The 278,758-nt window shown below is 41.7% G+C and overlaps 7 protein-coding genes, 1 long non-coding RNA gene and 2 pseudogenes across 10 annotated transcripts; 5 read left to right on the top strand and 5 right to left on the bottom strand.

Moving 5' to 3' along the window:
- Nucleotides 1-6,897: 6,897 nt before the first annotated feature.
- LOC101254721 (RNA-binding KH domain-containing protein PEPPER-like) lies at nt 6,898-9,339 on the top strand (annotated as a pseudogene).
- A 40,143-nt stretch (nt 9,340-49,482) lies between these two features.
- LOC101247148 (NAC domain-containing protein 79) lies at nt 49,483-53,114 on the top strand. The gene is made up of 3 exons (XM_004246026.5): nt 49,483-49,868; nt 51,294-51,559; nt 52,356-53,114. The coding sequence occupies exons 1-3, from the start codon at nt 49,694-49,696 to the stop codon at nt 52,938-52,940; spliced, it is 1,026 nt and encodes a 341-aa protein (XP_004246074.1). The 5' UTR covers nt 49,483-49,693; the 3' UTR covers nt 52,941-53,114.
- A 101-nt stretch (nt 53,115-53,215) lies between these two features.
- LOC101247450 (uncharacterized) lies at nt 53,216-63,131 on the bottom strand. The gene is made up of 14 exons (XM_010327361.4): nt 62,628-63,131; nt 61,073-61,200; nt 60,792-60,977; nt 59,210-59,278; nt 59,072-59,128; nt 57,664-57,717; nt 57,534-57,596; nt 57,365-57,427; nt 56,458-56,622; nt 56,147-56,302; nt 55,069-55,149; nt 54,898-54,959; nt 54,635-54,768; nt 53,216-53,542 (listed from the first exon to the last, which is right to left on the bottom strand). Exons 1-13 carry the CDS (start codon nt 62,797-62,799, stop codon nt 54,687-54,689), a joined length of 1,338 nt encoding a protein of 445 aa, XP_010325663.1. The 5' UTR covers nt 62,800-63,131; the 3' UTR covers nt 53,216-53,542; nt 54,635-54,686.
- A 2,793-nt stretch (nt 63,132-65,924) lies between these two features.
- Nucleotides 65,925-67,359, bottom strand: LOC138337796 (uncharacterized). The gene is made up of 2 exons (XR_011211243.1): nt 67,165-67,359; nt 65,925-66,428 (listed from the first exon to the last, which is right to left on the bottom strand). It is a non-coding gene; the product is annotated as an uncharacterized lncRNA (long non-coding RNA).
- A 2,423-nt stretch (nt 67,360-69,782) lies between these two features.
- LOC101247741 (uncharacterized) lies at nt 69,783-88,297 on the top strand. Of its 3 annotated transcripts, none has more exons than XM_004246028.5 (19): nt 69,783-70,001; nt 72,832-72,955; nt 73,100-73,327; nt 75,685-75,771; nt 76,052-76,141; nt 76,235-76,361; nt 76,454-76,554; nt 78,374-78,542; nt 78,782-78,903; nt 81,739-81,867; nt 81,941-82,039; nt 82,125-82,182; nt 82,267-82,342; nt 82,418-82,547; nt 83,511-83,668; nt 84,748-84,820; nt 85,086-85,280; nt 85,648-85,741; nt 87,226-88,297. In XM_004246028.5, the coding sequence occupies exons 2-19, from the start codon at nt 72,881-72,883 to the stop codon at nt 88,083-88,085; spliced, it is 2,871 nt and encodes a 956-aa protein (XP_004246076.1). In that variant the 5' UTR covers nt 69,783-70,001; nt 72,832-72,880; the 3' UTR covers nt 88,086-88,297. The 3 variants fall into 3 exon arrangements, with proteins under 3 accessions (XP_004246076.1, XP_010325664.1, XP_010325665.1); XM_010327362.4 differs by having other exon boundaries at nt 69,811-70,001; nt 72,817-72,955; XM_010327363.4 differs by lacking the exon at nt 69,783-70,001 and adding an exon at nt 72,275-72,384.
- Nucleotides 88,298-90,378: 2,081 nt separating this feature from the next.
- Nucleotides 90,379-95,946, top strand: CRY3 (cryptochrome DASH, chloroplastic/mitochondrial-like). The gene is made up of 13 exons (NM_001309375.1): nt 90,379-90,780; nt 92,044-92,183; nt 92,300-92,524; nt 92,628-92,753; nt 92,845-92,919; nt 93,517-93,633; nt 93,728-93,774; nt 93,985-94,061; nt 94,244-94,319; nt 94,538-94,607; nt 94,790-94,913; nt 95,013-95,062; nt 95,271-95,946. Exons 1-13 carry the CDS (start codon nt 90,393-90,395, stop codon nt 95,487-95,489), a joined length of 1,734 nt encoding a protein of 577 aa, NP_001296304.1. The 5' UTR covers nt 90,379-90,392; the 3' UTR covers nt 95,490-95,946.
- Nucleotides 95,916-98,416, bottom strand: LOC101248700 (cytochrome P450 71D7). Its single transcript, XM_004246031.5, has 2 exons — nt 96,795-98,416; nt 95,916-96,706 (listed from the first exon to the last, which is right to left on the bottom strand). The coding sequence occupies exons 1-2, from the start codon at nt 97,689-97,691 to the stop codon at nt 96,089-96,091; spliced, it is 1,515 nt and encodes a 504-aa protein (XP_004246079.1). The 5' UTR covers nt 97,692-98,416; the 3' UTR covers nt 95,916-96,088.
- A 3,251-nt stretch (nt 98,417-101,667) lies between these two features.
- Nucleotides 101,668-104,794, top strand: LOC101249000 (putative late blight resistance protein homolog R1A-10). The gene is made up of 2 exons (XM_004246032.5): nt 101,668-104,439; nt 104,535-104,794. The coding sequence occupies exon 1, from the start codon at nt 101,816-101,818 to the stop codon at nt 104,429-104,431; it is 2,616 nt and encodes an 871-aa protein (XP_004246080.2). The 5' UTR covers nt 101,668-101,815; the 3' UTR covers nt 104,432-104,439; nt 104,535-104,794.
- Nucleotides 104,795-105,441: 647 nt separating this feature from the next.
- Nucleotides 105,442-108,483, bottom strand: LOC101249290 (small ribosomal subunit protein eS6). The gene is made up of 6 exons (XM_004246033.5): nt 108,337-108,483; nt 108,145-108,209; nt 106,520-106,577; nt 106,329-106,437; nt 105,975-106,247; nt 105,442-105,865 (listed from the first exon to the last, which is right to left on the bottom strand). Exons 1-6 carry the CDS (start codon nt 108,340-108,342, stop codon nt 105,627-105,629), a joined length of 750 nt encoding a protein of 249 aa, XP_004246081.1. The 5' UTR covers nt 108,343-108,483; the 3' UTR covers nt 105,442-105,626.
- Nucleotides 108,484-110,215: 1,732 nt separating this feature from the next.
- On the bottom strand, nt 110,216-236,452 carry LOC101255912 (probable protein phosphatase 2C 60; annotated as a pseudogene).
- Between the last annotated feature and the right edge of the window lie 42,306 nt (nt 236,453-278,758).

The raw sequence follows: 278,758 nt of genomic DNA, 5'->3' as shown, positions 1-278,758 counted from the left end.
TACTATCCTTGTAGAACTTATTATAGATAACCAAATTTTTTCTTCAAATACGAAATTAATTACAATACACACAAAAAAAATATTTAATTTTTTTTTCTTTAAACTAAGGAATGAAAGAAAAAAACAAAATAAGAATATGAAACTCAAATAATTATAATAAAAGAAGTCAAAAAATAATTTATGTATGAAAAAATTAAAATATACCTTGAACTTTGATAGAAGAATCATATATACCCCTAAATTATTTTTCTTAAAAAAATATTATGTGAGCCATTTAGTAACGGCAGATGTATATGTGAGCCATTTTGTAATATACCATGGGCCTCATTCAATTATGTGAGCCATTTTGTAACGGCAGAGGTATATGTGAGCCATTTTGTAACGGTAAGAGCATATATGAGCTACTTTTGTAACGAGGGGTATATCAACTCCAAATGACAAAGTTGAGAGGTATATCAGACTCTTTTCCCTATATGGAATAATATATGATTATTTATGTTATTGGGTGAACATTAATAAAAATTAATTATTGTAAAAAAGAGCTTGTTTTTTTCTTTAAATGTTCAATCACCCATATTATTAATAATGTATTCTTATCTGTACTCTATTCTATGTAATAATATGTAAAATTTAAGGAATCTCATAGTGTAATTCAATAATTACATTCTGTCCCGACAAATTTAGTATTTACAAAAAATCCCTTAAATTTGTAGTTCCGTGATACTTTAGACTCTAGTGATACATGATAAATGATACATGGTAAGTTTAAACTGTTGAGAAAAAAATGGGGAAAAATGGTACAATTAATGTTGTTACTAAAATAGCTTAATTTTAAGGCAACAGATCATTAATCACCATAAAATCAGCACGTAATTGGATATTGATTTCAAATTTTGAAAATCAAAATTATATCATCTATTTTGAAAACATTTTTTATGAACAATCATGGCGGAAAGAAATTTAGTCGTCAGTGGAAACACAGATGTGGGTCCTCAATTGCAAGCTTCTTAAGCAAGGTTAGTCCCAAAAAAAATCAGTTGTACAACTCGACAGTGAAACATTATTCGAAATTTAATTTTGCTCTACGAAATCTCAATTTTTTTTCTTTAAGGTACGACCCTAGACAACCCAGCAGCAGGCAGGCAGCCTCATGTTACTGTAAATTTTTTGCTTTGTAGGTGGCGCACATCAATTTTTGTTTTCTTATGTGTATTGGTCTACTCAGAATACAAGTATTTGTCATAGTAAGCCATAAGTTGAGGAAAAGGTTTGAACTAATTGAAAGAGCAATAAGAAGAGGACAATATATATAAATGCATATTTACTCATTAGTTTCTGCTCTTGTTGTATTGTATTACTTTTTTCATAATCTGGGAAACTGCTACTGCAATTAAAAACAAAAAGTAACAAAACTCAAAAAAAACATAATTATTTTTCACTCATGCTCCTCTTGTCATTGGATCTCTCCTATTCCTAAGTCCTAACAACATAAAATAAAAGAATCTTGGAAACAAAAATCATTGTCATCTCCCCACTTGGCGTTACTCATTTGGTCTTTACTTCATCCTGCAAATACATTGACAAACGACAACGTACATGTATCAGTGAATCAACTAAAACATTATAACATGTGATTCATATCTAATACATGTATCAGAAACATCGACTATAATATACACACTGATTCTATATGTATCATCAAGTACAATGGATGACACATTTATTAAACTTAGTGAATAATACATTATAACAATTTTCAAAACATGTATCAGTACATCAACTAAACAACTAATACCTTACTGATACATGATATCAGTTTTCAGAAATTCATACTACACGCAAAACATGTGATACATATCTACTACATGTATCAGTGCATTGACTAAACACTGTACACACTGATTCTATATGTATCATCAAGCACAGTTGATGACGCATTTACTAAACTTATCGAATGATACATTATAACAATTTTCAAAACTTCATGATACATATAAAATATTATGATACACAACAAATTCATGTATCAATTCACCATCTAAAACACTATACACACTTATTCAAATGTATCAGCAAGCACACTTGATTCCTTAAAATTTTTACTAATTTTAACAACAGTTTTAAGTACCAAAATACTAACCCGAGACAATTTTAATTCCTTAAAATTTTTACTAATATCATATATCCTTCTATTAATTGACGGATCCATTACTATGATGTAATTAACAAAAACAAAAAAGAGAAGAATATACGAATTGATGATGGATTAACTATAAAAAAGGTCTGGGTTCTTACGATTCAAGATTAGGAAGAAATAGTCGAATATGGATTAAGAATAAAAAGAAGAAAATAAAAAAATATGCTGGGTTGAGAAGATTCAAAATTATGAAGAAATAGTCGAATGAAGACGATTAAGGAAAAAAATAAGTGAAAGTTGACTTTGGTAAGAACAAAACGGTAGAATGCATGGGAAGTTACCCTGCTTCCTAATTTTTTGAATTTTGAAATTCAAAATTTCAAAATTTGTTCTTTTATTTAAATTTAATTAAATTTAATAATTCAAAATCAAAAAGCTGATTAAAAGGTTGAGTGTTTAAATGGATAAAATTTAAAATTCAAAAACTGATTTAAGAGGTTGAGTGTTTTAATGGAGAAAAAATAGGCATTAAAATTGGTAAATGTGTATTATAGGAGAGAGAGTGTAATGTATCTAAAAACTTACACTAAAATAAAAAAAATAGGGAATTATGTAATATTAAAAAAGTAGGGAAAATTGGAGAATATAAAAATTATAGTTGTGTATTTAAGTTATTTTTACTAATATAAATTCTCACATAATTGAATGAGGCCCATGGTGTGCTATCTTTCTAAAATTAGTATTGACTTTATTTTTCTAATTATTTTTTTAATTTCTCCCCTTAAAAAGGATGATATTCATGTTTAATTTGGAGAAATTAACCCCGTTTTAGTTCCTCAAAAATAAATTGGTCATTTCTTAATTAAAATTATGATGTTTATGCAGACATTCAATTTTTGAGTCCAACAAAACGACAATAAATATGACTAAGGTTTAATTATTATTTCCCTCTAAATTCATCACCAGACAAAGTTTTTAGTCGTCTTTAATTAAAAAAAAAATCAATAGGGATAAGTATAGACAATGGGGCAACACATACCTTATTAATCCTAATGAAGTATCTAATTTCTACTAGCTAACAAACATGAAGAAAATAAAAGTTAGAAAGAATTAAGTATTTTCTAATCACCATAGAGTTTGTAATACACTCCATGATGATATTACAAATGAGGATGCATAAATAATGTAAAAATATGGCAATCAAGAAGAAGGTTGAATTATCAGTCTCAAACTTTCTGTTACGAAAGTATGAATTAAAGAAGATTGATTGTCCATCAAAAGTAACTTGAAATATTTTTTCTCTTATCTTCTTCAAACTTATCTAACAACACTTGACAATTCATACATTCTTTATCAAATTATTAGATCTTGTTGAACCTATTGATACCGTCATACAGTTTTTCTTTGCATGTCGCATCGATAGATACCTTGAAACAAACTCCTTAATCACTTTACCGTCCCAACTATGTTGCCTTTCATGTGTCTTCTTTTTCCTTTTGTTGCTTCCACTTTTTTTTACTGCATATAGGTGTTATATCATCTTCCCTACCCACTCTATCAAAACATATGCCCAGCTCTTCCTTTTTTTAATCAAGAGAACCTCGCCCAAATCAATTGTATCGAGACACTAAGGCCTTGATTCATTCTTCTTTGCAATCACACATTTAGGCACAAATATGTGTACTTCTAGTTTAATTTGTTATTTATGCTCTTCTTGAATCAAATCATTTTTCTTCTCGATCAATTTTATTAGTTGTGTAGATTCACCAAGAGACTCTAAAGCTGGAGAAAGAGATCTTATAAGTGTCTTAATCCCTGGATTGAATTTTTGTATGCAATCAATGTCCCGTTGTTAGTTGCATTCTTATTTCAGCTTGCAAAACATAGTGTCCAAAATTTTCAAATCTTCGACATTAATTGTATCAATTAGTTTTGTCCTGAAGCAATTCGCAATGCATAAACCCCAATTCTTAGTGTTTCCCCTGTATCAATATTCATTGAGTCTGGTTTTGCTTAGAAGTGGCAATAACCAATTGTCGATCTAAAGTAGTAGGTTTACTTCGATCGACATCTATCACCCTTCTTTTATTATGTAGTATATTCCTCGCATCACCTTGATAATTTCAGTGTCACTAGTACCTTTTAAAGTAGCTTCAATGATATCATCAATTTGTTTATTATTTTGATTTCTTTCGAGATCAAACGACATTCAACTTCATCATGACTTTGGTGCTTTATAGGTTAAGTGTATTTGGAATATGTGGTGGTTTTGGTCTTCCACTGGCCGTAGAAACTTTGTGAGGGCTGCACAACAACTGCCTAGAAAGGAGAAAGCATTATTATTATTATTTTTTTGCTTTATGACCTGACGATATTCAAGATTTAATATATAAAACATGTCGAATAATAAAATTAGGAAGAAAAATCGAGATAAATTTTAGTACTTTCTGAAATTTCTTTCTTTTAATTTTTCTTCATTTTAGTTCTTTTATTCAAAATTTTGAATTTCTTTAAGTAATATTACATAATTTTATTGAAGAAATTATTGCAAAGTTGACTTTGATATCAAACTGAATACCATTGTTTCATTGACATGTTCATTTCCCCCCTTAAACTTTGAAGAATTATTGTTCTATGTTATACAATTAATAATGGTGAAAATGCACAAGTATCCTCCTATTATTATAACTAGCACAGAATTACTTTTATTAGTAAAAAAACTCCTTTTGTTTGTTTTGATAATTTTATTGTTATTATTATTTTTATATGTTTTTCATCACTTAATAATATATGTAGTATATTATGATTTTCATATTATAATTTCATAAATGAATCCTAATTATTTATGCAAAATTGGAAAATTACATAATGAAAGTTTTTTTTTTAGAAAGTAACGCTCAAGACGTTATATTAAGACACCTCTTTCCATTTTTCGCATACAACCAAAATCCTTTCAGCAAAACTCACTGAAAAAATCTTCTCACTCTGTTTTTTCTCTCAACTCAATAATGGTGTACTCTATTGTTACTAGCTCATCATTTGCACCGGCGATAAATCCGGTTCTTTTGGTACTGGGGAATCAATTGCGGTTGTGCAAAAATGGCTGGGATAGTCTGGGGATAAGAAATTTTTAAGAATAATAACGCTAAGTCCCTCAACGCTGACTTACCAAAAAAATATTAATTAAATTGAATTAACGGCCGTTTGACAGATATCCGGTAATAATTTGGACATGTCGTTCAACTTTAACGAATTACCCTTTTTATTTATACAAAAAATAATTATTCATTTCAGATAAGATAAGTGAACCTTTTAACTTCAGATATCACAACTCACAACTAACTTTTTACGCGCGAAGTTATTAATTTTTAACGTATTTCATATTTTTGTTCAGTTGATAAACAATATGGACATGTTTTTAAAAGAACTCGATAAACTTCATCTAACCGTTATTTCAGTTATTAGAAGGACATAATTACTTTTATTAATATACTTTTTTTATATGCAATTGATTTTCCTTTATCATTTTGATTAACTTTGAGCAACTTGTCAAAATTAGTAAAGACTATATAAACGATTTTTCAAAATCCAACGGTTTTTCAAAATAGCAATAATGTTAAGTTGTTCATCAATCTAACGGATTTTTGAAAATAATAATGGTAAGTCCCTCAATGCTGACTTAAAACGAATGAACGGTCGTTTGAGAGCTGTGAATAATAGGATAGGTCGCTCAACTCTATTGAATTATCCGATTCGTCGTATAAAAAATAAGTATCCCTTTATCCATTTAAGATAAGATAAGTGAAACTTCTAACTTCATATTTTATAATTCACGACTATTTATGTACACGCAAGTTATTAATTATTAATGTATTCGATAGTTTTATTTAGCTAATAAACAATATGGAAATGTTTTTAAAAGAACTTGATAAACTTCATCTAATCGTCACTTCAGTTATTAGAAGGACATAATTACTTTTATTTGTACACTTTTTTGTGATAAACAATTAATTTTTCTTATTATTTTAATATCATAATGGATAAATTTTGAGCGGCAAAATTTAGTAATGGCTATATAAACGATTTTTCAAAAATACAATGGTTTTTCAAAATAGCAATAATTTTAAGTCGTTCATCAACCCAACGATTTTTTTAACAATAATAACGGTAAGTCCCTCAACATTGACTTACCAAAAAATTAATCAAACTGAATTAAAGTCGTTTGACAGACATCCATTAATAATTCTTACATCTTGCTCAATTTTAACGAATTATCCGTTGTAGTCGTAGTGAACCTTCTAACTTCAGATTCCAGAGCTCACGACTATTTATTTACGCATGAAATTATTATTTTTTAACGTATTCGACATTTTTATTCGGTTAATTAAACAACATGGAATTTTTTCTTAAAAAATCAATAAATTTCAAATAATTGTTATATCAGTTATAATAACGAGCACAAAATCACTTTATTAGCAAAAAAACTCCTTTTTTTGTTTTGATAATTTATATTTTCTTATTGTTCTTATATTAAACTTATGCTTATAATTACTTAATAATAAATATTTTATATTATGATTTCATATTATAATTTTGTAAAGAGATCCTAATTATTTATACAAAATATAATATTTTTTCTAGAAAGTAACGCCAAGCTATTTATATTAAAGGCAGATACCTCTTTTCATTTTTCACTTACGACCAAACCTTTTTCATTGAAAAACACTTTTCACTCTGTTTTTTTTTCTCTCAACTCAACAATGGTTTACTCGACTGTTACTAGCTCATTATTTGCACCGGCAATTCGTGCTTCATCGTCAGTTCCGCCGCCTCCGCCGAAATCGCTTGCTGTAAAATCCGATTATGTTGCTACAGGGGAATCAGTTCAGAAATGGCCGGGATGGCCCGGGGATAACATTTTCAAGCTAGTTGTGCCAATTGCTAAAGTTGGTGGTATAATTGGGCGGAGGGGAGAAGTTGTAAAGAGGATGTGTAAAGAGACTGGTGCCACTGTTCGTGTTCTGGAAAGTTCTATTGGCAATGCTGATCAAATCGTAAGTTTTTGATCGAATAATTTTTGATAATTCTTTAGTTTTTTTTCTTTTTTGGGATTTTTGTTTGAATTTAGATGATTTTGATGTGTGTAAAAACATCAATTGTTGTGATGAAACAGTAAAATTCATCAAAAACTTGTGTGAGTTGATTCGATCCAAGTATTTTATATTTGCTTCATCGTTTTTCAGGTTTTAATAACTGGTAGAGAAAATCCAGATGTTGAGGTATCTCTAGCAATGGATGCTGCTATTAGAATTTTTAAGTGTGTTGCGGGGCTAAACAATGATGATCCAGGAGCAGTAGCTGCATTTGTGTCTTCAAAGCCATTCACTTAGTGGCTTCAGCACAAGCCATTCACTTGATCGGTAAAAAAGGTTCCACGATCAATTCAATACAATAAAGATCAGGTGTTGTGCTAAGAGTATTACCTACAGGTGAGATCTTTAAGTTTTTTACTAATATGGCCTGACACAATCATCTCATATGTAATAATTTCTGAATTTCACAGATAATGTGGCCCTTTGTGCCACTAAAGATGATAGGATTATTGAAATACATGGAGAAGGTCCGAAGGTTCTCAATGCTTTTGATGAAGTTGTTTAACTACTGAGGAAGTTCCTGGTCCATCATAATATGATACCGATTTTTGAGAAAATGGTAATTTATACCGATTTTTGAGAAAATGGTAATTTTGATACTTTTAACTGAATTTTAATTTTTTTTTGTGTGTGTGCGCGTGCGTGCGTACGTGCGCGCGCGCGCGTGTGTGCGCGCGCGCTTACTAACTACCTGGGCTGATAAACCACAATATCAGCCTTCTCGTCCTGCATCTGCAGCTGTTTCTGATTACCAAGACCCTTACTTACTTGATCATGGAACTGCCGTGGACTCCAAAACCCCACGGTCTACACTACCGCGATATGGACAGGATATTGTAACAAAGGTTAGTTATGGATACTCTATGTCTCCATTTTCTACCAGTATCGTGGATTTTATGGCTTCATTGTAGTTTGATTTTGTTGCGGAAAATCAATATTTATATCGTGCAAAAATGTTGCCATGATTTAGAGTTTGAGCAAAGATCACTCTGTGATCTCGCCTTTTTAATTTCATTTCCTGTTGTGGTTTTGTGGGGTTGCTTTTTTTTTTTGAACATGTGTGGCCTAGTTGTCCTTATCTAATTTAATATATCCATTATGAGAAAAGTCCGGTAGATGACTGGCTCAGTAGAAAACAGAAATAAGGATATTACCGAAGAATGATAAATTTAGTAATAGAAAATTGTCAGGTTTCATGGATATAATTATTATCACAATTTCATGCTTGTGACTATGAATGATAAATTTAGTAATAGAAAATTTTCTTTTGAACTTAATTGACATGAGTTACATTTCATCGTAATCATTTAACTTTTTCGTTCATTTGCGCTTTCTGTGTTAAATGTGTATTATAGTAGCACTTCGCTCTTGAACTTGAATCTATAGAAGCTCTTGAATCTGTAGAAGCTCTTTGTTTCTGCTTAACCGTTTCCCTAACAATATGAACATTAGCTAAATGTATCTATCTCAGATCACAAAGGTTATGCAAGTCCCGCTGGGGTATGCTGAGGAAATCATTGGTGCTGAAGGCTGTAATATAGCATATATTCGCCGCACAAGTGGGGCAACTCTTACTGTGCAAGGGAGCCGAATACCTGAAGAAATCACTATTTAGATTAAGGGTACCTCATCAGAGGTTAAAGCAGCTGAACAACTTATTCATGTACGGAGACCATCGCCCTGCACCTCACTTTTTTTCTTCGCCACAAGTAATTTATAGTTTCAAAAAAGTCAATATATATAAGGAGATCATGTCCCTTAATTAGCTGGTATTGTTAGTCACTTATGTCTCTGTACTCTACCAGATTATATTCTTCCCTCTGGGTCCTTTTTCCTTATATTACAAAATATGTGAAAATCTCGTTACACGTTTCATAAGAAGCATGATTCAGCTAGCTTATGCTTGTTTATTCACTTGTATTTGTGCAGGAGTTCATTGACAACCACCAAGAGCCAGCCCCAAGAATGTATGGGATGGGTGAACCTGAGTTTGGTTCTTTTTCGCGTTATGGTGACCCCTATTCTTCATCATCTTCGTTTCCACCTTAGAGTTTTGAGGGGTATGGATCATCTTTTCCACCTCAGAATTTCGAGGGGTATGGATCGTCTAGTTTAGGAGGAGGATACAACAGTTATAGATACTAAGGGCAGTAGTCTTTGTGGAATAGTTATTGAGAAACTTCTCTTTTACAGTTCTTCTTGTGAACTTTGTTTTAGATGATTTTATGTATCTAATTAACTTTAAGTTCAAGTTCTATTGAAACTTTGGTATTGGAAATATATATTTTGGTGTTGATTCTTTTGTTTCTAGATTAAGTAAAAATTGCTCATTAAAGTAAATTTTATTTGAAAAATGTTTTTCAAAAGAGTACTTTTGTGAAAAATAATTACTGTTTTACCAATAAATTTAAAAAACACTTTTGATTAGTAAATAGTGTTTAATCAAACTTTTTAAGTACTATTTTTTAGAAAAGTTCTTTTAATGAATAATTACTTTCTTTCAGCTTATTAGAAAAATAAGCATTTTTCGAAAAATAAGCATGCTCAAGTAACACAAAATAAAGTAGTAAATATAAATACAACAATAAATACAACATCAAAAAAATTGCAATTTTGATTGTGTATAATACGTCGGATGTAAGGCAAGACTATTGGGATCCTTGTAAAAGTGTGCAAATTATGAAAACCTTCCGAAGAAGTACCCATTTAAGCAACTTAGGAATAGTAATACGATGTTCATAAATTTACGGCCCGGAACAAAAGTTAGACCCCATATATACATTTGTTTTATTTTAAGTAGACAAAAATTAAATCTCGTTGAGTTATCATGACTGAAAGGAATTAAGAATAGTTTTGTCTCCGTTTCAAAACTCTATTATTGTTATTATTTTTTAATCCGATTAACATTTTCCATGTCTACCATATGTTAGATTTTATAGTAGCTGCACCTCCTGAATTTATACATTTGTCAAGACCTATATGTCATGTTGGTTTAATGTTTTACTTGATAAGAACCAAGATGTCTGCACCTCTTTCATAATAAAACCTTTCCCTATCAATTAGTGTTATGTATTAGAACCATGGATACTGCTCTAAAAGGCCACCTACCATTTATATATACAAAAAAAATTAATTTGAAAAATATATATATACATAAATACAAAAAATTTACTTTATGTATATCGTGTATTTTTTATCGAGAGAGTTCGGATGAACCCCCTAGACCTCATGTGGATCCGCCCCTATTGGGGATGGTAACTTACATTTTAATATCTCAACTCCTCATTATAAAGATGATAAACTTTATATAATCATACTTGCATGTGTTGGGTTATGAGCCTTTTTCCCTTCCTATGTGGATAAATAAAAGTCTAATTTGGACCAACCCATTTTTGCCCATAGGCCCATTCTTATGAGGCAAATATAAGCCTATTTAGGTCTTATTTTCATATACACAGAGACTTTTTTTAAGCAGCCAAAAAGAGAGAAAGAGAGCAGTTTTCGCTGTCAAAATTCAGCACTAACAACCAACTTCAAATTGTGATTTCCGCTTCGTATCTTGTCCGATTGAGCTGATTTTTGGACAGCATATTATATTCATCTCAATCTTTGATTAGGAACTGACAGAGTTGGATTTGGTGGTCTGCAGCTTCAGTTTTGCTGTCGTGAACAGTAGCTGCGAAATTGGTGATTTTGCTCCTTTAATTCTCTAGATTTGGTGCAATCTTATTTTGTTGTTTCTCGTTGTTTGGCACTTGTTTTTGTGGCCAATGTTGGAGAAAAATATTGTAACTCTTGGTTATTATAGTGGATCTTTTGGTCCAGTGGTTTTTTACTCTTCACATCGAAGGGTTTTCCACGTAAATCTTGGTGTCTTGTGTGATTGGTTTATTATTGCCTTGTTATATTTGTTTGGTTGAATTACTTGCTGCCTTACTATCATATTGCTTGTGGTTGTTTGTCTTCTCTTGGTTCAAATCGAGAAGGGAAAGTATAGACATGGGTATTCTTCCACTGTTATCTTGTCAGACATTCTTTGTTAGTGCCTTGTCTTTCCCAACAAAGTGGTATTAGAGCATTGATTATTGTTGATTGTCGTTTTGAATGATGGAGGCAAATATGAGCAAAATGGTGTGTTTAAATGGTAGTAACTCTCATATTTGGAAAGGCAAGATGAAAGATCTTCTATTTGTCAAGAAGATGCATTTACCTGTGTTTGCTTCTAATAAGCCTCAGTCTTTGAATGATGAAGAATGGGAATTTGAGCATCTGCAGGTTTGTGTCTATATTAGACAATGGGTTGAAGATAATGTTAGAAATCATATTGTGAATGAGACACATGCCAAAAGTTTGTGGGACAAGCTCGAGACACTTTATGCTTCGAAGACTGGCAACAACAAGTTGTTCTTATTGAAACAATTAATGAATATCAGGTATAAAGAGGGCACTCCTATTTCTGATCATATTAATGATTTTTCAGGATGTTCTTGACCAGCTGTCCGGAATGGGTGTAAAGTTTAATGATGAGATACAGGGACTTTGGCTTCTTAATACTCTGCCAGACTCTTGGGAAACTTTTCGAGTTTCTTTGACTGATTCTGCTCCCAGTGGTGTTGTAACCATGGAATATACTAAGAGTGGTGTCTTGAATGAAGAAATGAGAAGAAGATCTCAAGCCTCATCTTCTTCAGCTTCACACTCCGATGTTTTGGTTACTGAAGATAGGGGGAGAAATAAGTCCAGAGGTCAGAATGATAGAGGTAAAAGTAGAAGCAAGTCAAAGTCTAAATACAAGAATATTACATGTGACTATTGCCACAAGAATGGGCATATCATGAAATATTGTTACAAGCACAAGAGAGATATGAGACAACAAAAGAGAGAAGGCGATAATGAAAATCGTGTTGCTGTTGTTGCTAATGATGATCTTCTTGTTTCTTGTGATGCAAATGCCATTAATCTTGTTCGTGATGAGTCTAGCTGATTTGTGGATTCTGGTGCTACTTCTCATGTCACGCCAAAGAAGAAATTATTTTCTTCTTATACTCCAAGTAATTTTGGAACGTTGAAATTGGGCAATAATTATGAAGTTGAAGTTATTGGCATTGGGACAGTTTGTTTGGAAAGTAACAACGGTTCCAAACTAGTTCTCAATAATGTCAAGCATGCTCCAGATGTTCGCTTGAATTTGATTTCTGTGGGATATCTTGATGATGAGGGTTATGTTAATACACTTGGTGTTGGCCAGTGGAAGCTTACTAGAGGTTTGATGGTTGTGGACCGTGGTGACAAGTTATCTAACTTGTATGTATTTCAGGGCTCCATGTCCAGAGACTCAGTAAATTTGGTGGAGAATGATACTTCATCAGAGTTATGGCATAGAAGGCTAAGTCATATGAGCGAGAAGGGGATTGATAGTTTGGCTAAGAAAAATTTGCTTTCTAGAGTGAAACAAACAAAGTTGAAGAAATGTGTTCATTGCTTAGCCGGTAAGCAGAAAAGAGTTTCTTTTCAGAGTCATCCGCCTTCAAGAAAGATTGATTTGCTGGAGTTGGTACATTCTGATTTGTGTGGTCCTTTTAAGGTAAGATCTCATGGTGGTGCACTTTACTTTGTGACTTTTATTGATGATCATTCTCGCAAACTCTGGGTATTTCCTTTGAAGTCCAAGGATCAAGTACTTGATATGTTCAAGAGTTTTCAGGCCTTGGTTGAAAGACAAACAGGGAAGACATTGAAATGTATCCGCTCAGATAATGGTGGTGAGTATATTGGTCCTTTTGATAGATATTGCAGAGAGTAGGGAATTAGGCATCAGAAAACTCCTCCAAAGACTCCTCAGTTAAATGGTTTAGCAGAGAGGATGAACAGAACTCTAGTTGAGAGGGTTAGATGTATGCTTTCAGATGCTAAGCTGTCAGATTCCTTTTGGCCAGAATCACTTAATACTGCTGCTTATGTTATCAATTTATCTCCTGTTGTTGCTTTAGATGGTGATGTCCCTGACAGAGTTTGGACTGGTAAGAATGTTTCTTATGATCATCTTAGAGTCTTTGGGTGTAAAGCCTTTGTACATGTTCCTAAGGATGAAAGGTCAAAGTTGGATGTTAAAACTAGGCAGTGTATCTTCATTGGTTATGGTCAAGATGAATTTGGCTATCGTTTCTATGATCCTGTTGAGAAGAAACTTGTTAGAAGCCGTGATGTTGTGTTCTTTGAAGACCAAACAATTGAAGATTTTGACAAAGCTGACAAGGCTGATTTTCAAAGTAGTGAGAGCTTAGTTGATGTTGATCCAGTTCCTTTGACTATTCCACCGGAAGAAAATCTTCATAATGATGAAAATCAAGTTCATAATGAAGATGGTGATCATGTTCAGAATGACCGGCATGATGTTGTTGATGCTCTAGTGCAAGATGATGTGGTTATCCAACAACCAATTATAGATACTCTAGAGAGTTCTCTCAGACGATCTAGTAGAGAGAGAATTCCTTCATCTCGTTATTCTCCCAATGAGTATGTACTCTTGACTGACGGGGGAGAACCTGAGAGTCTTTATGAGGCCATGGAAAGTGGAGAAAAAGAAAGGTGGTTTGATGCTATGGAAGATGAGATTAAATCCTTGCATGATAATCATACCTTTGATTTGGTTAAGTTACCTAAAGACAGAAAAGATTTGAAAAATAGGTGGGTTTTTCGGGTGAAACATGAAGATGGTAATCCAGTTCCACGATACAAATCTAGATTAGTTGTCAAGGGATTTAATCAGAAAAGGGGAGTTGATTTTGATGAGATATTCTCTCCAGTTGTGAAGATGTCATCCATTCGTGTGGTTCCAGGCTTGGCTGCAAGTCTAGATTTAGAGGTTGAGCAAATGAATGTTAAAACTGCTTTCCTCCATGGTGACTTAGATGAAGAAATTTATATGGAGCAACCGGAAGGTTTTGAAGTCAAAAGTAAAGAGAATTATGTTTGCCAATTGAAGAAGAGCTTGTATGGTTTGAAACAAGCTCCCAGGCAGTGGTACATGAAGTTTGGTTCTTTTATGAGTCAGCAGAGCTTCAAGAAGACTTCTTCAGACCATTGTGTTTTTGTGCAAAAGTTCTCTGATGGTGACTTTATTATTGTGTTGCTTTATGTTGATGACATGCTTGTTGTTGGTCATAATACTTGCAGGATTCAGAAGTTGAAGCAAGAGTTGAGTAAGTCTTTTGCTATGAAAGACTTAGGACCAGCAAGACAGATTCTTGGCATGCAGATTGTCCGTGATAGAAAGGCTAAGAAATTGGTATTATCACAAGAGAAGTACATTTATAAAGTACTTCGCAGATTCAGCATGGACAAAGCTAAGGTTGTCAGTACACCTTTAGCTATGCACTTCAAATTGAGCACGAAACAGTGTCCTTCTAGTGATGATGAGAAGGAAGATATGAAGAAAGTTCCTTATGCTTCAGTTGTTGGTAGTTTGATATATGCGATGGTTTGTACAAGACCGAATATTGCTCACGCTGTTGGAGTTGTTAGACATTTTCTTTCTTATCCGGAAAGAGAACATTGGAATGCTGTGAAGTGGGTTATGAGATATCTCTGTGGCACTTCTAGTCTAAGTTTGTGTTTTGGTACAGGGAAGCCTATTCTTTGTGGTTATACTAATTCAGACATGGCTGGTGATGTTGATACTCGCAAGTCTACTTCAGGGTACTTGGTTACTTTTGCAGGGGAGCTGTGTCTTGGCAATCTAGGTTGCAAAAATGTGTTGCTCTATCTACTACAGAAGCTGAGCTTATTGCTGTTGTTGAAGCTTGTAAAGAATTGCTTTGGATGAAGAGATTCTTGGGGGAACTTGGTTGTGCTCAAGAGAGGTATGTGCTTTATTGTGACAGTCAAAGTGCTATACATCTTGGCAAGAATTCTACGTTCCATGGTCGGTCTAAACACATTGATGTGAGATACCATTGGATTCGAGATGTGTTGGATTCTAAGTTGCTTGAGCTTGAAAAGATTCATACAAATGACAATGGTTCCGATATGATGACTAAAGCTTTGCCAAGAGGGAAGTTTGAAGATTTTTGCATGGTTGTCGGGATGACGGTCTCCTCCACATAGTCGTGAGGGGGAGAATTGTTGGGTTATGTGCCTTTTTTCCTTCCTATGTGGATAAATAAAAGCTCAATTTGGACCAACCCATTTTTGCCCATAGGACCATTCTTATGAGGCAAATATAAGTCTATTTAGATCTTATTTTCATATACACAGAGAGTTTTTCAGCAGTCAAAAAGAGAGAAAGAGAGCAGTTTTCGCAGTCAAAATTCGGCCCTAACAGCCAACTTCAAATTGCGATTCTCGCTTCGTTTCTTGTCCGATTGAGATGATTTTTGGACAGCACATTATCTTCATCTCAATCTTAGGAACTGACAGAGTTGGATTTGGTGGCATGCAGCTTCAGTTTTGCTGTCGTAAACAGTAGCTGCGAAATTGGTGATTTTGCTCCTTTAATTTTCTAGATTTGGTGAAATCTTATTTTGTTGTTGCTCGTTGTTTGACACTTATTTTTGTGGACAATTTTGAATAACAATATTGTAACTCTTGGTGATTATAGTGGAGCATTTGGTCCCGTGGTTTTTTACTCTTCACATCGAAGGGTTTTCCACGTAAATCTTAGTGTCTTGTGTGATTGGTTTATTATTGCCTTGTTATATTTGTTTGGTTGAATTACTTGCTGCCTTACTATCATATTGCTTGTGGTTTTTTGTCTTCTCTTGGTTCAAATCGAGAGGGGAAAGTATAGACTTGGGTATTCTTCCGTTGTTATCCTGTCAGACATTCTTTGTTAGTGCCTTGTCTTTCCCAATAGGATGGTGCATAGGGATTTGAGGTGGCATTTTTCATAACTTCTAAGGAAGGAGAGGAGAGCTTCTGTAATTAAATGAATGTAGGAGTAAGCTCGACTAAGAGATGAACTGCAATAAACAAAGGCGATCATAATTCAATAACAGGGGAGGCATGAAATTATACAAAATTAGCATAACGTTTAAAAATTTTCAAGCCTCCAACAATACATAAAAAGGCAAGGTTAAAAGTTGCTACGATATAATGATGCATATAAGATTTTTTTGGTCCGCAGTTCAGAAGTATTTTTGAGTAGCCCATGAAATATTAGCACAAATAGGCAATCATTAAATATGCCTTTATCTTTATCTTTTCAAGTCCAGAAGTTGTTAGCATACCTTGTTCTTTTCTAATTCAGAGAGGTGTGGTTAAGAGATGAACTACAATTTGTTATTCTTACAATAACTTGTATTTATGAAGTTAATGAACAGAAACAGAAACAAGATGAAACAGAAAAAATTTAAAATAAAAGAATTAATCCGAGTCCACAGAAACTACTGTGTGTCCTTAAGAAATTTAATCCCCTCACTGTACCCAAGGTTATGGATTAATTTCTCCCAAGATAAAACGGATTAAACCTGTTAAAGAAATAGTGGTACCTCAAACTTATTTAACTTCAACGAACTGAAGAACAACAACAAGTCACATAGACTCAGTCGATCGACACTTTGATTTTATTTGAGAGAAAAATAAATGCAGAGAAAGAAAAAATTTTCAGTGATTAAAAAATCAAAAATTGACTTCCTTTTATAGCCATTTTCAGCAAGGAACATGTCTGTTCAGTGAAATCTGTTCATACCCATTTTATCCAGAAAGTTGTGTCTTTTGAAAAAAATAACAACTTTTTGAAAAATTGTGTCTGTTAGGAAAATAACTACTTTTTGGAAAGTAACGACTTTTCGGAAAGAGTAACAACTTTTCGGAATGTTACCATTACCTGCAAATTTATAAGAAATGACTTTTCATTTGCACTTTGCAAATGACTTTTCCTTTTTTTCTCCAAAGTAGTTCCCTCACTTTTGATATTTTCTCTTTTCTTTTCTCATTCACACTTGCTAAAACCCAACACAATTAACAAAGATGATCATAAGGGAATAACTGGAAATTAAGACATGAAAATATATAAATTATAGGGATAATGCCCAAGTACCCCCTCAACCTATGCCCGAAATCTCAGAGACACACTTATACTATACTAAGGTCCTATTACCCCCCTTGAACTTATTTTATTAATAATTTTTTACCCCTTTTCGACCTACGTGGCACTATCTTGTGGGCCCAATGATGGTTGACTTTTTTTTTCAAACTAGTGCCACGTAGGCTAAAAAGGGGTAGAAAATTACTTATAAAATAAGTTCAGGGGGGTAATTGGACCTTAGTATAGTATAAGTGTGTCTTTGGGATTTCGGGCATAGGTTGAGGGGGTACTTGTGCATTTTCCCTAAATTATATATAAAGTTTCAAGCTTCCCGCCATACGTAAAGGCAAGTGTAAAAGTGGCAAAGATAACGATGTAGTTCAAGTTTTTTTTTTGTTTTAGGTTGTAAGTTCAATAGTTCTTTTGGCCTATTATCCATAAGCATGGAAAGACAATGATTCGAATAGTAAAAATACCGTCATATTTTTCTTCTGCAGTAAAGAACTTGTATCTATATGTTTTGCTTCTCAAGTTAATAATCGCACGGAGTATAAGAAGAAGAAAAACAGTGTAATATCTTAATCCTAGTAGTATTTGAAAGGCATAACACTTGGAAGATAAATTCAAGTAAAATGGAAAAGACATTGGAATAATGGAAAAATTAGTGTAAAGTTATAAGATCATAGAGCAATTTTGAGCAACCCGTAAAATAATATAGATTGCAAAAAAGGATCTGGTTAAAAGTTTGAAGTAAGATTTCAAAATGAATGACGAGCTAAAATATATGGAAAGGATATATAAAGCACAATAAAAACTTGTGTAAATCTGAAGGATTTATTTATGCACAATCCCTGTGCAGTAGAGCATAAGGAAAAACTATATGGTGTGTGTTACATCTTTTAGCATCTTGGAAGGATTTTAAACCCATAACACTTGGCAGGTAATCTATGAGTAAAACGGAAAATGCATTGAAATACTGTCGGGATCAATTTTCAAGCATCCAATGTTTTCCAAGATTTCTCTATGATTGATCTCCGATCGGGTTATCACCAAATGAGGATGAAAGATGATGACATTTTGAAGATGGATTTTCGAACTCCGTACATTTTTTGGTTATGCGGTTTGGGTTGACTAATGCTCTAGTGGCGTTCACTGATATAATGAATAAAGTGTTTAGACAATACCTTGACATGATTGTGATTGTGTTCATTAAGGATATTTTAATACACTCAAGGACGAAGGTGAGAGAATAATACATTGGGCATATTAGAGTGAATTTGGTATAACTGAAAACCGAAGACTTCAAAAAGTAAAAACTCCATGGATATTAGAGTGAATTTGGTATAACTGAAAACCGAAGACTTCACCATTCTCCCCTCCCTTTCCACTCCCAAATACTAGTTCAAAGTTTCAGTCTCTAAATCTCCAGCGTTATTTAGAGCAACCAAAAGTACAACAACATCAGCTGAAGCCACAACAAGCTTCTGTTGAACAAGTAAATGATGAGTCTCTTCATGGTTCTAATCATGTCTTTGTCAATCATTCAGCAACTGCATCCCATGTTACTTTCAATCAAGTTGCAGTGATTTTTCTAATCTTTCTTACTGAATTTCAATCAAGTTGCAGTGATTGTTCTTCATTAGCACTCTCTCCCACTCACTGCCCTCTCTCGCTCGTCTTTCTCCTCCCTCTCTTAATCTTGTTCGCCTCTCTCCTCCCTCTCCCAATCTCGCTTGCCATATATACAAATGCATATGTATAATATACAATTATCTAATCGATATACATATACAATTCACCTCTCTCCACTTTTTGCCCTCTCTCCTCCCTCTGCCAATCTTTGTTGCCATATGTACAAATACATATGTATAACATTTGAGATTGCCAACATCACCATGATTTTGTCCCAATTGGGTTTTTCGTTATAATGTTTTTAACGAAGCAACATTCAAAGCGTATTAAAGATATGTGTACTCTTTTTCCTTCACAGGGATTTTTTCCCACAAGGTTTTTCCTAGTAAGGTTTTAACGAGGCATATTATCTATTGACATCTAAGGGAGAGTGTTATAAAATAATATATTGTAGATGTCCATTACACAAAATGGTTACTACATTACTTCCTCCATTATGAAGATAATCCACTACACAACGAAGTTACTACATTACTTCCCTCCATTATGACCTTTATGATAATTATTCTTGTAACATTTCACCTCCATAACTTCCTTCTTCATATTCATGTTTACTGTCATTTTTATGACTGACCTTTTGTATGCCTCTATGTTACACTTTAAATAGAGGCATAAGGGTTCCTATTTTATACACTTGAAGATTTGATAAATACTTTGAAGAATAAGAAATGCTCTCATCTTTTGTCTTCCAGTTTCTATTGCTTTATATTTTATATTTCTCGTCTTATTTTGCTTTAGTTTTACAACACATTATGTAATTTTCTAATTTTGTATAAATAATTAGGGTTTATTTACGAAATTATAATATAAAATCATAATATACAACATATATTATTAAGTGATAAAAAACATATATTTGATATAAAAATAATAAGAACAATAAAATTATCAAAATAAAAAAGGATTTTTTTGCTAATAAAAGAAAGTTTGTGCTCGTTAAAATAATTGAAATAACGACCATTTAAAGTTTATCGAATTTTTTTCAAAAACTTACGTTAAAAATTAACAATTTCGCGCGTAAAAAAATAGTCGTGAGTTCTGAAATTCGAAATTAGAAGGTTCACTTATCTTATCTGAAATGAATATTTATCTTTTATACGACTAAAACGGGTAATTTGTTAAAGTTGAATGACATGTCAGGATTATCAATGGATGTCTGTCAAACGACCGTTAATTCAATTTTATTTTTTTGGTAAGTCAACATTGAGGGACTTACCTTTTTTTAAAAAAAATATTTGTTGGGTTGATGAACGATTTAACATTATTGTTATTTTAAAAAATCGTTTATATAGTCGTTATTAATTTTAATAAGTCGCTCAAAGTTTATTAAAATGATAAGGAAAATCAATTGTTTATGTAAAAAAAGTATTTTAATAAAAGTATTTACATCCTTCTTCTAATAACTGAAATAACGGTTAGATGAAGTCTATCAAGTTCTTCTAAAAATATTTGCATATTGTTTATCAACTAAACAAAAATATCGAATACGTTAATAATTAATAATTTCGCGCGTAAATAAATAGTCTTGAGTTCTAGAATTTGAAGTTGGAAGGTTCACTTGTCTTATATGAAATAAATACTTATTTTTCATACGACTAAAAGGGGTAATTCATTAAAGTTGAACAACATGTTAGAATTAATAACGGAAGTATGTCAAACGATCGTTAATTCAGTTTAATTATTTTTTTGGTAAGTCGGCTTCGATGGACTTGCCGTTATTATTTTTAAAAATTTGTTGGATTGATGAACAATTTAACATTAGTGCTATTTTGTAAAATCGTTTATATATTCGTTATTAATTTTGACAAGTCGCTCAAAGTTTGTTCACTGTGATCATAAAATAATAAGAAAAAACAATTGTTTATCAAAATCTAAAAAAAGAAAGTGTACTAATGAAAGTAATTATGTCCTTCTTCTAATAATTGAAATGACAGTTAAATGAAATTTATCGAGTTCTTTTTAAAACATTTTCATATTGTTTATTAACTACACAAAAAATATCGAATACGTTAAAAATTATTAACTTCTCGCATACATAAATAGTCGTGAGTTATGAAATATGAAGTTAGAAGTTTCACTTATTTTATCTGAAATGGATACTTATTTTTTATACGACAAAACAGATAATTCGTTAGAGTTGAGCAACATGTCCTATTATTAACAACTCTCAAACGATCGTCTATTCGTTTAATTTTTTTGTAAGTTGGCGTTGAGAGATTTACCGTTACTATTTTTAAAAAATCGTGGGGTTTATGAACGACTGACATTATAGCTATTTCGAAAAATCGTTGGATTTAGAAAAAAATCGTTTATATACCCGTTATTGATTTTGACAAGTCTGTTCAACATTTATCCATTATGAAATAAAAATAATAAGGAAAATCAATTATTTATTAAAAGCAAAAAAAGTGTACTAATAAAAGTAATTATGTTCTTGTTCTAATAACTAAAATAACAGTTACATAAAGTTTATCGAGTTTTCTAAAAATATTTCCATATTGCTTATTAACAAAACAAAAATATCGAATAAGTTAAAAATTAATAATTTTTCGCGTACATAAATAGTCGTGAGTTATGGAATCTGAAGTTAGAATATTCACTTATCTAATTTGAAATAGATAAATGGATACGTATGTTTTATACGACAAAACAGATAATTCGTTAGACTTGAGGGACCTATCGTATTATTAACTATTGTTAAACGACCGTTTATTCATTTTTAGGTAAGTCGGCATTGAGAGACTTACCGTTATTAAAAATCGTTGGGTTTATGAACGACTTGACATTATTGTTATTTTAAAAAATCGTTGGATCTTGAAAAAGCCGTTATATATCCGTTATTGCTTTTGACAAGTCGCTCAAAGTTTATCTATTCTGATATAAAAATAATAAGGAAAATCAATTGTTTATCAAAAACAAAAAAAAGTGTACTAATAAAAGTGATTATGCTCTTGTTCTAATAATTTAAATAACAGTTAGATGAAGTTTATCGAGTTTTTTAAAAACATTTCCATATTATTTATTAGCTACACAAAAATTTCGAATACGTTATAAATTAATAATTTCGCCCGTACATAAATAGTCGCGAGTTATGGAATCTAAAATTAGAAGGTCCACTTGTCTTATTTGAAATGGATAAATAAGTACTTATATTTTACACGACAAAATGGGTAATTTGTTAGAGTTGAGCGACCTGTCGTATTATTAACAGCTATCAAACGACCGTTTATTCGTTTAAATTTTTTTCGGTAATTCGGCGTTGATAGACTTACCGTTATTATTCTTTAAAAAATTATTGGGTTTATGAACGACTTGAAATTATTGCTATTTCCAAAAACCGTTGGATTTTTTAAAAAAATTATTTATATATCCGTTATTGATTTTGACATGTCGCTCAAGTTTATTTATTCTACTATAAAAATAATAAGGAAATCAATTGTTTATCAAAAACAAGAAAAAAGTGTAATCATAAAAGTAATTATGGCCTTGTTCTAATAATTGAAATAACAGTTAAACGAAGTTTATCGAGTTTTTTTAAAAACATTTCCATATTGTTTATTAACTACATAAAAATTTCGAACACGTTAAAAATTATTAATTTCGCACGTACATAAATATTCGCGAGTTATGGTATCTTAAATTAGAAGGTTCACTTATCTTATCTGAAATGGATAAATGAGTACTTATTTTTTATACGACAAAATGAATAATTCGTTAAAGTTGAGCAACCTGTCGTATTATTAACAATTGTCAAACGACCTGATTATTCGTTTTTAATTTTTTTCATAAGTCGGCGTTGAGAGACTCACCGTTATTATTTTTAAAAAATTGTTGGCTTTATGAACGACTTGAAATTATTGCTATTTTGAAAAACCGTTCGATTTGAAAAAAATTATTTACATATTGGTTATTGATTTTGACAATTCGTTCAAAGTATATCCATTTTGATATAAAAACAATAAGGAAAATTAAATGTTTATCAAAAATTAAAAAAAAATGTACTAATAGAAGTAATTATGTTCTTGTTCTAATAGCATAAATAACAATTAAATGAAGTTTATCTAGTTTTTTTTTTTAATTTTTCCATGTTTATTAACTACACAAAAATGTCAAATACGTTAAAATTAATAATTTTGTGCGTACATAAATAGTCGCGAATTATGGAATTTGAAATTAGAAGGTTCGCTTATCTTATCCGAACTAGATAATGAATACTTATTTTTTATATGACATAACGAATAACTCCTTAAAGTTGAGCGACCTGTCGAATTATTAACCGTTGTCAAACGATTGTTTATACGTTTTAATCTTTTTGGTAAGTCGGCCGTTGAGAGACTTAGTGTTATTAGTTTTAAAAATTTGTTGGGTTTATGAACGACTTAACATTATTATTATTTTGAAAACCCGTTGGATTTTGAAAAACCATTAATAGATCCATTATTAATTTTGATAATTTGCTCAAAAATTTTCCATTTTGATATAAAAATAATAAGGAAAATAAATTGTTTATGATAAACAAAAAAAATGTACTAATAAAAGTAATTATGTTCTCATTTCAATAATGGAAATAACAATTCTCTGAAGTTTATCTAGCGTTAAGAAAAAAAATTCATATTTTAATTAATCGAACAAAAAAATTCGAATACATCAAGTTTAAATGACATAATATTCTTTAAAAAAGAAATAAACCGTTGTGATTTTGGACATTTAGCATTTTAAACAATGTATATAGTTAAATATTAGCGATTTCAAAAGTTAGTTTGACTAATTTTCAAAGCTAAATTAGATTTCATTAATTTGATTTTTAAATAAAAAAATCAAATATTCAAAAACTATACGAAAAGTACTATAAATTCTAATTTTTTACATATCAATATGATGAAAAAATACACCATAAAAAATTAGTGAATTACTAAATTAGATACATCATTTTTTTCTCTTAAAAAAATTATAATCTTAAACATGGCATTTATTTCATAAAAAATAAAATTTTAAAATTTATGATTTAAAACATTTTAAAGTACTTAACATTAAGAGTACAATAAAAATAATAAAACAACAATTAAGTTATTTTTCGAAATTAGAAATCTATGATTTAAAACATTTAGAAATACTTGTGTGATTGTAAAATCAATAAGAGTATAATAAAAAATAATAAAACAACAACTAAGTTTTCAGAATTAGAAAATGATACTTTTTAAAATAAAAAACATATTATTTTAGTACATAAATAAAAACTAAAAAATATCATATCAAAAGAGATAAAAGAAAGTAAGAATATTGTGAGTTTCAATAATAAACAATTATAAAAGTGTGACAAGAGTACTAATTGACCATGACATGTTAGTATGTAAATTAAAATACTAATTTGAAGTGCAATATATTTCTGTTCTAGGGGTATGATTGCTTCTTTCTTCGGCTTAAAAGCTAGGGCTTGTGGTTCGTTATCAGTACCTGTTTTAGAGCGATATAACCTCCTTGTCCGCCTCTCAATGTCCGGGTCTTTCCCCAGCCCTCTCTCGATGTCGTGCCTTTCACTCTGCTCTGTCAACACTTTATCGCAATGTGTAAATTCACTTGATTAGAATAATATCAAAAGCATAAAAAAAGAAGTAAGAATATTGTGAGTTTCAAAAATTAGCGGTTATAAAAATGTCATAAGAGTACAAACTGATTATGATGCATTAATATTTAACTTAATTTAAAATACAAAAATTATAAAATCACTTGATGACAAAAGTGTCGCAAAAGTTCAAATTCATCGCGATACATTAGTAGTTTACATAATTTAAAATATTAAATATATAAAATCACTTAACTCACACAATTTATTTAAAATAAAAAGATATTAAATTGTTCAAAGCTCATCCACTTAATATAATAATATAAAATTAATAATTATTTGAATAACCGCATTGATTTGAATAAGTTTCTCAAGGTCTAACTATTGAAATTAAACCATGGATGAGTTAGACTTTGAAAAATTAATTCAAATCAATGCGGTTCTTTTCAAATTAATTAGTTCATACTTACTCTCTCTACTCCATATTAACTTAAGTTTTGAGATAACTTTGAGGTGTTCATTTTTAGTATTATTAATTATTATAAAAAAATATTAATTATAATAACTAATTACGATTCTAATTTAAAAGGGTAAAATTGAAAGAATATTTTAAAAGAAGATTAAAAATTTAAGTTAATTTTTAAAAATGGAAAAAGGCTCAAAACTTAAGCTAATTTAAGTATTTTATTTCATTAAAATCAAAAACCTTGGAATTTTATAAATTTGACTATATACGTTAAGAGTTTATTTTGATATTTTTCATTTCAATTTCAAATACAAATAACGGCTCTTTTCATTTCAATACAAATACAATAGTTTGTTCTCTTCTTTCTTCACTATCTTACTCTTCCACAGTAGCAATGAAATTAGGCGATGAAGATGGCTTCAATTTTACTTCTTCTTCGATCAAACAAAACTACTTTTTTTGTGGGTGTATGCAGCAAGAAAATGGCGAAATGATGGTGGCGACAATAAAATAGGCAAATGAGTAGAGATATTCCTATGCTTCTTGAATCAATTTTCGTATGCCACTGCTAGATTTCAGGTACTTTTTCCCATTTTCGTCTGATTTAGGTTGGGGTTTTTGTTGATTTTATTTAATAATTTAGTTTTTCCCATTTTCATCTGATTTAAGGTTGGGGGTTTAGTTGATTTGATTGAATAATTTACTTTTTCTCATTTTCATTTGACTTAGGATTAGGGATTTAGTTGATTGATCGAATAATTTATATATAACCTCGAAATTAACTTGTAGGAATGGGGGATTTGGTATATCAGACATGGGTAATAATTCACTGTCCCGTTACTTCTTAGAATTAGCAATGAAGCATACAATTTTGTTTTGGTGAAACCATTCTTCTTCTATATTGATGAATTCTAATAATTCAATTGAGATGAAACAAACAACATCAATTCAATCACTAAAGTGATGCTTTACTGAATACTTCCAAGACCATAAACACTCGTACATATGCCTTATGGCCAAATTGAATTACATTTCTGTATTCTTTTTGAATAACATCTGGGAATGGAATGGATCCTAAGAATAGTGGAGTAGGAAAGGTAGTATATGTAACAGGGGAATCTGGTTTCATAGCTTCATGGATGGTCAAGTTGTTGCTATTGTTCGCAATCGTATTCACTGCTCTTCCGCTCCTGTTTGTGTTTGTTTTGAATTTTAGTTGAACTAATATTTTGTGTATCACCATGAGTTTGGATCCTATACAACCTTGTTTAATTATTTCTGATCTCTAGGTGGACTACAAGATTATTTTGAAACTGGCTTAGTAATACAAGACTCATGAATTGTTTCATCAATTTTAAATTATATATTAGGGAAATATCTAGAATTTAAGACGTACTCGCCAAGGTGGGAAAGGGGAGGACAGAACATGTAGCTCAGGGGGACAGGGGCTTGCTGTACAAATCCCAATGCCGGACCCGAGCCTCGCACCATAAGGTGTAGTCCCTCGCGCTGCATCTGATGTTAGACCCTATATTTGTATTATGTATTTTAATTTGTGAATCCCTAACAAAATTGATTAGAATCCCAAAATCTTAATATTGGCTTAGCCTCTGCTCCAAAGTACTCTCTATCTAGTACACAATAAAAAAATGATAACTAGGGAAAATAGGCAAATAAGAAGTAAAACTTTTTGAAAATTGTGAAGAAGGATACTGAAGGCAAACCTGCGTTTAGTTTTCTCAATAGTGGCATTGATAGCAAGTGCATGGGCGCTATCAGGTGCATAAAGTTTCAAAGAATTTTGAAGCTTCTTGATCTGTTGCTTCTCCCTTTTAGCAAACTGATTTGAGTCCTTGCAAGGTGTAAGCCTTGAGATATCAGCAGAAGCTGGAAGAACTGGTGCTGACAAAAGAATTGAAGACAAAGCAAGTGCTGCAGAGAATGCCTTTAATGAAGAAGAACTTTCCTCTGTTGAATTAAAAACAGTTTGGTTTAAAGAACACACAATGGCTGAAGTTCTTTGTTTTGTGGTAAATTGAGACCCAAATTTAGATGTTGAAATGGGTTTTGAAAGGCTTGTTGGAATAGTTAGAGACATGGTGTTCTTTCTAAGAGTATTTGTGCCTTGTACTTATTTGGATCATTTCATATGATGCTTGTCTTTTAAGTCTTTTGATTATCTTATGTGGAACTTGCTCTTTGTCTAAAATAATTATGCCTTTATCCTTCCTTGGTAATGTTGCAAATGAATCATAGCATTTCGTCCCTTCAAAACTAAAACAGAAGTTAGCTAAAAATTTGCGGCGCTGTTGCCTTTTCTGTTTGTGTGCTGAAGCTATATGAGAGTTGAGACCTCCTTCAATCAGCTCACAATACTCCAGGGGCAATTCCAATCTCCCGTTATTATTTTTATTAAGGCCAAAGAATTTGTTTCCAATATTACTCTTTCAACACATAGATCACACACTTCCTTCAAAGTCGTAGCCTCAACAAATAGACTAGTGGAGTCTGCCATCCTTCTTCATAGAGCATTTTGAGTGTCCCCTTCATCATTTTCAATACAAAATGCTATAGAACTTGGACCAGGGTTTCCTTTAGAAGCACCATCTGAATCACAAGTAAACCAACCTTGGTTAGGTAGTTTCCAACTTTACAGGTACAGATTTTATCACAGATTTGTATTTTAGAAGAAATTCCATCAAAAGGGGTCATTCTTGTGGGATGTTTTTCATCCATAGATACAAATAAGGGTTAAGAGATAAGTGTTTTTATAAATATCATAGATCACTGTCGTCCAAGTCATAGGCAATCCCTGCTCCTGAAGCCAACGCGGAGCTGCAAGTTAATATTGATGTATGTCATTTAAGAAGCTTATTAATTCTTATGTTTTACCATCCAATGCTTGTAAAATTGCATATGCATAATGTGAACCTGTAGGATCAGTTCCCACGTGAACCTAACAGAACAAAGATACTAATATGAAGATGGTCATATTTTCAGCTTTCAGTTTATTTCTTACCCAGGATTAAATAGGTCTACTCTGTGTTGCCATGTTATAATTATATTGCAAGGAGATTAGAAAACAGTTGAGATTCTGAGGTCTACAATTCTCCAACTTATATTGTTATCTTTGCATTGGGCTAATTACATTCCAAAATACAAACAGTACAAGATATTGCTTTTCAATTATTTGCAGCTGGAGTAGGTGGTTGTCTGCTGATGTCATGATTGTCAAAACTACCCCTTGCTTTTCCAATTACTTATATATTATACACTCTACTCCTCTAATTCCATTTTAGTTACCTAATCAATGCTTATTTTACGTTGCAACATCTGGAACTAGTACTCCTTGCATTATAATTTATATGGTACCTCCATAATTCACCTTATTTCTTCTTTTCCATAACTGCCAGCATATCATACCAAGAATAGGTAATTGATCCGACCCCGTTCTAGTTAAATGATCCACCTCCATAGTTGAGAACCATTCCATAAGATGCGAGTTTGCAAATATTCTATCCAACCTTCTGTTAAGAATTCCTGTGTGTTAATAGATCTGATATTCCAAACGATAGCTTTCATCATCATCTAACAACTTTGTTTGTGATCCCTCTTTGAGGAAAAACTCTTGCAGGTTGCTGATTTTCAAAGCATGTCTGCTTTTTTCCTCTTTTAACAAATTTATATATACTTGAATGCTGCCTTTTGCATATAACAGGATGATATACAAGCATTTTTAGGCCAATATTGATTAGTTGATAATATTCATTGATAAATCTATTGAATATAGAAGAAAATATCGCTATCCCTTTCCTTTGTTACATTCTTTATTCGAGCCAACCTTGCCAGTTAACATACAGGTGGAAGGAGCTCATATACCTATATAACTCGAGGCGTGCACCTCGCGGACTCGGGGCGTGCGCCAATCAGGTACTTTTATCCCATTTTCGTTTGAATTATGGTTGGGGGTTTAGTAGATTTTGATTGGATAGTTTTCATGTAACCTCGAATTCAACTCGTTGTAAGAATGGGGAATTTGGTATATAAGTCATGGGTTACTTCTTACAATTAGTAATGAAACATATGATTATGCTTTTCTTCAAACCCTCTTGTATATTGATGAATTTTAGTGAATTCAATTGAGATGACTTTGGATTTTCATCTTTCATTTTCCTTCTTGTTTCTGTGTTGTATCTGATAATTACCCAAATGATTTTTACCTCTTCAATATGAATTTCCAATTTTCTTGAGTTTTGCGACACTGAAAAAAATAGTAGCTTCATAGAGGCAGAGGTTTTGAAAATTGATATTAATATTCCATTGAATATGGGGGCTAGATTTTAGTTTGGTGGAATATTATGAACAATTATGATTTGAATCTTAAATTTTCATGCTTTCACTTAGAGAAAGATATTTGAATGACATGATCTGTTATCCAAATATAGAATCTATACATATCATTCGCTTATTCAATTTTTCGTTATATCCATGTTGATTTGACATTAAAATCTTTATGTCTCAACCATTCACCAAAGTCTGTCTATTTTATTATTACCTTCTAGAGTCACGTTTCGTCCACAATATATTTTTCTATATCTACAAGATCATTTTGTGACTAGCTTAGTGATACAAGAATCATGAATCGTTTCATCAATTTTACATTATATATATTAAGGAAATGTCTAGAATTTAAGACGTATGTGCCTAGTTGGGAAAGGGGAGGACAGAACATGTAGCCTAGTGGAGCGAAAATTTATGTTTGGTTCAATTATGAAAGTATTCGACCTAATTCCCTCCTATAAATACCCTTGTCATCTTCACTGTGAAATAGGGATTTGAACCATTGAAAAAGACAGAATTCTTCATCGAGAAATAGGTGTCTTGGAGAGCATTTCAAGTTTAAGAATTCTTTAGAGGAAAACACCCTCTTCTTCTGATGTTTCCGAGCCGTTGGTACATCGTAGTTTGTCGGAGCTGATCTTCTCTGGGTAAGAAGTCTTCAAGCTGGTTGTTTCAATTTGCTGCACAAAAAGAGGTAAATCCCTTCTTTCTTCAGTATTTCGATATATAAATATGTAGAACTTTGTTTAAAAGTTCTGTTTTTTATCAGATGTGGTTGTTTTTCCTTTAGGTGTTGTTGATGTAAGTTAAACATGTGTATTGCTTATGTTGCTAATTGCTACTTATTATGCTTCTTAGTTTAAAAATGTCTTCTCATGTGGACAGGTTGAAAGTTGAAGGTTTGAACTTGAACCTCTTTGATCCCACTGTTGGTTGCTGCTCAATTGGAATGTTTGAATGTCGTACTGATCTCCTCCCTCACTCAGAATGATTTAGTCTCAACCTTTCTTTGTTCCTTCCCCTAAATTTCTAAAGTGTCATCTTGTTTTCTTTAGTTGAGAGTTATTCGTGGAATGATAAATGATTAAGAGGGTGCTCATGGTTAAGTTTTAAGCTTTAAATATGTTGTGTTGTTTCTTTTGTTGTTAGCTTTATAATCAATTTTTGTATGTATCCAATTTAAATTTTGTTTCATTACTGCCTATGGCTGAAACCTTGCTGCTCCTGTATCTTTTTTTATAGTCTCTATTTTCCACTGAGGTTTGGTTCAAATTAGTCAGTGATCCCTCATTAAGACATTTTTAATGTGTTTGAAAGATGACATAATGCTTTCATTTTTAATAAGAAGACCACCATATGCTCTTTTCTTGTTACTATCTTGTTGTTTTATAATGTTTGTTTTTGGGTGCTGATTTTTCTCAATTTTGCATCTCTAGCTAACTTATTAGCATACATTTGCATTCACAATGTGCCATATTTAGCTCTCTTATTCTTATGTGGTTAGTGTTTGGGCACTGCTGTAATTTTTTTTTTTTTTTGGCTTCCATGGTGTTAACATTCATATATACATCTGCAGGTGTTCCATAGGTTGAAATGGCTCCATAAAAGCTTATAAGAACTTATGATGTCTATTTAACATTTGCAATCTCAAAAGAATTCCTATGTGTTGATATTCCAAAAGATAGCTTTCATCATATCATCTAGCAACTTTGTTTATGAACCTCTTTCTGGCACAAGTTTTGCAAGTTCCTGATTTTCTAAGTTTGTCTGTTTTTTTCCCCTTTTTAACAGATTTATATATACATGAATGCTACCTTTTGCATATAATATCATCGTATACAAGCATTGTTAGGCCAATATTTGTTAGTGGATAATATTAACTAATAAATCTTATTGAATATAAAAGAATATATTGCTAATCCCTTTCCTTTGTAACATTTTTTTGTTCGAGTCAACCTTGTTAAAATCAAAGCTAACATACAGGTGGAAGGAGCTGATATACGACCTATATATATTGTTATACAATGTTATTCTCTCTCTCTCTCTCTCTCTCTCTCTCTCAATAGTTGGATTGTATTTAGTTATTTTTGTTTTGGTTGATTCTAACTTTGAATACTTAGATTAATTTAATTAAATGAAAAACTCCAGGTTCTGAATAGTTTACTGAAATTTTTTGGTATATGAATTTTGTTTTGATGAACTTTTTTTAAGGGCGAGGCGGGGGACCACAAGGCACAGTGCCTCGAGGTCCCGGGGAGGGGGGGGTCTTGGGACAAGGCGCCTCGAGGTCCCGAGGGGGAGGGGTAGGGGTATGCAGAGGGGCAAGGATAAGGGGTTAGGATAAATGGGTGGTAGGGCAGGTTCAAGGGGTAGGGTAGGCAAGATAATGGGTAGGGTAGGTAGAATAAAGGGGTAGGTAAGAAGGATAAGGGGTTACGTAGGTAGGAATAATGAGGGGTAGGGTAAGTAAGGTAGATGGTTTTGGTAGGTAAGTAAGGTAGGGTAGGTACAGAGCTATGTAGCGGGATAGGGTAGGTAAGGTAGGTGTATGCAAAGGGGTAGGTAGGGGATAGGGTAGGGGTGTCCTCGGAGCGTGCGCCTCGAGGACTCGGGGGGAAGGGGAGGTGGGTAGGGAAGGGTAGTCCTCGGGGCGTGCACCCTGAGGGGGGGGGAGGGGGTAGGAGGAGGGGGAGGAGGGGTAGGAGCAGGGTTCTCTGGGCGTGCGCCCTGAGGACTCTCGGGGGGTAGAGGGTAGGAGGGGGGTTCTCATGGCGTGCACCCTGAGAAATCCAGGGGTGTAGGGGGTAGGAGGGGGGTAGGGGGCAGGAGCGGGGTTCTCGAGGCGTGCGCCCTGGGGACTCCGGGGGGTAGGGGTAGGAGGGGGGTAGGCGATAGGGGGTTCTCGAGGCGTGCGCCCTGAGGACTCTGTGGGTAGGGGGTAGGGGGGAAGGGGTTCTCGGGGCGTGCGCTCTAAGAACTCCGGGGGGTAGGGAGTTCTCGGGGCGTGCGCCCTGAGGACTCCGGGGGGGGTGCTCTGAGGACTCCAGGGGGGTAGGGGGTTCTCGGGGTGTGCGCCCTGAGGACTCCAAGGGGGGTAGAAGGTTCTCGGGGCGTGCACCCTGAGGACTCTTGGGGGTAGGAGGGGGGTTCTCGGGGCGTGCGCCCTGAGGACTCCGGGGGGGTAGGGGGTAGGAAGAGGGGTTCTCGGGGCGTGCGCCCAGAGGACTCAGGGCGGTAGGGGGTAGGAGGGGGGATCTCGGGGCGTGCGCCTTGAGGACTCCGAGGGGGTAGGGGGTAGGAGGGGGGGTTCTTGGGGCGTGCGTCCTGAGGACTCCGGGGTGTAGGGGGTAGAATGGGGGGTTCTCGGGGCGTGCGCCCTGAGGACTCCGGGGGGTAGGGGGTAAGAGGGGGGTTCTCGGGGCGTGCGCCTTGAGGACTCGGAGGGGTAGGGGTGGAGGAGGGGTTCTCGGGGCGTGCGCTCTGAGGACTCCGGGGGGTAGGGGGTAGGATGGGGGGTTCTCGGGGCGTGCGCACTGAGGACTCCGGGGGGTAGGAGGTAGGAGGGGGGGTTCTCGGGGCGTGCGCCCTGAGGACTCCGGGGGGTAGGGGTAGTAAGGGGGGTTCTCAAGGCGTACGCCCTGAGGACTCCGGGGGGTAGGTGGTAGGAGGGGGGTTCTCGGGGTGTGCGCCCTGAGGACTCCGGGGGGTAGGGGTACGAGGGGAGGTTCTCGGGGCGTGCGCCCTGAGGACTACGGAGGGTAGGGGGTAGGAGGGGGTTCTCGGGGCATGCGCCCTGAGGACTCTAGGGGTGGGGGGTAGGAGGGGGGGGGGTTCTCGGGGCGTGCGCCCTGAGGACTCCAGGGGGTTGGGGGGTTCTCGGACGTGCGCCTTGAGGACTTCAGAGCGGTAGGGGGTAGGGGTGTAGGGGGGGTTCTCGGGGCGTGCGCCCTGAGGACTCCAGGGGTGTTGGGGGTAGGGGGTTCTCGGGGCGTGCGCCTTGAGGAATCCAGGGGGTAGGGGGTTCTCGTGGCGTGCGCCCTGAGGACTCCAGGGGGGTAGGAGGTGGTGTAGGGAGGTTCTCGTGGCGTGCGCCCTGAGGACTCCAGGGGGGTAGGAAGGGGGGGTTGAGGGGGTTCTCGGGGCGTGCGCCCTGAGGACTCCGGGGGGTAAGGGGGGTAGGAGGGGGGTTCTTGGGGCATGCGCCCTGAGGAATCCGGGGGGTAAGGGGGGTAGGAGAGGGGGTTCTCGGGGCGTGCGCCCTGAGGACTCCAAGGGTGTTGGGGGTAGGGGGGTTCTCGGGGCGTGCGCCTTGAGGAATCCAGGGGGGTAGGGGGGCTCTCGTGGCGTGCGCCCTGAGGACTCCAGGGGGGTAGGAAGGGGTGTAGGGAGGTTCTCGTGGCGTGCGCCCTGAGGACTCCAGGGGGGTAGGAAGGGGGGGTTGAGGGGGTTCTCGGGGCGTGCGCCCTGAGGACTCCGGGGGGTAAGGGGGGTAGGAGGGGGGTTCTTGGGGCGTGCGCCCTGAGGAATCCAGGGGGTAAGGGGGGTAGGAGAGGGGGTTCTCGGGGCGTGCGCCCTGAGGACTCTGGAGGGTAAGGGGGGTAGGAGGGGGGGTTCTCGGGGCGTGCGCCCTGAGGACTCCCGGGGGTAAGGGGGTAGGGAGGGGGATTCTTGGGGCGTGCCCTGAGAACTCCGGGGGAAGGGGGTAGGAGGGGGGGTTCTCGGGGCGTGCGCCCTGAGTACTCCGGGGGTAGGGGGTATGAGGGAGGTTCTTGGGGCGTGTGCCTTGAGAACTCCGGGGGGTAGGGGGTAGGAGGGGGGATGGTTCTCAGGGCGTGCACCCTGAGGACTCGGGGGGTAATGGGAAGGAGGGGGGAGGGTTCTCGGGGCGTGCGCCCTGAGGACTCCGGGGGGGTAGGGGGTAGGAGGGGGGTTCTCGGGGCGTGCGCCCTGAGGACTCTAGGGGTGGGGGTAGGAGGGGGGAGGGGTTCTCGGGGCGTGTGCCCTGAGGACTCTGGGGGTGGGGGGTAGGAGGGGGAGGGGTTCTCGGGGCGTGCGCCCTGAGGACTCCAGGGGGTAGGGGGTAGGGGGTTCTCGGGGCGTGCGCCCTAAGGACTCCAGGGGGTAGGGGGTAGGGGGGTTCTCGGGACGTGCGCCCTGAGGACTCCAGGGGGTAGGGGGTAGGGGGTTCTCGGGGCGTGCGCCCTAAGGACTCCAGGGGGTAGGGGGTAGGGGGGTTCTCGGGGCGTGCGCCCTGAGGACTCCAGGGGGTAGGGGGTAGGAGTGGGATCTCGGGGCGTGCGCCCTGAGGACTCCAGGGGGGTAGTGGGTAGGAGGGGGGGTTCTCGGGGCGTGCGCCCTGAGGACTCCGGGGGGTAAGTGGAGTAGGAGGGGGGGTTCTCGGGGCGTGCGCCTTGAGGACTCCGGGGGGTAAGGGGGTAGGAGGGGGGGGTTCTCGGGGCGTGCGCCCTGAGGACTCTGGGGGGTAAGGGGGTAGGAGGAAGGGTTCTCAGGGCGTGCGCCTTGAGGACTTCGGGGGGGGGGGTTCTCGAGGCATCGGCCATCAGGATAGAGTAAGTAAACAATGCTCAGGATGTGCACAAAAGCAAGAGAAAAAATACCAAACATCCCAACAGCCCCCAAAAAAGCTTATGATGCACAACAGAACGACTCAAATTAATTATTTTCAAAAGAACAGCAACATGAATTCAGAAGTTACGTACTGGTGAAACTTCAAATGACCGTAACTTTTGCCTTGAATATCCTTTAGAGGCGATTCTTTTTTTAAAATTGCTTATTTTTTTAGATCTACGTGGTAAACTCAATCCCCTAATCCGATTTGACTTTCATTTTTTTTAATTATTTTGTCCATATATATATGGTCAAAAATCGATATAAGTAAAACTGTAAATCCTATCTAAGTGTGTTGTGTTTTTTCGCGTGGATATCGAAAAATTAAACAAATTGAAAAATTACATTTAGTGAAACTTCAAATAACTGTAACTTTTGCCTCGAATATCTTTTAGAGACGATTCTTTTTTTAAAGTTGCTTACTTTTTTTATAACTACGTGGTAAAATCAATTTCTTATCCGACTTCACTTTCATTTTTTTTCTTATAATTTTACCCTATATTATGGTCAAAAAGTTGATAAATGTAAAAACCATAAATTTTATCTCTGTGTGTGGTGTTTTTTCGCGTAGATATATAAAAAAAATAAGCAGATTGAAAAAAAATTGCCTCGATTAGTCATCGGAGGCACGATTTATGTCTGTTTGAAGTTCAAAAATTCACAACTACACCATTTACGTCATATTTGGTGAAACTTCAAATGGTCGTAACTTTTGCCTCGAATATCTTTTAGAGGCGATTCTTTTTTTTAAAGTTTATTTTTTTAAGATATACGTTGTAAACTCAATTTCCTTATTTGATTTAACTTTCATTTTTTTCATATAATATTACCCTATATATGATCAAAAATCGATAAACTGTAAAACTGTAAATCCTATCTTAGTGTGTGGTATTTTTTTCGTAGATATCAAAAAAAGAAACAAATTTAAAAAGATTGCCTCGATCGGACATCAGAGGCATGATTTATGTCCGTTTCAAGTTTAAAAATTCATAACTACCCCTTTTACGTTACATTTAGTGAAACTTCAAATAACCGTAATTTTTGCCTCGAATATCTTTTAGAGACGATTCTTTTTTTAAAATTGCTTATTTTTTCGATATCTACGTGGTAACCTCAATTCTCTTATCCGATTTGACTTATTTTTTTCCTTAATTTTACCATACATACGCTAAAAAAATTGATAAATGTAAAACCATAAATCCTATTGAAGTATATGGTATTTTTTCGCGTAGATATCGAAAAAATAAGCAGATTGAAAATAATCGCCTCGATCCGACATCAGTGGCACAATTTATGTCCGTTTGGAGTTCAAAAATTCAGAATTACCCCTTTCACGTTACATTTGGTGAAAATTCAAATGACCGTAACTTTTACCTCGAATATCTTTATGGGCAATTCTTTTTTTTAAATTGCTTTTTTTTATCTACGGGGTAAGCTCAATTTCCTTATCCAATTTGACTTTTATTTTTTCCTGATAATTTTACCATATATATGGTTAAAAATCGATAAATATAAAACTATAAATCATATCTTAGTATGTAGTATTTTTTTGCGTAAATATCAAAAAATAATTATATTGAAAAAAAATCACTTGATCGGACATTGTAGGCACGATTTATGTCCGCTTGAATTTTACGTTACATTTGGTAAAATTTCAAATGACCGTAACTTTTGCCTCGAATATCTTTTAGAGACGATTCTTTTTTTAAAGTTGCTTATTTTTTTTTATATCTACGTGGTAAAATAAATTTCCTTATCCTTTGACTTTCATTTTTTCTTATAATTTTACCCTATATATGGTCAAAAATCGATAAATGTAAAATTATAAATCATATCTCAAAGTGTGGTATTTATTAACGTAGTTATCGAAAAAATAAGTATATTGAATAAAAATTACCTTGATCGGACATTGGAGGCACGATTTATGTCCGTTCGAAGTTCAAAATTCCTCTTTTACGATACATTTGTTGAAACTTCAAATAACCGTAACTTTTGCCTCGAATATCTTTTAGAGGCGATTTTTTTTAAGTTGCTTATATTTTTGAGATCTACCTGGTAAACTCAATTCCCTTATCATATTGGACTTTCATTTTTTCTTTATAATTTTGACCCTATATATGGTCAAAAGCCTATATATGTAAAACTATAAATTCTATCTCAGTGTGTGGTATTTTTTTGCGTAGATATCTCAAAAAATTAAGCATATTGAAAAAAAGATCGCCTCGATTGGATATCGTAGGCACGATTTATGTTCGTTTGAAGTTAAAAATCACACCCCTTTTACGTCACATTTGGTGAAACTTTAAGTGACCGTAACTTTTGCCTCGAATATCTTTTAGAGGCGATTCGTTTTTTAAAGTAGCGTATTTTTGTAAGATCTACGTAGTAACTCAATTCACTTATACAATTTGATTTATATTTTTTCCTTGTAATTTTACCATATATGGTAAAAAATGGATAAATGTTAAACTATAAATACTATCTCAGTGTGTGGTGTTCTTTCGAATAGATATCAAAAACATAAGCATATTCAAAAAGATCGCCTCGATCGGACATCAGAGGCACAATTTATGTCCGTTCTGAAGTTCAAAAATTCACAACTACCCCTTTTACGTTTTATTTGGTGACACTTCAAATGACCGTAACTTTTGCTTCGAATATCTTTTAGAGGTAGTTCTTTTTTTCAAGTTGCTTTATTTTTTTGAGATCTACGTGATAAACTCAATTCCCTTATCCGATTTGACCTTCATTTTTTCCATATAATTTTATTCAATATATGGTCAAAAAGACGATTAACGTAAAACTATAAATCTTATCTCGGTGTGTTAAATATTTTCGCGTAGATATCAAAAAATAAGCAAATTTAAAAAGAAATTGTCTCGATAAGACATCGGAGGCACAATTTATTTCCATTTGAAGTATAGGAATTCACAACTACACCTTTTACGTCACATTTAGCAAAATTTCAAATAACCGTAACTTTTGTCTCAAATATCTTATAAAGAGGATTCTTTTTATAAAGTTGCTTATTTTTTTTATATCTACGTGGTAAAATCGATTCCCTTATCCTATTTGACTTTCATTTTTCCTTATAATTTTACCCTATATATGGTCAAAAACCGATAAATGTAAAACTATAAATCATATCTCAGTATGTGATATTTTCTGCGTAGATATCAAAAAAATAAGTCTATTGAAAAAATAGTCTCGATCGAACATCGGAGGGACAATTTCAGTCCGTTTTGAAGTTGATAACTACCCCTTTTACGTTATATTTGGTGAAACTTCAAATGACCGTAACTTTTGCCTCGCATATCTTTTAGAAACGATTTTTTTTCAAGCTGCTTTTTTTTGGATCTACGTGGTAAACTCAATTCCCTTATTCAATTGGACTTTCATTTTTTCCATATAATTTTACCCAATATATGGTCAAAAATCGATTAACGTAAAACTATAAATCCTATCGTGGTATGTTAAATATTTTCGCGTAGATATCAAAAAATAAGCAGATTGAAAAAGAAATCATCTCGATCAGATATCGGAGGCACAATTATTTCTGTTTGAAGTTCAGGAATTCACAACTACCCCTTTTACGTCACATTTAGTAAAATTTCAAATGACCGTAACTTTTGTCTCAAATATCTTATAGAGGATTCTTTTTTTAAAGTTGCTTTTTTTCTGATATCTACGTGGTAAAATCAATCCCCTTATCCTATTTGAATTTCATTTTTTCCTTATAATTTTACCCTATATATGGTCAAAACCCGATATTTTTCCGCATAGATATCCAAAAAATAAGTCTATTGAAAAAAATTGTCTCGATAGGACATCAAAGGCACAATTTATGTCCGTTTTGAAGTTTAAAAATTCACAACTACCCTTTTTACGTTATATTTGGTGAAACTTCAAATAACGTAATTTTTGCCTCAAATATCTTTTAGAGGCGGTTCTTGTTTTTCAAATTGCTTTTTTTTCAGTTCTACGTGGTAAACTCAATTCCCTTATCTGATTTGACTTTCATTTTTTTCATATAATTTTACTAAATATATGGTCAAAAACCGATAAATGTAAAACTATAAATTTTATTTTGGTGTATTATATTTTTTCGTATATATATCAAAAAAATAAGCATACTGAAAAAGAAATCGCCTCGATCGGACATCAGAGGCACAATTTTTTTCTGTTTGAAGTTCAAAAATGCACAACTACCCCTTTGCGTCACATTTGGTGAAACTTCAAATGACCGTAACTTTTGCCTCGAATATCTTTTACAGGCGATTCTTTTTTTAAAGTTGCTTATTTTTTTTATATTTACAATGTGCAATCAATTCACTTATCCTGTTTGACTTTCATTTTTTCCTTATAATTTTACCCTATATATGGTCAAAATCGATAAATGTAAAACTATAAATTATATCTTAATGTGTGGGGGTTTTTTCCGCGTATATTTCGAAAAAATTATCACTTTGAAAAAAATTACCTCGATCGGACATCGGAGGCACGATTTATGTCTGTTTGAATTTCAAAAATTCACAACTACCTCTTTTACAATACATTTGTTGAAACTTCAAATGACCGTAACTTTTGCCTCAAATATCTTTTAGAGGCGATTCTCTTTTTAAAGTTTCTTATTTTTTTGAGATCTACATGGTAAACTCAATTCCCTTATCTAATATGACTTATATTTTCCCCTATATACGGCTCAAAAACCGATCAAATGTAAAATTATAAATCATATATCAGTGTGTGGTGTTATTTTGGGTAGATATAAAAAAACAGATAAAAAAGATCGCCTCAATCGAATATCGGTGACACGATTTATATCTGTTTGAAGTTTAAAAATTCACAACTATCCGTTTTACGTTACATTTGATAAAACTTCAAATGATGGTATCTTTTGCCTTGAATAGCTTTTAGAGGCGATTCATTTTTTAAAGTTACTTATTTTTTGAGATTCACATGATAAACCCAATTCCCTTATCCGATTTGACTTTTATTTTTTCCTTACAATTTTGCCCTATATATGATCAAAAACTGATAAATATAAAAATTATAAATTCTCTCTCAGTGTGTAGTGTTTTTTCGCGTAAATATCGAAAAAATAAGCAGATTGAAAAAAAATCCTCGATCGGACATCGGAGCCACGATTATGTCCGTTTGAAGTTCGAAAATTCACAACTACCCCTTTTACGTTTGAAGTTCAAAAATTCACAACTGCCCCTTTTACGTTATATTTTTTGAAATTTCAGGACTCGGGAGGGGGGATCCTCAGAGAATGAGAACTTGGGGGGAGGAGGGTCCTCGAGGCGTGAGGACTCGGGGGGGGGGGGGGTCCTTGGGGGTGAGCACTGGGGACTCGCGGGTCGGTCCTCAGGGCGTGTGCCCTAAGGACTCGGGGGTGGGGGGTCCTTATGGCGTGCGCCTTGAGGACTGGTGAAGGAGGGGGTTTCTCAAGGTGTGCGCCTTGAGGACTCGGGGGTGGGTGGGTCCTCGAGGCATGTGCCCTGAGGACTCGGGGGTGGGTGGGTCCTCGAGGCATGTGCCCTGAGGACTCGGGGGTGGGTAGGTCTTCGGGGTGTGCGCTCTGAGGACTCAGGGTGGGGGTGGTGTCCTAGGGGCGTGTTCCCTAAAGACTCGGGGGGAAGGACCTCTTGGGGTGGGTGGGGTGGGGTTGAGGACCCTTGGGGTGGGGTGGGGGGTCCTCGAGGCGTGTGTCTATGTTGGGGCTCGTTTGACCTTGAAAATGGGTCTTTTTGATTGTAGTGACCAATCGACTCCATAGTTAGGTCTTATTAGACGTTTGTTTAAATATTTGGCAAAAATGATCTTGGAAATCGTGATTAGCACATGAAAATTAGTAAAATGAGGGGTTTACTTGCTCTGGGCTCGTTTGAGCTGAAAATTGGCCATTTTAGCAGTGGTGACCAACGGCTTCATAGATAAGGTGTTACAGACGTCCGTGTAAATTTTTGGCAAAAATAATTACGGATTTCCTCATTACCAAAAAAGATGGAGGACTATTATAGGACACGAAAATTGACAAAATGAGAGATTTTACCTGCTTAGAGGATCGTTTGACCCTGAAAATTGACCGTTTTGGTTGTGGGTGACCAACCGACTATATAGATCCTTTGAAGACGTCTGTGTAAATTTTTGGCAAAATGGGGGGGGGGGGGGGGCTTTATGTGCTCTTGGGCGCATTTGAGCATGAAAATGAGCCATTTTGGCAGTGGTTAACGGACTTACGTGTAAATTTTTGGCAAAAATTATCTCGAAATTGTGGATCACCAAAAAAATGATGTAATATAAACACACAAAAATTGGTCAAATTGGAGATTTACCTGTTTTGGGCTCGTTTAACCTATAAAAGGGGTTCTTTTGGCCGTGGTGACCAACTGGATCCATAGATAAGTTCTTAACGAACGTTTGTGTAAATTTTTGGCAAAAATAATCTCAAAAATTCCAAATCATCAAAAAAGATGGTGGACTATAACACACAAAAATTGATAAATGGAGTGTTTACTCACTCTAGGGCTCATTTGATATTGAAAATGAGTAGTTTTAGTCGTGGTGACCAAATGTCACCATAGATAAGGTCTTATCGGACGTCAGTCTAAATTTTTGGCAAAAATAATCTCGGTATTTCCGATAATAAAAAATATGATGGGTTATAGCACATAAAAATCGATAAAATAGGGGTTTTGCCTGCGCTAGGCTCGTTTGACCTTGAAAATGGGTCGATTTGGCCATGGAGACCAAGTGGCTCCATAGATAAGTTCCGAAGGGACATCTGTTTATATTTTTGGCAAAAATGATCTCTGAATTTCGGATCACCAAAAGATATGGTAGACTATAGCACACAAAAATTGGCAAAATAGGGGTTTACCTGCCATAGAGCTTGTTTGACCTTCAAAATAGGTCGTTTTGGCTGTGGTGACCATTCGATTCGTAGATACGGTCTTAACGAATGTCCATGTAAATTTTTCACAAAAGTGATCTCTGAATTATGGATTACCAAAAAAAGGTGAACTATAGCACACGAAATTGGCAAAATGGGAAATTTACATGCTCTGGGCTCATTTGACCTTTAAAATGGATCGTTTTGGCTATGGTGACCAACCGGCTCTATAGATACGGTCTTAACGGACGTCCATGTAAATTTTTGGCGAAAGTGATCTCCGAATTATGGATCACCAAAAAAACTGGTGAATTATAGAACACGAAAATTGATAAAATGGAAATTTACATGCTCTGGTGGACTAAAGGGTAAGGTCCTCGGGACATGCGCCCCCTGAGTACTATGGGGGAAGGGAGGGGGAGGGGTGCTTCGGGGCGTGCTCTCCCGAGGACTCACGGGGAGGGGTCTTCGGGGCGTGCGCCCCGAGGACTCGGGAAAGGAGGTCCTCGGGGTCGGGGATGACTCCACCTACTCTTGATAGTCGTTTCTAACAACAAGAATCTTTTTTACACTCTAATTATGTTATGTTTACTAAATAATTGCAGTTCTCTACAAAATTGTAGAAAGTACTTTTATCTAATTATATGGACTTCTCATGTACTGCTAGAAGATTACATCACAAAGTTGCATTCTTTCATTCTCATTAGTATTAACTGTAAAGAAGACGAAAATAGAGTGATTAGCTTACCTGAAGAAACATGGATCCGCCATGCAGCGTTTTAAAAATTAAATAAATTGAACAACGATTTCCTTTTCCTATCTTTCTTGCAAGCCAGCGATAGAGGCTGCCAGCTTTGTTTGCCTCTTTGTTAAATTTTTTTTACAATACAGCGATTTTAAGGAAAAAAATTATTTTTTTGAACGAAATCGCTGTCACATCAGCGACATTTGTGTTTTTTAAAAAAAAATTAACACGTCAATTTTATCATACGAAAATCGCTCCGTCAGAAGCGATTTTGCGCTTTTGATTAAAAAGAAATGGTATACCCATTTAAAATATTTGATAATTTTTTTTGCCCTTTTGACTTCAGACTTAATAAATACATTAAATTTTAATTAATATAAATATACTTAAACAAAAAAAAAAGATGGAGAATTGTTGGAGTATACTCCCTCCGTCCCATATTATATGACATTTTTTCAAACTTCAAGATTCAAACAAGTTTAATTTTTACCATTTTCATAAAACCTTTTATACATTTTGAACTCCCAATTATTATAAATTATAGTACTTTTTACATAATTTATAAATGTATAAATTTCATTTAATATTCAAAATTACATGCGTAAAATTATAGGTCAAACTTAAAGTATTTGACTCTCGCAAAACGAAGATAAATTGAGACGGAGAAAGTATTATTTTATATTGGAGCGATACATGTATTAAATAAATGATAAATAATTTAATAAATACAAGCATCTTAAACCCAACTTAAAACCAGAGAGACTTTGTTTTAGATGATTTTATGTATCTAATTAATTTTAAGTTCAAGTTCTATTGAAACTTTGGTATTGGAAATGTGTATTTTTATGCTGCTTCTTTTGTTTCTAGATTAAGCAAAAAATGCTCATTAGAAGTAAATTTTATTTGAAAAATGTTTTCTAAAAGAGAACTTTTGTGAAAAATAATTACCGTTTCATCAATAAATTTAAAAAAACACTTTTGATTAGCAAATAGTGTTTAATCAAGCTTTTTTAAAGTGTTTTTAAGTATTATTTTTTAGAAAAGGGCTTTTAGGGAATAATTACTTTCTTTTAGCTTATTCGAAAAATAAGCATTTTTTGTAACAAAAAAAAAACTGTAAAAATGTAGAACTGGTCAATACTATTAGGTTCAAATTATATAATTTCTCTAACCTAATTATTTTATAAAATTTATCAATTATTTTGAAATGGAGTTTACAAGGGTTATATAGATTATTTTCTTGATTCACATACGGTATTTATTAATTTTGAAAAATCATATGAGTAAAATTTTGAGGAAGGTCCTCTAAAGATTCTCGGAGGTTAGAGGTGTAACATTGCTTACATTAGGAAGATAAATGACATGTATAATGGAGTCAAGACTCAGTCTAGAGCGGTGATAGGAGACTGAGAGCACTTTCCAATTGAGACGAGGTTGCATCGAGGATCAACACTTAGCATGAATCAAAAGGGTTTAGGTTGAGTAAGAACAAAACAAATTAATTGAATAGCAAATTCAATAAAAGATATCCCAAAGAGAGATAATTTCAAGCATTTGGGTCTTTAATCTAGGTAACTAGGGACGTTGACTATAATGTAACATATTATTCGACGTGGAGAAAGTGGAGTCTTGCATGTTAAAAAAAACATCACCTAAACTAATTTCTATAGAGTGGTGGCTAGGTAACTTTGTGTTCTGTGGGATCTTGCTTTCAGAATCTTGCGTGTTAAAAAAAAATCACATTTAAGATAAATTCTATAGAGTGGTGGCTAGAAAAACTTTGTTCAATGGGGTCTTCATTCATATGATTGCGTATTAAAAAAAATATCACCTAAACTTTAAGATAAGTTCTACATAATGGTGGCTAGACAAATGTTGTTCTATGGGAGGAGTCAGAGGCGAATCTAGGATTTTTCGAACACGTATTAAAGTGAGAATTGATATGTTTGTGAAATTTTACGGGATATGATATGTTTGTTGCCGTCTTGATTCACATGTAAATATCATACACTTGGTGCAGTTAGCTTTTTTATTCTATGGAAAAGGGATAGAAATCTAACATTTTATTCTTCTATTGTAGAATGCGGTAATTAGTGATATTGAAGGCTAAATATTTGACTCAAATTTTGAAATTTCTGTTACAATATTATATTTTAGTTTAAGAAAACAAGTTAAAGTATTGATTCAGAAGTCTCCACTCTATTCATGTAAGTCCTTTTTCTTTTCGTAGTTAGATAAGTTTTATAGAGCGGTGGTTAATTAGATTATCCTTGTTTTATAGATGAAGTGTTGTTCAGTCTAAATATCATCACATGTTACATGTTGCGGAGATAATGATGTCGTTGAGATAGCTATGCGGACATACTAGGAGTTGCAAAATTAGGAATGTAACATTATCCAGGAGAAGATGGGAGTGGGCTCTGTGGTATATAAACAAGATGAGAAAAGTGATACTGAAATAGTTTTGATATGTGTAGAGGAGGGGAGCCGACAACTAAGTGATCTTTTGCGAAAGGTTGGTTATAAGGATTACATTGACTAGCTGTAATTAGATGATCTTAGGAGATGTAAGTAAAACTTTATCAAACATCAAAATAATAAATTCATATTAGTCGTTGAATCAAAAAAGTTAAAAAAATATGTGAGAAGTTACATGAATTTTTTTTTTAATAAAACAATTAAGAAAATAAATAGAAAATTAGTTTGTTTCATAGAAATATATATAAGTCATTTTGATAACAAAGGATATATCGCTCTGAATGACAAAGTTAAAAATATTAACGTGATCAATGTATGAAAATGATTAAAATATACATAGTGTGAGACTTGTTTCTAGGGTTTCTTTCTAAATTGTCTCCTTGAAAAAGACATATCAACTACTTTCTCAATAATTTTAGACAAAGTCATCGTTAAATAACAAAACAAGTGCAATGTTTTATTAAAACAAGCACGAAATCTTAATTAATTAACTCGTTAACTCTAACTACATAACTTTGAAATTATAGTTACTTGTATGACTTGACATATTTTCTTGATAATTACATTATTATCTTCATAAGTTTCTGTTTAGTAGTTATACATAAACTCACATATTATATATTAAAGTAAATAAATGAAGGACAAAGTAATGTGTATTACTATTTACATAGTTATGTGAAAATGTTTATATGTCCTTTTTGTTATTTCTAAGAAAATGGATTATTTTGTATGGAAATTATAGGAATAAATAAAAATATATATATCGATCCAATGTAAAAAAAAAAATTATATATATATAAAAAAAAATAAGTAGAACATTTTAGTTTGTCATGGTGTATGGATGTACACATCCCAATGAACAAATTCAGGCGTGAAATCATGACCATTGAAGATATTGAAACATAACATGATCGATAAACTTTAAAAAGTTAAATTACAATATAAAACAACGATATATTCATATATTCTTTTCAAAAGAACTCATTTTAATAAATTGATTGCTCTGCTCGATTGATCACTTAATAATTTGAAATGATCGATCATCAAATTAAAGTTATTTATCGTTTTTATACTTCAAAAAATCTTTTTTTACCTAATTAGCTTAAATGATCTTTTTCACAAGTTTTTTTTTAACCAGTGATATTTAATAACGTCACAACATTTGATATTTTTTTTATAAAAAAAAGTAGTTCTAACAAAATAGTCAAGAAATTGAACTAATTTAGAATTTAACCCAATATCTGACTTTATTCATCCTTTTTAATTATAAAACATATGAAATGTTGTAAATTAATGATTGAAATGTGAAAATAATACTGAACAAACATATGAGTGCAAATATATATTAGGTTGGATTGGATTCTAAATTAGTATTCTAATTATTATTATTTTTCTTTTTTTTAGTAATAATGAAATTATTATAAGCCTTTCTAATAGAAAAATATACTGCTCCATATCTTTTAAATTATTCATCTTTTTTTTAGTTTGTTTTGAAACAATAAATAATATTTCTTTTTTTATTAATTTTTAAATTTAACTTTCACATTGATATGTTTAAGACTATAAGATTAAAAAATATTTTGATATATTACATGTATATCTTTAGTTTAAGATGATAAGAAAAAATAAAGTTTTTTAATTAAAAGTAAAGAAATAACTTTGCAGGTTATAAATTTAAAAAAAATAATTAAATTTAGGCCTCGGATTTATTTTTAACTTTAGGCCACTAATTAACTTGAGTAGCCATTTGACATGTCAATCTTTACGTATATTTTATGTTTATATTTTTAAAAATTAATATAATATTATCTATTGACACTGATATTACAATAAGATTAAATGAACCACGTGATTGAAAGTTGAGTTATGATTAGGGATCAATTCCCATAAAATTTAAAATATATGTTTTTTTATTGTTTTATGGTACATCCATATTCGCAATATCCTCAAGAAGTTTTTTGTTATTTTTTATGGTACATCCATATTTTAAAAATTCTAGATTCTTCGCTGAAGATAATAATTTGATTCACCGATAATTAAGTGAATTGACTTCTAAAAGAAATATAATTACCACTAAATCTTTTTTTTTCTTTTCTTTTTTTATGATATAAATATTAGATTCTCCGGTAAAAATGATCATTGAAGCTAATTTAATGAAGTAAAGTGACTTTTATTTAATAGAAAAAGTAAACTTTGATAGTCAAATACTCTCAAAATGAGAGATCATCTAAGCAAACAAGCCCCTCAAGGCCTCAATTGTACATATTAGGGATATGTATTTTAATTAAGATAAAAAAAAAAAGAAATTTAACTTAAAAGCCAAGTATGCATTACTTCTCTATTTTAATTTATTTGTCTAATTTAAGTTTGACACAAAATTTAAAAAGGTAAATATAATTTTTAAATATTATCATCTTAAATCGAAAATATGTAGAATACACTAATTAAAATGTTTTTATAATTTTAAAGAAATCTGAAAAGTTATAACTAAAAATTATTAATAAATAAATATTTTTAAAAAAAATTAACACGGAAGAAGAATTAATTAACTAAGGCATGCACGGAATGTATATGTGATTGTTCAAAGAAAATAGGATTGTTTAAATTCCAAGCCTTATAAGGAGTTCACGAATCTCATGAATCACCAATGTGAAACTTTTATCATTCTTTAATAGAATTGATTTACCAAATTACCGGCAAAATCAAAATTTAAAAAATTAATTTTTAATATCTACTTTTAACTATCGATTACAGTTAAATTGAAAATTTAAAATTTTCAAATCGAATATCAAGCGTCTACCCTATTTTTGAATATGGAAAAAGAAAATATAATTACTTGTACTACTTAAGTTAACTGCTACAAATAAAATAATGACATTGTACGCGTGGATTGTTGTAGTAATTTAATTAATTAATTAATTAAACATATGTATGGTGAAGTAATATAACAAGTAAAATATGACGGAAATTTGATTTTGTAGTTTTTTATAAATTTATTTTTTATTTTATATGTGATTATTATGGATCATTTTAACTAAATTATCGATCATTTTTCCACTTAGAGAAAAACGCTAAATTTTAACAAAACTAATTAATGCATTTTTACGAGTTTGCATTTGTGGCCCAGGAACTGCTATTGCGATCGAGGTCCCTAACAAATTCAAATATCAATTACTAAAAGAGGTGAAGGAATTTTTTTTCGACAACTACCTAGCATAAAAAAAATATGTGACAAAATGTAATTGTTCGTTGGAACGTGACATAAATGATTCAAACATGTGTAGAGGAGGAGAACAAGTGTTAATGCCCAATAAAAAGGTGCGAGAGGCTAGTGGTAAGAGGTACTCCAGAGAGGTGGTTAGACAGGACATGACACAGCTTTATATTATCAATGACATGACTCTAGATAAGAAAGTGTCGAAGTTAAGTATTAGAGTAGAAGTGGTGGAGTATTGTTGTCGTGATGTCCGTTAAGTACCTGTCGTAGAAGTAGCCGTACCGTTCTAGTTCTTGTCATATGTTGTTTATTGTGTCTCGATTATCACACTATTTTATTGTTGTAATTGTTTCTTTCGTGTAGACTTTACCATGCTTTCCTAGTTTTCTTAATTAATTGTTTCTTTCCAGTAGACCTTATAATGCTTTAATTTCCTAGTTTTCTTACTAACGGCTTTGTTTTCTTTCTCTTTTTTTTACTTGAGTTTGATGCACTTGAGCCGATGATTTTTCAGAAAAAGTCTCTATCTTCACGAGATAGCGATGAAATTTGTATATATTCTGTTCTACACAGACTCCACTTAGTGGGATTGCGCTGAATATATTGGTGTTGTTATAATTTTGTATTGATTTCTCTCTTCTTAGTTTGGAAGTATCTATATAGGCTAACCCTTCCCATTTAAAAAAGCTTAAACTTATTTAATCTAATTTTAATTTGTACTTAGGTAAGGTTTGTATCCCTATAAATGTTTTGTACTTACCTGGAAGGTGCATGATGGCTTATGAAAATTAAATAAAAAGATCATGTGTTTTCTTTAATCAACCAAATTAAGAGGTCATAAGGGACCAAATCAGGGTGTTCTCGTGGTCAATAAATTGGTTGAGACCTATGCAGACTTGGTTTCAAAACTAACGGAGACAAAAAAAATACGATGTAATTTTTCTTATCTGTTCAGTCTTGGTGTACTCGAAAGTGACAAGTAAAATTAGTCGAGATACATAAAAATTGACCTAAAAACCACGATCATTTTAAAAAAAGTTCACTTGGCACCGTGTACCTTAAGATGCATGGTAGGTGAGAGCTTCTCAAACACATTATATATCTTCTTTAAATTCAACAAGAAGAAAACTATATATTAATTTTCCCCTATAATATAAGATTAACCCTCAAGCTTATACTTGTAACAAATGTTTAGCAACAAGTTATCCAAAGATCCATTTATATATTCTCTACATATATCCCTTGTAGTAAAAACTTTTTTTTTTCTCTCTTGTTTGAGAAGTTCTTTAGGTTTTCAATTAAGTTTCAAGGTTTAGGGTTGTGTTTTTTTCGTCGAAAATCTTGAAAAATGGAAGGAGAAGTAAAGGAAGAAATTGATTTACCACCAGGATTTAGATTTCATCCAAGTGATGAAGAACTTATAACATATTATCTTATGAATAAAATTTCAGATTCTAATAATTTTATTGCAAGGGCTATTGGAGATGTTGATTTAAACAAATCTGAGCCATGGGATCTTCCAGGTATATACTTAATTAATTAATTGTATATTTACAATCCTCAAAATTTGTTAATTACTTAAGCATGTATTTACAATAAGCATATTGAAATTAAATAGTAGTAATACATTTTTTTCTAGCCCTTCCTTAAGAGGTCGATCCCACCCTTTTTACTTCCTTGCTGACTCGAACTCACAATGAACTTCAGATGGGTGGTTACCACCCGAGCAATTCTTTTTCGTAAATGGTAGTAACACATATGGTTATATAAATCAAGAAAGCAAGAGCTAGGGTTTTGAAATGGTTTTTTTTGTTTATGACATTTTAATGAGATGTGACGTGTTACTAGTCCTGGAAATAAATTTTAAAAATCCGATAGAATGAGCAGTTCTTTCTCCTTAAATGGACCTAAGTTACGTAGTTCGAGCTCGGATAAATCAAGCTAATAAATTTTGAACAAATTAAACAAAATATGGATTTGTTTTTTATTTTTTTTCCTCTTAATTCCTACAACACCCTCTTTAATTCTTTGAAAATCATGATATATATATATATATATATATATAAAAAAAATTACGTTTTGATATGATTTAACTTATATACAATACTATAAATAACTTTTACAGCAACTTTGATATAAATTACGTTTTGATATGATTTAACTTATATACAATACTATAAATAACTTTTACAGCAACTTTGATATTAATTATAACATGTTGTCATTTATTTCACCTAATTTGTAATATAAAGTAATTTGTAATTATCTTTTTTATAACGTTAATTACCTTATTAGGTAAATAACCCTCAATGCACGCTTCGCTAAATATAAATGCATAAAATTAAAGCCTACTCTATGGTGCATTTTTAATTGCTTGCAAGCTTCATCAAATTAAATTGTTATAACAAAAAAATTAAGAAAATTTTCTTTTTCTTGTTCCTAAAAAAATAATTATGTGGCATTATTCTGGCTTTGAGAGTTAATTTTTAAAAATTTGTTTATAAATTCAGATATGAAATCTTTTAAAATTTTAAAATAAAATTTACATGTTTTGAAACTATGTAAAAAGTAAAAGTATTGTTAGTCACAAAATAACCTACAAAGAAAAGACTCATTTTGACATTGAAAGTCAACCTTTCAAATTCTGACTAAAAACACGAATATAACATATTTAAAATAAACTATGTAAAAAGTAATACTCGTAGCCCCAAAAAATAATCAACAATTCAAAAAAATTTATGTGGTATATGAAAAAATTGGCGTCAAAGAAAAAACTCTGACTCTCGATATACAAAAAAATGTAGCATAAATTGTGACAAGTAGAGTAAACTACACATTATATTCATTTAATTTCTTAATGCACATGATGTTTAATTATAAAATGACACTTATTTTGAAACGATCTGTATAATCAAGTTAACTTTTTTTGGAAATTAATTATGATATAGGGAAGGCAAAAATGGGAGAAGAAGAATGGTATTTTTTCAGCCAAAGAGATAGAAAGTATCCAACAGGAGTGAGAACAAACAGAGCAACAAATAGTGGATATTGGAAAACTACTGGCAAAGACAAAGAGATTTTTAGTAATTTAGAATTAGTTGGTATGAAGAAAACATTGGTATTTTATAAAGGAAGAGCACCACGAGGGGAAAAAACCAATTGGGTAATGCATGAATATAGACTCCATTCCAAATCATCCTATACAACACACAAGGTATGTGATTCAATAAATATATCAATTCATTTCTTTATTTTACGTGAAAATGGGATAAGGAGCATAGTTTCAGTTCCAAGGGGATCTTTTTTCTTTTTTCTTCATAGTATTAAAATTTTAACATTCTCGCTAAAAGTAATATGAATTTCTGTTTCTTTTAAAAAGTTGTCATGTTGTGCTTTTGGAGAGTCAGTTTGACTTATTTTTAAAATTAAATTATATTATAATTCAAATGTTTTTGAAAAAAAATATTAGACATTCGATAACTATACAACAAATACTATAAATTGCAAACTTTTTTCATATCATCGTGGTGCACTGTAATTATATCCTAATTTATGTCCGTTTCTCAAGAGAAATATGCATATATACAAATGATTTTTTTCTGAAGTTGCACGTACACCGCACTTATAAGTGTGAGTCAGCCTCTGATGAAAAAATATATTTTAAAATGTTAGCCAAAATTCATATCGTTTGTCTCTCAAAAACAAAACTATGACAACTAAAAGAAACGAAGGAAATACTTGAAATTTAAAGTATTATTCTAAAATTACTAATATTTCAATTCTCAACATGAGCTTAGTGTATTGGATTGTGCTACTTAAATAGTTTAAATTTCTCGATCTTAAGTGATTGTTTGTTAATTTATTCTATACTAGCTAGCTCTAACATATATGTGCGTTTACACACATTGTTTTAACAATAAGTTTCAAAAGTCGTTCTTTTCTCTTATTAAAATTATGTGTGAATTTAAATTAACTTGTGTTGTATGTATGTACTTTGGAATATTTTTCAGCAAGATGAATGGATTGTTTGCCGTGTATTCCAAAAGAGTAATGCAGGAGGAAAAAGATACTCTACTAATAACAACACTTTAAGAATTCATGTAAACCCCTACACTACACTTGATCAAATCAATCCAAATACAATATGCATTTCTTCACAAATTATGATGCCACAAGTTGAACATAATACATTTCAACTAGCCATGGGAAAATCATCATCATCAAGTGCTCACACTATGATCAATCATCCAGAAATTCAAGAAGTTTTTCGAGGCGTTTCATCGTCGTCATCGTCTAACTTGATGAACTTGCATACAACTCTTCAATCCCAAATGAACTATAACTTAGGTGGAGGCAATGGTTTTACTATTTCAGGCTTGAACTTGAATCTTGGTGGTGGTGGTGCCACTACTTCTCAGCCAGGACCACCACCGCCACGGCCGCGACAAGATGTGAGTTCTTCTCATGTGATGATGACAACTCATGATGATCAGGCTGGTTATGGTGAAGATATGAGTAGTGGAAATGTCATGAATAGATTTATGGTTTTGGAAAATAGTTCTCATGATTTAGACAACTGTTGGGGTAACTATTGATGATCTATGTTGTTCGAATCCTCCAAAAAAAATAGCATATCAGACCTTATAAAAATCGCGCTTTTTTTTAAGGATTCGAGTAGATGTAATTAGAAGACAAGTAGTACTCTATGTAAAGTAATTACTAGTTTGGAGATGGAGATAAATCTATTTATAGGGTAAAGTTTGAACGAATGGCTTCTAATTTTGTAGCATTTTCGACCTTCATCCGAAACCAATTCAAAGTTCAAACAACATAAGAAAATTATTCAACACAAAAGGGCCAAATACCTGTGTACTCCAGTAAACTGTTTATATTTATCCTCCGTTTAAGTTTTCGAATAATTTTTCCTCCATCGTTACACCTATGATCAAATATGACTGAGGAGATGTTGATACAGCTACTTCGATATGTAATACACAACTAAAATACAGTGTCGCAACATTGACAGCGAGTAGTGGAAAGACCACGAAACACCAACACTATCCAAAGCAACAAAACAGTAATAGTACACAAGTAAATTTCTCACACCCACTACCCTCACCATTCATGCTTTATGCACATATGGAAAATCTATGCAGAACTTGGTCCAAGCGCCCGGTGAAACAATGACATGACCCATCTGCAAATGAGATGAAATGAACCCAGCGTCATACAAGTAGCAGTAATACTGTAATTGTGAAAGAACTGCAAAATTTAGTCAAAGAAGATGATAGATAGCTACTCGATATGAACATAATAGTTTGATGTCCCCATACTTTTTTCGTTGAAACTATCAATTAATTCTTTGCTAACTACAAGTATTTCGCTTTGCCTATCTAGTTCTCTTACAAGTTATAGCTAATTTCACATATATTGGCTCATGAAACGTACCAACTCATTGACATCCTTGGGAGTAGCCCTTTTTCACCACATACAGATGCAAAAGTCACTTCACACTCAGTTGAATCAAATATGCAGTATTTATAGACAAAAAGTTTACTTGCTATTGGGGAAAATCAATATTCTTCTAATGCCGAATCAGGATCAACTAAGACAAAAATAAAGCATTGGGCCGAACTCATTTTTTTTCTTTGAGATAAGGTTTACCTGAGGCTTGAGCATTGGTTCGAACTCTTCTTTGGTGGCAAAGGTAATAAGCTAAGACATCGACTTCCAGGAAAGAGTAGAAGAATGAGACTGACCAGAAAATTACCGAGGCCTAGTTTTACTGCTTTATTCTCGAAAGCATGGAACTCGAGTCCCTAGAAAAAATCCTATACCAATCATTTGGAGTAAATCCAGGGTGTAACTTGGTACAAGGATAAAGAATGTGGGAAATGTGCTACTTCGGATTTTGGCCAAGAATGGTCATGACTCACATTTTCCAAATAAACAACTCACTGATCTCATTATTTTTGTATACAAGCCATCAAAAATTACCCGTGTCCCACCCATGAATAACACACTGACATAGGAGTATTTTCTTTAGCAAAAGTCACCTTATAGCAGCACAAAAGAACAAGTACAGGCATGTATGCCAAGGAACTTCAGAACATTTCTTAGAGGCAATCTAATTTAAAAACATGCTACTACTACCATTAACCTTTAATCTGAAAAGCTAACACTGTGAATCTGATCCAAGTCATACATAAATTCAGCTCAAGATATATAAATGCATCCATAAATTAATTTAAACCAGGTAAATAAAGGAGGCAAATTGCTAACGTGATACCTGCAAACTGTGAAATACTTGATTTCTGATGAAAGCAATGTACTACCTCGCCCTACTTGTCTGTGTGCGCCCTCTTGGACTTACGGCGTGAATGGTGTGAATGACCATGTCGAGTAGGTTTCTTCGCCTTTTTACTGTCACAAATAATAAAATACAGACAATTCTGAGCCTTGTGAATTAAGTAGATCTACAGACGCTTCAATATAGAAGGGTAGATCACTGTGGAGAAAGGCAAATAAGGGAGCAGAGTAAACTGTGCTAACCAGAAAATGCCAGACAAAAGTTTGAACAGAATTATAACGGGCAAAGCCAACACTGCTGAAGCCTACAGCATAAAAGATCAGCAAAAATTTCTTAGTATGAAATCATCAAATTGAATAAAACAGCAGAGGACAGAATGGCAAGACAATAGAATATGACAATCAGATACGTACAGCAAACCAGACGAACTCCTTTGTTGCAAGAGGTCTTGTAAGCTCATGTTTCTTCAGTGTTTTATCTACTGTACCTTGCAGCTTCAGATGGGAATGAAACATTGATTTAGAATATATGGAACAAGATAATTTAAATACTATAAGCAACATATGCACAGTAGAAAAGGCATTTGCTATTTCATCGATCCTTCCACCAGATCATTTCAAATCGTTCAACTCATCCAACCGTAATATAAATTTGTTACCTCTTCTAACAACAGTTCAAAAGCTACTCTTCTAACCCTAGAATACCACATTATCATTCTTCTTAATCATCTTGCCGAGGGTCTCTCAAAAAAGCCTCTCCACCTCCACGAGATAGGGGTAAGGTATGTGTACACTCTAACCCCCCCCCCCCCCACACACACACACACACAACCCAACTCAAAAAAAACTCGGTATGTTCTTCATCATAAAGAGGAGATGAATCAAACACAACCACCAGAAGAAAAATGACCATTTCCTCCACTCAATGAACTAAGACATAATAAATAATACAGACTAATTTGTCCTAGCTGGACCCTTATCCCTTACCCCTAATTGCCTAAAGATCTGTTTGTCTTTCATTTGACAATACCAAGTGAAGGATCTACATTTTAATACAGAGCTCAAACAGATACTCCCTATTGGCAGAGCTAAATCACAAAAGCATTTGAAAATTGACAATTGTTGGGAATACAAACTGGAAGATAAAGCACTCTTCATCAACTGATTTGCAACACATTCCGCGAAGTTATTGTGGATAATTTAGTAGCTTCAGCAAAATCATTCTAAAAAGTTAAGCCTCTCGCATACAAATACAGAGGTGCCAAGAAGACAGACAGAAAAGGTAACTTCAGACTCTCCAGGATTTATTTTATTCCATTTTATTTTTGGGTCTACGAGGTTGTCGGAACTTGAATACATGAGAAACTGATGCAGCAGTAAAATTACAGGAAATGTTTAGAAACGGACTATGACTTGCATATCTCAACCACAAGTAAACCTATACGAGATCTGAATATTTCAGGAACTATCGTTTCACTTTATTTTAACACACCTGATTATGGTATATTGTTGCAGACTCGAGGAACTTCCCATAATGATGAACTGCCACATCTCTATATGGCTTTACAGCAATACGAACTTTTTCAACATGAGGTTTTGTAGCAGTGGCGACTTGATCGATGTATGGCTTGCTAAATTTCTTAAGTTCCTGTGAAAAAATTATGCTTTCATCACATCACATACAAATAAAACCGAAAAAATAGGTGTAAGTTATACATTTGATGCATGTAGAACGACGGGAATTATATTCCTTAATGTGAGTACTTAATATTTCAGAAAATATTAATTGATAAGGGATGTTACCTGAAAGTGAGGTTTTGCTAGCTCCTGAACCTTGACAATATGTGGAGTTACGGCGCTTTTAGATGTCTCATAGATCTCAAATCCTTTGGTCCTCACCAATTCCATTTGTGGCTTGAGGTTAGTGGTCATTACCACCCATTGTTCCTCAACAGCAGGCATCCATTTCTTCAAAAAGTAGAACAGCAAACACGAGACATTATTAAGATCCTCTATCTTGATAACAAATACAGCACAAAAAACTAGCTTTAGGAGTAAATTAAATGTTTGAAGTAGATAATTGTATCTACATGTAAAAAAAACTAATAGAGATTCTTCCCAGATCTGGAAGTCATCTTACTGCCCACCTTTAGCTTGTCCTACTAACTCTTGATTTTCCTCCCCCGGATGTCTGGTGAGTGTAATAAGAGAACTCACCTCTTGGGAAGAAACAAAGATACTCTACCATTTTAACAGTTTTATCTAGCAAGGTACCATTACTGCTTTGTTAACAGGAAATCTCAAATTAGTTTAGTTTTATTGTTTAAGTACTTATTTCCATGAAGAGATGAGGACTTAATGTAATAACTTACTCGTTAATGTATACCTAGAGGTGCCAAATGGGTGGGTTGGGCTGGAATTGGGCAAGTTAAATAGGGGTGAGTTAATAAATGGGTTGGGTTAACACAAAATGATGAGAAACAGAGAGAATGGAAATGTGAGACACTGGGATGTTGTAGAGAAGGAAGAAGTGGTATACCCTAAAAGAAGGGCCTACTCCATCTTTTTCCAATATTTATGACACTCTTTTCCATTTTGGGACATTCCAAAGTATTTGACATCATAGCATTTCTGGCTTTCGTAAGTGCCGAGAACTCATCCAATAAATTAATTTAATTGAATATGGTAATAAGATGCAAAGCTGACTTACTGTTTTGACTGTTTCTATATGTGGCGCAGCCCATACCTCAGCTTGAGCCTTCTTCTCAACTGCCTAAGAAGCAAGTGAAAAAGGGTAAACAGGATAGAATAGTAACTCAAACAAGAATTCGTTCAATAATCAATAGTTAAACAGGATCCAGTAGCAACAAGACATGTACCTTCTGTATCATTGTGTTCATAGCAGGTTTTCCGTGCTCCTCCCAATGCTTCTCCAGAAGAGACTGAAATTCACAGCAGAGTCAGCAATCCATTTACAAGAAGGTTAGTTATGATTTTTGCTCAAAATACCTTGTAGTGAGTCATATGAACTTCAAGCCAACGTGGAAGCCATGCCCCATGCACCTGGATTTTAAGCAGAAGGAAAGAGCCAGGTTAACATTTATATAATGGATTAACATCATCTACAAAGCAAAGCATAGATAGAGAGCACGTCTTCAAACTTCTCGAGTTCTCCAACTCTTTCTTGGTCTTGTAACTAAGCCAGTGAATTGCTGCACTTAAAGATGCCTACACAGTTTATGATTGATGCAGAATGCTACTTTGATCCTTTTTTTCCCCTTATTGTTGGGCTGTGCATGGTGCAGAAGCATAACCTGGTTCCCATGAATCAGATTCTCATCCAAAAATGTTCACAATTAAATCGCCATACATCAACACAAACCAGAGACGACTTTCGCACATCACAACTCCATAACCCAAGAATGAGGGCAAACAGAAGGGGAACTACAAAAACCACCCTTCCCTCCTCATATTGACAAAATATGTGAAAACCAATCCAACTTTTTACCCCACATAGGATCTTTATGACTTTAATAATACAATTCTAGACAAGATCATGATAACCCACAAAATTTGGGGAAAATTGCTAAATTCCAAATTATAAGTACTGAAGACTGTTTTTTCATGCTAACCATAAATCAACAGAACCCAAAAAATCTCTACTAATTATCAATGATTTAAATAAAAGAAGACTGTACTTAATTATCCCACCTAAAATAAAGGGCAGACAAGCTGTAGAACTTAAGAGATGCCCTCTAAATAAATATATGCAGGATACCTATGGCTTTCTTCTTCCCCGAAATTCATGTACAAAGTAGCACATAGCCAACAGCCAAAAAACACAACACCCACACATTTGCAACCACATTCTTGCAAAACCAAAACAACCCACAATTTCATTCATGAATATCTTCCTCCACTATTTATGTGCCAGTGCCTTGAGTCATTGTGATTCTTATCATCATTCCATTGTTCTTCACACCCACTTACAATGACAATCATCATACTCTATAATACTAATGGTTTAGACCAAATCTATCATCACATTTCTTCTCCCGTTTAGCAGTCAAAATAAATTACTCCAACATCAAATCGCTGGCTAAAGACCAGCATCACCACCACGACACTACCCCCTTACTACCAAAAACTACCCACCATCCAGCTGTCCATAAAATTATTGATATCGCCAGTTCAAGCATATGAGAACTGATACAACTAGCTAACCATAAATCGGCATATCCAACTCTTAACACAATATGAAGGAAGCCTTACGGCACCAGGATATCATGGTAGATAGAAACATTAGTATGAATCACAGCTACTCAGCTAGATGAAAAATTGAGATGGAACCTCCTATCTTCAATAGTAATCATAATCCTGAATACATAGTTATTATATAGGTAATTAGAACATCTACCTCCATGAGCTCCTTCATCTTCGATGTGGCTTCAAGCCTTGCTCTAATCATTTCCTCCTGATAAGCGAAATTGGGAGACTTTAGTAATTATTATTCACAACACAAGCTTCAGTAGCTGTTTTTTAATATAAAGAGCACCTCAGCAAGTTTAAGAGCTCGTTCAGTTTTTTTCAGTTTCTCCTTCTGTTTCTCAACTGTCTTTTCGAGCTGCATAGACCAAAAAGAAACAAAATAATTTCACAAGGTTAGCTGAAATATTACATGTAGCTACCAAAACTAAATAGGACGAGCAGTAAGAGCTAAAAGATCTTTATGCGCATCCACAAGAAGTCCTGGGAATTTAAAGTCTGTTCAGTAGCAGAACGAAATCAGTTGTGTAACTGAAAACAGGCAGCTTATCGTTCATATAAGCTTCACAGTATCTACAAGAAAACGGTCATCGCGCTTACTCCTGTATGGGGTTATCATGTGACATCATCTAGAGATACGAGAGAACAAGGTTTGGTTCCCATCGAACTTTACAAATGTGTTGCCACGCGCTTGAGACTAGAAGCAAAGAATTGTAACAGCAAACAACTGAGGATGCCATTTAAAGGTCAAATAAAGACGAGTACAACAATTTGTCAGCGCTTTTTCCTTCAAAAATCCGGTCATTCAATGGGTATTCTATACCACCATTTGATTTGCCTATATTCTTCTCTCCATTTGTGGGACCACCTAGCTGAGTTGACTTCTCTGTCAGATTCTTTTTGTCAAAATTATAACACTTCATACCTACACTATAATTCACAGTTCTCATGAGGCGGCCAACATTCTACTTGATAGACTATCTAAAGAACTTTTGGAATAAATTAATTACAGCATTACAACTGCAGCATCTTCTTTGTGCCCTAAAATGACTACATGAAGTGTTTGCTGAGGAAAGCATTCCAATCCTATGATATCTCAGGCTTCCTTTATTCTACATCATCAAAATGTTGACTCCTTAATTACCTAGAGTTTAACAAGTCGTCTACATTCCTTGCTTAATGATTTAGATTCTATCAAACTTCAAGAATATTTTTAATGAAAGCCAAGAGTTCTACAGCCACTCCCACCTTTCTACGTTTCAGCCAACTTTTTAAATCATTTGTCCATAGCTCTTATGAGATCTGCTATTGGACTAAATTGATAAAGAAAATCCAGCAGGGACAGCATTTGGAAGTTGTTTCATTTTAGTACTTTACGGTTTGTTGCACTAGTGGAACAAGTTGGATAGCTGCCATAATAACTCTAGCATGATGTGCAGGACAATCTCTGTAAACAAGAAACAGAATAGCATATCCCACTGCCTTTTTAAAACTTCTGTTTAGTTACTTGGCTCCAGACTCTCAATTACAAGGACAAGCAAAAAGAATGTGATCGCCAAATCTTCCTGATCAGAAAAATGTAATCCTCACATCTTAAAAGTTCAAAGAGAAGGAAGAACAAATGCAGCTCATCTGTGACGAGAGTAACTTCTTCTTTTTCCCTTCGTAAAAGATATCCTATCTAAAAATGCAATACATGAAATTTCATTTATGCTTTGTTGTTGAATCTGTTATGGTGGAATTCCATCTGCTTGAATAACTACTGTACAATTAATTAAGACATAGATAACACAATTACAAAGAAAAGAGAAAAGAAAGAAAATGAGCTACTTCTTATTTTACCAAAAAAGTAAAGCATATCAAACACTCACCTTTTCGACCTTCAAATTTAACTCCGATACTCTTTTCTCTGTTTCACCTATATGCGCTTTGAAGTCTCTTTTCTCCTTATTTTTCATTTCAGCTTCCTCTTTTAATCTCTCAACCTGCTTTTCAAGCTGATCAGCTTGTGCACGAGCCTTTCCAACTTGCTCCTCAGAATCTAGCGTTCCCTTTTTCTATTCAAAACAATACGACTAACATCAATACTACTATGGCATTTTATGAAACTAAAATAGCATACAAAGCCAACTTGCTAATTTGAGGTACTCACCTGTAGAGAGGCCAATTCAGATGACAATGACTTAATCCTCTCTGACTTTTCTTTTATTATGTTCTCTTTGTCTGCAATCGCCTCATCCTTTCCTTTCAGTGCTCGCGCAGTCTCCTCAATGTTTGATTCTGAAAAAAAGTAGAACCCATTAGAAGGAAAGAGAAATGGTTAATAATTAGTATTTGGTAGCCAAAATTGAAACAAAACAGCTCTACATCCCAAGCATCAATCCAAAACTCACTGTTGCAGAATTGCCTCACAACACAAGGAAAAAACAATATGGAACTTAAAAACATCATTACTCGACGCCAATGACAATAGCAAAGCACAAAGTATGATAACTGCAGAATAGGCACTCTCCAAAATTTACAACCTTAGTCTCAATTTTTTTTACGGATGTGAAAGTTAGTCTTGGTTGCGACTCTCTATTCCAAATTAGTTGTGCTGCTTTGCATATAAGTACAAAGTATGATAGCTGCCGAATAGGCACTCTCCCAAATTTACAACCTTGTCAGATGTGAAAGTAGTCTTGGTTGCAACTCTCTATTCCAAATTAGTTGTGCTGCTTTGCATATAATCTCTGATTTGTACAGTTTCAAAAAGAAAAGTGTAATTGCAGATTATCTCTAAATTTGTGCAGTTTCAAAAACAGTATCTCCCTATCTGTGGAATACTTTTTTCAACAGCACACCAACAAGACATCTTTATCATAAACCCGAGAACATATGTGGAGCAGTGGATCCATAATATTCTGCTTCAAATGTTCAAAGCTATCAAATCACTATGTTCATCTTCGGATCGGCGCACTTCTACTGAGACTGAACAGTAGTATACATCTTGGAGTTGGAAAAACTACCAAATTTGAGCCTGCAGCTTCCTACTGAAAAATCTAAGCCCCGTGTTTCTTTAGCAACTTCACTTGAAAATAATGTTACTTCATTTGAAACTTGGAGTTTGTTTTCACAAGTTCTCAAAAGAATTTGAACTTCAACTTAAAATATTGAAGTTCATTTCACAAGTTCTTTACTGGTCAAAGTAATTCATTGTGAACATTCATTTCCTCTTCGTTTTGAACATTATACAGAATACAACGAAAAATCCTGTCATAATATGCTAGCCTTACAAAAAGATCCCTTCTTTCTTCATAATTTCCAGCTTAATCAATCACAAATTTTGAAAAATAACACCTTTAAGTAAGTCAACCTATCAAATTGACTCCAAACAACTCATTTGGAGTAAACAACTACACTTCTCAGTGCTGAAATTCAGAAAAACTGCACTTCCCAAGAATCAAAACATGCATACTCAACAATACCAATCAAAAAAAAAAGTGAGCAATTCACAGAAGTACTAATTAACCTAAAATAACAATTTTTCAAGAAAGTTACTACATCTTTAAGTAAGTCTCCAATCAACTTAACCTCCAAACAATTCCTTTGGGTAAACATCTACACTTATCAGTACTACAAATCAACAAAAAACTACACTTCCCAAAAGAATCAAAACATGCATACTCACAGTACTAATTGAGCAAAAAGGGCAAGTCCCAACTAACCTAAAGATTGGATCTTGGACTTCAGATGCTCCAATTCCTGAGAAGTAGGAACATCCGATCTAACCACTTCAACTTCATCATCCAACACCGACCCAGAATCTGCTTTGACTTTAGGAGCAACTACAGCAAGAAAAACAAAGGATATGAATAAGAACTTCCAGCAAGATGCCATGTCTGAACCCAAAGCCAGAGAAAAAACTAAGGCTCTGGTGAATATTTGATGATAATGGGGTCTTTTTCTACTGCAAAACTATATAGTCAATACGTTTTCTTTGGTATTTAATTATATTTTTGTTTTCGGAAATTCCAAGAAGAGTGTCTTGGGTGGCGTAAAATGCAAAATTTATCAAAGGGGTTGTTTGGTTTTGGTGTAGCGTATTAATGGTGGGGGGTGGGGGCGTTGGGGTGGGTGGGGGGTATGAGGCGGCGGTGTGTTGTGTAGTTGGTTGGCGCTGTCTTGTCAAATGTTAAACGTGGCTTGTTATGGTGGAATCTAAGCACCCCTTTGAAAGTTTGAACGGGGTCGATATTTATATTGAGTTTGATTAATTTAATTTTGAGCAATTTTTATATATAATAAATATAAAAAAATTTATTTATATGTTGTAACTATAGTTTATATTATTGTGTTTCATAGTAAATTTTTTATTTATTATAAATTTTCAATTTGTATAATTGGCTAGGTACAATCAATGTCATACAAATTTTAATTGTGTATAATTTTTTAATATATTATAATTTATATAATTACGTTTCATACCAAATTTTTTATTTGTTATTGAGTTTTTAATTTGTACAATTCGCTGGATATAACTATTTTTATGCAAATTTCGGTTGTGTATAAATTCATTTATACATTGTAATTTGTACAGTAAGATATGTACTTGTATAATAATTGTATGTGTATAGGACGAAAATATATATGTTTTGTATTTGTTTGTACATTTTTCTCTTGGTTTATACAAAAACAAACACATTTTATACATTTGCATATCGAATGAGTAATTGTATACAAAAATGGCTAATTGCATACTAAAACAGATGACAATAATATAGGATGTTTGCTGCAAATAACAATTAAAATAAATCATAATTGTAACATAAAATTTGAATTAATAATTTGTTATTTTTTACAATTTTTCCATATTTTAAAGGTAAAATACTGGAAGAAGTATTAGAAACACTTTCAGATTTTACGTGAATATAATCACAATCTTACAATATGATTAATTTAGTACATTACCCAGATTCTCACTAAGTTCAAGGTGTTTTTGATATTTTTTCGACTTTTTATTAAAAGTTTCATGCTCCCACAAAAACGTGAGACTATTTTTTATATGTCATGTAACAATAGTGTATCTAAATTTAGTTAGTTTAAAATGTAATATTTTTAACACGGAAAAGGGCCTATAATACCCTCGAAGTATTGAAAGTGGTACACAATTACCTCCATCCACCTATTGACCCCCAAATACCCTTCACATCCACCTTTGGGTCCAAATTTACCCCTTCATTAACGGACCAAAATTAAAAATAATTAAATAATAATTTTTAATTACGTGGCACTCAACCATTCGTTGTAATTTAATTATTTAAAATAATTTTAAACTCACCCATTACCCACCCATTTTAACTAATAGGGATTTGATTTTAATTAAATCCCTACTTTACCATTGCCCAATAATTACCCACTCCTCACCCAATACACGACATCTTCCCCAATACACACCATCTTCCCCAACACGCCTAAATCTTCATCTCCCCCAAATCCCCTGACTGGTCACCATTGCTATTACCCTTCATACATCAATCTTCAAACACGCCTCATTCATAAACTCTTCCATCACGCCTGATCTCACTCAATAAAAGGTCAAGTTATTTAAAAAAGAAGAAGAAGATCAATTTAAATTAAAAATTTAAAAAAATTGGTTTATTTTTTAAAAGAAAAACTATTTTTTCTTCGTTAGTTTCGTCAATTGTCATTGTTTTTTTAAAAAAAATTACCCTATTTTAATTTGTTAAAAAATTATTCTATTTTAATTAGTTAAAAAATTATTCTATTTTAATTAGTTACCTATATTTTATGCGTTACTATAACTATTTCCATAAATCAAAATTTAAAAAGTAAAAACATGAACATGTCTTTGTTTTTCTTTTATTTTTTTTCAAATCTATTTCTTTGTACTTTTACTTTTAAGAAAATACTGTTTTTTAGAAACATATGGAATTTGTTATTTTACAACTGTTTTATTTTTTAAAATATAATTTATATAATATAACTACAAGTAATTTATTTTAGTTATATAGAAAATTGAAAATCTGATGTTGATTTGGATTTTAAATAAGTACAATATTAATAAAATAGAGAAAAAAAAAGAAAAAATATATATATTTATGTTTTAGCTGCAATAAATAAGGAGTAGTTTTTTGTGTATAGTATAAAAAACGTGATGTTAAAACTGTTTTAAATTAACCATTAATTATTGATTATTCATTATTCATTATTTAAAATTTAAAAAATTTGTTGTGTTGACATAATTAATATTTTATTCTCATTTTATATATAGATAGAAGATTATGGTTATTATTATTATTATTATTATTATTATTATTATACTATAAATAAGGAGGTTTGAGAAGACACAAAACTCAACCGCAAAAATCAACTGGAAAAGAGACGGCTAGTTCCGTTAAATTGAAGATGAAAAAAAACAAAAAATAAAGAGGCAAAGAAAAAAGGGAAGAAGAGGAAAGGAAAAGAAAAATATCATATATTTTTTTATACATATATTATCACCTTTGTATAAATATGTATCAACTATGTATGCATATTGTTTGAAATATATTGCAACTTTGTATGAAATAATTTACCAATTCATTCACGTATCAAAACTTGTTGAAAATATTTTATCATTATATATGAAACTTTGTATAAAATATGAATAATAACTGTATGCATTAGTTCACACTTTTGCTATCTTATACTTCGAGTATGATAAATATCATATATTTTTTGATACATATATATTATCACCTTTGTATGAATATGCATAAACTATGTATGCATATTGTTTGAAAAATATTGCAACTTTGTATGAAATAATTTAACAATACATTTATGTACCAAATTTGTTGAAAATATTTTATCATTATGTACGAAACTTGTATAAATTACGTATGCCATAATTAATAGATGTTAATTGATGTATGATTTATTTTATTTTATTTTTGTATGAATTTTGTATGAAATTTGTCTTTCAATAGAATTCATGTATGCACTATGTACTATGTATAGAATTTAAATAATAATTGTATACGTTAGTTCACATTTATAAATAGTGTGTTTCATTGTTAATGAAACCAAAATGCAATACATACATAAAAAATTGTGTCTAACAGTCAAAACAACATAAAACAAATCATTTTTTAAGCACTGGATAATTTGAACATGTCTTTCTGTTGTGTCCAACTTGACGGCATCTACCGCAAGTGATTTTTAACTTTTTGAATTTCACGTCAGCAAACCTCTTCCATTGTTCAAGTTTTGGTCTTCCTGTTGTTCTCTTTGGACCGGGTGACATCATTTTAGGCCCTGAAATATAATTTGGTATATCTCATGTACTCTCGCATGGAATAGGTTCAACAGGGATGACGTATGCATCTTTGAAATTCTTTAGACTATCAAAAGCAGAACATAAATCTGCTTCATGCAACTTTCTGTATCTAAAAACTGTGATTACATGACCACATGGTATTTCATAATATTGAAATTTCCCTCTATCAGAAAATCGACATATTTACCTGTTTCACAATATTAAATTAAAAATGAGTACGACATAATAAATATTAATTGCAAAATAATTTATACACCATTCATATACACTATTATACCTTTCAAAAAACTATACCATACCGAAATTACTTTGAAAAGCTAGCTCATACACATAAAAACATAAATTCATATCCATTTCATACACAATTATATACATTTCATTATCACATGCCATATCTACATTTCTTTTCACAAACAGAATATCTAAAAAAATAAATACAAATTTCATAGACATATTGGAAACATAACATACATAATTCACTTTTGTTTACCAAACAGTAACATATATTCAAAATATACTAAATATTTACATAATTCATTCACAAATAGACTATCTACTAAAAATAAATACAAATTTCATACACATATTGGAAACATTTCATACAGAATTTACCTTCATTTACCACACAGTAACATATATTCAAAATATACTAAATACTAACATGATACATAATTCACATACAATTCATACACAATTATTAAAAAAAAAATACATCATGTCACACACAGAAATTACTATTCACAACAAACTTTGTACTTTAAAAACATAACAAATTGAAAAATGGTTTATACTAAACATCTATATAGTTACGTGCTTTTTTTGAAAAATGGTTTATACTAAAACACTGTTTCGTACAAAACACGCAATATTATATATATTGATTAAAAACAACCAAACACAAACTAATAAAATGTAACAAATACCAATCTGATGAATTCCACCTCCCATCATGTTTAATTAATATAGATAAAATGTTGTCCATCACAGCAAATCACGTTTTTTCAACAACAAAATATATTCAATCAATACAAAAAAAATGAAATGAAATCTGCTGAAAAAATTGAGAGAAACGCGAGAAAAAAAAAACAGATTTTACAATGATTATCAATTTGTTAGAGCGTTTTAAGGAAATAAATCACAACTTAAATTGATTTTCAACTAAATTGAGTATTTTAAGGTAACTAGATAATCAGATTTTCTTTTAAATTTCCTTAAAATGTGCTAATCAGTTATCTCTCTATCAAATGTATTTAATTTAAATAAAAAAAGATGTTATTTTCCATTTCAAAATTGATATTTTTTTATTAATTATTTTAAATTATTTAAAATTTAAGTTTTATTTTTAATAATATGCTATATTAAATGTTATACATTGGAAGACAAACTCTAATGTTATAGATTGTGAATATTATTATAAAATATGCTATATATCTAATTTTTACAAAATTTAACTTACGTTGTCATGCCGCGTTTAGTTTTTTTCTACTTTTACCCTATTTCATCGAGTTTTTCTTAAAAAAATTCTTATGTTTTTTCTCTCTCTTTTATAATGTAGTGTACTACTAAAATTTTAATTTTTTTTAAAAATTCGACCACTAAGACTCATTAAAAAGGATGTAAAAATTGAATTACTAAACTGTATATTCATAAGATAAATAATTGATATCATCGATTTTTTAGTTCATTAATTTCAATTTACTTGGTTATTCATTTGTGAAAAAAGACAATGGTGAGTAGATAAAAATAAGTTTAATTTAGTTTTCATCTTTTTAAAATTGAACTAAAAAAAAAAACTATAAAATTAAGGGGAAAAAATTAATTGATTAGATTTTATCAAAAGAATATTCATGATATTAATTTCTTCATTCAGTTAACTTTAAGATAATTTATTTTACATAATAATTTTTTTGTAAATCAATTTTAAATTTAATAATTTTGAGTTAGTACATGAAAAGAGATTTGCGTAGAAATAAAATGAGCAGTATAAATAAAAAAAGAAGAAGACAAAAGTAGGAAAAGTATGTTTAATAAATTTAAATAAAAATAAATTGAGATAAAAAATAGCATGGAGAGAATTAATGATAACAAAAATAATAAAACTCTACATTAAGGAGTTCGATCTAATATAATTACACATAAAATTAGAAATAACCTTATATATACAACGTAATTTTTGAATGAGGGGATCAACATGAACCCTGACCTCTATGTGAGTCCGCCCTTATACTATATATAACTTTAGAAATAAGCTCAAATACAACAAGTCACTCAATTATGAAGAATTATATAATAAAGTTATATAATTTTTTTTCGATAAAGCTACTCAATTTCACCTTTTTTCTTATGAAATCAATAAAATAAATCTATTGTAATTATTTTTATTTATGTTATATATAAGACATGAACCTTACAAATAAAAAAAATATACTCATATTTCACTTCCTATTCGTTCAACTACAAATCACAATGGATCTTCATCAATTCTTTTTTAAAAATAATATATTACCGATTCTTCATTTAGTTTTTTGTGAAAACAAGAAATAAATAATGACTCTCGTAGAGAAAATATTTAATATTATATTGATTGTATAATAAAATCCTTATTTGAGTTACAATTTGACTAATTTGCTAAGTTGAATCTTTTGTGATTATTATTCCACATAATACTTTTCCACATAATACTTTTCAGTCATTTATAATTTTTTTAATTGAAATTGATAAAAATTAGATGATTTTTCAGCTTTGACAAATTTTTATCGTCCTTTTACATTATACTTCACATACACTTTTTGCATATAATATATTTCAGATTCAAACAAAAAAACACATGATAGCTATTCAAAAGAATTAATAAAGACCCATTTTAATTTGTGTATGTCGATAGTAAAATATATGTTTTTTAAAAATTTTATTTTATTTGCAGGGTTCGATCTATATGATATAAAGATTTAATTAATTTTATCATATCAATTTTATACTAATGGTAAATTTAATTTATTTTTAGAACTATTTTATTTTAAAAATTGAGAGAAGTCGAAAATATTTTTAAATTCGTTGAAAATTATTATTTTTCAAAATTACTGACAACCTTAAAATCATTCTTTTATTTGACTAATGAACTTACATATACTCCTGATCTTGTTACATGAACGAAATACATTTCTGAATTCTCGCTAAGTTTAGCAGTGTATCCAATACTTCTCTCGACTTTATATTAAAAACTCTATGCTCATACAATAGTTTGAGACTAGCTGTTATATAACGTGACAAATCAGAAATGTATCCAAATTTAATTAGTCGAGTAAATAAATATTTCTAAAACTATTAATAATTTATAAATAAAATTAATAATTTGTGCTAAATTTAAAATTGTTATCAATACTTTTTCTTTTTCTCTAATTTCTTTGGAGTGATCTTTTGAGATATTTCTACTAGTGGACCAAATAAAAAAAAAGTACTTTTTTTTGGTTAAATAAACGTGCTATTATTCAAATGTGAAGTCATATTTTATTATTTGTAAGAAGAAAAACAGTTATTATATGCTTTGAAAATTACTACAAAATTTAATTTTTATTTATTTATTAATAGAAATATCAGTGTCGGAAGCTGGTGAGAGGCAAATAGCGTTAACCGAAAGTGAAGCCTATTTAGAGGCATCTATAGATTTTTTCTTCATAAACGACGTCGATTTCCGTCTCTTCCTCTTCAAATTCCGCTTAATTTTCCCCAAATTTTGCAGAATCTCTTTCAATCTAACCAGGTTTTTATTGCAAAATTCAATATTAGTGTTCATATTATATGAAAATTGAGTTTTTTTTTGTTGATGATTTGGATTATTCATTTCTCAGGTGTTTTTTTTTTGTGTTTGTGGTAGTTAATTTTATGGGTAATTGGTGTTTGATTAAATTAATCTGTTTATGTAGTACTGTTGTTGATTGTATGGAGTAGAAAGAGTAAAGGAAATGTTTTGCTAATTTTTTTTTATAAATGCAAGTTCATTTATAATCTGGAATTCTCTGGAAAGGTTGGATTTTGTTATACTTTTTCATGTTTTCGTTGGTTGTTATTGATGTTTATAGTGAATTTTGGTTGTTTTGTTAAGTAATTTGTATTTTTTAACTAGAGGATTTGACGTGTTGTAGTATTCCTTTATGCTTTTCTTGTTGTTTGGAAGCAAAGGACAAAACTTGTAATGTTAACTTAGCGCTTGAGAACTTTGTACCTAAATTTTTCTGATTTAGGAGAACTTGCATGCGGAAATTCTTCATTTTTAGTGATAATTGTGGTGTCTGGGTCAGCTTGCGTGCATTCCACGTTGCTTGCTACTTTTCCCAACATAGGTAATGGGTAACTCTATCAACCTAGGTTTGGACAGATGGGGACATCAATTGTTCATTTTGAGTTCTACAATTATTAGCTCATAGGCTGTAGTTCAAGGGGGGAACTAAAAGAAGAATTTGATGCAACACTAATAGAAAATACAGAGAATTAGAAAGGTATTATTGTAATTTCAGTTGTGGTGTCATGCTTAGCTTAATCGAAGATATCATTCACATCCGTTCTCCATTTTTCAGCGGCATTTTACCTTGAATGAGGCTAAGAGCACGTAAACTCTCCTTTCTGAAGTTACAATGGGACTTCATTACAGACTTCGAGTTGCTTATAATGACCTTTACTTAAGTGATTGCCATAATTATAGTAGAGAATTAGAGGGAAATGAATCATATCACTCAAAAGGTAGTATAGTTTTTACATAGGCTAATGCTGTGGCTGGAAAAGGCATAGATATGAAAGCCCTTTATCAAGAAGAAAGGAAAAAAAGAAGAAAAAAATAAAGTCAGGTGAGGTCATTCTTTTGCTGCTCATGTGAACAATGTGGAAAGAGATAAATGGAAGATATTTGAAGGAATTGGTAACTCTTGTAACTGTATAGATGTTATTGGACAATCTTCATTCTTCGTATAGTTTTGGAGTACATAGTACATATAATATGCTGATATTTTCCCAATAGGTATTGATGATTGGATGGTTTCTGTAAAGGATATGCCCACTTATAGGTGTATTTCTTTCTTGTTTACTCTATATATGCAGGGTCTTTTTCCAAAATATATGTTAATCAAAATATTTGCAATTATGAAAAAAGTGTTGTCAGTGTGGAATGTCTGTTGGGGTTCTAAGATGAAGGCACAACTAAAACACTAGTTTAATTGATAAAGGCACAAATAAGGAGAGAACTAAAAGCAGTGGAATGAAAGAAATGAAGCAAAAGCAGTCGCTTAATTTTGAAAACTGTTCAAATTTATGTTTTCAATGCCAAGACCCACTTTTAGGTTTTTATTCTCCTAAATTTTGTTCCTACTCATTGGCATATTTATTTAAGATGTTTTCTTAACTATTGATATAGTATTAATTTTCCAGCAATGTTGATCTTCTTTTGATTACCGAAAAATTCCTTAGCAGACCAACCCTAGTTGGTCCACAGGTTAGAAACTCGGAGGAATATGGGTGTGTCCATGTACCCTTTTCTCACTTAAATATTAGGTTACTTTTCAGTGGTATGATTCGAGCTTGTGACGTGCGTTCTATTCACACATTGAACTTTATTTAATGATTGTTGTTGCGATTTCTAGCGTAGAGCCTGTGGTCAATGAGGCTCTCACCTCAATGTCTTGTTGCTTGCACTTAAGTGCAGCTTAGGCGAATTGAAGCAATCAATATATGCAGCAGTGAACTTAAGGGCCTAAGCAGTTAAAGCAAGCTTTTAACAGCACTGGCTGCAGAAGCAACAATAAGGTTTTGTGCATGTGCGCGAGCGTGTTTTCTTTACATGGAACATAAGAAAGAACTTTTTTTGACATGAGCTGAATATTCATTACACACCAAAAATACCCTAAATATTTAGTGACATCTATATGCCATTTTTCTGTAATAGCATGCCATTAAAGGAAAAATGAGAATGGTAAGATAAGGAGTTCATAAATATAGAAAAACCAGTCTTTGGAAAAGATTAAAAAGGAAAGAGTGTCGTATGAAAGAAAATGGAGGGGGTACCTGCATCGTGATCGTTCTCATATCTGCAAGAGAAGATTTACTTGCAATTGCTCCTTAACTCTGGATTGGTCTTTTACCAAATGATACCACAGGTATGAGTATCATCTGGTTTAAGTATGTGTGTCAATAGCTATCGGAAAGAATATGTGTAAACTAAGTTTTTGTTCTTAGGATATTATTCGTTTTACTTTTATGCATGCCAATCTGTTACTTGTTTCTTCTTGCCTTTTCTTTTCTCGATTGGGTTGGGAGGGTTTGCTATATTTTGATGTACCTCCCACTATTGACACTATATTGATAGTCATAAGACTAACATTATTCTGTTAGTTTACCATTGAGCAAGTATTTCTGAACTAAAGTCTTCCTAACTGTTTATAGTCTGTTAGCTTGCCATTGAGTCATTATTTCGGAACCGAAGTCTTCATAACTGTTTTTGGATCCTTTAACTGCCATTGTTCATGCTGGTTTAGCAGGATGATAGGACTCATATTTTTTCCAAAATAACACTTTCTTAGTTGCTTTAGTCTCCCTTCTTGCAGATTCATAACTTCTTAGATAGAAATACATTTCTCAACCAGACTACAATCAATGGGATGGGGAAACATCTACAAGAGGCGTGTGAAAGTTTTTGCTGTAGCTCTTATCATTTACTTTGATTACAAGGTATGATTTATGTTGCGTAACTGCTAGGTTACTAATGTTAATGTCATATCTGAAAATTAAAAGATGAAAAACTGGGTTTTGTCATCTTATTTACTTTTACTAAGCAGACTGAAGAACTTATGAACACTATTGTGTGATGTGAAGGCTTTACAGCAGCGAGAAAAATGGGCAAACAAGTTAAAGATAGCTTCTCTATGGGAGAAAGCTCATGAACGCAATGCTAAGCGTGTTCTTAATTTAATAGTAGATCTAGAAGGTTTGTGGGTGAAACTTGGACAGTACCTATCCACACGTGCTGATGTACTGCCAGAGGCTTATACACGCCTTTTGAAGCAATTACAGGACTCTCTTCCTCCCCGCTCTTTAAAAGAGGTAACTTTGGTTAACCTTATCAAAGGATTTTCAACAATGGATTGTTTGCAATAACAATCCTACTTGCTTGTGATTGCATTCTTTATTTCAGTCATTTGCTAGAACTGTTATCATCTAGACAAAATACATTTTCAAGAACCATTTGTAATCTCTTGAAATTGATTATTTGTATCTTATGCATTCGACATGGAGGTGTTAGTTTTGTAGTTCTTCAGTTTATTTGCATTGATGATTCAGTGAGCTTTAACTCGTGATTCGGATTTGACGAGTCAAAGTTATAGGTTTTCTTTCCTCCTTTTCAGGCACTCCTCCTTCATTCATTTGTTCTCCTTGCACTTTATTTGAGGGGTTCTTTTCTGTTGGGGTTTGGAAGAGGGGTGGGGTGATGGCGGGTCTCCAGTTTAATTTGTACATTGAGATTTGAGTTAGTTTATGGATGTGCAGTTTCATGAAATGTTCTCATATGAGGAATATATGAATGATAACCTGAATATCTTCTTGTGGTTGAGCCGTTGAGAATTGAGAAACATCATGTTCTCTTAAGATTCTTTTGCATAAAAAAAAGTGGTTTGCACATCCTGACTCATGTGTTCTGTTTGTTGCGTGTCTGAGAGGGTGCGATTGGTAGGAGATAGAGGAGAGACAGAACTGTAAAAGAGTGGAGGCTGTGTTTGATCATATTTAAAGCTGATATTTTGATTGGGCTTTTTATAACATGACCAAGAAGACCATGTTAGCTATTAATCATCAAAGCAACTCAGGTTAATTCGATGTGAAAAGATATGCTAAAAACTCCCATGAATTCATTTACTTACGATTCACACTCTGGCGCATCTCTGATGTAAGTGGGAGAATCTAACATCTACAGGGAAATCTATTCTATGTTGCCTGGGATTTTGCATGGATATAGCAAGTATCTTTTGGAAATAATTATCTTGCTTTAATATTTAGACATGATTCCTCCTCTTTTCAGTGATTTAACATATTTTCACAGGATACTTTCCTATCCGAAAACCTCAATTTTGTGTTCAGGTAGTTTCAAATCTATACAATAAAGTAATTAGTTTTTACAACAAATATAGCCATATTTTATTTACATAAAAAATAACCAAAAATAAAAGGAAATATACAGTGACTATACAATATAGCTTGCCAAAAGTTATAGAAAGTATACACTGACTATACAATATAGATGTATATATTTTACGTGTACATAAGTTATACACTGACTATACATTATGATACACTCAAAATACTGAATATTGCTTAACTATACATGAAATATACACTGAGTATACATGAAGTATACACCTATTATTCAATATCGATCAACTCAAAATCACCTCTAAACATTCCCAAAATTTAGATTATGAAATCCTCTCGATGTTTTGAGTTTTTGATATATAATTTGCTCTAAACAATTCATGTTTGCGGTACATCGAATTTTTATAAAGAAGAAGAAAGAACTGGAAGAAGAAGAACTGGAAGAATTGAAGGAAACAACTGGAAGAAGAAGAAGAACTGGAAGAAGAAACTGGCGACGACAATGAAGGCGGAGAAGAAATTGGCCATTTTTTTGGTAATCAAATTGACTGAATGGTCATTTGATATAATTATCCCTTTGTTTTCCTATATAGCCTCTTCTTCAGAACCCCTCCCCCCTAGCCGAAACCTACTGAGAAAAGAATCTACTGCTCCATGTGGTTTTAATCTCTTTGTAATCACTTAGACGCTTGTTATCCAGCGTCCACGTTTGATCGGAAGTGAAAGTTTAAGAGGAACCGGAAATGATTACGGGAGACGACAATTCGTCAATCACAAGAAGATGAGCTTCCTTTGCTCTGTGAAAGTAGAAATATTGACCTGTGTGCCATAGTGGAGTGAAAAGCACCAGGTTGTCATCCGCTTATTAGGGACAATTATCGCTCTTGAACTGTCTTTGCTAGACAGAACCATGTCAAAAGTAGCTCAGTAGAAAAAGATCTAGCTTGATCCTAAGGGAACTCTTAGTGTGCAGTAAGCATTTGGGCTTTACATTTTAGTGGCCCCATTATCCTTTAAATATTTGTTTCTCTACTTATCTCCTATATCATTCAGATTGTCATTTCTATGACAATCTTGGGATGCCAAATTTGCTTTAGCAGGAAATTATCTAGATTTCTTTGCTCTTTGAATATTGTATATATTTGCTAATCATACAAGACATCTGCAGAAGCTGAACTCATGTTTATGCAGTGTGAAAATCTAAACGTTCACCAGATTGCTAGAAAGAACATCTAATATTCGTCAGATATATAAAATGAATGTCTAAAATTAATCAGATAAATGTTACTAATTAAATGAATTGTATTTCCCAGGTATGCAAAACCATAGAAAAAGAGCTGGGGAAGACCATGGATGATCTATTCTTGTATTTTGACAAAGTTCCTCTGGCAACTGCCTCAGTAAGTGTCTGAACTAAAAAGATAGGCACAGAGTGGAAACAAGTATTTCTAACTAGGCTGTTTAGCAGTAATTCAGCCACTGCTTACCTACCTTGATAGTAATATATATAGTTATTTCTTTCAGTTATATTAGAAGTACCCATAGATGTAGGATATAATAGAGGAAGTTGGTGTGAGCTATAAGAAACAATGGTGGTCCTAACGTTAGCTTTTTAGTTTTCCTTTGTTCATTACATGAGACTTAAATTATCCTAATTACTTTCAATATTACTTTCCACAGATAGCTCAAGTTCATCGTGCAACTTTGAGTGATGGCCAGGAAGTTGTTGTCAAAGTTCAGCATGATGGCATAAAAGCAGTTATACTGGAGGTTGTTTATACTAGAGCCAAAGATTTTTCTTTTGCTGTGTGAATATAGAGGCACTGAAAAATTATAGTTTCATTTACGCAAGTTCTTTTTCAGGACCTGAAAAATGCCAAGTCAATAGTTGATTGGATAGCATGGGCAGAACCACAATATAATTTCCACCCCATGATAGATGAATGGTGCAACGAATCACCTAAAGAACTAGATTTCAATCATGAGGCTGGTACTCTTAAGAAGTCAAATTGATTTACTTAATGTTTCAGCACTGCTTTCTTTTGTATCATTTGTTAAGCTTTTCTCTTCTGGTTTTGGCAGAGAACACCCGAAAGGTCTCAAGAAATCTCCATTGTAACAAAAGATGTGATGATAGTAACCCTGCTAATCATGTGGATGTACTAATTCCTGAAGTCATTCAAGTATGTTCCTCTAGTATGTAGAAGTTATCTAAGCAACTATTCTGTGACGTTTTAGGAGCTGCAGTTTCTTGTAATTTTTCCTACTTGAATGCTTTATAGATTTGATGGTATTGATAGAACTACCTGGGAGCGGAAGTAGTAATATATAGGAATATGTAGAGAGTTGTTACATCAAATCTATTCTAGAAGAATACATCATTCTTTTAACAGTAAGAGGGACTTCACCAAGGTTCATATGGATGATTTAGGAGCGATTTTACCAACTTGTCTAGGAACAAAATGTAGTAGTTGTAAGGATCTTGCAAAGGTTCTTGGTGAGGTAGTTTTCATTGCATCATGTGTTGCAAAAAACAAGCGCTTTGTCACTTGAGGCGATGAAGTGAAGCAAAGTGAGGGTGCGCTTCAGTGTGAGATTGAAGAAGCAACCATTTCTGTCAAAGAAACGCAAAGTGATGTAGCCCTATAGTGATCGTTTTAATTTATTTATTATTTTCAGAAGAAAAAGACAGGAATAAACATTTTTAGACAAAAGAAGTTCTTGCTAAAAATGATCTTAAGTGGGACACATAGACACTTGACCAGTGATCTAACAGCCGGAGGTTTTCTTTTTTAATTTTCTTTTTGGTTCTGCTGTTGTGTCTGCATCTTCTTTGGTGCTGACTTCAGCCATTGCTGGGTCTTTTATGAAGATTTGTAGTTTTTTTCTCACTTAGTTAATAATAAAAATAACAGTTTATTTGATACTATTTTGTTAGTGTTTATGCAAATACTGTATAAAGTTTGTTTTCAGATAGTTTAATGGTACAAAATCAGTTTATTTAAATACTTTAATTGTTGGAACAAACTTTCCTTTCACAGTGAGGGAGCAGGAACAACAACGTTTAAATGACAAATCCATCTAGTCCGGAAAGGAAAATAAGTAAAAAGTTAATTAAAAATCTGTGGAAGAATGACCACAAGTAGAAGAATTAGGTGTGAGGAGGAATTTATTGAAGAGACTCCACTTCCTCCTTCCATTCCACTTCCTAAGTTTCATACCACAAACATTTATATTCTTATCAACTTAGTAACCTGCTTATACTATTCTGATCTTGACGTGAATGCCTTCTGCAGTATATTCACTTTCATTTGTTTCAACCTTTAATTGAATATACATCTTTAATTCTGTTACATTTACATTTGCAGCTTGATTTTGTGTTTAGGGCCATATGAGAATAGCTTCTGATTGCCTCCTATTTCATTTCGCCAGTTGTTAAATTTACGGAGGAATTGTTTCCAAAGATCCATCTTTTCGAAATGCATATAAATAGTTTCATAATTTTTCTGGCTTAAGTAAATATCTACTTTCTTTTCTTGGCTAGTGCCAGGCTGCTTTATTTATTAATATAATGGTTGCTTACCTTTTCACCCAAAAAAGATGCTGAGCTAGTTTATGGTATTTATTACTATTAGTTTTTGGATTACTTCAGAAAGGTATAGGCAAAGCTGTAGGCTTCAATCACTTGAATCTCTCATCCGTTACTTCTGTCCATGTATTCTTCTGTTTTCCAATAACATTATTTTCAATGATAAGGTAAGGTAGTTTTATTGATATAATGGTTTCAAGCTGGTACTTGCATAAATTACAGAAGTCTGGGAGCAGTCACCTTGCTTTATTACTTCATTAGAGAATACAAGAATTCCAAAAGTTGAGCTGGACACTTCAGGAAACAGCTCTTATACTAAAAATGCAATTTCGTATACAATTATACTTTAAAACAGACGAGTGTTGCTTTTATCCATCCATAACATGTTTATATTGGATTGCTTAAAATTGCAGTCTACTGAAAAGGTGCTCGTACTTGAGTATATGGACGGTGTTCGTTTGAATGATGCCGAATCACTTCAAGCCTTGGGAGTAGATAAGCAAAAACTTGTCGAAGAAATTACACGTGCATATGCACACCAAATTTATGTTGATGGATTTTTTAATGGAGACCCTCATCCAGGTACACCTCCATTCACTTTTAGCTCATTATGGATGAGTCACTGTCATCTCATTAATTATTTTAACATGTCTCATCTGTTTTTGTTGATGTGCTGCCTGTCCAGACACACACCTTTTTTTGTACCTCACAATGATTCTACCAAAGCTACAACATTTTTCCTGCTAATTATACTGAAAACATGTTTTCAACTCTTAATATGTTTCACTCTGTTGAAAATTCTCTTGGGTTGTCAAAAATAGGAAATTTTCTGGTGAGCAAGGAACCACCACATCGCCCAATTTTGTTGGATTTTGGACTCACAAAGCTACTTTCAAGCTCCTTGAAACAAGCTCTTGCGAAGATGTTTCTGGCAGCTGCCGAGGTTTTTCCAGTTCCTTTAACATCCAATGAGGATTGTATATACCTGTAATGATGTATTCAATGAATTTATGAATTTATCGATGCAGCCATGTCATCAAGGTCCTATCTGGCTAACTGCTGTCATACTTCATGACCAAGTCATATTTGTTGATCTTTTTGCAAATTATTTAAACCATTGTCAAGAGAATCATTACCTAATAAAGTTTTATCGAAGATACCAGGCACAGGGAAGAATAAGAACTGATACTCACACATACCAATGTAGCATATTTTATGCATATCTAGATCATATATTAGCAAGGATGCCTTGAACACGAAACACACACATATAGGCTTGTCCACTTGCACCAAAAAAAGACATTTTTTCATAGTGGAGAAGGCACATATTGGTTTTGAGATCGTAGCTGAGACACAGACTCTAGAGTTGTGTGGGCCCTGATACAAGTATTAAAAGTTCTGAATTTAGGAGGCCCTTAAATAGGGGGGGGGGGGCAGAAAATTGTGTATTCTTTGATTTGGTCGGCGAAATATTGCTTTACACCACTTATAGGACATACAAACTGCTCATAGGAGGCGGTACAGTGAATGAACAATCATGGTGTGATCCTGACTACACACTCTACCCTAGTAAACAAATGGAGCCTGAAGATCAATTCTACATAGAATTTAACCTTAATTTATTTACCAATCCCCCAGTGTGATGTCCAAACTCACGTAGTGAAAATGAAACAACAGTGTCTTCTGCAGCTACTAAACACTGTTAAGAGTTCTGTGTAAATGAACAACATGAATAAAAAACGAGAAGCAATCTCCTTGCTCTCTTATCACATACTAAGATAGTGAGGACTTCTAGATTGTAAGGTTTTTTCTACTGTATCAGGTCAGTAGTGTTAAGCCTGAAGCGACAATGACCACGTAAATGCGTGAATGCACAAAGATCCTATCCCCCAGTGTAATGTCTAAACTCACGTAGTGAAAATGAAACAACAGTGTCTTATGCAGCTACTAAGTACTGTAGAGCTCTGTTGTTGATGAACAACATGAATAAAAACGAGAAGCAATCTCCTTGCTCTCCTATCACATACTATGATAGTGAGGACTTCTAGATTGTAAGGTTTTTTTTACTGTATCAGGTCAGCAGTGTTAAGCCTGAAGTGAGAAGGACCACATAAATGCGTGAATGCACAAGGAACCTTTGCCTTCCAAGTGAAAGATGAGAGGAACTTCTCGAATTCCTTTAAATTTGAAGAAAAGGTGTTCAAGAGGGAATTCCTCTAACATTGTGAGCAAATTTTCAGTGGAAGACCTCAAGAGTACCTAATGGATGATATTGACGGAAGTCAAAAGAATGGCAAGCTAATTCTCCATCATTAAGGTTGAAAAATAAATGAATATTGGAACAGCAGGAGGAGCATTACCTGAACAAGAAGGCAGCACATTGTAGCAATGGGAAGGAACATCTTCCAATCTAATGGTATTTTCAGAATAAAGAAGATTGCAATTACCTTTTGGACCCTGTAATGAGTTCTGGGCCCATGGCCTAACTCTTCAACTTGCATGATTCATGCAACAGATGTAAGATACTCTGAAATTAAGACATCTGGTGATGGAAACATGGTATAGAAGGTTTCACTTGGGAGTCTTTTGGTTCACGGTCTAATTATGCAGGGCTGTAATATATGATGGTTATGTGAATAATTTAAGAAAAACTATGCGATAACTAATACGGAAATTAATATGCAGAGAACAGTACAAATGTTAAGAATTAGCTTTAATAGTCACTATATGTATGTACAAGTTTTTTTAGTTTAAAAAACTTCAAAGCACAAATTATAAAGATTTCATACTTTGTTAGATTTTCATTTCTTTTTTACGAAAATAATGCACATTATGTGAGGTTACCTTTTTAAATCATTGTAGGTGCTCTTATCCATGTCTAGTAAACGTTTTCTTATTCCAAAGTTTATGCTGCATTAAGTAATGCACAGATTCCCATATAAGTTATGCAAGTTATGTTAATATGGAACACAAAATTGGTATCCAAATGTTGTATTAATACTTTTTGAGAATGATAACTTCAGTATTAAAGAAAAAGGCACTAGGATATATAGTGCCAAAACCATAAATACAAAGAGAAAGGATAACAGATCCAACTATGAAATCATATCAGATCTACTAAGGATACTACCTCATCCACAAAATATGGAGACTTTTATTCCTAACATAGACTTTTATGCCACAATTATTTTTTTCATATGGGGGAAACAGAGCAAGCTCTAACAGCAGTTAACTGGTTCAGAAGTATTATTCTGATATGCCATGATATGCACTATACTCGTGTATCAAACCTGTGTATCAACAGTTAACCTTTAGTATTTTACCAAGTGTGGACGCTCAACTTTTTAGTAATACTCAACATTCTAATTTCCAGCTGGGCCTCCTATTTCCTCTACCCTTGCTGATATTCTGGTATCAGAAAAAGGATAATTGCTTAAAACCTTTCTATCTGTGTCATAGTTTTATTTATATTGTACATAGTGCTAAAATTCAGCTAACAATCAATGAGCCCGGTTACTTAGTTGTATTTCCGTTTGATAATCTTCCCTCTTGCAGGACAAAGTTATAAGATAAGCATATATTATAAAATCATCCAAGCTATATCTGTTTTCTCATCTTGTTATTATTCTCAGTCTTAGCTGTAATTTCTTGTTGAAGACCTGTTGGCCTCTCCTATTCCAATGAAAAATTTGTGGTTTTGTTTAATATAATCAACAAAATTTTGTTATTGTTTCTCCACCAATTCGCCATTTAAAAATTGAGATACCACTTCTTGCAGGGGGACCATGTAGCACTTTTGGCTGCATTTGCAGAGATGGGACTCAAGTTTCGCCTTGACGTACCGGAACAGGCTATGGAGGTTACTTCTGTGTTCTTCCGTTCTTCCACGCCTGCAAATGAAGCTCTTGTAAGCTTTCTCTTTTTGGTTGGTTATTTCTATCCAATTTCCCTCGTCTGACTTATCTCTCAATTTGATGAAGGAAAGTATGAAAATGTTATCTGAGCAAAGGTTAAAAAATATCAAGGTTATACAAGAAAAGATGAAACTCAATGAGAAGGAAGTGAAACGCTTTAATCCTGTAAGCTTTTAACTTTTTTCAATCACTAGTGACTGAATTATTAATCTGACTTAGATGATTCTGACCAGCTGACAATTTTTTCCAGGTTGATGCTTTTCCTAGTGATATTGTTATATTCGGGAGGGTTCTTAATCTTCTTAGAGGTTTGTGATGAATGTTCTCTTTTATCTCCTCTTTGTATCCTCTAAGTGCGAACAACTGACTCAGTGGTTGTCGGTGATTCTCAGGGCTTTCTGCAACAATGAATGTGCGCATAGTTTATATAGAAATCATGCGGCCTTTTGCTGAATCTGTGCTCCAATGGTTAGTTCTGTTTTGTGCTTATTTTACGTATATCACTGGATCCGTTGCTCATTAAGTATTTGGCAACTTGTACAGCAACTTAAATAGAGAGCCAGCTTTGAATCCACGATGGATCTATGACACCCCAATTCATTCTGATGTTGAAGCCAAACTAAGGCAACTTTTGGTTGAGCTTGGGAATGCTGAGAAAATACTTGGAATCCAGGTACATACTCGTAATTGCTATGTCTTTGCAGTCTGATTATCCTGCCACCTTGATCCCCTTCCCAATGGCTTTGTAGACAACTCTTCCTTGCAGGGGCAGCCAACACTATTGGTGCTGTAGGATGCAATTTCTTGCCGCAGCAAAAAAGTAAAGGGTATTTAGTCAAGATAAGTTTTGATTGAACACTCAGTCAAAGAGAATAAAATTTAGTATAAAGTATGGAGTACCTTTTCAGTTTAGGGTTGGTGTACAAGTAAGATGTACCTTGAAATAAAGAGAAAGCACAAGATTAATACAGAAGATTGAGCAATCAGCTACTGTGAATATCAACTGGACATCTTACAATTCTGAGAGATGAGATGAGTGAAAAAAGCACTGGAAACGTCTATGTGAGCCATGTGGATGCTTCAGATAGAGAAGTGTTACAATAGAAATAAGTATTTCCTACTTAGAATAGAAATAGGAATAAGAATAGGAATAGGAATCCTAGTCGGAAAAGGGTTCCAATGAAGTGTATATAAATAGGGTCTCAATGTAACAATTTAGATACACAATTCAATAATATTTTCTCATATATTTCTCACAAGGACATCAGTTAGTCATTGCAGCTGTTGAATTGATCTGAGAGTTCTTTAAGTGAATAGGAATGGATAATTTTTGTCAAACTCTGTACTGCTATTAATCGGATATGTACTCAACTCTTGTAGAAGTTCAGGTTCTTATTCAATGTTTCATTTGGGTTTCTGATATTATATTGGGACTTATCAACTTAGAATAGGATGTTGTTTTCCACATTTCTTTTAATGAAGTGATTTAACGATCCTAGCTGCATGGATTAGTCATACTGCTGCCAAATGTCCTAATATAGAAATGTCTCCCCAATTAAGTTGGTCTATGAATTTTGCGATTTGTTCCTGGGTTTCACTGATTCAAGCTTGCTCATTGTTTGCTGTGTATTTTAAGGTATGTGCCTACAAAGATGGAGAAGTGATCATTGATACTGCTGCTGGGGTACTTGGAAAATATGATCCTCGACCAGTCCAACCTGATAGCTTATTCTCTGTTTTTTCAGCAACAAAGGGAATATGTGCTGGACTGGTGCACTGGCTGGTTGATAATGGGTATGTTATGCTAATAAATTCAATATATTCTCTGGATGTCCTAATTTTCAGTCCTCTGGATATGAAATTCAGAAGTTTCTAAATCATTTAAACCAATGAAACAATGAGTCTTCTATATTTCTCCAATAATGTCTGCATCAATCTGCTATGGTACAAAATAAAAATAATGAAATTTTCTTAATACATAATGCTATCTATTATTTAATTACTTTTTCAGATGGTGACCGGTTAGTTTTCGTTTTCTTCTGATACTATTAGTCAGGATGTAATGTTTCTACCACTGATCTCTGTGCTTTTGTTCTCTATAATCTTGCCCCTTTGGTGTGGATAGAGTTTTTTCCTGTACTCCATATTTTTTTGCCATATCCCAAGCTTTATTTAGGATTTTCTGAATCTTAAGATTATGCACCATCCAAATGATTTATTCCTTGTTAACTGTTAAGCCATTGTAAATTGTTCATGTATTCCAGTGTTGGAGTATTTGATACAGAAAAAGCAACCATACAGAAATAGCAACACCACTCTGCTCTACGCTTAATGTACTTATTTTTCTTTAATGAGATAGCTTGAGACGAATATTGGTCAGACCTAGAAAGATCTTGCTAGGACCATTAAATATCTCGAAGCTCTTTTTACCTCTTTATTTTTTCACTTACCAAGAAAGTTAATTCTTTTTTAAGATTTGCCTACAATTGAGACATGTCGTTATTTCTTCATACTTGCACATCACTGGGAGTTTATTTATCGATATGCTCTTACATTAGAAGCCAGGTTCCTGGTAAAATCAAAATTTAGATGGTATGCACCTCGCGTTGCTTAGTATTGCTTATACTTCAATGTAAAAATACTGATTCAGACTTTAAGAGCTTCAAGGTGGATATGTCTTATGATTCATCTGATAATGCCTCTGATCTTTTCTATACCTGTCTTGTAATTCTATTCTTTCATCTAATTTATCTTGCTTGTTTTGAAGTTTTAAGAGGTACCAATGTCTGAGACATATATTGTGCTCTAGCTTTATTTATGATACAAAGTTTCAGCTTTTGCAATTAACCAATGAGAACATTTAATCTTAACAGAAAGCTGAAGCTTGAGGACAATATTGCGAATATATGGCCTGAATTTGGATCAAATGGAAAAGACCAAATAAAGGTATATATAGATCTGATATAGACCTCCTTAGAAATTTTTGTTTTACTACAATCTTGTTTCTGAGCCCTCTTAGTGAGTGGATGATCAAAGAAAACAAATATGATAAAGTTAACACTGGTAACTGTTAGTTATTCTATTTTTTAGAAAATATTCAAATTTACTTGCAGAAAGCAACACAATGAATTGAAAATATCAATTTCTTAGTCCTTGTTGTTATTGTTTATATTCCAACTAGGTCAATTTGGGTGCATGTTAATTTTGGCAGGTTCATCATGTTCTTAATCATACCTCTGGCTTACATAGTGCCATGAGTGATATAAACCAAGAAGACCCTTTTTTGATGACCGATTGGGATGAATGTTTGAAGCGAATTGCCATGTCTGCTCCAGAAACTGCACCAGGTCGTGAGCAGCTGTACCATTATTTGTCTTTTGGCTGGTTATGTGGAGGCATTATTGAGGTAATGTTGCATTTCATGTTTTCTGATAAAAAAAAAATTTGACTGCAGTATTTTGCTCACTATTTGTGTCATGACCCCTAAGAATCGACTGAAGTATGCAAAGCTTAAATGTTATTGTAGAATGTTTAATTAATAATTGTTGAAAGGAAGTTTCCATCTATGCTCCATGTTTATGGTCACAGACTCACGGTAGGAGTGGGGATTGGTTTGTTGCAGAAAGATCCTGACAGTAGCTCTTAGTGGCTCCTCTTTTGAATTTATTAATGAATTCTTGTAGTGGAGCATCTCTACAGAAACATATATCTACAAGTATATTTTAAAATCTTGACATGCTTTGAGGCATTTATCTATTGTCATCTCAATACAGAGAGCATCAGGAAGACGATTTCAAGAACTCCTAGAAGAAGTTTTTGTTCGCCCTTTAAAGATTGATGGCGAGCTCTATGTTGGAATTCCTCCAGGTATGATCAGTGTCTACTTTTTGGAACCTCCTTATTCCTCCTGCTGCTTTTTGCTGTCAATTGAGTCTTTTTGCTTATTCAATCTCTTTAGCTATGTGCTGATTGACATTTTAGAAAACAATATGTCATAGTTTCTAGGCTCCTCAGCAGTTGATAACTAATCTAACTACATGGAATGTACTATTTCCCATTGTTAATACTTCGGAAGAATGAAAGTTTAGACTGCTTTTATCCATGTTCTTCATTATCACGGCCATCTTATCAAATTCTAAAGGTCTAAAATAATTTTCCATGTTTATATGCTGCAGTTGAAGTATTGATGGTGTTAACATGCTGAACTTATGGGTACTTTATGGTGCACAGTTAACTGGCCAGTAACCACACAAATTTGAGGCGACAGCTTATTTTTTTGATGAGGAAATAAGCTGCCCCTCTAGACTTGAGGTGGTTACTGAGCAACTACGCACCTTCAGCTGCACGTAAGTTCAGCATATGAATCAGATCATTAAATTTTCAAAATTTCCAACCCCATCCTGCGTCAGACAAAGCAGTTATAATAACATTGAATATGAAAGAACTTAGACGTATGACATTAATCTTGCATTCCTTCAGCTTCTTCCTCGTTTGTCTGCACATGGTACCAGAACTGTGAGAAACCACTCGCTGTGTGCATTGACCTGCGACCTTCAGGAGAAGGAAATGTTATAGCCGCAGATCTCCAGGCAACTGTCACATCTGCCTGAGTCTTCCTTGTTTCCCTTGAGTGATGCACATCCACGAGTAAGCTAATTGATTCTGCTTAACCACTGCACTCATCTTTGTGTAAACAAACAGAGCGAAGGTCTTAGACACACCCCTAATAATCATGATTAGCATGATTGAGTATTAGACTTAATTCGGTTCTCCCTCCGCCTTGTCATCTATAGTTAGTTTCTTTCAGTCCCAAGTTTCTCTGTCAATAGAGTAGTTTCATTTTCTGGATGAGGTAATTAATATTTTCTTAATGTTGTAAGATTAAAGCCTCTTTATGCAAGTTGTGTATAAATAGTAGAAAGCCCACACTCATCTACAGATAACTCACAGCCATCTATATTAATAGGAATATCTAAGAATATCACGGGTACACCAAAAATTGATTAGCAACGTGCACCAGATCTTGAACTTGAACTATACTGTGAAGAATGAGAAAAGAAGAGATGATGGGAATGAGTTTCTTGATTATTCCCTTCAAGCGTGTTGAGGTTTAAATAGTGTTTGTAAGTAAAGTTACAAGGAAAATAAAGTAATCCTCAAAAAAATAAAATGTTTTTCCTATTTCTAATTTCACAACTATGGGTTCTAAACCTTTCCCATATTTACAAGGAATGAGTTCTTTCCGTATTAATAATCTCCTTATTCTTAAGATGTATAAGTTTTTTTACCCCCTCAAAGGCTCACCAGTTCCTTTACCACGTAAGAGACAAACCTAAAATTCCCTATTGCAGGTGTGGAATCGCGACTTGCAACACTTACAATAGACATGAGTGATCTCACCAAGTTGTCAAATGTCGGCAACCGTTCAGATCTTCCAACCACCTTCCAGCCACAGCAGATGGCTCAACTTGCAACTACTTTACCTGCAATATTTAACTCACTCTATGCTCGCCGTGCTATTATACCTGCTGCGAATGGCCATTGCTCAGCTCGTGCCTTAGCCCGCTACTACGCTGCACTTGCTGAGGGTGGGAAAGTTCCTCCACCACATCATTCTTCCATGCCAACCTTAGGAAGTCACCCGCACATTCCAAAGTTCCCTTCTCAGCAGACTGTAAAGAAGCAAAAATCTCAAAAGAAAACTGGTTTAGATGATCAAGGTCCTGGACAGACTCAAAGTAGCAATTTATCCACTCAGATTAGTTCTGGACATCATGACAAAGGTAATGTTTACATCCAGATTCCCAGCGACAATAGATGCAGTATTGATGATTCATCAAGTGATAACCGGACTATCAAACTCTTCCATAACCCAAAAGTTCATGATGCTTTCATGGGTGTTGGAGAATATGAAAACTTGACCTATCCCAATGGGATGTTTGGGCTTGGATTTAAAAGGAGTTACTCAACAAATGAGGAACTTATTGGCTTTGGGCATTCAGGTATTGGTGGATCCACTGGTCTTTGCAACATTGAGCATAAGTTTGCAATGGCAGTAACTCTCAATAAGATGTCATTTGGAACTGTGACCGCGAAAATAATACACTTGATATGTTCTGAGCTTAACATTCCAGTGCCACAAGAAATCTCCAGACTTGTTGAGACTGGATCTACTAGTCAGTTGGGAATAGGTAAACCACTGATTAACTGACAAATTTTACTCAATTTTTGTCATTGCAAGTGTATGTATAATGACGAGATCATCCAGACAAGAAATCATTGTACTTGACAATTTAAGTCGAGAGTTATATTATTTACCATAATAGGGAAATTTTACCTATTTTGCAAGTGTTTATGAATCCAGGATCAACCATTGTACTTGACAATACAAGTTGAGAGTTATAATATTTACCTTAGTGGGAAGTTTTACATACTTAATTAATGTTTATGAATTCATGATCAAATACATGACAATAGTTCAAATCCCTTGTTTTAAGTTAGATATGGATGTGATAAAAATGTTCAACAGTCATTTTAGAGGCTAGAAAGCAAAACACACTTAGTTTGTATTACTTTATTGTAAGATATAAATATTCATTTTGTCACAATTTCTAAACATTTTGGGAAGCAGACTACAGAACACCACTATCCTGAGGTGTAGCTGGTCCGATATCACCTCTTGATTAAGGATATAGAAGTACTTACGAGTAAGGATATAGAAGTACTTACGAGTGCTATATCAAGTTTCTCTTTTGTTTGTGAAGAATGCTACGGAATTATTTCAGTTAGGACTTGGGAGAATCCCAAATAACTAGGTATTTAATTAGTAATACAAAATCGTTAAACTTTAATTTCCTCAATTATGATTTGCTAATAGAAATAAATATCACACTATCATATAGAGTGCATAACTTATGTATGAAATAAAATATTAGTAACATACGAAGTTGGTGCATGCATTATCCAAATAACTATGTTGGTGTAGTACTTTCTCAACATTTATTTTTACTTGTTCATATTTGATTTGATGCACGCTTAATAAATAATAAATAAATGAAGGGTAATTTTATCTTATCACCGCTATTAATTACTTTCTTTGTTCAATTTATGTGATACATTTTTCCTTTCGAGAGTCAAACAATTTAAATTTGATCATGAACTTCTTCATGAAATCTTCAAATTTCTTAAATAAAATTTTTATATTTGGAATGAAAAGGGTCTTGATATACCCCTCAACTTTGTTATTTAGAGCTCATATACCCCTTGTTATAAAAGTGACTCATATATAACCATATTTATAAACAAATGACCAACATCCCTTTTCCTCTTTCAGAAATAAAAAAATAATAATTTTTTATTATTTTTTTCTGAAATATATAATCTCATATGAGTAAATTTAATCATTTTTAAAAAAAAATTTTGACTCTTTTTTTGTGGTCTCAATAACTAATTTAGAATTATTATTTTGACGATCAAATTTATTTATGTTTCACCAGTATTCTTGTAAAACTTAATGTATATGATAAAACTGTTTTCTTCCAATATAAAAATCAAAATACATTATAAAATAGTTTAAATTTTTTTAATTTAATCTAAGGAATGAAAGAAAAAAATAAAATAAGAATAGGAAACTCAAATAATTATAATAAAAGAATTAAAAAAATAATTTATGTATGAATTTTTTTTAAATATACCTTGAACTTTGAAGAAGAATCATATATACCCCTAAATAATTTTTTTAAAAAATTAAAAGTAAAAAATAGAAATTTAGAACTGATATTTTAACTTCCTTTAAATAAAGGGTATATGTGAGCTCATTTTGTAACGGCAGGGGTAAATGTGAGCCGTTTGTATAATGGTAAGGGCATATATGACTCACTTTCATAGTGAGTGATATATCAGTTTCAAATGACAAAGTTGAGAGGTATATCAGACATTTCTATTTGGAAACTATGTACGATATACTAGTCATAGTGATTAACAATTCAAAATATTTTTAAAGGTATATCAAAAACTTACAATTAAAGATAGACTTATTTAAATTTTTAAACGTAAAATATGTCATATAATTATAACTAAATGGTACAAGTTATGAAAATACCAAAAAATAACAATATTTTACAAGAAAGTAAAAAAAAAATTAAGAATAATTAAATTTTCATTTTTTAAACTAAACAAGTAAAATTAAATAATATTATAATTTAACAACAAAGTGAAAAAAAATTAGAAAAAAATTAAATTTTCATTTTTTAAACTAAACAAATAAAATTAAATAATATTATGGTTGGAAAATTTATAATGAGTAGCTAAAAGTGAAAGAACGTTACATTGCCAACATGGCAAAAACAGAAAAAAAATGGATAACAAAAGGCTAAGAAGACGACACGACAAGACAAAATTTCTCAGGCCACGTGTCACCTTCTCAACACCTCAAATGAAAAACTCCTTCCAATTCGTCACTTTTGCAAAATCCTATAATTCAAAATCTCACATTTTCACTTCTTGAATCTTGATTGTGATGATCAAACAACCCTTCTTGTTAACCAAATTTACTCCATTTTCAAGCAAATCAAAGCACACCCTTTTCACATTCCACTGCAATTTCTCCATAAAAATGGCTTCTTTAACTGCCAGAACAACACCCACTGTTCAAAATGTTCCAGGACTGACCCCTGAAGAAATGGAGAGAGTTTGTGAACAGACTTTTCAGAGATATGAGTCTGGTGGTTTGGGTAAGAGGAAAGGTAAAGGGGTTGCTATTGTTTGGTTCAGGAATGATTTGAGGGTACTGGATAATGAAGCTCTTTTAAGAGCTTGGGTTTCATCTGAAGCAATCTTGCCTGTGTATTGTGTTGATCCTAGGCTTTTTGGGACTACCCATTACTTTGGAATGCCCAAAACAGGAGGTAAAATGGTCTACTCTGTTCTTGAATTGGGATTCAAATCTTAGTTAGTATTTGTTTGATATTCTAAATAAGTTGGGAAAATGATACTGAAAAGACAATCTTTAAGCTAAAGGGTATCAAAAGTTGCTGGCTTTTCTTGTTTTTCGTTGTCTCTTTTTTTGATGAGTTTGTGATTTAATTGTAGATAACTGAATTAAAATGTTAGTACTTGGTTATCTATATGTTCGCGATGGCGGTTGCACATTCTTTATCAGCTTTAATAATAATGAATTCTTAGCCTTTTATTGCACTTGCCTGTTGTGTACCAATAATTTAAGTTCGAATCTGAATATAGTAGAGGTGAAGAATGCAGTATGGAAGTGTTATATTGTGCATTCTCTGGAGGCCTGTTGAAGCGTTTTGATTCGTGATTGGATGAAATGAAACTATTCTCACAGATGTACTAGTGTTAATATCATAGTGTCCTAAAGGCATGTGCAAGGTGTTGGTGCCCACTTTACAGGGTTATCAAAGAATGTTCTTTGAGACAATTGGAACTTTAGGCCAAACAAATTAAATATGAGTGTTGTAAAGATGTGGGCAATTTGTATGCAAGCTTAGAAAATATAAGAAATGATAATTATACAACCGAAGGTGCATATAGTATGCATTGATGATAAACTAAGATAAGGCTAGCTAGCTTGACCATGTGATACATAGATTTTAAAATGCACTGGTTTATAGGTGTGACACTATGATGATATAATGTGTATTGAGGTGACAATATAGATCTAAAATCACGTGGAGATAATCTGTCTCAAAAGATCTACAATCTCTCGAAATTCATATAACCTAAGAATGTATAGAACACATGGAAGCAAAAGGTACGTATAGCTATACCAACTAATTCAGATTAAGCTGTCGTTGTTGGAAAACTTACATTATGTCTGGTGATTGTGGGAGTTTGTTAGTTTGGCAAGGTCTTGGTGTTAGTTTAGGGATAAATGTGACTGATAAGAAAAAAATTATAGAGATAATGTTAGATTTAGAATGTTAGTCTTAGAGAACCCTAATTTATTTTGGGTATTGGAATGGAATGAGCCAAATAGAGTGGAACAGTTATAGAGGATTCGTATCAGCCTCAGTAGTTTAGTATTAAGGCATAGTTAGTTTGTTGATTTGTCATTTACCTAATCCTTCTTTTCAATTTTCTTTGGTTAAATTAGATTTGTTTGCTTGTATTGCTACTTATTTGATGAGCTCCCAAGGTCTTCTCTTTGACAGCTTTAAGGGCTCAATTCATCATAGAGTGCTTAAATGACTTGAAAAGGAACCTAGTGAAGCGGGGACTTGACCTATTAATTCAACATGGTAAACCAGAAGATATTGTCCCCTCCTTGGCGAAAGCTTACAAGGCACACACAGTTAAGAAGCTGTTTCTTTCATTATTCTTTCCAAATATCGATGCTTCTTTTACTACGTTCTGTTAATTCTGAACTTCTCTGTTACTACATACTAAGGAGGTGAGTGTATGTTACAGGTGTATGCCCACAAGGAAACATGCAGTGAGGAAGTAAAAGTAGAAAAAATGGTCACCAGAAATCTGCAAAAGCTTGTATCGCCATCATCTGGTGGAATAGGCAATGATCCAGGATCTGGAAATACTACTAAGCTGGAATTAGTCTGGGGTAGTACAATGTATCATATAGATGACCTTCCATTTGACTGTGAGAGTTTACCAGATGTGTACACTCAGTTCCGTAAGGTATTAGCCATCACAATATTTTTCTGAGTTAGGTGACTTGCAATTTAAGATACTTTCTCATATCTTATCCATCAGTTGTGTGATTGATGGTTAAACTTAACAGTCAGTGGAATACAAATCAAAAGTTCGTAATTGCACTAAACTCCCAACATCATTTGGTCCTCCACCAGAGGTTGGGGATTGGGGACATGTCCCACAAGTTTCTGAGCTCGGGCTTCAGCAGGAAAAGGCAGGTCAACACTAGAGTTGCATTAAAAGAATTGTGGATTAATTTGTTTTTGAAGCTCAAATTATGGTATCATGTGTCCTTATTTTGACAGGTTTCTAAAGGAATGAACTTTGTTGGAGGTGAAAGTGCTGCACTGGGTAGGGTACATGATTACTTTTGGAAGAAGGTAGGGTACCTTTCTTATATCTGTAAAAACTGTGCACTGCGAATTGTGATGCGAATCTTTTAAATTTTGTTTTGGATTACTATGTTGGATTTCCTGTTCTTCTCATTTCTTTTGTTCTAAAGGACCGGGGTGACCCTAGTGTTTTCCCTTCATCTTTTCTCTTTTCTTTTTTGTTTCTTTGGTGCAACATTAGAGTTATTCCTTCGGAAACCTCACAGGTTCAAAGCATAGAAATAGCCTCTTCACAGAAATGCAAGGATAAGGCTGCATAGGGTGTATGTCCACCCTTCCCTTACCCCCACACTAACCGGAAACACTCCGTTCTCAGCTAAGCCTCTCCGTTTTTTGTCGCCTATATTCACTGTGTTTTTGGGTGCTGCTTTGGTCCCTATTCCTTGTAAGCAGTGATAAATGACATGGTGATTTGAAATTAAACCTTCTTCTGTTTTTACTGTGTCTATGGACTATATGTTCATCTAATAGATGGCCTCGACTTAGGGAATTTGCTGATTTTATAAATTTTCTGCTTCTAGTATAGAGACACGACCCAGTCTAATGACGATTCTGCATATCTTTTATATCTTTGATTGATTGCAGGATTTATTAAAAGTGTATAAAGAGACTCGAAATGGAATGTTAGGAGCTGATTATTCTACAAAGTTCTCTCCTTGGCTTGCTTCAGGAAGTCTGTCTCCCCGTTTTATATATGAAGAGGTAGAGAACGTTGTCTCATATTGCAATGCTTCATTAACAACTTCTGTATGCTAGTAAGGTAAGAGATTAAGAAAGATTCATTTGTCTTTTTTAGGTGAAGAGATATGAGAAGGAAAGACTATCAAATGATTCAACATACTGGTATATCTTCCTCCTTTCTTTCTCCTCTTACTCTGGATATGCTTGTGAGTTGTGACTGTGTTTGTATGGTTTCTATGCCTTTTATGTTGATGAAGGTAGTGAGAGGAGATAACAAATCTAATAAATATAGTTTGTTAGTATTAAATAATCTGATGCCTTGTATTCATACAACTAACAGGTGTATGTTTGATGCCTTATATTTGTTTTCAGGGTTTTGTTTGAATTAATATGGAGGGATTACTTCAGATTTCTCTCAATCAAACTAGCAAATTTGCTGTTTCAAGCAGGTAAAAAAAATATAAATTATCCATGCTATCTGAATGCATATTAACACATCCCGTTCTTTGATCAACTTCTCAAGAGGAATTTTGCTTCTTGCTGTTATCTATTTTCAAGGTTCATTTTCCTTTTGTTCTTGGAATTACAGAGATCCTGAAATATATCTATTTGTTTTTATTTGACTATTTAGGAGGCCCTCAAAAGGTAAATATTAACTGGAGCCAAGACCAAACCATGTTTGATGCCTGGAGACGAGGGCAAACCGGGTAAGTTTCTATCTAGGGGCTGTGGAAGGGCCTGTTTTATAACAGTACATTACCTTCATACCTTGGATGTTGAGTGTTCCTTTCTCTTCCTCAATCCCAAATGATTGTTAGAACTTAGTACTTAGTAGGAAGTTCAAATCTGAAGAAACATGTGAAAATAAATATGTTCTTCATTTCCTTGGTTGAGAAATTGTTAAATATCCAATGAAAATCTGTAGGTATCCTTTAATTGATGCCAACATGAAAGAACTAGCTGCTACTGGATACATGTCGAATCGAGGACGACAGGTACATCTTCATTTTATTCATGATGTTCTAGAAAATTTCCATCCAAATAGTAAGCTAGAAAACACTCTGGAAGTCATCAAGAAAGATCGATATTTACTGCATTCTAATTATAGCTCTTGTTTTCTCTGGGTAAATCAAGAAAGGAATTGTCATTTAAAAAATATATTATTGTCTTTTGCCAGATTGTGTGTTCTTTTCTTGTTCGAGATATGGGCATCGACTGGCGGATGGGAGCTGAATGGTTTGAGACATGCCTCTTGGATTATGATCCTTGCTCCAACTATGGCAACTGGACATATGGAGCAGGTGATTCTCCCTTTATTATCTAGCTTTTATATCTCCACTTTCTCTGAACTGGAAGTTAGAATTGGAAGTTGAAAGTTACCATCTTCCCATTTCTGTCAGGTGTTGGCAATGACCCGAGAGAAGACCGTTACTTCAGCATTCCGAAGCAAGTAAGTGAATTAATGAATCCAATCTTTCTTCAATTATAATCACGTTCTCGGAATAAACCAACAAGGTGTCTAATGCCTATGTAATTTTCTATTTTGAACGGTGCAGTTTGAGTTTGTAAGTGCATATGAAAAACAGTTTAGTGAATGCTACCTCTATTCCCTTCCAATGAAGCAGCTATTATTCAAAATTATTTTTTACATGTTTCAGGCTCAAAACTATGATCCTGAAGGGGAGTTTGTTGCATACTGGTTACCAGAGTTAAGAGCACTTCCAAGAGAGAAAAGACACTCTCCTGGAATGATGTACTTAAATCCAATCGTAGCTCTCAAACATGGATATACCAAGAAGACTGGTGATTCAAAAACAGCCTTTTCATCAAGAAGAGGCAGACCAGAAGACAATAGACGAAAGCGACACGGCTACTGATTTTCAGGTCATAAGTCACGAAATTGCAACTGAGATGAGTTTGTTTGCTGCATAATATTCTTTATGTAATAAATACATCTGTGAGTAGAACTAGCCTGATCTCACCTGCGCTACTATACTGGGTATGTTGTTGTTGTCTGTTAGTAGAGCTAGCCTTGATCACATTGGGTATCTGGGAGCATGGAAATATGAAGATTGTGAAATTGGCTACTATTACTAGCTTTGTTTTATAGAAAGGAGAGAACAATCTAATTGAGTTTTTTGTTGTGTCCTGGAAAAGAAGTACCTTGAACCATCTTTTGCAGATTCTTTCATGGTGTAAGCCAGTCCATTTTGTGTAATCCTTAACATTTAAGTTTGATCCTTTGTCATATAACTCACAGGCTTATTATTGGAAGTTCCATTACTAGATTTTTGCACTTAAAATGAATGTAAATGAACTTTATTAGATATGATACAAAATAGTAAAGTAGCAAAAAGTCTCACTTATATAGCCCTTTATCTTTTAGGGTACACTTTAAACAAGAACATGAACATAACACATATTAAAAAAAATGTTGTAATCTCTTCATTTATTCTTCTAATAACTGCATTTGAAGCTATTCTTGCTCCCTGGGACTTGTGGGGATCAAGTAGAGGTCATCTTTGCTTGCTGCAAAAACTCTACTTGTTTCAGTAGTACGAAAATCGTTTGCATTAACCTTATCAGGGAGTTTCCAGTCGAATTGGTATAGAAACTGGGCTAAAGGATGCCCAGTGTTAACTAAACCAAACGACATTCCTGGACACATTCTTCTTCCTGAACCAAAGGGAATAAACTGATAGTGATTACCTGTAAGATCAACTGCAACATTTTCAAATCTCTCTGGTTTGAAACTTTCAGGATCTTCCCAACTTTCAGGATCTCTTCCAATCGCCCATGCATTAACCATTACTCTAGCATTAAGCGGTACAGTATATCCATCAATCTCAGTCTGCTCCCTGCACTCCCTAGGTCCTAACAAAGGAACTGGAGGATGCATCCTTAGTGTTTCCTTAATCACTGATTTCAAGTATGGCAACTTGTCAAGATCATTTTCATCGAAATTTTCATTATCTTTAAAGACTTGTCTCACTTCAGCTTGTGCCTTGGCCATAACATTTGGGTGCTTCATCATCTCTGTTAATGCCCATATAATAGCAGTATATGAAGTTTCTGTTCCAGCAATAAACAAGTCCTGCAAGAACGTATGCATGAACGTTTATTAGTATTGAGTACCCTGTAGTAAACAGAGTATATTAGTATTATGTTGTATCAAAACTTACCAGAATTACTGCTTTCATGTTGTCATTTTCAATAGGAAATTGAAGTTCATTGTTCTCTTTAGCTCTCAGTAAAGCATCAATCATATCTTCGCCACCAAACTCGTTATTTCCCTTTATACCTGCTGCATGATTCTGTTTGTGTTCATTGATGATATTCTCCATAATTTGATCATACTTATGATGTACATTTGTTAATCTAGCTTTCATGTTACTCATATTTTGAAGTAATTTCCAGGAAGGGAACAAATCACACACATCAAATCCTCCTGATAATGCTAATATCTCCCTTATAAGCATGATCAGTTCATCTCGATCGTTGCATATTTTTCCAAATGCTAATCTACAGGTCATGCAGCTGGTAAACCAGAGAAGCTTTTCTGTTATGTTAACTGCAGAACCTGTTGCCAAACGAATCGATGAGAGGAGCTTTGACAGCTCATCTTTTCGGATCATGTTATATGACTTGACCATCTTGTTATTGAGTAGTTCTTGTGTTAACACTTTACGCATTTGTCTCCAGTAATCACCATATGGGGCGAAAGATATGTCCCTACTTTTGTAAAACACAATGTCTGAGGCCATGAACTGTGGCCTAGTTGCAAAAGCGAGGTCATGAGTTTTCAGTACAGCTTTTGCTATGCGAGGTGATGATATGACAACTACAGGAACTTCTCCGAGTTGTAAGTACATGAGAGGTCCATGTTTTCGAGCTAAATCTCGAAGGTTATGATGTGGTAGTTTACCCTTCAAGTGATGAAGGTTTCCAATAAGAGGAAGTCTCCATGGACCTGGAGGTAATTTTGTGTTTTTTGTGTTACATTTATTCAATAGGATATAAAGAAATGAAAAGAAGAGAAACAAAGGAAATAAGTTGAAAGGAGAAAATTGAATCTCCATTTTAGTAAGTAAAGGAAATAAATATTTTGATGGATATGTTGCTTATGAAAGTGGATTTAATAAGTTATTATATATATATATATACACACACACATACACACACAAGTAGAAGAATTAACATGTGATTGATTGAGACTTTAGAACAACAATAATTTTGGGCTTGACATATTTTACTTTGAAACCTTCTAGTGTTTCAGTCTAACAAAAAATTTTCAAAAAAATATACAATTTCTTTGAAAATATTTACGTCATGTAGCCGAATATACATTATCATAATCATTGTATATAATGTATCAAACTTGTATAAAAGGCGTATGGATTAAAAGTTGGCCTGCTTATTTTCACTACATGTTTTTTTTATTATTATTACAGTTCTATTAACATTGTATAATTTCACATATTGACTTTTAACTTTTATTATAATATAAAAATACTAAAGTTAACAAATAGAATCACTCAACTTTAGTGAAAATCACAGACAGCTACTAAATAATTTTTTTTTTTGGTTGAAAGAAGTGATTCAATCTTGTTTAATTGTCATATAAAAACTGTGTTTTATTTTCTCCAAATGTCCTTTTGTGAAACTTATATAAATTTGAGTGATTTTTTTTGTTTCCTATAAAGAAAAAAAATATTTAGTGATACTCAAATGTATTTAATAACTTTTGTGCAAAAATGTGAAAGCTAAGTGATTTTTTTTTTTTGTGGAATTTCAAGAGAAAAAAAGAAGAAGCAGTATTCATAATATTATTTAGCTTCATTCTTTCACATCTTGTTTATGAGTATTATGAAATATAAAAAATTGTATCAAAAAAGCCCATAAGTCATTAAAACGACATAGGAGTACCCTTTTTTTTCTATTTGGTATATTTATTGTGATTGAATGCGATTAGCCAAAACTCTATTACATTTCCCATCATTGAAATTCATAATACTCCCTCAGTCCGGTATTGTCTGTCATGATTTCTATTTTTAGAGTTATAACTATAAAAACTTTGACTAACATTTTAATATGTATTTTTTTAATCATATTAATATGCAAAAAATTGTAATTTATAGTACTTTCCATATAGTTTTAGAATGTCTAATTTTTTTTTATTTAAAATATCGAATTAATGTGATCTAATTTATCTTTGAAAATTAGTCAAATTAACTTTCGATAAGCGTAACATGACAAACAATTTCGAACAAAGGGAGTATTTGGCTGCCTTTAAGGACTTCACATTTCAACCATTGAATATTTCGATTACTTTCTTTTTTGTTGATCTTTATTAGTTTTTTGAATTTTGAGATATATTCTAAGTAAAATATCCTCAAAGAAAATGTTCGATACGGCTTAAGCTTTGATGAAGTTGGTATAAATATTTAATCCAAATTCATTGACCATTGATTTAGTAGGAACCTCAAAATTGACTTTTTTTTAAAAAAAAAAAAATTAACTATAGAAAATTGTCACATCATTTTTCCATTGTAATATATAAAAGTATTAATTGAAACAAAGGTATTTGATTGAAATGGTGAGCTATAGAATCAAAATTGAGATTGAATTGTCATTTTTATATTCCTTTTGACGGTACGGAGTCGCTCTAATAAAATGTTATTATTAGTTATATGGATTCGTACTACTTTTTTTTTTTATATAGTTTTTAAATATATAATTTCGAAATTCTTAAAATAATTTAATGGTCGAAGAAAATTAACTTGTTTGAGCCTAAAGTTCCTAGGATTCATAAGGCTTTACTAGGGTGTGTTTCGGTTGATTTGGTTCGATTTTACATATTATTGATACGGTTTATCGGTTTTCGATTTTCAAATACTTTTAACCAAAAAATATACCTACAAGATATTTTTATCAGGTTTTGATTTATCGATTTTGGTCGTTAATGGTTCGATTTTCGATTTAACCAATAAGGAAATACTTATAAAACAAATATATGACTTCTCTAATCAATTTGACGCGACAACACAATAATGTAACTTTACAAATGGTCATAAAACAGAAACGATAATAACAAATAAAGAACTAACAAGGTAACACAAAGAGGAATTAAAAGTAATAAGGTTTTTACTTTATATTTTGACGTTTTGTATAATGTGAAGTTGTGAACTCAAAGTCACCGTATGAATTGAAGGCGAAAGGACAAAGATGGTAAGTCAGAAACCATAGTAGGGTCTTGAGATTAATATATAATATTTATGTAAAAATAAAAATAGTAAATTAATTACTAGTCTTAATGGGTTATCTGTTTACCCAATATTAAAAATCAACACCAAAACAAAAACTCAATAACTTTATATTATAAAACCGTTAAAATCTCGTTAACCCAGTAACAATAAATCAATAACATTTTTTGTTCGATTCTGTTTTTGCACACTCCTAACCTCCAACCCCTTTCTTACTTAACTAGTGTAGAAACTCTTTCATATCAAATAAAGCTTCAATCCCCTGCATATATATACAATATACCAAAGTAGGCTAATTAGTAAATGTGAACAATGGAACTTAATATGCTATTTAACTCGACGATATTTATGCCCTCCAACTTCAGTTGTTTGTACACAGGTATGTACTGGAACTTGTATAAAATTATTGAACAAGAAGACACACGCATTCTACATGCATAATACACCTAAGACACGAAATTGCTATGTAGGATGCCGCATAGAATGAATGTTTTTATTTATTTAGTTTTATACAAGTTTAAGTACCTACTTGTGTACATCAATACCCCGAGAAGCTTGAAATGGGTTTACTCTAAACATAAAGTCAGGATATAAGTAGATAGATCTGTCATTTGATGGTAATAGATTGCAGTGATCAATAGCTGAATATCCGCGTTTATTTTGAAAACTGAAATGCTTCTGTGCAGAAACAGTTTGAGACTATGTTAGGATTTGCATACATTGCTACCTTTGTTTCCCTAGTAGTCAATAAGATTCGACTCCTACGGTTGTAATCAGAAAATGAATGCTATCCCAAACATCCGTACTCCAAATATCATCAACAACAACAAGGTATCTTCGACCCTTTAGGCTTTTTTGCACCAGGTCGGCTAACTCATTGTCATCCTTCACATTATACTCTTTTTCGATGTCAATATTTGTTTGCTTTGAAATGCAATGTAAAGCTTCTAACAACACATTTCTTCTTCCATATTCTTGAGATATTGTAATCCAAACACGAATGTCAAAATGATAGCTGAGTTTTGGGTGATCATAAGCTTTTCTAGCGAGTGATGATTTGCCTATGCAACCCATGCCTGATATTGTGACAATGTCACAACTGTCCTGTCAGTTTTTCATCTATTATCTCCAGGTCATCATCAAGCCCGTGCACGATATCTTCTTCCAAATGTTGCAGTGTTGGATTGCTAATCAAGGAATCCCCATCAGATTCAAGATTTTGATCAACATGAGTGCTTGAGGTAAACTCAAAAACAATCTCCATCACTTCGTTCTTTTGTGTACCGATTTTTTCATCAACTGATAGAAAATTCTTGAACAAGAAGGGTATCGAGCATTTTAGCCATTTGACCCTGAATGAGGTCTGGATGTCTCTGCTGAAGTTTCTTAAGAGACTTGAAAGCTTAGTATCACAATATAAAACTTCTCAGTTTTTTCAACTATCTTTCTTTCAATCTTTAATCCCACAACTTGTTGTATAATATCATTTAGTTACTTTCCTACACCACTTCATCATAGTGTTTATCCCCGAATTGGCTGCCTTAACTAGTAACAGAAAAACAAAGTCAGAAGAGTACATGTAATATAATAATTCTCCCATCCCTTTTCATTTTGCAAGTGTTTGATTAAGTTGATATAAAGATAATCGAAATAATCAAATGAAAGTGGATGGGAGAATTATTATATTACACCTACTCCTCTGACTTTGTTTTGTTTTAATAGTTAAGTCAGATAATTTATGGGATAAACACTAAGCTAAGGTGGTGTTGGAAATTAATTAAATGGTGTATTGACAACAAGTTGTGGGATTAAATATTAAGAGAAAGATAGTTGAAACAGCTGAGTAGTTTTACATTGTGATACTAAGTTCAAATCTGTGTCTTTTTTATCTTGTTAAGGTATTTCAAGCGAAAATCTTTGTTACTTTGAGTCCTAATTTGATGGAAGGTTATACAGCTGTAATTTCTCTTCTTCAAACTCTTGAGCAACTACAGCAGAGCCGTCCAGACCTCATTCAAGGTAAAATGGTTAAAACGCTCGATTCCCTTATTGCTACTGCTGAATATTTTCAAAATGTTGTCGAGGAAACTAGCAAGAGTAGATTTGATGTAGAAACAATCAAATCTTTGGAGGAAAAAATAAGAGCTTCTGCTAGTTATACAGAAGATGTTGTTGAGCTGACGATTTATGAAATCATCGAAGGCTTAAGCTGGACATTTGGAATTGCACCTACAAGTTTACTACACAAGAATTTGCTATCAGTTGTTGGAAAAATCGATACACAAAAGAATGAAGTGATGGAGATTGTTTCTGAGTTTACCACACGCACTCATGATGATCAAATTCTTGAATGTGATGGGTATTCAAGCAACGCAACACTGCAACATTCGGAAGATGATATCATGCGCGGACTTGATGATGACCTGGAGATCATAGTTGAAAGACTGACAGGACAGTTGTCAGATCTAGACATTGTTACAATATCAGGTATGGGTGGCATCGGGAAAACAACACTCGCTAGAAAAGCTTATGATCACCTAAAACTCAGGTATCATTTTGACGTTCGTGTATGGATTACAATATCTCAAGAATATGGAAGAAGAAGTGTGTTGTTAGAGGCTTTACATTGCATTTCAAAGCAAACAGATAATGCCATAAAAAAAGATTATGACGTAAAGGATGACAATGAGTTAGCCGACCTGGTGCAGAAAAGCCTAAAGGGTCGAAGATACCTTGTTGTTGTTGATGATATTTGGAGTACGGATGTTTGGGATAGCATAAGAGGTATATTTCCTGATTACAACCGTAGGAGTCGAATCTTATTGACTACTAGGGAAACAAAGGTAGCAATGTATGCAAATCCTATTAGCCCTCATGAGATGAACCTCTTGAATTTAGAGAACAGTTGGAAGTTGCTTTGTGATAAGGTGTTTGGACCAAATAATTGTCATCCTCCTGAGTTGGAAGAAATCGGAAAGAAAATAGCGGAAAAATGCCAAGGACTACCCTTAACAATTTCAGTGATTGCAGGACATCTTTCTAAAGTGTCTAGGACATTAGGAAGTTGGATGGATGTTTCCCGAACCTTAGGTGAAATCATTTCTAGTCATCCAGATAAATGCTTAGGAGTGCTCGGTTTGAGTTATCACCACTTGCCTAATCACCTCAAACCTTGCTTTCTTTCTATGGGTAGTTTCCCAGAGGACTATCATGTTGAGACTTGGAGATTGATTCAATTATGGATCACACAAGGTTTTATAAGGAGGTCTGGAAGTGATGAAAGCTTGACCGAAGTGGCGAAAGATTATCTGGAGGATCTTATCAGCAGGAATTTGATAATGGTTAGAAAAAAGAGATTCAATGGTGAGATAAAAGCATGTGGAATGCATGATCTACTGCGTGAATTCTGTTTGACGGAAGTTGAACTGACACAGTTTATGTATGTTGAGACAACTAAAGTAGTCCCTACTGTTTCTGCACAGAGGCATTTCAGTTTTCAAAATTCAGCTATTCATCTTTTCCATCTATTCCCATCAGTTGCCAGATCTATCTACTTATTTCCTGACTTTACGCTCAGACCAGACATTGACGATTTCTCCCATTTCAAGCTTCTCAGGGTATTGGCAGTATTCAATGAATATAATTGTTTTCGTTCATTTCCACTTGTAATTACCAAATTATTTCATCTCAGATATCTCCAAATTCGATGTGATGACAATCCTCCTGCATCAATCGCAGAGCTTCAGAATTTGCAAACTCTAGTATATGGGAGAGAACGCGGTTATACAACTTTACCAGAGAAGATATGGATGATGAAGAAGTTGAGGTGTATACATATAAGGGAAGCCTTCTATTTACCTAGTCCGGGAAGAAAAAGTATCCTAAATAAGCATCTTGCGATAGGGATGCCAAATGTAGAGGAACTTTATAACCTCTCTATCACCAGTTGTACAAACAAAGTCTTTTCTAACATTCCCAATGTAAAGAGATTGATTATCCAAAATAATGCTTTACTGAGAACCGGGGATAGGGCCAGTTCCCTCGTTGATACCTCCAGCTTAACAAAACTCGAAGCATTGAAGTTTGTTAAAAAATTGTCTTGGTCTGCGCGGACATTGATCTCCATCAGGTCATTACCAATATCACTTAAGAGGTTGACTTTAGCTGGTTGGCATAGTTTTCGTTGGACAGACATATCAGCTCTTGTTATGTTGCCAAATCTTGAAGAGCTCAAACTTAAAAACTATGCAGCCAATGGTTATGTATGGAGATTGAATGATGAAGACAAATTCCAAAGCCTAGAGCTTTTGTTATTTTGCAACATAAACGTTGAGCATTGGGAAGCTAGCAGTGATAACTTCCCAAATCTAAAACGCCTTGTTCTGAAGGAATGCAGAAAACTTAAGGAAATTCCAATAGATTTTGGAGAAATTTGTAGTTTGGAGTCAATTGAGTTGCATAATTGCAGCACTCTTGCTGAGGAATCTGCAAGAAAGATCGAACAAGAACAAGAGGACATGGGAAACAATTGCCTTAAAGTCTACATCAATATATAACACTCAATGTAAGTTTTACACTTATGAATTAGTCCATCTTTGCTACATTTTACCTCCTTCAAAGTACGATTATGAATGCTGCTTTTATCTTGAATATATGCAGGGGACTGATGCTTATTTTGAGGGACTATCTGACAGTATAAGTTCGTTTAAAGGTAGGTTCTCTCTGAAAGATAGACTCGGATAGGAATAGAGAAGAGAAGTTGGCATCGAGCATACAACATTTTCTTTTATGTTATGTTTTAGGAATAAGCATGTCTTGCCAATTTGTGAAACTTTCAACTAGTTGTTGCGCAACATTTGACATATATGTATGAAAAGTAATATTTGATCTATATATATACAATATAATTTTTCAGCAAAGGGTGATGGATTGTAGTTTCGACTCTACAAAAAAGTAATCATATGATAAATAGTAGCGTAGCAAAGAGTAGGGAGATCTTTCTTTCTTAGAGAATGACACGATGGTTCTCTTTTTCCATTTAGTCAATAGGAAAGAGTTACTAAGGTAAGAATCCGGGGCGGAGTGATTACAAGTTTGCTAGTAGCTTTGGCTCAAACTCAACATACCTATTTACATTTGATGATTGCATTTGCGCTCCACCGGGTTCAGATGCCCGGGCAATTTCCCTGAAGCTCCTGTGTCTAGCAAATATCGACCCATCGCAACTCTGCATATCAAATGTCTTTCAACTCATCGCAACTCTGCGTATCAAATGTCTATATAATTATTATGTCGTTTGGATGACCTTATTGTCCTACTACTTTATACATTGTTTGTACATAAAATTTGAACTCTATTTTCATTAGACTCACCATGGTTGCAACCACCTTGATTAAAAGTTGTCATGGGGCATGTATGGTATAAAGCAAAATATTTTTTTTAAAACATGTGTCGCTCTCCAATGTTTGGTTGCAAAAAAAAATCACAGAAACTCTTTTCACCAAAAAAATAATTTTGGATCGACTGAAAAGATGGTAATTTCCAATAGAGACTGAAAAGATGGTAATTTTTCAAAGTAGCAAGATCAAGAAAAACATAATGATAAAAGATTGTCAGGTAACAAAAATCATCAATCTTCAAGTACTATCAGACTCAAAATGTCAGGAATGCTCAAAATTACCAAAACCATGTACTACATCCAACAATAACTAAAACGAGACCCAAAAATAGCAGGAATTACATTCCAGTGAACTAAGCGGCAATGGATGGCTTAGACGCTGCAGAGAGTCTGGACCTCTTCTTAGCCAAACTCTCGCTGCGCCTTTCTCTTTGTTCCTTCAACCTTGAAGCAAGAAGCTTCTGATAATCAGCTGCCTCTGACTTGGCCTTGGCAATTCTTTTCTTCTTGTCAGCAATTCTTGCCCTCTTTCTTTGCAGAGTCAATGGTGTCACGAGCCTCTGAATCTTAGGAGCTTTGCTTGCATTTTTCCCTGTTGCATAACACAGAATAATAGCGTTCAAAACAGGTCCATCCAAACTTGCTATACTATGAATACAAAACAGACAAGAAGGTGTGTGGCTATAAAGGAGACAACTCACCAGTCTTGGTAGTGAAATTTCTGCGATAGGTGTTGACATACTTCCTGACATCATCTTCCTTGGAGAGGTTAAAGAGCTTTCTGATCTTTGAAGCTCTCTTGGGTCCTCTCATCCTTGGCTTCTCAGTGTCAGTCAGTCCAGGCAGATCGTTCTCACCCTTTTTCACGATAACAAGATTCAGAACAGAAAGATCAGGGCTAACAATGCATCCACGGACAGATTTCCTTCTGCGTTCACCATTTCTCCTACCATATCCCCGGAAACAAGGAGTACCTATTTAATATAAATGAATTAGATAGTTAAACCAAAAGTTATTCACAGCAAATAGGCACCGCCTTTACAAGTTACAAGTACCTCGGTACAGCAAAAGGCGAACACGGCCTGGAGTTAAAACTCCCTGCTTCATGGGAAACCCTTGCTTGTCACATCCTCCCATGATCTTGAAGACATAACCCTTGAACTCCTGTCATCATAAGTACAACATTTTTTATTAACTCATGAAGTACCACTGAGAAAGTCATAGAATATATGCACCAGTTACTTACCTCACCCAGGGAATCTCCACTGACCTCTTGGGAGATCCTTTTGTCAAAAAAGGCTCGACTGCATTTACATATATCAGATTAGATAACACAAATATAAACTACCTAAGTGATGCAAATTCAAAACATTGTGCATACTGAAAATGCAACATACAAACTGCAACAAAATCTATCACTAACAGCTCTACATACCAAGCTAAAACAGTTATAAGTAATCACTATGCTGTCAACAACAAAAAATACACAATTCAATTTGTAATGCAAGGAAATACATGTTAATAGACAGAAAAATTGAAATATTATAAGTGCAACGAATAAAGTAAAAGAACATGCCAACCAAGATCAACCGATGTAAATTGCTTATTCTTATACTAAGTATTGATTTCTGAATTGTACCAAGTGATGCATTCATAGTTTCAAATTTAATATAACTGTCATTTGTGTTTTTAGTCTAGTGATGCTATCTAAAGATAAAGCCCATGAGCACATACAAATAGATAAATATTCCTAACTGTTAGCATCCAGCTCCAACAACATAAACAAGTATCCTCAACATAGATCATCTGGTGAAAGCAAATCAAGGTTTCCAAGCTACTAACAACCCACGGAACAATCGCTGTCATTCTTCAAAAAAAGTATACCACCATGGACCAAAATTATTAGGCCAGACTTCTGTCGTTAATAGCTTGTTTGGGTGGCTATTTTTTTAATCAATAACTTGTTGGATGGTTGTTACTCAATATTCATAACATATTGAATTGTTTTTAGAGACAACATTTGAATAGCTTGATTCATTTGATGTGGTTTTGTTGTTTGGTTTGATTGTATCATGAGCTAAGTTGCTCAGACTCTCTAAAATTGTTGCCGTACCCATGTCAGATCCTCCAAAAATGCACTACTTTTGGAGAATTCTTAGAAGAGTTCAGGCAACTTAGATTAGTAGATAATAACTTCAGAAACATTGTAAATATTAGGTTTATCAATACTTCTTATAAAAAAAAAACTACAAAACTTCATTTACCAGATTTATAGCTACTTATTACTTGTAAATATTTCAAGTTGTTAAATTCAAGCAATAACTAGTGACATTAACCAAAACAAATGCAAAACCCAAAATCAGCATAAAGAATATAGATGGAAAATGATACAAGGGAAAAAAAGAAGAAAGGTAACAGCAAACAATGCAGAAATTTGAGGTGGATATGTCTAATAGGGCAAAGATTGGAGTTGAATTGAAAAATAATAGAAAAACATAGGACTACAAAAGAAATATAACATAACATTGGTAACAAACACCCAAAACCAAACACCTACGATTAGACTATCCACACGATACATATAAATCAAAGAAGCAGAAATAATTTTTAAGCATTAAGCTACACATGCAAAGAGGAATTCATAATGTTTGGTACTTCCAGCCTTTCAAATGGATCATGAAAGGCTTATCGAAAATAATACAATTACTATCTTAACAAAACAAATCTATACAATTCCTTTTCTAAAAGCAGGCAAAATCAGAAAACTTCGTATTGATGAAAACTATAGTAGTGGCATTATAAATAATTGTTATAACAACGATTATACAAACAAACAAAAAAATGAAGGAGGAGATAAAATGAGGTAATTACAGTTTCTGGTCATCGTCAATCTCGAGCTTCTTCTGGCAACCAGTGGTCGGATTTGCAATGTTGAACTGCAAAACAAAAAAACAGAAAAATCAAAATGCATATATTGAAAATCAAACACATACATAGCTTATCTAATCCAATCAACAATCAACAAAAGAGAAGAAAAAAAAAGTTGCAGGTTCACGGCGGTACCTTCATCTTCGGAAGGCGGCGAAGATGAAAATGAAGAACAAGTGGGTGCCTTTCTCTTCTTCTTCTCTATTAGGGTTTTGACAGTGAACAAAGTTTCATCTCATATACTCTACTGCTACTTTTTTGGGCTTTGGGCCTATTCTCATCAACGATTTATTTTCATAATGGGCTTTTTTAGCTTTTGGGCTAGGCAAACTTACGTAAATATACTATGATAAAAAAATATTTATCATTTATGGCGATAATATTTTTTTTTCACTTTTTCACTTGTACTTCATTTATAATACAAATTTAATACATATTAAAATAATTTATTATTCACATATAATACAAATTTTAATGATGAATAATATATTTATCACACATTTTAATACACTTATAATACGATATAATATTTTTTTATCAAACAAACATGATATATTTTTAAAAAATAATTATAATATATATTGCATACATAATTCACTTTTAATACATATTACAGATTTAACAAAGCATTGCTATAAATGGTAATAAACAAAAAGTATCGCTAATATCAGTAATTATTTTTTAAAATGTATTAATTTATGTAATTTTTCCTTACAGAAATACACACTTTCTGTTTCACTTATTTCCATTATCCTCTATTATTTTTAAAAATATCCAAAAATTTTATTTCATTGATGTATCCGAGCTGCATATTAATGTATCTGAACTGGTCTTTAATGTATTCAAACTACATATTAATGTATCTGAGTCAGTATTTAATGTATCTGAGCTATATATTATGTATCCGAGTTAGTTTTTAATGGATCTGAACCAGTAGTCAATGTACTTGAGCTACATATTATATATCCAAGCTAGTTTTTAATGTATCTGAGCTACATATCAATGTATCAGAGACAATATTTAATGTATTTAAGCTACATATTAATGTATCCGAGCTTCAATTATTGTATCCAATTTTTTTAATTTTTAATGGATTAATGTAATTAAAAACTTATCGGGGATAGGATTGTAATTTTATATTAAAACTATGAGATTTAAATAATTTACACTTAAAAATTTCACGGGGCAACCTATTTTGACACCTTCAATTTTTACATGTCTTTTTTTGGAAAAAATAATTAATCAATCAAACTGCAAATACAATATCTAAATTTATGTTAATCGGAGTTTTACTATTTTTTAGTGAAGCCATTATGACTAAATCATACAATTTTTAGTGAAGCCATTGTGACTATTAAAAATAATTGAACAACAGTTTATGTTAAAATGAAGCAAAGTTAATTGAACTTCCGTCATATGTGAATATTGAACTTCACCATATGGACATGAACTTTATCTATTTCAAACTTTAGACTCAACTTCTAAGGTCAAAGTTTATTTATCATTTCAAATGTAATTGAAAATAATTACTTATTAATATAAAAAGAAATCTGCATATATTCTACCTCCTTCCGATCTCAATTCTACCTTCTCTCGATCTCACTTGTGAAATTTCACTTGTATGTTATTTGTTGTATCATATGATATCATAAATTAGAGAAAATTGACATAAGAATTAGTTATTCAACTTTACTAAAATATTAAACTTGTAGTAAGTTTCAACAAAGATGAGGCCAAGGTCTATTTGAAGCAACTAATCTTGCAAAAATCTATGAAGTTGGCTTTATTATATATAAAACTGAAATTCATAGCAAGATCAATTTTCTTCTGTAGAAGTATGTATCTCACCCAGACAACCTAGAAGTCACTTGAGTAAACAATTAGGTACATGAAATAATCAACATGTGGTCAAGTAATCTATACAGTCCGTCACAGTAATTATAATATAAATGTAATGACATACAAAACAGCAGCAAAAAAAAGCAAAATATATGTCCATACAGATTAAAACAATCATGTACAATTGCAGACTTGGAAGTATCACATCCAAAACCGCAAGCAAGGGTTATGAACAAGATCCACTCTTTTCTGGTATTGTTTCAGTGTTAGTAGCCTCACTGGGAGCTGGGAGTTTCTCGTTAGAAGCTAGGAGTTCTTCATCAACTAAAGAAGCCCCAGACTGAAAAGGTTTCTTGAATTGCACCAAAATCATGGTCATGTTGTCACATCCTTCACCTCCAGCAGTAGAAGGTGCCAAACACCTGTCGAGAACTCTTTCACATACTGCAGAAAGCTTGTTTTCCTACAAATCAAACTTTCTCCGTCAGTTTGTATTTTGGAGTGTACACAAGAATATTTTATCTTTGGTCTTCACTTTAATGGAAGCCCTAGCCAATGAGAAAGCCAGATCAACAATACCTACTACTGTCCACCCCACCCCTCAACAAAACCATGAGTAAGCAGACACCAGGAGCCCGATAAGGCAAATGAGTTATTCCTAACCAATGATATGAGAAAGCCAGATCAACAATAATACTAGCTAAACAGAAGCCTTTAATATTCTTTTAGTGCGCAAATAAAATGTCAGAAAGTATCAGTCCTTCATTATTGCTTTACTAATTCACTATGCAAATGTTTACATCTGCCACATAAAAATTAGTGGATGTCCCATCCTATATATAATTCGATTAGTCTCTCAGGCTTTTGCCACTTAATAATAGAAATATGTTATCATGTAAAATGCAAACAACTTCTGCAAATTATCCCCATATTAGGCTTCACTTGTTTCAATGTCATTGTTATGTACATACAATCTTCCTGAAATAGGTACCTTCTGACACTTTTCAGCATTACTTTTTCTACTTATATATATATATATACCTTATTTTTTACTTTTGCTTCTATTTGGTATGATTATGGCATAAGATGAGTTTAAATGGAGAAATACGGTCAATGGGGATTTAGCTGGCTCGGACACCACGGTCGTTAAAAAGTAATTAAAAAAAATGGTCAATGAGGATTTATATAGCTGACTGAAGTGTAGTTGTAATTTCTAATTGTTAGTTTTAGGCCATTGATACCTTCCAGAAACCATAAATATAATTAACTTTAGATGACTCAATTATCCCATTGTTTAGTAGCTAACTTCCCAAACAGGACTTTCATCAATAGATAACACCAATTCAAATGCAGAAAAGTGTGCTCTTAGACTGACCGACTTCAGCTGCTCATGTATAAAATCCACCAATTGCTGGCTAGACATGCAGTCCCTGAGAAGAGACAGCCACACAAAAATCAGATATGTAAACAAAAAAATTGTCAATATGAAATCAACCGAGTAAACTATGAAGAACATCTAATATTTTTGTCTTGAGACCTGCTTTCCAAATATAAAAGAAGAGTCTAGAATGCATACCATATACCATCACAAGCGAGCACAATAAAATCATCATCATCGCACAACTCAACCTAATCAGAGAACAGAGCATATTAGAACATGTTTTTGAGAAAGGTAAAATTAGCAACATTACATGTTATCTAAGGATAATAGGAAGGAAGCGCAGAGGGTGGGTGGCTGGGGGTTGAAGGCAAGTAAGAAAGAATCAATCAATCAATCCTCAACCCCAGAAGAGTTAGGATCAGCCATATGAATCATTGTAGACTATATATTCTCCTATTTTATCTCAATATCGGCTTTATATTATGATTTTCATACAGAAGTTAGAAACACACTTTAAGGGATAACAAAAGATAGCGTAGAGGCACGTGTAAAGAAAGGTTGTTATTTAGTGCCTTGTTGCTTCTTGGCCCCAGAAAGAGTAAGATATGTTGCCAAACAAACAAGAAAAATTGGATCTGACTTTCTTGAGGAACAGTCATGTCTCGAAGTTATCATTAGAACAAACTGTGTGATATATGAAGAACCGAAGGAAACGTACAGTGTTTATATCTGGATTAGCGGTTACAATTTGCTTCTCAGCTGGCAAAAACTTGTTCTGCTTGAATTCCATGTCACCTGCAATTAATTTAAAATGAGCCAAATAACATTAGTAAAGTTTCAAACTGCTTTTTCATGGCAACTAGCTTTTTAGTAGAATATTAAAGGTCCACAACAAACAGGAATAATACCTATAGCTCTTGCAAGATTTAGACTTCCATTCACCCGTACTGCATGAATAAAACCACCAGCTTTTAAGATTCTCTCTCTCAACCTCAAGTTCAGGTTTATGATCCCTCGATAAATTGTATGCCTGCAAAATGGGGAAATATTTGATATCCACCCTTTATATTCACGTTAAGGTTTAAACAAGAAAATTTTAATGTACATCCTATTGACAATATACGCATCCAAATTGGGGCCTCAAGACTATGACCCAGAGATAGCTAGCACAAAGACATGGCATGCTGGTGTAGTACAAAAATAACTTAAGACACAAAACAATCCACTGTCAGATGAGAAAAAACTTTCTATTAAATATCTAACAGATGGCACATTACCTGACCCTTCCTTGAAATGACACAGCGAGAGTCACCAGCATTTGAAACAATGAGTTGGTTCTCTCTAAGGATTGCAACACAAGTTTTGCATCCAGAAGTAGGTCCAGAAAAATCAGAGTGAGATCCCTGATATCAATATCACAAACGCATACCCACAAACCAATTAAACAATGTCTACAACAATAGTGATGTGCAGATGGGGCGAGGTGACATGCTAAAGTACTATATAAGTATACAGTTTCAGGGGAATGATCTCATTATTGCAGCTTTCCCCATTTCTAGAAGCAATAACTGTTCAGTTCGATCGTTCACTCATTGAACAGGATCAACTCTGATGCATGGTTCCAACCTCTTATAAGTATCTATTTTTTTAACTTCCTTTCCTTGCCTCTAAAAGCAAGAAGCACTAGTAAGAGTACAATAGTCTATGAAAATTATGAAACTAATGCTTGGGAAGCTTCAAATATTCTCAATTAAATACCCCAATCTCCATTTCAAAATGGTTTTATCAACTGAAAAGACAAAAAGGAGACACGGGCGTATTATTTTATTTCATTGAAACTCAATATCCTCAAGCACAGCAGGTACCTCCTCAAATGCCCAATCATCAACATGGTTGTTTCCATCACCATTTTTTGGAGACCAAATAAGGCCCTCTATCATACCCGTGAACTTGTTTAATTTATCCCCTAGTGCAACCATCTCCCTCCATCCTCTCTGACCACGCATCATCTCGTCCATTCTGCACCAGGAACAGAAAAAACGTCTCATAACATACTTTGGAAGCACAAAAGCAATTAATGATTTCATAGTGCAAACAACATCCACATAGAAGTTGCACAAGGTAGGGCATAATGAAAGGGAAATATGTGTATAGGCAATGATACCAATCAATTGGTATTACTTAGACATGTATATTTTACTTTTATGTAAAGTGGATCACAACAAGTCATGTCATTAAGATTTAAGGGTAAACGGGGATCATAAGATCAAATAGTTTCAAATGTGTTATAATCACTATGAGACAGACTAAAAGAATAAGTGCTACATAAAATGGATGGAATGAGTACTTCTTACCAAATTCGGAATATGACAATACAATGCCACACAGTTCTCCATTTGTATGGAAATGTCAAGTGATGAGCACCATCATAGTACCCGCACAAGCATTCAACTTGTGGGAAAAGAAAAATAAGGACTAAAATGCAATTGCCATGAAACAGGACTTAAACCTATCATCCATCAAATACAAAATATTAAATTATTAATATAGCGAGTGAGTCAGCGAACAATTCAAGTAATTTAACCCAAACAAGAGTGAGTCATTCTCTAACTATTCCAATTTTAAACCAGAAATATGAAATGCACAGAGCAGACCGGTTGGCCATCATGTCTTGTTCGACCCATTTGGAAGGTCAAACGAGCCCCAAAGCGAGCATACCCCTCATTTCGACGATTTTCGTGTGCTATAGCACACGATTTTTTGGGTGATCCGAATTCCGACGTCAAAAATGCCAAATTTTTTCGTGGACGTCCGTCAAGACCTTGTCTATGCATACGGTTGGCCATCACGGCTTGTCCGACCCACTTGGAAGGTCAAATGAGCCCCGAAGCGAGCATAACCCTCATTTCAACAATTTACGTATGCTATAGCACACGATTTTTTGGGTGATCCGGATTCTGACGTCAAAAATTCCAAATTTTTTCGTGGACGTCATTCAAGACCTTGTCTATGCATACGGTTGGTCATCACGACTTGTCCGACCCATTTGGAAGGTCAAGCGAGCCCCGAAGCGAGCATACCCCTCATTTCGACGATTTTCGTGTGCTATAGAACATGATTTTTTGGGTGATCCGGATTCCGACGTCAAAAATGCCAAATTTTTTCGTGGACGTCCGTCAAGACCTTGTCTGTGCATACGGTTGGCCATCACGACTTGTCCGACCCATTTGGAAAGTCAAACAAGCCTCGAAGCGAGCATACCCCTCATTTCGACAATTTTCGTGTGTAGCACACAATTTTTTGGGTGATCCGGATTACGACGTAAAAAATGCCAATTTTTTTTGGACGTCCGTCAAGACCTTGTCTATGCATACGGTTGGCCATCACGGCTTGTCCGACCCATTTGGAAGGTCAAACGAGCCCCGAAGCGAGCATACCCCTCATTTTGACGATTTTCGTGTGCCATAGCACACGAATTTTTGGGTGATCCGGATTCCGACGTAAAAAATGCCAAATTATTTCGTGGATGTCCGTCAAGACCTTGTCTATGCATACGGTTGGCCATCACGTCTTGTCCGACCCATTTGGAAGGTCAAACAAGCCCCAAAGTGAGCATACCTCTCATTTCGACGATTTAGCACACGATTTTTTGGGTGATCCGGATTTCGACGTCAAAAATGCAAAACATTTTCGTGGACATCCGTCAAGACCTTGTCTATGCATACAGTTGGCCATCACGGCTTGTCCGACCCATTTGGAAGGTCAAATGAGCCCCGAAGCGAGCATACCCCTCATTTCGACGATTTTCGTGTGCTATAGCACACGATTTTTTGGGTGATCCAGATTCCGACGTCAAAAATGCCAAATTTTTTCGTGGACGTCCGTCTAGACCTTGTCTATGAATACGGTTGGCCATCACGGCTTGTCCAACCCATTTGGAAGGTCAAACGAGCCCCGAAGCGAGCATACCCCTCATTTCGACGATTTTCGTGTGCTATAGCACACGATTTTTTGGGTGATCCAGATTTCGACGTCAAAAATGCCAAATTTTTTCGTGGACGTCTGTCAAGACCTTGTCTATGCATACGGTTGGCCATCACGGCTTGTCTGACCAATTTGCAAGGTCAAACGAGCCCCGAAGCGAGCATACCCGTCATTTCGACAATTTTCGTGTGCTATAGCACACGATTTTTTGGGTGATCCGGATTCCGACGTCAAAAATGCCAAATTTTTTCGTGGACGTCCGTCAAGACCTTGTCTATGCATACAGTTGGCCATCACGCCTTGTCCGACCCATTTGGAAGGTCAAACGAGCCCCGAAGCGAGCATACCCCTCATTTCGATGATTTTCGTGTGCTATAACACACGATTTTTTGGTTGATCCAGATTTCTACGTCAAAAATGCGAAATTTTCTCGTGGACGTCTGTCAAGACCTTGTCTTTGCATACGGTTGGCCATCACGGCTTTTCTGACCCATTTGGAAGGTCAAACGAGCCCCGAAGCGAGCATACCTCTCATTTCGACTATTTTCGTGTGCTATAGCACAAGATTTTTTGGGTGATCCGGATTCCGACGTCAAAAATGCCAAATTTATTCATGGACGTCCGTCAAGACCTTGTCTATGCATACGGTTGGCCATCACGACTTGTCCGACCCACTTGGAAGGTCAAATGATCCCCGAAGCGAGCATAACCCTCATTTCAACAATTTTCGTATGCTATAGCACAAGATTTTTTGGGTGATCCGGATTCCGACGTCAAAAATGCCAAATTTATTCATGGACGTCCGTCAAGACCTTGTCTATGCATACGGTTGGCCATCACGGCTTGTCCGACCCATTTGGAAGGTCAAACGAGCCCAGAAGCGAGCATTCCCCTCATTTCGACGATTTTCGTGTGCTATAGCACACGATTTTTTGGGTGATCCGGATTCCGACGTTAAAAATGCCAAATATTTTCGTGGACGTCCGTAAAGACCTTGTCTATGTATATAGTTGGCCATCAACGCTTGTCTGACCCATTTGGAAGGTCAAACGAGCCCCGAAACGAGCATACCCCTCATTTCGACAATTTTCGTGTGTTATAGCACACGATTTTTTGGGTGATCCGGATTCCGACGTCAAAAATGCCAAATTTTTTCGTGGACGTCTGTCAAGACCTTGTCTATGCATACGGTTGGCCATCATGGCTTTTCCGACCCATTTGGAAGGTCAAACGAGCCCCGAAGCGAGCATACCCCTAATTTCGATGATTTTCGTGTGCTATAGCACACGATTTTTTGGATGATCCGGATTCCGACGTCAAAAATGCCAAATTTTTTTGTGGACATCTGTCACGACCTTGTCTATGCATACGATTGTCCATCACGGCTTGTCTGACCAATTTGGAAGGTCAAACGAGCCCCAAAGCGAGCATACCCCTCATTTCGACGATTTTCGTGTGCTATAGCACACAATTTTTTGGGTTATCCGGATTCCGACGTCAAAAACGCCAAAATTTTTTGTGGACGTCCGTGAAGACCTTGTCTATGCATACGGTTGGCCATCACGGCTTTTTCCGACCCGTTTGGAAGGTCAAACGAGCCTTGAAGCGAGCATACCCCTCATGTCGACGATTTTCGTGTGCTATAGCACACGATTTTTTGGGTGATCCAGATTCCGACGTCAAAAATGCCAAATTTATTCGTGGACCTCCGTCAAGACCTTGTCTATGCATACGGTTGTCCATCACGGCTTGTCCGACCCATTTGGAAGGTCGAATGAGCCCCGAAGCGAGCATACCCCTCATTTCGACGAATTTCGTGTGCTATAGCACACAATTTTTTGGGTTATCCAAATTCTGATGTCAAAAAGGCCAAATTTTTTTGTGGACGTCCGTCAAGACCTTGTCTATGCATACGGTTGGCCATCACGGCTTGTCCGACCCATTTGGAAGGTCAAACAAGCCACGAAGCGAGCATACCCCTTATTTCGATGATTTTCGTGTGCTATAGCACACGATTTTTTGGGTGATCCGGATTCCGACGTCAAAAATGCCAAATTTTTTCGTGGACGTCAATCAAGACCTTGTCTATGCATACAGTTGGCCATCACGGCTTGTCCGACCCATTTGGAAGGTCAAACAAGCCCTGAAGCGAGCATACCGCTCATTTCGACGATTTTCGTGTGCTATAGCACACGATTTTTTGGGTGATCCGGATTCCGACGTCAAAAACGCCAAATTTTTTCGTGGACGTATGTCAAGACCTTGTCTATGCATACGGTTGGCCATCACGGATGTCCGACCTATTTGGAAGGTCAAACGAGCCCCGAAGCGAGCATACCCCTCATTTCGACGATTTTCGTGTTCTATAGCACACGATTTTTTGGGTGATTCGGATTTCGACGTCAAAAATGCCAAATTTTTTCGTGGTCGTCCGTCAAGACCTTGTCTATGCATACGGTTGGCCGTCACGGCTTGTTCGACCCATTTGGAAGGTCAAATGAGCCCCGAAGCGAGCATACCCCTCATTTCGATGATTTTCGTGTGCTATACCAAACGATTTTTTGGGTGATCCGGAATCCGACGTCAAAAATGCCAAATTTTTTGTGGACGTCCGCGAAGACCTTTTGTGTGCATACGGTTGGCAGTCACGGCTTGTCTGACCCATTTGGAAGGTCAAATGAGCCCCAAAGCGAGCATACCGCTCATTTCAACGATTTTCGTGTTCTTTAGCACACGATTTTTTGGGTGATCCAGATTCCGACGTCAAAAATGCCAAGTTTTTTCGTGGTCGTCCGTCAAGACCTTGTCTATGCATACGGTTGGCCATCATGGCTTGTACGACCCATTTAGAAGGTCAAACTAGCCTCGAAGCGAGTATACCCCTCATTTCGATGATTTTCGTGTGCTATAACACCCCATTTTATGGTTGATCTAGATTCCGACATCAAAAATGCCAAATTTTTTTGTGGACGTCCGTCAAGACCTTTTCTATGCATACGGTTGGCCATTACGGCTTGTCCGACCCATTTGGAAGGTCAAACGAGCCCCGAAGAGAGCATACCGCTTATTTCGACGATTTTTGTGTTCTTTAGCACACGATTTTTTGGGTGATCCAGATTCCGACTTCAAAAATTGCCAAATGTTTTCGTGGACGTCCGTCAAGACCTTGTCTATGCGTACGGTTGGGCATCACAGCTTGTTCGACCCATTTAAAAGGTCAAACGAGCCCCGAAGCGAGCATACCCCTCATTTCGACGATTTTCGTGTGCTATAGGACACAAGTTTTTGGGTGATCCGGATTCCGACGTCAAACATGCCAAAATTTTTCGTGGACGTCCTTCAACACCTTGTCTATGCATACCGTTGGCCATCACGGCTTTTCCGACCCATTTGGAAGGTCAAACGAGCCACGAAGTGAGCATACCCCTCATTTTGACGATTTTCGTGTTCTTTAGCACACCATTTTTTGGGTGATCTGGCTTCGGACGTCAAAAATGCCAAATTTTTTCGTGGAAGTCCTTCAAGACCTTGTCTATGCATACGGTTGGCCATCACGGCTTGTCCGACCCATTTGGAAGGTCAAACGAGCCCCGAAGTGAGCATACCCCTCATTTTGACGATTTTCGTGTGCTATATAGCACACGATTTTTTGGCTGATCCGGATTCCGACGTAAAAAATTCCACATTTTTTCGTGGAAGTCTGTCAAGACCTTGTCTATGCATACGGTTGGCCATCATGGCTTGTCCGACCCATTTGGAAGGTCAAGCGAGCCCCGAAGTGAGCATATCCCTCATTTCGATGATTTTCGTGTGCTATAGCACACGATTTTTTGGGTGATCCGGAATCTGACGTCAAAAATGCCAAATTTTTTCATGGACGTCGGTCAAGACCTTTTCTATGCATACGGTTGGCCATCACGGCTTGCCCAACCCATTTGGAAGGTCAAACGAGCCCCGAAGCGAGCAAACCCCTCAATTCGATGATTTTCGTGTGCTATAGCACACGATTTTTTGGGTGATCCGGATTCCGACGTCAAAAATGCAAAATCTATTCGTGGACGTCCGTCAAGACCTTGTCTATGCATACGGTTGTCCATCACGGATTGTCCGACCCATTTGGAAGGTCAAACAAGCCCCGAAGCGAGCATACCCGTCATTTCGACGATTTTCGTGTGCTATAGCACACAATTTTTTGGGTGATACGGATTCCGATGTCAAAAATGCCAAATTTTTTCATGGACGTCCGTCAAGACCTTGTCTATGCATACGGTTGGCCATCACGGCTTGCCCGACCCATTTGGAAGGTCAAACAAACCCCAAAGCGAGCATACCCCTCATTTCGATGATTTTCGTGTGCTATAGCACACGATTTTTTGGGTGATCCGAATTCCGACGTCAAAAATGCCAATTTTTTCGTGGACGTCCATCAAGACCTTGTCTATGCATATGGTTGGCCATCACGGCTTGTTCGAACCATTTGGAAGGTCAAACGAGCCCCGAAGCGAGCATACCCCTCATTTCGAGGATTTTCGTGTTCTATAGAAGACGATTTTTTGTGTGATCCGGATTCCGACGTCAAAAATGCCAAATTTTTTCGTGGACGTCCGTCAAGACCTTGTCTATGCATACGCTTGGCCATCACGGCTTGTCCGACTAATTTAAAAGGTCAAACGAGCCCCGAAGCGAGCATACCCCTCATTTCGACGATTTTCGTGTGCTATTGCACACGATTCTTTGGGTGATCCGGATTCCGACGTCAAAAATGCCAAATTTTTTCGTGGACGTCCGTCAAGACCTTGTCTATGCGTACTGTTAACCATAACGGCTTGTCCGACCCATTTGGAAGGTCAAACGAGTCCCGAAGTGAGCATACCCCTCATTTCGATGATTTTCGTGTGCTATAGCACACCATTTTTTGGGTGATCCGAATTCCGACGTAAAAAATTCCAAATTTTATCGTAAACGTCCATCAAGACCTTGTCTATGCATACGGTTGGCCATCACGGCTTGTCCAACCCATTTAAAAGGTCAAACGAGCCTTGAAGCGAGCATACCCCTCATTTCGATGATTTTCGTGTGCAATTGCACACGATTCTTTGGGTGATCCGGATTCCGACGTCAAAAATGCCAAATTTTTTCGTGGACGTCTTTCAAGACCTTGTCTATGCATACGGTTGGCCATCACGGCTTGTCTGACCCATTTGGGAGCTCAAACGAGCCCCGAAGCGAGCATACCCCTCATTTCGACGATTTTCGTGTGCTATAGCACACCATTTTTTGGGTGATCCGGATTCCGACGTCAAAAATGCCAAATTTTTTCGTGGACGTCAATCAAGACCTTGCCTATGCATACAGTTGGCCATCACGGCTTGTCTGACCCATTTGGGAGCTCAAAAGAGCCCCGAAGCGAGCATACCGCTCATTTTCGACAATTTTCGTGTGCTATAGCACACGATTTTTTGGGTGATCCGGATTCCGACGTCAAAAATGCCAAATTTTTTCGTGGATGTCGGTCAAGATCTTGTGTATGCATACGGTTGGCCATCACGGCTTGTCCGACCCATTTGGAAGGTCAAACGAGCCCTGAAGCGAGCATACCCCTCATTTCGACGATTTTCGTGTGCTATAGCACACGATTGTTTGGGTGATCCAGATTTCGATGTCAAAAATGCCAAATTTTTTCGTGGACGTCCGTCAAGACCTTGTCTATGCGTACTGTTAGCCATAACGGCTTGTCCGACCCATTTGGAAGGTCAAACGAGTCCCGAAGTGAGCATACCCCTCATTTCGATGATTTTCGTATGCTATAGCACACCATTTTTTGGGTGATCCGAATTCTGACATCAAAAATGCCAAAATTTTATCGTGGACGTCCGTCAAGACCTTGTCTATGCATACGGTTGGACATCACGGCTTGTCCAACCCATTTAAAAGGTCAAACGAGCCTTGAAGCGAGCATACCCCTTATTTCGATGATTTTCGTGTGCAATTGCACACTATTCTTTGGGTGATCTGGATTCCGACGTCAAAAATGCCAAATTTTTTCGTGGATATCTGTCAAGACCTTGTCTATGCATACGGTTGGCTATCACGGCTTGTCCGACCCATTTGGAAGGTCAAACGAGCCTCGAAGTGAGCATACCCCTCATTTCGACTATTTTCGTGTGCTATAGCACATGATTTTTTGGGTGATCCGCATTCTGACGTCAAAAATGCCAAAATTTTTCGTGGACGTCCGTCAAGACCTTTTCTATGCATACGGTTTGCCATCAGGGCTTGTCCAACCCATTTGAAAGGTCAAACGAGCCCCGAAGCGAGCATACCCCTCATTTCGACGATTTTCTTGTGCGATAGCACACGATTTTTTGGGTGATCCTGATTCCGACGTCAAAAATGCCAAATTTTTTTGTGGACGTCTATATGTCTATGCATACGGTTGGCCATCATGGCTTATCCAACCCATTTGGAAGGTCAGACGAGCCCCGAAGCAAGCATTCCCCTCAATTCGACGATTTTTGTGTGCTATAGCACACGATTTTTTGGGTGATCCGGATTCCGACTTCAAAAATGCCAAATTTTTTTGTGGACGTCCGTCAAGACCTTGTCTATGCATACGGTTGGCCATTACGGCTTGTCCGACCCATTTGAATGGTCAAACGAGCCCCGAAGTGTGCATACACCTCATTTCGACGATTTTCGTGTGCTATAGCACACGATTTTTTGGGTGATTCGGATTCCAACGTCAAAAATGCCAAATTTTTTCGTGGACATCCGTCAAGACCTTGTCTATGCATACGGTTGGCCATCACGGCTTGTCCCACCCATTTGGAAGGTGAAAGGAGCCCCGAAGCAAGCATACCCCTCATTATGACGATTTTCGTGTGCTATAGCACACCAATTTTTGGGTGATCCTGATTCTGACGTCAAAAATGCCAAATTTTTTCGTGGTCGTCCGTCAAGACCTTGTCTATGCATACGGTTGGCCATCATGACTTGTACGACCCATTTAGAAGGTCAAACTAGCCCCGAAGCGAGCATACCCCTCATTTCGATGATTTTCGTGTGCTATAACACACTGTTTTATGGTTGATTTAGATTCCGACGTCAAAAATGCAAAATTTTTTCGTGGACGTCCGTCAAACCTTGTCTATGCATACAATTTTCGTTCACGGCTTGTGCAACCCATTAGGAAGGTCAAACGAGCCCCGAAGCGAGCATACCCCTCATTTCGACGATTTTCGTGTGCTATAGCACACCATTTTTTTGGTGATCCGGATTCCGACGTCAAAAATTCCAAATTTTTTCGTGGACATCCGTCAAGACTTTGTCTATGCATACTGTTTTCTATCACGGCTTGTGCGACCCATTTGGAAGGTCAAACGAGCCCTGAAGCGAGCATACCCCTCATTTCGACGATTTTCGTTATAGCACACGATTTTTTGGGTGATCCGGATTACGACGTCAAAAATGCCAATTTTTTTCGTAAACGTCCATCAAGACCTTGTCTATGCATACGGTTGGCCATCACGGCTTGTCCGACCCATTTGGAAGGTCAAACGAGCCCCGAAGCAAGCATACCCCTCATTTTGACGATTTTCGTGTGCTATAGCACACCATTTTTTGGGTGATCCAGATTCCGACGTCAAAAATGCCAAGTTTTTTCGTGGTCGTCCGTCAAGACCTTGTCTATGCATACGGTTGGCCATCATGGCTTGTACGACCAATTTAGAAGGTCAAACTAGCCTCGAAGCGAGCATACCCCTCATTTCGATGATTTTCGTGTGCTATAACACACCGTTTTATGGTTGATCTAGATTCCGACGTCAAAAATGCCAAATTTTTTTGTGGACGTCCGTCAAGACCTTTTCTATGCATACGGTTGGCCATCACGGCTTGTCCGACCCATTTGGAAGGTCAAACGAGCCCCGAAGCGAGCATACCCCTCATTTCGATGATTTTTTTGTCCTATAGCACACGATTTTTTGGATGATCCGCATTCCGACGTCAAAAATGCCAAATTTTTTCATGGACGTCTGTCAAGACCTTGTCTATGCATACAGTTGGCCATCACGGCTTGTCCGACCCATTTGGAAGGTCAAACGAGCCCCGAAGCGAGCATACCCCTCATTTTGGATGATTTTCGTGTGCTATAGCACACTATTTTTTGAATGATCCGGATTCCGACGTCAAAAATGCCAAATTTTTTCGTCGATGTCCATCAAGACCTTGTCTATGCATACGGTATGCCATCGCGGCTTGTCCGACCCATTTGGAAGCTTGAACGAGTCCCGAAGCGAGCATACTCCTCATTTCGACGATTTTCGTGTGCTATAGCACACAATTTGTTGGGTGATCCGGATTCTGACGTTAAAAATGCCAAATTTTTTTGTGGACATCCGTCAAGACCTTGTCTATGCATACGGGTAGCCATCACGACTTGTCAGACCCATTTGGAAGGTCAAACGAGCCCCGAAGCGAGCATACCCCTCATTTCGAAGATTTTTGAGTTCTATAATACACGATTTTTTTGGTGATCCGGATTCCGACGTTAAAAATGCCATATTTTTTTATGGACGTCCGTCAAGACCTTGTCAATGCATACGGTTGGCCATCACAGCTTGTCCAACCCATTTGGAAGGTCAAACGAGCCTCGAAGCGAGCATACCCCTCATTTCGAAGATTTTCATGTGCTATATCACACGATTTTTTGGGTGATCCAGATTCCGACGTCAAAAATGCCAAATGTTTTCGTGGACGTCCGTCAAGACCTTGTCTATGCATATGGTTGGCCATAACAGCTTGTCCGACCCATTTAAAAGGTCAAACGAGCCCTGAAGTGAGCAAACCCCTCATTTTCGATGATTTTCGTGTGCTATAGCACACGATTTTTTGGGTGATCCGGATTCCGATGTCAAAAATGCCAAATTTTTTTGTGGACGTCCGTCAAGACCTTTTCTATGCATACGATTGGCCATCACGGCTTGTCCGACCCATTTGGAAGGTCAAACGAGCCTCGAAGCTAGCATACCCCTCATTTCGACGATTTTCCTGTGCTTAGCACACGATTTTTTGGGTGATCTGGATTTCGACGTCAAAAATGCCAAATTTTTTCGTGGACGTCTGTCAAGACCTTGTTTATGCATACGGTTGGCCATCACAGCATGTACAACCCATTTGGAAGGTCAAACGAGCCCCGAAGCGAGCATACCCCTCATTTCGAAGATTTTCATGTGCTATAGCACACGATTTTTTGGGTGATCCGGATTCTGACGTCAAAAATGCCAAATGTTTTTGTCAACGTCTGTCAAGACCTTGTCTATGCATACGGTTGGCCATCACGGCTTGTCCGACCCATTTGGAAGGTCAAACGAGCCCCGAAGCGAGCATACCCCTCATTTCGACGATTTTCGTGTGCTATAGCACACAATTTTTTGGGTGAACCGGATTCCAACGTCAAAAATGCCAAATTTTTTCCTTGACGTCCGTCAAGACCTTTTTAGTGCATACGGTTGGCCATCATGGATTGTCCGACTTATTTGAAAGGTCAAACGAGCCCCGAAGCGAGCATACCCCTCATTTCAACGATTTTCGTGCGCTATAGCACACCATTTTTTGGGTGATCCAGATTCCTTTATTAAAAATGCCAATTTTTTTTGTGGACGTCCGTCAAGACCTTGTCTATGCATACGGTTTGCCATAACGGATTGTCCGACCCATTTAGAAGGTCAAACGAGCCCCGAAGCAAGCATACCCCTCATTTCGAAGATTTTCGTGTGCTATAGCACACCATTTTTAGGGTTATCCGGATTCCGACGTCAAAAATGCCAAATTTTTTCGTGGACATCCGTCAAGACCTTGTCTATGCATACAAGTGGCCATCACGGCTTGTCCGACCCATTTGGAAGGTCAAACGAGCCCCGAAGCGAGCATACCCCTCATTTCGATGATTTTCGTGTGCTATAGCACACGATTTTTTGGGTGATCTGGATTTCGCCGTCAAAAATGCCAAATGTTTTTGTGGACGTCCGTCAAGACCTTGTATAGGCATACGGTTGGCCATCACGGCTTGTCCGACCCATTTGAAAGGTCAAACGAGCGTCGAAGCGAGCATACCCTTCATTTCGATGATTTTCGTGTGTTATAGCACACGATTTTTTGGGTGATCCGTATTCCGACGTCAAAAATGCCAAATTTTTTTGTGGACGTCTGTCAAGACCTTGTTTATGCATACGGCTGTCCATCAAGGCTTGTCCGACCCATTTGGAAGGTCAAACGAGCCCCGAAGCGAGCATACTCCTCTTTTTGATGATTTTCGTGTGCTATGGCACACGATTTTTTGGGTGATCCGACTTCCGCATCAAAAATGCCAAATTTTTTTGTGGACGTCCGTCAAGACCTTTTCTATGCATACGATTTGCCATAACGGCTTGTCCGACCCATTTGGAAGGTCAAACAAGCCCCGAAGCGAGCATACCCCTCATTTCGACGATTTTCGTGCACTATAGCACACCATTTTTTGGGTGATACGGATTCCGACGTCCTAAATGCCAAATTTTTTCCTGGACGTCCGTCAAGACCTTGTCTATGCATATAGTTGGCCATCACAGCTTGTCCGACCCATTTGGAAGGTCAAACAAGCCCGAAGAAAGCATACCCCTCATTTTGACGATTTTCGTGCGCTATAGCACACCATTTTTTGGGTGATCCGGATTCCTACATTAGAAATGCCAATTCTTTTTGTGGACGTCCGTCAAGACCTTGTCTATGCATACGGTTGGCCATCACGACTTGTTCGACCCATTTGGAAGGTCAAACGAGCCCCGGAACGAGCACACCCCTCATCTCGAAGATTGTCGTGTGCTATAACACACAATTTTTTGGGTGATCCGGATTCTGAGGTAAAAAATGCACAATTTTTTCGTGGACGTCACTCAACACCTTGTCTATGTATACGGTTTTCCATCACGGCTTTTCTGACCAATTTGGAAGGTCAAATGAGCCCCGAAGCGAGCATACCCCTAATTTCGACGATTTTCGTGTGCTATAGCACACCATTTTTTGGTTGATCCTGATTCAGAAGTCAAAAATGCCAAATTTTTTCGTGGACGTCAGTCAAAACCTTGTCTATGCATACGGTTGGCCATCACGGCTTGTCTGACCCATTTGGAAGGTCAAACGAGCCCCGAAGCGAGCATACCCCTCATTTCGACGATTTTCGTGCGCTATAGCACACCATTTTTTGGGTGATTCGGATTCCGATGTCCAAAATGCCAATTGTTTTCGTGGACGTCCGTCAAGACCTTGTCTATGCATACGGTTGGCCATCAAGGCTTGTCCGACCCATTTGGAAGGTCAAACGAGCCCCGAAAGCGAGCATACCCCTCATTTCGATGATTTTCGTGTGCTATAGTACACCATTTTTTGGGTGATCCGGATTCCGACGTCAAAAATGCCAAATTTATTCTTGGACATCTGTCAAGACCTTGTCTATGCATATGGTTGGCCATCACGGCTTGTCCGACCCATTTGGAAGGTCAAACGAGCCCCGAAGCGAGCATACCCCTCATTTCGATGATTTTTGTGTGCTATAGTACACCATTTTTTGGGTGATCCGGATTCCGAAATTAAAAATGCCAAATTTTTTCGTGGACGTCCGCCAAGACCTTGTCTATGCATACGGTTGGCCATCACGGCTTGTCCGACCTATTTGGAAGGTCAAACGAGCCCCGAAGCGAGCATACATCTCATTTCGACGATTTTCTAGTGCTATAACACACCATTTTTTGGGTGATCCGGATTCCTACGTATAAAATTCCAAATTTTTTCGTGGACGTCCGTCTAGACCTTGTCTAAGCATACGGTTGGCCATCACGGCTTGTCCGACCCATTTGGAAGGTCAAACGAGCCCCGAAGCAAGCATACCCCTCATTTCGACGATTTTCGTGTGCTATAGCACACGATTTTTTGGGTAATCCGGATTTCGACGTCAAAAATTCCAAATTTTTTCATGGACGTCCGTCAAGACCTTGTCTATGCATACGGTTGGCCATCACGGCTTGTTCGACCCTTTTGAAAGGTCAAACGAGCCCCGAAGCGAGCATACCCCTCATTTCGATGATTTTCGTGTGCTATAGCACACGATTTTTTGGGTGATCCGGATTTCCATGTCAAAAATGCCAAATGTTTTTATGCACGTCCGTCAAGACCTTGTCTATGCATACGGTTGGCCATCGCGGCTTGTCTGACCCATTTGGAAGGTCAAACGAGCCCCGAAGCGAGCATACCCCTCATTTCGACGATTTTCGTGTGCTATAGCACACCATTTTTTAGGTGATCCGGATTCTGACGTCTAAAATGCCAAATTTTTTAATGGGTGTCCTTCAAGACCTTGTCTATGCATACGGTTTGCCATCACGGCTTGTCCGACCCATTTGGAAGGTAAAACGAGCCCGAAGCGAGCATACCCCTCATTTCGACGATTTTCGTGTCCTATAGCACACCATTTTTTGGGTGATCCGGATTCCAACGTCAAAAATGCCAAATTTTTTCGTGGATGTCCGTCTAGACCTTGTCTAAGCATATGGTTGGCCATCACGGCTTTTCCGACCCATTTGGAAGGTCAAACGAGCCCCGAAGCAAGCATACCCCTCATGTCGACGATTTTCGTGTGCTATAGCACATGATTTTTTGGGTAATCCGGATTCCGACGTCAAAAATGCCAAATTTTTTCGTGGACGTCCGTCAAGACCTTGTCTATGCATACGGTTGGCCATCACGGCTTGTTCGACCCATTTGAAAGGTCAAACGAGCCCCGAAGCGAGCATACCCCTCATTTCGACGATTTTCGTGTGCTATAGCACACGATTTTTTGGGTGATCCGGATTCCGACGTCAAAAATGCCAAAGTTTTTCGTGGACGTCCGTCAAGAACTTGTCTATGCATACGGTTGGCCATCATGGCTTGTCCGACCTATTTGGAAGGTCAAACAAGCCCAAAGCAAGCATACCCCTCATTTCGACGATTTTCGTGTGCTATAGCACACGATTTTTTGGGTGATCCGGATTCCGACGTCAAAAATGCCAAATTTTTTCGTGGACGTCCATCAAGACCTTGTCTATGCATACGGTTGGCCATCACGTCTTTTTCGACCCATTTGAAAGGTCAAACGAGCCTTGAAGCGAGCATACCCCTTATTACCCCTCATTTCGTGTGCTATTGCACACGATTTTTTGGGTGATCCGGATTCCGACGTCAAAAATTCCAAAGTTTTTCGTGGACGTCCGTCAAGACCTTGTCTATGCATACGGTTGGCCATCATGTCTTGTCCAACCTATTTGGAAGGTCAAACAAGCCCCAAAGCAAGCATACCCCTCATTTCGACGATTTTCGTGTGCTATAGCACACGATTTTTTGGGTGATCCGGATTATGACGTCAAAAATGCCAATTTTTTTCGTGGACATCCGTCAAGACCTTGTCTATGCATACGGTTGGCCATCACGGCTTGTCCGACCCATTTGGAAGGTCAAACGAGCCCCAAAGCGAGCATACCCCTCATTTCGATGATTTTCGTGTGCTATAGTACACCATTTTTTGGGTGATCCGGATTCCGACGTCAAAAATGCCAAATTTATTCTTGGACATCTTTCAAGACCTTGTCTATGCATATGGTTGGCCATCACAGCTTGTCAGACCCATTTGGAAGGTAAAACGAGCCCCGAAGCGAGCATACCCCTCATTTCGACGATTTTCGTGTGATATAGCACACCATTTTTTAGGTGATCCGGATTCCGACGTCTAAAATGCCAAATTTTTTCATGGACGTCCTTCAAGACCTTGTCTATGCATACGGTTTGCCATCACGGCTTGTCCGACCCATTTGGAAGGTAAAACGAGCCCCGAAGCGAGCATACCCCTCATTTCGACGATTTTCGTGTGCTATAGCACGCCATTTTTTGGGTGATCCGGATTCCAATGTCAAAAATGCCAAATTTTATCGTGGATGTCTTTCAAGACCTTTTCTACTTATACGGTTGGCCATCACAGCTTGTCCGACCCATTTGGAAGGTCAAACGAGCCCCGAAGCGAGCATACCCCTCATTTCGACAATTTTCGTGTGCTATAGCACACGATTTTTTGGGTGATCCGGATTCCGATGTCAAAAATGCCAAATTTTTTCGTGGACGTCCTTCAAGACCTTATATTTGCATACGGTTGGCCATCACGGCTTTTTCGACGCATTTGGAAGGTCAAACGAGCCCCGAAGCAAGCATACCACTCATTTCGACGATTTTCGTGTGCTATAGCACACCATTTTTTTGGTGATCCAGATTCCCACGTTGAAAATGCCAAATTTTTTTTGCGGACGTCCGTCAAGACCTTGTATATGCATACGGTTGGCCATCACGGCTTGTCCGACCCATTTGAAAGGTCAAACGAGCCCCGAAGCAAGCATACATCTCATTTCGACGATTTTCGAGTGCTATAACACACCATTTTAGGGTGATCCGGATTGCCACGTCGAAAATGCCAAATTTTTTTGTGGACGTCCGTCAAGACCTTGTATATGCATACGGTTGGACATCAAGGCTTGTCTGACCCATTTGGAAGGTCAAACGAGCCTCGAAGCGAGCATACCCCTCATTTCGACGATTTTCGTGTGCTATAGCACACCATTTTTTGGGTGATCCAGATTTCGACGTCAAAAATTCAAAATTTTTTCGTGGACGTCCGTCTAGACCTTGTCTAGGCATACGGTTGGCCATCACGGCTTGTCCGACCGATTTGGAAGGTCAAACGAGCCCCGAAGAAAGCATACCCCTCATTTTGATGATTTTCGTGTGCTATAGCACACGATTTTTTGGGTGATCCGGATTCCGACGTCAAAAATGCCTAATTTTTTCGTGGATGTCCGTCAAGACCTTGTCTATGCATAAGGTTGGCCATCACGGCTTGTTCGACCCATTTGAAAGGTCAAACGAGCCCCGAAGCGAGCATACCCCTCATTTCGATGATTTTCGTGTGCTATAGCACACCATTTTTTAGGTGATCCGGATTCCGACGTCAAAAATGCCAAATTTTTTTGTGGACGTCCTTCAAGACCTTGTCTATGCATACGGTTGGCCATCACAGCTTGTCCGACCCAATTGGAAGGTCAAACGAGCCCCGAAGCGAGCATACCCCTCATTTCGACGATTTTCGTGTGCTATAGCACACCATTTTTTGGGTGATCCGGATTCCGACGTCAAATATGCCAAATTTTTTCATGGACATCCGTCAAGACCTTGTCTATGCATACGGTTGGCCATCAAGGCTTGTCCGACCCATTTGGAAGGTCAAACGAGCCCCGAAGCGAGCATACCCCTCATTTCGATGATTTTCGTGTGCTATGGCACACCATTTTTTGGGTGATCCGGATTCCGACGTCAAAAATGCCAAATTTTTTCGTGGGCGTCCGTCAAGACCTTTTCTATGCATACGGTTGGCCATCACGGCTTGTCCGACCCATTTGGAAGGTAAAACGAGCCCCGAAGCGAGCATACCCCTCATTTCGACGATTTTCGTGTGCGCATACCAATTTTGGGTGATCCGGATTCCGACGTCTAAAATGCCAAATTTTTTCGTGGACATCCGTCAAGACCTTGTCTATGCATACGGTTGGCCATCACGGCTTGTCCGACCTATTTGGAAGGTCAAACGAGCCCCGAAGCGAGCATACATCTCATTTCAACGATTTTCGTGTGCTATAGCACACCATTTTTTGGGTGATCCGGATTTCCACGTTGAAAATGCCAAATTTTTTTTGCGGACGTCCGTCAAGACCTTGTATATGCATACGGTTGGCCATCACGGCTTGTCTGACCAATTTGAAAGGTTAAACAAGCCCCGAAGCGAGCATACCCCTCATTTGGACGATTTTCGTGTGCATAGCATACCATTTTTTGGGTGATCCGGATTCCGACGTCAAAAATGCCAATTTTCTCCATGGACGTCCGTCAAGACCTTTTGTATGCATACGGTTGGCCATCACGGCTTGTCACGCCCATTTGGAATGTCAAACGAGCCCCGAAGCGAGCATACCCCTTAATTCGATGATTTTCGTGTGCTATATCACATCATTTTTTTGGGAAATTCGGATTCCGACGTCAAAAATGCCAAATTTTTTCATGGAGGTCCGTCAAGACCTTGTCTATGCATACGGTTGGCCATCACGACTTGTCCAACCTATTTGGAAGGTCAAACAAGCCTTGAAGCGAGCATACCCCTCATTTCGATGATTTTCGTGTGCTATAGCACACGATTTTTCAGGTGATCCGGATTCCGACGTCAAAAATGCTAAATTTTTTCTTGGACGTCCGTCAGGACCTTGTCTATGCATACAGTTGGCCATCACGGCTTTCCCGACCCATTTGGAAGGTCAAACAAGCCCCACAGCGAGCATACCCCTCATTTCGATGATTTTCGTGTGCTATAGCACACGACTTTTTGGGTGATCCGGATTCCAACGTCAAAAATATCAAAGTTTTTTGTGGACGTCCGTCTAGACCTTGTCTATGCATACGGTTGGCCATCATGGCTTGTCCGACCCATTTGGAAGGTCAAACGAGCCCCAAAGCGCGCATACCTCTCATTTCGACGATTTTCGTGTGCTATAGCACACGATTTTTATGGTGATCCGGATTCCGACGTCAAAAATGCCAAATTTTTTCGTCGACGTCCATCAAGACCTTGTCTATGCATACGGTTGGCCATCACAGCTTGTCCGACCCATTTGGAAGGTCAAACGAGCCCCGAAGCGAGCAAACCCCTCATTTCGACGATTTTCGTGTGCTATAGCACACCATTTTTTGGGTGATCCAGATTCCGACGTCAAAAATGCCAAATTTTTTTGTGGACGTCCTTCAAGACCTTGTCTATGCATACGGTTGGCCATCACAGCTTGTCCGACCCATTTGGAAGGTCAAACGAGCCCCGAAGCGAGCATACCCCTCATTTCGACGATTTTCGTGTGCTATAGCACACCATTTTTTGGGTGATCCGGATTCCGACGTCAAAAATGCCAAATTTTTTCGTGGACGTCCGTCAAGACCTTGTCTATGCATTTGGTTGGCCATCACGGATTGTACGGCCCATTTGGAGGGTCAAACGAGCCCTGAAGCGAGCATACGCCTCATTTCGATGATTTTCGTGTGCTATATCACACCATTTTTGGGGTGATCCGGATTCCGACGTCAAAAATGCCAAATTTTTTAATGGACGTCCGTCAAGACCTTGTCTATGCATACGGTTGGCAATCACGGCTTGTCAGACCCATTTGGAAGGTCAAACGAGCCCCGAAGCGAGCATACCCCTCATTTCGACGATTTTCGTGTGCTATTGCACACGTTTTTTTGGGTGATCCGGATTCCAACGTCAAAAATGCCAATTTTTTTTGTGGACGTCCATCAAGACCTTGTCTATGCATACGGTTGGCCGTCATGGCTTGTCTGACCTATTTGGAAGGTCAAACAAGCCCCGAAGCGATCATACCCCTCATTTCGACGATTTTTGTGTGCTATAGCACACCATTTTTGGGTGATCCGGATTCCGACGTCAAAAATGCCAAATTTTTTCGTGGACGTCCGTCAATACCTTGTCTATGCATACGGTTGGCCATCACGGCTTGTCCGATCCATTTGGAAGGTCAAACGAGCCCTGAAGCTACCATGCCCCTCATTTTGACGATTTTTGTGTGCTATTGCACATAATTTTTTGGGTGATCCGGATTCCAACGTCAAAAATGCCAAAGTCAAGACCTTGTCTATGCATACGGTTGTCTATCACGGCTTTTCTAACCTATTTGGAAGGTCAAACGAGCCCCGAAGCAAGCATAACCCTCATTTTGACGATTTTTGTGTGCTATAGCACACGATTTTTTGGGTGATCCGGATTCTGACGTCAAAAATATCAAATTTTTTCATGGACGTCCGTCTAGACCTTGTCTATGCATACGGTTGGCCATCATGGCTTGTCCGACCCATTTGGAAGGTCAAACGAGCCCCGAAGCGAGCATACCTCTCATTTCGACGATTTTCGTGTGCTATAGCACACGATTTTTTGGGTGATCCAGATTTCGACGTCAAAAATGCCAAATTTTTTCGTGGATGTCCGTCAAGACCTTGTCTATGCATACGGTTGGCCATCACGGCTTGTCCGACCCATTTGGAAGGTCAAACGAGCTTCGAAGCGACCATACCCCTCATTTCGACGATTTTCGTGTGCTATAGCATACGATTTTTTTGGGTGATCCGGCTTCCAATGTCGAAAATGCCAAATTTTTTCGTGGACGTTAGTCAAGACCTTGTCTATGCATACGGTTGGCAATCACGGCTTTTCCGACCCATTTGGAAGGTCAAACGAGCCCTGAAGCGAGCATACCCCTCATTTCGACTATTTTCGTGTGATATAGCACACGATTTTTTGGGTGATCCGGATTCCGACGTCAAAAATACCAACTTTTTTCGTGGACATCCGTCAAGACCTTGTCTATGCATACGGTTGGACATCACGGCTTGTCCGACCCATTTGGAAGGTCAAACGAGCCCCGAAGCGAGCATACCCCTCATTTCGATGATTTTCGTGTGATATAGCACGATTTTTTGGGTGATCCGGATTCCGACGTCAAAAATGCAAAATCTATTCGTGGACGTCCGTCAAGACCTTGTCTATGCATACGGTTGTCCATCACGGATTGTCCGACCCATTTGGAAGGTCAAACAAGCCCCGAAGCGAGCATACCCGTCATTTCGACGATTTTCGTGTGCTATAGCACACAATTTTTTGGGTGATACGGATTCCGATGTCAAAAATGCCAAATTTTTTCATGGACGTCCGTCAAGACCTTGTCTATGCATACGGTTGGCCATCACGGCTTGCCCGACCCATTTGGAAGGTCAAACAAACCCCAAAGCGAGCATACCCCTCATTTCGATGATTTTCGTGTGCTATAGCACACGATTTTTTGGGTGATCCGAATTCCGACGTCAAAAATGCCAAAAAAATTTTTTTGGACATCCGTCAAGACCTTGTGTACGCATACGGTTGGCCATGACGGCTTGTCCGATCCATTTGGAAGGTCAAATGAGCCCCGAAGCGAGCATACCCCTCATTTTGACGATTTTCGTGTGCTATAGCACACCATTTTTTGGGTGATCCAGATTCCGACGTCAAAAATGCCAAATTTTTTCGTGGACGTCCGTCAAGACCTTGTCTATGCATACGGTTGGCCATCACGGCTTGTCCGACCCATTTGGAAGGTCAAACGAGCCCTGAAGCGAGCATACCCCTCATTTCGACAATTTTCGTGTGCTACAGCACACCATTTTTTGGGTGATCCGAATTACGACGTCAAAAATGCCAAATTTTTTCGAGGACGTCCTTCAAGACCTTGTCTATGCATACGGTTAGCCATCACGGCTTGTCCGACCCTTTTGGAAGGTCAAACAAGCCCCGAAACGAGCATACCCCTCATTTTGACGATTTTCGTGTGCTATAGCACACGATTTTTTGGGTGATCCGGATTACGACGTCAAAAATGCCAAATGTTTTCAAGGACATCCGTAAAGACCTTGTCTATGCATACGGTTGGCCATCACGGCTTGTATGACCCCCCAGAAGCGACCATACCCCTCATTTCGATGATTTTCGTGTGCTATAACACACAATTTTTTGGGTGATCCGGATTCCAACGTCAAAAATGTCAAATTTTTCCGTGGACGTCTGTCAAGACCTTGTCTATGCATACGGTTAGCCATCACGGCTTGTCCAACCAATTTGGATGGTCAATCGAGCCCCTAAGCGAGCATACCCCTCATTTCGACGATTTTCGTGTGCTATTGCACACGATTTTTTGGGTGATCCGGATTCCGACGTCAAAAATGCTAAAAATTTTCGTGGACGTCCGTCAAGACCATGTCTATGCATACGGTTGGCCATCACGGCTTTTTCGACCCATTTGAAAGGTCAAACGAGCCCCGAAGCGAGCATACCCCTTATTACCCCTCATTTCGTGTGCTATAGCACACGATTTTTTGGGTGATCCGGATTCCGACGTCAAAAATTCAAAAGTTTTTCGTGGACGTCCGTCAAGACCTTGTCTATGCATACGGTTGGCCATCATGGCTTGTCCAACCTATTTGGAAGGTCAAACAAGCCCCAAAGCAAGCATACCCCTCATTTCGACGATTTTCGTGTGCTATAGCACACGATTTTTTGGGTGATCCAGATTCTGACGTCAAAAATGCAAATTTTTTTCGTGGACATCCGTCAAGACCTTGTCTATGCATACGGTTGGCCATCACGGCTTGTCCGACCCATTTGGAAGGTCAAACGAGCCCCAAAGCGAGCATACCCCTCATTTCGATGATTTTCGTGTGCTATAGTACACCATTTTTTGGGTGATCCGGATTCCGACGTCAAAAATGCAAAATTTATTCTTGGACATCTGTCAAGACCTTGTCTATGCATATGGATGGCCATCACGGCTTGTCCGACCCATTTGGAAGGTAAAACGAGCCCCGAAGCGAGCATCATTTCGACGATTTTCGTGTGATATAGCACACCATTTTTTAGGTGATCCGGTTTCCGACGTCTAAAATGCCAAATTTTTTCATGGACGTCCGTCAAGACCTTGTCTATGCATACGGTTGGCATTCACGGCTTGTCCGGCCCATCTGGAAGGTCAAACGAGCCCCGAAGCGAGCATACCCCTTATTTCGACGATTTTCGTGTGCTATAGCACACGATTATTTGGGGGATCCGGATCCCAACGTCAAAAATGCCAAATTTTTTCGTGGACGTCCTTCAAGACCTTGTCTATGCATACGGTTGGCCATCACGGCTTGTCCGACCCATTTGAAAGGTTAAACGAGCCCTGAAGCGAGCATACCCCTCATTTCGACGATTTTCGTGTGCTATAGCACACGATTTTTTTGGTGATCCGAATTTTGACGTCAAAAATGCCAATGTTTTTCGTGGACGTCCATCAAGACCTTGTCTATGCAAACGGTTGGCCATCACGGATTGTCCGATCGTTTTGGAAGGTCAAACAATCCCCGAAGCGAGCATACCACTCATTTCGACGATTTTCGTGTGCTATAGCACACGTTTTTTTGGGTGATCCGGATTCCGACGTCAAAATGCCAAATATTTTTGTGGACATCTGTCAAGACCTTGTCTATGCATACTGTTGGCCATCACGGCTTGTCCAACCCATTTGGAAGGTCAAAAGAGCCCCGAAGCGAGCATAACCCTCATTTCGATGATTTTGGTGTGCTATAGCACACGATTTTTTGGGTGATCTGGATTCCGACGTCAAAAATGCCAAATTTTTTCGTGAATGTCTGTCAAGACCTTGTATATGCATACAGTTGGCCATCACGGCTTGTCCGACCCATTTGGAAGGTCAAATAAGCCCTGAAGCGAGCATACCCCTCATTTCGATGATTTTCTTGTGCTATAGCACAGTTTTTTGGGTGATCCGAATTCCGACGTCAAAAATGCCAAATTTTTTCATGGACGTCCGTCAAGACCTTGTCTATGCATACGGTTTGCCATCACGGCTTTTCCGACCCATTTGGAAGGTCAAACTAGCCCCAAAGTGAGCATACCCCTCATTTCGATGATTTTCATGTGCTATAGCACACAAGTTTTTGGGTGATCCGGATTCCGACGTCAAAAATGCCAAATGTTTTTGTGGAAGTCCGTCAAGACCTTTTCTATGCATACGGTTGGCAATCACGGATTGTCCGGGCCATTTGGAGGGTTAAACGAGCCCCGAAGCGAGCATACGCCTCAGTTCGATGATTTTCGTGTGCTATATAGCACACCATTTTTTGGGTGATCCGGATTCCGACGTCAAAAATGCCAAATTTTTTCGCGGACGTCCGTCAAGACCTTGTCTATGCATACGGTTGGCCATCACGGATTGTCCGGGCCATTTAGAGGGTCAAACGAGCCCCAAAGCGAGCATACGCCTCATTTAGACGATTTTCGTGTGCTATAGCACACCATTTTTTGGGTGATCCGGATTCCGACGTCAAAAATGCCAAATCTTTTCGCGGATGTCCGTCAAGACCTTGTCTATGCATATGGTTGGCCATCACGGATTGTCCGGGCCATTTGGAGGGTCAAACGAGCCCCGAAGCGAGCATACGCCTCATTTCGACGATTTTCGTGTGCTATAGCACACCATTTTTTGGGTGATCCGGAATCCGACGTCAAAAATGCCAAATTTTTTCGTGGACGTCCGTCAAGACCTTGTCTATGCATATGGTTGGCCATCACGGATTGTCCGGGCCATTTGGAGGGTCAAACGAGCCCCGAAGCGAGCATACGCCTCATTTCGACAATTTTCATGTGCTATAGCACACCATTTTTTGGGTGATCCGGATTCCGACGTCAAAAATGCCAAATCTTTTCGCGGACGTCCGTCAAGACCTTGTCTATGAATACGGTTGGCCATCACGGATTGTCCGGGCCATTTGTAGGGTCAAACGAGCCCCGAAGCGAGCATATGCCTCATTTCGATGATTTTCGTGTGCTATATAGCACACCATTTTTTGGGTGATCCGGATTCCGACGTCAAAAATGCCAAATTTTTTCGCGGACGTCCGTCAAGACCTTGTCTATGCATACGGTTGGCCATCACGGATTGTCCGGGCCATTTGGAGGGTAAAACGAGCCACGAAGCGAGCATACGCCTTATTTCAACGATTTTCGTGTGCTATAGCACACCATTTTTTGGGTGATCCGGATTCCGACGTAAAAAATGCCATATTTTTTCGTGGACGTCGGTCAAGACCATGTTTATGCATACGGTTGGCCATCACGGATTGTCCGGGCCATTTGGAGGGTCAAACGAGCCCCGAAGCGAGTATACGCCTCATTTCGATGATTTTCGTGTGCTATAGCACACCATTTTTTGGGTGATCCGGATTCAGACGTCAAAAAAGCCAAATTTTTTCGTGGACGTCCGTCAAGACCTTGTCTATGCATACGGTTGGCCATCACGGATTGTCCTGGCCATTTGGAGGGTCAAACGAGCCCCGAAGCAAGCATACGCCTCATTTCGACGATTTTCGTGTGCTATAGCGCACCATTTTTTGGGTGATCCGGATTCCGACGTCAAAAATGCCAAATGTTTTCGTGGACGTCCGTCAAGACCTTGTCTATGCATACGGTTGGCCATCACGGATTGTACGGGCCATTTGGAGGGTCAAACGAGCCCCGAAGCGAGCATACGCCTCATTTTGACGATTTTCGTGTGCTTTAACACACCATTTTTTGGGTGATCCGGATTCTGACGTCAAAAATGCCAATTTTTTTCGTGGACGTCCGTCAAGACCTTTTCTATGAATACGGTTGGCCATCACGGATTTTCCGTGCCATTTGGAGGGTCAAACGAGCCCCGAAGCGAGCATACGCCTCATTTCGACGATTTTCGTGTGCTATAACACACCATTTTTTTGGTGATCTGGATTCCGACGTCAAAAATGCCAAATTTCTTCGTGGACGTCCGACAAGACCTATTCTATGCATACTGTTGGCCATCACGGATTGTCCGGGCCATTTGGAGGGTCAAACGAGCCCCGAAAAGAGCATACGCCTCATTTCGACGATTTTCGTGTGCTATAGCACACCATTTTTGGGTGATCCGGATTCCGACGTCAAAAATGCCAAATTTTTTCACGGACGTCCGTCAAGACCTTGTCTATGAATACGGTTGGCCATCACGGATTGTCCGGGTCATTTGGAGGGTTAAACAAGCCCCGAAGCGAGCATACGCCTCATTTTGACGATTTTCGTGTGCTATAGCACACCATTTTTTGGGTTATCCGGATTCCGACGTCAAAAATGCCAAATTTTTTTGTGGACGTCCGTCAAGACCTTGTCTATGCATACGGTTGGCCATCACGGATTGTCCGGGCCATTTGGAGGGTCAAACGAGCCCCGAAGCGAGCATACGCCTCATTTCGACGATTTTCGTGTGCTATAGCACACCATTTTTTGGGTGATCCAGATTCCGACGTCAAAAATACCAAATTTTTTCGTGGACGTCCTTCAAGACGTTGTCTATGCATACGGTTGGCCATCACGGATTGTCCGGGCCATTTGGAGGGTCAAACGAGCCCCGAAGCGAGCATACGCCTCATTTCGACGATTTTCGTGTGCTATAGCACACCATTTTTTGGGTGATCCGGATTCCGACGTCAAAAAGTCCAAATTTTTTCGTGGACGTCCGTCAAGACCTTGTCTATGCATACGGTTGGCCATCACGGATTGTCCGGGCCATTTGGAGGGTCAAACGAGCCCCGAAGCGAGCATACGCCTCATTTCGACGATTTTCGTGTGCTATAGCACACCGTTTTTTGGGTGATCCGGATTCCGACGTCAAAAATGCCAAATTTTTTCGTGGACGTCCGTTAAGACCTTGTCTATGCATACGGTTGGCCATCACGGATTGTCCGGGCCATTTGGAGGGTCAAACGAGCCCCGAAGCGAGCATACGCCTCATTTCGACGATTTTCGTGCGCTATAGCACACAATTTTTTGGGTGATCCGGATTCCGACGTCAAAAATGCCAAATTTTTTCGTGGACGTCCGTCAAGACCTTGTCTATGCATACGGTTGGCCATCACGGATTGTCCGGGCCATTTGGAGGGTCAAACGAGCCCCGAAGCGGGCATACGCCTCATTTCGACGATTTTCGTGCGCTATAGCACACCATTTTTTAAGTGATCCGGATTCCGACGTAAAAAATGCCAAATGTTTTTATGGACGTCCTTCAAGACCTTGTCTTTTCATACGGTTGGCCATCACGGATTGTCCGGGCCATTTGGAGGGTCAAACGAGCCCCGAAGCGAGCATACGCCTCATTTCGACGAGTTTCGTGTGCTATAGCACACCATTTTTTAGGTGATCCGGATTCCGACGTCAAAAATGCCAAATCTTTTCGTGGACATCCGTCAAGACCTTGTCTATGCATACGGTTGGCCATCACGGATTGTCCGAGCCATTTTGAGGGTCAAACGAGCCCCGAAGCGAGCATACGCCTCATTTTGACGATTTGCGTGTGCTATAGCACACCATTTTTTGGGTGATCCGGATTTCGACGTCAAAAATGCCTAATTTTTTCATGGACGTCTGTCAAGACCTTGTCTATGCATACGGTTGGCCATCACGGATTGTCCGGGCCATTTGGAGGGTCAAACGAGCCCCTAAGCGAGCATACGCCTCATTTCGACGATTTTCGTGTGCTATAGCACACCATTTTCTGGTGATCCGGATACCGACGTCAAAAATGCCAAATTTTTTCGTGGACGTCCGTCAAGACCTTGTCTATGCATACGGTTGGCCATCACGGATTGTCCGGGCCATTTGGAGGGTCAAACGAGCCCCGAAGCGAGCATACGCCTCATTTCGGCGATTTTCGTGTGCTATAGCACACCATTTTTTGGGTGATCCAGATTTCGACGTCAAAAATGCCAAATGTTTTCGTGGACATCCGTCAAGACCTTTTCTATGCATACGGTGTGCCATCACAGATTGTCCGGGCCATTTGGAGGGTCAAACGAGCCCCGAAGCGAGCATACACCTCATTTCGACGATTTTCGTGTGCTATAGCACACCATTTTTTGGGTGATCCGGATTCCGACGTCAGAAATGCCAAATTTTTTCGTGGACGTCCGTCAAGACCTTGTCTATGCATACGGTTTTCCATCAGGGATTGTCCGGGCCATTTGGAGGGTCAAACGAGCCCCGAAGCGAGCATACGCCTCATTTCGACGATTTTCGTGTGCTATAGCACACCATTTTTTGGGTGATCCGGATTCCGACGTCAAAAATGCAAAATATTTTCGTGGACGTCCGTCAAGACCATGTTTATGCATACGGTTGGCCATCACGGATTGTCCGGGCCATTTGGAGGGTCAAACGAGCCCCCGAAGCGAGTATACGCCTCATTTCGATGATTTTCGTGTGCTATAGCACACCATTTTTTGGGTGATCCGGATTCCGACGTCAAAAAAGCCAAATTTTTTCGTGGACGTCCGTCAAGACCTTGTCTATGCATACGGTTGGCCATCACGGATTGTCATGGCCATTTGGAGGGTCAAACGAGCCCCGAAGCAAGCATACGCCTCATTTCGACGATTTTCGTGTGCTATAGCGCACCATTTTTTGGGTGATCCGGATTCCGACGTCAAAAATGCCAAATGTTTTCGTGGACGTCCGTCAAGACCTTGTCTATGCATACGGTTGGCCATCACGGATTGTACGGGCCATTTGGAGGGTCAAACGAGCCCCGAAGCGAGCATACGCCTCATTTCGACGATTTTCGTGTGCTTTAACACACCATTTTTTGGGTGATCCGGATTCCGACGTCAAAAATGCCAAATTTTTTCGTGGACGTCCGTCAAGACCTTTTCTATGAATATGGTTGGCCATCACAGATTTTCCGTGCCATTTGGAGGGTCAAACGAGCCCCGAAGCGAGCATACGCCTCATTTCGACGATTTTCGTGTTCTATAACACACCATTTTTTTGGTGATCTGGATTCCGACGTCAAAAATGCCAAATTTCTTCGTGGATGTCCGACAAGACCTTGTCTATGCATACAGTTGGCCATCACGGATTGTCCGGGCCATTTGGAGGGTCAAACGAGCCCCGAAGCGAGCATACGCCTCATTTCGACGATTTTCGTGTGCTATAGCACACAATTTTTGGATGATCCGGATTTCGACGTCAAAAATGCCAAATTTTTTCACGGACGTCCGTCAAGACCTTGTCTATGCATTCGGTTGGCCATCACGGATTGTCCGGGTCATTTGGAGGGTTAAAAAAGCCCCGAAGCGAGCATACGCCTCATTTCGACGATTTTCGTGTGCTATAGCACACCATTTTTTGGGTTATCCGGATTCCGACGTCAAAAATTCCAAATTTTTTCGTGGACGTCCGTCAAGACCTTGTCTATGCATACGGTTGGCCACCACGGATTGTCCGGGCCATTTGGAGGGTCAAACGAGCCCAGAAGCGAGCATACACCTCATTTCGACGATTTTCGTGTGCTATAGCACACCATTTTTTGGGTGATCTAGATTCCGACGTCAAAAATACCAAATTTTTTCGTGGACGTCATTCAAGACCTTGTCTATGCATACGGTTGGCCATCACGGATTGTCCGGGCCATTTGGAGGGTCAAACGAGCCCCGAAGCGAGCATACGCCTCATTTCGACGATTTTCGTGTGCTATAGCACACCATTTTTTGGGTGTTCCAGATTCCGACGTCAAAAATGCCAAATTTTTTCGTGGACGTCCGTCAAGACCTTGTCTATGCATACGGTTGGCCATCACGGATTGTCCGGGCCATTTGGAGGGTCAAACGAGCCCCAAAGCGAGCATACGCCTCATTTTTAGGATTTTCGTGTGCTATAGCACACCCTTTTTTGGGTGATCCGGATTCCGACGTCAAAAATGCCAAATTTTTTCGTGGACATCCGTCAAGACCTTGTCTATGCATACGATTGGCCATCACGGATAGTCCGAGCCATTTGGAGGGTCAAACAAGCCCCGAAGCGAGCATACGCCTCATTTCGACGATTTTCGTTAGCTGTAGAACACCATTTTTTGGGTGATCCGGATTCTGACGTCAAAAATGCCAAATTTTTTCGTGGACGTCCGTCAAGACCTTGTCTATGAATACGGTTGGCCGTCACGTATTTTCCGGGCCATTTGGAGGGTCAAACGAGCCCTGAAGCGAGCATACGCCTCATTTCGACGATTTTCGTGTGCTATAGCACACCATTTTTGGGGTGATCCGGATTCCAACGTCAAAAATGCCAAATTTTTTCGTGGACGTCCGTCAAGACCTTGTCTATGCATACGGTTGGCCATCACGGATTGTCCGGGCCATTTGGAGGGTCAAAAGAGCCCCGAAGCGAGCATACGCCTCATTTCGATGATTTTCGTGTGCTATAGCACACCATTTTTTGGATGATCCGTATTCCGACGTCAAAAATGCCCAATTTTTTTGTGGACGACCTTCAAGACCTTGTCTATGCATACGGTTGGCCATAACGGATTGTCCAGGCCATTTGGAGGGTCAAACGAGCCCCGAAGCGAGCATACGCCTCATTTCGACGATTTTTGTGTGCTATAGCACACCATTTTTTGGGTGATCCAGATTCCGACGTCAAAAATGCAAAAACTTTTCGTGGACGTCCGTCAAGACCTTGTATGTGCATACGGTTGGCCATCACGGATTGTCCGACCCATTTGGAGGGTCAAACGAGCCCCGAAGCGAGCATACACCTCATTTCGACGATTTTCGTGTGCTATAGCACACCATTTTTTGGGTGATCCGGATTCCGACGTCAAAAATGCAAAAAATTTTCGTGGACGTCCGTCAAGACCTTGTCTATGCATACGGTTGGCCATCACGGATTGTCCGGGCCATTTGGAGGGTCAAACGATCCCCGAAGCGAGCATACGCCTCATTTCGACGATTTTCGTGTGCTATAGCACACCTTTTTTAGGTGATCCAGATTCTGACGTCAAAAATGCCAAATTTTTTCGTGGACGTCCGTCAAGACCTTGTCTATGCATACGGTTGGCCATCACGGATTGTCCGGGCCATTTGGAGGGTCAAACGAGCCCCGAAGCGAGCATATGCCTCATTTCGACGATTTTCGTGTGCTATAGCACACCTTTTTTAGGTGATCCGGATTCTGACGTCAAAAATGCCAAATTTTTTCGTGGACGTCCGTCAAGACCTTGTCTATGCATACGGTTGGCCATCACGGATTGTCCGGGCCATTTGGAGGGTCAAACGAGCCCCGAAGCGAGCATATGCCTCATTTCGACGATTTTCGTGTGCTATTGCACACCATTTTTTGGGTGATCCGGATTCCGACGTCAAAAATGCAAAAAATTTTCGTGGACGTCCGTCAAGACCTTGTCTATGCATACGGTTGGCCATCACGGATTGTCCGGGCCATTTGGAGGGTCAAACGATCCCCGAAGCGAGCATACGCCTCATTTCAAAGATTTTCGTGTGCTATAGCACACCATTTTTTGGGTGATCCGGATTCCGAAGTCAAAAATGCCAAATTTTTTCGTGGACGTTCGTCAAGACCTTGTCTATGCATACGGTTGGCCATCACGGATTGTCCGGCCCATTTGGAGGGTCAAACGAGCCCCGAAGCAAGCATACGCCTCATTTTGACGATTTTTGTGTTCTATAGCGCACCATTTTTTGGGTGATCCAGATTCCGACGTCAAAAATGCCAAATTTTTTCGTGGACGTCCGTCAACACCTTGTCTATGCATACGGTTGGCCATCACGGATTGTACGGGCCATTTGGAGGGTCAAACGAGCCCCGAAGCGAGCATACGCCTCATTTCGATGATTTTCGTGTGCTATAACACACCATTTTTTGGGTGATCCGGATTCCGACGTCAAAAATGCCAAATTTTTTCGTGGACGTCCGTCAAGACCTTTTCTATGAATACGGTTGGCCATCACGGATTTTCCGTGCTATTTGGAGGGTGAAACGAGCCCCGCCGCGAGCATACGCCTCATTTCGACGATTTTCGTGTGCTATAGCACACCATTTTTTGGGTGATCCAGATTCCGACGTCAAAAATGCCAAATTTTTTCATGGACGTCCGTCAAGACCTTGTCTATGCATACGGTTGGCCATCACAGATTGTCCGGGCCATTTGGAGGGTCAAACGAGCCCCGAAGCGAGCATACGCCTCATTTCGACGATTTTCGTGTGCTATAGCACACCATTTTTTGGGTGATCCGGATTCCGACGTCAAAAATGCCAAATTTTTTCATGGACGTCCGTCAAGACCTTTTCTATGCATACGGTTGGCCATCACGGATTGTCCGGGCCATTTGGAGGGTCAAACGAGCCCCGAAGCGAGCATATGCCTCATTTCGACGATTTTTGTGTGCTATAGCACACCATTTTTTGGGTGATCCGGGTTCCGACGTCAAAAATGCCAAATTTTTTCGTGGACGTCCGTCAAGACCTTGTCTATGCATACGGTTGGCCATCACAGATTGTCCGGGCCATTTGGAGGGTCAAACGAGCCCCAAAGTGAGCATACGCCTCATTTCGACGATTTTCGTGTGCTATAGCACACCATTTTTTGGGTGATTCGGATTCCGATGTCAAAAATGCCAAATTTTTTCGTGGACGTCCTTCCAGACCTTGTCTATGCATACGGTTGGCCATCACGGATTGTACGGGCCATTTGGAGGGTCAAACGAGCCCCGAAGCGAGCATACGCCTCATTTCGACGATTTTCGTGTGCTTTAAAACACCATTTTTTGGGTGATCCGGATTCCGACGTCAAAAATGCCAAATTTTTTCGTGGACGTCCGTCAAGACCTTTTCTATTAATATGGTTGGCCATCACAGATTTTCCGTGCCATTTGGAGGGTCAAACGAGCCCCGAAGCGAGCATACGCCTCATTTCGACGATTTTCGTGTTCTATAACACACCATTTTTTTGGTGATCTGGATTCCGACGTCAAAAATGCCAAATTTCTTCGTGGATGTCCGACAAGACCTTGTCTATGCATACAGTTGGCCATCACGGATTGTCCGGGCCATTTGGAGGGTCAAACGAGCCCCGAAGCGAGCATACGCCTCATTTCGACGATTTTCATGTGCTATAGCACACAATTTTTGGATGATCCGGATTTCGACGTCAAAAATGCCAAATTTTTTCACGGACGTCCGTCAAGACCTTGTCTATGCATTCGGTTGGCCATCACGGATTGTCCGGGTCATTTGGAGGGTTAAAAAAGCCCCGAAGCGAGCATACGCCTCATTTCGACGATTTTCGTGTGCTATAGCACACCATTTTTTGGGTTATCCGGATTCCGACGTCAAAAATTCCAAATTTTTTCGTGGACGTCCGTCAAGACCTTGTCTATGCATACGGTTGGCCACCACGGATTGTCCGGGCCATTTGGAGGGTCAAACGAGCCCAGAAGCGAGCATACGCCTCATTTCGACGATTTTCGTGTGCTATAGCACACCATTTTTTGGGTGATCTAGATTCCGACGTCAAAAATACCAAATTTTTTCGTGGACGTCCGTCAAGACCTTGTCTATGCATACGGTTGGCCGTCACGTATTTTCCGGGCCATTTGGAGGGTCAAACGAGCCCTGAAGCGAGCATACGCCTCATTTCGACGATTTTCGTGTGCTATAGCACACCATTTTTGGGGTGATCCGGATTCCAACGTCAAAAATGCCAAATTTTTTCGTGGACGTCCGTCAAGACCTTGTCTATGCATACGGTTGGCCATCACGGATTGTCCGGGCCATTTGGAGGGTCAAAAGAGCCCCGAAGCGAGCATACGCCTCATTTCGATGATTTTCGTGTGCTATAGCACACCATTTTTTGGATGATCCGTATTCCGACGTCAAAAATGCCCAATTTTTTTGTGGACGACCTTCAAGACCTTGTCTATGCATATGGTTGGCCATAACGGATTGTCCAGGCCATTTGGAGGGTCAAACGAGCCCCGAAGCGAGCATACGCCTCATTTCGACGATTTTCGTGTGCTATAGCACACAATTTTTGGATGATCCGGATTTCGACGTCAAAAATGCCAAATTTTTTCACGGACGTCCGTCAAGACCTTGTCTATGCATTCGGTTGGCCATCACGGATTGTCCGGGTCATTTGGAGGGTTAAAAAAGCCCCGAAGCGAGCATACGCCTCATTTCGACGATTTTCGTGTGCTATAGCACACCATTTTTTGGGTTATCCGGATTCCGACGTCAAAAATTCCAAATTTTTTCGTGGACGTCCGTCAAGACCTTGTCTATGCATACGGTTGGCCACCACGGATTGTCCGGGCCATTTGGAGGGTCAAACGAGCCCAGAAGCGAGCATACGCCTCATTTCGACGATTTTCGTGTGCTATAGCACACCATTTTTTGGGTGATCTAGATTCCGACGTCAAAAATACCAAATTTTTTCGTGGACGTCATTCAAGACCTTGTCTATGCATACGGTTGGCCATCACGGATTGTCCGGGCCATTTGGAGGGTCAAACGAGCCCCGAAGCGAGCATACGCCTCATTTCGACGATTTTCGTGTGCTATAGCACACCATTTTTTGGGTGTTCCAGATTCCGACGTCAAAAATGCCAAATTTTTTCGTGGACGTCCGTCAAGACCTTGTCTATGCATACGGTTGGCCATCACGGATTGTCCGGGCCATTTGGAGGGTCAAATGAGCCCCGAAGCGAGCATACGCCTCATTTCGACGATTTTTGTGTGCTATAGCACACCATTTTTTGGGTGATCCGGGTTCCGACGTCAAAAATGCCAAATTTTTTCGTGGACGTCCGTCAAGACCTTGTCTATGCATACGGTTGGCCATCACAGATTGTCCGGGCCATTTGGAGGGTCAAACGAGCCCCAAAGCGAGCATACGCCTCATTTCGACGATTTTCGTGTGCTATAGCACACCATTTTTTGGGTGATCCGGATTCCGACGTCAAAAATGCCAAATTTTTTCGTGGACGTCCTTCCAGACCTTGTCTATGCATACAGTTGGCCATCACGGATTGTTCGGGCCATTTGGAGGGTCAAACGAGCCCCGAAGCGAGCATACGCCTCGTTTCGACAATTTTCATGCGCTATAGCACACCATTTTTTGGGTGATCCGGATTTCGACGTCAAAAATGCCAAATTTTTTCGTGGACGTCCGTCAAGACCTTGTCTATGCATACGGTTGGCCATCACAGATTGTCTGGGCCATTTGGAGGGTCAAACGAGCCCCGAAGCGAGCATACGCCTCATTTCGACGATTTTCGTGTGCTATAGCATACCATTTTTTGGGTGATCCGGATTCCGACGTCAAAAATGCCAAATTTTTTTGTGGACATCCATCAAGACCTTGTCTATGCATACGGTTGGCCATCACGGATTGTCTTGGCCATTTCGAGGGTCAAACGAACCCCGAAGCTAGCATTCGCCTCATTTCGATGATTTTCGTGTGCATAGCACACCATTTTTTGGGTGATCCGGATTCCGACGTCAAAAATGCCAAATTTTTTTGTGGACGTCCGTCAAGACCTTGTCTATGCATACGGTTGGCCATCACGGATTGTTCGGGCCATTTGGAGGGTCAAACGAGCCCCGAAGCGAGCATACGCCTCATTTCGACGATTTTCGTTTGCTATAGCACACCATTTTTTGGGTGATCCGGATTCCGACGTCAAAAATGCCAAATTTTTTCGTGGATGTCCATCAAGACCTTGTCTATGCATACGGTTGGCGAGCATACGCCTCATTTCGACGATTTTCGTGTGCTAAAGCACACCATTTTTTGAATGATCCAGATTCCGACGTCAAAAGTGCCAAATTTTTTCGTGGACGTCCGTCAAGACCTTGTCTATGCATATGGTTGGCCATCACGGATTGTCCGGGCCATTTGGAGGGTCAAACGAGCCCCGAAGCGAGCATACGCCTCATTTCGACGATTTTCGTGTGCTATAGCACACCATTTTTTGGGTGATCCGGATTCCGACGTCAAAAATGCCAAATTTTTTTGTGGACGTCCTTCAAGACCTTGTCTATGCATACGGTTGGCCATCACGGATTGTCCGGGCCATTTGGAGGGTCAAACGAGCCCCGAAGCGAGCATACGCCTCATTTCGACGATTTTCGTGTGCTATAGTACACCATTTTTTGGGTGATCCGGATTCCGACGTCAAAAATGCCAAATTTTTTCGTGGACGTCCGTCAAGACCTTGTCTATGCATACGGTTGGCCATCACGGATTGTCCGGGCCAGTTGGAGGGTCAAACGAGCCCCGAAGCGAGCATACGCCTCATTTCGACGATTTTCGTGTGCTGTAGCACACCATTTTTTGGGTGATCCGGATTACGATGTCAAAAATGCCAAATTTTTTCGTTGACGTCCGTCAAGACCTTGTCTATGCATACGGTTGGCCATCACGGATTGTCCGGGCCATTTGGAGGGTCAAACGAGCCCCGAAGCGAGCATACGCCTCATTTCGATGATTTTCGTGTGCTATATAGCACACCATTTTTTGGGTGATCCGGATTCCGATGTGAAAAATGCCAAATTTTTTTGCGGACGTCCGTCAAGACCTTGTCTATGCATACGGTTGGCCATCACGGATTGTCCGGGCCATTTGGAGGGTCAAACGAGCCCCGAAGCAAGCATACGCCTCATTTTGACGATTTTCGTGCGCTATAGCACACCATTTTTTGGGTAATCCGGATTCCGACGTCAAAAATGCCAAATTTCTTCGTGGACGTCCGTCAACACCTTGTCTATGCATACGGTTGGCCATCACGGATTGTACGGGCCATTTGGAGGGTCAAACGAGCCCCGAAGCGAGCATACGCCTCATTTCGATGATTTTCGTGTGCTATATAGCACACCATTTTTTGGGTGATCCGGATTCCGATGTCAAAAATGCCAAATTTTTTCGCGGACGTCCGTCAAGACCTTGTCTATGCATACGGTTGGCCATCACGGATTGTCCGGGCCAGTTTGAGGGTCAAACGAGCCCCGAAGCGAGCATACGCCTCATTTCGACGATTTTCGTGTGCTATAGCACACCATTTTTTGGGTGATCCGGATTACGATGTCAAAAATGCCAAATTTTTTCGTGGACGTCCGTCAAGACCTTGTCTATGCATACGGTTGGCCATCACGGATTGTCCGGGCCATTTGGAGGGTCAAACGAGCCCCGAAGCGAGCATACGCCTCATTTCGATGATTTTCGTGTGCTATATAGCACACCATTTTTTGGGTGATCCGGATTCCGATGTGAAAAATGCCAAATTTTTTTGCGGACGTCCTTCAAGACCTTGTCTATGCATACGGTTGGCCATCACGGATTGTCCGGGCCATTTGGAGGGTCAAACGAGCCCCGAAGCAAGCATACGCCTCATTTTGACGATTTCCTTGCGCTATAGCACACCATTTTTTGGGTGATCCGGATTCCGACGTCAAAAATGCCAAATTTCTTCGTGGACGTCCGTCAAGACCTTGTCTATGCATGCGGTTGGCCATCACGGATTGTACGGGCCATTTGGAGGGTCAAACGAGCCCCGAAGCGAGCATACGCCTCATTTCGACAATTTTCGTATGCTATAGCACACCATTTTTTGGGTGATCCGGATTCGGACGTCAAAAATGTCAAATGTTTTTGTGGACGTCCTTCAAGACCTTGTCTATGTATACGGTTGGCCATAACGGATTGTCCGGGCCATTTGGAGGGTCAAACGAGCCCCGAAGCGAGCATACGCCTCATTTCGACGATTTTCGTGTGCTATAGCACACCATTTTTTGGGTGATCCGGATTCCGACGTAAAAAATGCCAAATTTTTTCGTGGACATGCATCAAGACCTTGTATATGCATACAGTTGGCCATCACGGATTGTCCGGGCCAGTTGGAGGGTCAAACAAGCCCCGAAGCAAGCATACGCCTCATTTCGACGATTTCCGTGAACTATAGCACACCATTTTTTGGGTGATCCGGATATTGACGTCAAAAATGCCAAATTTTTTCGTGGACGTCCGTCAAGACCTTGTCTATGAATACGGTTGGCCATCACGGATTGTCCGGGCCATTTGGAGGGTCAAACGAGCCCCGAAGGGAGCATACGCCTCATTTCGACGATTTTCGTGTGCTATAGCACACCATTTTTTGGGTGATCCGGATTCCGACGTCAAAAATGCCAAGTTTTTTCGTGGACGTCCATCAAGAACTTGTCTATGCATACGGTTGGCCATCAAGGATTCTCCGGCCCATTTGGAGGGTCAAACGAGCCCCGAAGCGAGCATACGCCTCATTTCGACGATTTTTGTGTGCTATAGCACACCATTTTTTGGGTGATCCGGATTCCGACGTCAAAAATGCCAAATTTTTTCGTGGACGTCTGTCAAGACCTTATCTATTCATACGTTTGGCCATGATGGATTGTCCGGGCCATTTGGAGGGTCAAACGAGCCCCGAAGCGAGCATACGCCTCATTTCGACGATTTTCGTGTGCTATAGCACACCATTTTTTGGGTGATCCGGATTCCGACGTCAAAAATGCCAAATTTTTTTGTGGACGTCCGTCAAGACCTTTCTATGCATACAGTTGGCCATCACGGATTGTCCGGGCCATTTGGAGGGTCAAACGAGCCCCGAAGCGAGCACACGCCTCATTTCGACGATTTTCATGTGCTTATAGCACACCATTTTTTGGGTGATCCGGATTCCGACGTCAAAAATGCCAAATTTTTTCGTGGATGTCCGTCAAGACCTTGTTTATGCATACGGTTAACCATCACGGATTGTCCGGGCCATTTGGAGGGTCAAACGAGCCCCGAAGCGAGCATACGCCTCATTTCGACGATTTTCGTGTGCTATAGCACACCATTTTTTGGGTGATCCGGATTCTGACATCAAAAATGCCAAATTTTTTCGTGGACGTCCGTCAAGACCTTGTCTATGCATACGGTTGGCCATCACGGATTGTCCGAGCCATTTTGAGGGTCAAACGAGCCCCGGAGCGAGCATACGCCTCATTTCGACGATTTTCGTGTGCTATAGCACACCATTTTTTGGATGATCCGGATTCCGACGTCAAAAATGCCAAATTTTTTCGTGGACGTCCGTCAAGACCTTGTCTATGCATACGGTTGGCCATCACGGATTGTCCGGGCCATTTGGAGGGTCAAACAAGCCCCGAAGCGAGCATACGCCTCATTTCGACGATTTTCGTGTGCTATAGCACACCATTTTTTGGGTGATCCGGATTCCGACGTCAAAAATGCCAAATTTTTTCGTGGACGTCCGTCAAGACCTTGTCTATGCATACGGTTGGCCATCACGGATTGTCCGGGCCATTTGGAGGGTCAAACGAGCCCCGAAGCGAGCATACGCCTCATTTCGACGATTTTCATGTTCTATAGCACACCATTTTTTGGGTGATCCGGATTCCGACGTCAAAAATGCAAAAAATTTTCGTGGACGTCCGTCAAGACCTTGTCTATGCATATGGTTGGCCATCACGGATTGTCCGGGCCATTTGGAAGGTCAAACGAGCCCCGAAGCGAGCATACGCCTCATTTCGACAATTTTTGTGTGCTATAGCACAACATTTTTTGAGTGATCCGGATTCCGACGTCAAAAATGCCAAATTTTTTCGTGGACGTCCGTCAAGACCTTGTCAATGCATACGGTTGGCCATCACGGATTGTCCGGGCCATTTGGAGGGTCAAACGAGCCCCGAAGCGAGCATACGCCTCATTTCGACGATTTTCGTGTGCTATAGCACACCATTTCCACCAAATTTTTTCGTGGACGTCCGTCAAGACCTTTTCTATGCATACGGTTGGCCATCACGGATTGTCCGGGCCATTTAGAGGGTCAAACGAGCCCCGAAGCGAGCATACGCCTCATTTCGACGATTTTCGTGTGCTATACCACACCATTTTTTGGGTGATCTGGATTCCGACGTCAAAAATGCCAAATTTATTCGTGGACGTCCGTCAAGACCTTGTCTATGCATACGGTTGGCCATCACGGATTGTCCGGGCCATTTGGAGGGTCAAACGAGCCCCGAAGCGAGCATATGCCTCATTTCGACGATTTTCGTGTGCTATAGCACACCATTTTTGGGTGAACCGGATTCCGACGTCAAAAATGCCAAATTTTTTCGTGGACGTCCGTCAAGACATTGTCTATGCATACGGTTGGCCATCACGGATTGTCTGGGCCATTTAGAGGGTCAAACGAGCCCCGAAGCGAGCATACGCCTCATTTCGACGATTTTCGTGTGCTATAGCACACCATTTCCACCAAATTTTTTTGTGGACGTCCGTCAAGACCTTGTCTATGCATACGGTTGGCCATCACGGATTGTCCGGACCATTTGGAGGGTCAAACGAGCCCCGAAGCGAGCATACGCCTCATTTCGACGATTTTCGTGTGCTATAGCACACCATTTTTTGGGTGATCCGGATTCCGACGTCAAAAATGCCAAATTTTTTCATGGACGTCCGTCAAGACCTTGTCTATGCATATGGTTGGCCATCACATATTGTCCGGGCCATTTGGAGGGTCAAACGAGCCCCGAAGCGAGCATACGCCTCATTTCGACGATTTTCGTGTGCTATAGCACACCATTTTTTGGGTGATCCGGATTCCGACGTCAAAAATGCCAATTTTTTTCGTGGACGTCCGTCAAGACCTTGTCTATGCATACGGTTGGCCATCACGGATTGTCCGGGCCATTTGGAGGGTCAAACGAGCCCCGAAGCGAGCATACGCCTCATTTCGACGATTTTCATGTGCTATAGCACACCATTTTTTGGGTGATCCGGATTCCGACGTCAAAAATGCCAAATTTTTTCGTGGACGTCCGTCAAGACCTTGTCTATGCATACGGTTGGCCATCACGGATTGTCCGGGCCATTTGGAGGGTCAAACGAGCCCCGAAGCGAGCATACGCCTCATTTCGACGATTTTCATGTTCTATAGCACACCATTTTTTGGGTGATCCAGATTCCGACGTCAAAAATGCAAAAAATTTTCGTGGACGTCCGTCAAGACCTTGTCTATGCATACGGTTGGCCATCACGGATTGTCCGGGCCATTTGGAGGGTCAAACGAGCCCCGAAGCGAGCATACGCCTCATTTCGACGATTTTCGTGTGGTATAGCACACCATTTTTTGGGTGATCCGGATTCCGATGTCAAAAATGCAAAATTTTTTAGTGGACGTCCGTCAAGACCTTGTCTATGCATACGGTTGGCCATCACGGATTGTCCGGGCCATTTGGAGGGTCAAACGAGCTCCGAAGCGAGCATACGCCTCATTTCGACGATTTTCGTGTGCTATAGCACACCATTTTTTGGGTGATCCGGATTCCGACGTCAAAAATGCAAAATTTTTTCGTGGACGTCCGTCAAGACATTGTCTATGCATACGGTTGGCCATCACGGATTGTCCGGGCCATTTGGAGGGTCAAACGAGCCCCGAAGCGAGCATACGCCTCATTTCGACAATTTTCGTGTGCTATAGCACACCATTTTTTGGGTGATCCAGATTCCGACGTCAAAAATGCAAAATTTTTTCGTGGACGTCCGTCAAGACCTTGTCTATGCATACGGTTGGCCATCACGGATTGTCCGGGCCATTTGGAGGGTCAAACGAGCCCCGAAGCGAGCATACGCCTCATTTCGACGATTTTCGTGTGCTATAGCACACCATTTCCACCAAATTTTTTCGTGGACGTCCGTCAAGACCTTTTCTATGCATACGGTTGGCCATCACGGATTGTCCGAGCCATTTGGAGGGTCAAACGAGCCCGAAGCGAGCATACGCCTCATTTCGACGATTTTCGTGTGCTATAGCACACCATTTTTTGGGTGATTCGGATTCCGACGTCAAAAATGCCAAATTTTTTCGTGGACGTCTGTCAAGACCTTGTCTATGCATACGGTTGGCCATCACGGATTTTCCGGGCCATTTGGAGGGTCAAACAAGCCCCGAAGCGAGCATACGCCTCATTTCGACGATTTTCGTGTTCTATAGCACACCATTTTTTGGGTGATCCGGATTCCGACGTCAAAAATGAAAAAAAATTTCATGGACGTCCGTCAAGACCTTGTCTATGCATACGGTTGGCCATCACGGATTGTTCAGGCCATTTGGAGGGTCAAACGAGCCCCGAAGCGAGCATACGCCTCATTTCGACGATTTTCGTGTGCTATAGCACACCATTTTTGCGGTGATCCGGATTCCGACGTCAAAAATGCCAAATTTTTTCGTGGACGTCCGTCAAGACCTTGTCTATGCATACGGTTGGCCAACACGGATTTTTTGGGCCATTTGGAGGGTCAAATGAGCCCCGAAGCGAGCATACGCCTCATTTCGACGATTTTCGTGTGCTATAGCACACCATTTTTTGGGTGATCCGGATTTCGACGTCAAAAATGCCAAATTTTTTCGTGGACGTCCGTCAAGACCTTGTCTATGCATACGGTTGGCCATCACGGATTGTGCGGGCCATTTGGAGGGTCAAACGAGCCCCGAAGCGAGCATACGCCTTATTTCGACGATTTCCGTGTGCTATAGCACACCATTTTTTGGGTGATCCGGATTCCGACGTCAAAAATACCTAATTTTCTCGTGGACGTCCGTCAAGACCTTGTCTATGCATACGGTTGGCCATCACGGATTGTCCGGGCCATTTGGAGGGTTAAACGAGCCCCGAAGCTAGCATACGCCTCATTTCGACGATTTTCGTGTGCTATAGCACACCATTTTTTGGGTGATTTGGATTCCGACGTCAAAAATGCCAAATTTTTTCGTGGACGTTTGTCAAGACCTTGTCTATGCATACGATTGGCCATCATAGATTGTCCGGGCCATTTGGAGGGTCAAACGAGCCCCTAAGCGAGCATACGCCTCACTTCGATGATTTTCGTGTGCTATAGCACACTATTTTTTGGGTGATTCGGATTCCGACGTCAAAAATGCCAAATTTTTTCGTGGACGTCCGTCAAGACCTTGTCTATGCATACGGTTGGCCATCACGGATTGTACGGGCCATTTGGAGGGTCAAACGAGCCCTGAAGCGAGCATACGCCTCATTTCGACGATTTTCGTGTGCTATAGCACACCATTTTTTGGGTGATCCGGATTCCGACGTCAAAAATGCCAAATGTTTTTATGGATGTCCGTCAAGACTTTGTCTATGCATACGGTTGGCCATCACGGATTGTCCGGGCCATTTGGAGGGTCAAACGAGCCCCGAAGCGAGCATACGCCTCATTTCGATGATTTTCGTGTGCTATAGCATACCATTTTTTGGGTGATCCGGATTCCGACGTCAAAAATGTCAAATTTTTTCGTGGACGTCCGTCAAGACATTGTCTATGCATACGGTTGGCCATCACGGATTGTCCGGGCCATTTGGAGGGTCAAACGAGCCCCGAAGCGAGCATACGCCTCATTTCGACGATATTCGTGTGCTATAGCACACCATTTTTTGGGTGATCCGGAATCCGACGTCAAAAATGCCAAATGTTTTCGTGGACGTCCGTCAAGACCTTGTCTATGCATACGGTTGGCCATCACGGATTGTCCGAGCCATTTGGAGGTTTAAACGAGCCCCGAAGCGAGCATACGCCTCATTTCGACGATTTTCGTGTGCTATAGCACACCATTTTTTGGGTGATCCGGATTCCGACGTCAAAAATGCCAAATTTCTTCGTGGACGTCCGTCAACACCTTGTCTATGCATACGGTTGGCCATCACGGATTGTACGGGCCATTTGGAGGGTCAAACGAGCCCCGAAGCGAGCATACGCCTCATTTCGATGATTTTCGTGTGCTATATAGCACACCATTTTTTGGGTGATCCGGATTCCGATGTCAAAAATGCCAAATTTTTTCGCGGACGTCCGTCAAGACCTTGTCTATGCATACGGTTGGCCATCACGGATTGTCCGGGCCAGTTTGAGGGTCAAACGAGCCCCGAAGCGAGCATACGCCTCATTTCGACGATTTTCGTGTGCTATAGCACACCATTTTTTGGGTGATCCGGATTACGATGTCAAAAATGCCAAATTTTTTCGTGGACGTCCGTCAAGACCTTGTCTATGCATACGGTTGGCCATCACGGATTGTCCGGGCCATTTGGAGGGTCAAACGAGCCCCGAAGCGAGCATACGCCTCATTTCGATGATTTTCGTGTGCTATATAGCACACCATTTTTTGGGTGATCCGGATTCCGATGTGAAAAATGCCAAATTTTTTTGCGGACGTCCTTCAAGACCTTGTCTATGCATACGGTTGGCCATCACGGATTGTCCGGGCCATTTGGAGGGTCAAACGAGCCCCGAAGCAAGCATACGCCTCATTTTGACGATTTCCTTGCGCTATAGCACACCATTTTTTGGGTGATCCGGATTCCGACGTCAAAAATGCCAAATTTCTTCGTGGACGTCCGTCAAGACCTTGTCTATGCATGCGGTTGGCCATCACGGATTGTACGGGCCATTTGGAGGGTCAAACGAGCCCCGAAGCGAGCATACGCCTCATTTCGACAATTTTCGTATGCTATAGCACACCATTTTTTGGGTGATCCGGATTCGGACGTCAAAAATGTCAAATGTTTTTGTTGACGTCCTTCAAGACCTTGTCTATGTATACGGTTGGCCATAACGGATTGTCCGGGCCATTTGGAGGGTCAAACGAGCCCCGAAGCGAGCATACGCCTCATTTCGACGATTTTCGTGTGCTATAGCACACCATTTTTTGGGTGATCCGGATTCCGACGTAAAAAATGCCAAATTTTTTCGTGGACATGCATCAAGACCTTGTATATGCATACAGTTGGCCATCACGGATTGTCCGGGCCAGTTGGAGGGTCAAACAAGCCCCGAAGCAAGCATACGCCTCATTTCGACGATTTCCGTGAACTATAGCACACCATTTTTTGGGTGATCCGGATATTGACGTAAAAAATGCCAAATTTTTTCATGGACGTCTGTCAAGACCTTGTCTATGCATACGGTTGGCCATCACGGATTGTCCGACCCATTTGGAGGGTCAAACGAGCCCCGAAGCGAGCATACGCCTCATTTCGACGATTTTCGAGTGCTATAGCACACCATTTTTTGGTTGATCCTGATTCCGACGTTAAAAATGCCAAATTTTTTCGTGGACGTCCGTCAAGACCTTGTCTATGCATACGGTTGGCCATCACGGATTGTCCGGGCCATTTGGAGGGTCAAACGAGCCCCGAAGCGAGCATACGCCTCATTTCGACGATTTTCGTGTGCTATAGCACACCATTTTTTTGTGATCCGGATTCCGACGTCAAAAATGCCAAATTTTTTTTGTGGACGTCCATCAAGACCTTGTCTATGCATACGGTTGGCCGTCATGGCTTGTCTGACCTATTTGGAAGGTCAAACAAGCCCCGAAGCGATCATACCCCTCATTTCGACGATTTTTGTGTGCTATAGCACACCATTTTTGGGTGATCCGGATTCCGACGTCAAAAATGCCAAATTTTTTCGTGGACGTCCGTCAAGACCTTGTCTATGCATACGGTTGGCCATCACGGCTTGTCCGATCCATTTGGAAGGTCCAACGAGCCCTGAAGCTACCATGCCCCTCATTTTGACGATTTTTGTGTGCTATTGCACATAATTTTTTGGGTGATCCGGATTCCAACGTCAAAAATGCCAAAGTCAAGACCTTGTCTATGCATACGGTTGTCCATCACGGCTTTTCTAACCTATTTGGAAGGTCAAACGAGCCCCGAAGCAAGCATAACCCTCATTTTGACGATTTTTGTGTGCTATAGCACACGATTTTTTGGGTGATCCGGATTCTGACGTCAAAAATATCAAATTTTTTCATGGACGTCCGTCTAGACCTTGTCTATGCATACGGTTGGCCATCATGGCTTGTCCGACCCATTTGGATGGTCAAACGAGCCCCGAAGCGAGCATACCTCTCATTTCGACGATTTTCGTGTGCTATAGCACACGATTTTTTGGGTGATCCAGATTTCGACGTCAAAAATGCCAAATTTTTTCGTCGACGCCTATCAAGACCTTGTCTATGCATACGGTTGGCCATCACGGCTTGTCCGACCCATTTGGAAGGTCAAACGAGCTTCGAAGCGACCATACCCCTCATTTCGACGATTTTCGTGTGCTATAGCACACGATTTTTTTGGGTGATCCGGCTTCCAATGTCGAAAATGCCAAATTTTTTCGTGGATGTTAGTCAAGACCTTGTCTATGCATACGGTTGGCAATCACGGCTTTTAGGACCCATTTGGAAGGTCAAACGAGCCCTGAAGCGAGCATACCCCTCATTTCGACTATTTTCGTGTGATATAGCACACGATTTTTTGGGTGATCCGGATTCCGACGTCAAAAATACCAACTTTTTTCGTGGACATCCGTCAAGACCTTGTCTATGCATACGGTTGGACATCACGGCTTGTCCGACCCATTTGGAAGGTCAAACGAGCCCCGAAGCGAGCATACCCCTCATTTCGACGATTTTCGTGTGATATAGCACGATTTTTTGGGTGATCCGGATTCCGACGTCAAAAATGCAAAATCTATTCGTGGACGTCCGTCAAGACCTTGTCTATGCATACGGTTGTCCATCACGGATTGTCCGACCCATTTGGAAGGTCAAACAAGCCCCGAAGCGAGCATACCCTCTCATTTCGACGATTTTCGTGTGCTATAGCACACGATTTTTTGGGTGATCCAGATTTCGACGTCAAAAATGCCAAATTTTTTCGTCGACGCCCATCAAGACCTTGTCTATGCATACGGTTGGCCATCACGGCTTGTCCGACCCATTTGGAAGGTCAAACGAGCTTCGAAGCGACCATACCCCTCATTTCGACGATTTTCGTGTGCTATAGCACACGATTTTTTTGGGTGATCCGGCTTCCAATGTCGAAAATGCCAAATTTTTTCGTGGACGTTAGTCAAGACCTTGTCTATGCATACGGTTGGCAATCACGGCTTTTCGGACCCATTTGGAAGGTCAAACGAGCCCTGAAGCGAGCATACCCCTCATTTCGACTATTTTCGTGTGATATAGCACACGATTTTTTGGGTGATCCGGATTCCGACGTCAAAAATACCAACTTTTTTCGTGGACATCCGTCAAGACCTTGTCTATGCATACGGTTGGACATCACGGCTTGTCCGACCCATTTGGAAGGTCAAACGAGCCCCGAAGCGAGCATACCCCTCATTTCGACGATTTTCGTGTGATATAGCACGATTTTTTGGGTGATCCGGATTCCGACGTCAAAAATGCAAAATCTATTCGTGGACGTCCGTCAAGACCTTGTCTATGCATACGGTTGTCCATCACGGATTGTCCGACCCATTTGGAAGGTCAAACAAGCCCCGAAGCGAGCATACCCGTCATTTCGACGATTTTCGTGTGCTATAGCACACAATTTTTTGGGTGATACGGATTCCGATGTCAAAAATGCCAAATTTTTTCATGGACGTCCGTCAAGACCTTGTCTATGCATACGGTTGGCCATCACGGCTTGCCCGACCCATTTGGAAGGTCAAACAAACCCCTAAGCGAGCATACCCCTCATTTCGATGATTTTCGTGTGCTATAGCACACAATTTTTTGGGTGATCCGAATTCCGACGTCAAAAATGCCAAAAAAAAATTTTTAGACATCCGTCAAGACCTTGTGTACGCATACGGTTGGCCATCACGGCTTGTCCGATCCATTTGGAAGGTCAAATGAGCCCCGAAGCGAGCATACCCCTCATTTTGACGATTTTCGTGTGCTATAGCACACCATTTTTTTGGTGATCCAGATTCCGACGTCAAAAATGCCAAATTTTTTCGTGGACGTCCGTCAAGACCTTGTCTATGCATACGGTTGGCCATCACGGCTTGTCCGACCCATTTGGAAGGTCAAACGAGCCCTGAAGCGAGCATACCCCTCATTTCGACAATTTTCGTGTGCTACAGCACACCATTTTTTGGGTGATCCGAATTACGACGTCAAAAATGCCAAATGTTTTCGAGGACGTCCTTCAAGACCTTGTCTATGCATACGGTTAGCCATCACGGCTTGTCCGACCCTTTTGGAAGGTCAAACAAGCCCCGAAACGAGCATACCCCTCATTTTGACGATTTTCGTGTGCTATAGCACACGATTTTTTGGGTGATCCGGATTACGACGTCAAAAATGCCAAATGTTTTCAAGGACATCCGTAAAGACCTTGTCTATGCATACGGTTGGCCATCACGGCTTGTATGACCCCCCAGAAGCGACCATACCCCTCATTTCGATGATTTTCGTGTGTTATAACACACAATTTTTTGGGTGATCCGGATTCCAACGTCAAAAATGTCAAATTTTTCCGTGGACGTCTGTCAAGACCTTGTCTATGCATACGGTTAGCCATCACGGCTTGTCCAACCAATTTGGATGGTCAATCGAGCCCCTAAGCGAGCATACCCCTCATTTCGACGATTTTCGTGTGCTATTGCACACCATTTTTTGGGTGATCCGGATTCCGACGTCAAAAATGCTAAAAATTTTCGTGGACGTCCGTCAAGACCATGTCTATGCATACGGTTGGCCATCACGGCTTTTTCGACCCATTTGAAAGGTCAAACGAGCCCCGAAGCGAGCATACCCCTTATTACCCCTCATTTCGTGTGCTATAGCACACGATTTTTTGGGTGATCCGGATTCCGACGTCAAAAATTCCAAAGTTTTTCGTGGACGTCCGTCAAGACCTTGTCTATGCATACGGTTGGCCATCATGGCTTGTCCAACCTATTTGGAAGGTCAAACAAGCCCCAAAGCAAGCATACCCCTCATTTCGACGATTTTCGTGTGCTATAGCACACGATTTTTTGGGTGATCCGGATTCTGACGTCAAAAATGCCAATTTTTTTCGTGGACATCCGTCAAGACCTTGTCTATGCATACGGTTGGCCATCACGGCTTGTCCGACCCATTTGGAAGGTCAAACGAGCCCCAAAGCGAGCATACCCCTCATTTCGATGATTTTCGTGTGCTATAGTACACCATTTTTTGGGTGATCCGGATTCCGACGTCAAAAATGCCAAATTTATTCTTGGACATCTGTCAAGACCTTGTCTATGCATATGGATGGCCATCACGGCTTGTCCGACCCATTTGGAAGGTAAAACGAGCCCCGAAGCGAGCATACCCCTCATTTCGATGATTTTCGTGTGATATAGCACACCATTTTTTAGGTGATCCGGATTCCGACGTCTAAAATGCCAAATTTTTTCATGGACGTCCGTCAAGACCTTGTCTATGCATACGGTTGGCATTCACGGCTTGTCCGGCCCATCTGGAAGGTCAAACGAGCCCCGAAGCGAGCATACCCCTCATTTCGACGATTTTCGTGTGCTATAGCACACGATTATTTGGGGGATCCGGATCCCAACGTCAAAAATGCCAAATTTTTTCGTGGACGTCCTTCAAGACCTTGTCTATGCATACGGTTGGCCATCACGGCTTGTCCGACCCATTTGAAAGGTCAAACGAGCCCTGAAGCGAGCATACCCCTCATTTCGACGATTTTCGTGTGCTATAGCACACGATTTTTTTGGTGATCCGAATTTTGACGTCAAAAATGCCAATGTTTTTCGTGGACGTCCATCAAGACCTTGTCTATGCAAACGGTTGGCCATCACGGATTGTCCGATCGTTTTGGAAGGTCAAACAATCCCCGAAGCGAGCATACCACTCATTTCGACGATTTTCGTGTGCTATAGCACACGTTTTTTTGGGTGATCCGGATTCCGACGTCAAAATGCCAAATATTTTTGTGGACATCTGTCAAGACCTTGTCTATGCATACTGTTTGCCATCACGGCTTGTCCGACCCATTTGGAAGGTCAAAAGAGCCCCGAAGCGAGCATAACCCTCATTTCGATGATTTTGGTGTGCTATAGCACACGATTTTTTGGGTGATCCGGATTCCGACGTCAAAAATGCCAAATTTTTTCGTGAATGTCTGTCAAGACCTTGTATATGCATACAGTTGGCCATCACGGCTTGTCCGACCCATTTGGAAGGTCAAAAAGCCCTGAAGTGAGCATACCCCTCATTTCGATGATTTTCTTGTGCTATAGCACACAGTTTTTTGGGTGATCCGAATTCCGACGTCAAAAATGCCAAATTTTTTCATGGACGTCCGTCAAGACCTTGTCTATGCATACGGTTTGCCATCACGGCTTTTCCGACCCATTTGGAAGGTCAAACTAGCCCCAAAGTGAGCATACCCCTCATTTCGATGATTTTCATGTGCTATAGCACACAAGTTTTTGGGTGATCCGGATTCCGACGTCAAAAATGCAAAAATGTTTTCGTGGACGTCCGTCAAGACCTTGTCTATGCATACGGTTGGCCATCACGGATTGTCCAACCCATTTGGAAGGTCAAACGAGCCTCGAAGCGAGCATACCACTCATTTCGATGATTTTCGTGTGCTATAGCACACGATTTTTTGGGTGATCCTGATTTCAACGTCAAAAATGCCAAATTTTATCGTGGACGTCCGTCAAGACCTTTTCTATGCATACGGTTGGCCATCATAGCTTGTCTGACCCATTTGGAAGGTCAAACAAGCCCGAAAGCTAGCATACCCCATATTTCGATGATTTTCGTGGGCTATAGCACACGATTTTTTGGGTGATCCGGATTCCGACGTCAAAAATGCAAAATTTTTCCGTGGAAGTCCGTCAAGACCTTGTTTATGCATACAGTTGGCCATCACGGCTTGTCCGACCCATTTGGAAGGTCAAACGAGCCCCGAAGCGAGCAAACCCCTCATTTCGACGATTTTCGTGTGCTACAGCACAATTTTTTGGGTGATCCGGATTCCGACGTCAAAAATGCCAAATTTTTTCGTGGACGTCTGTCAAGACCTTGTCTATGCATACGGTTGACCATCACGGATTGTCCGGCCCATTTGGAGGGTCAAACGAGCCCCGAAGCGAGCATACGCCTCATTTCGACGATTTTCGTGTGCTACAGCACAATTTTTTGGGTGATCCGGATTCCGACGTCAAAAATGCCAAATTTTTTCGTGGACGTCCGTCAAGACCTTGTCTATGCATACGGTTGGCCATCACGGATTGTCCGGCCCATTTGGAGGGTTATACGAGCCCCGAAGCGAGCATATGCCTCATTTCGACGATTTTCGTGTGCTATAGCACACCATTTTTTGGGTGATCCGAATTCCGATGTCAAAAATGCCAAATTTTATCGTGGATGTCCGTCAAGACCTTGTCAATGCATACGGTTGGCCATCACGGATTGTATGTCCCATTTGGAGGGTCAAACGAGCCCCGAAGCGAGCATACGCCTCATTTTGACGATTTTCATGTGCTATAGCACACCATTTTTTGGGTGATCCGGATTCCGACGTCAAAAATGCCAAATTTTTTCGTGGACGTCCGTCAAGACCTTGTCTATGCATACGGTTGACCATCACGGATTATCCGGCCCATTTGGAGGGTCAAACGAGCCCCGAAGCGAGCATACGCCTCATTTCGACGATTTTCGTGTGCTATAGCACACCATTTTTTGGGTGATCTGGATTCCGACGTCAAAAATGCAAAATTTTTTCGTGGACGTCCGTCAAGACCTTGTCTATGCATACGGTTGGCCATCACGGATTGTCCGGCATATTTTGAGGGTCAAACGAGCCCCGAAGCGAGCATACGCCTCATTTCGACGATTTTCGTGTGCGATAGCACACCATTTTTTGGGTTATCCGGATTCCGACGTCAAAAATGCCAAATGTTTTCGTGGACGTCCGTAAAGACCTTGTCTATGCATACGGTTGTCCATCACGGATTGTCCGGGCCATTTAGAGGGTCAAACGAGCCCCGAAGCGAGCATACGCCTCATTTCGATGATTTTCGTGTGCTATAGAAGACCATTTTTTGGGTGATCTGGATTCCGACGTCAAAAATGCAAAATTTTTTCATGGACGTCCATCAAGACCTTGTCTATGCATACGGTTGGCCATCACGGATTTTCCGGGCCATTTGGAGGGTCAAACGAGCAACGAAGCGAGCATACGCCTCATTTCGACGATTTTCGTGTGCTATAGCACACCATTTTTTGGGTGATCCGGATTCCGACGTCAAAAATGCCAAATTTTTTTGTGGACATCCGTCAAGACCTTGTCTATGCATACGGTTGTCCATCACGGATTGTCCGGGCCATTTGGAGGGTCAAACGAGCCCCGAAGCGAGCATACGCCTCATTTCGATGATTTTCGTGTGCTATAGCAGACCATTTTTTGGGTGATCCGGATTCCGACGTCAAAAATGCAAAATTTTTTCGTGGACGTCCGTCAAGACCTTTTCTATGCATACAGTTGGCCATCACGGATTTTCCGGGCCATTTGGAGGGTTAAACGAGCCCCGAAGCGAGCATACGGCTCATTTCGACGATTTTCTTGTGCTATAGCACACCATTTTTTGGGTGATCCAGATTCCAACGTCAAAAATGTCAAATTTTTTCGTGGACGCCCGTCAAGACCTTGTCTATGCATACGGTTGGCCATCACGGATTGTCCCAGCCATTTGGAGGGTCAAACGAGCCCCGAAGCGAGCATACGCCTCATTTCGACGATTTTCTTGTGCAATAGCACACCATTTTTTGGGTGATCCGGATTCCGACGTCAAAAAGGCCAAATTTTTTCGTGGACGTCCGTCAAGACCTTGTCTATGCATACGGTTGGCTATCACGGATTGTCCGGGCCATTTGGAGGGTCAAACGAGCCCCGAAGCGAGCATACGCCTCATTTCGACGATTTTCGTGCGCTATAGCACACAATTTTTTGGGTGATCCGGATTTCGACGTCAAAAATGCCAAATTTTTTCATGGACGTCCGTCAAGACCTTGTCTATGCATACGGTTGGCCATCATGGATTGTCCAGGCCATTTGGAGGGTCAAACCAGCGCCGAAGCGAGCATACGCCTCATTTCGACGATTTTCGTGTGCTATAGCACACTATTTTTTGGGTGATCCGGATTCCGACGTCAAAAATGCCAAATTTTTTCGTGGACATCCGTCAAGACCTTGTCTATGCATACGGTTGGCCATCACGGATTGTCCGGGCCATTTAGAGGGTCAAACGAGCCCCGAAGCGAGCATACGCCTCATTTCGATGATTTTCGTGTGCTATAGAAGACCATTTTTTGGGTGATCTGGATTCCGACGTCAAAAATGCAAAATTTTTTCATGGACGTCCATCAAGACCTTGTCTATGCATACGGTTGGCCATCACGGATTTTCCGGGCCATTTGGAGGGTCAAACGAGCAACGAAGCGAGCATACGCCTCATTTCGACGATTTTCGTGTGCTATAGCACACCATTTTTTGGGTGATCTGGATTTCGACGTCAAAATGCGAAATTTTTTCGTGGACGTCCGTCAAGACCTTGTCTATGCATACGGTTGTCCATCACGGATTGTCCGGGCCATTTGGAGGGTCAAACGAGCCCCGAAGCGAGCATACGCCTCATTTCGACGATTTTCGTGTGCTATAGCTAACCATTTTTTGGGTGATCCGGATTTCGACGTCAAAAATGCCAAATTTTTTCGTGGACGTCCATCAGGACCTTTTCTATGCATACGGTTGGTCATCACGGATTGTCCGGGCCATTTGGAGGGTCAAACGAGCCCCAAAGCGAGCATACGCCTCATTTCGACGATTTTCGTGTGCTATAGCACACCATTTTTTGGGTGATCCGGATTCCGACGTCAAAAATGCCAAATTTTTTCGTGGACGTTTGTCAAGATCTTGTCTATGCATACGATTGGCCATCACGGATTGTCCGGGCCATTTGGAGGGTCAAACGAGCCCCGAAGCGAGCATACGCCTCATTTCGACGATTTTCGTGTGCTATAACACACCATTTTTTGGGTGCTCCGGATTCCGACGTCAAAAATGCCAAATTTTTTCATGGACGTTTGTCAAGATCTTGTCTATGCATACGATTGGCCATCACGGATTGTCCGGGCCATTTGGAGGGTCAAACGAGCCCCGAAGCGAGCATACGCCTCATTTCGACGAGTTTCGTGTGCTATAGCACACCATTTTTTGGGTGATCCGGATTCCGACGTCAAAAATGCCAATTTTTTTCGTGGACGTCCGTCAAGACCTTGTCTATGCATACGGTTGGCCATCGCGGATTGTCCGGGCCATTCGGAGGGTCAAACGAGCCCCGAAGCGAGCATACGCCTCATTTCGACGATTTTCGTGTGCTATAACACACCATTTTTTGGGTGCTCCGGATTCCGACGTCAAAAATGCCAAATTTTTTCATGGACGTTTGTCAAGATCTTGTCTATGCATACGGTTGGCCATCGCGGATTGTCCGGGCCATTTGGAGGGTCAAACGAGCCCCGAAGCGAGCATACGCCTCATTTCGACGAGTTTCGTGTGCTATAGCACACCATTTTTTGGGTGATCCGGATTCCGACGTCAAAAATGCCAATTTTTTTCGTGGACGTCCGTCAAGACCTTGTCTATGCATACGGTTGGCCATCATGGATTGTCCGGGCCATTTGGAGGGTCAAACGAGCCCCGAAGCGAGCATACGCCTCATTTCGACGATTTTCGTGTGCTATAGCACACCATTTTTTGGGTGATCCGGATTCCGACGTCAAAAATGCCAAATTTTTTCCTGGACGTCCGTCAAGACCTTGTCTATGCATACGGTTGGCCATCACGGATTGTCCGGGCCATTTGGAGGGTCAAACGAGCCCCGAAGCGAGCATACGCCTCATTTCAACGATTTTCGCGTGCTATAGCACACCATTTTTTGGGTGATCCGGATTCCGACGTCAAAAATGCCAAATGTTTTCGTGGAAGTCCGTCAAGACCTTTTCTATGCATACGGTTGGCAATCACGGATTGTCCGGGCCATTTGGAGGGTCAAACGAGCCCCGAAGCGAGCATACGCCTCAGTTCGATGATTTTCGTGTGCTATATAGCACACCATTTTTTGGGTGATCCGGATTCCGACGTCAAAAATGCCAAATTTTTTCGCAGACGTCCGTCAAGACCTTGTCTATGCATACGGTTGGCCATCACGGATTTTCCGGGCCATTTGGAGGGTAAAACGAGCCACGAAGCGAGCATACGCCTCATTTCGACGATTTTCGTGTGCTATAGCACACCATTTTTTGGGTGATCCGGATTCCGACGTCAAAAATGCCATATTTTTTCGTGGACGTCCGTCAAAACCTTGTCTATGCATCTGGTTGGCCATCACGGATTGTACGGGCCATTTGGAGGGTCAAACGAGCCCCAAAGCGAGCATACGCCTCATTTCGACGATTTTCGTGTGCTATAGAACACCATTTTTTGGGTGATCTGGATTCCGACGTCAAAAATGCCAAATCTTTTCGCGGACGTCCGTCAAGACCTTGTCTATGCATATGGTTGGCCATCACGGATTGTCCGGGCCATTTGGAGGGTCAAACGAGCCCCAAAGCGAGCATACGCCTCATTTCGACGATTTTCGTGTGCTATAGCACACCATTTTTTGGGTGATCCGGATTCCGACGTCAAAAATGCCAAATTTTTTCGTGGACGTCCGTCAAGACCTTGTCTATGCATACGGTTGGCCATCACGGATTGTCCGGGCCATTTGGAGGGTCAAACGAGCCCCGAAGCGAGCATACGCCTCATTTCGACGATTTTCATGTTCTATAGCACACCATTTTTTGGGTGATCCGGATTCCGACGTCAAAAATGCAAAAAATTTTCGTGGACGTCCGTCAAGACCTTGTCTATGCATATGGTTGGCCATCACGGATTGTCCGGGCCATTTGGAAGGTCAAACGAGCCCCGAAGCGAGCATACGCCTCATTTCGACAATTTTTGTGTGCTATAGCACAACATTTTTTGAGTGATCCGGATTCCGACGTCAAAAATGCCAAATTTTTTCGTGGACGTCCGTCAAGACCTTGTCAATGCATACGGTTGGCCATCACGGATTGTCCGGGCCATTTGGAGGGTCAAACGAGCCCCGAAGCGAGCATACGCCTCATTTCGACGATTTTCGTGTGCTATAGCACACCATTTCCACCAAATTTTTTCGTGGACGTCCGTCAAGACCTTTTCTATGCATACGGTTGGCCATCACGGATTGTCCGGGCCATTTGGAGGGTCAAACGAGCCCCGAAGCGAGCATACGCCTCATTTCGACGATTTTCGTGTGCTATAGCACACCATTTTTTGGGTGATTCGGATTCCGACGTCAAAAATGCCAAATTTTTTCGTGGACGTCCGTCAAGACCTTGTCTATGCATACGGTTGGCCATCACGGATTGTACGGGCCATTTGGAGGGTCAAACGAGCCCTGAAGCGAGCATACGCCTCATTTCGACGATTTTCGTGTGCTATAGCACACCATTTTTTGGGTGATCCGGATTCTGACATCAAAAATGCCAAATTTTTTCGTGGACGTCCGTCAAGACCTTGTCTATGCATACGGTTGGCCATCACGGATTGTCCGAGCCATTTTGAGGGTCAAACGAGCCCCGGAGCGAGCATACGCCTCATTTCGACGATTTTCGTGTGCTATAGCACACCATTTTTTGGGTGATCTGGATTCCGACGTCAAAAATGCCAAATTTATTCGTGGACGTCCGTCAAGACCTTGTCTATGCATACGGTTGGCCATCACGGATTGTCCGGGCCATTTGGAGGGTCAAACGAGCCCCGAAGCGAGCATACGCCTCATTTCGACGATTTTCGTGTGCTATACCACACCATTTTTTGGGTGATCTGGATTCCGACGTCAAAAATGCCAAATTTATTCGTGGACGTCCGTCAAGACCTTGTCTATGCATACGGTTGGCCATCACGGATTGTCCGGGCCATTTGGAGGGTCAAACGAGCCCCGAAGCGAGCATATGCCTCATTTCGACGATTTTCGTGTGCTATAGCACACCATTTTTGGGTGAACCGGATTCCGACGTCAAAAATGCCAAATTTTTTCGTGGACGTCCGTCAAGACCTTTTCTATGAATACGGTTGGCCATCACGGATTGTCCGGGCCATTTGGAGGGTCAAACAGCCCCGAAGGGAGCATACGCCTCATTTCGACGATTTTCGTGTGCTATAGCACACCATTTTTTGGGTGATCCGGATTCCGACGTCAAAAATGCCAAGTTTTTTCGTGGACGTCCATCAAGAACTTGTCTATGCATACGGTTGGCCATCAAGGATTCTCCGGCCCATTTGGAGGGTCAAACGAGCCCCGAAGCGAGCATACGCCTCATTTCGACGATTTTTGTGTGCTATAGCACACCATTTTTTGGGTGATCCGGATTCCGACGTCAAAAATGCCAAATTTTTTCGTGGACGTCTGTCAAGACCTTATCTATTCATACGTTTGGCCATGATGGATTGTCCGGGCCATTTGGAGGGTCAAACGAGCCCCGAAGCGAGCATACGCCTCATTTCGACGATTTTCGTGTGCTATAGCACACCATTTTTTGGGTGATCCGGATTCCGACGTCAAAAATGCCAAATTTTTTTGTGGACGTCCGTCAAGACCTTTCTATGCATACAGTTGGCCATCACGGATTGTCCGGGCCATTTGGAGGGTCAAACGAGCCCCGAAGCGAGCACACGCCTCATTTCGACGATTTTCATGTGCTTATAGCACACCATTTTTTGGGTGATCCGGATTCCGACGTCAAAAATGCCAAATTTTTTCGTGGATGTCCGTCAAGACCTTGTTTATGCATACGGTTAACCATCACGGATTGTCCGGGCCATTTGGAGGGTCAAACGAGCCCCGAAGCGAGCATACGCCTCATTTCGACGATTTTCGTGTGCTATAGCACACCATTTTTTGGGTGATCCGGATTCTGACATCAAAAATGCCAAATTTTTTCGTGGACGTCCGTCAAGACCTTGTCTATGCATACGGTTGGCCATCACGGATTGTCCGAGCCATTTTGAGGGTCAAACGAGCCCCGGAGCGAGCATACGCCTCATTTCGACGATTTTCGTGTGCTATAGCACACCATTTTTTGGATGATCCGGATTCCGACGTCAAAAATGCCAAATTTTTTCGTGGACGTCCGTCAAGACCTTGTCTATGCATACGGTTGGCCATCACGGATTGTCCGGGCCATTTGGAGGGTCAAACAAGCCCCGAAGCGAGCATACGCCTCATTTCGACGATTTTCGTGTGCTATAGCACACCATTTTTTGGGTGATCCGGATTCCGACGTCAAAAATGCCAAATTTTTTCGTGGACGTCCGTCAAGACCTTGTCTATGCATACGGTTGGCCATCACGGATTGTCCGGGCCATTTGGAGGGTCAAACGAGCCCCGAAGCGAGCATACGCCTCATTTCGACGATTTTCATGTTCTATAGCACACCATTTTTTGGGTGATCCGGATTCCGACGTCAAAAATGCAAAAAATTTTCGTGGACGTCCGTCAAGACCTTGTCTATGCATATGGTTGGCCATCACGGATTGTCCGGGCCATTTGGAAGGTCAAACGAGCCCCGAAGCGAGCATACGCCTCATTTCGACAATTTTTGTGTGCTATAGCACAACATTTTTTGAGTGATCCGGATTCCGACGTCAAAAATGCCAAATTTTTTCGTGGACGTCCGTCAAGACCTTGTCAATGCATACGGTTGGCCATCACGGATTGTCCGGGCCATTTGGAGGGTCAAACGAGCCCCGAAGCGAGCATACGCCTCATTTCGACGATTTTCGTGTGCTATAGCACACCATTTCCACCAAATTTTTTCGTGGACGTCCGTCAAGACCTTTTCTATGCATACGGTTGGCCATCACGGATTGTCCGGGCCATTTAGAGGGTCAAACGAGCCCCGAAGCGAGCATACGCCTCATTTCGACGATTTTCGTGTGCTATAGCACACCATTTTTTGGGTGATCTGGATTCCGACGTCAAAAATGCCAAATTTATTCGTGGACGTCCGTCAAGACCTTGTCTATGCATACGGTTGGCCATCACGGATTGTCCGGGCCATTTGGAGGGTCAAACGAGCCCCGAAGCGAGCATATGCCTCATTTCGACGATTTTCGTGTGCTATAGCACACCATTTTTGGGTGAACCGGATTCCGACGTCAAAAATGCCAAATTTTTTCGTGGACGTCCGTCAAGACATTGTCTATGCATACGGTTGGCCATCACGGATTGTCTGGGCCATTTAGAGGGTCAAACGAGCCCCGAAGCGAGCATACGCCTCATTTCGACGATTTTCGTGTGCTATAGCACACCATTTCCACCAAATTTTTTTGTGGACGTCCGTCAAGACCTTGTCTATGCATACGGTTGGCCATCACGGATTGTCCGGACCATTTGGAGGGTCAAACGAGCCCCGAAGCGAGCATACGCCTCATTTCGACGATTTTCGTGTGCTATAGCACACCATTTTTTGGGTGATCCGGATTCCGACGTCAAAAATGCCAAATTTTTTCATGGACGTCCGTCAAGACCTTGTCTATGCATATGGTTGGCCATCACATATTGTCCGGGCCATTTGGAGGGTCAAACGAGCCCCGAAGCGAGCATACGCCTCATTTCGACGATTTTCGTGTGCTATAGCACACCATTTTTTGGGTGATCCGGATTCCGACGTCAAAAATGCCAATTTTTTTCGTGGACGTCCGTCAAGACCTTGTCTATGCATACGGTTGGCCATCACGGATTGTCCGGGCCATTTGGAGGGTCAAACGAGCCCCGAAGCGAGCATACGCCTCATTTCGACGATTTTCATGTGCTATAGCACACCATTTTTTGGGTGATCCGGATTCCGACGTCAAAAATGCCAAATTTTTTCGTGGACGTCCGTCAAGACCTTGTCTATGCATACGGTTGGCCATCACGGATTGTCCGGGCCATTTGGAGGGTCAAACGAGCCCCGAAGCGAGCATACGCCTCATTTCGACGATTTTCATGTTCTATAGCACACCATTTTTTGGGTGATCCAGATTCCGACGTCAAAAATGCAAAAAATTTTCGTGGACGTCCGTCAAGACCTTGTCTATGCATACGGTTGGCCATCACGGATTGTCCGGGCCATTTGGAGGGTCAAACGAGCCCCGAAGCGAGCATACGCCTCATTTCGACGATTTTCGTGTGGTATAGCACACCATTTTTTGGGTGATCCGGATTCCGACGTCAAAAATGCAAAATTTTTTAGTGGACGTCCGTCAAGACCTTGTCTATGCATACGGTTGGCCATCACGGATTGTCCGGGCCATTTGGAGGGTCAAACGAGCTCCGAAGCGAGCATACGCCTCATTTCGACGATTTTCGTGTGCTATAGCACACCATTTTTTGGGTGATCCGGATTCCGACGTCAAAAATGCAAAATTTTTTCGTGGACGTCCGTCAAGACATTGTCTATGCATACGGTTGGCCATCACGGATTGTCCGGGCCATTTGGAGGGTCAAACGAGCCCCGAAGCGAGCATACGCCTCATTTCGACAATTTTCGTGTGCTATAGCACACCATTTTTTGGGTGATCCAGATTCCGACGTCAAAAATGCCAAATTTTTTCGTGGACGTCCGTCAAGACCTTGTCTATGCATACGGTTGGCCATCACGGATTGTCCGGGCCATTTGGAGGGTCAAACGAGCCCCGAAGCGAGCATACGCCTCATTTCGACGATTTTCGTGTGCTATAGCACACCATTTCCACCAAATTTTTTCGTGGACGTCCGTCAAGACCTTTTCTATGCATACGGTTGGCCATCACGGATTGTCCGAGCCATTTGGAGGGTCAAACGAGCCCGAAGCGAGCATACGCCTCATTTCGACGATTTTCGTGTGCTATAGCACACCATTTTTTGGGTGATTCGGATTCCGACGTCAAAAATGCCAAATTTTTTCGTGGACGTCTGTCAAGACCTTGTCTATGCATACGGTTGGCCATCACGGATTTTCCGGGCCATTTGGAGGGTCAAACAAGCCCCGAAGCGAGCATACGCCTCATTTCGACGATTTTCGTGTTCTATAGCACACCATTTTTTGGGTGATCCGGATTCCGACGTCAAAAATGAAAAAAAATTTCATGGACGTCCGTCAAGACCTTGTCTATGCATACGGTTGGCCATCACGGATTGTTCAGGCCATTTGGAGGGTCAAACGAGCCCCGAAGCGAGCATACGCCTCATTTCGACGATTTTCGTGTGCTATAGCACACCATTTTTGCGGTGATCCAGATTCCGACGTCAAAAATGCCAAATTTTTTCGTGGACGTCCGTCAAGACCTTGTCTATGCATACGGTTGGCCAACACGGATTTTTTGGGCCATTTGGAGGGTCAAATGAGCCCCGAAGCGAGCATACGCCTCATTTCGACGATTTTCGTGTGCTATAGCACACCATTTTTTGGGTGATCCGGATTTCGACGTCAAAAATGCCAAATTTTTTCGTGGACGTCCGTCAAGACCTTGTCTATGCATACGGTTGGCCATCACGGATTGTGCGGGCCATTTGGAGGGTCAAACGAGCCCCGAAGCGAGCATACGCCTTATTTCGACGATTTCCGTGTGCTATAGCACACCATTTTTTGGGTGATCCGGATTCCGACGTCAAAAATACCTAATTTTCTCGTGGACGTCCGTCAAGACCTTGTCTATGCATACGGTTGGCCATCACGGATTGTCCGGGCCATTTGGAGGGTTAAACGAGCCCCGAAGCTAGCATACGCCTCATTTCGACGATTTTCGTGTGCTATAGCACACCATTTTTTGGGTGATTTGGATTCCGACGTCAAAAATGCCAAATTTTTTCGTGGACGTTTGTCAAGACCTTGTCTATGCATACGATTGGCCATCATAGATTGTCCGGGCCATTTGGAGGGTCAAACGAGCCCCTAAGCGAGCATACGCCTCACTTCGATGATTTTCGTGTGCTATAGCACACTATTTTTTGGGTGATTCGGATTCCGACGTCAAAAATGCCAAATTTTTTCGTGGACGTCCGTCAAGACCTTGTCTATGCATACGGTTGGCCATCACGGATTGTACGGGCCATTTGGAGGGTCAAACGAGCCCTGAAGCGAGCATACGCCTCATTTCGACGATTTTCGTGTGCTATAGCACACCATTTTTTGGGTGATCCGGATTCCGACGTCAAAAATGCCAAATGTTTTTATGGATGTCCGTCAAGACTTTGTCTATGCATACGGTTGGCCATCACGGATTGTCCGGGCCATTTGGAGGGTCAAACGAGCCCCGAAGCGAGCATACGCCTCATTTCGATGATTTTCGTGTGCTATAGCATACCATTTTTTGGGTGATCCGGATTCCGACGTCAAAAATGTCAAATTTTTTCGTGGACGTCCGTCAAGACATTGTCTATGCATACGGTTGGCCATCACGGATTGTCCGGGCCATTTGGAGGGTCAAACGAGCCCCGAAGCGAGCATACGCCTCATTTCGACGATATTCGTGTGCTATAGCACACCATTTTTTGGGTGATCCGGAATCCGACGTCAAAAATGCCAAATGTTTTCGTGGACGTCCGTCAAGACCTTGTCTATGCATACGGTTGGCCATCACGGATTGTCCGAGCCATTTGGAGGTTTAAACGAGCCCCGAAGCGAGCATACGCCTCATTTCGACGATTTTCGTGTGCTATAGCACACCATTTTTTGGGTGATCCGGATTCCGACGTCAAAAATGCCAAATTTTTTCGTGGACGTCCGTCAAGACCTTGTCTATGCATACGGTTGGCCATCACGGATTGTCCGGGCAATTTGGAGGGTCAAACGAGCCCCGAAGTGAGCGTACGTCTCATTTCGACGATTTTCGTGTGCTATAGCACACCATTTTTTGGGTGATCCGGATTCCGTCGTCAAAAATGCCAAATTTTTTCGTGGACATCCGTCAAGACCTTGTCTATGCATACGGTTGGCCATCACGGATTGTCCGGGCAATTTGGAGGGTCAAACGAGCCCCAAAGCAAGCATACGCCTCATTTCGACGATTTTCGTGTGCTATAGCACACCATTTTTTGGGTGATCCGGATTCCGACGTCAATGATACGCTCAAACTTACTTCTCAAATGAGAAGTAAAGCGGTCGCGTCAAGTAAATAACCAACTAGTGAGGTTGGGATCGTTCTTACGAGGAAAATAGTCTAGACTTAACTCGAACTTGTATTTACTATTGTTTGGTTGATGACTTTCTTAAAAAGTATAAGCATAAAAGGGGGGTTTTGTACTTCCTAATAAAATAAAAATAACTAACGAACTTGACAGAGACACTTAACAGCTTTTAATGTTGAGTTTTAATCAAGTAACCAAAGTAACTAGGGTTTACGTGTTCCCCACAGGTTTATAACTTGATAATTCTAGCTATAACAATTCTTTCCTAGTATCTTGCATGCAAAGTGATAAGTTATGTATTTCTAAATCCTTGGTCCGGCATCTAGAAAATCTCACTCCGCACCTTGGTCCGGCTACGTGTGTTGCTTTCCTAACCCTTATCCTTACCTCATATTAAGCATCATATTCGATATTTGACTCAGTTATTACCTCGTACCAATCAATACTAGCCTATTAGATTATATACACTAAATCTATGTTAATAATTCTTTTCCTATTATCTACCTCCTTGGTCCGGCAAGTAGTATTAAGGCTAGTTCTAACGTTGATCATCCATTAAAAAGATTTCTAAGCGAAAGAATTATTAATACATGCAAGACACTATTCTAGAATTGTTATTTTAGCTAGGGTTTATCTCATTATTTGTCTATGGTTCCCGCAACCCTAGTTATAGAGTTTAGTTCCTCATATCCATAAACACAATATTCAAATATATTAAATAAGAAGTCATGTACTTACTTTGATGAGAAAGAATAAAGTCTGAAAATTTGCTTGATTAATCAACAAGAGTTACTTGTAAGAATCTCCAACAATCAAAAGCTTAGAAAAACAAAGTCTAATAATATGATGTTTAATCTCTAAGAGTCTAACCTCAAAAACGAGGTTTTTCGAACTATTTATAATAAATAAAAACCTAATTAAACAAGGATTCTAATTACTGGAAATCTGCCAAAACGCGGCTGGGTCGACGGACCACGCGACGGAACGTCGTGGTCATGACGGACCATCGTGGGCTCCGTCGCCCCATACTTGGGTGCAATTCTTCTGCTGCTTTCTTCATTCCCCTCGACGGCAAGTGTGACGGACCGTCACAGGCACGACGATCCGTCGAGGGTCTTCGTTACAAAATACTTCAACTTTTGGAATTTGGGTACTGGGATCACTTCTCTGATCTTCCCCATCTTCCTTCAGCAGCTTCTCTACGCTGCCACCTACGGACCGTCACAAGCACGACGGACCGTCATAAGCTCCGTAGGTGGTCTCTTCTGCATTTTTCGCTCAAAATCTCCACATTCAGCTTTAGACAGATTTCCTGCAAAACAAAGAAAAACTTATATCAAAATTAGCACAAAAAGGGCTTTCGGACACACTAAACTTAAGGAAAAAGTATTAATTATACCGTGAAACCACGCTATATCAACACCCTCAACTTAAATTCGTTGTTTGTCCTCAAGCGACGCACTATGACTCACTACACAATCCTTGTACAATAGTATTCATGTTTTATCCTTTGCAATCATTTGGCTATCAATCCCGACTAATCCCATCAAATATATGCATGCTATCACTATTCGGCTTGACTTTTGTGGGATTCGAACATGACACAGACTCACCATGCACTAACGCCTATCCTCTTCAATTGCTCACCGAGGTGCTAACAATTCCGGTATTGCAACTAGTGTCCTCGCTTTAGAACAAAATCCTCATTTTTCACACAATGATTTCAGTTTGAGTATAAGGATTACATTTCAACACTCGCTCTCAGAACAAAGTCACACTCATTCATACCTATTGCCATAAGCTTGCCCTTATTTTCACTGCCTTAAGTTCGCTATACAACCCTTAGGATCATGATAGGACTTTTTTTAGCTTGTAACGTAGGCTCAGAGTCAGGTAGGGTATATTTAGGTATACTTTAGTGACTTTTTTCCCTCCTTGACATGTCGGCTAAACCTTCCGCTCTATATCAATTTATCTCGCCCAGTTTCTCCTATTCTTTCACCTTGCTGTTTCCCTTCTTTCTTCATTTGTGTAAGTGACTCTTTTCTTTTCTTGTTTGTAATTCTTGAATATTTCCCTCTTTTTTTTCAACGAGTTCTTGAGTCACTTTACTTTTGTTCTTTCTCTCTCTTTGTTCTTTCAACCCCACTTTCCAGAGCATTCCTCAAAACAGCCACCCTCAACTCATGGCTTTTCCATGAGTCAAGGTACACAATACCCAAAATCGGGTCAGGGCCATGACGAAGGTTGTTTATACATTAGCCACCCTCAACTTATGCTTTTGGCATAAGCTGAGGTGCACATGTCCAAGGAGGGACCAGGGCCAACATATTGTTCCCAGAAAAGATCAGTTGGGGTGAAAAAGAAAGGTCTAATTTTAAGCTCAAATTATTTGGATCAACGAAGGATAACTTTCATTTGGTTTCTTTTATTTAGGCTAGAAATGGGCTATATTGAATAAGGGCCTATGATCCTTTCCTAATTGTATGTTACAGCTTACTTTTAGCAGGACTAACCAGGCAAGTTCTAGCTCAGTATCAGTAGTGGACTATTCAATTTTCCTCACACTCACTTGATATCTCATCACTATACCAGATTATCAGACACCTAGTTCGACTTGAAGGTTTAGGGTAGTGCAGTGGTGTAACTCTATTTCATGTTTAGATCCACACAATTATCAGTTACTACGCCTTTTCATGCAACCTTTTCCAGTTTTATCGGGATATCATTTCAGCCATCATGCTTCAGAGTTAAACTATGTACAAAAGATATAACGTGCCGGTTCAACTGAAAAAGTAATCAGTCTTTTGGGGAAAAAGAACACAGGCAAGAAAGCCCCAAAAGAGGATAGTGAGTTGGGCTACTCAGACTTCACCCTAACACTCACTTTCCATTTACCCCACCCCCAACAAAAAAGCATGCAATTGTCCCCAATGCATAAAAAAATCTAAAGATTAGAGGGGTAGGTGAAGCAAACCTGTGGCGCATAGCGCCGTCGATCAACAAGCTGGTGGGTCTGGTTTCCCAAAACCCACATCCTCTGCAATCTGGACACCCTCAGTGATATCCTCAGCAACAACTGCACCCTCAGTAGTGCCTCCTGCTGTCTCTACAGTGCGGGAGCTAGATGCCCCAGCCGCTATCTGTGATGCTCTGATCTGGTGTGCCTCCGCCTCAGCAAGTGAGGCTCTCCTCGCGGCCTCCATCTCTCGGCGCTCCTTCTTTCTTGCTCGCGCCTCATCCTCTGATCGACCCCTCCGCCTCTTGGCACTCTCTCTCGGGGAAGATGGGGGAATGTCTGGAGTAGAAAACAGAGCCGCCAATACAGTATCCTCAGCAGGCTCGACAGACTCTGACACTCTTGTCGCTAGGATCGTGTCGATGTCTGCACGAAGACTGGTGACTGCAGCCTGGAGAGTCGACACATCTACCGGAGGGGCTGGTCGAGCTAATACTCTCAATTCAAAGGCATCGAGGCGCTGGTTAACCTCAGCAATCTTCCGCTGCATCTGCCTCTCCATACGCGCCTCAGACTCAGCAATAGACTTCTGCATCCACGGCTGGATATGATGCAGAAGAGTGGCCATTTGTGCCTCCAGTTTTTGGACTCGGGCAAGTGGGGCCGGTGTCGGTAGAGGGGCTGTGCTGCTACCCGGGATAGACTCGACCGGGGTAGTGTCCGTGGATGCCTGTGTAGCTGTGCGAGCCTAGGCCACCATATCCGCAAGGTCATCAGATAGTGGCGGCAGCTCTGGACGGGGCCCTCGACGTGGGGCCAACTCATTGGCCTCGTCTCTAATGAGGCCGACATCAACGGTACTCGGCGGGGTCCTCAACTGATTAATGTGCCATATGGGCACACCTGCAGACCTGCAAAGGGCAAAGATCATGCACGGAAAGGGGTAGGTGGTGGTGACCTTGAATGCCCTCTCGTGCATGACTGCTTGGAGAAGCCATGCATAGTCCACCTCGAAGCCGGCTATCATCGCCGCCATCAGCACTGCTCGATCCCAGGTGACTATGTTATCAGCAGCTGTGGGGGAAAGGCAGTGACGCACGAGCAGCCACAAGAACTTGGCAACGAACGTGAGGTTGGCCTTCTTGATGGCCCCCTTCGGCTCGGTGACCTAATCTGCATCCTCTCTGTCGACTGATAAGTGTAGGGCCATTCACCGCTTGGTGGTCACCCTCAGTGCAGGCTCTCGCAGGAACTGTCCATCCTTCACTACCTGCCAGCGGTAGTCAAACTCGGCAGTGATGGGGGTCCGAGTAGCATCTGCACTGTCGCCGTATAGGAACCGGCGGATGGCGGGCAGGGAAATGTCAACTTGCACGCCCCGGACTAGAACCTGCTCCAATGGGGCCTGTTTTGCGGGAGCAGCCCGCCTGTCGATCTGTGATCGGAGAGTCGCTACGTAGGACGCGTAGAACTCTCGGACCATCTCCTCACTGTATCGTCCCAAGGGACGGGCTGTCCACTCTAGGCGATGCCTGGTGAATATGTTGTGGATCTCCGGCATCGAGGGGAGACTCCCTGTAAGTACCCGCCGCTCCAGGGTGAGTGTTCGAGTCATTACTCCTTTATCGGTCAAGAACTTCGCGTCGGAGTAAACCTGAAACTGGCCTTCAACACACCACCGGTTTGCCTGGTCAGAGGCTAGGGTGGGGACCGGGGCTGGTGCACCGGATGTAGAGTCTGAACTGTCAGCCTCATCAGACGAGGCCGACGCTGCAGCAGTGGCGGGTGCGGGAACCTCAGCAGATCCTGAAGCTTCCTCGGACCAGGATGCTCTCAAGGAGCCAGACGCTCCTTCCTCGTTTGTGGCCGACCCAGAGGGTGTGCCGGTCAGTGTGCGCTCCTCATCAGACTGGGAGGCAGTGACTACGCCGGACGCCACCGTCTTGGGTGTGGCTCTAGGGGCACGTGTAGCACGGGAAGGAGCGGAGGTGCCTGGGGGCATGTATTCAGGGTCCCGCTCATCATCAGACCTGATGATCAAGCGTGCAGACGGGGCGACAGACTTAGATCGCCCGTGTGCATAAGTGCGGTCTTGCTTGGGTGCCATAGTCGATAGTACCTGTAAAGGGGCAATGTTAGTATGAGTAGTGGCAATCAAATCAGGCAAGATCATATGACATGAAACTTTAAAAAAAATGTGTTAGTAATATTGAAACTGTACCACACGACGGGACCTATGACGGCTCGTCGTGACTATGACAGATCGTCATGAGGTCCGTCGTGTTATACTTGGTATATGTATATATAAGGATCCCTGAAGGAGGGGTCGCTGACCATCATGACGGTTAAGCAGGACGGACCGTCGTGGGTATGACGGTCCGTCGTTGGACACTTAGAAAATGATGGGAGAACCTCGGAAGAGGGTTCTCTGACTATCATGACGGTCGTGCAGGATGGACCGTCGTGGGTGTGACGGTCCGTCGTAAGTGTACATCGTTGGACACTTGGAAAATTTTTGGAGACCCTTTTCAAAGGGGTCTCTGACTATCATGACGACTGTGCAGGACGGACCGTCGTGAAGACAACGGTCCGTCACAGGCATCGTTGGGGAGGGTGCTAGGGCTTATGCGACGGACCCTACGACGGTCCGTGTGAATACGACGGACCGTCATCGGGGTCTCGTTCTGAATATCAGAGACAGAACTGTAGGTACCCTAAGCAACCCCAATGAACACATATGGTCGTGTAGTGTTGTGGACCTCTATGTGTCTATCCAACTACCTAGGAAACTATTAATGTGAAATCACCTATGTCTGGGGTTATTATCATGGCAAATTCAGACATTTAGAGCCTAGGTCTAGACATAATCATATCAAGGTAACAAGAGACGACTAGAAACGAAATAATAACTAATAAACAAAAATACAAGAGAAATGAGTACAAATTTAGAGACACATACCTTGAAAATGGAGAAAACACAAGTGGGGAATGATTCAGGTGGCAAGGTAGATACCAAAAACAGCAGCACCGACAAGTAACTGATAGTAATAAGATTGGGGAGATTGTGGAAGTAATGATCAGTGGGGGAAGTGTGGAAGTGGAAAAGAGAGGGGAGATGAGAGGAAGTGGAAGTAATGGGGTGGAATATGGAGGGATGGGGAGTATAAACGGTCAAATTTTGAAAAGGGGTCCAGCCGGGTCGGGTCGGGTTAATTTCATTAATCGCGCGACGGTACCCCGACGACGGTCCGTCGCAAATACGACGCCCCGTAGTGGTGTCCGTCATGTGTGCCCTAATTTCAAAAATGACAGAAATATGTACCTGGTGTGACGGTGCATACGACGGTCCGTTTCACACTCGACGGTCCGTCGTTGTATCCGTCAGTGGCTACTGCGGAGTAGTTTTCTGCAGAATTTTCTGGTGATGTGCCTGCAAATTTAAAACCCATTTATAGAAAAATGCTACCATTATTAAAAAGACGACAAGTATTGGGTTGCCTCCCAACAAGCGCCAGATTTAACGTCGCGGCACGACTGGGGCCACTTGATTACTCAGACTTCATCAAGATGGTATGCCTCGATCACTTCATTCGCCGATTCAGCATGCCCTAGATAGATTTTTATGCGCTGTCCATTCACCTTGAACCGCACACCCTCCTTGGTTTCCAACTCGACTGCTCCATGAGGGAATAGTTGGGTAACCGTGTAAGGACCAGTCCATTTGGACTTGAGTTTGCCTGGAAACAAGCGCAATCTGGAATTGAATAGAAGCACTAAATCCCCGACCATAAACTCTCGTTTTTCAATTTTGTTGTCATGATACTTCTTCATCTTTTCTTTATATAGGGCTGAGCTTTCATAGGCTTTTAAGCGAAATTCATCAAGTTCATTCAACCCATTTAACCATTGCTCTGCAGCTTCGCTCCAATCCAATTTCAACTTCTTCATAGCCCACATGGCTTTATGCTCTAACTCAACTGGAAGATGACAAGCTTTCCCATATACAAGTTGGTATGGAGACATACCTATGGGAGTCTTATAAGCTGTCCGGTAGGCCCAAAGAGCATCATCAAGCCTCCTTGACCAATCTGTTCTACTAGCATTCACTGTTTTGGACAATATCTGTTTGATCTCCCGATTCGATACCTCAACTTGTCCACTAGTTTGAGGGTGGTAAGGCATGGCCACATTATGGCGAACACCGTATTTCTCCAATAACCCCTTGAACAATCTGTTGCAGAAGTGGGAACCCCCATCACTAATAATGGCCCTTGGAGTGCCAAAACGGGAGAATATATTCTTTTTCAAGAATGCAGTGACACTCTTCCCTTCATTGTTTGCGAGAGCTATGGCTTCGACCCATTTAGATACATAATCAACTGCTACAAGAATGTACTTCATCCCATGAGAACTCACGAAAGGGCCCATAAAGTCAATACCCCACACATCAAATAACTCAATCACAAGAATGGGGTTTAGAGGGAGCTCTTGCTTTCTTGAAATACCACCATCTCGTTGACATTTGTCACATGATTTAGCAAACCCATGAGCATCTTGATGAAGAGTTGGCCAATAGTAGCCACATTGCAATATCTTGTGAGCGGTTCGGATACCACTGTGATGTCCGCCAACAGGTGAAGAATGGCATGCCTCCAATACACTCAACATTTCACATTCGGGCACACAACGCCGAATAAGCCCGTCGACACAACTCCTATACAAGTATGGTTCATCCCAAAAGAACTTCTTCACATCGTACATGAACTTTTTCCTTTGATGAAAGGACAAGTCTGATGGAACAATATCACTAGCCAGATAGTTCGCAAAATTTGCGAACCATGGAATCAAGTCTTGTGAAGCAGCCAATACATGTTCATCGGGGAAAGTATCATCAATGTCAGTCTTATCCCCTAACTCTCTCATAGCTTCATCCTCTAGACGGGACAAATGATCAGCAACTTGATTTTCAGTCCCTTTTCTATCCAACACTTCAAAGTCAAATTCTTGCAGCAGTAATACCCAACGAATCAGCCTTGGTTTCGCATCCTTTTTCGCCATCAAATATCTCAGTGCTGAATGGTCAGTATGCACTATGACTCTAGTACCTAGCAAATAGGAGCGAAATTTCTCAAAAGCAAAGACTACTGCGAGGAGTTCTTGCTCAGTCACTGTGTAGTTCTTCTGGGCTTCATTTAGGGCTTTACTAGCATAGTAAATTGGGTGAAGGATTTTGTTTCTTCTCTGTCCCAATACTACACCAAGAGCCACCCCACTAGCATCGCACATTACCTCAAATGGACTGTTCCAATCCGGAGAAATAATGATAGGTGCAAACACTAACTTCTCTTTTAGCTCACTGAATGCTTTAAGACAGGACTCATCAAAACAAAATTTACATTCTTTCTCCAGTAATTTGCACAATGGGTGTGCAATCTTTGAGAAGTCTTTGATGAATCTCCGATAAAAACCTGCATGCCCAAGAAAGCTTCTCACACCTTTCACAGATATCGGCGGGGGAAGTCTCTCTATTACCTCAACTTTAGCTTGATCAACCTCTATACCCTTTTCTGAAATGCGATGACCCAACACAATACCCTCTTTCACCATGAAATGACACTTTTCCCAGTTTAGTACTAGATTGCAGTCTTCACATCTCTTAAGAACCTCAGATAAATTGTTCAAGCATCGCTCAAATGAATCACCAACCACAGAAAAATCATCCATAAAAACCTCTATAGTATCCTCCACCATATAAGAAAATATTGACATCATACATCTCTGAAAGGTTGCGGGTGCATTGCACAACCCAAACGGCATTCTTCTGAACGCAAAAGTTCCATATGGACAAGTGAAAGTTGTTTTCTCTTGATCTTCTGGTGCGATAGAAATCTGATTATACCCCGAATACCCATCAAGAAAACAATACCACCCTTTTCCGGCAAGTCTATCCAACATCTGATCCATGAAGGGCATAGGAAAATGGTCTTTTTCAGTCCATGAGTTCAGTTTACGGTAATCCATGCACACCCTCCATCCAGTAACCGGTCTCATCGGAACAAGTTCATTCTTTTCGTTGGGGACCACAGTCATTCCCCCTTTTTTAGGTACACACTGAACCGGGCATACCCAACTACTATCGGCGATTGGATAGATTACTCCAGCATCCAACCACTTGATAATTTCCTTCTTGACAACCTCTTGCATAGGAGGATTCAAGCGTCTCTGGTGCTCAATACTCGGCTTATGATCAGGCATGAGTTGGATTTTATGAGAGCAAATACCAGGAGGGATCCCAATAATGTCCGCAATGGTCCACCCAATAGCTCTTTTGAACCTTTTTAGTACCTTCACCAAACTCTGAACCTGTTGTTCATCTAGGTCTGATGCAATGATTACCGGCAAAGTGTCACCATTTCCTAAGAATTCATACCTAAGATGAGGTGGGAGAGCTTTTAATTCAATTTTTGGAGCTTCCTCTATAGATGGTTTAGCGGGTGGGGACTCGCGATTCTTCATATCAAGCTCAAATTTCATCGGTTTAAACCGAACATCACCTCGGTCAAGAGCCGCTACTAATGACTTATACTCTTCAATGCAATCGCTATCAAAGTTCATTATCACTGCCACTAATGCTTCGACACCTAGACGTTCTTCTATTTGTGTCTCAAAGGTCTCACCCATGTTGTAGGATATAGCAGATGCCGATTGGAGCTCACCACTCTGCTTCATGGACCTACAAATATTAAAGGTCACTTCCACACTGTTCAACCAAAATTTCATCTGCCCCTTTTCCATGTCTACTAAGGCTCTTCCCGTAGCTAGGAATGGCCTCCCAAGGATAATAGACACTTCAAAATCAACTTCACAATCAAGAATAATAAAATCGGCTGGAAAGATGAATGACTCCACTTTTACTAGCACATCGTGGAGTATTCCTATAGGTCATTTTACTGTTCGATCAGCCATTAGTAGCCGCATCACCGTGGGTTTTGGGTCACCCAAACCCAACTTCTTGTAAATCGAGAGAGGCATGAGATTTATGCTTGCCCCTAGATCACATAATGCTTTCGCAAAATGTAACAACCCGATTGTACAAGGAATAGTAAATGCGCCTGGATCTTCTTTCTTTTGGACCAGAGATCTTGTAGCAATAGCACTACAATGTTGCATCCTATCATCATCCTCAAAAGTGACCGATCTTTTCTTTGTAACCAGATCTTTCATAAATTTGGCGTAACCGGGCATTTGTTCCAAAGCTTCTACCAAAGGGACATTGATAGAGAATTGCTTCAACATTGTTATAAAACGCCGGTATTTACCATCCTCGGTCTTTTTCACTAATCTCTGAGGAAATGGGGGTGGTGTCCTAGGCATAGGAGTTACCTTTTTAGGCACTTCAGCATCTTTTGCAGTGTTATCCTCTAATTCAGCATCAACTTCTACCACTTTATCAGATTCTGTTGTCACCTTATTCTCATCAGATGGCATAGGTGGATCAATGGTTTGCTTGCCACCGCGAGTAATAATTGCCATACAATGTGCATCATTTTTTGGATTTTGGACAGTGTTCCTAGGAAGAGTGCCCGGTTGCCGTGTGTTCACAGTTGCAGATAGTTGGGCCAATTGTAGCTCAAGTTGCTTAATTGATATTGCATGGGTATCAACTTTTTGCCCAATACCCGCTAGATCATTCCTAAACTCTTTATTTTGCTCATCACTAGCATCGAACCTCCTCATCATTTTGTGCAACATATCCTCAACTCGCGCCATACTATCTCCACCATCCCTAGGAGTAACTTCACGATTTTGAGGAGGAACATAGGGTCCACTCCTGTCGTTTTTATTACCATAGTTACTCCTGTTGAAGTTGTTGTCGCGGTTGTAGTTACCATCTCGGACATAATGACCCTCACGATTGTAGTTACCATAGTTCCGACCTTGGTTCCCTTGACCTTGGCGCCAATTATCCTGATTTGAGCCTTGGGCGCTTGGTCGGAAACTCGCCATTTGTTCATTGACTACATAGGAATCCTCCTCATAGTAACATTCACCGTTAGGGGGTGGTGGTTTAGCCAAGTAATTGACTGCATTTATCTTCTCTGCACCCCCAGTGACATGTTTTAGTACCAACCCAAGCTCAGTTCTCATCTGAGCCATTTCCTCACGAATGTCATCTGTGGCTGGGTTGTGAGTGGACTGCACTGCGAAGCTGTTTCTCCCTGTATCGGACTTCCTAGTACTCCAAGCTTTGTTGTTACGGGAGATTTTCTCTAATTTCTCAGCAATCTCAGCATAAGGGCATTCTCCATAAGATCCACCTGCTATAGTGTCCAACACCGCTTTATTGTTATCATCTTGTCCCCTATAGAAGTATTCCTTTAGGGACTCATCATCAATACGGTGATTTGGGACACTTCTCAAGAATGAGGTGAATCTATCCCATGAACTACTAACTGACTCTCCTGGTAGTGCCACAAAGTTATTCACCCTGTCTTTGTGGTTTAATTTCTTGGAGACCGGATAGTAGCGTGCTAAGAAGACATCCCGTAATTGGTTCCAGGTGAAAATAGAGTTGTATGGGAGCTCAGTAAACCACATAGCAGCCTCTCCCGTCAGTGAGAGAGGAAACACTCTGAGACCTATTACATCTAGATCCAAATCAGGCCTCCCCACACAACTCTTACACACTGCCCTTACCTTAGCTATATGGGCATGTGGATCCTCAGAAGGTAGCCCTGAAAACAAACCTCTGGCAGTGAGCATTTGCATCAGACTACTAGTTACCACAAAAGTGTGGCCTGTAGGTAGAGGAGGCAAAACCAGTGGCCCGTCCGAATCTTCTATGTTATCATAGCCTCTGTAGTATGCTTGGGGCCGTGGAGCGGGATTCTGTCCCCTCTGTTGATGTTCACCCGGAGCATCGGGTAACATCTGACCATGAACATCAGCCGGAGCTGGGATGTTCTGGTTTGGATCCCCATCATTGATTCCCAAGTTACGATTCATGTTTCGCAGTGTACGTTCTAGCTCGTGATCGTAGGGGAACAACGGTTCTCTTCCTCTCCGTGTATTTGGCATACAAGGAGGATAATTCTGAAAAGGAATCAAAAACAATAAAACAAAGTAAAATCCAGAAAATATCAACTAAACTATAGTAAGAAGTTAAAGTTAATCTAAAAGTTAAATTCCCCGGCAACGGCGCCAAAATTTGATACGCTCAAACTTACTTCTCAAATGAGAAGTAAAGCGGTCGCGTCAAGTAAATAACCCAACTAGTGAGGTTGGGATCGTTCCCACGAGGAAAATAGTCTAGACTTAACTCCAACTTGTATTTACTATTGTTTGGTTGATGACTTTCTTAAAAAGTAAAAGCATAAAAGGGGGGTTTTGTACTTCCTAATAAAATAAAAATAACTAACGAACTTGACAGAGACACTTAACAGCTTTTAATGTTGAGTTTTAATCAAGTAATCAAAGTAACTAGGGTTTACGTGTTCCCCACAGGTTCATAACTTGATAATTCTAGCTATAACAATTCTTTCCTAGTATCTTGCATGCAAAGTGATAAGTTATGTATTTCTAAATCCTTGGTCCGGCATCTAGAAAATCTCACTCCGCACCTTGGTCCGGCTACGTGTGTTTCTTTTCTAACCCTTATCCTTACCTCATATTAAGCATCATATTCGATATTTGACTCAGTTATTACCTCGTACCAACCAATACTAGCCTATTAGATAGTATACGCTAAATCTATGTTAATAATTCTTATCCTATTATCTACCTCCTTGGTCCGGCAAGTAGCATTAAGGCGAGTTCTAACGTTGATCATCCGTTAAAAAGATTTCTAAGCGAAAGAATTATTAATACATGCAAGACACTATTCTAGAATTGTTATTTTAGCTAGGGTTTATCTCATTATTTGCCTATGGTTCCCGCAACCCTAGTTATAGAGTTTAGTTCCTCATATCCATAAACACAATATTCAAATATATTAAATAAGAAGTCATGTACTTACTTTGATGAGAAATAATAAAGTCTGAAAATTTGCTTGATTAATCAACAAGAGTTACTTGTAAGAATCTCCAACAATCAAAAGCTTAGAAAAACAAAGTCTAATAATATGATGTTTAATCTCCAAGAGTCTAACCTCAAAAACGAGGTTTTTCGAACTATTTATAAAAAATAAAAACCTAATTAAACAAGGATTCTAATTACTGGAAATCTGCCAAAACGCGGCTGGGTCGACGGAACATCGTGGTCATGACGGACCGTCGTGGGCTCCGTCGCCCCATACTTGGATGCAATTCTTCTGCTGCTTTCTTCATTCCCCTCGACGGCAAGTGTGACGGACCGTCACAGGCACGACGGTCCGTCGAGGGTCTTCGTTACAAAATACTTCAACTTTTGGAATTTGGGTACTGGGATCACTTCTCTGATCTTCGCGACGAACCTGCAGGACGGACCATCATATCCATGACGGACCGTCACAAGCTTCGTAATCCCACACTTGGTCAGACTTCCCCCATCTTCCTTCAGCAGCTTCTCTACGCTGCCACCTACGGACCGTCACAAGCACGACGGACCGTCATAAGCTCCGTAGGTGGTCTCTTCTGCATTTTTCGCTCAAAATCTCCGCATTCAGCTTTAGGTAGATTTCCTGCAAAACAAAGAAAAACTAATATCAAAATTATCACAAAAAGGGCTTTCGGACACACTAAACTTAAGGAAAAAGTATTAATTATACCGTGAAACCACGGTATATCTGTCAAAAATGCCAAATTTTTTCGTGGACATCCGTCAAGACCTTGTCTATGCATACGGTTGGCCATCACGGATTGTCCGGGCCATTTGGAGGGTCAAACGAGCCCCGAAGTGAGCATACGCCTCATTTTGACGATTTTCGTGTGCTATAGCACACCATTTTTTGGGTGATCCGGATTCCGACGTCAAAAATGCCAAATTTTTTCGTGGACGTCCGTCAAGACCTTGTCTATGCATACGGTTGGCCATCACGGATTGTCCGGGCCATTTAGAGGGTCAAACGAGCCCCGAAGCGAGAATACGCCTCATTTCGACGATTTTCGTGTGCTATAGCACACCATTTTTTGGGTGATCCGGATTCCGACGTCAAAAATGCAAAATTTTTTGGTGGACGTCCGTCAAGACCTTGTCTATGCATACGGTTGGCCATCATAGATTGTCCGGGCCATTTGGAGGGTCAAACGAGCCCCGAAGCGAGCATACGCCTCATTTTGACGATTTTCATGTGCTATAGCACACCATTTTTTGGGTGATCCGGTTTCCGACGTCAAAAATGTAAAAATTTTTCGTGGACGTCCGCCAAGTCCTTGTCTATGCATACGGTTGGCCATTACGGATTGTCCGGGCCATTTGGAGGGTCAAACGAGCCCCGAAGCGAGCATACGCCTCATTTCGACGATTTTCGTGTGCTATAGCACACCATTTTTTAAGTGATCCGGATTCCGACGTCAAAAATGCCAAATTTTTTCGTGGACGTCCGTCAAGACCTTGTCTATGCATACGGTTGGCCATCACGGATTGTCCGGGCCATTTGAAGGGTCAAACGAGCCCCGAAGCGAGCATACGCCTCATTTCGACGATTTTCGTGTTCTATAGCACACCATTTTTTGGGTGATCCGGATTCCGACGTCAAAAATGCCAAATTTTTTCGTGGACTTCCATCAAGACAATTTCTATGCATATGGTTGGCCATCATAGATTGTCCGGGCCATTTGGAGGGTCAAACGAGCCCCGAAGCGAGCATACGCCTCATTTCGACGATTTTCGTGTGCTATAGCACAACATTTTTTGGGTGATCCGGATTCCGACGTCAAAGATACCAAATTTTTCGTGGACGTCCGTCAAGACCTTGTCTATGCATACGGTTGGCCATTACGGATTGTCCGGGCCATTTGGAGGGTCAAACGAGCCCCGAAGCGAGCATACGCCTCATTTTGACGATTTTCGTGTGCTATAGCACACCTTTTTTTGGGTGATCCGGATTCCGACGTCAAAAATGCCAAATTTTTTCGTGGACATTTGTTAAGACCTTGTCTATGCATACGGTTGGCCATCACGGATTGTCGGGGCCATTTGGAGGGTCAAACGAGCCCCGAAGCGAGCATACGCCTCATTTCGACGATTTTCGTGTGCTATAGCACACCATTTTTTGGGTGATTCAGATTCCGACGTCAAAGATACCAAATTTTCCGTGGACGTCCGTCAAGACCTTGTCTATGCATACGGTTGGCCATTACGGATTGTCTGGGCCATTTGGAGGGTCAAACGAGCCCCGAAGCGAGCGTACGCCTCATTTCGACGATTTTCGTGTGCTATAGCACACCATTTTTTGGGTGATCCGGATTCCGACGTCAAAAATGCCAAATTTTTTCGTGGACATTCGTCAAGACCTTGTCTATGCATACGGTTGGCCACCACGGATTGTCTGGGCCATTTGGAGGGTCAAACGAGCCCCGAAGCGAGCATACGCCTCATTTCGATGATTTTCGTGTGCTATAGCACACCATTTTTTGGTTGATCCGGATTTCGATGTCAAAAATGCCAAATATTTTCGTGGACATCCGTCAAGACCTTGTCTATGCATACGGTTGGCCATCACGGATTGTCCGACCCATTTGGAGGGTCAAACGAGCCCCGAATCGAGCATACGCCTCATTTCGACGATTTTCGTGTGCTTTAGCACACCATTTTTTGGGTGATCCGGAATCCGATGTCAAAAATGCCAAATTTTTTCGTGGACGTCCATCAAGACCTTGTCTATGCATACGATTGGCCATCACGGATTGTCCGGGCCATTTGGAGGGTCAAACGAGCCCCGAAGCGAGTATACAGGTCATTTCGACGATTTTCGTGTGCTATAGCACACCATTTTTTGGGTGATCCGGATTCCGACGTCTAAAATGCCAAATTTTTTCGTGGACGTCCGTCAAGACCTTGTCTATGCATACGGTTGGCCATCACGGATTGTCCGAGCCATTTGGAGGGTCAAACGAGCCCTGAAGCGAGTATACAGGTCATTTCGACGATTTTCGTGTGCTATTGCACACCATTTTTTGGGTGATCCGAATTCCGACGTCAAAAATGCCAAATGTTTTTGTGGACGTCCGTCAAGACCTTGTCTATGTATACGATTGGCCTCACGGATTGTCCGGCCCATTTGGAGGGTCAAACGAGCCCCGAAGCGAGCATACGCCTCATTTCGATGATTTTCGTGTGCTATAGCACACCATTTTTTGGGTTATCCGGATTCCGACGTCAAAAATGCCAAATTTTTTCATGGACATCCGTCAAGACCTTGCCTATGCATACGGTTGGCCATCACGGATTGTTCGGCCCATTTGGATGGTCAAACGAGCCCCGAAGCGAGCATACGCCTCATTTCGATGATTTTCGTGTGCTATAGCACACCATTTTTTGGGTGATCCGGATTCCGACGTCAAAAATGCCAAATTTTTTCGTGGACATTCGTCAAGACCTTGTCTATGCATACGGTTGGCCACCACGGATTGTCTGGGCCATTTGGAGGGTCAAACGAGCCTCGAAGCGAGCATACGCCTCATTTCGATGATTTTCGTGTGCTATAGCACACCATTTTTTGGTTGATCCGGATTTCGACGTCAAAAATGCCAAATATTTTCGTGGACATCCGTCAAGACCTTGTCTATGCATACGGTTGGCCATCACGGATTGTCCGGCCCATTTGGAGGGTCAAACGAGCCCCGAAGCGAGCATACGCCTCATTTCGACGATTTTCGTGTGCTATAGCAGACCATTTTTTGGGTGATCCGGAATCCGATCTCAAAAATGCCAAATTTTTTCGTGGACGTCCGTCAAGACCTTGTCTATGCATACGTTTGGCCATGACGGATTGTCCGGGCCATTTGGAGTGTCAAACGAGCCCCGAAGCGAGCATACGCCTCATTTCGACGATTTTCGTGTGCTATAGCACACCATTTTTTGGGTGATCCGGATTCCGATGTCAAAAATGCCAAATTTTTTTGTGGACGTCCGTCAAGACCTTGTCTATGCATACGGTTGGCCATCACGGATTGTCTGGCCCATTTGGAGGGTCAAACGAGCCCCGAAGCGAGCATATGCCTCATTTCGACTATTTTCGTGTGCTATAGCACACCATTTTTTGGGTGATCCGGATTCCGACGTCAAAAATGCCAAATTTTTTTGTGGACGTCCATCAAGACCTTGTCTATAAATACGGTTGGCTATCACGGATTGTCCGGCCCATTCGGAGGGTCAAACGAGCCCCGAAGCGAGCATACGCCTTATTTCGACGATTTTCGTGTGCTATAGCACACCATTTTTTGGGTGATCCGGATTCCGACGTCAAAAATGCCAAATGTTTTTGTGGACGTCCGTCAAGACCTTGTCTATGTATACGGTTGGCCTCACGGATTGTCCGGCCCATTTGGAGGCACACCATTTTTTGGGTTATCCGGATTCCGACGTCAAAAATGCCAAATTTTTTCATGGACATCCGTCAAGACCTTGCCTATGCATACGGTTGGCCATCACGGATTGTCCGGCCCATTTGGAGGGTCAAACAAGCCCCGAAGCGAGCATACGCCTCATTTCGATGATTTTCGTGTGCTATAGCACACCATTTTTTTGGGTGATCCGGATTCCGACGTCAAAAATGCCAAATTTTTTCGTGGACATTCGTCAAGACCTTGTCTATGCATATGGTTGGCCACCACAGATTGTCTGGGCCATTTGGAGGGTCAAACAAGCCCCGAAGCGAGCATACACCTCATTTCGATGATTTTCGTGTGCTATAGCACACCATTTTTTGTTTGATCCGGATTTCGACGTCAAAAATGCCAAATATTTTCGTGGACATCCGTCAAGACCTTGTCTATGCATACGGGTTGCCATCTCGGATTGTCCGGCCCATTTGGAGGGTCAAACGAGCCCCGAAGCGAGCATACGCCTCATTTCGACGATTTTCGTGTGCTATAGCACACCATTTTTTGGGTGATCCGGAATCCGATGTCAAAAATGCCAAATTTTTTCATGGACGTTCGTCAAGACCTTGTCTATGCATACGTTTGGCCATGACGGATTGTCCGGGCCATTTGGAGTGTCAAACGAGCCCCGAAGCGAGCATACGCCTCATTTCGACGATTTTCGTGTGCTATAGCACACCATTTTTTGGGTGATCCGGATTCCGACGTCAAAAATGCCAAATTTTTTGGTGGACGTCCGTCAAGACCTTGTCTATGCATACGGTTGGCCATCACGGATTGTCCGGCCCATTTGGAGGATCAAACGAGCCCCGAAGCGAGCATACGCCTCATTTCGACGATTTTCGTGTGCTATAGCACACCATTTTTTGGGTGATCCGGATTCCGACGTCAAAAATGCCAAATTTTTCCGTGGACGTCCGTCAAGACCTTGTCTATGCATATGGTTGGCCATCACGGATTGTCCGGGCCATTTAGAGGGTCAAACGAGCCCCGAAGCGAGAATACGCCTCATTTCGACGATTTTCGTGTGCTATAGCACACCATTTTTTGGGTGATCCGGTTTCCGACGTCAAAAATGTAAAATTTTTTCGTGGACGTCCGCCAAGTCCTTGTCTATGCATACGGTTGGCCATTACGGATTGTCCGGGCCATTTGGAGGGTCAAACGAGCCCCGAAGCGAGCATACGCCTCATTTCGACGATTTTCGTGTGCTATAGCACACCATTTTTTAAGTGATCCGGATTCCGACGTCAAAAATGCCAAATTTTTTCGTGGACGTCCGTCAAGACCTTGTCTATGCATACGGTTGGCCATCACGGATTGTCCGGGCCATTTGAAGGGTCAAACGAGCCCCGAAGCGAGCATACGCCTCATTTCGACGATTTTCGTGTGCTATTGCACACCATTTTTTGGGTGATCCGGATTCCGACGTCAAAAATGCCAAATTTTTTCGTGGACGTCCATCAAGACAATTTCTATGCATATGGTTGGCCATCATAGATTGTCCGGGCCATTTGGAGGGTCAAACGAGCCCCGAAGCGAGCATACGCCTCATTTCGACGATTTTCGTGTGCTATAGTACACCATTTTTTGGGTGATCCGGATTCCGACGTCAAAGATACCAAATTTTTCGTGGACGTCCGTCAAGACCTTGTCTATGCATACGGTTGGCCATTACGGATTGTCCGGGCCATTTGGAGGGTCAAACGAGCCCCGAAGCGAGCATACGCCTCATTTCGACGATTTTCGTGTGCTATTGCACACCATTTTTTGGGTGATCCGGATTCCGACGTCAAAAATGCCAAATTTTTTCGTGGACATTTGTCAAGACCTTGTCTATGCATACGGTTGGCCATCACGGATTGTCGGGGCCATTTGGAGGGTCAAACGAGCCCCGAAGCGAGCATACGCCTCATTTCGACGATTTTCGTGTGCTATAGCACACCATTTTTTGGGTGATTCGGATTCCGACGTCAAAGATACCAAATTTTCCGTGGACGTCCGTCAAGACCTTGTCTATGCATACGGTTGGCCATTACGGATTGTCTGGGCCATTTGGAGGGTCAAACGAGCCCCGAAGCGAGCATACGCCTCATTTCGACGATTTTCGTGTGCTATAGCACACCATTTTTTGGGTGATCCGGATTCCGACGTCAAAAATGCCAAATTTTTTCGTGGACATTCGTCAAGACCTTGTCTATGCATACGGTTGGCCACCACGGATTGTCTGGGCCATTTGGAGGGTCAAATGAGCCCCGAAGCGAGCATACGCCTCATTTCGATGATTTTCGTGTGCTATAGCACACCATTTTTTGGTTGATCCGGATTTCGACGTCAAAAATGCCAAATATTTTCGTGGACATCCGTCAAGACCTTGTCTATGCATACGGTTGGCCATCACGGATTGTCCGGCCCATTTGGAGGGTCAAACGAGCCCCGAAGCGAGCATACGCCTCATTTCGACGATTTTCGTGTGCTTTAGCACACCATTTTTTGGGTGATCCGGAATCCGATGTCAAAAATGCCAAATTTTTTCGTGGACGTCCATCAAGACCTTGTCTATGCATACGGTTGGCAATCACGGATTGTCCGGGCCATTTGGAGGGTCAAACGAGCCCCGAAGCGAGTATACAGGTCATTTCGACGATTTTCGTGTGCTATAGCACACCATTTTTTGGGTGATCCGGATTCCGACGTCTAAAATGCCAAATTTTTTCGTGGACGTCCGTCAAGACCTTGTCTATGCATACGGTTGGCCATCACGGATTGTCCGAGCCATTTGGAGGGTCAAACGAGCCCTGAAGCGAGTATACAGGTCATTTCGACGATTTTCGTGTGCTATAGCACACCATTTTTTGGGTGATCCGGATTCCGACGTCAAAAATGCCAAATGTTTTTGTGGACGTCCGTCAAGACCTTGTCTATGTATACGATTGTCCTCACGGATTGTCCGTCCCATTTGGAGGGTCAAACGAGCCCCGAAGCGAGCATACGCCTCATTTCGATGATTTTCGTGTGCTATAGCACACCATTTTTTGGGTTATCCGGATTCCGACGTCAAAAATGCAAAATTTTTTCATGGACATCCGTCAAGACCTTGCCTATGCATACGGTTGGCCATCACGGATTGTCCGGCCCATTTGGAGGGTCAAACGAGCCCCGAAGCGAGCATACGCCTCATTTCGATGATTTTCGTGTGCTATAGCACACCATTTTTTGGGTGATCCGGATTCCGACGTCAAAAATGCCAAATTTTTTCGTGGACATTCGTCAAGACCTTGTCTATGCATACGGTTGGCCACCACTGATTGTCTGGGCCATTTGGAGGGTCAAACGAGCCCCGAAGCGAGCATACGCCTCATTTCGATGATTTTCGTGTGCTATAGCACACCATTTTTTGGTTGATCCGGATTTCGACGTCAAAAATGCCAAATATTTTCGTGGACATCCGTCAAGACCTTTTCTATGCATACGGTTGGCCATCACGGATTGTCCGGCCCATTTGGAGGGTCAAACGAGCCCCGAAGCGAGCATACGCCTCATTTCGACGATTTTCGTGTGCTATAGCAGACCATTTTTTGGGTGATCCGGAATCCGATGTCAAAAATGCCAAATTTTTTCGTGGACGTCCGTCAAGACCTTGTCTATGCATACGTTTGGCCATGACGGATTGTCCGGGCCATTTGGAGTGTCAAACGAGCCCCGAAGCGAGCATACGCCTCATTTCGACGATTTTCGTGTGCTATAGCACACCATTTTTTGGGTGATCCGGATTCCGACGTCAAAAATGCCAAATGTTTTTGTGGACGTCCGTCAAGACCTTGTCTATGCATACGGTTGGCCATCACGGATTGTCTGGCCCATTTGGAGGGTCAAACGAGCCACGAAGCGAGCATATGCCTCATTTCGACGATTTTCGTGTGCTATAGCACACCATTTTTTGGGTGATCCGGATTCCGACGTCAAAAATGCCAAATTTTTTTGTGGACGTCCATCAAGACCTTGTCTATAAATACGGTTGGCTATCACGGATTGTCCGGCCCATTCGGAGGGTCAAACGAGCCCCGAAGCGAGCATACGCCTTATTTCGACGATTTTCGTGTGCTATAGCACACCATTTTTTGGGTGATCCGGATTCCGACGTCAAAATGCCAAATGTTTTTGTGGACGTCCGTCAAGACCTTGTCTATGTATACGGTTGGCCTCACGGATTGTCCGGCCCATTTGGAGGCACACCATTTTTTGGGTTATCCGGATTCCGACGTCAAAAATGCCAAATTTTTTCATGGACATCCGTCAAGACCTTGCCTATGCATACGGTTGGCCATCACGGATTGTCCGGCCCATTTGGAGGGTCAAACGAGCCCCGAAGCGAGCATACGCCTCATTTCGATGATTTTCGTGTGCTATAGCACACCATTTTTTTGGGTGATCCGGATTCCGACGTCAAAAATGCCAAATTTTTTCGTGGACATTCGTCAAGACCTTGTCTATGCATACGGTTGGCCACCACAGATTTTCTGGGCCATTTGGAGGGTCAAGCAAGCCCCGAAGCGAGCATACGCCTCATTTCGATGATTTTCGTGTGCTATAGCACACCATTTTTTGGTTGATCCGGATTTCGACGTCAAAAATGCCAAATATTTTCGTGGACATCCGTCAAGACCTTGTCTATGCATACGGTTGGCCATCACGGATTGTCCGGCCCATTTTGAGGGTCAAACGAGCCCCGAAGCGAGCATACGCCTCATTTCGATGATTTTCGTGTGCTATAGCACACCATTTTTTGGGTGATCCGGATTCCGACGTCAAAAATGCCAAATTCTTTCGTGGACATTCGTCAAGACCTTGTCTATGCATACGGTTGGCCACCACTGATTGTCTGGGCCATTTGGAGGGTCAAACGAGCCCCGAAGCGAGCCTACGCCTCATTTCGATGATTTTCGTGTGCTATAGCACACCATTTTTTGGTTGATCCGGATTTCGACGTCAAAAATGCCAAATATTTTCGTGGACATCCGTCAAGACCTTGTCTATGCATATGGTTGGCCATCACGGATTGTCCGGCCCATTTGGAGGGTCAAACGAGCCCCGAAGCGAGCATACGCCTCATTTCGACGATTTTCGTGTGCTATAGCAGACCATTTTTTGGGTGATCCGGATTCCGATGTCAAAAATGCCAAATTTTTTCGTGGACGTCCGTCAAGACCTTGTCTATGCATTCGTTTGGCCATGACGGATTGTCCGGGCCATTTGGAGTGTCAAACGAGCCCCGAAGCGAGCATACGCCTCATTTCGACGATTTTCGTGTGCTATAGCACACCATTTTTTGGGTGATCCGGATTCCGACGTCAAAAATGCCAAATTTTTTTGTGGACGTCCGTCAAGACATTGTCTATGCATACGGTTGGCCATCACAGATTGTCTGGCCCATTTGGAGGGTCAAACCAGCCCCGAAGCGAGCATATGCCTCATTTCGACGATTTTCGTGTGCTATAGCACACCATTTTTTGGGTTATCCGGATTCCGACGTCAAAAATGCTAAATTTTTTCGTGGACGTCCGTCAATACCTTGTCTATGCATACGGTTGGCCATCACGGATTGTCCGGCCCATTTGGAGGGTCAAACAAGCCCCGAAGCGAGCATACGCCTCATTTCGACGATTTTCGTGTGCTATAGCACACCATTTTTTGGGTGATCCGGAATCCGATGTCAAAAATGCCAAATTTTTTCGTGGACGTCCGTCAAGACCTTGTCTATGCATACGTTTGGCCATGACGGATTGTCCGGGCCATTTGGAGTGTCAAACGAGCCCCGAAGCGAGCATACGCCTCATTTCGACGATTTTCGTGTGCTATAGCACACCATTTTTTGGGTGATCCGGATTCCGACGTCAAAAATGCCAAAAATTTTTGTGGACGTCCGTCAAGACCTTGTCTATGCATACGGTTGGCCATCACGGATTGTCTGGCCCATTTGGAGGGTCAAACGAGCCCCGAAGCGAGCATATGCCTCATTTCGACGATTTTCGTGTGCTATAGCACACCATTTTTTGGGTGATCCGGATTCCGACGTCAAAAATGCCAAATTTTTTTGTGGACGTCCATCAAGACCTTGTCTATAAATACGGTTGGCTATCACGGATTGTCCGGCCCATTCGGAGGGTCAAACGAGCCCCGAAGCGAGCATACGCCTTATTTCGACGATTTTCGTGTGCTATAGCACACCATTTTTTGGGTGATCCGGATTCCGACGTCAAAAATGCCAAATTTTTTCGTGGACGTCCGTCAAGACCTTGTCTATGCATACGGTTGGCCATCACAGATTGTCTGGGCCATTTGGAGGGTCAAACAAGCCCCGAAGCGAGCATACACCTCATTTCGACGATTTTCGTGTGCTATAGCATACCATTTTTTGGGTGATCTGGATTCTGACGTCAAAAATGCCAAATTTTTTCGTGGACGTCCGTCAAGACCTTGTCTATGCATACGGCTGGCCATCACGGATTGTCCGGGCCATTTGGAGGGTCAAACGAGCCCCGAAGCGAGCATACGCCTCATTTCGACGATTTTCATGTGCTATAGCACACCATTTTTTGGGTGATCCAGATTCCGACGTCAAAAATGCCAATTTTTTTCGTGGACGTCCGTCAAGACCTTGTCTATGCATACGGTTGGCCATCACGGATTGTCCGGGCCATTTGGAGGGTCAAACGAGCCCCGAAGCGAGCATACGCCTCATTTTGACGATTTTCGTGTGCTATAGCACACTATTTTTTGGGTGATCCGGATTCCGACGTCAAAAATGCCAAATTTTTTCGTGGACATTCGTCAAGACCTTGTCTATGCATACGGTTGGCCATCACGGATTGTCTGGGCCATTTGGAGGGTCAAACGAGCCCGAAGCGAGCATACGCCTCATTTCGACGATTTTCGTGTGCTATAGCACACCATTTTTTCGCTGATCCGGATTCCGACGTCAAAAATGCCAAATTTTTTTGTAGACGTCCGTCAAGACCTTGTCTATGCATACGGATGGCCATCACGGATTGTCCGGGCCATTTGGAGGGTCAAACAAGCCCCGAAGCGAGCATATGTCTCATTTCGACGATTTTCGTGTGCTATAGCACACCATTTTTTGGGTGATCTGGATTCCGACGTCAAAAATGCCAAATTTTTTCGTGGACGTCTATCAAGACCTTGTCTATGCATACGGTTGTCCATCACGGATTGTCCGGGCCATTTGGAGGGTCAAACGAGCCCCGAAGCGAGCATACGCCTCATTTTGAAAATTTTCGTGTGCTATAGCACACCATTTTTTGGGTGATCCGGATTCCGACGTCAAAAATGCCAAATTTTTTCGTGGACGTCTATCAAGACCTTGTCTATGCATACGGTTGGCCATCACGGATTGTCCGGCCCATTTGGAGGGTGAAACGAGCCCCGAAGCGAGCATACGCCTCATTTCGACGATTTTCGTGTGCTATAGCACACCATTTTTGGGTGATCCGGATTCCGACATCAAAAATGCCAAATTTTTTTGTGGACGTCCGTCAAGACCTTGTCTATGCATACGGTTGGCCATCACGGATTGTTTAGGCCATTTGGAGGGTCAAACGAGCCCCGAAGCGAGCATACGCCTCATTTCGACGATTTTCGTGTGCTATAGCACACCATTTTTTGGGTGATCCGGATTCCGACGTCAAAAATGCCAAATTTTTTCGTGGACGTCCATCAAGACCTTGTCTATGCATAAGGTGGGCCATCATAGATTGTCCGGGCCATTTGGAGGGTCAAACGAGCCCCGAAGCGAGCATACGCCTCATTTCGACGATTTTCGTGTGCTATAGCACACCATTTTTTGGGTGATCCGGATTCCGACGTCAAAAATGCCAAATGTTTTTGTGGACGTCCGTCAAGACCTTGTCTATGCATACGGTTGGCCGTCACGGATTGTCTGGCCCATTTGGAGGGTCAAATGAGCCCCGAAGCGAGCATATGCCTCATTTCGACGATTTTCGTGTGCTATAGCACACCATTTTTTGGGTGATCCGGATTCCGACGTCAAAAATGCCAAATTTTTTTGTGGACGTCCATCAAGACCTTGTCTATAAATACGGTTGGCTATCACGGATTGTCCGGCCCATTCGGAGGGTCAAACGAGCCCCGAAGCGAGCATACGCCTTATTTCTACGATTTTCGTGTGCTATAGCACACCATTTTTTGGGTGATCCGGATTCCGATGTCAAAAATGCCAAATTTTTTCGTGGACGTCCGTCAAGACCTTGTCTATGCATACGGTTGGCCATCACGGATTTTCCGGCCCATTTGGAGGGTCAAACGAGCCCCGAAGCGAGCATACGCCTAATTTCGATGATTTTTGTGTGCTATAGCACACCATTTTTTGGGTGATCCGGATGCCGACGTCAAAAATGCCAATTTGTTTCGTGGACGTCCGTCAAGACCTTGTCTATGCATACGGTTGTCCATCAAGGATTGTCCGGCCCATTTGGAGGGTCAAACGAGCCCCGAAGCGAGCATACGCCTCATTTCGACGATTTTCGTGTGCATAGCACACCATTTTTTTGGTGATCTGGATTCCGAAGTCAAAAATGCCAAATGTTTTCGTGGATGTCCCTCAAGACCTTGTCTATGCATACGGTTGGCCATCACGGATTGTCCGGGCCATTTGGAGGGTCAAACGAGCCCCGAAGCGAGCATACGCCTCATTTCGACGATTTTCGTGTGCTATAGCACACCATTTTTTGGGTGATCTGGATTCCGAAGTCAAAAATGCCAAATGTTTTCGTGAAAGTCCGTCAAGACCTTGTCTATGCATACGGTTGGCCATCACGGATTGTCTGGGCCATTTGGAGGGTCAAACGAGCCCCGAAGCGAGCATACGCCTCATTTCGATGATTTTCGTGTGCTATAGCACATTTTTTGAATGATCCGGATTCCGACGTCAAAAATGCTAAATTTTTTCATGGACGTCCGTCAAGACCTTGTCTATGCATACGGTTGGCCATGTCGGATTGTCCGGGCCATTTGGAGGGTCAAACGAGCCCCGAAGCGAGCATACGCCTCATTTCGACGATTTTCGTGTGCTATAGCACACCATTTTTTGGGTGATCCGGATTTCGACGTCAAAAATGCCAAATTTTTTCGTGGACGTCCATCATGACCTTTTCTATGCATACGGTTGGCCATCACGGATTGTCCGGCCCATTTGGAGTGTCAAACGAGCCCCGAAGCGAGCATACGCCTCATTTCGACGATTTTCGTGTTCTATAGCACACCATTTTTTGGGAAATCCGGATTCCGATGTCAAAAATGCAAAATTTTTTCGTGGACGTCCGTCAAGACCTTGTCTATGCATACGGTTGGCCATCACGGATTGTCCGGCCCATTTGGAGGGTCAAACGAGCCCCGAAGCGAGCATACGCCTCATTTCGATGATTTTCGTGTGCTATAGCACACCATTTTTTGGGTGATCCGGATTCCGACGTCAAAAAAGCCAAATTTTTTCGTGGACATTGTCAAAACCTTGTCTATGCATTCGGTTGGCCATCACGGATTGTCCGGCCCATTTGGAGGGTCAAACGAGCCCCGAAGCGAGCATACGCCTCATTTCCATGATTTTCGTGTGCTATAGCCCACCATTTTTTAGGTGATCTGGATTCCTATGTCAAAAATGCCAAATTTTTACGTGGACGTCCGTCAAGACCTTTTCTAAGCATACGGTTGGCCATTACGGATTGTCCGGCCCATTTGGAGGGTCAAACGAGCCCCGAAGCGAGCATACGCCTCATCTCGACGATTTTCGTGTGCTATAGCACACCATTTTTTGGGTGATCCGGATTGCGACTTCGAAAATGCTAAATTTTTTCGTGGACGTCCTTCAAGACCTTGTCTATGCATACAGTTGGCCATCACGGATTTTCCGGCCCATTTGGAGGGTCAAACGAGCCCCGAAGCGAGCATACGCCTCATTTCGACGATTTTCGTGTGCTATAGCACACCATTTTTTGGGTGATCCGGATTCCGACGTAAAAATGCAAAATTTTTTCGTGGACGTCCGTCAAGACCTTCTCTATGCATACGGTTGGCCATCACAGATTGTCCGGCCCATTTGGAGGGTCAAACGAGCCTCGAAGCGAGCATACGCCTCATTTCGATGATTTTCGTGTGCTATAGCACAACATTTTTTGGGTGATCGGAATTCCGACGTCAAAAATGCCAAATTTTTTCGTGGTTGTCTTTCAAGACCTTGTCTATGCATACGTTTGGCCATCACGGATTGTCCGGCCCATTTGGAGGGTCAAACGAGCCCCGAAGCGAGCATACGCCTCATTTCGACGATTTTCGTGTGCTATAGCACACTATTTTTTGGATGATCCGGATTCCGACGTCAAAAATGCCAAAAATTTTCGTGGACGTCCGTCAAGACCTTGTCTATGCATACGGTTGGCCATCACGGATTGTCCGGCCCATTTAGAGGGTCAAACGAGCCCCGAAGCCATTTTTTGGGTTATCCGGATTCCGACGTCAAAAATGCTAAATTTTTTCATGGACGTCCGTCAATACCTTGTCTATGCATACGGTTGGCCATCACGGATTGTCCGGCCCATTTGGAGGGTCAAACGAGCCCCGAAGCGAGCATACGCCTCATTTCGACGATTTTCGTGTGCTATAGCACACCATTTTTTGGGTGATCCGGAATCCGATGTCAAAAATGCCAAATTTTTTCGTGGACGTCCGTCAAGACCTTGTCTATGCATACGTTTGGCCATGACGGATTGTCCGGGCCATTTGGAGTGTCAAACGAGCCCCGAAGCGAGCATACGCCTCATTTCGACGATTTTCGTGTGCTATAGCACACCATTTTTTGGGTGATCCGGATTCCGACGTCAAAAATGCCAAATTTATTTGTGGACGTCCGTCAAGACCTTGTCTATGCATACGGTTGGCCATCACGGATTGTCCGGCCCATTTGGAGGGTCAAACGAGCTGCGAAGCGAGCATACGCCTCATTTCGACGATTTTCGTGTGCTATAGCACACCATTTTTTGGGTGATCCGGATTCCGACGTCAAAAATGCCAAATTTTTTCGTGGACGTCCTTCAAGACCTTGTCTATGCATACGGTTGGCAATCACGGATTGTCCGGCCCATTTGGAGGGTCAAACGAGCCCCGAAGCGAGCATACGCCTAATTTCGACGATTTTCGTGTGCTATAGCACATCATTTTTTTGGTGATCCGGATTTCGACATCAAAAAAGCCAATTTTTCTCGTGGACGTTTGTCAAGACCTTGTCTATGCATACGGTTGGCCATCACGGATTGTCCGGCCCATTTGGAGGGTCAAACGAGCCCCGAAGCGAGCATACGCCAATTTCGACGATTTTCATGTGTTATAGCACACCATTTTTTGGGTGATCCGGATTCCGACGTCAAAAATGCCAAATGTTTTCGTGGACATCCGTCAAGACCTTGTATATGCATACGGTTTGCCATCACGGATTGTCCGGCCCATTTGGAGGGTCAAACGAGCCCCGAAGCGAGCATACGCCTTATTTCGACGATTTTCGTGTGCTATAGCACACCATTTTTTGGGTGATCCGGATTTCGACGTCAAAAATGCCAAATTTTTTCATGGACGTCCGTCAAGACCTTGTCTATGCATACGGTTGGCCAGCACGGATTGTCCGGCCCATTTGGAGGGTCAAACGAGCCCCGAAGCGAGCATACGCCTCATTTCGACGATTTTCGTGTGCTATAGCACACTATTTTTTGGAAGATCCGGATTCCGACGTCAAAAATGCCAAAAATTTTCGTGGACGTCCGTCAAGACCTTGTCTATGCATACGGTTGGCCATCACGGATTGTACGGCCCATTTGGAGGGTCAAATGAGCAACGAAGCGAGCATACGCCTCATTTCGCCGATTTTCGTGTGCTATAGCACACCATTTTTTGGGTGATCCGGATTCCGACGTCAAAAATGCCAAATTTTTTCGTGGACGTCCGTCAAGACCTTGTCTATGCATACAGTTGGCCATCACGGATTGTCCGGCCCATTTGAAGGGTCAAACGAGCCGCGAAGCGAGCATATGCCTCATTTCGACGATTTTCGTGTGCTATAGCACAACATTTTTTGGGTGATCCGGATTCCGACGTCAAAAATGCATAATTTTTTCGTGGACGTTCGTCAAGACCTTGTCTATGCATACGGTTTCTCATCACGGATTGTCCGGCCCATTTGGAGGGTCAAACGAGCCCCGAAGCGAGCATACGCCTCATTTCGACGATTTTCGAGTGCTACAGCACACCATTTTTTGGGTGATCCGGATTCCGACGTCAAAAATGCCAAATTTTTTTGTGGACGTCTCTCAAGACCTTGTCTATGCATACGGTTGGCCATCACGGATTGTCCGGCCCATTTGGAGGGTCAAACGAGCCCCGAAGCGAGCATACGCCTCATTTCGACGATTTTCGTGTGCTACAGCATACCATTTTTTGGGTGATCCGGATTCAGACGTCAAAAATGCCAAATTTTTTCATGGACGTCCGTCAAGACCTTGCCTATGCATACGGTTGGCCATCACGGATTGTCCGGCCCATTTGGAGGGTCAAACGAGCCCCGAAGCGAGCATACGCCTCATTTCGACGATTTTCGTGTGCTATAGCACACCATTTTTTGGGTGATCCGGATTCCGACGTCAAAAATGATAAATTTTTTCGTGGACGTCCGTCAAGACCTTGTCTATGCATACAGTTGGCCATCACGGATTGTCCGGCCCATTTGAAGGGTCAAACGAGCCGCGAAGCGAGCATACGCCTCATTTCGACGATTTTCGTGTGCTACAGCATACCATTTTTTGGGTGATCCGGATTCAGACGTCAAAAATGCCAAATTTTTTCATGGACGTCCGTCAAGACCTTGCCTATGCATACGGTTGGCCATCACGGATTGTCCGGGCCATTTGGAGGGTCAAACGAGCCCCGAAGCGAGCATACGCCTCATTTCGACGATTTTCGTGTTCTATAGCACACCATTTTTTGGGTGATCCGGATTCCGACGTCAAAAATGCCAAATTTTTTCGTGGACGTCCATCAAGACCTTGTCTATGCATAAGGTGGGCCATCATGGATTGTCCGGGCCATTTGGAGGGTCAAACGAGCCCCGAAGCGAGCATACGCCTCATTTCGACGATTTTCGTGTGCTATAGCACACCATTTTTTGGGTGATCCGGATTTCGACATCAAAAATGTCAAATTTTTTCGCGGACGTCCGTCAAGACCTTGTGTATGAATACGGTTGGCCATCACGGATTGTCCGGGCCATTTGGAGGGTCAAACGAGCCCCGAAGCGAGCATACGCCTCATTTCGACGATTTTCGTGTGCTATAGCACACCATTTTTGGGTGATCCGGATTCCGACATCAAAAATGCCAAATTTTTTCGTGGACGTCCGTCAAGACCTTGTCTATGCATACGGTTGGCCATCACGGATTGTTTTGGCCATTTGGAGGGTCAAACGAGGCCCGAAGCGAGCATACGCCTCATTTCGACGATTTTCGTGTGCTATAGCACACCATTTTTTGGGTGATCCGGATTCCGACGTCAAAAATGCCAAATTTTTTCGTGGACGCCCGTCAAGACCCTGTCTATGCATACGGTTGGCCATCACGGATTGTCCGGGCCATTTGGAGGGTCAAACGAGCCCCGAAGCGAGCATACGTTTCATTTCGACGATTTTCATGTGCTATAGCACACCATTTTTTGGGTGATCCGGATTCCGACGTCAAAAATGCCAAATTTTTTCGTGGACGTCCGTCAAGACCTTGTCTATGCATACGGTTGGCCATCACGGATTGTCCGGGCTATTTGGAGGGTCAAACGAGCCTCGAAGCGAGCATACGCCTCATTTCGACGATTTTCGTGTGCTATAGCACACCACTTTTTGGGTGATCCGGATTGCAACGTAAAAAATGCCAAATTTTTTCGTGGACGTCAGTCAAGACCTTGTATATGCATACGGTTGGCCATCACGGATTGTCCGGGCCATTTGGAGGGTCAAACGAGCCCCGAAGCGAGCATACGCCTCATTTCGACGATTTTCATGTGCTATAGCACACCATTTTTTGGGTGATCCGGATTCCGACGTCAAAAATGCCAAATTTTTTCGTGGACGACCGTCAAGACCTTGTCTATGCATACGGTTGGCCATCACGGATTGTCCGGGCTATTTGGAGGGTCAAACGAGCCTCGAAGCGAGCATACGCCTCATTTCGACGATTTTCGTGTGCTATAGCACACCATTTTTTGGGTGATCAGGATTCCGACGTCAAAAATGCCAAATTTTTTCGTGGACGTCCGTCAAGACCTTGTCTATGCATACGGTTGGCCATCACGGATTGTCCGGGCCATTTGGAGGGTCAAACGAGCCCCGAAGTGAGCATACGCCTCATTTCGATGATTTACGTGTGCAATAGCACACCATTTTTTGGGTGATCCGGATTCCGACGTAAAAAATGCCAAATTTTTTCGTGGACGTCCGTCAAAGTCTATGCATACGGTTGGCCATCACGGATTGTCCTGGCCATTTGAAGGTTCAAACGAGCCCTGAAGCGAGCATACGCCTCATTTCGACGATTTTCGTGTGCTATAGCACACCATTTTTTGGGTGATCCGGATTCCGATGTCAAAAATGCCAAATTTTTTCGTGGACGTCCGTCAAGACCTTGTCTATGCATACAGTTGGCTATCACGGATTGTCTAGGCTATTTGGAGGGTCAAACGAGCCCCGAAGCGAGCATACGCCTCATTTCGACGATTTTCGTGTGCTATAGCACACCATTTTTGGGTGATCAGGATTCCGACGTCAAAAATGCCAAATTTTTTCGTGGACGTCCGTCAAGACCTTGTCTATGCATACGGTTGGCCATCACCGATTGTCCGGGCCATTTGGAGGGTCAAACGAGCCCCGAAGTGAGCATACGCCTCATTTCGACGATTTTCGTGTGAAATAGCACACTATTTTTTGGGTGATCCGGATTCCGACGTAAAAAATGCCAAATTTTTTCGTGGACGTCCGTCAATGTCTATGCATACGGTTGGCCATCACGGATTGTCCGGGCCATTTGGAGGGTCAAACGAGCCCCGAAGCGAGCATACGCCTCATTTCGACGATTTTCGTGTGCTATAGCACACCATTTTTTGGGTGATCCGGATTCCGACGTCAAAAATGCCAAATTTTTTCGTGGACGCCCGTCAAGACCCTGTCTATGCATACGGTTGGCCATCACGGATTGTCCGGGCCATTTGGAGGGTCAAACGAGCCCCGAAGCGAGCATACGCCTCATTTCGACGATTTTCGTGTGCTATAGCACACCATTTTTTGGGTGATCCGGATTCCGACATCAAAAATGCCAAATTTTTTCGTGGACGCCCGTCAAGACCCTGTCTATGCATACGGTTGGCCATCACGGATTGTCCGGGCCATTTGGAGGGTCAAACGAGCCTCGAAGCGAGCATACGCCTCATTTCGACGATTTTCGTGTGCTATAGCACACCATTTTTTAGGTGATCTGGATTCCGATGTCAAAAATGCCAAATTTTTTCATGGACGTCCGTCAAGACCTTGTCTATGCATACGGTTTGCCATCACGGATTGTCCGGGCCATTTGGAGGGTCAAACGAGCCCCGAAGCGAGCATACGCCTCATTTCGACCATTTTCGTGTGCTATAGCACACCATTTTTTGGGTGATCCGGATTCCGACGTCAAAAATGCCAAATTTTTTCTTGGACGTCCGTCAAGACCTTGTCTATGCATACAGTTGGCCATCACGGACTGTCCGGCCCATTTGGAGTGTCAAACGAGCCCCGAAGCGAGCATACGCCTCATTTCGACGATTTTCGTGTGCTATAGCACACCATTTTTTGGGTGATCCGGATTCCGATGTCAAAAATGCCAAATTTTTTCATGGACGTCCGTCAAGACCTTGTCTATGCATACGGTTTGCCATCACGGATTGTCCGGGCCATTTGGAGGGTCAAACGAGCCCCGAAGCGAGCATACGGCTCATTTCGACCATTTTCGTGTGCTATAGCACACCATTTTTTGGGTGATCCGGATTCCGACGTCAAAAATTCCAAATTTTTTCTTGGACGTCCGTCAAGACCTTGTCTATGCATACGGTTGGCCATCACGGATTGTCCGGGCCATTTTGAGGGTCAAACGAGCCCCGAAGTGAGCATACGCCTCATTTCGATGATTTACGTGTGCAATAGCACACCATTTTTTGGGTGATCCGGATTCCGACGTAAAAAATGCCAAATTTTTTCGTGGACGTCCGTCAAAGTCTATGCATACGGTTGGCCATCACGGATTGTCCTGGCCATTTGAAGGTTCAAACGAGCCCTGAAGCGAGCATACGCCTCATTTCGACGATTTTCGTGTGCTATAGCACACCATTTTTTGGGTGATCCGGATTCCGATGTCAAAAATGCCAAATTTTTTCGTGGACGTCCGTCAAGACCTTGTCTATGCATACAGTTGGCTATCACGGATTGTCTAGGCTATTTGGAGGGTCAAACGAGCCCCGAAGCGAGCATACGCCTCATTTCGACGATTTTCGTGTGCTATAGCACACCATTTTTGGGTGATCAGGATTCCGACGTCAAAAATGCCAAATTTTTTCGTGGACGTCCGTCAAGACCTTGTCTATGCATACGGTTGGCCATCACCGATTGTCCGGGCCATTTGGAGGGTCAAACGAGCCCCGAAGTGAGCATACGCCTCATTTCGACGATTTTCGTGTGAAATAGCACACTATTTTTTGGGTGATCCGGATTCCGACGTAAAAAATGCCAAATTTTTTCGTGGACGTCCGTCAATGTCTATGCATACGGTTGGCCATCACGGATTGTCCGGGCCATTTGGAGGGTCAAACGAGCCCCGAAGCGAGCATACGCCTCATTTCGACGATTTTCGTGTGCTATAGCACACCATTTTTTGGGTGATCCGGATTCCGACGTCAAAAATGCCAAATTTTTTCGTGGACGCCCGTCAAGACCCTGTCTATGCATACGGTTGGCCATGACGGATTGTCCGGGCCATTTGGAGGGTCAAACGAGCCCCGAAGCGAGCATACGCCTCATTTCGACGATTTTCGTGTGCTATAGCACACCAATTTTTTGGGTGATCCGGATTCCGACATCAAAAATGCCAAATTTTTTCGTGGACGCCCGTCAAGACCCTGTCTATGCATACGGTTGGCCATCACGGATTGTCCGGGCCATTTGGAGGGTCAAACGAGCCTCGAAGCGAGCATACGCCTCATTTCGACGATTTTCGTGTGCTATAGCACACCATTTTTTGGGTGATCCGGATTCCGATGTCAAAAATGCCAAATTTTTTCATGGACGTCCGTCAAGACCTTGTCTATGCATACGGTTTGCCATCACGGATTGTCCGGGCCATTTGGAGGGTCAAACGAGCCCCGAAGCGAGCATACGCCTCATTTCGACGATTTTCGTGTGCTATAGCACACCATTTTTTGGGTGATCCGGATTCCGATGTCAAAAATGCCAAATTTTTTCATGGACGTCCGTCAAGACCTTGTCTATGCATACGGTTTGCCATCACGGATTGTCCGGGCCATTTGGAGGGTCAAACGAGCCCCGAAGCGAGCGTACGCCTCATTTCGACCATTTTCGTGTGCTATAGCACACCATTTTTTGGGTGATCCGGATTCCGACGTCAAAAATTCCAAATTTTTTCTTGGACGTCCGTCAAGACCTTGTCTATGCATACGGTTGGCCATCACGGATTGTCCGGGCCATTTGGAGGGTCAAACGAGCCCCGAAGTGAGCATACGCCTCATTTCGATGATTTACGTGTGCAATAGCACACCATTTTTTGGGTGATCCGGATTCCGACGTAAAAAATGCCAAATTTTTTCGTGGACGTCCGTCAAAGTCTATGCATACGGTTGGCCATCACGGATTGTCCTGGCCATTTGAAGGTTCAAACGAGCTCTGAAGCGAGCATACGCCTCATTTCGACGATTTTCGTGTGCTATAGCACACCATTTTTTGGGTGATCCGGATTCCGATGTCAAAAATGCCAAATTTTTTCGTGGACGTCCGTCAAGACCTTGTCTATGCATACAGTTGGCTATCACGGATTGTCTAGGCTATTTGGAGGGTCAAACGAGCCCCGAAGCGAGCATACGCCTCATTTCGACGATTTTCGTGTGCTATAGCACACCATTTTTGGGTGATCAGGATTCCGACGTCAAAAATGCCAAATTTTTTCGTGGACGTCCGTCAAGACCTTGTCTATGCATACGGTTGGCCATCACGGATTGTCCGGGCCATTTGGAGGGTCAAACGAGCCCCGAAGTGAGCATACGCCTCATTTCGACGATTTTCGTGTGAAATAGCACACTATTTTTTGGGTGATCCGGATTCCGACGTAAAAAATGCCAAATTTTTTCGTGGACGTCCGTCAATGTCTATGCATACGGTTGGCCATCACGGATTGTCCGGGCCATTTGGAGGGTCAAACGAGCCCCGAAGCGAGCATACGCCTCATTTCGACGATTTTCGTGTGGTATAGCACACCATTTTTTGGGTGATCCGGATTCCGACGTCAAAAATGCCAAATTTTTTCGTGGACGCCCGTCAAGACCCTGTCTATGCATACGGTTGGCCATCACGGATTGTCCGGGCCATTTGGAGGGTCAAACGAGCCCCGAAGCGAGCATACGCCTCATTTCGACGATTTTCGTGTGCTATAGCACACCATTTTTTGGGTGATCCGGATTCCGACATCAAAAATGCCAAATTTTTTCGTGGACGCCCGTCAAGACCCTGTCTATGCATACGGTTGGCCATCACGGATTGTCCGGGCCATTTGGAGGGTCAAACGAGCCTCGAAGCGAGCATACGCCTCATTTCGACGATTTTCGTGTGCTATAGCACACCATTTTTTGGGTGATCCGGATTCCGATGTCAAAAATGCCAAATTTTTTCATGGACGTCCGTCAAGACCTTGTCTATGCATACAGTTTGCCATCACGGATTGTCCGGGCCATTTGGAGGGTCAAACGAGCCCCGAAGCGAGCATACGCCTCATTTCGACCATTTTCGTGTGCTATAGCACACCATTTTTTGGGTGATCCGGATTCCGACGTCAAAAATGCCAAATTTTTTCTTGGACGTCCGTCAAGACCTTGTCTATGCATACAGTTGGCCATCACGGACTGTCCGGGCCATTTGGAGGGTCAAACGAGCCCCGAAGCAAGCATACGCCTCATTTCGACGATTTTCGTGTGCTATAGCACACCATTTTTTGGGTGATCCAGATTCCGACGTCAAAAATGCCAAATGTTTTCGTGGACGTCCGTCAAGACCTTGTCTATGCATACGGTTGGCCATCACGGATTGTCCGGGCCATTTGGAGGGTCAAACGAGCCCCGAAGCGAGCATACGCCTCATTTTGACGATTTTCGTGTGCTATAGCACACTATTTTTTGGGTGATCCGGATTCCGACGTCAAAAATGCCAAATTTTTTCGTGGACGTCCGTCAAGACCTTGTCTATGCATACGGTTGGCCATCACGGATTGTCTGGGCCATTTGGAGGGTCAAACAAGCCCCGAAGCGAGCATACACCTCATTTCGACGATTTTCATGTGGTATAGCACACCATTTTTTGGGTGATCCAGATTCCGACGTCAAAAATGCCAAATTTTTTCGTGGACGTCCGTCAAGACCTTGTCTATGCATACGGTTGGCTATCCCGGATCGTCCGGCCCATTTGGAGGGTCAAACGAGCCCCGAAGCGAGCATACGCCTCATTTCGACGATTTTCGTGTGCTACAGCACACCATTTTTTGGGTGATCCGGATTCCGACGTCAAAAATGCCAAATTTTTTCGTGGACGTCCGTCAAGACCTTGTCTATGCATACGGTTGGCCATCACGGATTGTCCGTCCATTAGGAGGGTCAAACAAGCCCCGAAGCGAGCATACGCCTCATTTCGACGATTTTCGTGTGCTACAGCACACCATTTTTTGGGTGATCCGGATTCCGACGTCAAAAATGCCAAATTTTTTCGTGGACGTCCGTCAAGACCTTGTCTATGCATACGGTTTGCCATCACGGATTGTCCGGCCCATTTGGAGGGTCAAACGTGCCCCGAAGCGAGCATACTCCTCATTTCGACGATTTTCGTATGCTATAGCACACCATTTTTTGGGTGATCCGGATTCCGATGTCAAAAATGCCAAATTTTTTCGTGGACATCCGTCAAGATCTTGTCTATGCATACGGTTGGCCATCATGGATTGTCCGGCCCATTTGGAGGGTCAAACGAGCCCCGAAGCGAGCATACAGCTCATTTCGACGATTTTCGTGTGCTATAGCATACCATTTTTTGGGTGATCCGGATTCTGACGTCAAAATGCCAAATTTTTTCGTGGACGTCCGTCAAGACCTTGTCTATGCATACAGTTGGCCATCACGGATTGTCGGGCCCATTTGGAGGGTCAAACGAGCTCCGAAGCGAGCATACGCCTCTTTTCGACGATTTTCGTGTGCTATAGCACACCATTTTTTGGGTGATCCGGATTCCGACGTCAAAAATGCAAAAATTTTTCGTGGACGTCCGTCAAGACCTTGTCTATGCATACGGTTGAACATAACGGATTTTCCGGCCCATTTGGAGGGTCAAACGAGCCCCGAAGCGAGCATACGCCTCATTTCGACGATTTTCGTGTGCTATAGCACACCATTTTTTTGGTGATCCGGATTCCGACGTCAAAAATGCCAAATTTTTTCGTGGACGTCCGTCAAGACCTTGTCTATGCATACGATTGGCCATCACGGATTGTCCGGCCCATTTGGAGGGTTAAACGAGCCCCGAAGCGAGCATACGCCTCATTTACACGATTTTCGTGTGCTATAGCACACCATTTTTTGGGTGATCCGGATTCAGACATCAAAAATGCCAAATTTTTTCGTGGACATCCGTCAAGACCTTGTTTATGCATACAGTTGGCCATCACGGATTGTCCGGCCCATTTGGAGGGTCAAACGAGCCCCGAAGCGAGCATACGCCTCATTTCGACGATTTTCTTGTGCTATAGCACACCATTTTTTGGGTGATCCGGATTCCGACGTCAAAAATGCCAAATTTATTCGTGGAAGTCCGTCAAGACCTTGTCTATGCATACGTTTGGCCATCTAGGATTTTCCGGCCCATTTGGAGGGTCAAACGAGCCCCGAAGCGAGCATACGCCTCATTTCGACGATTTTCGTGTGCTATAGCACACCATTTTTTTGGTGATCCGGATTCCGACGTCAAAAATGCCAAATTTTTTCGTGGACGGCCGTCAAGACCTTGTCTATGCATACGGTTGGCCATCACGGATTGTCCGACCCATTTGGAGGGTAAAACGAGCCCCCAAGCGAGCATACGCCTCATTTCGACAATTTTCGTGTGCTACAGCATACCATTTTTAGGGTGATCCGGATTCCGACGTCAAAAATGCCAAATTTTTTCGTGGACATCCGTCAATACCTTGTCTATGCATACGGTTTGCCATAACGGATTATCCGGCCCATTTGGAGGGTCAAACGAGCCCCGAAGCGAGCATACGCCTCATTTCGACGATTTTCGTGTGCTATAGCACACTATTTTTTGGATGATCCGGATTCCGACGTCAAAAATGCCAAAAATTTTTGTGGACGTCCGTCAAGACCTTGTCTATGCATACGATTGGCCATCACGGATTGTACGGTCCATTTGGAGGGTCAAACGAGCCACGAAGCGAGCATACGCCTCATTTCGCCGATTTTCGTGTGCTATAGCACACCATTTTTGGGGTGATCCGGATTCCGACGTCAAAAATGCCAAATTTTTTCGTGGACGTCCGTCAAGACCTTGTCTATGCATACGGTTGGCCATCACGGATTGTCCGGCCCATTTGGAGGGTCAAACGAGCTGGGAAGCGAGCATACGCCTCATTTCGACGATTTTCGTGTGCTATAGCACACCATTTTTTGGGTGATCCAGATTCCGACGTCAAAAATGCCAAATTTTTTCGTGGACGTCCGTCAAGACCTTGTCTATGCATACGGTTGGCAATCACGGATTGTCCGGCCCATTTGGAGGGTCAAACGAGCCCCGAAGGGAGCATATGCCTAATTTCGACGATTTTCGTGTGCTATAGCACATCATTTTTTTGGTGATCCGGATTTCGACATCAAAAAAGCCAATTTTTCTCGTGGACGTTTGTCAAGACCTTGTCTATGCATACGGTTGGCCATCACGGATTGTCCAGCCCATTTGGAGGGTCAAACGAGCCCCGAAGCGAGCATACGCCAATTTCGACGATTTTCGTGTGTTATAGCACACCATTTTTTGGGTGATCCGGATTCCGACGTCAAAAATGCCAAATGTTTTCGTGGACATCCGTCAAGACCTTGTCTATGCATACGGTTTGCCATCCCGGATTGTCCGGCCCATTTGGAGGGTCAAACGAGCCCCGAAGCGAGCATACGCCTTATTTCGACGATTTTCGTGTGCTATTGCACACCATTTTTTGGGTGATCCGGATTTCGACGTCAAAAATGCCAAATTTTTTCATGGACGTCCGTCAAGACCTTGTCTATGCATACGGTTGGCCAGCACGGATTGTCCGGCCCATTTGGAGGGTCAAACGAGCCCCGAAGCGAGCATACGCCTCATTTCGACGATTTTCGTGTGCTATAGCACACTATTTTTTGGATGATCCGGATTCCGACGTCAAAAATGCAAAAAATTTTCGTGGACGTCCGTCAAGACCTTGTCTATGCATACGGTTGGCCATCACGGATTTTACGGCCCATTTGGAGGGTCAAATGAGCCACGAAGCGAGCATACGCCTCATTTCGCCGATTTTCGTGTGCTATAGCACACCATTTTTTGGGTGATCCGGATTCCGACGTCAAAAATGCCAAATTTTTTCGTGGACGTCCGTCAAGACCTTGTCTATGCATACAGTTGGCCATCACGGATTGTCCGGCCCATTTGAAGGGTCAAACGATCCGCGAAGCGAGCATACGCCTCATTTCGACGATTTTCGTGTGCTATAGCACACCATTTTTTGGGTGATCCGGATTCCGACGTCAAAAATGCCAAATTTTTTCGTGGACGTTCGTCAAGACCTTGTCTATGCATACGGTTTCTCATCACGGATTGTCCGGCCCATTTGGAGGGTCAAACGAGCCCCGAAGCGAGCATACGCCTCATTTCGACGATTTTCGAGTGCTACAGCACACCATTTTTTGGGTGATCCGGATTCCGACGTCAAAAAAGCCAAATTTTTTTGTGGACGTCCGTCAAGACCTTGTCTATGCATACGGTTGGCCATCACGGATTGTCCGGCCCATTTGGAGGGTCAAACGAGCCCCGAAACGAGCATACGCCTCATTTCGACGATTTTCATGTGCTACAGCATACCATTTTTTGGGTGATCCGGATTCAGATGTCAAAAATGCCAAATTTTTTCATGGACGTCCGTCAAGACCTTGCCTATGCATACGGTAGGCCATCACGGATTGTCCGGCCCATTTGGAGGGTCAAACGAGCCCCGAAGCGAGCATACGCCTCATTTCGACGATTTTCGTGTGCTATAGCACACCATTTTTTGGGTGATCCGGATTCCGACGTCAAAAATGATAAATTTTTTCGTGGACGTCCGTCAAGACCTTGTCTATGCATACGGTTGGCTATCACGGATCCTCCGGCCCGTTTGGAGGGTCAAACGAGCCCCAAAGCAACCATACGCCTCATTTCGACGATTTTTGTGTGCTATAGCACACCATTTTTTTGGTGATCCGGATTGCGATGTCAAAAATGCCAAATTTTTTCGTGGACGTCCGTCAAGACCTTGTCTATGCATACGTTTGGCAATCACGGATTGTCCGGCCCATTTGGAGGGTCAAACGAGCCCCGAAGCGAGCATACGCCTCATTTCGACGATTTTTGTGTGCTACAGCACAACATTTTTTGGGTGATCCGGATTCCGACGTCAAAAATGCCAAATTTTTTCATGGACGTCCGTCAAGACCTTGTCTATGCATATGGGTTGCCATCACGGATTGTCCGGCCCATTTGGAGGGTCAAATAAGCCCCGAAGCAAGCATACGCCTCATTTCGACGATTTTCGTGTGCTATAGCACACCATTTTTTGGGTGATCCGGATTCCGACGTCAAAAATGCCACATTTTTTCGTGGACGTCCGTCAAGACCTTGTCTATGCATACGGTTGGACATCACGGACTGTCTGGCCCATTTGGAGGGTCAAACGAGCTCCGAAGCGAGCATACGCCTCATTTCGACGATTTTCGTGTGCTACAGCACACCATTTTTTGGGTGATCCGGATTCCGACGTCAAAAATGCCAAATATTTTCGTGGAGGTCCGTCAAGACCTTGTCTATGCATACGGTTGGCCATCACTGATTGTCCGGCCATTTGGAGGGTCAAACGAGCCCCGAAGCGAGCATACGCCTCATTTCGACGATTTTCGTGTGCTACAGCACACCATTTTTTGGGTGATCCGGATTCCAACGTCAAAAATGCCAAATTTTTTCGTGGACGTTCGTCAAGACCGTGTCTATGCATACGGTTTCTCATCACGGATTGTCCGGCCGATTTGGAGGGTCAAACGAGCCCCGAAGCGAGCATACGCCTCATTTCGACGATTTTCGAGTGCTACAGCACACCATTTTTTGGGTGATCCAGATTCCGACGTCAAAAATGCCAAATTTTTTTGTGGACGTCCGTCAAGACCTTGTCTATGCATACGGTTGGCCATCACAGATTGTTCGGCCCATTTGGAGGGTCAAACGAGCCCCGAAGCGAGCATACGCCTCATTTCAACGATTTTCGTGTGCTACAGCATACCATTTTTTGGGTGATCCGGATTCAGACGTCAAAAATGCCAAATTTTTTTGTGGACGTCCGTCAAGACCTTGCCTATGCATACGGTTGGCCATCACGGATTGTCCGGCCCATTTGGAGGGTCAAACGAGCCCCGAAGCGAGCATACGCCTAATTTCGACGATTTTCGTGTGGTATAGCACACCATTTTTTGGGTGATCCAGATTCCGACGTCAAAAATGACAAATTTTTTCGTGGACGTCCGTCAAGACCTTGTCTATGCATACGGTTGGCTATCCCGGATCGTCCGGCCCATTTGGAGGGTCAAACGAGCCCCGAAGCGAGCATACGCCTCATTTCGACGATTTTCGTGTGCTACAGCACACCATTTTTTGGGTGATCCGGATTCCGACGTCAAAAATGCCAAATTTTTTCGTGGACGTCCGTCAAGACCTTGTCTATGCATACGATTGGCCATCACGGATTGTCCGTCCATTAGGAGGGTCAAACAAGCCCCGAAGCGAGCATACGCCTCATTTCGACGATTTTCGTGTGCTACAGCACACCATTTTTTGGGTGATCCGGATTCCGACGTCAAAAATGCCAAATTTTTTCGTGGACGTCCGTCAAGACCTTGTCTATGCATACGGTTTGCCATCACGGATTGTCCGGCCCATTTGGAGGGTCAAACGTGCCCCGAAGCAAGCATACGCCTCATTTCGACGATTTTCATGTGTTATAGCACACCATTTTTTGGGTGATCCGGATTCCAACGTCAAAAATGCCAAATTTTTTCGCGGACGTCCGTCAAGACCTTGTCTATGCATACGGTTGGCCATCACGGATTGTCCGGGCCATTTGGAGGGTCAAACGAGCCCCGAAGTGAGCATACTCTACATTTCGACGATTTTCGTGTGCTATAGCAAACCATTTTTTGGGTTATCCGGATTTCGATGTCAAAAATGCCAAATTTTTTCGTGGACGTCCGTCAAGACCTTGTCTATGCATACGGTTGGCCATCACGGATTGTCTGTCCATTAGGAGGGTCAAACAAGCCCCGAAACTAGCATACGCCTCATTTCGACGATTTTCGTGTGCTATAGCACACCATTTTTTGGGTGATCCTGATTCTGACGTCAAAAATGCCAAATTTTTTCGTGGACGTCCGTCAAGACCTTGTCTATGCATACGGTTGGCCATCACGGACTGTCCGGGCCATTTGTAGGGTCAAACGAGCCCCGAAGCGAGCATACGCCTCATTTCGACGATTTTCGTGTTCTATAGCACACCATTTTTTGGGTGATCCGGATTCCGACGTCAAAAATGCAAAATTTTTTCGTGGACGTCCATCAAGACCTTGTCTGTGCATACGATTGGCCATCACGGATTGTCCGGGCCATTTGGAGGGTCAAACGAGCCCCGAAGCGAGCATACGCCTCATTTCGACGATTTTCGTGTTCTATAGCACACCATTTTTTGGGTGATCCGGATTCCGACGTCAAAAATGCCAAATTTTTTCGTGGACGTCCATCAAGACCTTGTCTATGCATAAGGTGGGCCATCATGGATTGTCCGGGCCATTTGGAGGGTCAAACGAGCCCCGAAGCGAGCATACGCCTCATTTCGACGATTTTCGTGTGCTATAGCACACCATTTTTTGGGTGATCCGGATTTCGACATCAAAAATGTCAAATTTTTTCGCGGACGTCCGTCAAGACCTTGTCTATGAATACGGTTGGCCATCACGGATTGTCCGGGCCATTTGGAGGGTCAAACGAGCCCCGAAGCGGGCATACGCCTCATTTTGACGATTTTCGTGTTCTATAGCACACCATTTTTGGGTGATCGAGATTCCGACATCAAAAATGCCAAATTTTTTCGTGGACGTCCGTCAAGACCTTGTCTATGCATACGGTTGGCCATCACGGATTGTTTAGGCCATTTGGAGGGTCAAACGAGCCCCGAAGCGAGCATACGCCTCATTTCGACGATTTTCGTGTGCTATAGCACACCATTTTTTGGGTGATCCGGATTCCGACGTCAAAAATGCCAAATTTTTTCGTGGACGTCCATCAAGACCTTGTCTATGCATAAGGTGGGCCATCATAGATTGTCCGGGCCATTTGGAGGGTCAAACGAGCCCCGAAGCGAGCATACGCCTCATTTCGACGATTTTCGTGTGCTATAGCACACCATTTTTTGGGTGATCCGGATTCCGACGTCAAAAATGCTAAATTTTTTCGTGGACGTCCGTCAAGACCTTGTCTATGCATACGGTTGGCCATCACGGATTGTCCGGGCCATTTGGAGGGTCAAACGAGCCCCGAAGCGAGCATACGCCTCATTTCGACGATTTTCATGTGCTATAGCACACCATTTTTTGGGTGATCCGGATTCCGACGTCAAAAATGCCAAATTTTTTCGTGGACGACCGTCAAGACCTTGTCTATGCATACGGTTGGCCATCACGGATTGTCCGGGCCATTTGGAGGGTCAAACGAGCCCCGAAGCGAGCATACGCCTCATTTCGACGATTTTCGTGTGCTATAGCACACCATTTTTTGGGTGATCCGGATTCCGACGTCAAAAATGCCAAATTTTTTCGTGGACGTCCATCAAGACCTTGACGGTTGGCCATCACGGATTGTCTGGGCCATTTGGAGGGTCAAACGAGCCCCAAAGCGAGCATACGCCTTATTTCGACGATATTCGTGCGCTATAGCACACCATTTTTTGGGTGATCCGGATTCCGACGTCAAAAATGCCAAATTTTTTCGTGGACGTCCGTCAAGACCATGACGGTTGGCCATCACGGATTGTCCGGGCCATTTTGAGGGTCAAACGAGCCCCGAAGCGAGCATACGCCTTATTTCGACGATTTTCGTGTGCTATAGCACACCATTTTTTGGATGATCCGGATTCCGACGTCAAAAATGCCAAATTTTTTCGTGGACGTCCATCAAGACCTTGTCTATGCATATGGTTGGCCATCACGGATTGTCCGGGCCATTTAGAGGGTCAAACGAGCCCCGAAGCGAGCATACGCCTCATTTCGACGATTTTCGTGTGCTATAGCACACCATTTTTTGGGTGATCTGGATTGCGACATAAAAAATGCCAAATTTTTTTGTGGACGCCCTAAAGACCTTGTATATGCATATGGTTGGCCATCACGGATAGTCCTTGCCATTTGGAGGGTCAAACGAGCCCCGAAGCGAGAATACGCCTCATTTCGACGATTTTCGTGTGCTATAGCACACCATTTTTTGGGTGATCCGGATTCTGACGTCAAAAATGCCAAATTTTTTCGTGGACATCCATCAAGACCTTGTATATGCATACGGTTGGCCATCACGGATTGTCCAGGCCATTTGGAGGGTCAAACGAGCCCCGAAGCGAGCATACGCCTCATTTCGACGATATTCGTGCGCTATACCACACCATTTTTTGGGTGATCCGGATTCCAACGTCAAAAATGCTAAATTTTTTCGTGGACGTCCGTCAAGATCTTTTCTATGCATACGGTTGGCCATCACGGATTGTCCGGTCCATTTAGAGGGTCAAACGAGCCCCGAAGCGAGCATACGCCTCATTTCAACGATTTTCGTGCGCTATAGTACACCATTTTTTGGGTGATCCGGATTCCGACGTAAAAAATGCCAAATGTTTTCGTGGACGTCCGTCAAAGTCTATGCATACGGTTGGCCATCACGGATTGTCAGGGCCATTTGGAGGGTCAAACGAGCCCCAAAGCGAGCATACGCCTCATTTCGACGATTTTCGTGTGCTATAGCACACCATTTTTTGGGTGATCCGGATTCCGACGTCAAAAATGCAAAATTTTTTCGTGGACGCCCGTCAAGACCCTGTCTATGCATACGGTTGGCCATCACGGATTGTCCGGGCCATTTGGAGGGTCAAACGAGCCCCGAAGCGAGCATACGCCTCATTTCGACGATTTTCATGTGCTATAGCACACCATTTTTTGGGTGATCCGGATTCCGACGTCAAAAATGCCAAATTTTTTCGTGGACGTCCGTCAAGACCTTGTCTATGCATACGGTTGGCCATCACGGATTGTCCGGGCTATTTGGAGGGTCAAACGAGCCTCGAAGCGAGCATACGCCTCATTTCGACGATTTTCGTGTGCTATAGCACACCACTTTTTGGGTGATCCGGATTGCGACGTAAAAAATGCCAAATTTTTTCGTGGACGTCAGTCAAGACCTTGTATATGCATACGGTTGGCCATCACGGATTGTCCGGGCCATTTGGAGGGTCAAACGAGCCCCGAAGCGAGCATACGCCTCATTTCGACGATTTTCATGTGCTATAGCACACCATTTTTTGGGTGATCCGGATTCCGACGTCAAAAATGCCAAATTTTTTCGTGGACGACCGTCAAGACCTTGTCTTTGCATACGGTTGGCCATCACGGATTGTCCGGGCTATTTGGAGGGTCAAACGAGCCTCGAAGCGAGCATACGCCTCATTTCGACGATTTTCGTGTGCTATAGCTCACCATTTTTTGGGTGATCAGGATTCCGACGTCAAAAATGCCAAATTTTTTCGTGGACGTCCGTCAAGACCTTGTCTATGAATACGGTTGGCCATCACGGATTGTCCGGGCCATTTGGAGGGTCAAACGAGCCCCGAAGTGAGCATACGCCTCATTTCGATGATTTACGTGTGCAATAGCACACCATTTTTTGGGTGATCCGGATTCCGACGTAAAAAATACCAAATTTTTTCGTGGACGTCCGTCAAAGTCTATGCATACGGTTGGCCATCACGGATTGTCCTGGCCATTTGGAGGTTCAAACGAGCCCCGAAGCGAGCATACGCCTCATTTCGACGATTTTCGTGTGCTATAGCACACCATTTTTTTGGTGATCCGGATTCCAATGTCAAAAATGCCAAATTTTTTCGTGGACGTCCGTCAAGACCTTGTCTATGCATACAGTAGGCTATCACGGATTGTCTAGGCTATTTGGAGGGTCAAACGAGCCCCGAAGCGAGCATACGCCTCATTTCGACGATTTTCGTGTGCTATAGCACACCATTTTTGGGTGATCAGGATTCCGACGTCAAAAATGCCAAATTTTTTCGTGGACGTCCGTCAAGACCTTGTCTATGCATACGGTTGGCCATCACGGATTGTCCGGGCCATTTGGAGGGTCAAACGAGCCCCGAAGTGAGCATACGCCTCATTTCGACGATTTTCGTGTGAAATAGCACACTATTTTTTGGGTGATCCGGATTCCGACGTAAAAAATGCCAAATTTTTTCGTGGACGTCCGTCAATGTCTATGCATACGGTTGGCCATCACGGATTGTCCGGGCCATTTGGAGGGTCAAACGAGCCCCGAAGCGAGCATACGCCTCATTTCGACGATTTTCGTGTGCTATAGCACACCATTTTTTGGGTGATCCGGATTCCGACGTCAAAAATGCCAAATTTTTTCGTGGACGCCCGTCAAGACCCTGTCTATGCATACGGTTGGCCATCACGGATTGTCCGGGCCATTTGGAGGGTCAAACGAGCCCCGAAGCGAGCATACGCCTCATTTCGACGATTTTCATGTGCTATAGCACACCATTTTTTGGGTGATCCGGATTCCGACGTCAAAAATGCCAAATTTTTTCGTGGACGTCCGTCAAGACCTTGTCTATGCATACGGTTGGCCATCATGGAGTGTTCGGGCTATTTGGAGGGTCAAACGAGCCTCGAAGCGAGCATACGCCTCATTTCGACGATTTTCGTGTGCTATAGCACACTATTTTTTGGGTGATCTTGATTGCGACGTAAAAAATGCCAAATTTTTTCGTGGACGTCCGTCAAGACCTTGTATATGCATACGGTTGGCCATCACGGATTGTCCTGGCCATTTGGAGGGTCAGACGAGCCCCGAAGCGAGCATACGCCTCATTTCGACGATTTTCGTGTGCTATAGCACACCATTTTTTGGGTGATCCGGATTCCGACATCAAAAATGCCAAATTTTTTCGTGGACGCCCGTCAAGACCCTGTCTATGCATACGGTTGGCCATCACGGATTGTCCGGGCCATTTGGAGGGTCAAACGAGCCTCGAAGCGAGCATACGCCTCATTTCGACGATTTTCGTGTGCTATAGCACACCATTTTTTGGGTGATCTGGATTCCGATGTCAAAAATGCCAAATTTTTTCATGGACGTCCGTCAAGACCTTGTCTATGCATACGGTTTGCCATCACGGATTGTCCGGGCCATTTGGAGGGTCAAACGAGCCCCGAAGCGAGCATACGCCTCATTTCGACCATTTTCGTGTGCTATAGCACACCATTTCCACCAAATTTTTTCGTGAATGTCCGTCAAGACCTTGTCTATGCATACGGTTGGCCATCACGGATTGTCCGGGCCATTTGGAGGGTCAAACGAGCCCTGAAGCGAGCATACGGCTCATTTCGACGATTTTCGTGTGGTATAGCACACCATTTATTGGGTGATCCAGATTCCGAAGTCAAAAATGCCAAATTTTTTCGTGGACGTCCGTCAAGACCTTGTCTATGCATCTGGTTGGCCATCACGGATTGTCCGGGCCATTTGGAGGGTCAAACGAGCCCCGAAGCGAGCATACGCCTCATTTCGACGATTTTCGTGTGCTATAGCACACCATTTTTTGGGTGATCCGGATTCCGACGTCAAAAATGCAAAAAATTTTTGTGGACGTCCGTCAAGACCTTGTCTATGCATACAGTTGGCCATCATGGATTGTTCGGGCCATTTGGAGGGTCAAACGAGCCCCGAAGTGAGCATACGCCTCATTTCGACGATTTTCGTGTGCTATAGCACACCATTTTTTGGGTGATCCGGATTCCAACGTCAAAAATGCCAAATTTTTTCGTGGACGTCCGTCAAGACCTTGTCTATGCATACGGTTGGCCATCACGGATTTTTCGGGCCATTTGGAGGGTCAAATGAGCCCCGAAGCGAGCATACGCCTCATTTCGACGATTTTCGTGTGCTATAGCACACCATTTTTTGGGTGATCCGGATTCCGACGTCAAAAATGCCAAATTTTTTCGTGGACGTCCATCAAGACCTTGTCTATGCATACGGTTGGCCATCACGGATTGTCCGGGCCATTTAGAGGGTCAAACGAGCCCCGCATTTCGACGATTTTCGTGTGCTATAGCACACCATTTTTTGGGTGATCCGGATTTCGACGTCAAAAATGCCAAATTTTCTCATGGACGTCCGTCAAGACCTTGTCTATGCATACGGTTGGCCATCACGGATTGTTCGGTCCATTTGGAGGGTCAAACGAGCCCCGAAGCGAGCATACGCCTCATTTCGACGATTTCCGTGTGCTATAGCACACCATTTTTTGGGTGATCCGGATTCCGATGTCAAAAATGCCAGATTTTTTCGTGGACGTCCGTCAAGACCTTGTCTATGCATACGATTGGCCATCACGGATTTTCCGGGCCATTTGGAGGGTCAAACGAGCCCCGAAGCGAGCATACGCCTCATTTCGATGATTTTCGTGTGCTATAGCACACCATTTTTTGGGTGATCCGGATTCCGACGTCAAAAATGCCAAATTTTTTTGTGGACGTCCGTCAAGACCTTGTCTATGCATACGGTTGGACATCACGGATTGTACGGGCCATTTGGAGGGTCAAATGAGCCCCGAAGCGAGCATACGCCTCATTTCGACCTTGTCTATGCATACGGTTCTCTTCCTCTCCGTGTATTTGGCATACAAGGAGGATAATTCTTAAAAGGAATCAAAAACAATAAAATGAAGTAAAATCCAGAAAATATCAACTAAACTATAGTAAGAAGTTAAAGTTAATCTAAAAGTTAAATTCCCCGGCAACGGCGCCAAAATTTGATACGCTCAAACTTACTTCTCAAATGAGAAGTAAAGCGGTCGCGTCAAGTAAATAACCCAACTAGTGAGGTTGGGATCGTTCCCACGAGGAAAATAGTCTAGACTTAACTCCAACTTGTATTTACTATTGTTTGGTTGATGACTTTCTTAAAAAGTAAAAGCATAAAAGGGGGGTTTTGTACTTCCTAATAAAATAAAAATAACTAACGAACTTGACAGAGACACTTAACAGCTTTTAATGTTAAGTTTTAATCAAGTAATCAAAGTAACTAGGGTTTACGTGTTCCCCACAGGTTCATAACTTGATAATTCTAGCTATAACAATTCTTTCCTAGTATCTTGCATGCAAAGTGATAAGTTATGTATTTCTAAATCCTTGGTCCGGCATCTAGAAAATCTCACTCCGCACCTTGGTCCGGCTACGTGTGTTGCTTTCCTTACCCTTATCCTTACCTCATATTAAGCATCATATTCGATATTTGACTCAGTTATTACCTCGTACCAATCAATACTAGCCTATTAGATAGTATACACTAAATCTATGTTAATAATTCTTTTCCTATTATCTACCTCCTTGGTCCGGCAAGTAGCATTAAGGCGAGTTCTAACGTTGATCATCCGTTAAAAAGATTTCTAAGCGAAAGAATTATTAATACATGCAAGACACTATTCTAGAATTGTTATTTTAGCTAGGGTTTATCTCATTATTTGCCTATGGTTCCCGCAACCCTAGTTATAGAGTTTAGTTCCTCATATCCATAAACACAATATTCAAATATATTAAATAAGAAGTCATGTACTTATTTTGATGAGAAAGAATAAAGTCTGAAAATTTGCTTGATTAATCAACAAGAGTTACTTGTAAGAATCTCCAACAATCAAAAGCTTAGAAAAATAAAGTCTAATAATATGATGTTTAATCTCCAAGAGTCTAACCTCAAAAACGAGGTTTTTCGAACTATTTATAAAAAATAAAAACCTAATTAAACAAGGATTCTAATTACTGGAAATCTGCCAAAACGCGGCTGGGTCGACGGACCACGCGACGGAACGTCGTGGTCATGACGGACCGTCGTGGGCTCCGTCGCCCCATACTTGGGTGCAATTCTTCTGCTGCTTTCTTCATTCCCCTCGACGGCAAGTGTGACGGACCGTCACAGGCACGACGGTCCGTCGAGGGTCTTCGTTACAAAATACTTCAACTTTTGGAATTTGGGTACTGGGATCACTTCTCTGATCTTCGCGACGAACCTGCAGGACGGACCGTCATATCCATGACGGACCGTCACAAGCTTCGTAATCCCACACTTGGTCAGACTTCCCCATCTTCCTTCAGCAGCTTCTCTATGCTGCCACCTACGGACCGTCACAAGCACGACGGACCGTCATAAGCTCCGTAGGTGGTCTCTTCTGCATTTTTCGCTCAAAATCTCCGCATTCAGCTTTAGACAGATTTCCTGCAAAACAAAGAAAAACTTATATCAAAATTAGCACAAAAAGGGCTTTCGGACACACTAAACTTAAGGAAAAAGTATTAATTATACCGTGAAACCACGGTATATCAACACCCTCAACTTAAATTCATTGTTTGTCCTCAAGCGACGCACTATGACTCACTACACAATCTTTGTACAATAGTATTCATGTTTTATCCTTTGCAATCATTTGGCTATCAATCCCGACTAATCCCATCAAATCTATGCATGCTATCACTATTAGGCTTGACTTTTGTGGGATTCGAACATGACACAGACTCACCATGCACTAACGCCTATCCTCTTCAATTGCTCACCAAGGTGCTAACAATTCCGGTATTGCAACTAGTGTCCTCGCTTTAGAATAAAATCCTCATTTTTCACACAATGATTTCAGTTTGAGTATAAGGATTACATTTCAACACTCGCTCTCAAAACAAAGTCACACTCATTCATACCTATTGCCATAAGCTTGCCCTTATTTTCACTGCCTTAAGTTCGCTATACAACCCTTAGGATCACGATAGGACTTTTTTTAGCTTGTAACGTAGGCTCAGAGTCAGGTAGGGTATATTTAGGTATACTTTAGTGACTTTTTGCCCTCCTTGACATGTCGGCTAAACCTTCCGCTCTATATCAATTTATCTCGCCCAGTTTCTCCTATTCTTTCACCTTGCTGTTTCCCTTCTTTCTTCATTTGTGTAAGTGACTCTTTTCTTTTCTTGTTTGTAATTCTTGAATATTTCCCTCTTCTTTTTTTTTCAACGAGTTCTTGAGTCACTTTACTTTTGTTCTTTCTCTCTCTTTGTTCTTTCAACCCCACTTTCCAGAGCATTCCTCAAAACAGCCACCCTCAACTCATGGCTTTGCCATGAGTCAAGGTACACAATACCCAAAATCGGGTCAGGGCCATAACGAAGGTTGTTTATACATTAGCCACCCTCAACTTATGCTTTTGGCATAAGCTGAGGTGCACATGTCCAAGGAGGGACCAGGGCCAACATATTGTTCCCAGAAAAGATCAGTTGGGATGAAAAAGAAAGGTCTAATTTTAAGCTCAAATTATTTGGATCAACGAAGGATAACTTTCATTTGGTTTCTTTTATTTAGGCTAGAAATGGGCTATATTGAATAAGGGCCTATGATCCTTTCCTAATTGTATGTTACAGCTTACTTTTAGCAGGACTAACCAGGCAAGTTCTAGCTCAGTATCAGTAGTGGACTATTCAATTTTCCTCACACTCACTTGACATCTCATCACTATACCAGATTATCAGACACCTAGTTCGACTTGAAGGTTTAGGGTAGTGCAATGGTGTAACTCTATTTCATGTTTAGATCCACACAATTATCAGTTACTACGCCTTCTCATGCAACGTTTTCCAGTTTTATCGGGATATCATTTCAGCCATCATGCTTCAGAGTTAAACTATGTACAAAAGATATAACGTGCCGGTTCAACAGAAAAAGTAATCAGTCTTTTGGGGAAAAAGAACACAGGCAAGAAAACCCCAAAAGAGGATAGTGAGTTGGGCTACTCAGACTTCACCCTAACACTCACTTTCCATTTACCCCACCCCCAACAAAAAAGCATGCAATTGTCCCCAATGCATAAAAAAATCTAAAGATTAGGGGGGTAGGTGAAGCAAACCTGTGGCGCATAGCGCCGTCGATCAACAAGCTGGTGGGTCTGGTTTCCCAGAACCCACATCCTCTGCAATCTGGACACCCTCAGTGATGTCCTCAGCAACAACTGCACCCTCAGTAGTGCCTCCTGCTGTCTCTACAGTGCGGGAGCTAGACGCCCCAGCCGCTATCTGTGATGCTCTGATCTGGTGTGCCTCCGCCTCAGCAAGTGAGGCTCTCCTCGCGGCCTCCATCTCTCGGCGCTCCTTCTTTCTTGCTCGCGCCTCATCCTCTGATCGACCCCTCCGCCTCTTGGCACTCTCTCTCGGGGAAGATGGGGGAATGTCTGGAGTAGAAAACAGAGCCGCCAATACAATATCCTCAGCAGGCTCGACAGACTCTGACACTCTTGTCGCTAGGATCGTGTCGATGTCTGCACGAAGACTGGCGACTGCAGCCTGGAGAGTCGACACATCTACCGGAGGGGCTGGTCGAGCTAATACTCTCAATTCAAAGGCATCGAGGCGCTGGTTAACCTCAGCAATCTTCCGCTGCATCTGCCTCTCCATACGCGCCTCAGACTCAGCAATAGACTTCTGCATCTACGGTTGGATATGATGCAGAAGAGTGGCCATTTGTGCCTCCAGTTTTTGGACTCGGGCAAGCGGGGCCGGTGTCGGTAGAGGGGCTGTGCTGCTACCCGGGATAGACTCGACCGGGGTAGTGTCCGTGGATGCCTGTGTGGCTGTGCGAGCCTGGGCCACCATATCCGCAAGGTCATCAGATAGTGGCGGCAGCTCTGGACGGGGCCCTCAACGTGGGGCCAACTCATTGGCCTCGTCTCTAATGAGGCCGACATCAATGGTACCCGGCGGGGTCCTCAACTGATCTATGTGCCATATGGGCACACCTGCAGACCTGCAAAGGGCAAAAATCATGCACGGAAAGGGGTAGGTGGTGGTGACCTTGAATGCCCTCTCGTGCATGACTGCCTGGAGAAGCCATGCATAGTCCACCTCGAAGCCCTGAAGGAGGGGTCGCTGACCATCATGACGGTTAAGCAGGACGGATCGTCGTGGGTATGACTGTCCGTCGTAAGGGTCCGTCGTTGGACACTTAGAAAATGATGGGAGAACCTCGGAAGAGGGTTCTCTGACTATCATGACGGTCGTGCAGGACGGACCGTCGTGGGTGTGACGGTTCGTCGTAAGTGTACATCGTTGGACACTTGGAAAGTTTTTGGAGACCCTTCTCAAAGGGGTCTCTGACCATCATGACGACTGTGCAGGACGGACCGTCGTGAAGACAACGGTCCGTCACAGGCGTCGTTGGGGAGGGTGCTACGGCTTATGCGACGGACCCTATGATGGTCTGTCGTGAATACGACGGACCGTCATCGGGGTCTCATTCTGAATATCAGAGACAGAACTGTAGGTACCCTAAGCAACCCCAATGAACACATATGGTCGTGTAGTGTTGTGGACCTCTATGTGTCTATCCAACTACCTAGGAAACTATTAATGTGAAATCACCTATGTCTGGGGTTATTATCATGGCAAATTCAGACATTTAGAGCCTAGGTCTAGACATAATCATATCAAGGTAACAAGAGACGACTAGGAACGAAATAATAACTAATAAACAAAAATACAAGAGAAATGAGTACAAATTTAGAGACACATACCTTGGAAATGGAGAAAACACAAGTGGGGAATGATTCAGGTGGCAAGGTAGATACCAAAAACAGCAGCACCGACAAGTAACTGATAGTAATAAGATTGGGGAGATTGTGGAAGTAATGATCAGTGGGGGAAGTGTGGAAGTGGAAAAGAGAGGGGAGATGAGAGGAAGTGGAAGTAATGGGGTGGAATATGGCGGGATGGGGAGTATAAACGGTCAAATTTTGAAAAGGGGTCCAGCCGGGTCGGGTCGGGTTAATTTCATTAATCGCGCGATGGTACCCCGACGATGGTCCGTTGCAAATGCGACGCCCCGTAGTGGTGTCCGTCATGTGTGCCCTAATTTCAAAAATGACAAAAATACGTACCTGGTGTGATGGTGCATACGACGGTCCGTTTCACACTCGACGGTTCGTCGTTGTATCCGTCAGTGGCTACTGCGGAGTAGTTTTCTGCAGAATTTCCTGGTGATGTGCCTGCAAATTTAAAACCCATTTATAGAAAAATGCTACCATTATTAAAAAGACGACAAGTATTGGGTTGCCTCCCAACAAGCGCCAGATTTAACGTCGCGGCACGACTGGGGCCACTTGATTACTCAGACTTCATCAAGATGGTATGCCTCGATCACTTCATTTGCCGATTCAGCATGCCCTAGATAGATTTTTATGCGCTGTCCATTCACCTTGAACCGCACACCCTCCTTGGTTTCCAACTCGACTGCTCCATGAGGGAATAGTTGGGTAACCGTGTAAGGACCAGTCCATTTGGACTTGAGTTTGCCTGGAAACAAGCGCAATCTGGAATTGAATAGAAGCACTAAATCCCCGACCATAAACTCTCATTTTTCAATTTTGTTGTCATGATACTTCTTCATCTTTTCTTTATATAGGGCTGAGCTTTCATAGGCTTTTAAGCGAAATTCATCAAGTTCATTTAACCCATTTAACCGTTGCTCTGCAGCTTCGCTCCAATCCAATTTCAACTTCTTCATAGCCCACATGGCTTTATGCTCTAACTCAACCGGAAGATGACAAGCTTTCCCATATACAAGTTGGTATGGAGACATACCTATGGGAGTCTTATAAGCTGTCCGGTAGGCCCAAAGAGCATCATCAAGCCTCCTTGACCAATCTGTTCTACTAGCATTCACTGTTTTGGACAATATCTGTTTGATCTCCCGATTCGATACCTCAACTTGCCCACTAGTTTGAGGGTGGTAAGGCGTGGCCACATTATGGCGAACACCGTATTTCTCCAATAACCCCTTGAACAATCTGTTGCAGAAGTGGGAACCCCCATCACTAATAATGGCCCTTGGAGTGCCAAAACGGGAGAATATATTCTTTTTCAAGAATGCAGTGACACTCTTCCCTTCATTGTTTGCGAGAGCTATGGCTTCGACCCATTTAGATACATAATCAACTGCTACAAGAATGTACTTCATCCCATGAGAACTCACGAAAGGGCCCATAAAGTCAATACCCCACACATCAAATAACTCAATCACAAGAATGGGGTTTAGAGGGAGCTCTTGCTTTCTTGAAATACCACCATCTCGTTGACATTTGTCACATGATTTAGCAAACCCATGAGCATCTTGATGAAGAGTTGGCCAATAGTAGCCACATTGCAATATCTTGTGAGCGGTTCGGATACCACTGTGATGTCCGCCAACAGGTGAAAAATGGCATGCCTCCAATACACTCAACATTTCACATTCGGGCACACAACGCCGAATAAGCCCGTCGGCACAACTCCTATACAAGTATGGTTCATCCCAAAAGAACTTCTTCACATCGTACATGAACTTTTTCCTTTGATGAAAGGACAAGTCTGATGGAACAATATCACTAGCCAGATAGTTCGCAAAATTTGCGAACCATGGAATCAAGTCTTGTGAAGCAGCCAATACATGTTCATCGGGGAAAGTATCATCAATGTCAGTCTTATCCCCTAAATCTCTCATAGCTTCATCCTCTAGACGGGACAAATGATCAGCAACTTGATTTTCAGTCCCTTTTCTATCCAACACTTCAAAGTCAAATTCTTGCAGCAGTAATACCCAACGAATCAGCCTTGGTTTCGCATCCTTTTTTGCCATCAAATATCTCAGTGCTGAATGGTCAGTATGCACTATGACTCTAGTACCTAGCAAATAGGAGCGAAATTTCTCAAAAGCAAAGACTACTGCGAGGAGTTCTTGCTCAGTCACTGTGTAGTTCTTCTGGGCTTCATTTAGGGTTTTACTAGCATAGTAAATTGGGTGAAGGATTTTGTTTCTTCTCTGTCCCAATACTACACCAAGAGCCACCCCACTAGCATCGCACATTACCTCAAATAGACTGTTCCAATCCGGAGAAATAATGATAGGTGCAAACACTAACTTCTCTTTTAGCTCACTGAATGCTTTAAGACAGGACTCATCAAAACAAAATTTACATTCTTTCTCCAGTAATTTGCACAATGGGTGTGCAATCTTTGAGAAGTCTTTGATGAATCTCCGATAAAAACCTGCATGCCCAAGAAAGCTTCTCACACCTTTCACAGAGATCGGCGGGGGAAGTCTCTCTATTACCTCAACTTTAGCTCGATCAACCTCTATACCATTTTCTGAAATGCGATGACCCAACACAATACCCTCTTTCACCATGAAATGACACTTTTCCCAGTTTAGTACTAGATTGCAGTCTTCACATCTCTTAAGAACCTCAGATAAATTGTTCAAGCATCGCTCAAATGAATCACCAACCACAGAAAAATCATCCATAAAAACCTCTATAGTATCCTCCACCATATCAGAAAATATTGACATCATACATCTCTAAAAGGTTGCGGGTGCATTGCACAACCCAAACGGCATTCTTCTGAACGCAAAAGTTCCATATGGACAAGTGAAAGTTGTTTTCTCTTGATCTTCTGGTGCGATAGAAATCTGATTATACCCCGAATACCCATCAAGAAAACAATACCACCCTTTTTCGGCAAGTCTATCCAACATCTGATCCATGAAGGGCATAGGAAAATGGTCTTTTTCAGTGCATGAGTTCAGTTTATGGTAATCCATGCACACCCTCCATCCAGTAACCGGTCTCATCGGAAAAAGTTCATTCTTTTCGTTGGGGACCACAGTCATTCCCCCTTTTTTAGGTACACACTGAACCGGGCATACCCAACTACTATCGGCGATTGGATAGATTACTCCAGCATCCAACCACTTGATAATTTCCTTCTTCACAACCTCTTGCATAGGAGGATTCAAGCGTCTCTGGTGCTCAATACTCGGCTTATGATCAGGCATGAGTTGGATTTTATGAGAGCAAATACCAGGGGGGATCCCAATAATGTCCGCAATGGTCCACCCAATAGCTCTTTTGAACCTTTTTAGTACCTTCACCAAACTCTGAACCTGTTTTTCATCTAGGTCTGATGCAATGATTACCGGCAAAGTGTAACCATTTCCTAAGAATTCATACCTAAGATGAGGTGGGAGAGCTTTTAATTCAATTTTTGGAGCTTCCTCTATAGATGGTTTAGCGGGTGGGGACTCGCGATTCTTCATATCAAGCTCAAATTTCATCGGTTTAAACCGAACATCACCTCGGTCATGAGCCGCTACTAATGACTCATACTCTTCAATGCAATCGCTATCAAAGTTCATTATCACTGTCGCTAATGCTTCGACACCTAGACGTTCTTCTATTTGTGTCTCAAAGGTCTCACCCATGTTGTAGGATATAGCAGATGCCGATTGGAGCTCACCACTCTGCTTCGTGGACCTACAAATATTAAAGGTCACTTCCACACTGTTCAACCAAAATTTCATCTGCCCCTTTTCCATGTCTACTAAGGCTCTTCCCGTAGCTAGGAATGGCCTCCCAAGGATAATAGGCACTTCAAAATCAACTTCACAATCAAGAATAATAAAATCGGCTGGAAAGATGAATGACTCCACTTTTACTAGCACATCGTGGAGTATTCCTATAGGTCATTTTACTGTTCGATCAGCCATTAGTAGCCGCATCACCGTGGGTTTTGGGTCACCCAAACCCAACTTCTTGTAAATCGAGAGGGGCATGAGATTTATGCTTGCCCCTAGATCACATAATGCTTTCGCAAAATGTAATAGCCCGATTGTACAAGGAATAGTAAATGCGCCTAGATCTTCTTTCTTTTGGACCAGAGATCTTGTAGCAATAGCACTACAATGCTGCATCCTATCATCATCCTCAAAAGTGACCGATCTTTTCTTTGTAACCAGATCTTTCATAAATTTGGCGTAACTAGGCATTTGTTCCAAAGCTTCTACCAAAGGGACATTTATAGAGAGTTGCTTCAACATTGTTATAAAACGCTGGTATTTACCATCCTCGGTCTTTTTCACTAATCTCTGAGGAAATGGGGGTGGTGGCCTAGGCATAGGAGTTACCTTTTTAGGCACTTCAACATCTTTTGCAGTGTTATCCTCTAATTCAGCATCAACTTCTACCACTTTATCAGATTTTGTTGTCACCTTATTCTCATCAGATGGCATAGGTGGATCAATGGTTTGCTTGCCACCGCAAGTAATAATTGCCATACAATGTCCATCATTTTTTGGATTTTGGACAGTGTTGCTAGGAAGGGTGCCCGGTTGCCATGTGTTCACAGTTGCTGATAGTTGGGCCAATTGTAGCTCAAGTTGCTTAATTGATATTGCATGGGTATCAACTTTTTGCCCAATACCCGCTAGATCATTCCTCAACTCTTTATTTTGCTCATCACTAGCATCGAACCTCCTCATCATTTTGTGCAACATATCCTCAACTCGCGCCATACTATCTCCACCATCCCTAGGAGTAACTTCACGATTTTGAGGAGGAACATAGGGTCCACTGCTGTCGTTTTTATTACCATAGTTACTCCTGTTGAAGTTGTTGTCGCGGTTGTAGTTACCATCTCGGACATAATGACCCTCACGATTGTAGTTACCATAGTTCCGACCTTGGTTCCCTTGACCTTGGTGCCAATTATCCTGATTTGAGCCTTGGGCTCTTGGTCGGAAACTCGCCATTTGTTCATTGACTACATAGGAATCCTCCTCATAGTAACATTCACCGTTAGGGGGTGGTGGTTTAGCCAAGTAATTGACTGCATTTATCTTCTCTGCACCCCCAGTGACATGTTTTAGTACCAACCCAAGCTCAGTTCTCATCTGAGCCATTTCCTCACGAATGTCATCTGTGGCTGGGTTGTGAGTGGACTGCACTGCGAAGGTGTTTCTCCCTGTATCGGACTTCCTAGTACTCCAAGCTTTGTTGTTACGGGAGATTTTCTCTAATTTCTCAGCAATCTCAGCATAAGGGCATTCTCCATAAGATCCACCTGCTATAGTGTCCAACACCGCTTTATTGTTATCATCTTGTCCCCTATAGAAGTATTCCTTTAGGGACTCATCATCAATACGGTGATTTGGGACACTTCTCAAGAATGAGGTGAATCTATCCCATGAACTACTAACTGACTCTCCTGGTAGTGCCACAAAGTTATTCACCCTGTCTTTGTGGTTTAATTTCTTGGAGACCGGATAGTAGCGTGCTAAGAAGACATCCCGTAATTGGTTCCAGGTGAAAATAGAGTTGTATGGGAGCTCAGTAAACCACATAGCAGCCTCTCCCGTTAGTGAGAGAGGAAACACTCTGAGACCTATTACATCTAGATCCAAATCAGGCCTCCCCACACAACTCTTACACACTGCCCTTACCTTAGCTATATGGGCATGTGGATCCTCAGAAGGTAGCCCTGAAAACAAACCTCTGGCAGTGAGCATTTGCATCAGACTACTAGTTACCACAAAAGTGTGGCCTGTAGGAAGAGGAGGCAAAACCAGCGGCCCGTCCGAATCTGCTATGTTATCATAGCCTCTGTAGTATGCTTGGGGCCATGGAGCGGGATTCTGTCCCCTCTGTTGATCTTCACCCGGAGCATCGGGTAACATCTGACCATGAACATCAGCCGGAGCTGGGATGTTCTGGTTTGGATCCCCATCATTGATTCCCAAGTTACGATTCATGTTTCGCAGTGTACGTTCTAGCTCGTGATCGTAGGGGAACAACGGTTCTCTTCATCTCCGTGTATTTGGCATACAAGGAGGATAATTCTGAAAAAGAATCAAAAACAATAAAACAAAGTAAAATCCAGAAAATATCAACTAAACTATAGTAAGAAGTTAAAGTTAATCTAAAAGTTAAATTCCCCGGCAACGGCGCCAAAATTTGATACGCTCAAACTTACTTCTCAAATGAGAAGTAAAGCGGTCGCGTCAAGTAAATAACCCAACTAGTGAGGTTGGGATCGTTCCCACGAGGAAAATAGTCTAGACTTAACTCCAACTTGTATTTACTATTGTTTGGTTGATGAGTTTCTTAAAAAGTAAAAGCATAAAAGGGGGGTTTTGTACTTCCTAATAAAATAAAAATAACTAACGAACTTGACAGAGACACTTAACAGCTTTTAATGTTGAGTTTTAATCAAGTAATCAAAGTAACTAGGGTTTACGTGTTCCCCACAGGTTCATAACTTGATAATTCTAGCTATAACAATTCTTTCCTAGTATCTTGCATGCAAAGCGATAAGTTATGTATTTCTAAATCCTTGGTCCGGCATCTAGAAAATCTCACTCCGCACCTTGGTCCGGCTACGTGTGTTGCTTTCCTAACCCTTATCCTTACCTCATATTAAGCATCATATTCGATATTTGACTCAGTTATTACCTCGTACCAATCAATACTAGCCTATTAGATAGTATACACTAAATCTATGTTAATAATTCTTTTCCTATTATCTACCTCCTTGGTCCGTCAAGTAGCATTAAGGCGAGTTCTAACGTTGATCATCCGTTAAAAAGATTTCTAAGCGAAAGAATTATTAATACATGCAAGACACTATTCTAGAATTGTTATTTTAGCTAGGGTTTATCTCATTATTTGCCTATGGTTCCCGCAACCCTAGTTATAGAGTTTAATTCCTCATATCCATAAACACAATATTCAAATATATTAAATAAGAAGTCATGTACTTACTTTGATGAGAAAGAATAAAGTCTGAAAATTTGCTTGATTAATCAACAAGAGTTACTTGTAAGAATCTCCAACAATCAAAAGCTTAGAAAAACAAAGTCTAATAATATGATGTTTAATCTCGAAGAGTCTAACCTCAAAAACGAGGTTTTTCGAACTATTTATAAAAAATAAAAACCTAATTAAACAAGGATTCTAATTACTAGAAATCTGCCAAAACGCGGCTGGGTCGACGGACCACGCGACGGAACGTCGTGGTCATGACGGACCGTCGTGGGCTCCGTCGCCCCATACTTGGGTGCAATTCTTCTGCTGCTTTCTTCATTCCCCTCGACGGCAAGTGTGACGGACCGTCACAGGCACGACGGTCCGTCGAGGGTCTTCGTTACAAAATACTTCAACTTTTGGAATTTGGGTACTGGGATCACTTCTCTGATCTTCGCGACGAACCTGCAGGACGGACCGTCATATCCATGACGGACCGTCACAAGCTTCGTAATCCCACACTTGGTCAGACTTCCCCATCTTCCTTCAGCAGCTTCTCTATGCTGCCACCTACGGACCGTCACAAGCACGACGGACCGTCATAAGCTCCGTAGGTGGTCTCTTCTGCATTTTTCGCTCAAAATCTCCGCATTCAGCTTTAGACAGATTTCCTGCAAAACAAAGAAAAACTTATATCAAAATTAGCACAAAAAGGGCTTTCGGACACACTAAACTTAAGGAAAAAGTATTAATTATACCGTGAAACCACGGTATATCAGTCAAAAATGCCAAATTTTTTCGTGGACGTCCGTCAAGACCTTGTATATGCATACGGTTGGCCATCACGGATTGTCCGGGCCATTTGGAGGGTCAAACGAGCCCCGAAGCGAGCATACACCTCATTTCGACGATTTTCGTGCGCTATAGCACACCATTTTTTGGGTGATCCGGATTCCGACGTCAAAAATGCCAAATTTTTTCGTGGACGTCCGTCAAGACCTTGTCTATGCATACGGTTAGCCATCACGGATTGTCCGGGCCATTTGGAGGGTCAAACGAGCCCCGAAGCGAGCATACGCCTCATTTCGACGATTTTCGTGTGCTATAGCACACCATTTTTTGGGTGATCCAGATTCCGATGTCAAAAATGCCAAAATTTTTCGTGGACGTCCGTCAAGACCTTGTCTATGCATACGGTTGGCCATCACGGATTGTCCGGGCCATTTGGAGGGTCAAACGAGCCCCGAAGCGAGCATACGCCTCATTTCGACGATTTTCGTGTGCTATAACACACCATTTTTTGGGTGATCCGGATTCCGATGTCAAAAATGCAAAATTTTTTCGTGGACGTCCGTCAAGACCTTGTCTATGCATACGGTTGGCAATCACGGATTGTCCGGGCCATTTGGAGGGTCAAACGAGCCCCGAAGCGAGCATATGCCTCATTTCGACGATTTTCGTGTGCTATAGAACACCATTTTTTGGGTGATCCGGATTCCGACTTCAAAAATGCCAAATTTTTTCGTGGACGTCCATCAAGACCTTGTCTATGCATACGGTTGGCCATCACGGATTGTCCGGGCCATTTGGAGGGTCAAACGAGCCCCGAAGCGAGCATACACCTCATTTCGACGATTTTCGTGTGCTTATAGCATACCATTTTTTGGGTGATCCAGATTCCGACGTCAAAAATGCCAAATTTTTTCGTGGACGTCCGTCAAGACCTTGTCTATGCATACGGTTGGCCATCACGGATTGTCCGGGCCATTTGGAGGGTCAAACGAGCCCCGAAGCGAGCATACGCCTCATTTCGACGATTTTCGTGTGCTATAGCACACCATTTTTTGGGTGATCCGGATTCCGACGTCAAAAATGCCAAATTTTTTCGTGGACGTCCATCAAGACCTTGTCTATGCATACGGTTGGCCATCACGGATTGTCCGGGCCATTTGGAGGGTCAAACGAGCCCCGAAGCGAGCATATTCCTCATTTCGACGATTTTCGTGTGCTATAGCACACCATTTTTTGGGTGATCCGGATTCCGATGTCAAAGATGCCAAATTTTTTCGTGGACGTCCGTCAAGACCTTGTCTATGCATACGGTTGGCCATTATGGATTGTCCGGGCCATTTGGAGGGTCAAACGAGCCCCGAAGCGAGCATACGCCTCATTTCGACGATTTTCGTGTGCTATAGCACACCATTTTTTGGGTGATCCGGATTCTGACGTCAAAAATGCCAAATTTTTTCGTGGACGTCCGTCAAGACCTTTTCTATGCATACGGTTGGCCATCACGGATTGTCCGGGCCATTTGGAGGGTCAAACGAGCCCCGAAGCGAGCATACGCCTCATTTCGACGATTTTCGTGTGCTATAGCACACCATTTTTTGGGTGATCCGGATTCCGACGTCAAAAATGCCAAATTTTTTCGTGGACGTCCGTCAAGACCTTGTCTATGCATACGGTTGGCCATCACGGATTGTCCGGGCCATTTGGAGGGTCAAACGAGCCCCGAAGCGAGCATACGCCTCATTTCGACAATTTTCGTGTGCTATAGCACACCATTTTTTAGGTGATCCGAATTCCGACGTCAAAAATGCCAAATTTTTTCGTGGACGTCCATCAAGACCTTGTCTATGCATACGGTTGGCCATCACGGATTGTTCGGGCCATTTGGAGGGTCAAACGAGCCCCGAAGCGAGCATACGCCTCATTTCAACAATTTTCGTGTGCTATAACACACCATTTTTTAGGTGATCCGGATTCCGACGTCAAAAATGCCAAAATTTTTCGTGGACGTCCGTCAAGACCTTGTCTATGCATACGGTTGGCCATCACGGATTATCCGGGCCATTTGGAGGGTCAAACGAGCCCCGAAGCGAGCATACGCCTCATTTCGACGATTTTCGTGTGCTATAGCACACCATTTTTTGGGTGATTCGGATTCTGACGTCAAAAATGCCAAATTTTTTCGTGGACGTCTGTCAAGACCTTTTCTATGCATATGGTTGGCCATCACGGATTGTCTGAGCCATTTGGAGGGTCAAACGAGCCCCGAAGCGAGCATACGCCTCATTTCGACGATTTTCGTGTGCAATAGCACACCATTTCTTGGGTGATCCAGATTCCGACGTCAAAAATGCCAAATTTTTTCGTGGACGTCTGTCAAGACCTTTTCTATGCATATAGTTTGCCATCACGGATTGTCCGAGCCATTTGGAGGGTCAAACGAGCCCCGAAGCGAGCATACGCCTCATTTCGATGATTTTCGTGTGCTATAGCACACCATTTTTTGGGTGATCCGGATTCCGACGTCAAAAATGCCAAATTTTTTCATGGACGTCCTTTAAGACCTTTTCTATGCATACGGTTGGCCATCACGGATTGTCCGGGCCATTTGGTGGGTCAAACGAGCCCCGAAGCGAGCATATGCCTCATTTCGACGATTTTCGTGTGCCTTAGCACACCATTTTTTGGGTGATCCGGATTCCGACGTCAAAGATGCCAAATTTTTTCGTGGACGTCTGTCAAGACCTTATATATGCATACGGTTGGCCATCACGGATTGTCCGGGCCATTTGGAGGGTCAAACGAGCCCCGAAGCGAGCATACGCCTCATTTCGACGATTTTCGTGTGCTATAGCACACCATTTTTTGGGTGATCCGGATTCCGACGTCAAAAATGCCAAATTTTTTCGTGGACGTCCATCAAGACCTTGTCTATGCATACGGTTGGCCATCAAGGACTGTCCGGGCCATTTGGAGGGTCAAACTAGCCCCGAACCGAGCATACGCCTCATTTCGACGATTTTCGTGTGCTATAGAACACCATTTTTTGGTTGATCCGGATTTCAACGTCAAAAATGCCAAATTTTTTCGTGGACGTCCGTCAAGACCTTGCCTATGCATACGGTTGGCCATCACGGATTGTCCGGGCCATTTGGAGGGTCAAACGAGCCCCGAAGCGAGCATACGCCTCATTTCGACGATTTTCGTGTGCTATAACACACCATTTTTTGGGTGATCCGGATTCCGATGTCAAAAATGCCAAATTTTTTCGCGGACGTCCGTCAAGACCTTGTCTATGCATACGGTTGGCCATCACGGATTGTCCGGGCCATTTGGAGGGTCAAACGAGCCCCGAAGCGAGCATCCGCCTCATTTCGACGATTTTCGTGTGCTATACCACACAATTTTTTAGGTGATCCGGATTCCGACGTCAAAAATGCCAAATGTTTTCGTGGACGTCCGTCAAGACCTTGTCTATGCATACGGTTGGCTATCACGGATTGTCCGGGTAATTTGGAGGGTCAAACGAGCCCCGAAGCGAGCATACGCCTCATTTCGACGATTTTCGTGTGCTATAGCACACCATTTTTTGGGTGATCCGGATTCCGACGTCAAAAATGCAAATTTTTTTCGTGGACGTCCGTCAAGACCTTGTCTATGCATACGGTTGGCCATATCGGATTGTCCGGGCCATTTGGAGGGTCATACAAGCCCCGAAGCGAGCAGACGCCTCATTTCGACGATTTTCGTGTGCTATATCCGGATTCCAACGTCAAAAATGCCAAATTTTTTCGTGGATGTCCGTCAAGACCTTGCCTATGCATATGGCTGGCCATCACGGATTGTTCGGGCCATTTGGTGGGTCAAACGAGCCCCGAAGCGAGCATATTCCTCATTTCGACGATTTTCGTGTGCTATAGCACACCATTTTTTGGGTGATCCAGATTCCGACGTCAAAAATGCCAAATTTTTTTGTGGACGTCCGTCAAGACCTTGTCTATGCATACGGTTGCCATCACGGATTGTACGGGCCATTTGGAGGGTCAATCGAGCCTCGAAGCGAGCATAGACCTCATTTCAACGATTTTCGTGTGCTATAGCACACTGGATTCCGACGTCAAAAATGCTAAATTTTTTCATGGACGTCCGTCAAGACCTTGTCTATACATACGGTTGGCCATCACGGATTGTCCAGCCCATTTGGAGGGTCAAACGAGCCCCGAAGCGAGCATACGCCTCATTTCGACGATTTTTGTGTGCTATAGCACACCATTTTTTGGGTGATCCAGATTCCGACGTCAAAAATGCAAAATTTTTTCGAGGACGTCCGTCAAGACCTTGTCTATGCATACGGTTGGCCATCACGGATTGTCCGGCCCATTTGGAGGGTCAAACGAGCCCCGAAGTGAATATACGCCTCATTTCGACGATTTTCGTGTGCTATAGCACACCATTTTTTGGGTGATCCGGATTCCGACGTCAAAAATGCCAAATTTTTTCGTGGACGTCCGTCAAGACCTTGTCTATGCATACGGTTGGCCATCACGGATTATCCGGCCCATTTGGAGGGTCAAACGAGCCCCGAAGCGATCATACGCCTCATTTTGATGATTTTCGTGTGCTATAGCACACCATTTTTTGGGTGATCCGGATTCCGACGTCAAAAATGCAAAATTTTTTCGTGGACGTCCGTCAAGACCTTGTCTATGCATACGGTTGGCCATCACGGATTGTCCGGCCCATTTGGAGGGTCAAACGAGCCCCGAAGCGAGCATACGCCTCATTTCGACGATTTTCGTGTGCTATAGCACACCATTTTTTGGGTGATCCGGATTCCGACGTTAAAAATGCCAAATTTTTTCGTGGACGTCTTTCAAGACCTTGTATATGCATACGGTTGGCCATCGCGGATTGTCCGGCCCATTTGGAGGGTCAAACGAGCTCCGAAGCGAGCATACGCCTCATTTCGACGATTTTCGTGTGCTATAGCACACCATTTTTTGGGTGATCCGGATTTCGACGTCAAAAATGCCAAATTTTTTCGTGGACGTCCATCAAGACCTTGTCTATGCATACGTTTGTCCATCACGGATTGTCCGGCCCATTTGGCGGGTCAAACAAGCCCCGAAGCGAGCATACGCCTCATTTCGACGATTTTCGTGTACTATAGCACACCATTTTTTGGGTGATCTGGATTCCGACGTCAAAAATTCCAAATTTTTTTATGGACGTCCGTCAAGACCTTGTCTATGCATATGGTTGGCCATCACGGATTGTCCGGCCCATTTAGAGGGTCAAACGAACCCCCAAGCGAGCATACGCCTCATTTCGACGATTTTCGTGTGCTATAGCACACCATTTTTTGGGTGATCCGGATTCCGACGTCAAAAATGCCAAATTTTTTCGTGGACGTCCGTCAAGACCTTGTCTATGCATACGATTGGCCATCACGGATTGTCCGGGCCATTTGGAGGGTCAAACGAGCCCCGAAGCGAGCATACGCCTCATTTCGACGATTTTCGTGTGCTGTAGCACACCATTTTTTGGGTGATCCGGATTCCGACGTCAAAAATGCTAAATTTTTTCGTGGACGTCCGTCAAGACCTTGTCTATGCATACGGTTGGCCATCACGGATTGTCCGGGTAATTTGGAGGATCAAACGAGCCCCGAAGCGAGCATACGCCTCATTTCGACGATTTTCGTGTGCTATAGCACACCATTTTTTGGGTGATCTGGATTCCGACGTCAAAAATGCCAATTTTTTCGTGGATGTCCGTCAAGACCTTGTCTATGCATACGGTTGGCCATCACGGATTGTCCGGCCTATTTGGAGGGTCAAACGAGCCCCGAAGCGAGCATACGCCTCATTTCGACGATTTTCGTGTGCTATATCCGGATTCCAACGTCAAAAATGCCAAATTTTTTCGTGGATGTCCGTCAAGACCTTGTCTATGCATATGGCTGGCCATCACGGATTGTTCGGGCCATTTGGAGGGTCAAACGAGCCCCGAAGCGAGCATACTCCTCATTTCGACGATTTTCGTGTGCTATAGCACGCCATTTTTTGGGTGATCCGGATTCCGACGTCAAAAATGCCAAATTTTTTCGTGGACGTCCGTCAAGACCTTGTCTATGCATACGGTTGCCATCACGGATTGTACGGGCCATTTGGAGGGTCAATCGTGCCTCGAAGCGAGCATACGCCTCATTTCGACGATTTTCGTGTGCTATACCACACCATTTTTTGGGTGATCCGGATTCCGACGTCAAAAATGCAAAATTTTTTCGTGGACGTCCGTCAAGACCTTGTCTATGCATACGGTTGGCCATCACGGATTGTCCGGGTAATTTGGAGGATCAAACGAGCCCCGAAGCGAGCATACGCCTCATTTCGACGATTTTCGTGTGCTATAGCACACCATTTTTTGGGTGATCCGGATTCCGACGTCAAAAATGCAAATTTTTTTCGTGGACGTCTGTCAAGACCTTGTCTATGCATACGGTTGGCCATCACGGATTGTCTAGGCCATTTGGAGGGTCAAACGAGCCCCGAAGCGAGCATACGCTTCATTTCGACGATTTTCGTGTGCTATATCCGGATTCCAACGTCAAAAATGCCAAATTTTTTCGTGGATGTCCTTCAAGACCTTGTCTATGCATATGGCTGGCCGTCACAGATTGTTCGGGCCATTTGGAGGGTCAAACAAGCCCCGAAGCAAGCATACTCCTTATTTCGACGATTTTCGTGTGCTATAGCACACCATTTTTTGGGTGATCCGGATTCCGACGTCAAAAATGCCAAATTTTTTCGCGGATATCCGTCAAGACTTTGTCTATGCATACGGTTGGCCATCACGGATTGTCCGGGCCATTGGGAGGGTCAAACGAGCCCCGAAGCGAGCATACGCCTCATTTCGACGATTTTCGTGTGCTATAGCACACCATTTTTTGGGTGATCCGAATTCCGACGTGAAAAATGCCAAATTTTTTCGTGGACGTCCATCAAGCCCTTCTTTGTGCATACGGTTGGCCATCACGGATTGTCCGGGCCATTTGGAGGGTCAAACGAGCCCCGAAGCGAGCATACGCCTCATTTCGATGATTTTCGTGTGCTATAGCACACCATTTTTTGGTTGATCCGGATTCCGACGTCAAAAATGCCAAATTTTACCGTGGACGTCCGTCAAGACCTTGTCTATGCATACGGTTGGCCATCACGGATTGTCTGGGCCATTTGGAGGGTCAAACGAGCCCTGAAGCGAGCATACGCCTCATTTCGACGATTTTCGTGTGCTATAGCACACCATTTTTTGGGTGATCCGGATTCCGACGTCAATAATGCCAAAATGTTTTTGCGGACGTCCGTCAAGACCTTGTCTATGCATACGGTTGGCCATCACGGATTGTTCGGGCCATTTGGAGGGTAAAACGAGCCCCGAAGCGAGCATACGCCTCATTTCGATGATTTTCGTGTGCTATAGCACACCATTTTTTGGGTGATCCGGATTCCGACGTCAAAAATGCCAAATTTTTTCGTGGACGTCCGACAAGACCTTGTCTATGCATACGGTTGGCCATCACGGATTGTCCGGGCCATTTGGAGGGTCAAACGAGCCCCGAAGCGAGCATACGCCTCATTTCGACGATTTTCGTGTGCTATAGCACACCATTTTTTGGGTGATCTGGATTCCGACGTCAAAATTGCCAAATTTTTTTGTGGACGTCCGTCAAGACCTTGTCTATGCATATGGTTGGCCATCACGGATTGTCCGGCCCATTTGGAGGGTCAAACGAACCCCGAAGCGAGCATACGCCTCATTTCGACGATTTTCGTGTGCTATAGCACACCATTTTTTGGGTGATCCGGATTCCGACGTCAAAAATGCCAAATTTTTTCGTGGACGTCCGTCAAGACCTTGTCTATGCATACGGTTGGCCATCACGGATTTTCCGGGCCATTTGGAGGGTCAAACGAGCCCCGAAGCGAGCATACGCCTTATTTCGACGATTTTCGTGTGCTGTAGCACACCATTTTTTGGGTGATCCGGATTCCGACGTCAAAAATGCTAAATTTTTTCGTGGACGTCCGTCAAGACCTTGTCTATGCATACAGTTGGCCATCACGGATTGTCCGACCCATTTGGAGGGTCAAACAAGCCCCGAAGCGAGCATACGCCTAATTTCGACGATTTTCGTGTGATATAGCACACCATTTTTTGGATGATCCGGATTCCGACGTCAAAAATGCCAATTTTTTCGTGGATGTCCGTCAAGACCTTGTCTATGCATACGGTTGGCCATCACGGATTGTCCGGCCCATTTGGAGGGTCAAACGAGCCCCGAAGCGAGCATACGCCTCATTTCGACGATTTTCGTGTGCTATAGCACACCATTTTTTGGGTGATCCGGATTCCGACGTCAAAAATGCCAAATTTTTTCGTGGACGTCCGTCAAGACCTTGTCTATGCATACGGTTGGCCATCACGGATTGTCCGGGCCATTTGGAGGGTCAAACGAGCCCCGAAGCGAGCATACGCCTCATTTCGACGATTTTCGTGTGCTATAGCACACCATTTTTTGGGTGATCTGGATTCCGACGTCAAAATTGCCAAATTTTTTTGTGGACGTCCGTCAAGACCTTGTCTATGCATATGGTTGGCCATCACGGATTGTCCGGCCCATTTAGAGGGTCAAACGAACCCCGAAGCGAGCATACGCCTCATTTCGACGATTTTCGTGTGCTATAGCACACCATTTTTTGGGTGATCCGGATTCCGACGTCAAAAATGCCAAATTTTTTCGTGGACGTCCGTCAAGACCTTGTCTATGCATACGGTTGGCCATCACGGATTTTCCGGGCCATTTGGAGGGTCAAACGAGCCCCGAAGCGAGCATACGCCTTATTTCGACGATTTTCGTGTGCTGTAGCACACCATTTTTTGGGTGATCCGGATTCCGACGTCAAAAATGCTAAATTTTTTCGTGGACGTCCGTCAAGACCTTGTCTATGCATACGGTTGGCCATCACAGATTGTCCGACCCATTTGGAGGGTCAAACAAGCCCCGAAGCGAGCATACGCCTAATTTCGACGATTTTCGTGTGATATAGCACACCATTTTTTGGATGATCCGGATTCCGACGTCAAAAATGCCAATTTTTTCGTGGATGTCCGTCAAGACCTTGTCTATGCATACGGTTGGCCATCACGGATTGTCCGGCCCATTTGGAGGGTCAAACGAGCCCCGAAGCGAGCATACGCCTCATTTCGACGATTTTCGTGTGCTATAGCACACCATTTTTTGGGTGATCCGGATTCCGACGTCAAAAATGCCAAATTTTTTCGTGGACGTCCGTCAAGACCTTGTCTATGCATACGGTTGGCCATCACGGATTGTCCGGGCCATTTGGAGGGTCAAACGAGCCCCGAAGCGAGCATACGCCTCATTTCGACGATTTTCGTGTGCTATAGCACACCATTTTTTGGGTGATCTGGATTCCGACGTCAAAATTGCCAAATTTTTTTGTGGACGTCCGTCAAGACCTTGTCTATGCATATGGTTGGCCATCACGGATTGTCCGGCCCATTTAGAGGGTCAAACGAACCCCGAAGCGAGCATACGCCTCATTTCGACGATTTTCGTGTGCTATAGCACACCATTTTTTGGGTGATCCGGATTCCGACGTCAAAAATGCCAAATTTTTTCGTGGACGTCCGTCAAGACCTTGTCTATGCATACGGTTGGCCATCACGGATTTTCCGGGCCATTTGGAGGGTCAAACGAGCCCCGAAGCGAGCATACGCCTTATTTCGACGATTTTCGTGTGCTGTAGCACACCATTTTTTGGGTGATCCGGATTCCGACGTCAAAAATGCTAAATTTTTTCGTGGACGTCCGTCAAGACCTTGTCTATGCATACGGTTGGCCATCACGGATTGTCCGACCCATTTGGAGGGTCAAACAAGCCCCGAAGCGAGCATACGCCTAATTTCGACGATTTTCGTGTGATATAGCACACCATTTTTTGGATGATCCGGATTCCGACGTCAAAAATGCCAATTTTTTCGTGGATGTCCGTCAAGACCTTGTCTATGCATACGGTTGGCCATCACGGATTGTCCGGCCCATTTGGAGGGTCAAACGAGCCCCGAAGCGAGCATACGCCTCATTTCGATGATTTTCGTGTGCTATAGCACACCATTTTTTGGGTGATCCGGATTCCGACGTCAAAAATGCCAAATTTTTTCGTGGACGTCCGTCAAGACCTTGTCTATGCATACGGTTGGCCATCACAGATTGTCCGGCCCATTTGGAGGGTCAAACGAGCCCCAAAGCGAGCATACGCCTCATTTCGACGATTTTCGTGTGCTATAGCACACCATTTTTTGGGTGATTCGGATTCCGACGTCAAAAATGCCAAATTTTTTCGTGGACGTCCGTCAAGACCTTGTCTATGCATACGGTTGGCCATCACGGATTGTCTGGCCCATTTGGAGGTTTAAACGAGCCCTGAAGCGAGCATACGCCTCATTTCGACGATTTTCGTATGCTATAGCACACCATTTTTTGGGTGATCCGGGTTCCAACGTCAAAAATGCCAAATTTATTCGTGGACGTCCGTCAAGACCTTGTCTAAGCATACGGTTGGCCATCACGGATTTTCCGGCCCATTTGGAGGGTCAAACGAGCCCCGAAGCGAGCATACGCCTCATTTCGACGATTTTCGTGTGCTATAGCACACCATTTTTTGGGTGATCCGGATTCCGATGTCAAAATGCCTAATTTTTTCGTGGACGTCCGTCAAGACCTTGTCTATGCATACGGTTGGCCATCACGGATTGTCCAGGCCATTTGGAGGGTCAAACGAGCCCCGAAGCGAGCATACGCCTCATTTCGACGATTTTCGTGTGCTATAGCACACCATTTTTTGGGTGATCCGGATTCCGACGTCAAAAATGCCAAATTTTTTCGTGGACGTCCGTCAAGACCTTGTCTATGCATACGGTTGGCCATCATAGATTGTCCGGCCCATTGTGAGGGTCAAACGAGCCCCAAAGCGAGCATACGCCTCATTTCGACGATTTTCGTGTGCTATAGCACACCATTTTTTGGGTGATTCGGATTCGGACGTCAAAAATGCCAAATTTTTTCGTAGACGTCCGTCAAGACCTTGTCTATGCATACGGTTGGCAATCACGGATTGTCTGGTCCATTTGGAGGTTTAAACGAGCCCCAAAGCGAGCATACGCCTCATTTCGACGATTTTCGTATGCTATAGCACACCATTTTTTGGGTGATCCGGATTCCGACGTCAAAAATGCCAAATTTCTTCGTGGATGTCCGTCAAGACCTTGTCTATGCATACGGTTGTCCATCACGGATTGTCCGGCCCATTTGGAGGGTCAAACAAGCCCCGAAGCGAGCATACGCCTCATTTCGACGATTTTCGTGTGCTATAGCACACCATTTTTTGGGTGATCCGGATTCTGATGTCAAAATGCCTAATTTTTTCGTGGACGTCCGTCAAGACCTTGTCTATGCATACGGTTGGCCATCACGGATTGTCCGGGCCATTTGGAGGGTCAAACGAGCCCCGAAGCGAGCATACGCCTCATTTTGAGGGTGATCCGGATTCCGACGTCAAAAATGCCAAATTTTTTCGTGGACGTCCGTCAAGACCTTGTCTATGCATATGGTTGGCCATCACGGATTGTCCGGGCCATTTGGAGGGTCAAACGAGCTCCGAAGCGAGCATACGCCTAATTTCGACGATTTCAGTGTGCTATAGCATACCATTTTTTGGGTGATCCGGATTCCGACGTCAAAAATGCCATATTTTTTCGTGGACGTCCTTCAAGACCTTGTCTATGCATACGATTGGCCATCACGGATTGTCCGGGCCATTTGGAGGGTCAAACGAGCCCCGAAGCGAGCATACGCCTCATTTCAATGATTTTCGTGTGCTAAAGCACACCATTTTTTGGGTGATCCGGATTCCGACGTCAAAAATGCCAAATTTTTTCGTGGACGTCCGTCAAGGCCTTGTCTATGCATACGGTTGGCCATCACGGATTGTCCGGGCCATTTGGAGGGTCAAACGAGCCCCGAAGCGAGCATACGCCTCATTTCGACGATTTTCGTGTGCTATAGCACACCATTTTTTGGGTGATCCGGATTCCGACGTCAAAAATGCCAAAATATTTTCGCGGACGTCCGTCAAGACCTTGTCTATGCATATGGTTGGCCATCATGGATTGTCCGGGCCATTTGGAGGGTCAAACGAGCCCCGAAACGAGCATACGCCTCATTTCGACAATTTTCGTGTGCTATAGCACACCATTTTTGGGTGATCCGGATTCCGACGTCAAAAATGCCAAATTTTTTCATGGACGTCCGTCAATACCTTGTCTATGCATATGGTTGGCAATCACGGATTGTCCGGGCCATTTGAAGGGTCAAACGAGCCCCGAAGCGAGCATACGCCTCATTTCGACGATTTTCGTGTGCTATAGCACACCATTTTTCGGGTGATCCGGATTCCGACGTCAAAAATGCCAAATCTTTTCGTGGACGTCCGTCAAGACCTTGTCTATGCATACGGTTGGCCATCACGGATTGTCTGGGCCATTTGGAGGGTCAAACGAGCCCCGAAGCGAGCATACGCCTCATTTCGATGATTTTCGTGTGCTATAGCACACCATTTTTTGGGTGATCCGGATTCCGACGTCAAAAATGCCAAATGTTTTCGTGGACGTCCGTCAAGACCTTGTCTATGAATACGGTTGGCCATCACGGATTCTCCGGGCCATTTGGAGGGTCAAAGGAGCCCCGAAGCGAGCGTACGCCTCATTTCGACGATTTTCGTGTGCTATAGCACACCATTTTTTGGGTGATCCAGATTCCGACGTCAAAAATGCCAAATTTTTTCGTGGACGTCCATCAAGACCTTGTCTGTGCATACGGTTGGCCATCACGGATTGTCCGGGCCATTTGGAGGGTCAAACGAGCCCCGAAGCGAGCATACGCCTCATTTCGACGATTTTCGTGTGCTATAGCACAACATTTTTTTAATGATCCGGATTCCGACGTTAAAAATGCTAAATTTTTTCATGGACGTCCGTTTAGACCTTGTCTATGCATACGGTTGGCCATCACGGATTGTTCGGGCCATTTGGAGTGTCAAACATGCCCCGAAGCGAGCATACGCCTCATTTCGACGATTTTCGTGTGCTATAGCACACCATTTTTTGGGTGATCCGGATTCCGACGTCAAAAATGCCAAATTTTTTCGTGGACGTCCGTCAAGACCTTTTCTATGCATATGGTTGGCCATCACGGATTGTCCGGGCCATTTGGAGGGTCAAACGAGCCCCGAAGCGAGCATACGCCTCATTTCGACGATTTTCATGTGCTATAGCACACCATTTTTTGGGTGATCCGGATTCCGACGTCAAAAATGCCAAATTTTTTCGTGGACATCTGTCAAGACCTTGTCTATGCATACGGTTGGCCATCACGGATTTTCCAGGCCATTTGGAGGGTCAAACGAGCCCCGAAGCGAGCATACGCCTCATTTCGACGATTTTCGTGTGCTATAGCACACCATTTTTTGGGTGACACAGATTCTGACGTCAAATATGCCAAATTTTTTCGTGGACGTCCGTCAAGACCTTGTCTTTGCATACGGTTGGCCATCACGGATTTTCCGGGCCATTTGGAGGGTCAAACGAGCCCTGAAGCGAGCATACGCCTCATTTCGACGATTTTCGTGCGCTATAGCACACCATTTTTTGGGTGATCTAGATTCCGACGTCAAAAATGCCAAATTTTTTCGTGGACGTCCGTCAAGACCTTGTCTATGCATACGGTTAGCCATCACAGATTGTCTGGGCCATTTGGAGGGTCAAACGAGCCCCGAAGCAAGCATACGCCTCATTACGATGATTTTCGTGTGCTACAGAACACCATTTTTTGGGTGATCCGGATTCCGATGTCAAAAATGCCAAATGTTTTCGTCGACGTCCGTCAAGACCTTGTCTATGAATACGGTTGGCCATCACGGATTGTCCGGGCCATTTGGAGGGTCAAACGAGCCCCGAAGCGAGCATACGCATCATTTCGACGATTTTTGTGTGCTATAGCACCCCATTTTTTGGGTGATCCAGATTCCGACGTCAAAAAAGCCAAATTTTTTTGTGGACGTCCGTCAAGACCTTGTCTATGCATACGGTTGGCCATCACGGATTGTCCGGGCCATTTGGAGGGTCAAACGAGCCCCGAAGCGAGCATACGCCTCATTTCGACGATTTCAGTGTGCTATAGCACACCATTTTTTGGGTGATCCGGATTCCGACGTCAAAAATTCCAAATGTTTTCGTCGATGTCCGTCAAGACCTTGTCTATGAATACGGTTGGCCATCACGGATTGTCCGGGCCATTTGGAGGGTCAAACGAGCCCCGAAGCGAGTATACGCATCATTTTGACGATTTTTTTGTGCTATAGCACACCATTTTTTGGGTGATCCAGATTCCGACGTCAAAAAAGCCAAATTTTTTTGTGGACGTCCGTCAAGACCTTGTCTATGCATACGGTTGGCCATCACGGATTGTCTGGGCCATTTGGAGGGTCAAACGAGCCCCAAAGCGAGCATACGCCTCATTTCGACGATTTTCGTGTGCTATAGCACACCATTTTTTGGGTGATCCGGATTCCGACGTCAAAAATGCCAAATTTTTTCGTGGACGTCCATCAAGACCTTGTCTATGCATACGATTGGCAATCACGGATTGTCCAGGCCATTTGGAGGGTCAAACGAGCACGGAAGCGAGCATACGCCTCATTTCGACGATTTTCGTGTGCTATAGCACACCATTATTTGGGTGATCCGGATTCCGACGTCAAAAATGCCAAATTTTTTCGTGGACGTCCGTCAAGACCTTGTCTATGCATACGGTTAGCCATCACGGATTGTACGGGCCATTTGGAGGGTCAAACCAGCCCCGAAGCGAGCATACGCCACATTTCGACGATTTTCGTGTGCTATAGCACACCATTTTTTGGGTGATCCGGATTCCGACGTCAAAAATGCCAAATTTTTTCGTGGACGTCCATCAAGACCTTTTTCTATGCATACGGTTGGCCATCACGGATTGTCCGGCCCATTTGGAGGGTCAAACGAGCCCCGAAGCGAGCATACGCCTAATTTCGACGATTTTCGTGTGCTATAGCACACCATTTTTGGGTGATCCGGATTCCGACGTCAAAAATGCCAAATTTTTTCGTGGACGTCCGTCAAGACCTTGTCTATGCATACGATTGGCAATCACGGATTGTCCAGGCCATTTGGAGGGTCAAACGAGCACGGAAGCGAGCATACGCCTCATTTCGACGATTTTCGCATGCTATAGCACACCATTTTTTGGGTGATCCGGATTCCGACGTCAAAAATGTCAAATTTTTTCGTGGACGTCCGTCAAGACCTTGTCTATGCATACGGTTGGCCATCACGGATTGTCCAGGCCATTTGGAGGGTCAAACGAGCCCCGAAGCGAGCAGGCGCCTCATTTCGACGATTTTCGCGTGCTATAGCACACTATTTTTTGGGTGATCCGGATTCCGACGTCATAAATATCAAATTTTTTTGCGGACGTCTGTCAAGACCTTGTCTATGCATACGGTTGGCCATCACGGATTGTCCAGTCCATTTGGAGGGTCAAACGAGCCCCGAAGCGAGCAGGCGCCTCATTTCGACGATTTTCGCGTGCTATAGCACACTATTTTTTGGGTGATCCGGATTACGACGTCAAAATTGCCAAATTTTTTCGTGGACTACCGTCAAGACCTTGTCTATGCATACGGTTGGCCATCACGGATTGTCCGGCCCATTTGGAGGGTCAAACGAGCCCCGAAGCGAGCATACGCCTAATTTCGACGATTTTCGTGTGCTATAGCACACCTATTTTTGGGTGATCCGGATTCCGACGTCAAAAATGCCAAATTTTTTCGTGGACGTCCGTCAAGATCTTGTCTATGCATACGGTTGGCCATCACGGATTGTCCGGGCCATTTGGAGGGCCAAACGAGCCCCGAAGCGAGCATACACCTCATTTCGACGATTTTCATGTGCTATAGCACACCATTTTTTCGGTGATCCGGATTCCAATGTCAAAAATGCCTAATTTTTTCGTAAACGTCCGTCAAGACCTTGTCTATGCATACGGTTGGCCATCACGGATTGTCCGGGCCATTTAGAGGGTCAAATGAGCCCCGTAGCGAGCATACGCCTCATTTCGACGATTTTTGTGTGCTATAGCACACCATTTTTTTGGTGATCCGGATTCCGACGTCAAAAATGCCAAATTTTTTCGTGGACGTCCATCAAGACCTTGTCTATGCATACGATTGGCAATCACGGATTGTCCGGGCCATTTGGAGGGTCAAACGAGCACGGAAGCGAGCATACGCCTCATTTCGACGATTTTCGCATGCTATAGCACACAATTTTTTTGGTGATCCGGATTCCGACGTCAAAAATGCTAAATTTTTTCGTGGACGTCCGTCAAGACCTTGTCTATGCATACGGTTGGCCATCACGGATTGTCCAGGCCATTTGGAGGGTCAAACGAGCCCCGAAGCGAGCAGGCGCCTCATTTCGACGATTTTCGCGTGCTATAGCACACTATTTTTTGGGTGATCCGGATTCCGACGTCAAAAATGCCAAATTTTTTCGTGGACGTCCGTCAAGACCTTGTCTATGCATACGGTTGGCCATCACGGATTGTCCAAGCTATTTGGAGGGTCAAACGAGCCCCGAAGCGAGCATACGCCTCATTTCGACGATTTCAGTGTGCTATAGCACACCATTTTTTGGGTGATCTGGATTCCGACATCAAAAATGCCAAATTTTTTCGTGGACGTCCGTCAAGACCTTGTCTATGCATATGCTTGGCCATCACGGATTGTTCGGGCCATTTGGAGGGTCAAACGTGCCCCGAAGCGAGCATACGCCTCATTTCGACGATTTTCGTGTGCAATAGTACACCATTTTTTGGGTGATCCGGATTCCGACGTCAAAAATGCCAAATTTTTTTGTGGACGTCCGTCAAGACCTTGTATATGCATACGGTAGGCCATCACGGATTGTCTGGGCCATTTGGAGGGTCAAACGAGCCCCGAAGCGAGCATACGCCTCATTTCGACGATTTTCGTGTGCTATAGCACACCATTTTTTGGGTGATCCGGATTCCGACGTCAAAAATGCCAAATTTTTTCGTGGACGTCCGTCAAGACCTTGTCTATGAATACGGTTGGCCATCACGGGTTTTCCGGGCCATTTGGAGGGTCAAACGAGCCCCGAAGCGAGCATACGCCTCATTTCGACGATTTTTGTGTGCTACAGCACCCTATTTTTTGGGTGATCCAGATTCCGATGTCAAAAAAGCCAAATTTTTATGTGGACGTCCGTCAAGACCTTGTCTATGCATACGGTTGGCCATCACGGATTGTCCGGGCCATTTGGAGGGTCAAACGAGCCCCGAAGCGAGCATACGCCTCATTTCGACGATTTCATTGTGCTATAGCACACCATTTTTTGGGTGATCCGGATTCCGACGTCAAAAATTCCAAATGTTTTCGTCGATGTCCGTCAAGACCTTGTCTATGAATACGGTTGGCCATCACGGATTGTCCGGGCCATTTGGAGGGTAAAACGAGCCCTGAAGCGAGTATACGCATCATTTCGACGATTTTTGTGTGCTATAGCACACAATATTTTGGGTGATCCGGATTCAGACGTCAAAAATGCCAAAATGTTTTCGCGGACATCCGTCAAGACCTTGTCTATGCATACGGTTGGCCATCACGGATTGTCCGGGCCATTTGGAGGGTCAAACCAGCCCCGAAGCGAGCATACGCCTCATTTCGATGATTTTCGTGTGCTATAGCACACCATTTTTTGGGTGATCCAGATTTCGATGTCAAAAATGCCAAATTTTTTCGTGGACGTCCGTCAAGACCTTGTCTATGCATACGGTTGGCCATCACAGATTGTCCGAGCCATTTGGAGGGTCAAACGAGCCCCGAAGCGAGCATAGGCCTCATTTCGATGATTTTCGTGTGCTATAGCACACCATTTTTTTGGTGATCCGGATTCCGACGTCAAAAATGCCAAATGTTTTCGTGGACTTCCGTCAAGACCTTGTCTATGAATACGGTTGGCCATCACGGATTGTCCGGGCCATTTGGAGGGTCAAATGAGCCCCGAAGCGAGCATACGCCTCATTTCAGCGATTATCGTGTGCTATAGCACACCATTTTTTGGGTGATCCGGATTCCGACGTCAAAAATGCCAAATTTTTTCGCGGACGTCCGTCAAGACCTTGTCTATGCATACGATTGTCCATCACGGATTGTCCGGGCCATTTGGAGGGTCAAACGATCTCCGAAGCGAGCATACGCCTCATTTCGACGATTTTCATGTGCTATAGCACACCATTTTTTGGGTGATCCGGATTCCGACGTAAAAAATGCCAAATGTTTTCGTGGACGTCCGTCAAGACCTTGTCTATGCATACGATTGTCCATCACGGATTGTCCGGGCCATTTGGAGGGTCAAATGAGCCCCGAAGCGAGCATACGCCTCATTTCGACGATTTTCGTGTGCTATAGCACACCATTTTTTGGGTGATCCGGATTCCGACGTCAAAAATGCCAAATTTTTTCGTGGACATCCGTCAAGACCTTGTCTATGCATACGGTTGGCCATCACGGATTGTCCGGGCCATTTGGAGGGTCAAACGAGCCCCGAAGCGAGCATACGCCTCATTTCGACGATTTTCGTGTGCTATAGCACACCATTTTTTGGGTGATCCGGAGTCCGACGTCAAAAATGCCCAATCTTTTCGTGGACGTCCGTCAAGACCTTTTCTATGCATACGGTTGGCCATCACGGATTGTCCGGGCCATTTGGAGGGTCAAACGAGCCCCGAAGCGAGCATACGCCTCATTTCGACGATTTTCGTGTGCTATAGCACACCATTTTTTGGGTGATTCGGATTCCGACGTCAAAAATGCTAAATTTTTTCGTGGACGTCCGTCAAGACCATGTCTATGCATACGGTTGGCCATCACGGATTTTCCGGGCCATTTGGAGGGTCAAACGAGCCCCGAAGCGAGCATACGCCTCATTTAGACGATTTTCGTTTGCTATAGCACATCATATTTTGGGTGATCCGGATTCCGACGTCAAAAATGCCAAATTTTTTCGTGGATGTCCGTCAAGACCTTGTCTATGCATACGGTTGGCCATCACGGATTGTCCGACCCATTTGGAGGGTCAAACGAGCCCCGAAGCGAGCATACGCCTCATTTCGACGATTTTCGTGTACTATAGCACACCATTTTTTGGGTGATCCGGATTCCGACGTCAAAAATGCCAAATTTTTTCGTGGACGTCCGTCAAGACCTTGCCTATGCATACGGTTGGCCATCACGGATTGTCCGGGCCATTTGGAGGGTCAAACGAGCCCCGAAGCGAGCATACGCCTTATTTCGACAATTTTCGTGTGATATAGCACACCATTTTTTGGGTGATCCGGAATCCGACGTCAAAAATGCCAAATTTTTTCGTGGACGTCCGTCAAGACCTTGTCTATGCATACGGTTGGCCATCACGGATTGTCCGGGCCATTTGGAGGGTCAAACGAGCCCCGAAGCGAGCATACGCCTCATTTCGACGATTTTCGTGTGCTATCGCACACCATTTTTTGGGTGATCCGGATTCCGACGTCAAAAATGCCAAATTTTTTCGTGGACGTCCGTCAAGACCTTTTCTATGCATACGGTTGGCCATCACGGATTGTCCGGGCCATTTGGAGGGTCAAACAAGCCCCAAAGCGAGCATACGCCTCATTTCGACGATTTTCGTGTACTATACCACACCATTTTTTGGGTGATCCGGATTCCGACGTCAAAACTTCCAAATTTTTTGGTGGACGTCCGTCAAGACCTTGTCTATGCATACGGTTGGCCATCACAGATTTTCAGGGCCATGTGGAGGGTCAAACGAGCCCCGAAGCGAGCATACGCCTCATTTCGATGATTTTTGTGTGCTATAGCACACCATTTTTTGGGTGATCCGGATTCCGACGTCAAAAATGCCAAATTTTTTCGTGGACGTCCGTCAAGACCTTGTCTATGCATACGGTTGGCCATCACGGATTGTCCAGCCCATTTAGAGGGTCAAACGAGCCCCAAAGCGAGCATACGCCTCATTTAGACGATTTTCGTGTGCTATAGCACACCATTTTTTGGGTGATCCGGATTCCGACGTCAAAAATGCCAAATTTTTTCATGGACGTCCGTCAAGACCTTGTCTATGCATACGGTTGGCCATCACGGATTGTCCGGGCCATTTGGAGGGTCAAACGAGCCCCGAAGCGAGCATACGCCTCATTTCGACGATTTTCGTGTGCACACCATTTTTTGGGTGATCCGGATTCCGACGTCAAAAATGCCAAATTTTTTCGTGGACGTCCGTCAAGACCTTGTCTATGCATACGGTTGGCCATCACGGATTGTCCGGGCCATTTGGAGGGTCAAACGAGCCCCGAAGCGAGCATACGCCTCATTTCGACGATTTTCGTGTGCTATCGCACACCATTTTTTGGGTGATCCGGATTCCGACGTCAAAAATGCCAAATTTTTTCGTGGACGTCCGTCAAGACCTTTTCTATGCATACGGTTGGCCATCACGGATTGTCCAGGCCATTTGGAGGGTCAAACGAGCCCCGAAGCGAGCATACGCCTTATTTCGATAATTTTCGTGTGATATAGCACACCATTTTTTGGGTGATCTGGAATCCGACGTCAAAAATGCCAAATTTTTTCGTGGACGTCCGTCAAGACCTTTTCTATGCATACGGTTGGCCATCACGGATTTTCCGGGCCATTTGGAGGGTCAAACGAGCCCCGAAGCGAGCATACGCCTCATTTCGACGATTTTCGTGTGCTATCGCACACCATTTTTTGGGTGATCCGGATTCCGACGTCAAAAATGCCAAATTTTTTCGTGGACGTCCGTCAAGACCTTTTCTATGCATACGGTTGGCCATCACGGATTGTCCAGGCCATTTGGAGGGTCAAACGAGCCCCGAAGCGAGCATACGCCTTATTTCGATAATTTTCGTGTGATATAGCACACCATTTTTTGGGTGATCTGGAATCCGACGTCAAAAATGCCAAATTTTTTCGTGGACGTCCGTCAAGACCTTGTCTATGCATACGGTTGGCCATCACGGATTGTCCAGGCCATTTGGAGGGTCAAACGAGCCCCGAAGCGAGCATACGCCTCATTTCGACGATTTTCGTGTGCTGTAGCACACCATTTTTTGGGTGATCCGGATTCCGACGTCAAAAATGCCAAATTTTTTCGTGGATATCTTTCAAGACCTTGTCTATGCATACGGTTGGCCATCACGGATTGTCCGGGCCATTTGGAGGGTCAAACGAGCCCAGAAGCGAGCATACGCCTCATTTCGACGATATTCGTGTGCTATAGCACACCATTTTTTGGGTGATCCGGAATCCGACGTAAAAAATGCCAAATGTTTTCGTGGATGTCCGTCAAGACCTTGTCTATGCATACGGTTGGCCATCACGGATTGTCCGGGCAATTTGGAGGGTCAAACGAGCCCCGAAGAGAGCACACGCCTCATTTCGACGATTTTCGTGTAGCACACCATTTTTTGGGTGATTCGGATTCCGACGTCAAAAATGCCAAATTTTTTCGTGGACGTCCGTCAAGACCTTGTCTATGCATACGGTTGGCCATGACGGATTGTCCGGCCCATTTGGAGGGTCAAACGAGCCCCGAAGCGAGCATACGCCTCATTTCGACGATTTTCGTGTGCTATAGCACACCATTTTTTGGGTGATCCGGATTCCGACGTCAAAAATTCCAAATTTTTTCGTGGACGTCCGTCAAGACCTTGTCTATGCATACGGTTGGCCATCAAAGATTGTCCGACCCATTTGGAGGGTCAAACGACCCCGAAGCGAGCATACGCCTCATTTCGACGATTTTCCATTTTTTGGGTGATCCGGATTCCGACGTCAAAAATGCCAAATTTTTTCGTGGACGTCCGTCAACACCTTGTCTATGCATACGGTTGGCCATCACGGATTGTCCGGGCCATTTGGAGGGTCAAACGAGCCCCGAAGCGAGCATACGCCTCATTTCGACGATTTTCGTGTGCTATAGCACACCATTTTTTGGGTGATCCGGATTCCGACGTCAAAAATGCCAAATTTTTTCGTGGACGTCCGTCAAGACCTTGTCTATGCATACGGTTAGCCATCACGGATTTTCCGGGCCATTTGAAGGGTCAAACGACCCCCGAAGCGAGCATACGCCTCATTTCGACGATTTTCATGTGCTATAGCACACCAATTTTTGGGTGATCCGGATTCTGACGTCAAAAATGCCAAATTTTTTCGTGGACGTCCGTCAAGACCTTGTCTATGCATACGGTTGGCCATCACGGATTGTCCAGCCCATTTGGAGGGTCAAACGAGCCCCAAAGCGAGCATACGCCTCATTTCGACGATTTTCGTGTGCTATAGCACACCATTTTTTGGGTGATCCGGATTCCGATGTCAAAAATGCCAAATTTTTTCGTGGACGTCCGTCAAGACCTTGTCTATGCATACGGTTGGCCATCACGGATTGTCCAGGCCATTTGGAGGGTCAAACGAGCCCCGAAGCGAGCATACGCCTCATTTCGACGATTTTCATGTGCTATAGCACACCATTTTTTGGGTGATCCGGATTCCAACGTCAAAAATGCCAAATTTTTTCGTGGACGTCCGTCAAGACCTTGTCTATGCATACGGTTGGCCATCACGGATTGTCCGGGCCATTTGGAGGGTCAAAAGAGCCCCGAAGCGAGCATACGCCTCATTTCGACGATTTTTGGTGCTATAGCACACCATTTTTTGGGTGATCCGGATTCCGACGTCAAAAATGCCATCTTTTTTCGTGGACGTCCGTCAAGACCTTGTCTATGCATACGGTTGGCCATCACGGATTGTCCGGGCCATTTGGAGGGTCAAACGAGCCCCGAAGCGAGCATACGCCTCATTTCGACGATTTTCGTGTGCTGAAGCACACCATTTTTTGGGTGATCCGGATTCCGACGTCAAAAATGCCAAATGTTTTCGTGGACGTCCGTCAAGACATTGTCTATGCATTTGGTTGGCCATCACGGATTTTCCGGGCCATTTGGAGGGTCAAACGAGCCCCGAAGCGAGCATACGCCTCATTTTGACGATTTTCGTGTGCTATAGCACACCATTTTTTGGGTGATCCGGATTCCAACGTCAAAAATGCCAAATTTTTTCGTGGACGCCCATCAAGACCTTGTCTATTCATACGGGTTTCCATCATGGATTGTCCGGGCCATTTGGAGGGTCAAACGAGCCCCGAAGAGAGCATACGCCTCATTTCGACGATTTTCGTGTGCTATAGCACACCATTTTTTGGGTTATCCGGATTCCGACGTCAAAAATGTCAAATTTTTTCGTGGACGTCCGTCAAGACCTTGTCTATGCATACGGTTGGCCATCACGGATTGTCCGGGCCATTTAGAGGGTCAAACAAGCCCCGAAGCGAGCATACGCCTCATTTCGACGATTTTCGTATGCTATAGCACACCATTTTTTGGTTGATCCGGATTCCAACGTCAAAAATGCCAAATTTTTTCGTGGACGTCCGTCAAAACCTTGTCTATGCATACTCTTGGCCATCACGGATTGTCCGGGCCATTTGGAGGGTCAAACGAGCCCCGAAACGAGCATACGCCTCATTTCGACGATTTTCGTGTGCTATAGTAGCACACCATTTTTTGGGTGATCCGGATTCTGACGTCAAAAATGCCAAATTTTTTCGTGGACGTCCGTCAAGACCTTGTCTATGCATACGGTTCGCCATCACGGATTGTCTGGGACATTTGGAGGGTCAAACGAGCCCCGAAGCGAGCATACGCCTCATTTCAACGATTTTCGTATGCGATAGCACACCATTTTTTGGGTGATCCGGATTCCGACGTCAAAAATGCCAAATTTTTTCGTGGACGTCCGTCAACACCTTGTCTATGCATACGGTTGGCCATCACGGATTGTCCGGGCCATTTGGAGGGTCAAACGAGCCCCGAAGCGAGCATACGCCTCATTTCGACAATTTTCGTGTGCTATAACACACCATTTTTTGGGTGATCCGGATTGCGACGTCAAAAATGCCAAATTTTTTCGTGGACGTCCGTCAAGACCTTGTCTATGCATACGGTTGGCCATCACGGATTGTCCAGGCCATTTGGAGGGTCAAACGAGCCCCGAAGCGAGCAGGCGCCTCATTTCGACGATTTTCTCGTGCTATAGCACACTATTTTTTGGGTGATCCGGATTCCGACGTCAAAAATGCCAAATTTTTTCGTCGACGTCCGTCAAGACCTTGTCTATGCATACGGTTGGCCATCACGGATTGTCCGAGCCATTTGGAGGGTCAAACGAGCCCCGAAGCGAGCATACGCCTCATTTCGACGATTTCAGTGTGCTATAGCACACCATTTTTTGGGTGATCTGGATTCCGACATCAAAAATGCCAAATTTTTTCGTGGACGTCCGTCAAGACCTTGTCTATGCATACGCTTGGCCATCACGGATTATCCGGGCCATTTGGAGGGTCAAACGTGCCCCGAAGCGAGCATACGCCTCATTTCGACGATTTTCGTGTGCAATAGTACACCATTTTTTGGGTGATCCGGATTCCGACGTCAAAAATGCCAAATTTTTTTGTGGACGTCCGTCAAGACCTTGTATATGCATACGGTAGGCCATCACGGATTGTCTGGGCCATTTGGAGGGTCAAACGAGCCCCGAAGCGAGCATACGCCTCATTTCGACGATTTTCGTGTGCTATAGCACACCATTTTTTGGGTGATCCGGATTCCGACGTCAAAAATGCCAAATTTTTTCGTGGACGTCCGTCAAGACCTTGTCTATGAATACGGTTGGCCATCACGGGTTGTCCGGGCCATTTGGAGGGTCAAACGAGCCCCGAAGCAAGCATACGCCTCATTACGATGATTTTCGTGTGCTACAGAACACCATTTTTTGGGTGATCCGGATTCCGATGTAAAAAATGCCAAATGTTTTCGTCGACGTCCGTCAAGACCTTGTCTATGAATACGGTTGGCCATCACGGATTGTCCGGGCCATTTGGAGGGTCAAACGAGCCCCGAAGCGAGCATACGCCTCATTTCGACGATTTTTGTGTGCTATAGCACCCTATTTTTTGGGTGATCCAGATTCCGACGTCAAAAAAGCCAAATTTTTTTGTGGACGTCCGTCAAGACCTTGTCTATGCATACGGTTGGCCATCACGGATTGTCCGGGCCATTTGGAGGGTCAAACGAGCCCCGAAGCGAGCATACGCCTCATTTCGACGATTTCAGTGTGCTATAGCACACCATTTTTTGGGTGATCCGGATTCCGACGTCAAAAATGCCAAATTTTTTCGTGGACGTTCGTCAAGACCTTGTCTATGCATACGGTTGGCCATCACGGATTGTTCGAGCCATTTGGAGGGTCAAACGAGCCCCGAAGCGAGCATACGCCTCATTTCGACGATTTTCGTGTGCTATAGCACACCATTTTTGGGGTGATCCGGAATCCGACGTCAAATATGCCAAATTTTTTCGTGGACGTCCGTCAAGACCTTGTCTATGCATACGGTTAGCCATCACGGATTGTCCGGGCCATTTGGAGGGTCAAACCAGCCCCGAAGCGAGCATACGCCTCATTTCGATGATTTTCGTGTGCTATAGCACACCATTTTTTGGTTGATCCGGATTTCGATGTCAAAAATGCCAAATTTTTTCGTGGACGTCCGTCAAGACCTTGTCTATGCATACGGTTGGCCATCACGGATTTTCCGAGCCATTTGGAGGGTCAAACGAGCCCCGAAGCGAGCATAGGCCTCATTTCGATGATTTTCGTGTGCTATAGCACACCATTTTTTTGGTGATCCGGATTCCGACGTAAAAAATGCCAAATGTTTTCGTGGACGTCGGTCAAGACCTTGTCTATGAATACGGTTGGCCATCACGGATTGTCCGGGCCATTTGGAGGGTCAAATGAGCCCCGAAGCGAGCATACGCCTCATTTCGATGATTTTCGTGTGCTATAGCACACCTTTTTTGGGTGATCCGGATTCCGACGTCAAAAATGCCAAATTTTTTCGTGGACATCCGTCAAGACCTTGTCTATGCATACGGTTGGCCATCACGGATTGTCCGGGCCATTTGGAGGGTCAAACGAGCCCCGAAGCGAGCATACGCCTCATTTCGACGATTTTCGTGTGCTATAGCACACCATTTTTTGGGTGATCCGGAGTCCGATGTCAAAAATGCCCAATCTTTTCGTGGACGTCCGTCAAGACCTTTTCTATGCATACGGTTGGCCATCACGGATTGTCCGGGCCATTTGGAGGGTCAAACGAGCCCCGAAGCGAGCATACGCCTCATTTCGACGATTTTCGTGTGCTATAGCACACCATTTTTTGGGTGATTCGGATTCCGACGTCAAAAATGCTAAATTTTTTCGTGGACGTCCGTCAAGACCATGTCTATGCATACGGTTGGCCATCACGGATTGTCCGGGCCATTTGGAGGGTCAAACGAGCCCCGAAGCGAGCATACGCCTCATTTAGACGATTTTCGTGTGCTATAGCACACCATTTTTTGGTTGATCCGGATTTCGATGTCAAAAATGCCAAATTTTTTCGTGGACGTCTGTCAAGACCTTGTCTATGCATACGGTTGGCCATCACGGATTGTCCGGGCCATTTGGAGGGTCAAACAAGCCCAAAGCGAGCATACGCCTCATTTCGACGATTTTCGTGTACTATAACACACCATTTTTTGAATGATCCGGATTCCGACGTCAAAACTTCCAAATTTTTTGGTGGACGTCCGTCAAGACCTTGTCTATGCATACGGTTGGCCATCACAGATTTTCAGGGCCATGTGGAGGGTCAAACTAGCCCCGAAGCGAGCATACGCCTCATTTCGATGATTTTTGTGTGCTATAGCACACCATTTTTTGGGTGATCCGGATTCCGACGTCAAAAATTCCAAATTTTTTCGTGGACGTCCGTCAAGACCTTGTCTATGCATACGGTTGGCCATCACGGATTGTCCAGCCCATTTGGAGGGTCAAACGAGCCCCAAAGCGATCATACGCCTCATTTCGACGATTTTCGTGTGCTATAGCACACCATTTATTGGGTGATCCGGATTCCGACGTCAAAAATGCCAAATTTTTTCGTGGACGTCCGTCAAGACCTTGCCTATGCATACGGTTGGCCATCACGGATTGTCCGGGCCATTTGGAGGGTCAAACGAGCCCCGAAGCGAGCATACGCCTTATTTCGACAATTTTCGTGTGATATAGCACACCATTTTTTGGGTGATCCGGAATCCGACGTCAAAAATGCCAAATTTTTTCGTGGACATCCGTCAAGACCTTTTCTATGCATACGGTTGGCCATCACGGATTTTCCGGGCCATTTGGAGGGTCAAACGAGCCCCGAAGCGAGCATACGCCTCATTTCGACGATTTTCATGTGCTATAGCACACAATTTTTTGGGTGATCCGGATTCCGACGTCAAAAATGCCAAATTTTTTTGTGGACGTCCGTCAAGACCTTGTCTATGCATACGGTTAGCCATCACAGATTTTCCGGGCCATTTGAAGGGTCAAACGACCCCCGAAGCGAGCATACGCCTCATTTCGACGATTTTCATGTACTATAGCACACCAATTTTTGGGTGATCCGGATTCCGACGTCAAAAATGCCAAATTTTTTCGTGTACGTCCGTCAAGACCTTGTCTATGCATACGGTTGGCCATCACGGATTGTCTGGGCCATTTGGAGGGTCAAACGAGCCCCGAAGCGAGCATACGCCTCATTTCGACGATTTTCATGTGCTATAGCACACCATTTTTTGGGTGATCCGGATTCCGACGTCAAAAATTCCAAATTTTTTCGTGGACGTCCGTCAAGACCTTTTCAATGCATACGGTTGGCCATCACGGATTTTCCGGGCCATTTGGAGGGTCAAACGAGCCCCGAAGAGAGCATACGCCTCATTTCGACGATTTTCGTGTGCTATAGCACACCATTTTTTGGGTGATCCGGATTCCGACGTCAAAAATGCCAAATTTTTTTGTGGACGTCCGTCGAGACCTTGTCTATGCATACGGTTGGCCATCACGGATTGTCCGGGCCATTTGGAGGGTCAAACAAGCCCCAAAGCGAGCATACGCCTCATTTCGACGATTTTCGTGTACTATAACACACCATTTTTTGGGTGATCCGGATTCCGACGTCAAAACTTCCAAATTTTTTGGTGGACGTCCGTCAAGACCTTGTCTATGCATACGGTTGGCCATCACAGATTTTCAGGGCCATGTGGAGGGTCAAACGAGCCCCGAAGCGAGCATACGCCTCATTTCGATGATTTTTGTGTGCTATAGCACACCATTTTTTGGGTGATCCGGATTCCGACGTCAAAAATTCCAAATTTTTTCGTGGACGTCCGTCAAGACCTTGTCTATGCATACGGTTGGCCATCACGGATTGTCCAGCCCATTTGGAGGGTCAAACGAGCCCCAAAGCGAGCATACGCCTCATTTTGACGATTTTCGTGTGCTATAGCACACCATTTTTTGGGTGATCCGGATTCCGACGTCAAAAATGCCAAATTTTTTCATGGACGTCCGTCAAGACCTAGTCTATGCATACGGTTGGCCATCACGGATTGTTCGGGCCATTTGGAGGGTTAAACGAGCCCCGAAGCGAGCATACGCCTCATTTCGACGATTTTCGTGTGCTATAGCACACCATTTTTTGGGTAATCCGGATTCCGACGTCAAAAATGCCAAATTTTTTCGTGGACGTCCGTCAAGACCTTGTCTATGAATACGGTTGGCCATCACGGATTGTCCGGGCCATTTGGAGGGTCAAACGAGCCCCAAAGCCAGCTTACGCCTCATTTTGACGATTTTCATGTGCTATAGCACACCATTTTTTGGTTGATCCAGATTCCGACGTCAAAAATGCCAAATTTTTTCGTGGACGTCCGTCAAGACCTTGTCTATGCATACGGTTGGCCATCACGGATTGTCCGGGCCATTTGGAGGGTCAAACGAGCCCCGAAGCGAGCATACGCCTCATTTCGACGATTTTCGTGTGCACACCATTTTTTGGGTGATCCGGATTCCGACGTCAAAAATGCCAAATTTTTTCGTGGACGTCCGTCAAGACCTTGTCTATGCATACGGTTGGCCATCACGGATTGTCCGGGCCATTTGGAGGGTCAAACGAGCCCCGAAGCGAGCATACGCCTCATTTCGACGATTTTCGTGTGCTATCGCACACCATTTTTTGGGTGATCCGGATTCCGACGTCAAAAATGCCAAATTTTTTCGTGGACGTCCGTCAAGACCTTGTCTATGCATACGGTTGGCCATCACGGATTGTCCAGGCCATTTGGAGGGTCAAACGAGCCCCGAAGCGAGCATACGCCTCATTTCGACGATTTTCGTGTGCTTTAGCACACCATTTTTTGGGTTATCCGGATTCCGACGTCAAAAATGCCAAATTTTTTCGTGGACGTCCGTCAAGACGTTGTCTATGCATACGGTTGGCCATCACGGATCATCCGGGCCATTTGGAGGGTCAAACGAGCCCCGAAGCGAGCATACGCCTCATTTCGACGATTTTCGTGTGCTATAGCACACCATTTTTTGGATGATCCGGATTCCGACGTCAAAAATGCCAAATTTTTTCATGGACGTCCGTCAAGACCTTGTCAATGCATACGGTTGGCCATCACGGATTGTCCGGGCCATTTGGAGGGTCAAACGAGCCCCGAAGCGAGCATACGCCTCATTTCGACAATTTTCGTGTGCTATAGCACACCATTTTTTGGGTGATCCGGATTCCGACGTCAAAAATGCCAAATTTTTTCGTGGACATCCGTCAAGACCTTGTCTATGCATACGGTTGGCCATCACGGATTGTCCAGCCCATTTGGAGGGTCAAACGAGCCCCAAAGCGAGCATACGCCTCATTTCGACGATTTTCGTGTGCTGTAGCACACCATTTTTTGGGTGATCCGGATTCCGACGTCAAAAATGCCAAATTTTTTCGTGGACATCTGTCAAGACCTTGTCTATGCATACGGTTGGCCATCACGGATTGTCCGGGCCATTTGGAGGGTCAAACGAGCCCCGAAGCGAGCATACGCCTCATTTCGACGATATTCGTGTGCTATAGCACACCATTTTTTGGGTGATCCGGAATCCGACGTAAAAAATGCCAAATGTTTTCGTGGATGTCCGTCAAGACCTTGTCTATGCATACGGTTGGCCATCACGGATTGTCCGGGCAATTTGGAGGGTCAAACGAGCCCCGAAGAGAGCACACGCCTCATTTCGACGATTTTCGTGTAGCACACCATTTTTTGGGTGATCCGGATTCCGACGTCAAAAATGCCAAATTTTTTCGTGGACGTCCGTCAAGACCTTGTCTATGCATACGGTTGGCCATGACGGATTGTCCGGCCCATTTGGAGGGTCAAACGAGCCCCGAAGCGAGCATACGCCTCATTTCGACGATTTTCGTGTGCTATAGCACACCATTTTTTGGGTGATCCGGATTCCGACGTCAAAAATTCCAAATTTTTTCGTGGACGTCCGTCAAGACCTTGTCTATGCATACGGTTGGCCATCACAGATTGTCCGGCCCATTTGGAGGGTCAAACGAGCCCCGAAGCGAGCATACGCCTCATTTCGACGATTTTCGTGTGCTATAGCACACCATTTTTTGGGTGATCCGGATTCCGACGTCAAAAATGCCAAATTTTTTCATGGACGTCCGTCAAGACCTTGTCAATGCATACGGTTGGCCATCACGGATTGTCCGGGCCATTTGGAGGGTCAAACGAGCCCCGAAGCGAGCATATGCCTCATTTCGACGATTTTCCATTTTTTGGGTGATCCGGATTCCGACGTCAAAAATGCCAAATTTTTTCGTGGACGTCCGTCAAGACCTTGTCTATGCATACGGTTGGCCATGACAGATTGTCCGGGCCATTTGGAGGGTCAAACGAGCCCCGAAGCGAGCATACGCCTCATTTCGACGATTTTCGTGTGCTATAGCACACCATTTTTTGGGTGATCCGGATTCCGACGTCAAAAATGCCAAATTTTTTCGTGGACGTCCGTCAAGACCTTGTCTATGCATACGGTTAGCCATCACGGATTTTCCGGGCCATTTCAAGGGTCAAACGACCCCCGAAGCGAGCATACGCCTCATTTCGACGATTTTCATGTGCTATAGCACACCAATTTTTGGGTGATCCGGATTCCGACGTCAAAAATGCCAAATTTTTTCGTGGACGTCCGTCAAGACCTTGTCTATGCATACGGTTGGCCATCACGGATTGTCCAGCCCATTTGGAGGGTCAAACGAGCCCCAAAGCGAGCATACGCCTCATTTCGACGATTTTCGTGTGCTATAGCACACCATTTTTTGGGTGATCCGGATTCCGATGTCAAAAATGCCAAATTTTTTCGTGGACGTCCGTCAAGACCTTGTCTATGCATACGGTTGGCCATCACGGATTGTCCAGGCCATTTGGAGGGTCAAACGAGCCCCGAAGCGAGCATACGCCTCATTTCGACGATTTTCATGTGCTATAGCACACCATTTTTTGGGTGATCCGGATTCCAACGTCAAAAATGCCAAATTTTTTCGTGGACGTCCGTCAAGACCTTGTCTATGCATACGGTTGGCCATCACGGATTGTCCGGGCCATTTGGAGGGTCAAAAGAGCCCCGAAGCGAGCATATGCCTCATTTCGACGATTTTCGTGTGCTATAGCACACCATTTTTTGGGTGATCCAGATTCCGACGTCAAAAATGCCAACTTTTTTCGTGGACGTCCGTCAAGACCTTGTCTATGCATACGGTTGGCCATCACGGATTGTCCGGGCCATTTGGAGGGTCAAACGAGCCCCGAAGCGAGCATACGCCTCATTTCGACGATTTTCGTGTGCTATAGCACACCATTTTTTGGGTGATCCGGATTCCGACGTCAAAAATGCCAAATGTTTTCGTGGACGTCCGTCAAGACATTGTCTATGCATTTGGTTGGCCATCACGGATTGTCCGGGCCATTTGGAGGGTCAAACGAGCCCCGAAGCGAGCATACGCCTTATTTTGACGATTTTCGTGTGCTATAGCACACCATTTTTTGGGTGATCCGGATTCCGACGTCAAAAATGCCAAATTTTTTCGTGGACGCCCATCAAGACCTTGTCTATGCATACGGGTTTCCATCATGGATTGTCCGGGCCATTTGGAGGGTCAAACGAGCCCCGAAGAGAGCATACGCCTCATTTCGACGATTTTCGTGTGCTATAGCACACCATTTTTTGGGTGATCCGGATTCCGACGTCAAAAATGCCAAATTTTTTCGTGGACGTCCATTAAGACCTTGTCTATGCATACAGTTGGCCATCACGGATTGTCCGGGCCATTTAGAGGGTCAAACGAGCCCCGAAGCGAGCATACGCCTCATTTCGACGATTTTCGTATGCTATAGCACACCATTTTTTGGTTGATCCGGATTCCAACGTCAAAAATGCCAAATTTTTTCGTGGACGTCCGTCAAAACCTTGTCTATGCATACGCTTGGCCATCACGGATTGTCCGGGCCATTTGGAGGGTCAAACGAGCACCGAAACGAGCATACGCCTCATTTCGACGATTTTCGTGTGCTATAGTAGCACACCATTTTTTGGGTGATCCGGATTCTGACGTCAAAAATGCCAAATTTTTTCGTGGACGTCCGTCAAGACCTTGTCTATGCATACGGTTCGCCATCACGGATTGTCTGGGACATTTGGAGGGTCAAACGAGCCCCGAAGCGAGCATACGCCTCATTTCGACGATTTTCGTGTACTATAGCACACCATTTTTTGGGTGATCCGGATTCCGACGTCAAAAATGCCAAATTTTTTCGTGGACGTCCGTCAACACCTTGTCTATGCATACGGTTGGCCATCACGGATTGTCCGGGCCATTTGGAGGGTCAAACGAGCCCCGAAGCGAGCTTACGCCTCATTTCGACGATTTTCGTGTGCTATAACACACCATTTTTTGGGTGATCTGGATTCCGACGTCAAAAATGCCAAATTTTTTTGTGGACGTCCGTCAAGACCTTGTCTATGCATACGGTTGGCCATCACGGATTGTCAGGACCATTTGGAGGGTCAAATGAGCCCCGAAGCGAGCACACGCCTCATTTCGACGATTTTCGTGTAGCACACCATTTTTTGGGTGATCCGGATTCCGACGTCAAAAATGCATAATTTTTTCGTGGACGTCCGTCAAGACCTTGTCTATGCATACGGTTGGCCATCACGGATTGTCCGGGCCATTTGGAGGGTCAAACGATCCCCGAAGCGAGCATACGCCTCATTTCGACGATTTTCGTGTGCTATAGCACACCATATTTTGGGTGATCGTGATTCCGACGTCAAAAATGCCAAATTTTTTCATGGACGTCCGTCATGACCTTGTCTATGCATACGGTTGGCCATCACGGATTGTCCGGGCCATTTGGAGGGTCAAACGAGCCCTGAAGCGAGCATATGCCTCATTTCGACGATTTTCGTGTGCTATAGCACACCATTTTTTGGGTGATCCGGATTCCGACGTCAAAAATGCCAAATTTTTTCGTGGACGTCCGTCAACACCTTGTCTATGCATACGGTTGGCCATCACGGATTGTCCGGGCCATTTGGAGGGTCAAACGAGCCCCGAAGCGAGCATACGCCTCATTTCGACGATTTTCGTGTGCTATAACACACCATTTTTTGGGTGATCTGGATTCCGACGTCAAAAATGCCAAATTTTTTTGTGGACGTCCGTCAAGACCTTGTCTATGCATACGGTTGGCCATCACGGATTGTCAGGACCATTTGGAGGGTCAAATGAGCCCCGAAGAGAGCACACGCCTCATTTCGACGATTTTCGTGTAGCACACCATTTTTTGGGTGATCCGGATTCCGACGTCAAAAATGCATAATTTTTTCAAGGACGTCCCTCAAGACCTTGTCTATGCATACGGTTGGCCATCACGGATTGTCCGGGCCATTTGGAGGGTCAAACGAGCCCCGAAGCGAGCATACGCCTCATTTCGACGATTTTCGTGTGCTATAGCACACCATATTTTGGGTGATCCGGATTCCGACGTCAAAAATGCCAAATTTTTCGTTGACGTCTGTCAAGACCTTGTCTATGCATACGGTTGGCCATCACGGATTGTCCGGGCCATTTGGAGGGTCAAACGAGCCCCGAAGCGAGCATACGCCTCATTTTGACGATTTTCGTGTGCTATAGAACACCATTTTTTGGGTGATCCGGATTCCGACGTCAAAAATACCAAATTTTTTCGTGGACGTCCGTCAAGACCTTTTCTATGCATACGGTTGGCCATCACGGATTGTCCGGGCCATTTGGAGGGTCAAACGATCCCCGAAGCGAGCATACGCCTCATTTCGACGATTTTCGTGTGCTATAGCACACCATTTTTTGGGTGATCCGGATTCCGACGTCAAAAATGCCAAATTTTTTCGTGGACGTCCGTCAAGACCTTGTCTATGAATACGGTTGGCCATCACGGATTGTCCGGGCCATTTGGAGGGTCAAACGATCCCCGAAGCGAGCATACGCCTCATTTCGACGATTTTCGTGTGCTATAGCACACCATTTTTTGGGTGATCCGGATTCCGACGTCAAAAATGCCAAGTTTTTTCGTGGACGTCTGTCAAGACCTTGTCTATGCATACGGTTGGCCATCATGGATTGTCTGGGTCATTTGGAGGGTCAAACGAGCTCCGAAGCGAGCATTCGCCTCATTTCGACGATTTTCGTGTGCTGTAGCACACCATTTTTTGGGTGATCCGGATTCCGCCGTCAAAAATGCAAAATTTTTTCGTGGACGTCCGTCAAGACCTTGTCTATGCATACGGTTGGCAATCACGGATTGTCTGGGCGATTTGGAGGGTCAAACGAGCCCCGAAGCGAGCATACGCCTCATTTCGACGATTTTGTTGTGCTATAGCACACCATATTTTGGGTGATCCGGATTCTGACGTAAAAAATGCCAAATTTTTCGTGGACGTCTTTCAAGACCTTGTCTATGCATGCGGTTGGCCATCACCGATTGTCCGGGCCATTTGGAGGGTCAAACGAGCCCCGAAGCGAGCATACGCCTCATTTTTACGATTTTCGTGTGCTATAGCACACTATTTTTTGGGTGATCCGGATTCCGACGTCAAAAATACCAATTTTTTTCGTGGACGTCCGTCAAGACCTTTTCTATGCATACGGTTGGCCATCACGGATTGTCCGGGCCATTTGGAGGGTCAAACGATCCCCGAAGCGAGCATACGCCTCATTTCGACGATTTTCGTGTGCTATAGCACACCATTTTTTGGGTGATTCGGATTCCGACGTCAAAAATGCCAAATTTTTTCGTGGACGTCCGTCAAGACCTTGTCTATGAATACGGTTGGCCATCACGGATTTTCCGGGCCATTTGGAGGGTCAAACGATCCCCGAAGCGAGCATACGCCTCATTTCGACGATTTTCGTGTGCTATAGCACACCATTTTTTGGGTGATCCGGATTCTGCCATCAAAAATGCCAAATTTTTTCGTGGACGTCCGTCAAGACCTTGTCTATGCATACGGTTGGCCATCACGGATTGTCCGGGCCATTTGGAGGGCCAAACGAGCCCCGAAGCGAGCACACGCCTCATTTCGACGATTTTCGTGTAGCACACCATTTTTTGGGTGATCCGGATTCCGACGTCAAAAATGCCAAATTTTTTCGTGGACGTCCGTCAAGACCTTGTCAATGCATACGGTTGGCCATCACGGATTGTCCGGGCCATTTGGAGGGTCAAACGAGCCCCGAAGCGAGCATACGCCTCATTTCGACGATTTTCGTGTGCTATAGCACACCATATTTTGGGTGATCCTGATTCCGACGTCAAAAATGCCAAATTTTTCGTGGACGTCTGTGAAGACCTTGTCTATGCATACGGTTGGCCATCACGGATTGTCCGGACCACTTGGAGGGTCAAACGAGCCCCGAAGCGAGCATACGCCTCATTTTGACGATTTTCGTGTGCTATAGCACACCATTTTTTGGGTGATCCGGATTCCGACGTCAAAAATACCAAATTTTTTCGTGGACGTCCGTCAAGACCTTTTCAATGCATACGGTTGGCCATCACGGATTGTCCGGGCCATTTGGAGGGTCAAACGAGCCCCAAAGAGAGCATACGCCTCATTTCGACGATTTTCGTGTGCTATAGCACACCATTTTTTGGGTGATCCGGATTTCGACGTCAAAAATGCCAAATTTTTTCGTGGACGTCCGTCAAGACCTTGTCTATGAATACGGTTGGCAATCACGGATTGTCCGGGCCATTTGGAGGGTCAAACGATCCCCGAAGCGAGCATACGCCGCATTTCGACGATTTTCGTGTGCTGTTGCACACCATTTTTTGGGTGATCCGGATTTCGACGTCAAAAATGCCAAGTTTTTTCGTGGACGTCCGTCAAGACCTTGTCTATGCATACGGTTGGCCATCACGGATTGTCCGGGCCATTTGGAGAGTCAAACGAGCCCCGAAGCGAGCATTCGCCTCATTTCGACGATTTTCGTGTGCTGTTGCACACCATTTTTTGGGTGATCCGGATTCCGCCGTCAAAAATGCCAAATTTTTTCGTGGACGTCCGTCAAGACCTTGTCTATGCATACGGTTGGCCATCACGGATTGTCCGGGCCATTTGGAGGGTCAAACGAGCCCCGAAGCGAGCATACGCCTTATTTCGACGATTTTCGTATGCTATAGCACACCATATTATGGGTGATCCGGATTCCGACTTCAAAAATGCCAAATTTTTCGTGGACGTCTGTCAAGACCTTGTCTATGCATGCGGTTGGCCATCACGGATTGTCCGGGCCATTTGGAGGATCAAACGAGCCCCGAAGCGAGCATACGCCTCATTTTAACGATTTTCGTGTGTTATAGCACACCATTTTTTGGGTGATCCGGATTCCGACGTCAAAAATACCAAATTTTTTCGTGGACGTCCGTCAAGACCTTTTCTATGCATACGGTTGGCCATCACGGATTGTCCGGGCCATTTGGAGGGTCAAACGTTCCCCGAAGCGAGCATACGCCTCATTTCGACGATTTTCGTGTGCTATAGCACACCATTTTTTGGGTGATCCGGATTCCGACGTCAAAAATGCCAAATTTTTTCGTGGACATCCGTCAAGACCTTGTCTCTGAATATGGTTGGTCATCACGGATTGTCCGGGCCATTTGGAGGGTCAAACGATCCCCGAAGCGAGCATACGCCTCATTTCGAGGATTTTCGTGTTCTATAGCACACCATTTTTTGGGTGATCGGATTCCGCCGTCAAAAATGCCAAATTTTTTCGTGGACGTCCGTCAAGACCTTGTCTATGCATACGGTTGGCCATCACGGATTGTCCGGGCCATTTGGAGAGTCAAACGAGCCCCGAAGCGAGCATACGCCTCATTTCGACGATTTTCGTGTGCTATAGCACACCATATTTTGGGTGATCCGGATTCCGACGTACAAAATGCCAAATTTTTCGTGGACGTCCTTCAAGACCTTGTCTATGCATACGGTTGGCCATCACGGATTGTCCGGGCCATTTGGAGGGACAAAGGAGCCCCGAAGCGAGCATACGCCTCATTTCGACGATTTTCGTGTGCTATAGCACACCATTTTTTGGGTGATTCGGATTTTGATGTCAAAAATGCCAAATTTTTTCGTGGACGTCTGTCAAGACCTTGTCTATGCATACGGTTGGCCATCACGGATTGTCCGGGCCATTTGGAGGGTCAAACGAGCCCCGAAGCGAGCATACGCCTCATTTTGACGATTTTCGTGTGCTATAGACCACCATTTATTGGGTGATCCGGATTCCGACGTCAAAAATTCCAAATTTTTTTGCGGACGTCCGTCAAGACCTTTTCTTTGCATACGGTTGGCAATTTGGAGGGTCAAACGAGCCCCGAAGCGAGCATACGCTTTATTTCAACGATTTTCGTGTGCTATAGCACACCATTTTTTGGGTGATCCGGATTCTGACGTCAAAAATGCCAAATTTTTTCGTGGACGTCCGTCAAGACCTTGTCTATGCATACGGTTGGCCATCACGGATTGTCCAGGCCATTTGGAGGGTCAAACGAGCCCCGAAGCGAGCATACGCCTCATTTCGACGATTTTCGTGTGCTATAGCACACCATTTTTGGGTGATCCGGATCCCGACGTCAAAAATGCCAAATTTTTTCGTGGACGTCTGTCAAGACCTTGTCTATGCATACGGTTGGCCATCACGGATTCTCCGGGCCATTTGGAGGGTCTAACGATCCCCGAAGCGAGCATACGCCTCATTTCGACGATTTTCGTGTGCTATAGCACACCATTTTTTGGGTGATCCGGATTCCAACGTCAAAAATGCCAAATTTTTTCGTAGACGTCCATCAAGACCTTGTCTATGCATACGGTTGGCCATCACGGATTGTCCGGACCATTTGGAGGGTCAAACGAGCCCCGAAGCGAGCATACGCCTCATTTCGACGATTTTCGTGTGCTATAGACCACCATTTATTGGGTGATCCGGATTCCGACGTCAAAAATTCCAAATTTTTTCGCGGACGTCCGTCAAGACCTTGTCTTTGCATACGGTTGGCAATTTGGAGGGTCAAACGAGCCCCGAAGCGAGCATACGCCTCATTTCAATGATTTTCGTGTGCTATAGCACACCATTTTTTGGGTGATCCGGATTCCGACGTCAAAAATTCCAAATTTTTTCGTGGACGTCCGTCAAGACCTTGTCTATGCATACGGTTGGCCATCACGGATTGTCCGGGCCATTTGGAGGGTCAAACGAGCCCCGAAGCGAGCATACGCCTCATTTCGACGATTTTCGTGTGCTATAACACACCATTTTTTGGGTGATCCGGATTCCAACGTCAAAAATGCCAAATTTTTTCGTGGACGTCCGTCAAGACCTTGTCTATGCATACGGTTGGCCATCACGGATTGTCCAGGCCATTTGGAGGGTCAAAGGACCCCCGAAGCGAGCATACGCCTCATTTCGACGATTTTCGTGTGCTATAGCACACTATTTTTTGGGTGATCCGGATTCCGACGTCAAAAATGCAAAATTTTTTCGCAGACGTCCGTCAAGACCTTGTCTATGCATACAGTTGGCAATCACGGATTGTCCAGGCCATTTGGAGGGTCAAACGAGCCCCGAAGCGAGCATACGCCTCATTTTGACGATTTTCGTGTGCTATAGCACACCATTTTTTGGGTGATCCGGATTCCGACGTCAAAAATGCCAAATTTTTCCGTGGACATCCGTCAAGACCTTGTCTATGCATACGGTTGGCCATCACGGATTGTCCGGGCCATTTGGAGGGT

The sequence above is a fragment of the Solanum lycopersicum genome, chromosome 8, assembly GCF_036512215.1.
Source record: "Solanum lycopersicum chromosome 8, SLM_r2.1".
Taxonomy (NCBI): Eukaryota; Viridiplantae; Streptophyta; class Magnoliopsida; order Solanales; family Solanaceae; genus Solanum; species Solanum lycopersicum.
The sequence above is the reverse complement of the archived record's forward strand: the minus strand, read 5'-3'. Positions and strand labels throughout refer to the sequence as shown.

What these genes read in the sequence shown, in the direction of transcription:
- CRY3 (NM_001309375.1), top strand. Translation starts at nt 90,393, where the DNA reads ATGATCAAACAACCCTTCTTGTTAACCAAATTTACTCCATTTTCAAGC. An exon ending in AAGCTTACAAGGCACACACA is followed by an intron (nt 92,184 to 92,299) that starts GTTAAGAAGCTG and finishes TGTATGTTACAG; the next exon opens with GTGTATGCCCACAAGGAAAC. An exon ending in TGTCGAATCGAGGACGACAG is followed by an intron (nt 94,608 to 94,789) that starts GTACATCTTCAT and finishes GTCTTTTGCCAG; the next exon opens with ATTGTGTGTTCTTTTCTTGT.
- LOC101249000 (XM_004246032.5), top strand. Translation starts at nt 101,816, where the DNA reads ATGGAAGGTTATACAGCTGTAATTTCTCTTCTTCAAACTCTTGAGCAA.
- LOC101248700 (XM_004246031.5), bottom strand. Translation starts at nt 97,691, where the DNA reads ATGGAGATTCAATTTTCTCCTTTCAACTTATTTCCTTTGTTTCTCTTC. An exon ending in ACATGAAAGCAGTAATTCTG is followed by an intron (nt 96,707 to 96,794) that starts GTAAGTTTTGAT and finishes ACGTTCTTGCAG; the next exon opens with GACTTGTTTATTGCTGGAAC.
- LOC101247148 (XM_004246026.5), top strand. Translation starts at nt 49,694, where the DNA reads ATGGAAGGAGAAGTAAAGGAAGAAATTGATTTACCACCAGGATTTAGA. An exon ending in TGAGCCATGGGATCTTCCAG is followed by an intron (nt 49,869 to 51,293) that starts GTATATACTTAA and finishes ATTATGATATAG; the next exon opens with GGAAGGCAAAAATGGGAGAA. An exon ending in CATCCTATACAACACACAAG is followed by an intron (nt 51,560 to 52,355) that starts GTATGTGATTCA and finishes AATATTTTTCAG; the next exon opens with CAAGATGAATGGATTGTTTG.
- LOC101247741 (XM_004246028.5), top strand. Translation starts at nt 72,881, where the DNA reads ATGGGATGGGGAAACATCTACAAGAGGCGTGTGAAAGTTTTTGCTGTA. An exon ending in AAGTGAAACGCTTTAATCCT is followed by an intron (nt 82,040 to 82,124) that starts GTAAGCTTTTAA and finishes AATTTTTTCCAG; the next exon opens with GTTGATGCTTTTCCTAGTGA. An exon ending in ATGGAAAAGACCAAATAAAG is followed by an intron (nt 84,821 to 85,085) that starts GTATATATAGAT and finishes TAATTTTGGCAG; the next exon opens with GTTCATCATGTTCTTAATCA.
- LOC101249290 (XM_004246033.5), bottom strand. An exon ending in ATTGACGATGACCAGAAACT is followed by an intron (nt 106,578 to 108,144) that starts GTAATTACCTCA and finishes ATGTAAATGCAG; the next exon opens with TCGAGCCTTTTTTGACAAAA. An exon ending in TCGCCTTTTGCTGTACCGAG is followed by an intron (nt 106,248 to 106,328) that starts GTACTTGTAACT and finishes TATATTAAATAG; the next exon opens with GTACTCCTTGTTTCCGGGGA.
- LOC101247450 (XM_010327361.4), bottom strand. Translation starts at nt 62,799, where the DNA reads ATGGCATCTTGCTGGAAGTTCTTATTCATATCCTTTGTTTTTCTTGCT. An exon ending in TAAATTTGAAGGTCGAAAAG is followed by an intron (nt 59,279 to 60,791) that starts GTGAGTGTTTGA and finishes TGGTCTATGCAG; the next exon opens with CTCGAAAAGACAGTTGAGAA. An exon ending in TAGCAAAACCTCACTTTCAG is followed by an intron (nt 56,303 to 56,457) that starts GTAACATCCCTT and finishes ATTTTTTCACAG; the next exon opens with GAACTTAAGAAATTTAGCAA.